Source organism: Camelus bactrianus, chromosome 12 (genome assembly GCF_048773025.1).
Source record: "Camelus bactrianus isolate YW-2024 breed Bactrian camel chromosome 12, ASM4877302v1, whole genome shotgun sequence".
Classification (NCBI taxonomy): Eukaryota; Metazoa; Chordata; class Mammalia; order Artiodactyla; family Camelidae; genus Camelus; species Camelus bactrianus.
Window position 1 is genome coordinate 26107827 of NC_133550.1, and position 243793 is coordinate 26351619.

Here is a 243793-nt window from a genome sequence, read left to right on the forward strand (position 1 = left end):
TTGAATCAATCGCCAATGACTTAAATAATCATGCCTGTGTAATGAAAGCTCCATAAAACCCCCAAAGGATGGGGTTTGGAGAGCTTCTGGGTTGGTGAACATGTGGAGGTGCTGGGAAAGTGATGAGCAATAAACCAGTAATCTAGTAAGTAAAATGTCTCTCTGAGTTCTGTGAGCCATTCTAGTAAATTAATTGAATGCAGGGAGTGGGGTCATGGAAACCTCTGATCTAGAGCCAGTTGGTCACAAGTCCAAGTAACAACCTGGACTTGTGACTGGTGTCTGAAGTCATAGGTGAGGGTCATTGGAAACCCCAATCTATAGCCAGTTGGTCAGAAGCACAAGTGACTATCTGGGCTAGCAACTGGTGTCTGAAGTGCAGGGGTTGGTGGGGGGAGGTGTTAGTCTTCCGTGACTGAGCCCTTTACAACCTGTGGAATCTGATGCTATCTCCAGGTAAACAGTGTCAGAATTGAGTTGAATTCCTAGACACCTTGCTAGTGGCAGAGAATTGCTTGGTATTGTGTGGGAAATCCTCCCATCCATCAAGGGTGTACACACATGTCACAAGTTGGAATTGGGTCCAGGAACCCTAAAGAATCTTGAAGTCAAGTATTGTAAGACTTCCATCTTTGTGAGGTTTTATTTTTCCCCAACATTGTTTTAGCTATGCTAGGTCCTTTGAATTTCTGTGTAAATCTTAGAATCAATTTATTAATGTCTATTTTAAAAACCTGCTGAGATTTTGGTTGAGCTTGCATTGAATTTAAAGGTCAATTTGACAAGGATGTACGTCTTAAGTCTTCCAATTTGTGAACATGCTATAACTCTCTATTTAATTAGGTCTTTTTCTCAATTTGCTCAGCAATATTTTATAGTTTTCAGCGTACAGATCTTACACACATCTTATAAGGTCCGTATTTGAGTATGTCATGTTTTCTAGTGCTGCTATAAATTTATTATTTTTATTATTTATTATTTTAAAATGTAAAATTTCCAGTTGTTCATTGCTTGTATTGGGGAATACAATTGAATTTTTAAAATATTGATCATGTACTTTGGATCTTGATATATATACTTAATACGTTGAGTAGTTTTTTTGTAGGTTCTTGATTTTCCTTGTACAAAAGCATGACATCTGTGAATAAGAATAGTTTTACTCCTTTCTTTCTGACTGTGTGCCCTTTATTCGTTTTTCTTGTTTTAATATACTGGCTAGGATTTCCAGCACAATGTGGGCATAATACTTTGGATGCGTCACTTAGCATTTATTCCCATTTCCTTCTAGTGTGACTTTCTGTACTGAAGTAGATGGAAAGCTAAATACGAAATTCCCCAGACTTCCTTGGCATCAGAGATCTACATTTGGCTAGATTCCATCAATCAGATGCATTTACACACATGTGACAATTTGGAGCTACAGTGGAGGTCCTCTTACTGCCACTTTTGGCTGTTCACTGATGACAAACACATTGGTGGAACTGTGGGGGTTTTGGCACAGTCCAGTCTCCAGTTTCATGGTTATCAAGAGGCAGTTGCAGGGACAATAGAATCAGCGTCCCAACTTCTGGACTTCAGCTACAGTGTTTGTTTGTTTGTTTGGTTTTATTTTGTTTTTAGCTTGAATAGTTCAGGTGGCAAACTCCTGATTCTCTATCTTCTCGCTTATGGCAGAGGAGTAACTCCCCTGGGAGAGCAGGTTTATGATGTTTAAGGAGTCATTCCTGGATCTCAGCTTATAACCCAATCTTCCAGCCCTTCCAGTGATTTTTATTTTTTAATGATCTATTTCTCTGTATTAAATCTCTTTCTGCTTAAAATACGTCAGGTGGTAACTCTTTCCAGCACTGAACTCTGCCTGATACACACAGTTAGGAAAGACATTCAACAAAGGCTTAAGCAACCAGTAATCAGCAGATGGGATAAATAAATAGGCAGTTGAGGGACAAGAAATTAAATTTTTGGAGAGACAGGTATGCCAGACACAGTCTCCACCTAAAGAAAATAACGTAGTGCCCTAGTTATCAAGGAACTTCAGGACAGGCTATGCTGCAACACAGCCCGTGTGTTGAGTTTGTGAACCTGTATCCGGGACTCCTCCTGTTCCCTACACCTAGAAACAAGTTTGATCCCAAAGTGCAGGACAAGATCATACCTTTAGCTCAAGGTGAAGCTACCTCAGCAATGACAATTAGAGAGATGGAGGGACAGGGCAGCTTAAGTTTAAAAGAATAATATCAGGGCGAATAAAAGGCAAAGCTACTTCCATAAAGCATTTTGTAGATGTATGGTACTCATTACCCCCAAGATGTGAAACAGACTTATAACTTTAAATGCATTTTTCTTCATGTATCTTTAAGAACTGTAAGCAGTCAGACAAGTCATTGAGCCCATTTGTCATCTAATTAGGAAACCCCTCGATGTTACTGCTAAAGGTTATCCAACTCTTGCTTGGACAGTTAGAGTGACGTCTCTCATCATCAGAACTTCATTTTTGATGCTGAGTAGTAGTAAATCAGCTCTCTGTAATTTTTTCTGTCAGAGGGTAAGCACATGGGCTCTTGCTACTTATCTCTGTTTCAAAGTATCTCTGGTATCCATTCCACTCACAAAAGGCCTCAACTTCCTCTTAGGGAATCACATCTCTTCTGTAGTGTATGGTTTTCAGAGGAGAAAACCCATGTGCCTGCTTCCCACTCTGGAAACAAAGGGCAAATCCTTCCTTTCCTCGCACTCATCAAACCAGCATAAGTATGTGTCCTAGGTTTGGTCAACTCTATACTCTCTCTTCAGTTTTTTAATCTTAACGGGGTATGAATAAAAACAAGTAGTTACGGGTCATTCAGCACAGAGGTAGTGTGCCAACTGCACACTGCAGTGACAGTGGCCGCATTCTCTGCTTCCAGATCAATTTGTGTTACCTTGGTTGTTGTGTATTTTTGGATCTGGTTCTCTAATCTCAATTCTAAGTGCAGCCAATAGGCTCCCAATGGTTTAATTATCCTTCAAAGTTTGTTTCTGTTGCTTGCCAATTCAAATCTCTAACCAAAACACTATGCCTGAATGACTGGGTAGCTTTTTTCCCTGAAGTGTCTAGTCTCTGCTTATCTTAGGGACAATTTGATTGCAGTGGACAGAACCCACTCCAGCTGACTCAAAAAATGAGTTTTATTGAAAGAGCACAAAAAAACCTCGAGGCACTAAGGACAGGAATTCGAGCTGGGTCCAAGGGAACCGAAGCTGGAAAATGGAAAGTCAGGAACTGTGGTTATTCTCTGTACCTCTTAGGGCTCAAGTGTTCTTCATATTTGTGTCTCTCCTGTGGCTGCACTGTTACTTTCTATACATATATTCTGGTCTGTATTCTTGCTGGGCTCCTGTTTAACCATCTCCTATTAACTGTTCATGACCTTTCAGCTTAACCTACAATCAAGTGACTACAACTCTATGTCTCTGAGTTCAGATTATCCAAGGAGAAAAAAAAATTGCTCTCTGACCTGCCAGAAGATTGGTTGACTTTGAGTTAGGTATTCACTCTTAGTTAAATCAGCTAGGGAAGAGATGGGGCAGGTTAACCGCATATCCCTCTGGAGGTGGTGGATGTGGCAGGTCAAGGTGGAAGGTGCAGTTGGGAGACTTGGCAAAATGACGGATTGGTTCAGTATGCTCTTGATGGGTAAATGCTCCCCTCAAGGCCAACCATTTTGAAAAATTGTAGCCCAGGAATTGGAAGTTATCCCCTCCTAAGAATCATCCAAGCTTTCCTACTCACTAAGAATAGTCTTTCTCACCAAAGGATACCTGCTTGTTTGTAGGTAGTCATACTGATTTTAGTCACCAACTGCTGTCTCTGAGAGTCTGATAGAGACATCGTTTCTCCTCAGTTGCTATGTCACACTCCAGGATTTCTCAAAGTGATGTCCCCTGACCACCTGCATTAGAGTCTTCTGGGAAGCCTGTTTAAAATGGAAATAGATCCTTGAGATTCGCTCTAGATCTATCGAATTAGCATTTCTGCAGGGGCAGGACTGGAAGGAAACGGCCATTTGCATTTTAAACGAATTCTCCAGGTGATTTTCAAGAACACTGAGCCTGACTATAAATTACTTAAGGACAGGGGAGAGTTAGTTTGTCTTGTTCAGGATTACCTTCCTTACACATTGCCTGGCACATAGAAGACACATACAGAATCAATAAACTATCTCTTACATCAACAGCATAGCTCTGATTATATATAAATGTATAACAACAGTGATAAAGGCTTAACTTAAAATTACCAATTGAATCACAAGCTCTTGCTTATAATACCAAATTCTTTCTATCCATTACTAAGAATACTCGTAAGGTGTCAAAAATCAGGCCATTTTTGTGATACTTTTACTCGTAAGTGTCCTCCTTTGCTTTTTTTTTAAATGTTAGACTTGCTTTCAGCCCACATTCCAATTCTTCCCCAAATGGCATAAGTATCGTGTTCATGTTCTCTGAGTACAATTTCAATTACTTTACATCAGACCATTTCAAGGTAGAAATATTTGTCTATATTTAGCTTTGCTGTTCATTTTTTTATTAGTTACTTCTTATGTTTCATAGTTGTAGAGTGCAAAAAATGATCATAGGGTGAATGGACATGCAAAGTTGTGGTGGTCACGTGGATAGCTTGCTCATAGTAATTCCAAGTGGCTCCTTAAGAAAGTGGTGGGACATAGTCTTTCTCTGTCCTCCTTTTATACTTTGTAAAAAAAAATGTGCTTTCATACTATTGTAGAATAAACATAATAGCAGTTTTATGCGTTGTAATTTATATTGCTAATTTTGTGAACTTTTTGAAATTCTGTAATATTTCTGATAGTTATGAACTTTTTCTCCCTCTGTGACACTGAGTCAAAATGCTATGACACTGGAGGGAGAGAGGGATGTTCCAGCTCTGCCCACCACCCTACATCTTCTCTCTGCCATTGAAAGGTCTACCAATTAGCAAATTCCCTCTTCTTGGTCCCATTTCCCCTCCCAACATCATCCATGGGTCCTAGTGCTAACTCCTGGAGACCCAGAGATTTAAATTAAGTGTAACCTTAAAAAATGTCATCTATATTAAACATACCCCAAATTCAAAATACATCTAAATCCCACCACTTCTTTTCTTCCTTCATTGCCATCACCGTGGTCCAAATATCATCAGCCCTTGCCTGATTATTTCAGTCACCTGATTTGTCTCCATGCTTCTACCCTGGCCCCACCACCAACAACCTATTCCTAAAACTCCTAAAATACAGTCATTCCTCTACCTAAAATCCTCCACATGGCTCCCAACTCACTCAGGTACTGGCCAAAGTCTTTGCAATCACCTAAAAGGCCCTACCTATTCTGATATATAGTAAGCACTCAATAAATTTTTGTTGGGTGAATGAATAAATTTAAAGGACCTTTAATTCTTATTTTCAAATTAACACCCTAGTTCCTGAAAAGTTCCTCAATGGCTCAGATGGATTCCAGACTTCCATTCTGGTCATCTTTTTATATGAAATTTAGGTTTTTAGTGTCCTTCTTAAAATGTGGCACCAGGATGTAAACACGGTGATCCAACTTTAGTATAATCAGCGAAATTAAGTCCATACATCCCTCCATCACTGTGACTTAGGGTTACATTAGCTTTTTTGGCAGCTGTGTTGTAACACTGGATCACACTCCATTTTTCACGAACAAAAATTCCCATGTCTTCACCTAGAAATTGGTGTTAATTCAAATCTCCTCATCTTTGCATATGTGCAGTTGGTATTTTGAAACAATGTAAGGACTGACCAAAAATTACTTCTTTCATAGAATTTGATTCTTTTTGTTCAAAGACATTTGCATCAATGCCTCTAATTGCTCAGTTTTGCTACTATGGCAACACTGTTAGTTGTTACTATTTTTTCAGCCATTATATTTTCCATCTTCAGCTTGTCCCGTTTGTCTTCCCAGTGGTATACAACACAAAAGTAGGGTTTTTTTGGCTGAAATTATTTTGCTGGATTATTTAAATATTTCTCCTGATCTGACTAATTATAGAAAGGAAGATTACATAGAAGTCAGAAGACCTAGGTACTATTCCATTTACTAGCTTTGTGATCTTGGAAAGGTGAATGAAACTCTATGCCTTGATTTCATCACTTATATAAAATGGGAATGATGGTAACTTGTATCTGCTATCCAATAGGGTTGTTCAGAGAGGTCATGGAAGTGCCTAAGGAATATTGATATAAAATAAGAAAAATGGCCTGAGACCCTTAATCAAGTTACATTCAGATGAGATTCTTCTCTTATCCTGTTTTTTTTCCCTTAAAATATAGCTCCACAGTATAGAGAGATGGTCTGAAGTTAGGATGCCTGGGTTCTAATCTTCATTGTCTCACTAACTAGTCGAGGCACCTTGGACAAATAATATAATCTGCTAGGCTTTATTTTCTTAACCTAAAAAACAATAGGATTTGCCTACATACTTTCTAAGGCTCCTCTCAGCTTTTGAATTTTTGAAGATCTGTCACGCTGGCCCAAACTCAAGAATAACACAAATCTTATTTGCACATTTGTCTTCATCAAGGTACATGTCTGGTGGCTTTTATAATGATTAAGATACTCACACTGCATTTCAAATAGGAGCAGAGGTGCAGTGCCTGTAAGAGCTAAAAGCTGTTAAAGGAGTTCTAAAACACCAAACTGAAACCAACAAGGTTGGGTAAGTAATTAAGGAAACACTTGAGCTAAACCAGAAAGAATTTTCTACTTAGTGAACATAAGTTTTGTAGCTCAGATCCCACACAAAACCTGTGTTTAATAACGATAATACATCTTGTTTAAATAAAAATAGTTAATCTTTTAATATTAAGTTTAAATCATGCAGACATTAGCCATCAGTTACTTCTTTTTTCCTTTAGAAAAAAATGTACCATTTGGACTTTTATACAAAAATGTCAAAATGTAAGAAGGAACCTAAGTTAATATGAACATAGAAGAGAAAGATGAGTCGGGACATTACTTCAGATTCTTTTTATGAAGCTTATTTTTATTGGAAACATGATTAAACATTTTAAATGATTAAAATAATAGTATATTATTCATAACCCCACTACTGTATGAAACTTTACAAACATTTATTATTTTTTAATTTACAGGCATATATTTGAGTTCCTTAACTTTTGGGGAATAATCAACCTTAGGCCTTCATGGGAAGAGTCCATCATCCACAGGGAGAGTATATGAGGAGAATCTTCAGAAATTTGGCTTAGCACCTTCCAAGATATCCCTCACTTGGTTTTTCTCTTTCTCACGCACCACTGCTTATTTTCAGTCTCCTCTGAAGGTTTCTTGTTATTGTCTCTTTCCCTAAATGTTGGAGTACTTCAGGGCTCAGTTCTCTTGTCTTTTCTCTTTTCTATCTTGCTAATTTCCATGGCTTTAAATTTCCTCTATATGCTTCACATTTATAACTTTAGCCCAGAATCCTGTATACAATGGTTTATCAGACTCCTTTACTTGGAAGTCCCAAACATAACATATACAAATGAATCTCTTAACTCCCCTCACCCCTTGAAACGTATTGGATCCCCAGGCTGCTACATCTCAGTACTTCTTAATTCTTCCCACTCCTACTCTATTCCAAAATGTAATCTTTTTCACTTGTATTTTTGCAATAGCTTCTGAATTTGTCTCTTTGCTTTCCTTCTTCCCTCCTAAAGTCTATTCTCAATACAATCGGTCTTAAAAGTAAATCAGATCACATTGCCCTGTTCCTCTAAACCCTATAATGGCTTCTCATTTCACTCAGGGAAATCCAAAGTCCTTACCATTGCCTAAGAGGCCTTACAAGATCTGCATTCCTTCTCCACCACCAATCTGACCTCATCTCCCAATAAAATGGACAACCTAGAAGAAGTGAACAAATTCTTAGAAAGGTACAAACTCCCAAGACTGAACCAGGTAGAAATAAAAAAATATGAACAGAACAATTACCATCACTGAAATTGAATCACTAATTTAAAAACTCCTAACAAACAAAAGTCCAGGACCAGATGTCTTCACAGGTTAATTCTACCAAACATTTAAAGAAGAGGTAACACCTATCCTCCTGAAACAATTCTAAAAAATTGCAGAGGAAGGAACACTTCTGAACTCATTCTATGAGGCCACCATCACCCTGATACCAAAACTAGACAATATAACACAAGAAAAGAAAATTACAGGTCAATATCACTGATGAACACAGATGCAAAAAATCCTCAACAAAATACTTGCAAACCAAATCCAACAATACTTTAAAAGGATCATACATCATGATCAAGAGGGATTTATCCAAGGCATGCAAGGATTTTTCAGTATCTGCAAATCAGTCAGTGTGATACATCACATTAACAAATTGAAGGATAAAAACCATATGATCATCTCAATAGATGCAGAAAAAGCGTTTGATAAAATTCAACATCCATTTATGATAAAAACTCTCCAGAAAGAGGGCATAGAGGGAATATATCTCAACATAATAAAGGCCATATATGACAAACCCACAGCTTACCTACCTAAGGAGGCTAAAGATCTGTACTCTGAAAACTATAAGATGCTGATGAAAGAAACTGAAGATGACACAAAGAGATGAAAAGAAATACTGTATTCTTGGATTGTAAGAATCAATACTGGCAAAATGGACATACTACCCAAAGCAACATACAGATTCAATGCAATCCCTATCAAATTACCAATGGAATTTTTCACAGAACTGGAACAAAAAATTGTTAAATTTTTAAGGAAACACAAAAGACCTCAAATAGCCAAAACAATTTGAGAAAGAGGAGTGGAGCTGGGGGAATCATGCTCCCTGACTTCAGGCTATACTATAAAGCTACACTAATCAAAACAGTATGGTGCCATCACAAAAACAGACACATAGATCAACGGAACAGGATAGAAATTAAAGAAATAAACCTACTCACTTATGGTCAATTAATCTATGACAAAAGAGGCAAGAACATACAATGGAGAAAAGACAGCCTCTTCAATAAGTGGTGCTGGGAAACTGGACAGTTATGTGTAAAGGGATGAAATCAGAACATTCTCTAACACCATATACAAAAATAAACTCAAAATGGATTAAAGACCTAAATATAAGACCGGATACTAAAAAACTCCTAGAGAAAAACATAGGTGGAACATTCTTTGATATAAACTGCAGCACTATTTTTTTGCACCCATCTCCTAGAATAATGGATATAAAAGCAAAAAGAAACACATGGGACCTAACAACTTAAAAGCTTTTGCACAGCAAGGGAAACTATAAACAAAATGAAAATACAACGATGGAATGGGAGAAAATGCTTGCAAATGATGTGACTGACAAGGGATTAATTTCCAAAATATACAAACAGTTCATATAGTTTAATATTAAAAAAAAAACCAAACAATTCAATCAAAAAAGGGCAGAAGACATAAGCATTTCTCCAGTGAAGACATACAGATGGCCAATAGGCACATGAAAAATGCTTATCATTGCTAATTATTAGACAAATGCAAATCAAAACCACAATGAGGTATCACTTCACACCGGTCAGAATAGCCATCAATAAAAAGTCTACAAACAATAAATGCTGGAAAGGGTGTGGAGAAAAAGGAACCCTCCTACGCTGTTGGTGGGAATGTAATTTGGTGCAGCCACTATGGAAAACAGTATGGAGATTCCTTAAAAAACTAAAAATAGACTTACCATATGATCTAGCAACCCCACTCCTGGGCATATATCTAGAGAAAACTCTAATTCAAAAAGACACATGCACTCCAATGTTTATAGCAGCACTATTTGTAATCACCAAGACATGGAAGCAACCTAAATGTCTATCAACAGATGACTGGATAAAGAAGAGTAATATTCCATTTTATATATATATAAATATATATAGACATGAAATGAAATAATGCCATTTGCGGCAAAATGGGTTGACCTAGAGATTACCATACTCAGTGAAGTCAGTCAAAGACAAAGACAAATGTCATATGATACCACTTATATGTAGAATCTTTAAAAAAATGACACAAATGAACTAATTTACAAAACAGAAACAGGCTCATAGACATAGAAAACAAAGTTATCGTTACCAAAGTAGGACGGGGGGAAGGATAAATTAGGAGTTTGGGATTAGCAGATACAAACTATTTTACACAAAACAGATAAACAACAAGGATCTACTGCATAGCACAGGGAACCATATTCAATATCTTGTAACAATCTATAATGGAAAAGAATCTGAAAAATAATATATATGTATATATATACATATATATGTATGTATAATTGAATCACTATGCTGTACATCAGAAACTAACACAACATTGTGAATCAACTATATGTCAATAAAGTTTTTTTTAAAAAATTTAAAAAGTTGCAGAAGAATATATATATGCATTTTATACATATAATATATATAAAATTTTAAAATAACTTAAAAGTTTTTTATATATTGTGGTATGTATATTATATATGTATATATACATACAGATAGAGAGACAGAGACAGAGAAACAGAGAGAGAGAGCGAAGAAAGAGAAGATACATAAGAATTATAAATACCATATTCAGACAACAAAATGGTGGATATCTGAGGGGGTAATATGGGCACAGATGTTCATAATAGTAGTCTAACTTTTTGTATGTTAAAACAAAAAAATTCATTTTGTAGACTTTAATGAAAAATTCCAGGGTGGGGGGGCAGTCAAAGGAGATAATCTTTACATCTTTATGGATAATACAACAGAATAAAATTTCCATTACACAAAACTGTTTTCCTTCAAAAACCTTCTGCACTACCAGGCATCAGGTCTTCACTTTTTTTTTTTTTTTAAAGCCTTTTATTTTGGAGAATTTCAAACATGTAAAAAATGTAGAGAGATTAGTATATTAAACCCCCATGTACTGGGATTTCTTCTTCTCCTCAAAATGGAATAACAGGGATTAGATTTATCCTCTAGCCTGAAACAACTGAAACAACAGTTTCAAGATGTTAGATGTCAGGCAATGAAGGACAGTGATCGCTGAGAAAAGAGGAACAAATGAGATGAGCCTGATTGCCCCAGCTTTGTCTGGAGTAGGGAGGGGAACCCAATGAACATTGTTGCTTATCGTGGTAACAGCAACAGGGGTGACCTGTTCTTCAGGGGCCAAATGAACAATGAAAGAACACACACCATTCAGAATTGTTCCTTTTGTGTGGATGGGCAGAAAGGTTCTAATTTAGAGGCAAGCAGAGGTCAGGAGCAAGTTTCAGTCATGAATGATGGGAGATGAAGCTTTCCACCCCATTAACAAAAACTAAAAGTGGTTCTCTCCCCCTGCTATCCCCTCTGTCCATGCTTAAGCTGCTGGGAAGAACAGATAAGAAACATCAAAGGATACATAAAGCAAAGTTTGAAAGCATTATAAAACCACCATGATGATTCTCTATGCCTGCTGCCTATGAAGTTCTCTTATAACAAATAAAACAACACTTTAAGAAAAGGCTGTGTTGAAAAGAATGGGTAATCATAAATTAAAGTGTTCAGATTTCTTTACACCATTGCTTGTATAACGGGGGACAGAAAACATTGGTATTAAAATGCCTTTTGCTGCTTAAGGAAATCAAATCTCTGCAACAGCCTGGGCTATGAGCCTATTTACAGGTACAGTCCTTAAGCTTCATGCTTAATTTATAGACTCACATTTTTCTCCTATTTCTAGACAATCCTATGGGAGTCTTATCCCTAATGTACTTCTTTTTTGTGTCACCTTAAAGTCTTTCTAATACTATTTTGTGACACGTGGTATCACTTAATAAGCCAGGAGCTTGGAGGGATGCAAATTTCAATCAGACACAGATCTTTATCTCAAAGAATATAGAGGGAGAAATAAGGCAAGTACATAAATAACTCTAATAAAAACGTACTATAGGAAAGTACTTTCAGAAAGTACTTTTGGATTTATAAGAGATCTTAATGGTCACATTTTCTTACTTCCTCACTTTACAAATGAAACTAAAAGAAAAAAGCTTGAATGACTCATTCTCTGAAGTACAATCTACTCATGTTAGGCATCATGATGGGCTGGGAAGAACAGTGAATTTAAGATGAAACAATATAGGAATGATTTTGGATCTCAGCTAGTAAGCTCTCATAAAGGACAACAGATCAAATTTTCTTGAGCTTCGTTTTCTCAACCATAGTGCCAGGAAAATAATGCTTGCCTGTTAGGGTTGAGGTAAAGATCAAGTGAGATAATGAAAAGGCTTTATAAGTTATGAGGCAATATAAAAATGTAAAATATTACTACAATTAATTAACTGCAGAACTGGAAACAGAACTCAAATCTCCTAACTTTGAGAACTTTGTCCATCATATATTAATGTGAAATACTCTCCATGACTCTCAAGAATATGATTTAGCAATTCATCTTCTTGAACAGAGTAGAATATAATTATCAAGCATACGTATGCTGTTTACGTGAGTTGTATGACCATTCTTCAGCTGTTTGAGTTATATACTAAAAAATAAAACAGATGCTCTTGCTATGAAACTTTCTTGGCTAATTCTCACAATGACATAGGATAAGAATTTTGTCCAGCATTTCTCAATACCATGCTGTATTTTCAGCCTGTTTATTCTGGCTTCTTCCTTAGAAGCAGTGTTAGGGCTGAATAAAAGTTGAGCAATTAAAAAGAAAAATAAACATCAGAAACTGTGTAGATCAGGTTAGTGAAGACACCCTTAGTTAGGTACTTTAAAAGACGTTAAGCAATAACATCATTAGGGTATTGTGTTACTTTTTTGATCTGCTAAAAAGTTAAGTGATATAATCGGTTTTATATTTTTGAATTTTCTTTCCAGTTGCTGCAGGTAGCAATAAAACTAAGAAATAGGCTAACTATAAAAGCTTTGTCCTCTTCCTCAACTCGTTACAGACTCCTCCCTCTTTAGGATGGGTGAGAAAAGAGGGAACTAAGTTTATTTTTATACATATTACTGTATGTTTTAAGAAAGGTATTCAAGAGGTGGTATGCTGTAGTGGAAAGAACATGAAATTTGGACTCTGAGGTCATGGGTTTCAGTTTTCTGTCTGGCTCTTGAGACTTGAATCAAGTTAACTTTTCTAACCTTGGTTTCTTTCTTTGTAAAAGATGAACACTAATACAACCTACCCTATGGATTATCAGAGGAATTATACAATATCCTCCAAATAACTAAATGTCAGCTAAGAAGATGCATATTATCTTAGGAAGAGAAAATAAAATTAAAATAATTTTAAAAATAAGGCACATATAAAGTTATGAAATTTAGATGGAGTTAGCAATGGCATTAATTTATAAAATATATGCTATAGCCCTAAACACTTGTTATAATTGGGCCACAAATTTGAGTCTGAACTTCCTAGCTGTTGCCTCAAAGAGGAAAATGTGGCAAGCCAGCAAACCAAAAGCATCCATCCATAAGGTTAAAAACAAATTAGCAGTTTTGTGACTCCTCAAACACTTAAACATACAACTACCATATGATCTGAAATTCCTAGGTACATACCTAAGATAATTGAAAACAGGTATTCAAACAGATATTTGTACACCAATGTTCACAGTGGCATTATTCACAATAACCAAAAGGTGGAAACAACCAAAATTTCCATCAGTGGATGAAAAGACAAACAAAACATGGTATATCCAAAATAGGAAATACTATTCAGCCATAAAAAGAAATGAAGTACTGATACCTGCCACATCCTGAAGAACCTCAAAATGCTAAGTGAAAGGAGCCAGACACAAAAGGTCACATTATTATATGCTTCCATTTGTATGAAATATCCAGAATAGTTAAATCCATAGAGACAGAAAGCAGATTAGGTCCAGGGGCTGGAGAGGGGAAGAAACAGGGAATGCCAACGTCATGGGTATGGAGTCTCCCTTGACAGTGTTGAAAATGTTTTGGAACCAGGTAGAGGTGGTGGTTGTAGAACTTTGAAAATGTACGAAATGCCACTAATTGTACTCTTTTGAAAGGTTATTTTTATGTTATGTGAATTTCACTTCCATAAAAAAAAATAATAAATAAATAAATAAATAAATAAATAAATAAATAAATAAAAAGTGAAACCAATCTGAAACCAAAACAAATGAGTTGTCTGAAAAAGTGCACCATTTCTAATACTGAGACCAGAAAGGACATTCTCTAAGGAAACAACCCTTACTAATATCTTTATTTGAACATAATGCTCAGTCATATCTTTCTTTAGAAGGTCCTTTAATATAAGCTGATGTCATGACTATAAAGGGCAATATGGGAAAAGGTATTTTACTAGGAACCAGAAGGAGTATGGTGTTAGTAATGTGGCCCAAGCTACACTTTTTTTCTGACCGGCAAGCTTAAGGCAGAGATAAAATTAAAAATATCTAGAGGAAGAGATCCTATCCTTCTGTAATGCTTCCTAAATGCTTCCCTTAGTTAAAATTTTGGAAGCTGTAGAGCAGGAGTGAGTTTGAGATTGCATTCCCTGTAGAGAATGTGGGTACAGTTTGCTAATTTAGAGCCTCGTGCTTTACAAGTTAGCCAATCTGGAAGCAGGAGTAAGGTCCATTGGTAAATGAGGAGAATGCTGGAAGTGAGTACTTAGTGACAGTGCTGAGACAGTGAAGGTTCTCCTGAGAAAGTATCAGATCTGCTCAAAAACTCAAATAAAGGGCAATTATAGCTCCACATAGTTTCATGCAATAAATCATGCCCTCAGTATCTTCAAGGAGGAAAGTTTTCTTAAAAGCTCTTCGCAAAGTATAAAGTTTATACTAAGTGTTGTTTTCATTGTTATGGATAACTGGCTATAACACCTAACATGTAATCAACATATTTGAACAGGATTTTCACTTACAGTATTCATTCATCCTTCTTAACAGACACTTATTGAATATTAATTTTGTGCCCAAGGAGGAACATTATCAACATTTTAGAAAAGAATAAATTGAGGTTCTAAGAACCTAAGATTTCCCCCTAAGTCATGTAACTTGGAGACTCCAGAACTTTGCTTCCTAGTTCAATCCAAAACTTTCTGCTCACAAAGGCTGAAATGACCAAGGACTATGGTTGCCAAAGCCCTTCATCTTTATTAACTATTAAATGTGATTATTAATGCCTTGAGCAAAGGTTTACCATTTCTATTTCTGTCTGTGCAGTGGCATTTTCTTTAACTGCTGTTACATGGAATTCTCTCTCAGGGGCCATGTTCCCAAACACACACACAATGCTTGGCTGTACATTATTGGCTAACATTTATTCAGTGCACACTGTGTGTTGGGTGTGGTATGAAGAATTATGCAGACATACTCTTATTCAATCCTTAAAATAGCCTTCTGAGGAAGGTTTATCATCTTTCATTTGTTTACACAGAAACTAAGGCTCAGAAAGATTAAAGCTCAAAGTCAAAGGCAGAAAATATAAATGGTCTGACAATCCTCATAGGATATTTAAAGGTTTCTGCATATCAGAGGCTGAACCAACAGACGTCTATGATTCTTACCTGAAGAGCCAGCAGCGTGTGGAACAAATGTTGAAAGTAAGTGACAGGCTGGGTCCATATCCAATTTTGCTTAACTTCAAACTCACAGCTTAACTACTCTGCTATACTGAGACACAGGTCTAGTATGCTTGTAATCATTTGATTCCCCACCCAGGCAATTATGGTAATAAATTTTGAGTCATTATCATCATAGTGGCTAAATTTTACTATGCCACACTCTCTTGTAAGTACTTAACAGTCATAGAATTCAGGGACATTTGTAGATTTTAAAGTCTCCTGATAAACAATGAGGAAGTGCGCCTCCACGTAAGAGTGTTTTTGAGACGATGGCAAGCTTTTGTTCAGAAAAGCCAAAAATTCAGGTTACTGTGTATTATTCTGCTGTTGGAGTCAGGATGTTGAAAAGCCAGTATCTGTGCTTTTAATTAACACATTTTTCTGTTCAGATGTGTATACTGTAATATGTTAAAATAATTCATTCCACAAAAATTATCATAGTGTGCCAGGTGCTGCTGTGTAGCTGCTAGGGTTTAAGTACTCACGGAGGGTCATTTCTGCCAGGGTTGGAGGAAAAGGGAAGCGCTCTTTACCAAGTTGGGCAAATTTCATCTCTCTGGGATTCATTTCCTATTCTGTAAATGAGAGAGTTGGATATCCAGGTTTTAATTGTTTCTGTGTTTTTGACTGTATGTGAAGGTTTCTCCTCCTCATCTGACACTACTCCCATGTCAAAATAATCATTTCACACTATCCCAGCTTTGCGATTTATTAGTTAGTTCAACAAACGTTTATTGAACTTCTAGTGTCAGGCACTAAGGTGTGAAGCAAAGTTCCTCTGCTCATAAAGCTTACAATTCAAAGGGATAAGACAATAAATAAATAAATGAACAAAAACAATTTTGAAAACAAACTCATAAAAATAATAAACAACAAATAACTATAGGTTGGAAAGGTGCTAGCAAGGAAATAAGTAGGATAGCGTGTTCTCTTTTCTTCAGTCATAAAATGAAGCAAGTGACAGGCTCTTTCAATTCCAAAAATGACGACCTATCGAGGTTACCTGATTTTAAAATAGGAAAAAATGATAATACCTCACAACCAACTAGGAAATGAATAGCCATTACTCTTGAAGAAAATTGTATTGGGGCTGGCTTACTCTGTATCTTTTCCTTGGAATCGAAGAGGAGAGGCTTCTCAAAACGAGCAGTGAGAGAAACACTTCTTTTGGGGGCGGTGGCGGGGGTGGGGGAGGCGGGTAAGTCAAGCGGAAAGACAAAGTGAAAAGAGAACCAGGAGTCAGACAGGGAAGCTGCCAACCGTCTGGCCGGCAAGCTTTTCCTAAGTCCTTAGGCTTTAGGTAGCGGGAATCTGGATGCAAAGAAAACTAATGCAATGAACTTCGAGGCAGATTTCCCTTCAATTATTACTGCCCGGTGGCAGGAACCTGGGAAGAAGAGATCAAGGTGTGGTCTGACAAGAGGCAGCTCCCGGGAAAGGCGCTGGGAAGGGCAGGGCGGAGAACAGCGGGAGAAGACGACAGAAAGGGAGGGGAAGAAAGCGCTGGCACCCCGAGGTGAGGGCGCAGAAAAACTCTCCGCCGCGGGAGCCGCGCGCCGCTCAGGTGGCCCTTTCCCGCTCAGGTGAGCTCCTCCCGCGCTTCCCATTGGCCAAGCCGCCAGCGGCGCTGGGAGGGCGACGCAGCCCGGTCTAGTTCAGGGTCTAGGGCGGCGCGTCACTTCCGGTAGCGCGGAGCTTGTAAAACACCCTGGAGAGAAAATGGCGGCGGCAGCGGCTTCGGCGCCTCAGCAGCTCTCGGATGAGGAGCTTTTCTCTCAGCTCCGCCGTTACGGCCTGTCTCCTGGCCCAGTGACGGAGAGCACCCGCCCGGTCTACCTCAAGAAGCTGAAGAAGCTTCGAGAGGAAGAGCAGCAGCAGCACCGGTCAGGGGGCCGCGGCACCAAGACGCGGAACAGTAATGACAATAACACGGCAGCCGCCACGGTCGTCGCCTCGGGACCGGCGGCGGCGGCCGTGGGGATGGGGGTCCGGCCGGTCTCGGGCGACCTCTCCTACTTACGGACTCCTGGGGGCCTGGGCCGGATCTCGGCTTCGGGCCCGGAGAGCCCCTTGGGAGGGCCCGGGGGCTCCTCGGCCGCCCCCACGGCTGGCAGCAAAGTGCTGCTGGGCTTCAGCTCGGACGAGTCGGACGTGGAGGCCAGTCCCCGGGATCAGGCCGGCGGCGGCGGGAGAAAAGACCGGGCTCCGCTCCAGTACCGCGGGCTCAAACCGCCGTCGGCGCCCCTGGCCGCCAGCGAGGTGACTAACAGCCACTCGGCCGAGCGGAGGAAGCCCCACTCGTGGTGGGGGGCCAGGAGGCCGGCGGCTCCGGAGCTGCAGAGCCCGTCGGGGAGAGAAGGGGCGGCGGAGGACGAAGAGCAGGAGGGGGAGGACGGCGAGGACAGGGACCCGGAGGCCGAGGAGCCGCTGTGGTCCGGCCGGACCGTGAATGGCAGTCGGCTGCTCCCCTACAGCTGCCGGGAAAACTATTCGGACTCGGAGGAAGAGGAGGAGGACGACGTGGCCTCCAGCAGACAGGTATTGAAGGACGACTCCCTTTCCCGGCATCGGCCCAGGCGGGGCCATAGTAAGCCTCTCTCCCCGCTGCCTGCGAAATCGGCCAGCGGCCGGCTGGAGACCTCAGTTCAGGGAGGGGGAGGAATCGCGATGAATGACAGGGCGGCGGCCGCCGGGAGTCTAGACAGGAGCCGAAACCTCGAGGAGTCGGCGGCGGCGGCGGAGCAGGGAGGAGGGTGTGATCAACTGGACTCCGGCTCCATTCCTAGATACCGTGTTAACGCTAAGAAACTGGCCCCTCTCCTGCCGCCGCCGCCGCCGCTCGCCGACATGGACTCAACCTTGGATTCGTCCACAGGCTCCCTTCTTAAAACCAATAATCATATCGGCGGTGGGGCCTTCAGCGTGGACTCCCCCAGGATTTTTTCCAACAGCCTCCCTCCCAGTGCTGCGGTGGCCGCCTCCAGTTCACTCAGGATCAATCACTCCAATCATACGGGCTCCAATCATACCTACCTGAAAAACACCTACAGCAAACCGAAGCTTTCCGAGCCTGAGGAGGAACTTCTCCAGCAATTCAAACGGGAGGAGGTGTCCCCTACAGGGGGTTTCAGTGCCCACTACTTGTCGATGTTTCTCTTAACTGCTGCCTGCCTATTTTTCCTCATATTGGGACTGACTTACCTAGGAATGAGAGGGACAGGAGTATCCGAGGATGGAGGACTCGGCAGTAAGTATTAAACCCTTTGGGCAAGGCAACAAAGGGCATGTTGTTAGTGGTGGGCTCTGACCAGCACTGGGCATTTTACCTGAGGTGATTTCTGTCAGCAAGAGCATGGTTTAATAGTGAAATGCAACAGACTGAGTGCATTTTTGTCATCTTTCTTTAAGAAAGAACACGATTACCATGCTCAGAATGAAAATCCCATGGCTACTTTTAAGGTTTTTCTGTATGATATATGTGGGAATTAAAAACATCTTACAAAATGACAGAGTATTACAAGTAAGCCTGTTAAGTAAAATGCATTTATGTGTTTAACTTAAATTTTCTTTTGGCCTTAAATAACCAGAGGTGCGGGTGCCAATCCAATTACTCGATAGTTTGGGGGTGTTTTGGTTGTTCAGGAGCATCGTACATACAGTGGTTTTTTTTGTTTGTTTGGTTTTTGTTTTCCCAAATTGAGTTGTGGTTCTAAAAGGCGATGTAATATCTCTTGAAACTCTGGTTAGTTATTTTGTAGTATTAAATATATGTGTAGGTAGTTCCATAATTTCTTTAAAGTTTAAAAAGGATTATTTCCAAGCCCAAAGCACCTCCCCTCCCACCAGCGAAAAAAGTTATGGCAGTGCAGTACAGTAGTTTGCAGTCAGATTAATCTGAATTGGTTTCCAGGCCCTGCCTTTTAACTTGCTAAATGGCTGTAGGCAGGTGTGTTCATTCATTCATTAAGCCAGCATCAATTTATGTGCTGAGCACTCAGTATACAGTAGGGATAAGTCAAAGTCAAAGTATCCCTGTCATTCAACATAGGAAGAAGGTGAATACTGATCACTTTATGTTCTATGAAGGAAATAAGCTTGGAGTAATTGGTATACTCTGTTTTAGAGATGATGAGAGTAGGTACTATTTGAGGTGAGACTTGGAGAAGGAGAAACCCGTGTAGGAGTCAGGAGAGCATTTGGGGCAGAGATTAGAGGAGGAAAGGCCTTGAGTTGAGCAAGAGCCTTCTGTAGGTTAGTGTACCTTGAGCAAGGGGGAATGAGCCAGAGTTTGAGCTTCCCTTGCATAATCTGTAAAACGATGCAAATCTTGATTAGAATGATGCCTGGGGAAGATTAAAAGAGAGAAAGTTATTTAGTGCTTGATGGCCTGCTGAATACATAATTTCTCAATGTTAGGTCCTTTCCCTCACCCCTTGAAACTTCCTACCCTTTTCACCTAACATGAATTCAGTGTATCATGATTTGTAAAATTGGCTTACTGTTACTAGTTGTATTTCAGACTAGTGAATGATAGCAGACTTAAAGCATAGGAGCCAAAGTAGTATAAGCTTTGGTTTGGTTATAGCCAATTCTAAGATAGTCAAATAATTGATTATAATATTCCTTAACTAAAGGGATTAGAAGAGGACTGAAATCCAGCACTCAGTTTAATTGGTACCCTGGTTGCAAGAGTGATATATTGTGTCCTGCCTCAGATATTTGAGAGAGAAAAGAAATAAGGTCACATAAGAAGTTAAATTAGTAAAAGTTCGGGTAAATGACATTACCTATGAGCAGTACCTGTCTGCATGTTTGTTTCTCTAACAGAATTGGTCTGTTCTGTGAACTGGCCATTTTCGAAGAACTAAACGCTTTACAAATATAATCTCACTGAATCTGCCCAACAACTCACAGAGGCCAATGGTGTTATCATCACTTTATAGACAAAGAAAGTGAGACTCAAGAAAGTTAAGAAATGTATCCACAGTTGAACAGCTATTGAGTAACAGGACTAAAATTTGGTTTCAGATTTTTTTTTCAGTGAAAAAGCCCATTCTACTTTGGATATTGTTTGTAGAGAATTTTCTAAAAGGATACTTCTATTAGGATTAAGAAAATAATTAGTTACTTGGTAGGATTACATACAGAATTACTGATATGCATAATTCTCAACTAAGATGACCTGTCACATCTTTCTTGTCACTATTAAGATGAATGACTAATATTCTCTTAAGTACTAAAATTTCAAATGCAATAGAAAAGGATTGGATTGCTAGAGCTTTGGTACCCCCCCCCACCAATGTGGAAGGAAGGAAATTATAAGGTGATCTGCATTTTAATAAATGGTAAATATGAGGTAGCCTGGGTGATGGAAAAAATAGTGGCCAAGAGGTAGAGGATCTGGGTCCTAGGACTTGTCCAAATGACCTTAGTCAAGTTCCTTAACCTCTCAGCCTCATTCTTATGTATTAAATGGGAGTAATAACTTCTGCTGTCTATGAGGTTGTTGTGAGGATCAAATGAGATAGGTTGTTAAACGTGAAGTGGTATTATTCAAAAGTTTATATTAAATTTGTCATTTTCCTGGTGAACTACCGTATATATGTAAAGAGAATTGTTTCTGTAAATGATATTTAGTAGTGTATTTCCTACCTCTTCAACATTTAATTTTTATTAAATTATTTAAATACACATTGTAGACATTGATAGAGAAATCTGAGTCAAAGTATAATGAATCCTTAAATGTATTATATGCTTGACCTGCTGTATATCCTGGTGGAAAGAAGTGCTTGTTAGTTCAGTTAGTCTGCACACCTAACGGTGAATAATTTCACTACCTATGTTTATGTATCCTTTGTCATATTATGATGTTTAGCCATTGCTTAACCACAGGATTCATTGGTCAAATAGTGTGCTTAAAGAAACAGTTTTACTTTGAGTAATGATTTCACTGGAAGATTGTAGGTTATGTGTTAGAGTAAGCCTTAGTAAGCTTTTATTAGTTATTTAAATTGCATATAGCATATAATAGATAAGCCTTTTAAATAGTTCCTAATGATTTGATCTTTGAAAACTTTTCATTGATTCCCTAGTTTTGTTAATTAAATTACCTTTATTAAATATGTCTCCACTTTCTCATCTGTAAAACTAGGGGTTTGGCTTAGATGATCTTTTAAGTTCTTTTCAGCTCTAAGGTTTAAGATTCTAACTTTGAACTGCCCTACCAAAACAACTAAAGGATAAGCCTGCAGTTAGATTCGGTCATGACAACCCACCAAGTAGAAGATAGAGAAGCAGAATAGATTGACTGTCTTAGGCTCATATGATCATTATTTAAAAGGTGTTTTTTCAGTTACAAACATGATTTTTGTAGAAAATTTGAATACAGATCCATGAAGCAAAAAATGAGTAGATATTATACACTTCTCCTCCTAGTCTCACACTTACCCCTGGTATAAATAAGTTCAGATAATAAATCAGAACTTTCTTAATGCTTTTCAGGTAAATATATGCATTTATATGTGTGTGTGTTTGTGTGCACGTATACATTTTCATTCAACAGTAGAGTGTCTACTATATGCCAGGCACTATTTTAAGTAGTAGAGTTATGTAGTGAACAAGGCAGATGAAATCCCTCTTCTCATGGAGCTTTCATTCTAGGTGGGACAATGGAAAAGTAAACAAATAAGAATTTCAGATAGTGATAGTTGCTAACATAAGGGTAATTATAGTAACTTTGAAGGGCTGAAGTAGAGGGGTATGTAATACTACATACAGGTGGGCAGGTCTCTCTAAAGAAGTGATGTTTGAAATGAGGTCTGAATGATTTAAAGAAACTAGCCAATGACAGAGAGAAGAGCATCATAGACAGAAGTAACAGCAAATGCAAAACCTCTGTGGTAAGAAAAAGCTTAACATGTTGAAGCATCAGAATAGAACAGCCAGTGTGGCTGGGCATGGTGAATGAGGGGGAGAATGTCATTTGATGGAGTCAAAAGCAGGCAAGTGCCAGGTTATAAAGGGCCTAAAGACTTTGAAGGCCAAAGAAGGGAGTCTAAATTTTATTTAAAGTGACATCATACTATACATACTCTACAACTTGATTTTTCACTCAGTATCGTATCATGAGTAACTTTCTTTATACTAAGTTTAAGTACAAAGGCATAATTTTAAAATCTCACTCTTCTCTGGTCCCTTTCTAATCCTATGCTAAAGTAAAATCTCTGCCATCCTGAAAATGTTGTTCTTTAACCCTCTGTTTTCTCCTCTGGCTCTTACTCTCTTCTCAGCCAAGATTAATACCTCTTCCCTCCCCTGCCATTCATTCAACCCTTTTCTAGTTAGCTTTCTTTACCATCTGATTCTCTGCAACCTCTCTGTCACCACTTACTCAGTTGCCAAATCCAAGTTCTTCTCAATTCTTTGATACATTCAATCTGTTGACAATTCCCTTCTTCATGAAACTCTCTCCTTTCCAAACTTCTATATCACATCTCTCTCCTAATTTTCTTTTACTTGTCTGCCTGTGCTTTAAATATTGGTGGTCTCTGGACCACCAGTTTCCTTAGGCAGTTTCATCCACTCTCCCAGCTAATACCTCCCAATTTTATATTTTCACCTTGATTTTTCTCTCCTGGGTGCTAGACTTAACCATTTGTTAGATGGTTTCTTCTGCATGTACCAGAAGTACCAACACCATCTTTACCTACCACCTTTCCATCCTTTTACCTTGTTTCTTCTGCTCTGTTCCCTGTTTTAGTTAACGGTATTTCCATCAACCCAGAGCTCAAGCTAAAAACCCGGAATTTGCCTAGATTCCTTCTTTTTCTCCATCTTCCTACCAAACTGCAAACCTCAGTCTAACTGGTTACCTAGTCCTATAGTTCTGCCTACTACCTATCTTTTGAATTGATCCATTTCTCTCCATCCCCGCTGCTCTAGGTTAGTCTCTTGCCTGATCTGTTTCGGTGGCCTTCTAACAGTTGTCCTTGCTTCTGGACTGTAGCTCTTCAAGTCCATTTTTTAGTGGCAGAGCAATATTTCTAAAATAAAAATGCAATAATTCATCCATGCTTAAAATTACTCAATGGCTTTTCCTTACTTATTGGTTAAAATCTAAACTCCTTGGCTAAACTGTTCATGATTTGAGTGTACCTGCTTTTTCTAGCTTCATTTCCTACCAGTTCCTTTTATCACAGTTTACTTTCTGGAAGACTGGAACTTTCTGGAACCTTGGTTTTCACTGAATATATCATGAAATTTTGTGCCTTTGTACGTATTGTTTTGTTCTCTGGGAAGGTTGTTTCCTCTCTGTTAACTGCTATTCATTCTTAGAAGTGTCACCTCTGGCTATCTTCTTTGACTCCCTATCCTCTTTACCCTAGAGTTTGCCCCTTTATTCTCTACTCAAATAAGATCTTACGCATCCTTCACAGCATTTATTTCAGTGTATTATAACTGTATGTCCACTGTGCCAGATTACAGCTCCTTGAGGTGATGTTTCTGTGGGAGGAATTGAGTACACTGGTAAGGGCACAGGCTTTTCACTCAGTTCTGCGCATGAGTCCCATTTCTCTCTTGACCATAGGGTCATGAGCCTGGATGACTGAGAGAATAGTGGTACCACTGACAGGAATTAGACATGTTGAAAAAGGATCTATTTTTGGAGAAAGGTGGTATAGAGCAAATGAGTTTTGGGAGAGCTTATTTTTTGACTTACTCAAGTAGAAATATCCTGTAGGCTATTGTAGTTACATAATTGGATTAAAGATGAGAGACTATTGCTTAATGTGAATGTTTAATGTTTACTAAAGAAATATATAACCTTTTTAATGTTTATTTTTTCTTTTAGTGTATTTTCTTTTTCAAGACAGGACAAAGTGTTACAAAGGGTACCACAGTTTTTAAAGAAAATATATTTTTACTTTTTCAAGTAATTAGATTAGTCAAAAGGTCCAAATCTTAGTATCTATAGTGAAATAGGCATAAGGATTTTGAAAAATAGTTTTCATTCTTCAAGAATGAGGGCAAAAAAAATGAGGGCAGTGAGTTGTTGCCCTTGTTCTTGAATGAAAGCTGAATGTGAGGCTTGAAGTTTTTAAAAGTTGACTATGGAAGGAAAAAAAAAATCCTAGATCTTTTAAGAATATTCCTGGAAACACCAGGGGTTTGGATACCTCTCCAGTTTGATGATTTAAGAAATTAAAATCTATTTGAAAATGTATTTCATCTGAAAATTATCTCTAGAATAATTGAAAATAAAAATCATCAGAGTGAAAACTTGTGACTTTCTTGTGGAGTCTAGTTTGAGGAAACATTATCATAGATACAAGGGCTTACATCATTAATGAGACAGACCTGGGTTTGAATTTGGGCCCTTCCACTTGTTGCTTTTTTATTAACGGCAACTTGTTGAACCACTGTAAACCTCAATATCCTCATGTGTAAAATAGAGTTAAGTGAGAATTAAATAATGCATGTAAAGTGCTTGGTTCAGTACATGACATATAGTAATAATAGTAATAACTACCCTTACGTAGCACTTTGTGCCAGGCACTGAGCCTAAACCATTATAATTGTTATGTAATCTTCATGAAGCAGGTATTTATCCCATTTTGTAGATAAAGAAACTGAGACACAGAAAGATTATATAACTCGCCCAGGGTTATGTAGCGAGTGAGTGCAGAGGCAGCATTCTGACTCAGTGGCTCTTAGCCACTCTGCTAGATTGCCTTTTAGTATGTGATAAGTTCATAGGGACCCTGTATCTGTTCTCTACTATTATTATTATCTAGAAAATTGTGAAGGATATGGATGGGTGAAGCAGCTTAATGCATGAAGTCCTAGAAGTGCCAAGGATAATCTGTGAAACCCAAAGACATTAGGGCAAGAAAGTATAAATTTGTGCTCACTCAACAATTAGGAGTCATGTGGAACTATTTATCTTTACTTGAAGTTTTATATTAGTTCATTGATATATGAAGAGAGCAATCTGTTACACTATAATACAAATTATAATCTATAATATGTAAAACTATGAAGAATATGATACTATTTCTTGTTTTTAAAAGATTTGCACAGCTTCAAAACTGGTGGGGAAAGTGATCCTCTGATTTGTATTACCACTTTAAAACTTACATTTTCCATTGTTCATTTTCAAGATGTAAAAATCCTTAAGTATAGTACATTTGTTCTCCTTTTTTTGCACCGTTTAAATAAACTATGTAGTTTCCCTATGCTTATATTTGTTTTTTGGAGAATGAAGCATTCTACAATTTCCAGGATGTTTGAAAAAATTATGATTCCTCAGAAGAGTTAAGAAGTTTTAAAACTAGCTTCTCCTTGCTGATTAATTAATCTGTATTTTTACCCATCTGAAAAATATTTTACTTAAATAGATGGGACCTCAGTGCAAAGAGGTATTTAATCTAGTTCATAGTAATTTAAAAATGAAATTTGCCTTAAACTATTGGAAATCTGTACAATATATGACAAGTAGCAGTAACTTGTTTATGAAAATATTACTAGTGGTATATCTTTGTTCTAATCCTGTATTAATTTATTATATGCTGAACAATGTGACTACTTAATTTGGGAACCCAGCCCAATACTAATTGTATAAATTGTTATAACAATTATTGTCTCATAACTTTAGATTTTGACTTTCATGCTCAGAATTTATTTTTAACAGATTTTAAAGTGAACCAATAATAGTGTATTTGAATTTTGCTGTTTTAATAACGCATGTTTTAACCTGAGTCACACAAGTGATTGTTTAAAAAAAAGTGATCTAATTAATATTCTTTATTAACAGCACTGTCAGAAATAATTTTTAAACAAGAGTTGACCAGGAAGAAGGTGTTTAGGTTTTAATATTTACTTGTCTAACATCGTATAATTAAATTTTATGTGTTTTACATCATTCCTTTGAAAATATGTTTCTAAGAAAATTAGCTTTTAAAGTGATTATAAAAATTTATACTAACAGAAGTAATAATGTCTGAAAATAGGATAACAGACAGGTCTATTGTGTGGAAACCATCAGTATTCCTTTTACAACGTCTTAATTTTCTTCTTTATTTCTAGAGGTATAGAGTTTAAAATTATACCTCTTGTTTTGCCCGGGTAGCAGAGTTAATTGCTCTATGCCCATACATAGCTTTTCACTTAAAATGTTTTTTCCAGACAACTTCATTCATCTTTATAACTATGTTGGTATCAAATGACAAACTAACATTTAGAAACAAGACTCAGGTGCAAAACTCTGCAGGAGGTTTGTTGAGCTGTTCTAAACTGATTGATAAGTATGCACTAACAGTTGCTTTCCTGCTCTGAATATTCATGAATAGAAAAAAATCCTTTAGGACCATTGGACATTTTAACACATAGCAGAACATCAGTTTTGTTTTGCTTTAGAGACCCCTTTTATAGGTATATATGTACAAAAGGAATTTGCTGATTGTGGCTAATTACTGAAAGTACTTTATACTTATAAAGGAAGTTTTGCTCTGTAGGAATTTCCCTGGGTATAATTTTTTAAACTTAAATATAAAGAAGGCCATTGAAATTAATTAGGAGGGGGGAAATCTTAGAATATCTGTTTCTTCTAGTCCCTAGGCTATGGTTTAGAATCTTGGTCAGCCTTATTAATGATTTCCTGTGTTTAGAAGGATACCTCCCGTGGTTATCATAATGCTTTCTTGTTTAATTTAGTTCACTTGAAGAAACATTTATTAAGTTTCTCCTGTTCATTCATCCATTCACTCACTTACTCATTAATTATTTATTGAGCAACTACTATGTGATAGCAGAAGTTGAGTATGTACTTTCTAGAACTATAGGAGTGGATACTCTCCCCCCAGCATACTGCCTCCCTTCCCCTCACATTGTGGTGGCATTCTCTTTTTTCCTAAATATTTGTGCACTAGTTAGTCTTTGGAATTGAGATTTGGTTGCTGTACAGCATTTTTTCATATTTGTATATTGTGACTTGGGAAACATGACTTTAAAAATTAGTTTCTGCAAATTTGAATATGTCCTATGATAAAGTTAACCACAATGTATACTCTAAACAGAAGAAATAGTTTCATTTCTTACAGGATTTTTGAAGTAATTTAAAAAGTAAAAAAAGGAAGAGACATGAAGAATGAATTTGCCAAAAATGAAAATGTTATCAGTTTGAAATGTTTATGATTATGGTTCAGGATGTTCTAGAAATGTGCTTATGCTTATGACAAAAAGTCTTAACTTTGTTTTTTAAAAAATGCCATCTTAAAATGTCCCTTCTTTCAGATTCTAAAGCCTTAAACGATAAAGGCATTTATTGAGAATCTTCCTTGTGTGAGCACTTTATCTTAATCTTCATGAGGGAAACTACTAATACTATTACCATGAGAAAACTGAAATATAGAGGAAATAAGGTTAGGAGTGACTTGTCTAACATCCCACAGCTACTTTTGAAACCATGATCAGCCAGCATTTGAACCCATGATCTGATGTTAGAGTCCACAGTCTTAGCCCTTGAGCAGCAGTTTTCTTACGTATCTTTTCTCACCTACTAACTTTATTTGGGCAGGTAAGTCACTTATAACCTCTGGACCTTGATTTTTGTATCTGTCAAATGAAGGGATAGTAAAATCAACTTTATTTCCAGCCAGTGACTTTTGTAGGGAACTGATGTGATAATGCTGATGGAAATGTTTTGGAGAAATTTGAAGTGATGTATAGTTGTGTATTTTTAATACTATAGGTTAGAATTTCCCAGCTAAAGTAGTCTAATTTAAGCAGCATGTGTTCAGACTATGACATGTCCTGTCAGTAATGTTAATAAGTGATAGAAGAGTTGGTTAACTTTATAGTTCTTATCAGTATTTTAAAAACTTTCTCTCAAGCTGTCTGCACAGATAAAAGGAGTCATCTTTTTACATTACCTAATTAGTGTCTTATCTCTAGGCACTGAAAAGAATGTTCTTTTCCTTGCCGTTATATTAATTTAATAGGTTATGAAGCACAATTTGAAAATAGATTTTAACCTCGTTGACCACTACAAAGTAGATTTGCTGATAGGAACATCAGGGATGGGATACATTGCTTTAATCAAAAGTATAGTAGTGAGTTTCAGACAGAAAGACATTTCTTAGGAATGTAGACAGGTCTTAGAGTAAGCTTCTGTTAACATTATCTGAAGAACAGACAGTACGTGCAGCTGGTAGAGAAGGATGGCCTAGTTTGTAAGATACCATAAGTACTGTTACTGCTAATATGGGAAGATGGGGTGTGTCCCTATGAATAGGACAATGTATTAAACAAGGGTAATTAAGAGATTGAGGGGTATAAAAAAATAAAATGAATTTGATAAACATTAAAATCAAGCTACTTAAATTACAAGGAATTCAAAGTGCATCAGGATCTTTAATCTCCTAGATAATTGGTATAAAGCACATAATGAAATTTTCATCCCATTTTGCGTTTGAAATTGTATCAAAGTTGTGATTTGAGATCAGAGCTGTTTGATAGAAACAGAATACAAGCCACATATGTAATTTTAATTTTTCTAGTGGCCACATTAAAATGTAGAAGGAAACAGATGAAATTAACTTTAATAAAAGATCGTACTTAATCTAGAATATTATCATTTCAACATAGAATCAGTATAAAAATTAGAGATTTTTACTTCTTTTTTTTGTACTAACAGCCTATTTTACAGTCACAGTCTGTCTCAGTTCATACTAGCTAAATTTCGACTGCTCAGTGGTCTCATGTGACTAGTGACTACTGTATTGGATAGCACAGGTCTAGACTGTCCTTGAACTATTATTATTATCTGTTGGTTGCATGAGATCTAACAGTTACAAATTTTTGAGTCTTAGAGTATGCCTTGAATAGTGTTCTCTATAATATTTTCAGTGGGAAGAGGGGAAGGGGGAGGTGATTAAGAGTACGAACTATTATGTATAAAATAAGCATAAGGATATATTGTATAACACAGGGAATAACCAATATTTTATAATAATTAGTAGTGGATTATAACCTTTAAAAATGCTGGATCATTGTACACCTGTAACTTACATAATATTATGCATCAACTGTACTTCAATGAAAAAATCCTACTTTATCACTAATATAGTATTGTAAGTTTTAGGTTCTCAGAGCAGTGGATCATGTTTGGTGGGAGTTGGATGAGGAAGAAGTAAGTTAATTATTGGCTTTTCAAGTTTTTTTTATACTTTTCCATCTCTTAATTCCTGTTCTTATACTGGCCTAAGCTTCCTGCTGTTCTAGTGTGATCTTGATTAAACATCTAAATGCTGAGTACTTTAAATTTTTTTCTTTTTCTTAAAAAATTGAAATATAATTGACATATAGCACTGTATTAGTTTAAGGTATACTACATAATGATTTGATATATGCATGTTTTGTGAAATGATTACTACAGTAAGTTTTGGTAACATCCATCACCATATAGTTACAATTTTTTTTTCCTGTGATGGGAACTTTTAAGATCTCTCTTAGCAACTTTCAGTTATACAGTACAGTATTGTAAACTATAGTTACTATATTGTATATAAGATCCCCAGGACTTATTCATCTTATAACTGGAAGTTTGTACCTTTTGATCACCTTCACTCATTTCACGCACCTCCCTTCTTCTGCCTTTGACAACCACCAGTCAGTTCTCTGTGTCTATGAGTTTTGATTTTTTAAGACTCCACAGACAAATGAGATCATTCAGAATTTGAAATTCTCTTACTTATTTCATGTAGCTTAATGCCCTGTAATAAACAGTAGGTCCATTTATTGGGTGCTTGGCAAGTATAAACATTTAGTGTTAAGCATTTTTTACATAACATGACAAATGAAGAATTTGTAATTGAGGATTAGGCCAATTACTTTTTGCAGGGTTATAGGTCAGAAAGGGGAGTTATGGAGTTATGCTGTTGGTTGAACCCTGGCAGTATGACTTGAAAGCTCACCCTCTAACTGTTGTACTATATATACTGCATTTCTCTTTCACATACCCTCCTCCCCCTTTACCAAATCACAACTCCTTTTAATTTGTCACTTCAGCTATTTTTAGCTAAATGATAGGGAAACCCATTTGACTGAATTAATTCACAATGTTATAGAATTCTGGTAATAAAAATTATATGATTTTATGATAAAATTTGATAATGTGACTATCTTTAGTGAGGACTGAGCCAGCATAGAATCAGCTTACCCCAGCCTCTCTAAATTATCCTTCATTCTTATATGTGTAGTGGTTGGGTTGTCTACATTTTTTGGTTAGAAGTTAGGTCAAGTAGTTCTTAACTTATGGGCTGAGAACATTTTGAGAATTCCACCCGTTACAAGGTATTGTCTGAAGACCTAACAAATGATTTGTACTTCTCACATTGTGCTATTATTTTTCAAATGTATATCAATACTGCTATGATTAGAATACAAAAAAATTATATATTCATGGTAGAATTTTGTCATATTTTCTTAGTATGTGAATGCTAAAAATACTATTTGGGGATCTGAACTTCTTGATACAAATGAAGAGGTCCTTTTGCTTAAAAAGTGGAGAAACATTGCTTAAAGCATGTTTTAAGGAAATTATATATACTGGTTATATTGCAGAATTTGTTTTCAAGACATTCATAGTGACAGGGGACCAGCTGTAATGTTTAAATGACTGGCTGACCAGCCTATCAACTGGGAAAAGCCCTTTAATCTTCTCCAAGGTGATTGTACTTTAAATATAAAATCTTTATTAATCCAGGTTCCCTCTCTGATTAGTGAAATTTTGGCAGTCAGTGTAAAATTTGGATATTGTAAAAAGATTTTTGGCAGGGAGCCTTGCCTTGGGGTTTTCCCTTTCATCTCTTCCTAACTCACAGATTTTCTAAGAACTCTTGTCATTTCTTCCCAGTAGCTCCATGGCAGAGGCGAATGAAGAATGGACTGGTGGTATATTGTGTTATTTTGTAAATTGGGTGCTGTTTATTTTATTCCATGCAAGGACTGGGAAAAGAAGAAAAAGCTAAGATTTGCTAATCTCTTTTCTTTCCAGATTGCTTTGCATAGTCACAAAACATCCCATTTTACATTAGGTTACTAGAATCTCAGAGAGGGTGACTTGCCTAAGATCACAAATCATAATGTTGGCACAAGTATTCCTTGCTCCAGAGATTTCTTTTTCATTTTTCCTCACTGCTTTTTAGTGTGAAGAAATATTTTTCATTTATCTAAACGATATAACTTTAGAAGTAAGCATTGTTTAGGAAAATTTGCATTTTATTTAAATTTTAAAAATTTGATTTGTAATTTAAATTTTAAAAATTATAGTAGGTTGATATTAATGTATAAAAGTTATAAATTATATTAATACTGTCATCCAAGAAGGAAAAAGGATAAAGACATCACCCAGTTACTTTGAAAATATCTAGTACTTTAAAAAAACAAGTCTGTTATATTTGAGTTAGAAAATGAGAGAAACTGGAGTGATTTAGTGTCCTTGCCTGAATTTTGTTGTAGGCAGAGTATCAGTCCAAATACATTTTTAAAAATAGTAAAATATTCTGTTGGGTTGCTTTAGATTGCTTATTTTATTTTTTTAAGCAAACACCTCCTATCTTCTTTAAAATTCTTTTTTGATAATAAATTTTGTGGGGATTATGTAGAGTAAAAGATACTGAGGTTCATTAATAACTGCGTAGTGATGAAAAGCCATAGTACAAGTACTGGAGTTAAATAAAAATCCATTCACGTGGTATATGGATTTTGATGTTTAAAAAGCAAGATTAAATAGCCTATATAGTAGATTGTATAATTTGGAAAAAAAAAAAAGAAATAGCTTAAAGTAGTAAATCAATATTCTAACAAGTCAGTCTGCTAACTAGAGTAGACATAATATGAATGTAAATAAACATGTTATCTTGGGCTTTAATTTACAAGAATTTTTTCTATCAGTTTATTACAGGGTTGTTGCCATACTTTTCTTTTTGTCTATTTTTGTTAATAAGTCCTGGTACTGGAGGAAGGGAGTTTACACTGAATGAATTAAGAGCAGATGAACTTAAAGGTTTAAACATTTTGCCTTATAAGATCACCTTAGAGTTTGAAAGAGTTTTAGAAGTCTTCAGCTGCTTTGGGCAGTGGGTTTGAGAGAAGATGATGTTTTAGTTGGGCTCTTTTGGTGACAAAGACAGTCTTAAGAAACTGACTGTTTATTCTGAGGCTGTATGTGGACTAGGACTGTAAAGACTTTAGGAATCAACTCAAAGGATTCTGAGTTTCTGCTTGTATGTGTGCCTCTCATTTGGCACTGTGCTAAATTTTGCATGCATTATTTCACTTGATTTTTGAAACAATCCTGAGAACCAGGTATTTTTATTCTCTGTACATAAGGAAGTTAAGAAACTTGTCCGAAGTCAGTAAGTGGCAGAACCACGATTTGAGTACAGGTAATCTGACTTCTGACATGGGACCTTTGTCCCTATGCTATACTGTCCACATGGTTTTATATCATCTTGTGTATTTGTTTTTGAATTTACTTTGAAATTATCCCCATCACTCCTAAAACAAAAAAGTTATATTCCACTAGACCAGGAGTTCTTAACCCTAGTGGTCCATATATCTTAAAAAAGCCATAAATGGATCCCAGGTGAACAGTAACTCCTTGAAATTCTATGCAAATTTTTGAATGTTGTGTGCATTTTTTTTTCTGGGGATAGGGTCCATAGATTTTATCAGTTTCTCAAGGGTCTGTAATGCTCCAAAGCAGTGAGAATCACTGCATTATCAGCTGCACTGGGGAAGGTAATACGAGTTTTCGTCTTTGTGTTCCTTCGCTTCTGGTTTTTGATTGCTCAAAAATATTCGTTGAACAGAATTTAACAAAAGAGAGATGATATGTGGGAAAAGAAGCTTGATATTAGTCATAATTTGGGAATTTTAAGATGTCTTGAGTGTTTACTAAATGGAAATTAAAGTATCAGTTTTATTTACTTGGTTCAGAAAACTGTTGTTACTGACAGGTTCAAATTTACAGTTCTATTATATAGTAGTTCTATGAAGTTAGGTTTTTGAAGTCAATGCATAAAGCAAAAATTAAGCTTGTTCAAAAATGCCATTGAAAAGTCTGTGAGACTTAGAGGCTGCCATGTGGTCTCTCAGAAAGATCAGTTTTTTTCTATCCAGTGTAAGAATAGACTGTTTTAGTACCTGATGGAGCACTGAGGACCACAGTACATCTTTAAACATTAAAATCATACTCAGTGTTTGAAGTATTCATAGTATGAGAGTCACATGAAAACTGAAGAGCAGCTGAGGGAATAGCATCGTCATATCTCCCATCTCAGGCTTTGTCCAGGGCACGTGCATATTCATTGTAACAGCCAACAGAATGATTGTGGCGAATTGCATGTGTTTTTTAAAAAAAGTACTCATTCACACATAGTTGTATACTCTCGCTCTGCTACAAGTGGAAGTTAAATAGATGTTAGGTGAAAATCTGATGATTCCAGTGTACATTGTACTTTCTGTCCATTGTGTTTATGTGGAAGCATGGGTTTTACTCTTAAGGTTTCATATATTATAACCAATAAAAAAGTCATATTTACCCTAGTTTACCACATGTCATAACTGCTTACATTTTGTTTTATCCAAAAAACAAAGTCTTAAGAAACTGAGTCCTTAAATGATGACCTGATGATGACATACTTAGATTCCTCTATTTCCCAAGTGTCTATTTATTTCTGTCTGGTTTCTCCCAGAGCTAAAAGTCAAGATATAACTTTTAAGCATGTAATTCATAAAGTCAATGATGGAGGTTTTTTTTAAGCTCCAAATTCAGTTTTTGTTTGTTTTGGTTATACGTCAATCTCTATGCTTTGACTATGCATAGAGTGCCCTTTTCCCTTTTGTCAGAGCTATGTTCCTTATCCCCACTTGATGAATGGAATGAGAATTATTATCAGTTTTTTTTTTTTAGTTCTATTCACCTTTTCATTGCATTGCAGCTTTTCTCTCCAATTTTCTTTTTTTGTTTTTAACTTATTGAGTTATAGTCATTTTACAATGTTGTGTCAAATTCCAGTGTAGAGCACAATTTTTCAGTTATACATGAACATACATATATTCATTGTCACATTTTTTTTTCGCTGTGAGCTACCAAAAGATCTTGTATATATTTCCCTGTGCTATACAGTATAATCTTGTTTATCTATTCTACATATGCTTGTCTGTATCTACAAATTTTTAATTCCCAGTCTATCCCTTCCCACCTCCTCCCCTTTGGCAACCACAAGTTTGTATTCTATGTCTATGAGTCTGTTTCTGTTTTGTATTTATATTCTTTTTTTAGATTCCTTATATGACTGATCTCATACGGTATTTTTCTTTCTCTTTCTGGCTTACTTCACTTAGAATGACATTCTCCAGGAACATCCATGTTGCTGCAAATGGCGTTACATTGTCAGCTTTTATGGCTGAATAGTATTCCATTGTATGAATATACCACATCTTTCTTTATCCAGTCCTCTGTTAATGGACATTTAGTCTGTTTCCATGTCTTGGCTATTGTAAATAGTGCTGCTATGAATATTGGGGTACAGGTGCCTTTTTGAAGTCGGGTTCCTTCTGGATATATGCCCAGGAGCGGGATTCCTGGGTCATACGGTAAGTCTATTCCTAGTATTTTGAGGAATCTCCATACTGTTTTCCATAGTGGCTGCACCAAACTGCATTCCCACCAGCAGTGTAAGAGGGTTCCCTTTTCTCCACAGCCTCTCCAGCATTTGTCATTTGTGGACTTTTGAATGATGGCCATTCTGACTGGTGTGAGGTGATACCTCATTGTAGTTTTGATTTGCATTTCTCTGATAATTAGTGATATTGAGCATTTTTTCATGTGGCTATTGATTATTTGTATTTCTTCCTTGTAGAATTGCTTATTTAGGTCTTCTGCCCATTTCTGAATTGGGTTGATTGTTTTTTTCTTATTAAGTCATATGAGCTGCTTATATATTCTGGAGATCAAGCCTTTGTTGGTTTCATCATTTGCAAAAATTTTCTCCCATTCCATACGTTGTTTTATTTTACTTATGGTTTCCTTTGCTGTGCAGAACCTTGTAAGTTTAATTAGGTCCCATTTGTTTATTCTTGCTTTTATTTCTATTGCTTGGGTAGACTGTTCTAGGAGAACATTTTTGGGATGTATGTCAGATAATGTTTTGCCTATATTTTCTTCTAGGAGGTTTATTGTATCTTTCTTATGTTTAAGTCTTTGATCCATTTTGAGTTTATTTTTGTGTATAGTGTAAGGGAGTGTTCTAGCTTCATCGATTTACATGCTGCTGTCCAGTTTTGCCAACACCATTTGCTGAAGAGACTGTCTTTATTCCATTGTATATTCTTGCCTTCTTTGTCGAAGATTAGTTGACCAAAAGTTTGTGGGTTAATTTCTGGGCTCTCTTCCAATTTGCTTTTTTGCATAAAGTCTCAGTGCCACACAAAACTAAGCTGGTGGTAGTTTTTATCTCTAGTCATTTATAATGTTAAACACAGGCATTGTAATTGAGAATGTTACTAAGTAGAAGACCTCATGTATTTAATAGTGCAGGAAATGCATGTTGCTTTATTGCATTGTGCTGAAGATAGGTTGTATAGTGTATCACAGATCCCTTTTGGATCTCTAAATTCTCATTTAGCAATATTCTTTCGGGACAGCCTTAGTTAATACAGTTTCCCTTGCATTATTGGCAGTGTAAACCTTGAGGAAGTGTTATAGCCAGTCTTTAGTGTGTAACAGTTAATGTTTAAAATCTCTTAATATAGTGAGCTGTCACCACGTTTAATAAATTACAGTATTGTATTAGCATAAATTCCTTTGGGTGCCAAGTTATCTGTTGGACAGATGCTTGGTATTATTTATAGGTTTGTAACTAACCTTTGTGGGTTGACTTGCTTTTATTTTTCTATTCATTTGTCACTGAGCAGTAGCATAATTCTTTAACTGGCATATGTGCAACATAGTTTTCAGGGAGAGGTTGTGAAAGTACTGAAAAAGCAGATCACTCAAAGTTTTGGACCTTGAGCAATGTAGTAAGATAAAACTCCCATAATTTAAGTAGATGTATTGCTTTGTCCTTATTTGAATGTATTCTTACACTGCCTTTCCTCCCAACTTTGGATAAACTACAGGAGTGTCTTTATCTGACAAAATTAGTTGGAGGCAGGAGCCTAATCATTTCCCTTTGGTTTTGAGCCACTGAGACTAGGGGTGTGGGTGTGTGTCTGTGTTGGTGTGGGGAGAAACTCATTATTAACTTTATAGTTTAGAGTAAGCTGTTGGTATTTTCTTGAAGTCTAAAGTCTTCTCTTGGATTAAACATTCTTTGAATGGGAACTTCAATTTTAGTTACTAGTCAGATCAGTAATCAGTAACTATCAGATATGTTTTCTTGAGTTATGGATGTTCTATTAAGATGTCAGAATTAATTTTTAGGAGGAATAGACTGTATCATTAAAGTCTTTTAAATGTGTAATATTTTGATTTACTAGTGATTAATTTTCTAATTTAGTAATAATTTTATTTTAGGTAAATGAATCCTGTCTTGTAAAATGAATCCTGTCTTATAAAATTGTTAGTAAATGAATTACCTCCAACTCAGTAGGTTAAACATATTAGAAAATAATTTTGAATATTTGTAAAGCATTTACTTTCTAAAGATTCCTAGACAAAAGCTCCTACATTTTGGATACTTTCCAATATGCCAAGTTTAATAGAAAAGATAAAATCTTACTTTGTAAATGTAAATTATATGATTTTAAAAAATAAGACTATATTAGCCAGGTCTTCGTAAAACAAAACAAAATAAATTCTTACATTACAATAACTCTTCCAGTTTTTGTAAAATAAGAACAACTAGCACTGTCAATGAATATTGTTTTTAATACTTTTTCTTCTGTAGCATTTTATTATGAAAAATTTCAAATAGAAAATTGAAAGAATTGTGCTGTGATTACTCATTCCCACACTTATATTCTACAGTTAACATTTTCTATATTTGCTTTATTATGTGTTTTGTTCACTAACTCTATTCATCCGCTGTTCTGTCTTTAAAAAGTATATTTGAATAAATTGAAGACATTAGGCTATTTCACCTTTACATACTTCATGCAAATTATTAAATAGAGTGAGGGTTTTTTTTTAGGTAAAATTTGCATACAGTTAGATGTGCAGATTTTTAATATACCGTCAGATAAGTTTTGACAAACACATCCAGCTGTGTAACTCAAATCCCAATAGATATAGAACATTACCTTCACCTCCAAAAGCTTCCTCATGCCCAGTGAGTACTCCTTCACTGTTCTGATTTTTTCACCATAGATTTATTTTGCCTGTTATAAAACTTCATGTAAGTGGATTCATAGAATACTCTTTTTTTTTTTTAGTCAGACTTTTTTCACTCAGCATGATATTTTTGAGATTCATCAATGTTGCATTTTCTAGTAGTTCATTCCATTTTATTATTCTTTATTATACTTTTAAGGCTCAAATTTACACAGAAATTATTTGTCCCTTCCTGAATTCTTAAAGAACACTATACTAAACTCTAAGGTATTGATTATGTTATATATCATAGCTACTCATTTGTCTCCACTATGTTGTAAGCAGCATGTTCTCAGAACATCGTATTTAGAATATGCCCCATATTTTTGTTGAACAGTCTGTGGTTTGAAGTCTTTCTTACCGCTTTTGTTCAAGATATCCCAGAGTTGGTGTATAATTATAATGTGAAATTAGTGCTTGAATAAAGACAAAAATTTCAATTCTAGTCTGCTATCAATTCCCACCTGCCCCCAGAGAGTCTTCATTTTTATGGTAAGCAAATGTTGAGATTTTCAAATAACCACAAAGTTGAAAGAGACCATAATGTTCCTTATCAAATAGAGATGAAGAATAAGAGCCAATCAAATAATAAGGCTATTGTTAATTTAATTATGAGCTTTGACATTTTATTTCCTTGGACATAGGATTTCAGTTTTCATCATATTCTTAGTACTTTGATAACCACGTTCAAAGTCCTCTTTATTTTTATTTTTTAAAATTACTGTGTATGTTCTGTTATTCTTTAAGAAAAGTTATTTGGAAGTAGCTCAAGACTTTTGCCTCTTAAAAAAGGGCGAATAGGGGGTAGGGTGTAGCTCAAGTGGTAGAGCACATGCTTAGCATGCATGAGGTCCTGGGTTCAATCCCCAATACCGCCTCTAATAGTAAATAAGGAAAGCTAATTACCTCCCCCACCAAAAAATGAATGAATAAAAAAAAAGAAAAGTGTGAATGACAAATTGGGAGTTGTATAAGACATGAGACGTGGAGAAGCGTTTGTGTTTTTGCCCTCCTTCTCTTCTCTTTCACTGATTATCCCCATCTAGGTCTGTCCCTTTGTAAATCCAGATATAGATAGGTGGGGTTAACATGGAAAGATGAGTAGAAAAAAGGTGATACAAGTTTACCTTAGGCAAGTTTTATAGTAGACAGTTTCTGTCCATAAAATTTTGTCTATTTTGAGCTGATTTAACCTCAACATTCACAGTAATTTAGTAAGTACACTTGAAGTGAACTGTTCCTGTCCTTTGGAATGACCGTATATTTAACAGACCATGAAACAATAGGCAAACTTTCAGAGAACAAATGGGCAATGTGCTGTGTTGCAAAGAATGTACTGCCTTGTTCACCCTGTCCATTTTTAGATCAGTCTGGCTGGCAGTGAAATGCAGAAATCTTCACCACACAGGTGCAGTGTTCTGCAGCTGTTGGAAACATTTGCCCTCTCCCTTACCCCCTCACTTTTTCACATATAATTATACTCTGTTTAAACCATTAATGCTAGAAGATGGGATTTGAGAATTTGAATGTCTATTTACAAAAAGGTACAACTCAGAGAGATAATTGGTCATTTAGGCAACTGAATTTAACTTCCTAGATGACTTGAAGTTCCAAAGACTAAAACTTAGCCTTAAGGTCATAGCGTTTTAGAATTATAAGAGACTGCCTTTGAAAGAGCATGGCTGCAGAGTTACTGCCCTCCAGATTGAGCTTCTTGAGGACAGGGCTTCTATAGTTTTATTTTTTAGTCTCCTGCAACTAGCATAGTGTCTGGCATCTAGTAGGCACTTGGTCAGTTTGTGAGTATTTTTTGTTGGCAAATGAAGCCAAACTGCTGCTTAGGTGCGGTGTGGTACTAAGATGAGAAAATTGGGATTTTTTTTTTTTAAACCAATGCCTTGTGGTAAGTTTTATAGCAGTCTTAAGAACAAAGTGCTATGGCAGCAGAGAAACACAGGGTGATTAATGCTGCCGGTGGTGGTCATGGGACACTTTACGTTTTGATATATCATGGAAAATCTTTTCCTAGACTACAATTAGAGAACTCGGTTTAGAGGAGTTTTCCTCATCTAAGAGACATCAGTGTATTCTCCCCAAAGCAGTGTCTTTTCCGCCTTATCTCCATTTTGGGCATTTTTCGTGCATTACATCATAAGGAGATTAAAGTTTAATGATTCCAAATCTGAAAGTTCTAGAGCAGAATGCTTAAACCAAATAGAACAACTATTTTCTGTAGTTGTTTTTTCTTTAATGAAAAGAATGTAGGCTTTGGAGTCAGACATGAGTTTGACTCCCATCTTTTTGAATTCCAGCTCTTTAAACTTGCTTTTACCTGGGGAAGCAACCTAACCTCATCATGCATCAGTTTCTGTGCCCGTAAAAATAGAGGTAATACCTGCTGTGAAATAGTGGTATAAAGGATAAAATGAGCTACCTCCTGAATGCATGGCATCAGTATTCCTGGAACCTATCAAGAGCTGAAGAAATACAAATTCCTTTTTATTCCAAGGAGAAGCTTATGGAGTGATCAGGATTATATTATCCTTCTAGTATTGGTGAGGCTGTTATTCTTGGAAGTGTCAGTATGCCTCCAAGCCTATGTTCTTTCAACATGTATTTAGCACCCAATATCTGCAAGGCAGATAGGTAGAGATTTTGTAGTTTTGTTGGGGGAAGAAACAAACAACAAATAGTTAAAAGTGATAATATAAGGTAGTAGAGATACCAAGAATAAATACATAGAGGTTCTAACAAGGGGAAGGTCCTGATGAGCTGCAATGTTTAGGCATCCTTCAGGACTGCAGCAGAGCTGCAGACTGGACCTTAAAGACAGAATAAAGGAGAGGGGAAAATATTCAGCCTTGAAGAAGATCAGAAAGATCAAAAGCTCAAAGCCTTATTGGCAGAATATTTTTTCTGGCTTTATTGATAAATAAATAACATTTAACATTGTGTAAGTTTAATTTGTACAGTGTGTTGATTTGGTAAATTTATGTATTGCAAAATGACTACCACCATAGTATTAGCTACCACCTCCATCCTGTCACATAATTATCATTTCTTTTTTGTAGTGAGAACATTTAAGATCTTCTCTCTTAGCAACTTGCAAGTTTATAATATAGTATTGTTAGCTGGAATCACCATGCTTTACATTAGATCCACATAACTTGTTAATCTTAGAGCTGGAAGTTTGTACCCTTTGACCAATATCTCCCCATTTTCCCCACTGCCTAGCCCTTGGTAACTACCACTCTGCTCTCTGTTTGGCTTCTTAAATTCTTTCTTTTGATTAATTTTTTTCATATTCAAGTATAGTTGATTTACAGTGTTGTGTTAGTTTCAGGTATACGATAAAGTGATTCTGTTATATGTATTTTTTTTCAGATTATTTTCCATTATAGGTTATATTGAATATAGTTTCCTGTGCTGTACAGTAGTAAATCCTTGTTGCTTACCTATTTTATTTATAGTAGTGTGTATCTGTTAATCCCATAGTCCTAATTTATCCTTCCCGTTTCCCCTTTGGTAACCATAAATTTGTTTTCTATGTCTGTGAGTCTGTTTCTGTTTTGTAAATAAGTTCATTTGTATCATTTTTTTAGATACCACATAAAAGTAATATCATGTAATATTTTTCTTTGTCTGACTTCACTTAGTATGATATTCTCTAGGTCCACCTGTGTTGCTGCAAATGGCACTATTTCGTTTTTTATGGCTGAGTAATATTCCATTGTATTATATGTGGAATATTATATGTATATACACACCCTATCTTCTTTATCCATTCATCTATTGATGAACACCAGGTTTGGCTTTTTTAGATTCCACATGTAAGTGATATCATACAATATTTGTCTTTCTCTGTCTGAATTATGTCACTTAGTATATTATCCTCCAAGTCCATCCATGTTGTTGCAAATGGCAGGGTTTCCTTCTTTCTCATTGCTGAATAACACTCCATTCTATATATGTACCTCATCACCTTTATTCATTCATCTGTTGACGGACAGTTGGGTTGCTCCCATATCTTGATTATTATAAATAATATTGTAATGAATATGGGGGTGCAGATATCTCTTTGAGATCCTGCTTTCATTTCCTTTGACTGTATACCCAGAAGTGGGATTTGCTGGATCATACAGTAGTTCTGTTTTTAATTTTGAGGAACTCCTTTACTGTTTTCCATAGTGGCTGTACCATTTACATTCCCACCAACAGTGTACAAGATTTCCCTTTTCTCCCTACTTTCACCAACACTTGTTATCTCTTCTTTTTGAGGATAATCATTCTAAAAGTGTGAGATGGTATCTCACAGTGGTTTTGATTTGCAGTTCCCTGATGGTTAATGATGTTGGGCACCTTTTCATTTACCTGTTGTACATTTGTATGTCTTCTTTAGAAAAATGTCTTTTCAGTTCCTCCTAGTAGAATATTTTTTATGACTGATAATTGATAGTTTCAAGTATTCAGAACAGAAAAATGTCAAGGCTGACTGAAGTTGGCTGTGCTGATCTAGAGAAAGCTAAAGAAAAGCACCCTGAATGTACTATTTCTTCAGTTTTCCTGGATTATTAATAGTAGGTCATTTATTCTGTAAATAGTAGATTATTAGAACTCTTAAACTTAATTGAGAGAGTGCCTGTTGTTTATTACACATGGTTTTCTTTTATAGCATAAGCCAGGTAACATGCTTCCAATTCCTTGAAGTTTCTTGCTCTAAGTAATCTATAAAAAGTCGTCAAGTTCCTACATTATCTGCACCTACTAATTCCCTTAAATAATGCTACCAGTTTGACTTCATTTCTTGCAATTTCCCTCTCATCCACATGGAAGTATCCAGGAGTAATATGGCAGGTATGCTACCACTTTAGAGCCCATATACTTCTTGTTCTTTCTACCTGTGAACCCCTTCCTTCAGGTATCCATGTGGCTTGTTGCCTCAGCTCTCTAAGGTTTCTATACAAATCCAGTCTTCTTAGTGTGGCCTTCTCTGCCCATCTTATTTAATGTTGCTTCCTTCCCTCACATGTCAACTCCATTCTTGCTGCTTAACTTCCAAACCACTTAGAACCACTTGACATACTATACGTTTTAAAAAATGTATTTGTTCATTGTTTCTTCCAACCCCTCTAAAATACAAGCTTCTTGAGGGCAGATATTTTTTATTTTATTTATGGCCACATTTCTAGTGCCTAGTACAAGCTACTCAATAAATATTTGTTAAATAAACTTTATCTTTCTTTCTGAGTTGTAAAAGAACTTTGGTCACCAAAGACCCTTTTCTTCCCTTTACTGCCACTGAGTGGCCAACATGCAGCCTTCCTGAGGAGAACATCAATTCATTTAGTCAACATTACACATACGCTTTGTGAATACAGGCATACATTGGAGATACTGCAGATTTGGTTCCAGACTACTGAAATAAAATGAATAATCGCAATTAAGGGAGGCCTACAAATTTTTTGGTTTCCCAGTGCATATGAAAGTTATATTTACACAGTACTGTCTATTAAGTGTGCAGTAGCATTATGTCTAAAAACACAGTGTACATACATTTATAGGTTAATATGCTTCATTTTTTTCCTTTTTATCTGGGAATTCATAATGGTTGACAAATTTGATACTCAGCCTAAGAGAATGGAAAAAGGTTTAAACTTGACAGAAAAGATCAGTGAAACTAGTAACATTTTTGGAATTGATGTGAGAGAAAGAGGTTTAGAGAAGGGGAATCGACAATGTATCTTTAAGTAAGTAGGAAAACATCACAAGATTCGAGTTAGTTCCTTGAAGCAAAATGTGATGAGAAATCATTGGATGATTTTGAGGGGTCTAGTAGTATAATTAAAGAAATATTTTTAGGAATTTGATTTTTACAATTATAAGGATAGTTCAAAGAAGAAAGTCAAAATTTAAGGACATGTACAAAGAAAAGTAGTATATTTGAGGTTTGAAATAATGTGAAAAAGAAAATTGAGGGAGAAATGGCCATACCAGGAGAATTTGAGAAAAAGCAGTAATGAGAAGCTGGTGTAGGAGGACAGTAAGTTTGAAATACCAACTTGGCATTATCATTGCTTTAGGATAAAGGGTAAGAATTTACTCTCAGGTCTATCCCTAGAAAAAAGGCTAAAAATTGAGGTCACATTTTTTGCTGTAGGATTCTTTTGGAATATGGTTTCTTCTCTATAATTGCCTAATTGTCAGGGAAGGGGGAAACGTTTTCACTTGGGGTAACAATATGTGTTGTATCCATCAAAGATTGTGGGTACTTTGGATAAGATTTTAAAATACTGATTAGTTTTAGAAATACTGAAATGATTTGGGGGAATAAAAGTTAGATGCATAAAAATTGCTCTTTTTAAATGGCATTTCCTTTCTAAAACTTAACCTCAAGACTACGTTTACTTTTGTTGTTAATAGGTCTGTCAGTTAATTTAATAGGTAACAATTGTCGTAGAAAATTGGGGAAAACTTTTAATAGTAGATGTGCAGGATGTAAAGTATATTGTTGGCTTTTTAGTATGTTATACGTTGGTTATCTTAGCCCATTAGCCAAGAGGCAGCAACCTAGAAAGGTACAAATGGCAGAACAATGTTTCTCAACAGAATTGTTCTGCTCTTTGGCTTTCTCTTTGTTACTCTATTCCTCTCCCTTCCCAGTTGCTCAGAATATGCCCTTCTCCACATTCCTGCAGAATTTCACACTTTTGCTTCAGTGTTAACACACAGAGTAGAAAAAAGAAGGATAGATTTAGCCTAGATAGCACAGATAGCACTTTTCAAGTACTAACAGTATGTACAGTACTGTGCTTGGCGGTGAGCATACAAATGTGAATACACGTGATGCCTTGCTGTGAGAAACTCATAGTGGAGCAGTCTAGTGGGAGTAATACTTTAAGAGAGGTATTTGAAGAGCTAGTTTTCCATTAATAATTTTGACCAAAAAAATTGTATACAGTCAAAAAAAAAGTCATCTCATGGCTTTTCTTCATAGATATTAAAACCTGTTTTTTAGAATTGTGTGTTTTAATATTTTTCAGAATTATTCTTATAATGAGCAAATAAAATCCTAATTTTTTTTATCATTGTTAGACCCACTTTTTTTAAGTGGCATATTTTTGTAATATATTGAACTATATACATGGCTTTATTTTAAGTTGTTCAAATTTTACATTGATAAAAATTAATCTTATTAAAAATATCTTTTTACTCCAACATTTTAACATTTCTTAACGTTTTATTTAATCTTTAAGCTATACTCTTTCTATTCCCCCTTTAAGTACATTTGATCTATTTTTCAAAAATTTTTCCTTCCCAGCATTAAAACTCTCTTGCTGTATAGAAAAATGTCTGAAAATGTATGATCAAATCTTTTCAGATGATAGCAGAAAACATTTTTCTCTTGCTTTTTTATTGTACCTTGTTAAGCTAATCTCACACATGAACTTTCTTAGAATAAGGCAGTTCCTGGTTCCTATGGGACTTCCTGTTTTCTCAAATAAAAATAGAAAAGCACCTCAGAAAGGAAACCTGGTCAGTGTGAACTACTTTGTAGGCTCAGTTAGTCTTAGTTGTGACCTGGAGTATAGATAATATTTTTGCATGTAATTTTAAAATAGAGAATAAGGAGAAAAGTCTAAATAATAACCTGAGAGATGCTATGTATTCAGCCATAAACTTACTTGTATCTATTTGGGGAGGGTGATTGTGGGGAGGTGGGTGTGGAGAGGTTGAATGGAAAGTGGGAAATCCTTTCTTTATAATATTTACTGGAAATAAGTTGTTTAATACTGAGACTTAATTCTTCGCCACTTTGATATGTGTATTTGTTTCTTGCCACTTCCCCAGATGTTAGCAAGGACTAGCAAGTTTGATTTTTTAATCATTGAAAGTATGAATTCTAAATAAACTGTTTAGTTTTAAAGCATTTTGTAGATTTCTGCAAGTAGTAACTGCTTTTAGTCTATATTTTGAAGAGAAACCAAGTTAAGGTGAAGAAATGTTGGGCATTAATAATAACAATAATAGGTAACATATGTTAAATATTTGACACTATGCCAAGTACTTTATATGGTTTATACTATTTAATCCACACAACAGCTATATAAGGTAGGTATCATTGTTACCTCCTTCCATTATAAAACAGGAAGCTACAACTTAGAATGGCTCAGTAGATGGTAGGTAGTTCAAGGTCGTGTTGCTATTAAGTGATGGAGCTAGGACTTAAACCAAGCCACTCTGAGACTAAAGCACCTGCTTTCAGTTATTTAGAACAAATCACAAATTCTAGTGAACATGGTAAATATAGTAAGTCTGAAAAATTAGTTCTCCAACCTTTATTATCATAAGTTTGTTTACATTTTGTTTGTATGTTTACGTAGTTTTAGCAAAGTACATGCTGGCATTTCAGAGGGCTTGTTTAGGGGGATTCTAATTCTCATTCTTAAATGATGCTAATAGTTCTCTCTTTTTCTTTTCTTGATAGTAAAAAACCCCTTTGATGAAACGTTTGGAAAAATACAAGTAAGTAAAAAGTGATAAAACTGATACTTTGTCTCATGTTTTATATGATAAAAGTATTAGGATGACTGTCAACTAAAAATTAGTAATTAAAGGTTCTTTTAGGCTGAAGCAATATGTTTTCTTGCTTTGAGTATTCCTTAACTATAGTATAATTAAATTTGACACAGATTTCTTCCTAAGAGCTGAACTGTTTATCACTTTAAAGTAAAAGCCAACTGCCAAGTAAAATGACAATGGCATGTCATCTGGGAATCTGGTCTTACTCTTAAAAGTGTGCCTGTTTTCTTAAGTTGTTGGATACCCTAGTAGGTTTTGTCTTTTTTGCCTTTAGTTTGTCTCTTGGATTTTTTTACTCATTGGTGTGGCTATTCAACTGTCAGGAAGGCAAAGGATTTAGAGTCTTAGGCAATCTATTTATGATTACTTTTCTTGTTAAAGGATTTATAATATTAAGTTTAACCTAACTTTTACTCACATGAAAATATTTTTCACTTACCATCTGTCATCATAGGCACGTCAAAGATGTTGATATTGAGCTTATACTACAATACACAGTTAGTTGTTAATTTTTTTATTATAGGAACTGACAGTAACATAGCCCTGTATGGAAAACATTATTTGTTTGCTGAAGGGTATGTAATAACTTGTAGTCAGATCCATAGAATGTTATTTTAGATCGTTAATAATGATTAGTTTTAGTAATATTCTATTGTGGTGATACTTGTTTTAAAAAGAAGTGGACTTCATCAGTTATAATATTAAGTATAACACTGCTGCTGACATCGTAATTTAAATTTGCACGATATACACACTGAACACTGAAAACACGAGACTTTATTTCTTCTATATTATTATCTCCTTGAGGGAAACTAAAGTTCCTAACCTCTAAATAATAGTAATAATTGTAATGAAGATAATGGCAATTCACTTATACTAAGTGCTTATTCTGTGCCAGGCACTATGCTAAGTGTTCAAAATCCATTACTATCATTTAATCATAGACTTGATACAAAAATTGAAAATATCCTTGAGGAGATAATTGGCTGAGAATGGAAGAGGGAAATATTTAAAGGTGAAATATATTTAAAGGAGAAAGTTGGTAGAGTCACTCTACAGTTTGATTTTATTCCCCCAAGAATAAGAACTTCCCTTCAGAGAATTTGTGTTACTAAAGGAAAATCTGAACCTTACCAAAACAGGCAATTGGAAGGTAGCTAGTTCAAATTATAAAATTATTTTTGTTTAATGAAAGGTTACTTGAAAGCTTACTTTAAATATGGATTTATTTTTAGATCTTTAACTTGTTTTCAGGGTGATTAGTAGACACATTTCAAGCTGATGTTAGACAATCTGAAAAGCAAAGTGGAGGAACTTTGTAATGAAACAATAAGCCAATGTAAGTTTCTGTAGGAAAGTAACTTTAAAATTTGATTTACAGACTTTTCAGATTTACTTCTAGTTTAACATAATAGTGCTAAGATAATTGAACCAAAACCTTTCTATTTCTCAAAATTAATTGTTCCTATTAAACTATTTCATAAAAACTATTTAGGTCATAATTTAGTTGATCTTTTAGGTGGAACTTGATACTCTTGTAATATATAGATGGTCATTTTGAATGAGTTACCATTGGAGCAATAATTTTTGAAAAAATTATAGTTGAGCTTTTTGGATGTTTAAATTCTTTATATGAGAATGTAATAGCCTGTATGTTATCCAGTATGAGATCCAGTTACACTTGATTAGTTTTTGTTATTTCTTCTACTTGTCTAGTCCACTGTTAATATATGTGAATCAAAAGATGAAGTTTATTCCCAAGCCTTCGATGTTCATTAAGATGTAATCACAGAGGACCATATCCAGTTTTTGGGTTTAGTTTTGGTTTTAAAAGGGATGTGGGATGGGCATGATCAGGACATGTAAAACTAAAACGAAATCAGTCTCTTTTCCAGAGAAGGAAGGAAATGAACTTCAAAACTCTCAGCTACTTTAGTCCCAAAGCTTAATCAGATTTACGTTGGTTTTATGTAGCAAGCCCCCAAGCTACATTATTATTGGAACTCCTTCTCATCTTGTTATACTGAACATATTTATTAAAAATGATTTTGTGTTTTAATGTATCACAAATGCATAGCTTTCAGAATCCTGGATTTCAGCCCCTACAGTTACTTTTTGATGTCTGATTTTTGCAGTTTGGATTTTTCAGCTTAAGTGTTAAGGACTGGCTTGAGTCCGAATCTGGTTGAGATAGAGCTGAGGGGGTAAAAAGCAAAAGGATTGAAAGGCAAGTAGTCAGCTTAAAGGAATGTCACTTATCTCTATCAACCATCTCACATAAAACCAGGGACTCTGGTGGTAGGATTGTGGAGCCTTTGATGAGTTTTCTTCTTCCAAGTGCCACTGATTAAAGCTGCATTGACAGAAGCATGCCACCCACAGTGTGCAAACTTGTCTTCTGAACATACAGCATGAAAACAAATGGATGAGGTTGCATGTCATTGGATATATAAATGTTACGTTCCTAGCTTTTTATTCCTTGTCTGAATTTGTTCCTGGTCATACTCATCCAGTAATCCTATTTGGTGAGAGATTTCAGGAGAAAGGAAATTATAAAGACATAGCCCCCTCATGAATCATGAATTTATTTAAAATTGTGTGATAAGCTATTATTACCCGCTTTCTTAATCTGCCCTCCCCCATTACTTATATGGGTCTGTCTTAATTGTGATTGGTCTTAAATTGGAGGTCTCATTGCTTTAGACCCCCAGGAGGGTGCTTAGACATTGCAGTAGTCTCCACTCTGGTCTCCTTTCATATGGTCAGACTAATGTTCCTGATGCACAGTTCTGTTTTACTTTCCTCCTCCTAAACATTCGGAATGAAGTCAAGCTCTTTGTCTTGTTATCTAGAGTTCTCTAGCCATTGATTCCAAACTACTTTTCCTGAGTTTGCTGAGTCAAAGTAGGCGACTGGTTATTAAAGACGTGTAACTAACGCTTTATGCCTTTAGGGCTTTGTTCATGCTGTTCCTTCTGCCTGGCATGCTGGTCAGTTCTTTCTGTTAAGCCCAATTCAGATACTGTTTCTTCCATAAATGGATCTTCCCTCCCCTCCCTCTTCTGTATTTGCATTATACTTTGTTTGCAGCTGTAACATTTAATATGTTTTTTGCCCTTGATTACAGGAACCATCGTATTCACTGGGTTTCTTGTTTTGCTAAGAACAGTTCTTAACTCCTAGTAGATACTCATTAAATGTTTGTTTCATCTTAATGGTTCCTAAATTTATATAGGACCACTTTGGGAGCCTAGGAGAGGTTGAGGGTTAATCAGAGTATCAGTGCTCATTCTCTTATGATGTGGGTGAGTCAGATTAAAACAAAACATGAAGAAGAAAACAGTCTTGTAAGAACAATATACGTAAGTGTGCTTTGTATAGAGGGGGATTGGGAGCATTCCTTTGGTGGTTGGGGGAGTTTATTGTATATGAGACCTTTTCTAGCACTGACCTTAGTGCCATTTCCCAGTCATCCTCAAGAAAGAAAATATTTAGAGTGATAGTTTAGATTCATAGACTAAGATTTCTTTAAAATATGGTAGCCATTGGCTAAATATGAATTTGTCTTTCAGATTATGTGGCTTCTATGATTTTTAAATTCATTTACTGTTTTTCTTTTTGAATAAGATGATTATTTGGTGCATGTTTTTTTCCTTGGAATTGGATATTTTATAATACTTTCTTTTAAATTTAGGAAAGTGAAAAAAATCTTATGATGAACACCTTATACAAGCTTCATGATCGATTGGCACAGCTTGCAGGTAATTGTTTTAGCATTCATAGTGTCTAAAAATGTTTTGAAAATTAATTTACATATGTAGCATGAAGTATCGGTAGAAATGGTTTTTCCCAAGTTCAGTGTTACGTTTGTAGGATATTTTCCCTTTACAAGTTTTTATTTCCTCTGTGGAGTGGGGTTTTATTTCTACAGATATGTTTAACCAAGGTCTTTTTCCTACCTGCCATATGTATAAGATGAAATATAGATATGTACTGTATTATGTAATAAAAGTCCTCACATTTCTTTATAGCATTAATAGTAACAAAATTCTGAAAGCTTATATATCAGCTGAATCGGATAAGCAATGAATTAACTAAAATCCTAGATTAAACATAAAGGTGCATATTTTCCTTTTGGTGGTTGTACAGGTGTCATTTCCTTAGATAAAGTATATATATTACAGAAATTTTTCTCCTGACTCCTTGTAATTTCCTCATATTCTGCTCTTATTAAGTCTTTGAGGGCTCTCAGGTTTCAACATATCTGCAATTATAATAATTTAGGTGAATTGGTATCATCTATAAGCTGTAGTAGCAGCTTATCTATTACCTTTTAACTTTTTTTAGTTATTTCACATACAATCTGAAAGAAGAGACTTTAGATTCTCTTCTTATAAACAGTTACAGGAAAAGAAGAATGTAGTTTTCCAAACTTCTGTATGTAGCAGATCCTTTTGTAGAAAGCAGATAATTGGTAATAGGTAAATGTAGAACTTCTGTGGTTGAATGGAGATATTAGGATCCTGATAGTTCCCCATCCTGTCATCAATCTTTGTTTTTTTTTCCTTTGAGTCCTTAATTCTGGTCAGGTTTTGAGGCTCATAATTCTGTGTATATCACAAAAAGCCTTATTTGCATTACATGACAGATGATTGTATTCATATGCTGCAAACTAATGACATTTATCTGATATGCTATAGCACCCAGTAATAGCTTAAATATATAATCTAGCTAGGAATTCCTGATGTTACTACTACAAGCTTCTGCAGATGTTTCTATAGCAGTGTTTTCTGAAGTATGTTAGATCAGCATAATCTGGGGTGCTTTTAAAGATAAAGATTCCTTCCTCTAGAGCAGGGGTCTGCAAACTTTTTTGCTGTGAAGGGGCCAGATAGTAAATTTTTTACACTTTGCAGGCTAGACTCTCTCTGTCACAACTACTCAATTCTACAGTTAAAACTTGAAAGCAGCCATAGTTCATACATAAATGTATAACATGGCTGTGTTCCCATAAAACTTAATTTATAAAAACCTGGTGGGCCAGATTTGGTCTATGAGTTTGCCAGCCTCTGCTGTAGATCTGTGCAATTGGAATCTCTAAGGATGGATTATAAAGTTTAAAAACTCACTTGTTCATAGGTGTTTCTGTCCTTTTTACAATTATGACCATTAAAATCTGGCTACTTGAACAAAACTGATAAATAGGAACATGGTTGCTTTCATGATACAAAAATTTGCTGAGGATTTTACTTTAGCTATTGTACTTTTATGTTAAAAAATCTTTTTTAAAGTACCTGAAAGAAACAGGCAGGAAAAACTTAAAATTGAACTTCAATACAAGGATAATTGATCTATGATAACCACAGATCGCCAAAGAAAAGACTTTGGATTCTTTTCTTATAAATGGTAACAAGAAAAGGAAAATGTAGTTTTCCGAACTTTTGTATGTATACACCCCTTTGCAGAAACCAGATCATAGATAGAAGCTTCCGTCTAATTTCTCTGTTGATATGTTATGATAATTTTTAAGGTGTATAATATACTTCTTGCTAAAGATAGGTTTAGTAATAATCCAGAAATGCATATTTGAATTCAGACTTATTTGAACTCTTGAATTATTAGCTTTAGTAATAGATGTATAAGTTAGCACAGTGAATTTTCACCCTTGAAAAATAATGTATCTGTGGAAGGTATTCCTTGTGCCAAGATCTATAGATAGGCATTAGTGTGACGTGGTTCCTACCTCTAGTTAACAATTTCATTGGGAATATAAGAGGAAGATATGTTTCTATATAGACTGAAATACATTTAAAGGCTGTGGTTTATGTAAAGATAATTATTTATATTGCCTACTGAAATTTTTTTCTAGAAAATATGAGTGTTTATCTTTTTTCCTTACTGATTATAATAATAAAACCTATAATTGTATAATTTGTAAACTATTTTGATTAATAATATTTGTTTTCTTCTACTTAACATAGTACTGATTCAAAATTAATAATATGCTAATCTTTTCAGGAGATCATGAATGTGGCAGTTCTAGTCAGAGAACACTTTCTGTCCAAGAGGCAGCTGCATATTTAAAAGTAAGCAGTGAAATTAGAATGTTAATAGCTCTATTCTTACAGTATATATAAATCATTACAACTTATATCTAAAATACTATGCATTTGATTACTTTAACTGTACTGTTAAAAGCTTGGGCCTGTTGTTTGGTATAATGTGGACAGATAGAGAAAGCAGAATTACTCAACATTTTTTGTTTTAGTTTGTTTTAGAACATTCTCTATGAGAGAATACACATTAATTTAGAAAGGGTACAAACACCATTGGTGAGAGAGAAATTGAGATAGGTGAGTAGCATGTAAGAAAACAAGTAAGCACCTAACCCTTGTCATTTATTTCAATTCTTCTGCCCCAGGATAATTTCATTTCAGGGTACTAAGAGAACTTGCAGGTGCATTTTCTGTACCACTGTAGGTAACCTTTAGGAAATCCTAGATGGAAGGAAAGGTACTAGAAGGTTGAGAAGGACAAGTGTCACTCTGATTTCCAAAAAGAGGCAAGGTGCTTTTGAAAACCATACTGGAGAGCTTAATGTTAGTCCAGTTCCATAAAGATATTTCCATAAAGATGTGAATACTTACAAATGAAAATGCTGATCCCTGGAAGCTGGCATCCATTCATTATGAACAAGTCATGTCATATAAACTTCATTTGCCCCTTTTTAGAAATAGTGGTAAAGAAACATGTAACATGAGATCTACCCTATTAACAAATTTTAAATTGTACAATATTGTTAACTCCATATGCATTGTTGTGTAGCAGATCTCTCATACTTTTTTATCTTGCATTACTGAATCTCTGTACCCATTACCCTCTCCTCCCAGAGGCCTCTGACCACCACCATTTCACTTTCTGCTTCTATGAGTTTGACTACAGTAGATAAATACCTCATATAAGTGGAATCATGCAGTATTTGTCCTTCTGTGACTGACTTATGTCACTTAACACAACATCATCAAGGTTCATCCATGTCATAATTTGACAGGATTTCTTTCTTTTTTAAGGCTGAATAGTATTCCATTGTATGTACCCCACATTTTGTTTATCCATTGATATGTTGATGGACATTTAGGTTTTTCTACTTCTTGGCTATTGGGAATAATAACTGCAGTGAGCATGGGAGTGCAAATCTCTCTTAGATCTTGTATTCAATTCTTTCGATAAATACCCGGAAATGAGATTGCTGATCATGTAATAGTTCTATTTTTGATTTTTTTTGGCTGGGACCAGGGGGTGGTGGTAGTTAGGTTGGTTGGTTGGTTGTGTTTTTCTGTTTGTTTTTAAACATTTTTTTTACTTTTAATGGAGGTATTGGGGATTGAACCCAGGACCTCATGCGTGCTAGGTATGTACCCCACCACTGAGCTAACACTCTCCCTATTTTTTATTTTTTGAGGAACTCTCATACTGTTCCATAGAGGTTACACCATTTTATATTCCTACGAACAGTTTACAAGGGTTCCCTTTTTTCCATATCCTTGAAAACTCTTGTTTTCTTGTGGTTTTTGTTTGTTTTTTAATAATGTCCTTCCTAACAGGTATAAGGTGGTATTTCACAGTGATCTTGATTTGCAGTTCTCTGATGATAAGTGATAATTAGTGATGTTGAGCATCTTCTTATTTACCTATTGGACATTAATATGTCTTCTTTGGAGAAATGTTTATTGAGGTCCTTTGCCTATTTTTAAATTAATTTATTTGATTTTTTGTTATTGATTTGTAGGAGTTCTTTATTTATTTTTGGATATTAACACTTATCAGATATATGGTTTGTGAATATTTTCTCCCATTCCATAGATTGTCTTTTTACTCTGTTGATTGATTCCTTTGCTGTGCAGAAGTTCTTTGGTTCATGTAGTCCCATTTGTCTCTTCACTTTTGTAGCCTATGCTTTTGATGTCATATCCAGAAAATCATTGTCAGGTCATATTTTTAAAAAATCATTACCAAGACCAATTTCATGAAGCTTTTCCTCTGTATTTTATTTTAGGAGTTTTCATGTCTTATGTTTAAGTCTTTAATTCATTTTGAGTTGACTTTTGTGTGGTGCAAGATAGGCTTCAGTTTCATTCATTTACATGTGGAAATCCAGTTTTCCTAACACCATTTATTGAAGAAACTATCCTTTTTCCATTGTGTGTTCTTAGCATCCTTGTTGAAGATCAGTTGACCATATACGCGTGAGTTTTTTTCTGTTTTCTTCCATTGGTCTATATGTCTGTCTTTATGTTAGTACCATACTGTTTTGATTACTGTAACTTTGTGATATGTTTTGAAGTCAGGAAGTATGGGGCCCCCAGCTTTGTTCTTCCTTGAAATTGTTTTGTCTATTTGGGGTCCTTTGTGGTTCCATATGAATTTGAGGATTGTTTTTCCTATTTCTGAAAAAAAAATGCAGTTGGGATTTTAATAGGAATTGCATGAATCTATAGATTGCTTTGGGTAGTATGAACATTTTAACAATATTAAGTCTTCTAATCCATGAACATGGGATGACTTTTCATTTATTTGTGTCTTGAATTTCTTATAGCAGCAATTTTTTCTTTTCAGTATTTGAGATCTTTGTTTTTTAATGTAGGCATTTACCAGTATGAAATTCCCTCTCAGAACTTTTTTTTTTGCTGTATCCCATGAGAAGCTGTTAGGCCTCTTTCACCTGAATGTCCATTTCTTTTCTAGATATGGGAAGGTTTTGGTCATTATTTCTTTAAATAAGCTTTCTGCTCCTTTTACTCTTCTCCTTCTGGGACTTCTGTAATGCATATATTTGTCCAATTGATGATATCCCTTAAGTCCCTTCAGCTTTCCTCACTCTTTTTCATTGTTTTTTCTTTTTGTCCCTCAGACTGGATAATTTCAAATGACTTGTCTTGAGTTCCTTGATTCTTTGTTCTACTTGACTTAAGACTGCTGTTGAACCCATCTAGTGAACTTTTCAATTCAGTTACTGTATTCTTCAGCCCCCAAATTCCTGTTTGGTTCTTTTTAGTATTTTCTCTTTATTAATATTCTGTATTTATGCATTATTTTCCAGAGTTTGTTGAGCATCTTTTTGACAGTTATTTTGAAATTTTTATCAGGCAGTTCGTAACAGCTGTTTCTTTAGGGTCATTTTCTGGAGATTGATTTTGTTCTTCTAGTTGGGCCATATTGCTTCGTTTCCTTTGTATGCCTTGTTACTTTGTGTTGGGATCTACCATTTGAAAACACGGCCACATTTCCCAGTCTTAACAGACTGCTACATGCAGGGAAAGACCTTTACCAATGAGCTCAGATAGGGATTCTGGGGTCTTCTTAAATCTCTTCTGTGGATGCATCTTTTCTGGACTTGTGGGTGTACATTCCCAACTAGAGAGGTTTTGCAGGTTTCTTTTTATAGGAGCTTAAAAATCTCTTGCTCCCTCTAGTGTCTGTCTTAGATACTGCAGGTCCTCTGGAGCAGCAGCAAGCTGTCTAGCTCTTTTTGATTTTCAGCAACCCTCAGGCATCTACGCTATGTCAGATCTTAGTGCTCTGAAAGAAGTGATATAGAGACCAGTCCCTAGGTAGCTCAGTAAGAAATTGGAGCATTGGACACATGCTCCAACTCTTTCTCTCCTCAGGGAGAAGCCAGGAGTTGGGGGCTTTCTGTCACTCATTCTGCACTGAGCTGGGGGGAGGGGCAGTGGCAAGTGAGTGTGTGCTAGTTCATTGCCTTTGCTCTTGGTGGCCCCCAACCTGGTGCCCTTGCCTGTTAGTGCTTAGATTCAAACAAGACAGAAACCAATCCCTCTGATAGCCCCTGAAAAGTCTGAATGTTAGACATATGTTCCAGTCTTCTCTCCCTCCTCAAGGAGAACCTAGGAGTTGGGAAATTTCTCTCAATCACACCATGCTATGCCAGGGAAAGGGGCTCTGGTGAGTGAGTTATCAATTTTCCAATTTTCATGTAGCTAGTTTTGCACTTGCTTGGGATGCAGGAGCCTCTTAACTGTTTTCTGAATTTCTTACAAAGGTCTATGTATTGTTGAATTTGTATCTCCATGGGGGAAGGAGGGTCTGGGGCTTCCTATTCTGTCATCTTACTGATGTCACCCCCTCTTTTTTTAAATTTAGGATGTAGTATAGTAACGCTTTCAGCGAGATTTTGATGACGGTCTCCCATGATATGCTTGTTAAAACAGAGAAATATTGACTCAGTTTTTAACTTAATTATGGCTTATTTATGTAGATACCCAAAAGATGTTAAGACAGTATAATATGATGGAGACTGGATGTGGATTCAAGCACTGGCACATAGGAGCTGTGTGTCTTAGTAAATCCCTTCACTTTTCTGTACCTGTTTCTCAGTGTGAAAGTGGGACTGTTGTTATTAATACCTGTCAGAGTTGTTAGGAGACTTAAGTGAGTATATAAAGTACCTAGCTCAGTGCTTGATGATTATAATAGCTTCCCAATAAGTTTTCTCTCTTTTTCTGTGTTTCCTAGCTAATTAAACCAGTGTTACTCCGGAGAGAGTTTTCTGATAACATGCTATAGAATTTGTCTCTTAACCTTGTTCTCTTTTTTATTTTCAATTTTGACCTAAATGAGAGCATTGATGACTGGACAAATTTGTGGATAGTGTACTAGTTAATGGATTGGATAGCTAAAGAATCAGGATCCAAAAAGGTCTTAAATAAGGAGGGGTTATGATTATGGGGCTCTGTCATAAGGGATGGAAGAATTGCCAGATGGATTATAGGGGTGGGGACAAAGAAGGGATTGGATTGAGTAGGCTAAAGGGACCATAGGATAAGATATTCCAGGAAGAGAGCATAGCATGTGGGAATCTAAAGCCAGCAAGCAATTATGAGATAATTTGAAAGTGTTTTTACTTTTACCAGGGGGAAAAACTGATCTCAACCAGTGATTCCCTCCTGCTTTCTCTTTTTTTCCAAGTTAAATCTCTTCCAGAGGTAATAGCACAGGTACATGTTATGGTCGGTCATCAACTCCTGGAGCAGGATTAATTTACATTTCTGAAGAACCTTGAGACTCTTCAGATCTATTGAATTCTGTCTGAAGGAAGAACTAAAGGGATGGGATAGGGTTTGGGAACAGGATAGGGCTTGGTTGGTAGTTAAGCTACAGCAGAAGTCAGCGGTTGGTGTGGAAGGATGATTAACTGCCTCTTTTCCCCCCTCCCCAGCCACTTGACTGCAGCTGTAGGATAAGGTAAAAAGAAGAGACACAGGACCAGAGTTGGAGCAAGTTGGAGTCTAAGCCAGGCAGCAGTAGGGTACAAGAGATTAGTACTATTAAAGACTGGCAGCAAAGGAGTTATTGGAAACACTCATGTATGAGTTGAGTTGGCAACTGCCTGTATTGAGGTTTTCTTTTTGTTTTGTTTAATTGATGTTAATGATTCTAGTCTTAAAAGATTTTCATATCTTTTCTCTGGAACTGTTTTATGTTTCATATTAGGTTTTGCCTTTTTAAAGAAAGTTAGTTGAATTTCTAATGTATATTTTTACAAAAGGTTTTGATTAATTGCTTAATTAAGTGAAGTTATTTTATGTAGAAATGTTCATATCCTCTTTATACATTTAGGTGTGTGTGTGTGTGTGTGTGTGTGTGTGCGCGCGCGCGCCTGCCTTTTCTTTTTGGAATCCCGCTTTCAGGTTTTTCCAATGCAGGGAAACCTGGGTATGGCTTGTTACCACCAAAGATGCAGATTGGACTGCTACTAAAAAAAAAGCACTAAACAGGAATTTTTCCAAAGAGAAATAAAGTTTTAAGGTCTAGATAGAAGGTTTTAATTTTAAATAATGCTTGTTTTTTTACAATATAACATTAACCCATGCTTATGATTTAACTCACATAGAAAATAAAAGGCAAAGTGAATTTCAAATTCACTGCCTAAGATAGCCACTCGTTTTGGTCCATGTTTTTCTAGTCTTATATATTTTTCCCCTAAAATTTGTATCACTGTAAGTATTATAAATATTTCATATTATAAGTATTTTTATATTTTTTTCTTAAAGTTACTAGTATTTTCCCATGTTATTGTTGAGGTTTTTAAAAATTGTTTCTTTTTATCACTGGATAATATTTCTTTACTTGATTGTATTGTACTGGTTTGTGGTTTTTCGGTATTGTGAAAGCACTCTTATTTTTGCATTATAGTATTTGATTTTCTGATCATTTCCTTAGGAAATAGTCCTAGGAAGGAAATTACTTGTTCAAAGAGCCTTTGTTAATGCTTTTGATATGTGTTGCCAAATTACTTTCTAATTTGTAATGACAGTTTTAGCATAGTCTATCCAGAACTGGCTATTTTGTTTCCCCAAATTCTCGTATAAATATGGAAGAACGCCACTACAAAGCTGGTATTAATGATGAAAATATGTATATTGTAGGATTTCTTCTTACAGAGAGAGATCTGTTGTACCTTTTGTGTATTTGTACTGTGGTTTCACCAGCAACACAATTACGTTTTTACATTGAGGAGTAAACGAGCCAGAGAATGTGTAGAACTACTATGGTATAAGCTAAATTTTTCCCAACTTCTAGTGCATTTTAAGCACAGTATTAGTAAATGTTTCATGGAGTAAAATGAGTGAATAAGCCTCCATAAATTAAAAAAAATATATCTTGTATTTGATATTCTACATTCCATTTTTATTTTATTTCTCCTATTTTCTCCTTCAAAAGAAATTTAAATAAATGTGACAATTCATTTAAGTAACTTAAACATTTTTTAAACTCCTCTAATGTTTTTCTTGAGCTTTTATTCATCATTTTTTGTGATTGAAAGTTTGTATTGATTTGTGAAAAGTTAAGAGGTCCCTCTGGTGGAACATTCAGAAAATACATGGCACTGTATTTTCATGAAAGACATAGATTGCTTTTTTTTTTTTTTAAACATTTAATTTAAACACTTTATTTTCATCAAAATACATTTTCCCCTCTATTTAACACCACTTAGCATTCTTTTTTAAAATGGCTAGAGTTCGTAAGAGGTGTAAAGGAAATAATGTGTAAAGATTTTGTAAATTGCCTTACAAAAGTATGGTTTTTTTTTTAATGGCATATTTATCACAATTTCTTGTATATCTTGTTTCATTAGGGAAATGCAAAGGTAGATTTTCTGAGTAAGAATAATACAAATGTTATGTATTTATAAGTTATTTTCAAAAAGGAAATATTTTCTACCCAAATATGATATAGATTGCTTTTTAAGTTAAATGGTGGGAGCTTTGTATGATAATAACAGAATGATGTGATGAACGATGGTTCATTTCCTAGGCCACTTTCAAGACCTATTTTTAACACAATATGTTTAAGATTTGTGAAGAATATAATAGACAAGAAGATAGCTATAGATGTGCCAAATTATGGGCTGGACAGATTTTTATGGACTAGCTTAGAATGCTCGTAAAAAGAATTGTGTCTTTGTAAAAAAAAAAAAAATACAGGTTCTAAACAATGGAATGAGGGATAAATTTCATAATCACTATAATATTTCAAGTACAATTTATCTTAGTACTTTCTATGTGTTATCTCTAATTTCACAATGATTTAGCAAAGTAGATGGTATCAGACCCACTTTATAAAGAAACTAAAGCTCAGAAGGGTTTAGTGACTAGGTCATCCAGCTAGTAAGTGATGGAGCTGTGAATAGAATCAAAGTAATTGCTCTTCTCACTATACTATGTTGCCTCTTCGATGGAAGGGCTGGATTTATAATCCCTACTTTCATCTATTGAATGAGTAAGGGACTGACTCTGAATTGGGCTTGGGATCTGAAGAAGTGATCAAAGTATATGCATCTGCAAAAATGACATATTTTCTCTTTTTTCCACTTAAGGATATACATATAGCTAGTCAGTAGTGGAGTTATGATTTGGTTCCAGGCCTCTTTGATTCTAAGAACCATGTTTTTCCCATTATTCCTGGAAATGAAAGATCAAGTTCCCACTGAATCATCAAGAATTAAATTATATTCACTGTTGATGTCTGTTCATATTTTACTTAATTGAAAAAGTACCATCTCATGCATTAGTATATATCATCTCACAATTAACCAGAATATTCACTAGCTAGAAAGTCACATAGCTGTTACTATTATGTAAATTATCCATTTTGTGAACTGTATCAAGTAGATTTTAATATTTGCTTGACTTCTCCCTATACCAGTATCTTTTTCCTTCCCTTACATTTTGTTGCTTTATTTAATGAACTGAGTCTTACATGAAACAGTACTTTTTTTAAGAAACAATATTATTTTTGTACTTTGAAACTGTAATATAAGTTCAAAACCTCTGATGAGTTTTAAAATACACATTTTTGGCCAATTATTTTGAAAATAAGGTAAATTTGGAAATGGGAATCATGGGTATATGTGTATGTGTACACATACTAAAATAGATTTTAACAAATCTATTTTAATACATTCTAATTACACTATAAGCATGTTTTCCCAAATCTTGCTAATCTTGTTAAAGACTTAGGAAAACATACTTAGAATTTAGAAAGATACCTGTGAAGCAGTCAGCAGTATGTTGACTGAACTGTTGCAAATAAGTAAATAGTAATAAGTAATTATGAAAATAGACCTGCTTTAAAAATTAAAAACTTAGTTTCCTCCTGAGTTTTGTCATCACTTATTAGAAAATGGGCATTTTTTTGATATGGGAATGCCTTACCTCAAGGGTTGGCAAACTATAGCCCATGGGCTTATTTTTGTATGGCCTGCTAGCAGTGGTTTTACAACATTTTTAAAGGTTGCTTTAAAAAAATGTGATAAGAGACCAGAAGTGTATACGCTACACAGCTTAAAATACTTACTCTCTGGCCCTTACAGAAAAAGCTGGCTTACCCCTGCCTTGCAACTTCCAGGTGGCTCCAGAAAGTGAATACTAAAACACTTTAGACTCTTAAAATCAGGTAGATACTGTGTATGCTCCAATGTTAGAATGAGCTGTTTAATTAGCATAAGCCAGAAAAAAAAATTCTACTTTTACTCCTAAAAAATTCCATTTTATTCCATGTACTGTGTAGAATATTTTTGGAAGTAATGGCTTACTTAAGAACTCAACACCCTGTTAAATCTTTAATGAGGTTTTAAATAAATTATCAATTGTGTTTTTTGAAATGTATATTCATAAAGGAACATTCCATGGTTCTGTGGTATTCCAGATAGTGGTTGGATATAGAGGGGTATTAACACAGGAAAGGAAAACAGAAAATGGGAAAATAAGAACAGATACCCTTTTCTTTTCTTTCTATTTTATAATTAGTAGTATTAAGCTTTTTGTTTCTCCACATACTTAGCTTATTACAGTAGATGTCCTTGTTAATTTGAGCCATTATGTATATTTTCAGGGTAATTAATGAGGGTAGTAATGCTATTCATAATATCTTTAATCTCCTAAAGTTTTCATATTTAAATTATACAGCTAGTAAACTTAGAAATTTGTTTCTACATTATTTGAAACTTACATTTATAGTCTAGCCTTCTAAGTTCTGTGTAGTAATGCGTAAGTGTCATAATATTCTGCATATTCTATTAATGCAAACTGAAGAGTATATATAAATACAGTGTATATATTTCATTGATTTTTTATTTAGTCAAAACAGGGAAAAGTATTTTAGTTATCTATTCACAGAATTGTAGATATTCTTTGGTACAATACTAAAACTCTACAAGTAGTAGTTTCTTAAAGATTAGTGGCAATGTGGAACTTGAAACCATGTTAGTGAACTTTTCATACTAAAGCCCTTTGGTCTGTTTTGCACTTGGAATGAATCTTTCAAGCACACAAGATTTTATAGCTCATGATTGGTCATTTGGAAAGTATTGGTTCACTGGTTATGCAGATCTTCCAAATGTTGACACGTTTTATTATGCTATACTCAAAAGTCACATTTGTTAATATCACATCAGTCTCATTACAGACGTTTTCAAGTACTGTGAAGTTGTTAGGTTCATGGCAATGGATGCAAGTTTTTTGAAATTCTCCTTTTCACTTGAAAGTTTGAGTTTTATCATTGATAACAGAGTCAGTTGTTTTTCTGGAGTTGATAGGCTTAGGCTTACTTCATTCACTTGTTGAGAAATGGCTGTGAAATGGTCAAGTCTGAATAATTTGCCATTTTTTCATCTACAAATAGTATTCCTTAAAAAAAGTGGCTAATTCACTCTTACAACAATGTTACTTGAAAGCAAATTATTTTTAAAAATCTGTAATAAAAAAATGAAAAGAAAACATAACAAAATGTTAACAGTGGTTATCTTAGGGTGGTGGGGAAATGATGACTTCTTTTTTCTCCTTTTATGTTTCTGTAATGAATAATAAATTTTTATTATGTTATATAGTTTAAAGTATTATATAAAGTATGTTATTTATAGGGCAATATACACATAAAATCAAGTGAATGTCAATTACTAAGAATAATTAGTTATTTTCTCTATTTTTTCTTATTAGGATTTAGGCCCTGAATATGAAGATATATTTAACACCTCATTGCAGTGGATTTTAGAAAATGGAAGAGATGTTGGAATAAGGTAAAGGGTTTGATTTTCTCTTCGACCATTTTGTAGTATAAGAAGTGATTTTGACTCTAAACTCTCCCTTAATTATTTTTAAATAGGTGTGTTGGTCATGGGCCTGAGGAAGAATTGACAGATATAGTTGATGTACAGTTTTTACAATCCACAAGACCGCAGATGTCTTTCTGGTGTCGTTTTCGACGTGCTTTTATTACTGTCACCCACAGGTTATTGTTGTTATGTTTAGGTAAGTTGTGAGGATAAGAAAGAAGATACGTTTTAGTCTAGAATTTTTGTGTTTCTATTTCACAAAACACCAGGGCTGGGAATATACATCTGTGATAGTTGCCATTGTAAATCACATCCTTCAGAAGGTATAGTAATACCGAGGGTTTTTATAATGTCAGTATCAATCTAAGGGCTTAGAAAACAGTGCTATGAGAAGTGGGAATAAAACTGTCATAAGAAAAAGCAAATGTAGTGCATAGATAGAAGTCTACTTTAGGAAGCAGAACAAGAATGACAAAAATTTAGCTTATTTTAGAAATAATATAAATTAACTTCATTAAACTTATTTTTAATTTAAAAAATATCACTTAGCTGAATTAAAATCAGAATCCTAGATTTTATGTGACTTTTGATTGATAATAGGCATTTAGGAGATATTAATTTATTTTTTCTGCATAAGTCCTTTAAAAACAATTTGTTTCACTTAAAGTAAGATGCAGTATATTTACAGTCTCGTGAGACTCAGTTTTCTAGTAGTTTAATGCTGCAAAGAAAAAAGTTTGTAAAACATAGTTATGTTACTTTGTTTTCAAAACAAAAAATAGAATTTTAATGTTCAGTTGTTACTGTAATGAAATTGTTTTTCTGGAGAGATTAAGTGACACTGGGAAATGTTTAATAGTAAACTTTTTAATGTAATTTTATATGTAACTAATTCAAACCACTGTCTTGAAGACTTACTCTGTTAACCCATTATGGCAGTTAAAATAATCACTGTAGAAACTGTCAAAATGTTTTGTTTGCTTTATTTTGTTAAAACCAGATTTAACAACTGATGCAATAACTTCAGGTTACAGTGAATATTACTGAATGCCATTGACCACAATTTTTAAAACAATACATATAAATATTGCAGGTGTAGTGATGGTTTGTGTTGTTCTACGTTACATGAAATATCGCTGGACAAAAGAGGAAGAGGAAACGAGGCAGATGTATGATATGGTGGTAAAGATTATAGGTATAGTATTTGTAAAAATCTAAACTATTTCTAGAATAGTCATTATGTGATAAACTACATCATGATGTCCACTGATTGATTAATTTGTAAATTTGTTTGATTTACTTTCAGATGTTTTACGAAGTCATAATGAAGCTTGCCAGGAAAATAAAGATTTACAGCCTTACATGCCTATTCCCCACGTGCGAGATTCCTTAATACAGCCTCATGACAGGTGTGTTCAAAGCATTATGAGTTGAAGTAAATCAGAATGTTGGTGTCTTCTGTCACCGTGAAAATTGTGTTGAGAGTTGTGACCCTTCTCAGCTAGACCTGGTTTACTCTAAAGTCTTTATTTTGTACTTTAAAGTTTTTTCTAAATTTTCATCTATTCTCCTCCTGATTTTGAGTGGCATAATAGACAGAAAGATTTCGAAACATACATTTTTGATTCTTTGTTTCAACCTGTCATTTTCCTTCAAATGACAGGAAAAAAATGAAGAAAGTCTGGGATAGAGCTGTTGACTTCCTTGCTGCTAATGAGTCTAGAGTTCGCACGGAAACACGAAGAATAGGTGGTGCAGATTTTCTAGTTTGGCGGTGGATCCAGCCTTCTGCCTCCTGCGACAAAATATTAGTAATACCTTCTAAAGTGTGGCAAGGTCAAGGTATGTATTTTTTAAAATGTAACTTTTTTTTAAACTGCAAGTCTTTTATGTGTTTAAAGTAAAAGATTACACTGAAAGATGTATGAAGGCAAAACTCCCTTCCGGTTCTGTCCCACAGAAGGAATCAGTGTTGACTTCTTACATTTCCTCCCACTTTTCTCCTTGCTGATATAAACATGGTTTGTCTTCACTGTGATGTAGTACTAGATACATTACTTTGATTTTTTTCCTCTTTCACTTAATCCAGCAACTTAGTATTAAAGATATAACTGCATTCTTTTCCCCTGATTTTTATGCAAATACAACACACACATAATTTGTTTTATATTTAAAACATATGTAAGTGGAATCATAACTTTTTAACTGCTCTTGTTTTTCAATTTTTGCTTGCCTTTCTCTTTTTCATTAAGACTCTCACCTGCATATCCTGTGCCAAGTGGCTTTTGTGGGTATTCTCCATATTTTTCTTAATGCTTGCATAGTTGCAAGAACAGGTATTTATAAGTTTATAGAAAGATTTGGTGTTTGGTTGCCTTATGTACCCAAACCTCTACTAGTGATAACTGTTACCTCATTTGAATTGTTTGTATCCCTATGGTTAGTTGCAAAAAGAAATTTCATGGCTAGTTTAATTTGTATTCCAGACTAGTAGTGAGTTGAGTTTCTTTTAATCTTGTTGGGTAAAAAGCATATTTACAGCGTTTGCTAAACATGCTATATGGGAAAGGTAAATTGTTTTGAAATTGAAATAAAATAAAATCCAGTCTATCCCTTTTCTCTCTAATTGATTTTCACTTTTGAAGAGCTTGAATAATAGGTTCCATAGTCATGGTATAAAAATGAAGCTTTGATATTGCCAAAATGACACTAAACCATAAACTATTTGCTTCAAAGGGTACATACAGAAGAGTCCTCTGAAACCAAAAACAGAGAATTTGAAGCCAATCAGGTCGGATTACCTTAGTGCCTGATTATAAAGCATGTGGAGTCTCAGCCTAATTTTTTCATAGAGCTAATAGTTGGTGCTCATGTATGCATTTGAAGTTCTAGGCCATTGTTTTTATTCATGTGAATTTTTTTTTGTCATTACAGTTGTCTTATTTTTAAAATGTGAGAGTTTCAAGATGAATCCAAAGGCAGTTTTTCAACTAGATAATCCATGTTCTTACAAATTAGTAGCAGTATGACTTATTTAAATGTGTTAAATTGGACACTTTATAATCTCCAGGATTTAAAACTTCTGATTATTATTTCACTATATCATTCTCTTTAGCTAGGAAAAGGCTGCAAATGTGATAAAATACAAGTTTAGGTTGGTTATAGTCGTAATGTGAATTGATACAATATTTTTTAAGTGTCCTGCTACTTTTTATATTAATGTTTCATCCAGGTTTCAGTATATTAAATGGTCACAAACTGTGCCAAGTGCTGAGCAACCTTAATTTGCATGTTTCCAAATGGGCCATGTAAAGAATTGTAATTTTAATCTCCCTTTACTTGGCAGTCTTTAATAAACAGTTACAGTGATTAGGGGTTCTTGAACCTAGAAAGGAATTAAGAGTAAAGACATCTGCTAGTTGGCAAACAGGAAAAAAGTGTAATAGTTGAGGTAGTTTTAGCCTGAAGGCAGAAAATCCTGAGACAGAACACCTAATTAGCTATTTGCTTGAAGTACACCAACTCAATTTTTGGATGGTTGTGGTGATAAAATGAAAGTCTGTAGACATATAGCAAGAAAGATTTGAGTTCTTTTAAGAATTTCATCATAATAAGAATTGTTACAAGAGGCTGATGAGAAGTTGTTGGAATTTTCCTTAATGATGGTTATACATCTTTTGCCTCATTTAAGAACATATATCTCTAATATAGAAAGAATTTAGTTTTAATATTACTTACATTTTATGTCACTAAATATATAGTCTATTTAAATATAACTAACTGACTCTGACCTAGCTTTTTAAAAATATTAATACGTAAGATAAATTTTGCTTCCATTTGAATATATCTGAGCACAAATGTTGTGCTGTATAAAAATGGGCATATACTGGGGGGTTGTGATGGTTGTTTGTGTGAAAAGATAGTTTAACTTAATCACATGCTTGATGTTTCTCTCCTTATAAATGCAGTGGTTTAAAAAGGTACTTGGCTAGAGGGTTGGTAATTACAGTAGTCTTTTGAATTCACTGCCACTACAAGCTATTGTCATTTAATGGGACTTTTCCCAAATAATTGTTAAATAATCAACCTTATTTAATTTTTAGTTCAATTTCTAAAAAAAAAAAAAAAGTTAAATATAAAATAGGTGATAATATAACATTAGTATCTCTAAAGGGTTTAAAAGCACCGGTTAAAAAATAAACAATACCTTCTGGGGAGCCAGAGATTTATGCTTCTGGCAGATGTAGTCTTTGGAATAACAGCATTCATTTGAAGGATCCAAAGGTAGTTCCTGAGGTATTTGAAATGTATCATTCAGTAACTACTATATCTCTACATAGCTATGGTAATTAGAGTTTAGTTAGGGAGGCAAAGCTTATATTATAAAAATCAATTTGATCTTTGGGACTACTCTCTGACTAGACTTGGCCAGAAATAGTGTCCTCCAGATCTGTTACTTTGTGGAAACTTGGGTCTAGGCCAGGGTAAAGTGGTATGAATGCTTCTGTTTTCTCTGGTTCATCCCCTGCTGGCCCAGGCCATTATTGGAATTTCAAGGAAGTCAGATCATCTGCAGTTAAAAGGTCATCTAAGAACAGAACCTATACAATGCTAGAGAAGTTTGGAAGGTACTAGAGGTTCACAGAACTTCTTAATCTGGGGTTTGGCAAAGATTTTTTATGTCTAGTGACTGTTCCTCCACCCCACATCAGGCACTGTGTAGACATTTTTACCGCAGATGTTTCTTATCACTGATAATTCTGAAATCTTTAATTGATCCATTCTGGTCTTCATCATAAACTCATCCTTTCAACTTTCTTGCTTTATTATTTGGGTTTAAAAAAAAAAAAACTTAGCATCTCCAATTCTCTAGTACACCTACTTTCTCCATTTTTTTCCTGTCCATCTTAGTGTCCATGATCCATCTTTTTGATCTTGCTAGTACCCTTAAGTCATTACCTATTCGTCATCTTATCTGATAAATTCCAACCAAGGTGAAACTGTTTGTCTATGCCTGTCTATATGCAAATAGCTGAGCATAGCAGAACGTCATACGACTGGACAGATTGGTACCTTCATAAGTAATCAGCCTCAGTTAGGCTCTAAGCACTACCTGCCTTTTATGTTCTTACCATTTTTTACTAGTCACTTCACTTCCGTATTCAATAGCAATTTTAGATTTCTTCCCATCTTTTCAAACTTTTGTCCTTCTCTTCTCTAATTCTCTGTTGATGACTAAAATAGAAGCAATCAGATTATACCTGTGTCTTGATTTCCACCACCAAATCTACAAAATTACCAGAATCTACACTTATCCTCACTTCCTATTCCAGCTGAGAAGCTGTGTCACTTAACAAGGACCTAAGCCCTTCCCTTTAGATGGTCCCTCTGGATCCCATTCTGTCTAGTCTTTTCAGGTGTCTTCCTTTACTGTGTTTTACATCTCTGCCTTTTCTTCAGCACTTTAACGTACTGTAGTTTCATCTTTAAAACACATTTGTTGCACTCTACATTGTCCTGTAGCTGTCACCCTGTCTCTCCACCTCTTTATAGCCAGATATCATTAAACAGTTTACTCACTGTCTTTACTTTTTCACCTCCCATTTATTGTTCTTCAGCTGACTCCAGTCTGTTTTCTGTCCCCATCATTTCAAGGAAACAGCTCTCAAATATCAATATGGCTAAACTCAGTGGATGTTTTTCTTTTCTGTCCTTATTTTACCTAACAGTGTTAACAATTGCCTTGGAACCTTCTTGTTTTGGCTTTGTGGTTGCCACTTTCTTCTGGTTTTCATCCTACCTCTTAACCATTTTTTCAGTCTTCTTTTCTAGATTTTCCTGGATCTCTAGGTTCTGGAGTCTTTCCAGACCATTTTTCATTATTCCCGTGTCTTCCCAGATGATCTATGCTTCGAATTCATTTACCATATATATGTTGATGACTTTCAAATTTAGATCTTGCACTACGTTTTCTATTCTGGTTTTCAGATTTTTATACTCAGATGTATACTTTTCTTCTCTACTAAGAAGCACCACAGATTCAACATGTGCACAAACCCAGTGTCTTCTCTCTCCAAACTGACCTCTCCTCCAATATTGCTTTCTAATTAATAATACTTACCCCTCCTCGGTTGGTTCTGCCAGAAACCCAAGAGTCATTCTTAATCTCTCCCTTAGCCCCCATGTGTGCTGTCTTTAAGCAAGTCATGTCAAATCTACTCCATAATATGTTGTGTTTCTGTCCATTTATTGCCCTCTGCATTGCTGGCCTGTCTTATCCACATTACTATCATCTCCCTGTTAGACAATACTAATAACCTTCTAACTGGTCTTCTTTCATTCATTTTTGCTTTCATTTAATTGATTCTCCACATAACAGTCTAAAAATTTTATAATTTTAAAAGACAGATTTCATCATTTTACTCCTCTCCTTAAAACGTTTGAGTGGCTTCCTATTGCTCTATGGTAACATCTGAATACTTTAATGTGGCCTACATGGTCCTGCATAATCCAGCATCTTCCTCTTCAGGTTTATCTTTCTGTGGTCCCTACTGTAGTCACAGTGGCTGTCTTTTAGTTACTTGAATATACAGTTCCTTCTTGCCTTGGGCTTTGTATAAGCAGCCACTTTTGCTTGAGATGTCCTTTACAACTCCCTTTACTCTTCCTATTTTTATTTATTCTTTAGGTCCTGGCATAAATTTTACTTCTTCTGTGAGGTGTTATCCGATATTCACAGATTAGCTTAAGTTACATTGACAGCTTTCTGTACTCTTCTTTCTTAGGATTTACCACAATTATGATTTTTTGGGTTACACTGTTTTTCATCTCCCTCTCCCACTAAACAGAAAACTGTCAGAGCAATAGATTGTGTCTATCTCAGTCACCTTAATTCAGGGATCTGGCTCATAGTAAAAGCATGCAATGAATATTTTTTGAATGAACTGAATGACTGAATACTTTTCAACAAAAGGGAACAATAGAAAATAGTAAAACAAATTTGTTTTTTTATAGCATTTCATTTAGATAGAAGAAATTCACCACCAAATAGTTTGACACCGTGTCTAAAGATTCGAAATATGTTTGATCCAGTTATGTAAGTATTATGATCAAAGTACATGTAATTTTTATTTGGAATATTTGACTGAAAAATGCATGATAAATACACTGCAACTGTAACTGTCTGTAACTGAAAAATCTTTTACTTCTGAATATCTAACTACTGAAATGTTATGTTTTTCTCATTTCTTCTTTTTTGTTGAATTTCAAGCAAAGGTTTCATCAAAAGACACAGATGTATAACGATTTGTAAAACTTTTATAAACCTTTGTATTCCCTGTGAATCCCCATAGCAGATAAATGCTTGAGTTAAATTAAAGATGTGATGATAAACAGTATTCTTTATTAAATGTGTAAGTCATGTCTGCCACCCTTTTTTGCCTCAGTAGGCAATATACATAAAAATATCTGCTATTTTAAAGTTTCCAACCCCTCATTGTAAAAAATTTTCTACAAAGATGTACATACTTTCCCTTTTACAAGACCTGCCCACCTGTTCATGCGATGTTTGAGAAGCTTCTCTGTCTGTGTAACTGCAGCAGCACACGTGTCTGGAGAACAGCACAGTCAAAGGGGTTGCCGTAGAATCCGTAATATTTCACACATGGGCTGTAATAGTCTTTAGAATTTGCTTCCAAGAGCCAACTGCTTGTTTCTCTGATGATAGGACAAGGCAAATTCTGTTTTGTTTTTCTTTTAAAGCTGACAAGGGAAATTGTATTTCATATAAAATAGCCATAAATCCCATCTAATAACTCATTTATGTCAATAAATAGTTGATATGGTGAGATTCCAAATAAGTGACAGCAAACTTGGAAATGTGAGGAAGCACTAAGTACACACACACACACACACACACACTTCCTCCATTATGCAGGGTTAGAAATAATTAACAGTGTGGTGGTCCCTCCATTGGGAGTCTTACCTCATATGTTAGGGATTAGGAAATCAATGCCAGTCCAGTATTTTATTACCTGTTGTGAAGATTTATGATTTAAAGTGTAGCCACCTTTTCTTCTGCCCCACTGTCTATATCTACAAGAAAAACAAATGTGCATTACTGTAGCGGGAAATCTTTCATAATAGTAAAGTGACTTATTTGTGCAAAATGTTTGTCTTATATCACTCTTCCATTATTTTGGAAAAGAAAAGCTCAGAGTACACTATTTACTAAGAATTTTCCTTAAGTTTAGGAATTTGAAAATGTCATTAAAAATAATATTTAACTTTACAAGTTTACTACAACTCCTTAAAGTGCGTATTAACATTTGTCTAGATAGAAAAAAGAGATGACTGTAAGTACATAAACACAAAAATGACAGCACATTTGTTCTGCTGTGGTGGACTGATCCTTCATTGCCTCAGCTTGTGCATTTTTACACTGGAAAATGAGACCAGGGCTGGGACTTATGAATGCTAGTATTTTTTATTCTACCTACTGCTAGCAGCAAGCTTTTATTTGCTATTAGTTTTAACAATCTGTGGTTTTTAAACTGTCCCCATTCTAGTAGGTTATATATGTTATAAGAGACAGAAGACTTCTTTCTGAGTAGGAATATGGTTGTTGATTTTTGTTTTCATTAATTTTTAGGGAAATAGGGGATCAGTGGCATTTGGCAATTCAAGAAGCAATTTTAGAAAAATGCAGTGATAATGATGGCATTGTTCACATTGCAGTAGACAAAAACTCACGTGAGGTAAATTAACTTTTACTATTGATTTCTACATTTTGGATTTGTTGCTACTAAACTAAGACTATTTCTTTTCTTTCTTCCTTCCTTCCATTTTTTTTTAAATACCACAGGGTTGTGTATACGTTAAATGTCTGTCTCCAGAATATGCTGGGAAAGCTTTTAAGGCATTGCATGGCTCGTGGTTTGATGGTAAGAAATTTGAGTATTACAAACATTTTGAAAAGATGAATTATGGCTTACTGTTAAACTATACCAGATTTTAAATTAAAGAATTTTGGATTAGCATTTTTAGAGTAATAATTTTAATTATTTTATTTGTGTTTTATGTTTATATGCATTTACCACAGTATGTTTTCTATAAATATTAAGCACATTTGTACAGATCTAAAATGTTATTTTTATCTTACAACAGGAAAATTGGTTACAGTAAAATATTTACGACTAGATAGATATCACCATCGCTTTCCCCAGGCTCTTACTTGCAACACTCCCTTGAAGCCATCAAATAAACATATGAACTCTATGTCTCATCTTCGTCTTCGGACTGGCCTAGCCAATTCTCAAGGAGGTTCCTGAAAAGACTTTCTTCCACTCCTAGGACTGTTCTTTACAATAGGAAAATTCCTATTTGGCTTTCTGTCTCCCTTTTTCAATGCTTTTTGTATGTAATATTTTTATTGAATACAGCTCTGTTCGAACGTTCCAGAAATATTAAGGTTTCAAAGGGACTTAGCAGTGAGGCAGCAATGCTGGGTAGATAGAATGATTGTTTCATTCAGTTTTTGGAGCTCGGTTAAGCCAATGCACTTAAAGTTTTGCATGAGGAACATTGACCTTATTAAGCATTTTCAAATGTGGTGGTTGTATTTCTGCACCAAGAAGTGTTTGGATAACCACACAAAAGCATGGTGAAAAGGCTTCTTGTATTTCCATAATTTCCTGTAAACTACTGTTGTGAATTTTTGTATACAGTCACCTACATAGTTTCTTACAGGCTAATGTAGTAAAACTGTTCATTTCCCAATTTAACTTTAGGTTTCTGTTGCTTGTAAGAGATTCATTTGCTACAGCTGGAATTTGGGAAAATTAATTTCGGTTTAGTGGTTACATATAAGTATCAGTGGATGTACATGTACTTAAACTGGCTTTTGTATATATGTGTAAATGCTGGTGATGGCGAAAGTAGTCTTGTTTTGTGAGGATGTCTGCATTAAAGCAGTAAAATAAGCTCCCTATTTTATTCATAACCTAATGTGTATATATATGTATGTGTATATATGTGTGTATGTATATATATATGTATGTGTATATGTGTATATATACACACACATATATACATACGGCTGTACTATCATATAGATCAAACAGCCAAACACCTGGAAGTATTAGATACAAGTTTAAAATATCTTTTATAGGTTTTATATAAAAATGTCTGAGTATGATTTTGTTGAAAGTTCGGATACCAGTTGTAATGAGTTCAGATTTATGTGAGCAATAAAGAAGCAATTGGCAGATGTTGGAAAAGTATTTTGTGAAAAGCTGTATTTATTATAAATGCTAGGGCTATGACATAGTACCAGTGGGATTAAGTCATTTTCCCAATCTATTTATAATTTAATGAAATGTTAGCTTCCCTGTTATATGTCAAGTTTAAAGCAGGGCACGTTGTTGCAGCAAAATGTGTATTTGAAAAATTATATTTGTAATTTTAGGTCATGAAAGTTTGCAGTATGGTAAATGCACGAGGTTACTTTGTGCCTCGGTATTTACTTTGTTTCAGTAAAGTTAGGTTATTACTGTTTATATGATTTCAGATTAAAATAATTACCGAGCAAAGTTTACTTGTAATGTAACAATTGGCTTTTTTAAAATAACCTGTTGATATATCATTGTCAGTCCAAGTAAATATGTGAAACAGCTGGAATTGTACCAATTTTAATTTTGTTTAAAGCTCAGTTTCCTTTTTTCTTTTTTCTTTTTTTTTTTAAATTGTATATGTGTTGGGTTTGCAGCATGAACTTGCACAGTTAATGCACGTTTTCTGGTTAAGTAAACATGATGCACACTGTTCTGTAACAGAAAACCCTATTGTGCCTTACCTATGTGCTTTTGTGGGCACCATGTTTATGAATAATAAAAATGATTTGTTATCTGAAAAGAATAAATTTAAAATTCTCAGTTTATGTCTCAGATGCTAAAGTGTGAAAATATAAATATATATAATATATAAAATAACCAATCTTTCTGTATTTTATGTGCATCACAGTGATTTATCTGAGCTTAGTGACCCCATCTTGTGACCTGTTGGGAGAGTGAATGTAAAAAATAGTTGTGGCATTTTAAAAGGTCGCCTTGATGCAGATGCATCTTTTTCTTGCTTCTAAAACATATTCCATGTAAACATTGTACATTTATTATTGTAATATAAACTATTATGCAGCTTATTTTACCTGAAACTCTTAAGCCGACCAAGATCCCTCCCTGCAAGACAGATGGGAATGTGTATAATAACTAGATATTTGAGAAGTTCTGAAGTTTGATGTAATCTGTTACTTGTCCTGTTAAAAAAAAGGAAAAAATTCTAATTAAAATTTTATTAGATTTTTTTAATGCGTCTTGGCTTTTAAAAAACTTTCTAAGTGCCCTGTGTCTTTATTTATTTTTTCACCAGTAAAAATAGGTGCCTTTATTTTAAATCTGTTTGGGTATCTGTAAATATATATATGCTTATAAAAATGGATAAAGACCGTAAAGTTAATTTTACCATCCATTCCTTGGCATTTCATACTTTATGAAAATCTCTTTGAGACAAACATTTGAAAGTTAAAGTGGGGCAAGAATGTAAATCAGATGTATCACTAAAGCACTGCTTCGTTGAGCCAGACATTTTTTCATAGCACGACTTTCTCAAAAAGGAAGCTATTCTTCTACACATTCTGGCTCAAACTCATTATAAACAAACAGTTACGGGCTAGTTACTTTGAGTAGCATTGGTTTAGTTTTTTGGTAGTTTAGTAAAAAGAAGATTAGTCAGTTAGTAGACTTTTATTGATTGCCAGCATGTCAGGCATGGTTATATATTAGTGATGTAAAGATAAAAAAGGCATGGCCCAGTCATTAAGATGGAAGAACACAGGGCCGATGAAAGATAGCATGGAAAATCGAGAAGAAAGCAGAATAAATTCTGAGAATATAGAGAGGTACCTCATGCATCTTAATAGATGGAGAAGACATCAGGGCAGATGAGGTAACATTTATCAAACACTTGTTAATTAGTATAGATAAAATGATAAGTCTCCTTTCCTTTAAGCTCTCAGGGGAGCTTCTATTCTTGTGGTGGCTCCTAAAAATTATTGTGTGGAACCTGAGTTATTACAAAATCCATTTTCATGCTTGTTGGTCTGTAGATTCCTGAATATCTTGTGAATATTGAAGCCTGATATTGGACTTTGTTATATTTTCCTTGTGTGATTGTTCACTGTTTGGATGACAAGTTGTGATTTCCAAGTGAACAGTATTTTGATGTATCATGTGCCCAGAACATTTTCTTTAATAAGATTGACCTTACAATTCCCACTCCTTGCTCCTAGTGACATTACGTTACTCTAGGTCACCTACATGGCTTCTTCATCCTTTTTTCCTAGACTTATCTCAGCAAGTCACTTCTTCCAGATGACTCAACAAAGGATGCTAAATCAAGCAGAATTTTGGCAGCTACTCTTTTGGAAAGGATGCTCAAGAACAGGTACTTAACTGAAAATTAGAAACCAGAAGTTGTGGTTTAAAGAAGCAGTGTCCATGATACTCATTCTACTGGTCTAATGAGCTTGACTAGCTACTGCCTTTAAGCCCCATTGGAGAAACTTTATGACTAAAAATGCATCTTTTTTTAACTTTGGAAATTGTAAATTCTTATTCTATATTCAATATTTTGCTTCTAATTTTTCTTAAAATTTATACATGATAAAAATGCATCCTGACAGTAGATTTCTATACCTCAGAACCTCTACTAGGGACAGCAGGATAGACTCATTTTGTTGATTCTTAAATTTTAAAGCCTGTGTACTTATTTACAGGTTTACTGTTTCTTCTGGAAGGCTATCTAGGCATAGAAAGCACATGAAAAAAGGTTAATGAGAAACCTATTGCATATAGAAAGTACAAGCAATTTCTTATGGTTGAATTACTGCGTACAAGACAATAGAGACAGGAAAGGTAGGCAAGAACTAGATCATGAAAGTTTTGTAGGTCACATTCTGAAGTTTGGATGTGGGTTGTTAAAGGGAGATCAGGTGAGGATTTGTTAGGATGGAAATGGAGAAAGGATTTGAAAAATAAGAAACTTGATGGGAAGGACTTGATTAATTGGATATTGAGAAAGAAATTGATGTCCAATTTTCTAATGTGGGAATTCTTAACAGTCACAGCATTTGGAGAATAGGTGATAAGTAATAAATTGGATGGGAAAGATGATAAATTGAATCTTGGGATACTTTGAGTTTGGGATGCCTATGGAATATTCAGATGGATGTTACTGGCAAGTAATTGAATTTCCAATCCAAAAAAATTAATGTGGACATTTTGAGAATTCAGTAGCTCTTTATGTCCTACTTCGTAATAGCCAAAACACAACTTGGTCTTCAAGACCTGCCTTTATATAGACCAGTGCTGTCCAATATTAATAATGTCAGCCATGTGTAATTTAAAAATTCCTGATGACCACATTAAAAAAAATAAAAAACAGATGAGATTAACCTTAATACATTTTATTTAACCATATATATATCCAGGATATTATCATCTCAACACATAATCAAAGATTTTATTAAGAAGCTATTTTATATGCTTTGGTATCTAGAGTATACAGCTAGGGGGGGTCCTGTGTTGTATGACTTACAGAGCTAAAACTTGTATAGTTCGTCAGCTTACTGACACCCCATCTTAATTCAGGTGCTACATTTTCATTGAAAATAGTTGGTCTATATTCAGATTTCATAAAATCTACAGTTTGAAAAAGTATATTCACATACCCAAGTTCTTCCAAATATACCTCAGGTTTTCCTATAACTGAATCAGTTATTGGTTGTTAATTCAAAATAAAACTTAATTTTTTTCATTGTACCAGCCACATTTTGAGTGTTAACCAGTGTGACCAGTGACTGCTGTGCTGACAGTACTGGTCTAGACCAATCTGTGTCTCTCTGGCTAATGCCTAGTCCTCCCCCGGCCACTGTGCACCAGCTGAACTGCACTGCTTGTCCTTCCCCTCATACCTAGCTTTTGCTTGATTTGCCTTTACTGACATTGTTCCTATTGTTACTTTTGCCTGAAACACCCTTCATTTCCTACTTCTATATACCCAAATGTTACCCATACTCTAGAATCCTATACACTCTTCTAGAGATCACAATAGACTTCCTTTTGCCAAACTAAAAACTTGCTTCTTTCCTGAACTCTCAGCACCATCTGGCATAGCTGATCATTACCTCCCTTTTTACTTGGAAATTTTTTATTATGAAATGATTTACACATATTAGTTTATATATGAAGTATATATTTTACTTACATTTTGAAGTACAACATCATTTAAGACACAGAACATTAACTCTGAAGCACCTTTGTGTCTATGATGATGCTTTTTCCTAACTCCCAGATAAACACTATCCTAAATTTTGTGTTCATAATTCTTTATTTTTCGTTATAGTTTTTCCACACATGTATGTATTTCTAAATACAGTGTTTCCTGCTTTTGACTTCTCTGTGAATAGAATCAAGTTATATGTATACTTTGGTGACTTTTTTTGCTCAACATTGTTTTTGAGATTCATTTGTATAGATGTACATGTAGCCATCATTTATTATCATGGCTGTATAGTATTCTGTTATAAAATATACCACAATGTATCCACTCAACTGTGGACATTTGGATTGTTTTTAATTTTTTTAATATTATAAACAAAGTAGTTAACGACCTTTCCTTCTTGAACACGTTTCTAGCTGCACATATTCAGCTTTCTCTAGGTCAGTGATAGGCAAAAAGTATAGTTCTCAAATTAGCAGTATAAACATCACCTGGGAACTTGTTAGTCCAAGAAGATTTGGGGCCCCACTCCATACTTTCTGAATCAGACATTTTGAGTTGGGACCTAGTAATCTGTGTTTTAATAAACCCTGTAGGTGATCCCAATGGCACACTCAAGTTTGAGAACATTTTGTGAGATAATTTGCATCTCCTGATTAGAGTTTTGGCTTACATATTCTTTTTGAAATACTTTACTTTTTAATACTTTTTTTCCTGTGACACTTGAGAACTTCTGATGAGGAAGTGGTTTACACCTAGCCAAAGGTGGTAGACTCTGAAAAATACACAAAGAAAGCCTGTCACATGTACTCTAATTTAGCTGAACCCTCAAGGCTCTGGCAAAGCCATAAACTGAAACTGTTTTCTTTGGTGATAAAGTCAGCCTGCTCAAAGATAGTCTGCTTAGTTAGCTTAACTTTTTGCTAGCTGCCAGCTAATCAGTTTATTTAAAAACTATATAAACTGTTCCTAAACTGTCTGCAGTTTTTCCCCTCCTTTTTCATATCTTTTACTTTTTTTTTTTTTTGCTTTGATAAGTTTTTGATTGTCTACCTCATGTGGCTAAATTTGCATACAAGTAACTAACTAAATATTTCTGAGTTATTTTTTTACACACCACAATCTTGTCTTTTCTCCTACTTAACTGGTTACTCCTTTTCGGACTTGTTTATTCAGCTTGCTAACTTGATAACCTTCGTTTAGATGACTAAAGGCTTTTCACATTTTACATACCAACACAAAACTCTGATTTCCATGCCTCATTGCCTCCAAATTTACTCTTCTAGTCTTTCCTTTGCAGTGACCACACGTCAGCTGTCTTAAGCTGAAAACCTAGGATTTATTCATTTCTCTTTTTTCAACAATTTCCACATTCAGTTAGACCTTTCTGCTCTTGCATATCAACCTATCTGCCTGTTTGTCTATGCGTCTGTCTGTCTATCTTTCTAATTGCCAATCTATCCATTCCCTTGATACCATCATTTATATCTTGCCTGGATTGCTACAGAAACTTCCTAAGCTGGTGTCCTTGTTTCCTGCCCAGCTACAATCCATTTGCCATGCAGACTCAAACTTGTCTTCAAAGCCATATCAGAACATGACCTTCCCTAAAATAAAACCTTCCGATGATTCCCATTGCATTTGGAATTAAATCCGAATTTCTTGTCTTGGCCTGCAAGGCCCTCTGCAAACTGGCCTATGCCCATCTCTTCAAGTATTTCTTCTATCAGGCCTCCTTCACTTAACTCTCTACCCACTTCATACATCATACTTGTTCTTTCTGCCTGGAATATTGTTCCCCTGGGCCTAGATCTTTGCTTTTGATGTGGTCCAGTTTAACTACTTTTTTCTTTTGTGCTTGTATTTTGGGTTCTAAGAGCCATTGCCTAATCCTAGGTCATGATAATTAACTTTTATGTTTTCTTATATGAGTTTTATTATTTTTGCTGTCACGTCTAGGTCGTTGATCCATTTTCAGTTAAGCTTTGTACAGTATGTGAGGTAAGGTAAAAACTTCATTGTTTTATATGTGGATGTCCATTTGGGATGTACCAGCACCATTTGTTGAAAAGACTATTCTTTCCTCCATTGAATCATCTTGTCACTCTTGCTGGAAATTAGGTGACCGTAAAAATGAGGGTTTATTTCCAGACTCTCAGTTCTATTCCATTTGTCTGTATACATATCCTTACACCAGTACCACACTGTCTTGAGTATTAGTATGAGATGTATGATATCTACATTAGTTTCAGCCTTCTGTGTTTTTACTTGTAAATAGTCCTCTACACATACCCATATAAATTCCAGGAGGAATAAAGAGTTAAGAAATAGTCATAAAATAACTAAAAGAAAAATCAGAGGAAAGTATTTCATAGAGGGTTAAGCACAGAAACAAAGAAACACATTTGGTTGTATTAAAATAAAATGATCAGTACATCCAGAAGTCTAAGAACAAATTAAAAGACAAGGAAATGGAAAGATATTAGCAACATACATGATTTGTAGTAATATTCTACAAGTAAAAATTATCCTAACATAAAAAGGCTAACATCCCAATAGAAAAATAGTCAAATGACATCAGGAGATGATCCACAAGTGAAGAGCTGCAAATGGCCAATAAATACATGAAACAGTCAGCCACAGATATAAATGCAAGTTAATCAACAATTGAGAAAGATTTTTTACATACGAAATTTGACACAGTTTTTTTGAGTGTAGGGAAAATAGCCCCTTTACATTAATGCTGGTAGTTGTGCACAGTGATGAGCATTTCTATAGGTCGGTTTATCAATACATTAAAAAAGTTTTACTCTTCATACCCTTTGACATTGTTTTAATTTTTAGGAATTTATTCTGAAGAAATTATCAGAGATGACATGAAGATATATGGAAATGATGTTCATTAGAGCTTTAAGCTGTGATAAAATTTAGAAGCAACTGAAATCTACAAAATGAGAAAAAATAATGGATTATGGATTATCATAAGGAATCATGAAAAATCATTAAAATAATGTCAGGATTATCTAAGATGTGGAAAATATAGTCTATGTGCTTCTTAAGTTATATAATCATTATTTCAAATATACTATATTTCATCTAAGATACTGTTAGTTGGAAGAGGCACCATTTTCTCTGGCACTAAGTAAGAAAGAAAACAATAAAAATAACACCAAAGATGTGGATTCTGATAGATGAATGTCCTGGCATAAAGCTAGGACAACCTCACAGTCAGGGTAAACGTCCCCTCTGGAAGAGGACAGCAAAGAAACCAGCTGGTCTTCATTCATACTGTGGTTTCAGTTCCTACCACCAGCATGGTCCAAAAAACTGCAAGCGAAGGGAGAATTTAAGTGTTCACACTTGGTAGTTTCCCCAGATAAAAGCTAACATCAGTTCTCTGGTAGAAATGGGACTTAATGCAGGTAGACAGCAATTTTTCTCTTTCTTAACTTTGACAGTGATTCTTTAAGGTATCGTTTATTCAAAAAAGAATTTCTGTATCAGAGTTGTTAAAAGTGAAAAATGAAAGAAAGGATATCATGTACATACAACTGGAGGGAAACACGCCAAGATTTAACAATTCAATATGTTGGATTACATATATATTTTACCAAATTTCTTCACATTTATTATATATATTAGAATATATTTACCTCAGGATTCCCATAATTGTCTTTACTTGATTGTCTTAATTTGATCTTTTCTGCTAGTATATTTTGGATCACTGCCAACCTTTGGTAATGAAGCTCAGACATTTTAGACTTTTCATAAGTTCACACTTTGGGAAAGAGCTATGTTTATTTTGCCTATAGCTCTATGTTCTGTTACTGTTAGCAGGTGTATGAAAGGTCTTCCAAAACTGGATTCCTGCACTGAGAGAGAGGGAGAAAAGGAGGAGTAGTTTAAGAGTACAGCCTCTGGCCTGGCACCAGTGCTCAAATGTCACCTTTGACATGTCCCGGTCCTGGGACCTTAGGTAAGTTATGTAGTCTTAACACTCAGCTTCCTCATTTTTAAAACAGTGATTACTATGGAGTTAAGAGGATTAAGTGAAATCATGTAAAAGCCTGCCATATAATATCCCTGTCACCATTTCTAAATCAGGCTCTATGAGACTAACTACTTGATAATGTGATTTATTTTTAACATCCCTTTCCTTTTCATTGTAATCACCCTTAACAATGCTCGTGTGTAAGAGAAACCTTGGAAAATCTATAATCTCTTCAGTGCTTCCTTTTTTAAATGACGTATTTCCTATTCCAGCAAATAGAAAAAAGGAATACATTCTTGGTTAGTATAACCATGATGCAGAGATCAAACAGAAAGAGAAAATTTATAAGGCAGTCTCCCTAAACAGAAGCAAAAATCCCAAACCAACCAAAATGGTCATCAAGCCAAATTCTGTAACATCTAAGAATTACACATCATGACCAAGCTGGATGTATTCCAGGAATGCAGGATTGGTTTCACTTTGGAAAACCAATGTAATTTGTCCCACCAACAAAATAAGTGAAATTAATATGATCATCTCAAATAGAGGTAGTAAAACCATCTGATAAAATTCCACATCCATATAGCCTTTCTTACAAAGTAATTCTTAGCAAAACTGGAGTAGAAAGGAACTTCCTAAATCTGATAAAATATAATTACCAAAAATTGTAAACATCATATTAATGGTGATTTCTCTGGTACATCCCTGTTGGGTACAGTTTTGATGCCTAGAAATTTTGATATTTTCCTTTATTTCAAAAACTGGTTGTTGTTTTTATTCACTATTAAACTATTTTTGTTCTTTTGAAACTAATGTATCTCCCTTTTTATTTGACTTTGAAACAGTATGCCTTGCTAGTCATTCATCTCTCCTAAACTGCTCATCTTATTAGTTTTGCCCAACTATTATGTCCAAAAATTCTTTTTATGCTCAATGCTTCTACTTCAAAAAGGCATAAAATCTAAATATAAATTTCTTTTTCTCAATGTGAGTCACACTGAGATTAAGATCTCGAATTATCATTACTGGAACTAGGGTAGTATCAATCATCAGAGTGATGTCAGCCTGCCTGGGATGGAGCAGTTGCACTTCACCAATGCAGGACAGTAAATCTTGAAAATATTTGTCCACAATCAGTACTGTGTTATTAAAATGTCCCTTAATGTGACTCTAAACCCACAGGCTGGTATAATCTTTAACTGTAGGAGTTTTAGGAGTTAATTTTATGTGCTATATATCTGCGATCTTTGTATATGCCTGGAATATAACGGGAGCAATAGAGACGAGTGAGAAGCAGACAGCAAGGGAGACTGCTGCTGAGCAGTCATGTGGGTTGTTGACTCCTGCTCTCACATTCAGAGAGCCAGCCATGAGCTTTGTTGCTTGGCCACTCATTCTGCTATTCATCATTATGAATTATACATTTTTCACACTTAAATAGACCACATTTCAATATGTCCTATTTAAATAAAACCGCATTTTCAAAAATTATAATGTATCATATTTAAATAAAGCAGGCTAATTGTATAAATTATCACTGTCATTTTCCACTATGCTTTAATAACACAGAAAAATCAAAATAGCTTTTCTTGGTTTTCCCCAAGGACTGCTGAATATACCTAAAACACAACATAGTTATAAAGCAGAAACTTACATATGGAGATTGGTGGAATAAATATTGCCCTGTGTAAATTAAATGGAGGAGTATGCTATTTTCATTATGTTTAGAAAAAGAAATCTATAATAAAGTACAGTTAACTCTTAAAGGGTTTGAGCTGCATGGGTCCACTTATACTCAAATTTTTTTCGGTAGTAAAGACTACAATACTATGCCTTCCATGACTGGTTGAATTGGTGGATGCAGAACACAGATACTGAGGAACCAAGTACAGGGAGGGCTGACTAGAAGTTAAACTTGGATATCTGACTGCTTGGAGGGTCGCCGCCCATAACCCCTGAATTATTCAAGGGTCAAGCTGTATATCATAAAATATATTCTAGTATTAAGAGAGATTGGTACAGAAAATTCCTACTTACCTGGAGTAATTTTTAAAGATATGCTTTGATAAATTTAATATTCCACTTACCTCTGAATCACAAGCTGATCCAAAAATAACCAATTTTCAAGGAATACAATAAAATATTCACAGCACTAAAACTATGGAGAGATTAATCATTGATGACTCAGGAGGCAGCTGAGAATCTTGCAGTGCCTCATTTCAAAACTTATTATAAACCAAAAAGTCTAGTTATTTGAGTTTCCTGTAAAGGTTATGAAGGCTGTGTTATATATACTCTCTCTTTTCCTGTCATCCTTTCCATTATCCTCTCCAGTTGGAAAGTAGACATGAAAATTATTCTAGTTACTCTAAACCAGAATTTCTCAAAGAAAGATCTGTGGAGAGCCTGTCTTAGAATCATTTGAGGTCCTTGTTAGAAATTCGGATTCCTGAATCCCTCACCAGATCTGAATCACTGTACCTGGGAGAAAATCCCAGGACAGTGACAAGTTCTCCAGGTATTCTGATATTTAAGTTTGAGACCCATTGCCAGATGGCTTCTGGATCTGAGATATCAACCGAGGGAGAATTATCAGTGCAGCACCTTGCATGAATGTTGATACAGGGAAAAAGTGACAAAGATTAAAATGGGTGTGTTACTTCCCACAGAGTACAAGAACAGGAAATAATATGTTCTGCCATCAGACCAAAGGAATTTTAGAGGCAAAGCTGGAAATAGTTCAGAGATGTTTCATTCATATATGTTTATATAATATCATTGCTTACTTAATGTGTAGATTTTCCAGTGTATCTTTCCTTATTGATGTGAAGTGAAACGAAATTAGCTGTGCTTCATTTGATTCCTTTGGAAAATGTTTTTATTGTTTTAATGTCTTGCTTTTACTTTAGACACTCTACTAAATGTCTCTTTAGGTTTTCTTTCCACTAACTCTTGAGTTTTCAGAGCTTTGTTTGTGATATAGTTACATGTTTTTATTAATGCCAGCCAATTTTACTTGTAGTTCTAGTTGTAATTGTTACCACTAGGAACAGAATATAATGGTTTTTAGAAGGAACTAACTTTTCCGATTTTTATTGCATTTTATGCAACTATGGAAAGTTAAGTGGCCGATGGGTTTATTTGGTCTATTTGAAACATATGTAAATTCTAACATATATAAATTCTTCCTTAACCGTCTCCCACCTTCCCCTTCAAACCCTGCTCCTTCTGCCCCAGTTTAAAAGTCAGCGCATTTATTGAGCACTCATCACACTAAGGGGAGTCACAAAAGAAGAATCTAGCCTCCCTGCTTTTCAGTGTTCTCTGTGATTGCTGAGAATTCAGTCAGTATCCAAGTCCTGCCAAGTCTTGCTCCATATCTCTACCACCCCCAAATTTGTAAAACTCACTTTTGCTTAGGGGCATCCTTCACTAAGCCATGGGCCAATCCCGAGGTCTGGCCTTACTTTCTCCTCCACCTGTCCTCAAAATGCTCCCCAGAGGTGTGGGCTGTGGTCCTTTTTCCAGCTTCACTGTGGGCTGTTCTTGGGTACTGTTGATCATCAGTTGTGAATCTTAATTTGTCCCTGTATCTACCAGAGAAGTGAGTTGAAACCAGACCTCTTTCTCCCTACTGTCGTGACCTTTCAGCCTCCACAAAGTGAGACACTAGGGCCTGGTAAAGGTAATTTCAGAACAGAATTACAAAGTAGAAGAGATAAGCGTTAAAAGTTTTGCAGCTGTATTTTGAATTTTCACTTGCATCGCCCAGGAGATGATAAGACCTTAAGGGTCCTAAGTTTTTAGACAGAGAAAGTCACCTTGAATGCTCCTGTGTGTCCTGACTGGGTTTGTAATACCACCTCAAATGGATTTCCTTCTTTGAATCTTTCAACTGCTCCTACTCCTCCACTGAAAGGGAACTCACTGTCTGAACTCCTTCCTTCCCACTTGGCCATACATTGTCTAATCAAGTAAGGCCACAGGTTTGGGCTGGCAAGGAAAAGTCTTCCCTGCCCAGTCTCACATGTGCATGTGTGTAGGTGGGGGTGATGGATGGATTGTGGGTCCTCTGGTTCATGTTTCTCATCAAAAGTGTTCTCCACAGGGCAACCATGAGCTGGTTGGTGATTCTTTTGCTGGTTAGCTAATACGTTAAACACATCCACATTATACTGGGTGGTATAAATTTATATATCGAGAATAGCATATAGCCACAATATTAGTAAGGCTCATGCCCTGGCTGGGAAATAAACAGGTCTGTAAAGAACTATTTGACATTTTTATTGATCTATTCAGGATCCACAAAGAGCTGGACTAGCTCTTAGTGACCTCGTTTCACAGTCGAACACATTGTTTTGTTTGTTGTTTCAGAATATGCCTCAGAGATGGGGGATGAGGGTAGGAATAAGTTCACCAGTTTCTCTCTAGGGTTGCCAGGCTTGGCAAATAAAAATACAGAATGTTCAGTTAAATTGGAATTTCAGATAAACTATGAACCACGTTTTAGTGCAAGCATGCCCCATGTAATATTTAGGATTTACTAAAAAAATTATTTGGTGTTTATCTAGAATTCAAATGTATCTGGGCATCCTGCATTTTATCTGGCAACTCTATTCTTACCATATCTCCGTGTGCATCTCTAGACTCACTGCTACCGTCTTAGACTAGGGGCTCTCATTACCTCAATCTAGGGTTCCTGCATCTGTGTGGGTTGCCTTCCCAACACTGCTGTTGTCTTCTGATTTGCCCCATAGCCTGCGACACACTAAATTTCTTTTAGATCCTACTTTCATTAGGTTTCTCTTCCACACAAGAAATTACAATGACTCCTATTGTTTTTCAAAGTGATTTTCAATCAGTGCAATTTGTATACCAAGTTGTGTGTGTGTATACTTTTTTTTTTTAAATCAAGATCTCAAGGAGGTGTCTTCAAGATATATAAAGAACTGTGGCTTATACTAAGAAAAGGGGGTGAATTTAGAAAAATGCACCTTGCCTCAATCATGACTTTTGCTTTAGACATCAGCAGTTTGAAAGCCCCCTCCTTATATCATTAAGCTTCCACCATCATCTTGCACAATAGGCAGAGCGGGAATTATTTCATTTTAAAGATAAGGTAACTAAACTCCAGAGATGTGAACTGTAAAGTCATGCACGTCTGTCACGTGGCATAGCCAGAGTTTGAACAGAAATCTGCCAACTGCAAGTTTCCTTCTCTCTCCACTTTTATGACCACCAGCTTTAAAAATGGTACAAGCAACATTTGTATAACACTTCAAACAACAGTCTTAAAACCACTTGGTATATATTTGAGCCTCCCAAAGGTTCCTCTTCATCTCTGAAGTTATGTCCTTATTTCCACCTGTCTGGTAGACTGTGTCACTTAGCTGTCTTTCACACACCACAAATATTGGGTGTTTGGCCATTCGACCTATAGGGATGGCTTTTCAGAGTGGTCCCAGTGGTGCAATATACCTGCCTTCCAGTGCTGCTATTTCCCAGTATCTAGACACTATCTTTTAGGGTAAGTTTAAGAGTCGATTTATAAATCACACCAAAAAATCAGTTTTAATATATTACACCTACACATTTAAAAGCATAAAAAGGATATAACTTTGGTTATTCATCTATTCTATTTTGGTTCTAAATAATTCTTGTCTTTTTCCACAAAGCAAATACATTCTAAGTAAATAAAAAGCTCCATTTGCCTTCTAGGCCTCCATGCTGGGCTGATTTTCCTACTACCTCTGTAGCCTTTAGTGGCCCTACTGGCTCTTTTTTTTTTTTTTTTTTTTTAAATCAATCCAGGGAATTCTCATGATTTAAATATCATTTCTATGCTTCCTGCAGCCCAGACATTCCTCTATCCATGCGATTTTCATGAACATTACATGTACTTTAGATGACCTGGAGGAACATTATCTTGTGCCTCTAAAAGCCATTCCAAATTTAACATGTCCAAAATTGACCTTCTAACATACTGCCCCACCACATACTTGTAAGTTATCCCTTGCTTAGGAAATGGCAGTACTGTGGTGCTCAGCCCAAAAAAAAGGAAGAAAAAAGCATAGAGACATTCTTAACCTCTCTTTCTTTCACACCCTACATTTGGTCTATCAGCAAATCTTGTGGACCCGTCCTCCCAAATTGATCTGCAATTTTATCACTTTTCACCACCTCCACTGCTTCCTCCCTACTCCGAAATCACCATTACCTTTCACGGGGATTACTTCAAGGACCTCCTGGTCTCCCCTTCTGTTTTTTACTCCCTAACAGAATAGCCAGTTACTCTGTTAAAGTGTAAGTCAGATCATGGTGCTCTTCTGCTTGAAACCCTGTAGTAGCTTCCCATCACTCATAATGAAGGCCAAAGTCCTTATAATAACCCATAAGGCGCTACATGATTGCCTCTGGAGCCACATCTTCTAATGCTTCCCCTACAGGGGCCCTTTTCACTCTCTTCTCCCCATCCAGCCTCCTGGTTGGTCCTCCTACAAGGCAGGCCTGCTTCTGCCTGGGGCGTGGCCTTTTCACTTGCTGTTTCTCTCTCCCAAATACCCTCATGGCTTCCCTCCTTTTTTCATGTCTTTAATGTTACTTCCTCAACACTTTCAGCAACCTTCCCTGCCCTATTTCTCTTATTAGCAGTTTATCACTGTAGCATACTAAATATTTTACTGGCTTATTGTTTATTGTCTATCCAGCATATAGTAAGCATTCAATAAATATTTGTTGAATTAATGAACAAATGAATGAATGCAAAGATGATTTTCCTGTGTTGAAAATATTTTTCAAAATGCATTGTATATTTTGATGGCAATTCTAAAACTGGTTTTCGCAAAATAGTTTGAATAATCGTGTGTGTAGCCTTCTAATCTGATTACTTCGAGGAAGTTAAAACTTAAAAGTATATTTGAAACATAGTTCCTATTAGTAACCTTGGGTATAAATATAAAAAGTAAATTTGAAGAAAATATGTGTTGAAAGGATTACTAAATCTGAATAGACTTCCTTAAGAGCTGATTATGAATACAAATGTAGGCCTCTGAGCTGTGAAGAGAAACTATGAGTCATTTCAGATGGAGGAAATCATAACAGATAAGGCTTAAAGGCAAAGAGTGACTTTGTGGTGACTGAAAGTTAGTAAGCAATAAATAAAAGTAACTAGTATTAGTTCTAGATTGACATTTATTAAGGATTTACCATTTGCTAGCATAGGGCTAAGTACAAAGCATCATGAGTGGTAGGTACTTTTATTTTTTTCCATTATACAGAGAAGAAAGAATATCAAAGCTTAGAGTAATTAAGTAACTTACCCACTGTCTCAGAAGCTTTATCGGCAAAGGTAAAACTACCGCAGAATTTCCTGAAGCACCGTTTTGGAGGGCAACATTCCATTTCTAAGGAAGCCCAACACAGCCAGGGTTTTCTCTGCCACTGGATCAGACTGGAGCCACTTTGGATGAACAACACATGAAGGTGCTGGTTGGCAGTTAGAGCTAAGTTGTGCAAAAAAACCCACACCTTCCAGCACTGGACACACACACACACCATAGGTGAGATGCTCTCGATATAAGTGCTCAGGAACAGAGACCAAGTGAAAGAGTAGAATCAAGTCTTCCATCAGAATCTTCCTGTCTCAACTAAAAAGTATTCTCATGCCTCTCCTCCCACCCCTTTATTCTGTGTGTGTAGTTGATTTTGCATATACTGCTTTATGTGGTACAATCTTGCCAAATCCAAGCAGCTTTGCTGGTGTAGAGAGGATTATTTAATTCTCTGCAGTATCGAAAGTCTTGTTAAATCTGTATTACTTGTAGCATATCCACAGCCAAAGCTGGTAGAATCAGGCAGCACATCAATCATGGAACTACAATCTTCAGATCTCTCCAGAATTAATCAACAAAGGGAATGGCCTCAACTGTGTAAAATTTAAAAATACCATTTGAAATGCAAACCATTTTACAATGAAAAGAAGGTTTTTCTGCTTACTTTAATTCAGCCTTTCGTTTAAGAGTCCTTGTCATTTCAGTGCACTGGTGACTGGGGGCTGAAAGGGTGTTATGGAGGTGGAAATCCTTTTTCAGAATCTGGAGGGAAATGTCTGGTGTCTCCCTTAGCCAGTCAGCATTGACTTTGTGTCCCTCGTGTTGCTGAGAAGAGTTCTCCTCAACTCTCTTCCCACTCCAGCACCTTGAGGCTTAGGGGCATGCTCCCCTCAGTATAAAACCTTTTCTCAGCAGGGGTAAGAGTGACAACATTCTACTTCCCAGTTCGGGAAAGCGGGATTTGGGGAGTTTGGATTGAGTGTAGTTAGAAAAACTTTCTTGTTGAGTGCATCTCTTCCCAGATCTGCCGCAGAGACTCAGGTTGGTGAGAATATTGACCTTCACATAAATTGGGTTTTGTTACAATTCAGGCCTCCCTCCTCCAGATCTGGTTGTTTAGTATTTACTAGCATACCACTGGGTTGGGGGAGGGATGGCATATAGGGACAGAGGAAGCCGTTACCTCCTCTGGGTCCTCTGTCTTAAAAACAAACATTGTTTAAAGTAACATGGTAACATGATTGTTATTAAGATTATAATGACAAAGGCATTGGAGAAAACATTGTGAAATATATGATTTAAACAGAAAGCTCATAGGAATGTGGTCAGAGGGTAGTGGCTTTTATGTTCCTGGTACCCCTCAAAGGCACAGGTCCCCACCCCAAGGCCCACAAAGGATGACCTGACAAGCCGGTTAAGTCTCTGGTCTTATTTCCACATGTATTCTTTGCCCCTATTACTTGAGGTAACCTGAGTGCACACCCGTTACTTAACGCCACAAGAGCCCAATGAATACAGTTTTTGAATACCCTCTTTCTTTTAAAAGAGAAAAATGGGACTGAGTAGTACAGTAAAACGAGTATATGTGGAATGTGGAATGAGGTTTGAGTTCCAGTACTAACTCACCTCTTCCTGGTAGCATAATTTACTTAGGTACGCCTCAGTCTCCTGAGCTGTAAAATAGGGATAAAAAATAAGCTCAAAGATATTTGCAAGAATTAAATGAAATACCATGTATAAAACAACTAGCACACTGTCTGGTACTTACCATGTACTCAGTAAATTTTTTTTTTCTCTCCATTCTTTAACATATTTATTCAAGCCTTTAGAACAGCTGCTGGTATTGCTGTAAAGTTATCCGAGCTAATACAATTAATTAATCTGTCACTTGTATTAACATGCAGTTGTGGTATTGCATTCTTTATAATTTTATGTTTTTGTAATTAAGGTCAACTAAAATATTTTAAGTGTAGCCAAAATTACTACAGTCCTTTGAAACAAGCTTTTCTCTGCACTTAGGGAGGTCCTATATGTCATTCTACAAATGGCAGTGCTCATTTTACTTTTGTTTTTAAACAAATATTTAAACTATGAGCAAAGCAACATGTGGGGGAAGTAAGAAAAAGTGATGCTTATGTAGTACAAAATATACAAAAAAGAGGAGAGGGAGGGGATACTTAAGAGGTTCCTAAGTATGCCCTTTCAGATACTCAGCTTCAGGTAATTAAACTGAATAATAATGCCACGTGTCTTTTAAATCCCTACTTTACTGTACTACCGTTTACTTACTGTTAGTTTACTTAGGTCATCTGCCCTTCGTCCCATTATCACTGCTAGTACATGAGGGTGAAATCTGCCCATTTGCCAGGAGTAATTCATGGGATGTGGTTTTCTCAGTAACAGATGATTTAAGGGGAGCCACTCGCAGATGGACTGGTTTTTGGCATATGGGCCTTAATACTTTGCCAGAATTGAATTGGTTTTGAAATAAAAGTTTCTGATTTTCAAATATAGCATTTTCAAACAAATAGTGTGATATACAAATTACCATACTTTAGTTCATGTTAGAATAATTCACACTCTAAATCTGTTTGACTTTTACCCCTTAAGTATTTTGCATCAATAAATCATTTCTGTAGCATCTTAAAAAGGTCCTAAGTAATTACATAACATCCTACATCTCCAGGGCCTGTTCCATTAGAGCAAGTAAAACAACAAAACAGTAATTAACATAATTATGTCGTCTTGGAAACGCTAAGGGTCATTTGGACTTGACGTCTGGAGGAGTTATCAGTGCCAAAGAAAAGTCAAGCAACTATTGGCTTAGGCCTGTAGTTAAACATCTGGGACTGACATTTTTGGTCATCAGGTAGCACCTTTTGAATAAGCTTGCCCTTCAGACAAGCTACTATAAATGCAAAACCAGTGTAAGGGGGATGAAGAGAGGTTGGCGGTGAAAAGAACGACCGATCTAAAGAAACTTTAGCTAGTGTGAAAAACTATTGTCACTCAGCCTGCCTCAACTCCATACACGGTGTTCAAATAAAAGTGTGGGCAGAGCCACTTTGTAATTTTGGCACACACCCACACACCCACCCGCCCCTGGTGTAGAGGGCCCACTCACCTGGAACTCAGGAGGGTGGTTTTATGTGTAATGCCTGTTCGTTTAGTATAGGTTGGCTCACCTGAGTGTGTGCATAACTGGCAGCGCCACTCCAGCCTCACCTTCCCACACTCAGAGCAGCACTTTCCAGGTCTTTTTATCTCCTTACTCCCAACGCTCTCAACTGATCAGGGACATCGCGAGTCTTCTCAAACCCCTTTAAATGTCTTCCCGCGGGTCCCTGGCTCGCTGTCGGGTCTCCTCGTGGTAGTTCCTCTCTTTTCTACCCCTACAGGGGTCTTAGGTGAGACTGGCGGGTGGGATGCTCGGCTCTGCAGCTGGGCCCCAAAACTGGAAAGGGATGCCCTCTGGCAGACGGATTCCACCTCCCGGTCGCGCTCGGCGACCGGCAGCCTTGGGGCGGCAGCGGAGGAGGATTGGGAGGAGGAGGAGGGAGTTGGCGGCCGCTGAGGCCCGGGCAGCGGGCCCCGTCCGCGGCGGGCGCGCTCCGCGATCCTCCCTCGCTCGTCTCCTATGCTCATATTTGGACTCGGCCGCCAGTGCCCAGGAATTTCCCGTCATGCCTCCCGCCGCCCCGTCCGTCGCCCAGAGCCGGGGAGGACGGGAGGGAGGCTCGGACAGCGGCGGCGGCGGCGGCGGCGGCTCCCTGGCCCTTCCATGAGCCGGCGGTGGACCCTCCCGCGCCCCCTCTCGCTCTGCCTCTGCCTCTGCCTGGCCGCGGCGCAGGGAGCTGCTCAGTCTGGTGAGTTCGGGCTCCCTCCTCGCCTCGCCTCTTCTCGCCTCGCCTCAGCCCTCCTCCCCGACCCTGCCGAGTTGAGGTGTGACCCCGACCCTAGCTCTCCGCCGAGCGCCGGCTGCGCCCCCTTCAGCCTCCTGCGGGGAGCACCCCCTTTCCTGAGCCGAGGAGGGGCGCGGGCGGTGACAGGCGGGTGGAAGGAGGTCAGGGCTGGCGTCGCCCCCGCCGACGGGAGGCGTCTGGCTGCCTCGCTGACACCTTATCCCGTCCCGGAGCGAATCTGACCCGAGGGAGGCTCTCGCCCGACGCGGGCCCCCGAGGGAGGGGCCTGGCGGGGCGGCCGGGGAGGGGACTCCTCCTCCGGCTCGGGAGAGCGTCGGACCCGCGGCGTGGGCCACCCCGGAGCCCCCTGCACCGCCGCCGCCACCGCTCAGATAACGGGTCCTGGCGCGTGGGAACGGCCAGTCAGGCCCGCGCGTCCAGAAGGGGCGTGGGGCGCGGGGCAGCGTCGGGAGCGGCGGGCGCGCGGCGACGAGGGGCGCACCCAGAGACGCACGGCCGCCCGCACCCGCCGCGGGGTCAGGCTCCTGCGGGCCCGGCTGGTGTTGAATAGGCCAGAACCCAACAAGTCCCTGAGTTTGTCAGGTACCAGTTTTATCTTGTTTTTAAGCGGAAAAAGAGCATTCGAGTCCGGTTTATAAGTTTCACCCTGGACTCTTTCCAAGTATATGATAGAAAGGTGCCATTCCTGCCTTATTTGGTTTAGGACTATAAGCTATCAAGTTGGGGTAATTTTGCAGTCTTAACAGGATGATTTTTAAAGATAGCTTGCTGTAAATCATGTGGAAAATGTCAGCGAGGAATTTTTTTTTTCTTTACTTAAGATTATTATAAAAAGTAATTATTTGGAAGCCCAAATGTAGAGTTTAAGGTAAATGTGAAATTGCATGAACTCACATTCTTTTTCATTAAAGGTTATTACAAGATATTGAATATAGTTCCCTGTGCTGTGCAGCAGAAACTTTTTAAAATCTATTTTTATATATAGTGGCTAACATCTGCAAATCTCAAACTCCCAAATTTATGCCTTCCCACTCCCTTTCCCCTGGTAACCATAAGGTTGTTTACTATCCCTGCGAGTCTGTTTCTGTTCTGTAGATGAGTTCATTAGTTTCCTTAGTTCTTAATTTTATGTGGAATGGAAGAACAGAAAATATAATTCCTCAGAGTTGAGATTTCTTAGGAAATTTTAGTTTGCTTTTGTGTTTGTCACGGATAGACTAAACTGTCAAAATAAGGTATGGCTAACAACTAGGACTTATAAATTGGTTGAAAGCTGACTCCATTAAGCATAGATTATATTCAGCACCTTCTGGTCAATTGCTTCATCTTGCCATTTGCAGTGTTGGTGGCAAAATTAGATTTTAAAAGGTAGTTTTATCTATGAAATAACTTTTAGGATTCTTGTAACTTACAAAATTGTCAATTCAGATTGATGGGAGATTTTTATACATAGTATGTGCAGCTTATCAATGTTAATTTAAGTTATGATATCAATTTCATGTTTGCTTCTGATTAATATCATTTTTCAAAATACTTTTTATGGATTTATATTTTAGGAGTAACTTTACTAGCACTTCTTGGGGAACACAACAGGTTCTAACTTCACAGTTTATCAACGGTCTTCTAAAAAATACTGTGCTGCACGATAAAGGATAGATTGTACTGCCGGAGATTATGGTTTTCTTTTTTCCTCAGTGATGTGTTGACTTAATACTTGTGGTAAAGCAGCCCTTGAAGACCAAAATCCACTGTACTATGCCCCTTGCCAGCAATTTTGAAAACCAAATCTATATTTGGACCATTTAGACATTTATTCTTTTAATTTTGGTCCCAGCTGACATATAAGTCTAATTTCTGGTGACTTTTATTAGCGCCCTATGTGAATGTCTGGAATTTTTTTTATATGAAAATAAGTAGCTCTCTGCCATTTAGAATTTTGTCACAGTGCCTAAGCTTCCTGTCTGCCAAGGCTGCAAGCATACAACTTCATTTAGGTTTTAAATCAACATACAGTTTTTTTGGCTTTTAAAGTTGCTTGGTCTAATATCTCAACTAAAATGTTAACCCATTTGGTTAGAAATCTTTACTGTTTTGCTAAACTTAAGTAACAAGAATATTCAAAAAATGTCCCAACAGTAGTATTTGTAGATTTTCCTAATACAACTTTTCCTTTATAATTAAAAAAATAAATTGCCAACCCTTAGGGCAACTTTAGGAATAATGCTTTTTGTTTCTGTCATAATCTGTTTACAGTTCCTTTGATTTTTATTTCACTTGTGTTACTACAGTTAGGGACTTGGTTGATTAATTTGGTCTGGATGTTTAGCTTCCTTCTCTGTAGAATGATGAGGCTGGGCATAGTCTCCATGTCCCTTCCAACTCCAGAATCTTACAATATTGTTTTTGTTTATGTAATTCTGCAGAGCCACCTACTACGCTGGTTCAAACTTCTGATTGTCAACTTTGACTTGCTATACATGTTAAACTGGTCTACCTGTCGTCAGATCTGATGGGTGTGGATCCAGCTTTGGGGAGCTTGGATCTGACTCAGCAAAGTCTTGATACCTGGCCCATCACACAGACACATACACCTGGACAGACTTCCACGATATTAAAGTTCTGTTTATTTTCTCCCCTCATCTAACAGCAGAAAGTGCTGGTTATGTCTCAGGGTTAATGCCTAACTGCTCTTTAGGGATAGTTAAACCAGGCCCTAAGATGGTTTGTTATTCAGTTTTGGAATTCGGGTCCCGGTTAGGGATACCGCTGGAGAGGACCCAAATCTGTGTGTGGTTGGGAGAGCTGTGGCTAGTTGCTTGGGAGCATTCCAGATGAAATGCCCTAATTGGGTTATGACTTTTAAAATCATACCTCAGAGGAGACTTAATTGGACCTACCCATCTGGTTTATTCAGAATTAAATTGGCTTTGGGTAGGAGGGTAATCAGATAGCTATTTAATTTACCAGTTGTTAGTTAGCATCTTTGATTCAAGGCTTTACCTTGAATATTTGTTTATTTTCTCCTTCCTGAGCATGTTAGGTTTTCCTTTTACAATGCTCAGCACAGTCCCAGATCCCTGTTCACGTATTTGTCTCTATAGCATACTAAAATCATATGTATGGCTTTTAAGGAAATACATATGAAAAGAAAGTATAGGAAAAGTAGATCGGTAGTAAATCAACCAATTGACCTTATGGAGGATTTGGTTATTGCCTCATTTTAGTTTCTGTTGCAAGGAACAGAAATGAACTTGTATTAGTTTTAGGAAAAAGAAAGAAAGGGATTTGATGAAACCCAAGTGCAGACAGACTTTACTAGGGACTGGGGACTGGAAAACCTGGAACTTTCCCTGCCTCTAGTCTTTGCCTTTCTTTGCTTCATTGTTCTCTCTTTGCTGAACTTTTCTTCTTTTTTTCTGTGTTCACGGTTATATGCGGCTACTCAGCAGCTCCTGAGTAAATACTTAGTAAACACTTTATGTGTCCCTCCAAGCACAGGTAGAGACAAAAATCAATGAGCCTTGATCCTGAGATCCTGCGAGAGAGAACCTGACAGACATAGTCTGGGTCACATGGTTGATCTAGGTTTTTCTAGAACCTAGGTGTCTTCTAATTCTAAGGTGTCTTCTAATTCTAGACTTCTTTGTATTATGTAGTGCAGACACATGGTTTGATTTTGCATTTTTATATTTTATGTTATGGGGTTATTAGTCCTTAAAAAGTATAATTTTCTCTTGATTGCAGTGTGTGTATAGAAGTGTGTCACCTTCAGTGGAATCCTAAGATGTGTGAGCAGTTCATTCATGCTGTGTCAGGAATGCTGAAGAGGAAGCCTCTGGGGTAGCTCCACATTCAGGAATGATTATGCAGCTCAGGATCCAACTCAGCTTTGAAAATCCTGTCTAATAACAGCTAGTCCATCCTGTAGATAATCATCTGCATATTTCAGAATTCACTGAAGTAAAATGCTGAGCTCAAATAGCTCTTAAGGGTTAATTCATTAAAACTATGTAAATGATCATGAGAGACATTCAAATTAGTAATAGCTTAGGGTCCAAGAGTGCATCAGTTTTTTTTTTTTCCCTATCTCTCACACTTCTAGAATTTTCCACCTCTGCCTTTCCTTTAGACTGTTACTACTGCCTGGGACACCTTTCTCTCATAACCTGTTGAAGTCCTTAAGGGCTCTGTTGCATGGTATTTTGTGAAACTTTCTTCATCTCTTAGAATTTGTCATTTCCTTATGCTTCTAAAACATTTTGTACCTTGACTGGAGCACGATTTTACCACCTTTCATTGTAAAGTCCATACTCATTCATCTCCTTGATTTGACTCTAAGTTCTGTGAGGCCAGTGAATCAGCCAGAAGAACTCAGACTGTTAGCATCCAATGTCCCAGGTATAATGCTTCCAACTTTTTCAAAAGTTCTGAAGCTTTTATGACATCCTTCTTGTCTCTACCTTCTTCTTTTGACATTGAAGCTCAGTCACACTATAATTCGTGGTTAGTTCTTGTCTATTTTCTAGATTTTATAGGCTTTTCCATGAATACTCTAGTTTCCTGTGTGAGGATCAACTACATAGAATGATAGGATGTTTTCCTATAAACTGAGATGGCATAGGGAAGGAGAATATAGCAAACTCATGTGGAAGGAAATTGACTTTTGTTGAGTCCTCAGTATTTACCAGATCAGATAGGGCAGGTGTAGAAAACAATTGGAGCATATATGAAGGTGAATAGTGGGAAAATAAACTATAAAGATGGAAAATTAGGTTTGGCCTACAACGTGGAAGGCTTTTAATGCTAGGTGAGGAAATTTGGACTGGGTTTAGTGAGATATGAGATTGAAGTTTTTTTGGCCCTGGAAATGTCATAATCAGATTTGAATTATAGGATATACTATCTAATAATTCAGAGGATGAACTGAATTGGGAAAGAAACTGTTGGACCAATAAAGACAGGTCATAAGAGTTTTTGCTAGAGAATGAAAAGACCTGAACTAGGGTAGTAGCAATAGGATTGGAGAACTGTTGCTGAAGTAAATTGGACAGAAATAAACAATTAATTGGATGTAGGGAAAGAGAAGGATGAGAAAGGTGATGGTAAGATGTTAAGCCTGGGCGATTAAGAAAATGTGAACTTAGAGCAGGTTTGTAGATGGGAGTAAAAAATAAGTTCTGTTTTATTTAATTTTTTTTACGAGACTGACACGCTTATGTATTTTTTTTAATTTTCTTTTTCTTGAACGATTTAACCTTTTTTTTTCTTTTACTATTTCACATTTTTATTTTTATTTTTGGGGAGAGGAGGTAATTAGGTTTTTATTTATTTATTTTTAATGGTGGTACTGGGGATTGAACCCAGGACCCTGTGCATACTAGGCATGCACTTCACCTCTGAGCTATACCCTCCCCCCCAATAAGTTCTGTTTTAGATCTATTGCATTTGAGGCACTGGTAGAATGTTCATGTGGAGATGTGTAATACAATTAGAAATGTGAGACCGTCACTTGGAGAAATGGGAGTTGGAGATAAAAGATGTATGAGTAAGGAAAGTTAAAAGTAAAGCGGAGAAGAAACATTTGTTGACTGGAGTAAGAGGAAGGGCACAAGAAAATCATCATAAAGAAGATATAGTTTGATCTGGCTTTGAAAGATGCCCAATCAGTATATGGCATTCTGTCCATGAGCTTTCCTTATTTAGAGGACACTACATTTACTCCCTCCACAATTAGTACATGGGGAACATTGAACAAAGGATACTGTAGCCAGAATGACCTTCCGAACTGCAAAATTGTTGCTGCTATTTCTTTGCTTAATCTCTTTCAGTGGCTTCTTATCTTTCTTAAGATAGAGGACTAACTCCTTAAAAGTTTTCATCATCACCAAGCCTTGCTTTCCTCTGTACTCTGGGCTTCCTACAAGTTGTTCAGTTGACCCTGAAAATGTGTTCTGCTGTCTCCTCCCTGTTCCTCCCTTTACCTTCCCCAAGAACGTGAAGCAGATTCGATTCCTACCAGATGCAGGACTCTGGCTTTTTTTTTTTTTTTTTTTTTTTTGGTCCTTTATAGGCACTTCTTATTACCATGAATAGGTTCTTATCCATAAAATAAATATTGACAATTTCCTAGTCTATAATAAAATAATTTATAATAAATTACATCCCTTCCCCTTTTTTACAGAATTCATTGCTTCTCTTATCTCTTCAAGTGTCACCTGCAAGGTTCCTGAACACTTGAGTTGGCCAGGCTGGCCACTGTGCCCTGACTCTGATGCTTGGCTGTGGCAGCCTGGAGAAGCACTCTTCCCTGGCATTTGTATAGTTGGGTTGCCCAACTGTGTGCTGATTTGGAAACTGTGAGATAAATTCTTTATACCTGACTTCCTGAAAGAGAGTGGAGGGAATTTACTTCATTGAGAGGACTTATCTGGACAGACTAGATAGAGGTTTGTAAAGTATGGAGATGGCTGAAGGTGAAATAGAGAAAAAGTGCTGGTGTAGGAAGTGTGCTAGCTTCCTGACCAAGGGTAGATTCTGATCCTAAGTTTCTAAAAACAGTACATTATTCATAACATTTGTCTCAAGTGACATACTCATGTTCAGTATACAGGATCAAGAGTAATTTCTAACTCAGTTAAAAAAGGGGGGGGGCCCTCTCATATGCTAGTAGTTGTGCTTTTAGTAGCTGTTAACTGAGAAAATACGTAATAACAAAAAGTCACTATAAAATTTGGGTTTTTTTTTTAATATAAAAGCATTCTCATATGCTTGGAAAATCCACATATGTGGAAATTATGAGTCACAGAATCTATAGACAACACTTGATTTCTTGCTTTGTGGATACTCTCAGGGAGGTTCTGGTCTCAACTTTCAGCGTCTCATTGTTGCCTCACTTTAGAATGTGGGGGAGACTCTTGTTTGAAAATATGAGCAGTAGCTAAACCTTTGCAGTGACAGGAAAACTCCTTCTCAACATCTTCTTTCAACAGCAATTGCCTGTTTGATGCCAGGCAATGTACTTTATGCTAAGACTGGGCCATTAAATAATCTCAGGGGTTAGTGCATGAACACTTTAAAAGTTATATTTTCAGATATAGGAGCATGATTCTTAGGGCTACTGTGCTGTTTTAAAGATGAAAACTAGTAGATGGTTTGCATACAAGTACATATCTCCTGCAGTCTCTGTTGTGGCCACGGCGTAACAGTCTTCTGTTACTGTAAATTACCCAGTGAATTTTTATAGTTTGTTGGACCAGTTGTTTTACTTAAAGGCAAAAAAGAAAATCCAAACAAAACCAAACAAATGAATCCTTCAGTACACATGTTAAGGCAGCATTGAACGTAAGCCCATGTTACATGTTAAGAGTCCTTAATAATATCAGGACAGCCCTTGTATAAATCTGAGAGCCCAGGATTTACATTATTCTTTCATTTCTCTTGCTTCTATTGTGTTTGGTTGTCAGAGAATCTGGGCTTGGTTAGGGTTGGGAGAGATCTAAGGTGACTGTTACAGGTGGATGCTTCTTCTACTTCAGATCAGTGTGTAAGAAAGGAAGTGCAGGGCCGTGTCTCCGGGTACTCAGTACGAGAGAATAGATAGGACAGTGGGTGAGGGGCCGCGTGTGGTCCCACAGTAACTGAGAGTGAAAAAGAAAAAGTACACGCACTGTTGTCATCGTTCCGATTTCTAGGTGTGTGGATGTGTCTTCTAGTCAGACCACCCGCAGAGGCTGGGAAGGGGATTGAGCTGAAGGCAGAGGGTGTTCACTTCTGTGCAGAGCCAGCTGAGAAACTGCAGATTCATTAGCAGGTTTGCATCCATTCGTGTGACAAGGGAGTCAGTATAGTCACTTGATAGCGACTTGGAAGACTCGGTTTCCTAGTCCTGTTCTTGCCTAAGGCACTTAAGTTTCTTGTGCCTCAGTTTTCACATCTGCCAAATGAACAAAACGGGCTACAAAATGAATGAATACCTGATGTTGCTTTTGCATTAAGATTCTGTAATCTATGGTTTCCCTAAAGGTCTCCAAGTAGCTTTCATAATATTTAATGGAAATGGCATGATTAATAAATTATACAAAAGTGTACATTCTCTTTTTATATTTGGTTCAAGCTGTCTATTTTGTGGAACTATATATCAAGGTAATTCTGAGTCTAAGATCTTATGTTTGAAACTTGTAGCCTAGTGTGCCCAGTAATCTGATCCATAAGCAAAGTTACATAACCCTTTTAAAGATTTAGTACTTATTTAGAGGATAGGTTACAGTTGTATTAGATGCATCATATTAACTATACCGTCTAAAAAGTAATGGCAGTAAGCACTAGAAATTATGTTGGTTGTTCTAAATGTGCAGCTAAAACTCACCTATTTAGGCTTGGTAATATATCTCAGATGGGAAAAAGTCCTCTTTTATCAGGGTATGCTGCTCGTGGAATTTGCCTTTGACCATTCTAGAAATATATTTAACTCTTAAAGCTAGTTAATTTAGTCTTATCATTAAAGAAGAAAATCTTTTCCATTGGACTTTAAAGAAAAAAAAAAACTTTACTAATTTGAGAAGTTAAAAAAAGTATCTTCTCTTGCCTTTAAATGTATTGGTAAGTTTTTGCCCTTTTTATTATAAACTATTTCACACACACAAAAAGAATATGTAGCATCTATACAAGACATGAAGAATAATTGTTAAAAATCTAGGTGCCCCCCACTCAGCTTCCGGAGTGCTGTTGAAGCTGCCTGTGCAACCATCACCAGTCACATCCTCCCTTCTTAGAGGTACCCACAGGCATGCACTTTGTGATTATCACTTAACACAAATGATGACTGATAAGCTCTTGCTTTCTTTATAGTTTTACCATAGGTATATCTTTACATACTTTATCGTTTAGTTTTGCACGTTTTGGAACGCTGTATAAATGGTATTATAACTTCCATAACTTGCTTTTTTCCCCCCATGACATTATATTTGTGTTATCAATACTGGTGTATATAACTTGTTTTTTAGAGATTAGCATTTCTTTTATTAGCTGTATGTTTTTCTACTTTTTAATTATTTCTGCTCCTTGCACATCTACCCATTAGGGTTCTTGTGTTTTCCTATGGAGTCAAATCTTTGTATTTTCCCCATTGCTTTTATGCTTCACCATCCATGTATCACGTGATAATAATGATGATAGTGATAATAATAATAGCAAATACATTCAAATGCTACTGTGTGGCAGGCACTAGTTTAAGTACTTATTGTTTACATATATTAACTCATTTCATGCTCATGGCAGCTTTACCCAGGAGGTACAGTATTATCATGGTAACTCACATATTAAGGCTAGGCCTGGGTACAGAGGCATTCAATCATTTGAATGCAGGCAGTCTGGCTCCTGAGTCCATGCTCTTCATCATTACGCTATTCTGACTCCTTATGGAGTCTTTTCTTTTAATTATATTCTTTCCCGTTTAACTTTTTAAGGTATTGAGATGTTTCTGTGGCATTCAAAAAAGAATGGTCATAGTATTTTGTTCAGATTGGTTCTTTTGTGCAATACCAGTTGTTTAAGGTCATGCCAGTTTAATTTGCTTCATGTTTAGACCATGACTTTCTTACATGTGTGTGTTTTTTTTCTCAATTTTCTGGGATTTATTATTGCTTTTTCTTTTTCTAATTAGAAGGAAATAGTATGCCCTCTTCATTATCCTTTAAAAATCTTTCAGTTTTTTACTTTTGGTGTGTGGTTTGGAATTGATTCCATCGATTCCCTGTGCTCATTTGGGCCAGTTTCTTCATATTTAGACAATGACATCCTCTTTAAAAAAATACGTGAATAACCTTACATGAATTACTTAATCTTTCTGAGCCTTGGATTGCCCAACCAAGTTACTTTGTTAAGTGTGATTATTTTATTGACCAGACACACGTCATTGTTAATCAGAACTTCTGTGTGTGTGATATAACCAAGTACAAAATAATCAAGAGAGATGATGAAGGAAAATAATTAAATAAAGGAAAGTTCTTGATAGTGGTTGGAAACCACTGATTTCCCCCATCCCTCTAAATTACACAGCAAAAATCTTAGGCATAGAGAGATAAAAGCCCTTTGTATCCTAACTTTCTTTGGTATCACTGTATTTTTTCCTAATTGGATTAATTTCCTAATTACTTCACTATTCTCTTATATTCTGTGACTTCATGATGCCTTCAGATTGTCCAAACTCTTGGATCCTCTCATAATATCCCTTATTTAAACATGCTTAAATTTGTTTCACCTTAAAAAACAAACAAAAAGCCGTCTCAGCTTGCCATCCTCTGTGACCAAATTATCTTACAAGTTGTTTGCATTCTTACTGTCACTCTGCCATCCATCCAAAAATATGTGTTGAGTGTATGTTACATGTCTGGCACTGACTCATCTAATCTCTATGATGCAGTAGGAACCAGAGACGAAGGGTTTTCATTTCTAGTTTGGAACCAGCACATCCTGTAGTAGAAAAAGGAAGAAGACCATTTTATGGTAGGAGCAAGAGGAAGGATAGTTAGAGTTGAAGGTAAAAAGAAGGGCCAGCTCATATGGGGCTTCTACACCATTGTGAGGAGTTTAGATATTATTTTGTGTGACAGAAGCCATTAGGGGGTTTTAGGTAGGCGGTGGCAAGATCTGATATGCTTTTAAAAATAATCATTCTGGCTGCTGTGTGGAGAATGGATGGGAGGGGCCAAATGTGGAAGCAGGTGGACCTCTTAGGGCTAGTTCGGTGGTTCAGATAAGAATTGATAATGGTTTGGACCAGGGTGCTGGTGACAGAACTGATGAGTGGCTGTGGAGTAGAACCATACAGGCTATTCCACTGAAATTTCTTTGATTGAAGCCACTCATGTTGTCCATATCACTAAACCCATTGGACTCAATTTGGTCCCTATCTTCCTGACTTCAGGGCATTTGATACACTGACCACTCATTCCTAGAAATATTCTTTTCTCTTAGCTTCTAACACTGCTATTTTTAGATATATGGTCTTAGGCAAATTAATTAAATTATCTGTGGCTTGGTTTCTTCTCTTGAGGAATGGGGATAGTGGTGTTCCTACCACATGGGTTATTGTAATCATTAAGTGAGGTAGCAAATGTGAGTTACTTAGCACAGAGTGTTCCACAGAGTTAATTCACAGTCCGTGTTAGCGAGCAACATCGTCATCACCATTCCTGTCACCATCATCATCGTTGTTCTAGAAGAACACTTTCCTTGACCTCTACCTTCTTTGGCCACTACTCCCTTTTGGTCTTCTTTGCCAATTCCTTCTCCTCCAGCTCACCTCTAAATGTTGAGTTTCCCCAGGGCTCTGACATGTTCTTAGCAATCTTATTTACTCTATGGCTTCAGTTCCATTTGATAAATTAACTCCCCCCAAATTTACCCATAAGCCTAGTTCTATATGTAAGCCGTGATCCTGTATATCCACTTGCTTTTATATCATTTCCATTTGATTGGCTGTGTCTTAGGTACTTTCAACATGTTAAAAACTTTTTTTTTTTTTTTTTTTTTCCCAATCTTAAGCCTCCCACCTTTTCCTCTAGCTTAGTAAATGGTATTACCATGTGCCCAATTGCTTGAGCCAGAGCTGGAGGCCTCCTGAATTTTTTTCCTATCTCATGCCCTGTATCAAGCTTTTGCCCAGATTTCTGCAGTAGCTTCCTAATTACTCTCACTACCTCTGTTCTAATGCCACTCCCATCCATTTTCCACCTTTCGATCATGACAGTCTTTTAAATGTGAAGAGCTGATCATGTTACTCTTCTTCAGTTACCTCTCTTTCTTTTTAGGATCAAGTTCCAAATTCTTATAATAGCTTCAAGATTTGCTTCTGCCCACCTTGTCAGCCTCATCGTCTCCCCCATCTGTTCCTCACTTACACCTCCCAGCTGCACTGCTCTGCTTTCGTAACTCTCAGTGGGCTCCACTCACTCTGATCTCAGGGCTACTGCTTGTCTTTTTCTTTGTCTAGAACACTTCATTCCTCATCTTTAATCTGGGCAACACAGTTTTAACCTTTATTCTTACTTTAAATGTTACTACCTGCAGGAAGGCTTCCGTATGCCTCCCGAACTAGGCTACTTGCCTCTGTTTTGTAGGATCTTTATTCCCTCTTTGCCTCTCTGTCTTACTGCATTTGGTGATAATTTCTTTCTCACTAATATGTGAGCTTCATGGTGGCAGGGGCCATAACATCTTAGAATTCTCCCTTTGTCCCCAGCATCTTTTTGTTAGATAGAGTAAAGGATGAATGCAGCGTAGGCTTGCCCAGTTTAGGGAGTGAGAGGCCTTCTAGTGGAATTTGGTGTGTTTCCCTTAATCTTTCAAGGTGATAAAAGGGAGAGAAGAGAAAAGTTTAGGTTTACTGTAGTTTAATTTCGGACTCCAGGGACATCGAACTGGAGGTGGCCTTTGGGTTTCTTTTCTCTGATTGGAGTGACATCAGAATTTACAGGCAGTGCCCCGAGTATTTCCCAGGTTTGATTGTCTTTTTCAAAAGCCAGCCTTGGCAGTGCTTGACAGATCCTTGGTACGCTAGGTTTGAGCATCGCCACAGAGCCCCTGTTTAGTGTGGCTTTCAGTGTCAGAAGTGCTTGCCACAGTTACTTGTTGGAGCTCGATATGCCATGTGCCAATTTCCAAGCTCTCCATACCTTTCACCTACCTCTTCTCTGGCCTTGGCTCCTCCTATTTAGAATCTTGGATTCTCTTTCACTCACTTGCAGGGACAATGTTTGCACGTGAAATGAGTTGGGAGTTGGCCTTTTCTTCAGCACATCTTCTCTGTGCTTTATCTTGCCAAGATTTTCAAAGTGGGTTTATTCTATTTTAGTTTCCAGTGCTGATGTAGATTTTCCTCTATTTTTATGTTCTGTTTACCATTTCAGTGGGAACTGGTGGGAATCTGATTAAGGGAGAACATGCATGCATTCTCTTTTAAAAGATACTTATTTGTGTTGCCACCTTTGTCTTTGTGCCTGTGTGCAGTCTCTTTTTTTTTTTCTGCTTCTTTTCTTTTGATCCCACTATGCCATTGCTTTGTTTTATAACTGTATGAGAGTCACTTTTTATTAGGTGCATTTAACTCATTTATATTTTATGTTATCATGGACATATTTGATGGTACTCCTTAACCTGTTGTTTTATCCACTTATGATCTTTTCCCCTTGGTTTTCAATCTTTGGTCATGTGGTTTCTATGTTTTATTTGCTTTTATATTTCATAGGGATTTGAAAGAGTAGCATCATATTTTAGGTTCTATTACCTTGAACAAGTGTTTAAAAACATCATCAATCCTGAACTAATCTAATCATTGAATTTTAAAAAGATGTAATAGCATTTGGTGCTTCTCTGCAGGAAGAATTTTGGATTCTTATATTGTTTTGCCTCTCTGCCTTTGTTAACTAAAGTGGGACCTATAGATCTACATGATTACTGCTGAATTGTTATTTTTGTATTCTATATTTACTCTTTTGAGGATTATTTTTAGCTTTTGCATTTAATTATATAACAACATCTACTGTATTCAGTGATCATGATCATACCTTAACTTCACAGTTCTTAAGAATATTTTGATTCATATATCGTTTGGCTAGAGTCTATTCATGAGTTGATGTCTTTTTTTTTCCTTTTTTCTTTTTTGGTAGGAAAAAAATACATGCATGCACATTTCCTGAGCTCTCCTGTTATCTGAGGGAATTACAGACTGTTTTATGTTAACCCTCCCTTGCAAAACAACATTTAATAGATAAGAGGAATCCAAAAAAAGCATAATTAGGAGGCTGGAAAATGCTTATAGAATCATCTGAATGCAAATAGTACTGTAATGAGGGAATATAGAAAGTTGCTAGCATTCCTCATGGAAGAAGAACCTTGAAACAATGGGATTTACTAGCATCAGATGACAAATCTGTAGCAGTCCCAAGATTACTGCTGGGAATTCAGTACCTCTAATGTTGTAGATAATTCTCAGGGTCATGATGCAAAATTAGCTATAAGTGCTAGAAATGGTTTTATCTTTGAATAAGAGTGAGTGATGTTGGCAGTTTTAATTGAATTGCAACAGTATTTTATAACTGCTATTGATATGTTTAAATTAGAGTTGACCAACGTTTACTTTGTCAAATTCCTGTTTTACAAGTACATTTGCCTCATGTATGCATAAAGTTATATCACTCTATGTAATTGACTGAAACAGTTGATTACAAAACTTGAAAATTTTTTTGTCAGATGATTTTTTGACAATCACTAAAACATAATTGCTGAAATAGAAAATTTAATCTTAAATTATTCCTACCTGAGTTATCTGTTAGATAAGCACCTCATTCTTACCCTGTCCAAAACTGAACTAATTAAACCCTCCAACACACACTCACACACACACACACACACACACACACACACACACACACGAACACATGCAGTCTCATGTACATGTGCACATATGCATATGCACTCTCGCATTCTCTCTGTCTCTGCGTGATATCTCAGACCTCCTCTTGCTTTTCCTTCTCCTTAAGGAAAGTAAAATTCACTGAACAGTCTTAGTTACTTTCAAAAACATTATCTCACTTAATACTTCCAAAGCTTAGTGAAAGAAGTGTTATGATCTACATTATGCAGGTGAGGAATCAGAGAAAACTAACTAATTTGCTCAAGATTTGTCAGCTGGTTAAATGACGGAGTCAGAAGTTGAACCCACTTCTGACTCTTTCCTGTATACTGCACTGCCTTGGTATAGTATAGAACTCTGTTCCTGGGGAAAATAGGACATTATGCACAGAGATGGGGGAAAACAGAGGAAGTGACATTTGAGTTCAGTTCTATGAAAACATTTATTGAGCCTTTATTTTACAGAGATGAATACCACTGACTACTCTCAAAGAGTTTATAGGAGAGGCATATATATAAGCCTAAAATTCTAACATGCAATAATAGATACAATAATAGAGGTACTGAAGTAGGAAGTAGTGTAGAGGAAGAATTAATTCGTTTTCTAATGGAAGGGTTGGAGAGAAGGGTGAGAAGAACGGCTGTGAGAAGAAAGTTTCCCAGAGGAGGTGATATCCAAACTGGGTCTCGAACGTTAAAAATGAAGACTTCATTCTTTATATACTATGGAATATATGCATGCTATGATGAGGGTAGAAAATGTGTGTTGGAAACAGTAAATAGTTGATTATCATTTGGAGAAAATATTTACGTATTTATTTGACAGATACTTATTGAAGGCTAAGTAGAGATGAGGCATTGGTGAAGTACTAGAGATAAAGTAAAGGGCAAGAGAGTTAACAGGTTGTATAGTATATCAGGGAGTGTTGGGGACTGAAGTTAAAACAGGAAAAGAAGCGAATCTGATAGGCCTTGAATGCCAGGATAGATTGGTTGAATGTTCCCCTGTAGGTGTTAATGAGCCACAGACGCACATATGGTCAGAGCTAGTATACAGCACTTCTGCAGCAGTATGGAAGGTGACTGTGAGGGCTGTTAGGGTAGAGTCAGGAAGACCAGTAAGAGGCCATTGCTATATTCTAGATGGAAGATGAAGAGGAAAGGATGTATTTGAGCAATATCTTGGAAATAAAATTGATAGCACTTGGTGTTGATTCAGTATGAAAGGTTAAAGTAGAAAATGATTGAGGGTGACTCCCAGGTTTGAGGTTTAGTGATTGTGTGGATGGGATGATCAGGAACACATAAAGAATAATAAAGTGATGAAGAAAGAAAGAAAGAAACAAATTGAGTTTTGGATATGATAAATAGTTTGAGATGCACATGGAATACCTAAATTCTTTTTAAAACATGATTTAATCACCTAAATTAATGAAGAAAACCATTGAGGACAAAGTAGAGACAACATTTTCTGAGGTATGTTCTTTCTTTCACTTTATGATCTCATTCAGGGCTTTTCCTTTCTCTAAGTTCAATGTGGTGTCAAAAGATAATTGATAGAGGCCATTAAGGTTTACCTTTCAGTGGAATAGAAGGATTCCATTTTCATAAAATTTCTCCTTTATCTGCTTTATCAGATACAAGCCACAATGCATACCATCATGAGAAATTTATTTCATAATTTTCTTACTTTCTGCAACAGAAAGTAAACTTGGAGGGGAGAGAATGCTAAAATTCTGATACAAGAGCAAATATTTATTTATAGTTTCCAGTGCTAAAACTTTTTATTCTGGAATGGTGGCAAAGTTCTAACTTAAAAAATTTGAAACGTGGTTTATGGGTACATATGCAACTCATTTAAAAAGTCTTTTTAGTGATAGATACAGATAACTGTAGTTTATAGTCCCAGGCATAGGATTTGGTCAACCTGCATTAGCAAGGTTGTCTTTAGATGAAGTGCTCCACTGAGGCACTGCATCTTTTTTGCATGTCTAAGTTTTTTTGTTTTTTCAGGGTTTTTTGGTTTTTATTTTTTTATTTTTTGCACATGGTTCTCTATACAAGGAAACTTAAAGGTGAAAAACAGCAGCCTCCAACTCTGCTCCTTCCTGTCTCTGTCTCTCTCTTCTGAAGAAATGTTTTAAAATTATTCTTCCGATAGTTCCCTAATTTTAGTCAGTACAGTTATAGCACTGTTTCTTCATTCATCAATTTCAGATAATACCCAGTTATGAAAAATAAGGATTTATCTGCTCTTTCCTTCCAGCCTTCTTCCACAGTTTACTGTTTTGTTGATTTTTAGAATTCTCTTAGTGGTTCACCTTTGTAACATTAAATAGTGTATTTGTTTATCAACTTTTGACAGGCTGTGTGCCACGCTGTTGCAACAAAGAGATTCCAAGCAGAGTGACTAACATGAAGTAGAAATTTATTTTTCTCCCCCACAATAGCCTAAGGTCAGTAATATCCCAAAGTTGGGTTGGTAAGCAGCTTTGCTTCACGACTGTCAAGTCTGCCTTTCTCATTAAGTAGCTTCCAGCCCAGGCTCCAAGTGTGCTGCTACAGTTTTTGCTATGTCCCAGGAGGAGAGAGGAAGTCTAAAGCAAGTGACTTTGTCTTTAAAGGAGATGACCTGAAAGATTGCACATCATTTCATTGGCTAGAACTTAGTATCATATTCACAACTAGCTGCAAAGGAGACAGCAAAATGTAGCTCTACGTTCAGCCAAAATTTCAGAGGATTCTGTTACCAACAGGAAGAAAGAAGAATGGATTCTAAGGGTCCAGCTGGCATTTTGCAGTCTAGTTAATATCTTCTAATTCTCTGTTTTATAAGATCAAAGTCCTGGTACCCTTTATTCTGCCTTTCTCTCTGGCCATTCTTTGTGTGTGTGTGTGTGTGTGTGTGTGTGTATGGTTTAATTTTTTTTAAGTTGAAGTATAGTCAGTTTACAATGTTGTGTCTCTCTGGGCATTCTTTACATTTTGTTAGCTACACACATTTTCTTTTTGTTTTAAAATGTGAAATTGCCAGTTTTACAATCTGTTCTGAAACCACAGCTAAATCTTTGTCTATAGGTTGTCTCTAAAAGCTTGTATCGTTAGCCATAGCGTTTATCTCCAGGTCAAAAAAGTGAGCTATTACAGTTCCTTCTCCTTAGGTCCAAGGTCATGATCCCTTGGCCGCTGGAAAGGACAAACTGCATCATTGCAAATGAACTTCTTTTCTTACATTTATAGATTGATTAAAATCAGGGCACTGTATTTCTAAAGTCTGCATCTGGGCACTGACTTGTTAGATCAATAAGAGAAGCTACAGCAGACCTGGTTAGTGCCCAGGGAGCTTTCAGTCACTTTAGGAAATAAAATTTTCATATTCAGTCATTTTATTTTGACAGGAGCTACTCAGTCAGTTTTGCAGCTGAGTGAAACCTTTTATTCTTGAAGGATTGGGACTAATGTGTTAGCCCAAGATGATCCAAGTTGAAGTAGCTCTCTCCTAGCCTTAATGTCTGAATATAAGAGGAGAGCCATGTCCTCTGACCACAGTAAGAATTTCTTTGATCTCTTTGGGATAGTTAGGAATAGAAGGGTGACTAATGAGATAAAGACTTTGGGCTTTTCAAGGTGGTCTGGTTGTCTTTGGCATTGGAATTCTTATCCTTCCAGACTCTGTTGTTTTCCCAAACAAGGACAGCAATCTGGGGTATAAGAGTCCCTGCACCTGAGGAATTTTTAATGTAGTAGCAGAGAGTGAAATAGACTTCAGTTCAGATTCTGGCTCGAGTACTGGCAATATGACCTCAAGCATGTTATTCTCTGAACTTCTGTTTCTGCTGGAATACGTAATCCCCAAATCCCAATGGCTTAATGCACTGAAGGTTTATTTCTTGCTCGTATTGCATGTTCATTGTCTGTCAGATGGAAACTCTACTCCATGTTTCCTACTCCAGGATCATGGTTAATGGAGCAGCCATGATCTAGTGATGGAACATTGCTGATCACTGCTAGAGACAGAAAGAAAGTTCTGGAGAGTCTCACACCAACAATTAAGTGCTCTGTCATATGTGGCACATGTTATCGTTTCTGTTCACAACTTTTTGTCCAGAGCTAGTGACAGGGTCTCACTCAACCACAGGGGGCCAGGTAGTACACTTCTACCATGTGCCTGGAAAACAGAGAGCCAGAAATCTTAGCAGACAGCACTAACGACTACCACATATAGGAATGCCTACTCATGGCTGATATGAAGATTAAATGATATTGGATACACATGTACCCCATCACCTGGTGCAGGTGCTCAAAAATTATTAGTAGCAATAATATCATCATAGTAAGATGCACACGTACAAAATATTTGAATAACAATATAAAGTGGGACTAAAGATTCTAATAAGCTATGTAAGACCACATCACAGTGTGTATGGAAGTGCCTTGTAAATTAGAACATACTGTGCAAATTCAGGTTGATATTATTATTATCCAACGGATATTAGAAGATAGAACATTAGAGCTTAGTTCAGTGTTGGAGGTAGATCTTTATAGTTATCTATCAAGAAATGATGGTTGAAGTTAGAGTAGGTGAGATCTGTAAGAAAGAGATTAAATGGTGAGAAATACCGAGAGTTGTGAAGGGGTAGCTCTGGACCATAATCACTGTTTGGAAATCAGAAGAAGATATCCCAAGAGATAGAGAAGTAACTCGGGAAAGGGAGGAAGAAAATGCTACTGTGTAATATCATAGAAAAGTCAAGTGAAGAATGTTCTCAGTAAAAAAAATCAATCATATAAAATGTCACTAGAATTCACTGAGCTTCAATTCTGTGAGTTCCATGGGGAACAAGTAAACGGAATGTTACTGAAGGAAGAAATCGTAGTAGTGACTTAGAGGTGTGTATGTGCCAGGTGCTCTGCCTGTTGCAGTCCTGCAAGGAAGCTATTATAAAATTCAGACTTACACATGAGGCTTTCAAAGCTCAGAGTAAAACTTGTCAAATGAAACCTAATTAGTCCATGAGAAGGTTTAAATTTGAATTCAGGTATTAGAAAAGTAAAACTGTATTGTGTAAACACAACAAAATTAAACAGACAAAAAGACTGAAAAAATTCTGAAGGCATTTTTTGTAGTGATCAAAAATCATTTATGTGGATTTTGCTTTCTTGTGGGCACTTTTTAAATATTAAGAACTTTTCTAGATAAAACACACATGTAATGTAGACGCTATGGACTGTGAAATCAATATGTATTTTAGAAGAAAAAGATTTATGTTCTAAATTGGTGATGAAATTTTTAGAATGTTAATGTGAGAATGAATAAATCCCTGTATTTGACTAGATGCTTTACAAAACAGGAATCCTGAAAAAAAAAGATAGCATTTAATAGAGTTATAATTAACATCAGAAGAAGACAGATTTATGTCCATAATTCTATTTTAATTATGCCATTGGTGTACCTTCTTAGTGGGCACAGTTTGACCTTTGCATTGTCAGCATCATGTACAATTCTTTAAGTCCTTTTCTTATTTTTTATGTGAACTGAATAAGAAAGAACATGTAGATGCTGCAACATGCAGACAAAAGAAGTTTTAGCCTAATGTTTTCTCCAAATGGCTATCTGATCTTTGATAGGTCTCTATCTCTGTTGTGCTGTTTACAAAATAAGAGTTTTGGATGAGTTAATTGCTTTTCCCACTCTTTTCCCACTGAGATAAACACGATGGCTGATACTTCATGAGGAACATCCTGCCGTAGTCATACACAGATGATGATTATAGACTGAGGAACACATGGTCTAAGCTGCACATCCCTGGTGCTAGTCCTGCCTTTTTTTTCCTCTCCCACTTGAGAAAACATTTCAGAAAACAAGTGAAGGAAGGTGACATTATTAAGGAGATAACTCTAAATATATCCTTGTTGTCTTCTTAAAAACCTTATCCTTAAATTTCAGCATCTAAAGACAATTTTAAACAAATCGCTTGTGAAACACCTCTCGATTGATATTTTACCTTTGTTGCATGGTCACTTCATGTTCAAAAGCCTATGTATTAGGTGTTCTTCAAGGTTTATTCTAGTTCTAAACTTATTTAATGATACAATTCTGTTATTCTCAAGCATGCTCCAAAGTTCTGATTCCTTGGTTATTCTACTAGCAGTACGTGAATTAGTAGTACCGTGTGCATGATACGGGTTCAATAAATGTTATGGGAATTTATCAACAAATTCATTGTCCTTTTCTGGAGATAGCACTAATGCTTTTGTGAATTTCCAAGAGTAGTTTAGTACTCAGAAAATTGGGTTGTAACATTCTGACTGTTACTTTTAGAAATCTGCCATAACTATCCTCTTCACTTTGATAAAATAGTTGAAAATTTTGCATTTGTCCACAGACCAGACAAAGTAGGAAATGTACTTATTACCTTTAGAAGTCATAAGAAGTGTAAAGACTACTGATACTATTTTCTAACCATTTGTTGTTTGCTAGACAACATGGGATAAGTACAAATGTAGTCCTGTGTTCATTGTTCACTTATTCAACAAATGCTTATGAAACATTACGGTGCTTATTATGTGCCGACCAGGGTGCCAGGCCAGCAGTTCTCAAAGTGTGGACTGAGGACCCGTGGAGTCTCTGAGACCCTTTTAGCGGATTCACAAAGTCAAAACTATTTTCACACCAATGCTAAGACATTATTTTCCTTTTTCCCTGTGTTGACATTTGCGTTGATGTTGCAAAAGCAAAAGCAGGTGAAACTGCTGGTGTCAGTATGAAGCAAGGCAGTGGCAGCAAACCTTATTAGCAGTCATTCTATTCTACGGAAACGGGGAAAAAGGCCATTTTCACTTAAGAATGTCCTTGATGAAGTAGTAACATTTATATTAATTTTATTAAATCTAGACCTCGAGTGTGTATCTTTTTAATATTCTGAGTGAAGAAACAAGAAATACACTTTCATAAAATGCTTCCGCATACCAAAGTGGCTGTCTCCAGGCTCGTCCCTGTCAGCTCTCGTCCAGGGCTTGGGATCTCATGGACCCTCCAAGCCAGTTCTCTCTGTCAAGTGGCTGCCACTCTCTCCTCTGAGGCTCGGAAGCTCCACTTCTGTCCCCGCTGACCCCCAGCTGGAGAGGGGGCATCACAGTGAGAGGGTGCTTTTCTTCCTTCACCGCTCCCTCCCTGCAGGACCGGTCCTGCACCGATTTTTTCTGTATTATTTCTTTCTTTCTTTCTTTTTTTCTCTTACCGGATTTTGTGAGAATCTTCCTGTATTTCGAAGTGAGAGACACTCTGCCAGAGTTCAGCAGGTGTTCTGTGAGATTCAGTGGGTTTGTAGATGTAATTCTTGGTGAATTTGTGGGAGAGGGCGAGCTGTGAGTCTCTCTATTCTGCCATCTTGGGTCCTCCCCCTATTCTCTGATTTTTGATATTGATTATGAAATGTCTCAACATACGAAAGATCTGCATAATCCAGTGAACCAATGTTTTCTAAGTGAAATAACAAAATTATATACAAAGTCCATTCAAAATGCAGGTTAGACTAATGAATTTTAATGTAATAGTATGAAAAGTTTCTTGATAATATGTAGTTTCAGACTACCATTTGTTGAGTTTTGGTGTAATACCAAAGAAGATTATCTACAATTATCTGAAAAAGCTATTAAAATACTCCCTTTTCCAACTACTTATTTGAGTGAGGCAAGATTTCATTCATATATACACTGTTCAACCAAAAGGGCATATCGCAACAGATTGAATGCAGAAGCAGAGATGAGAATCCAGCTGTTTTCTGTTAACCCAGACATTAAAGGGATTTGATTTACGAAACAAATATAAAACTCTTTCCATTAAATATGTATATATATGTGTTTGTTTTGAATAATAGTTATTTTTAACCGAAAATGTCATTTTGTAATATGTATTGTTATTATTTTTTATTTTTGTTATTCTTAATGGAATAAGCAAATATTTTAAAAATTACTCAGTTGTAATTCTAATATAGGAAATATTGATAGGCTTAGTCGTATAAACAAAAGGCATATGGGGTCCTTGATATTTTTTTTAGAATTGTAAAGGATCCTAATATCAAAAGGTTTAAATGGCTAACTCTGGAGATATTAAAAAAAAATTATTTCTGCAGCTTTTCTTTCATTCCCAAGCTCTATATTCCTGCCACTCAGTCCGCAAAGTGGGAAGCAGTTCTCCCTCCCCTGAAATTCCATGTACTTTATTGCTGTCTTTGTGAAGGTACTGAGTACTTATCTTAGATTTCCATCTAGGCTAATGTGTTTTTTGACGGCACAGACTATATCTTAATCTTTGCATATTCATAAGCTCCTAATACATTGTTTTCCTTGTAGTAGGAATTTTTATACAGGTGAACTGAGTAAAATTTCATATCTTAAAAGTGTTACCTCTAAATATTTTGGAAGATTGAGGATTCTGAATAGCCAGGGTTCTGTTGTTTCTTATCACTAATAACAGAAAGAACTCTGCTTAACAAAAGGGATGCCTGATTCTAGCTAATGGCCTATTGATTTTAAGAAGTAAATAATTGGTTGATCAGTTCATTCAGCAAACATTAGTTGAGCACAAACTGAGTGCCAGGCAATGTGCTGATAAGAACAATATTTTTAGAGACCTTTATTGTAGACATTTAGATTAGTGGTTTCTAAATGCAGGTCTAGCTTCTTCTTTTCATAATGAAATGAGAAAAATAGCAACAAGGAACTTTTTTTCCACAAAACTTAAATATATTTATTCAAAAGAACACTCTTCATCATGAGATTGTTTTCCTAGTTCTTAGTATTAGCATAATCTTTCTTTTCTGATATTATGGTGAAGTTAGGTTTTGGGTTTATTTTGTCCTTACTTGACAAAATTCAAATTTGTTAATTCTCTGTTGGCCTCTGTAGTTTGGGGGGGGACATTTTACTAGCTTGTGGAAAACCACTGATGTAGACATTCTTTTGGCATTTATTGGAAAGGGATTTGACCTTTGGGTTTGACGCTTTAAATCCACTAGCACAATCAGTTCATTTATTCTGGAGCTAATTATCAACTTTGTGAGTTCCCTGCTTCCCTGCTTATATCATCTCTCTCTTGCAGTTTATTGTTCAACTGCAAGGAAAAAATAAAAGGAAATAAAAATAAACCCAAACCAAAAAAGTAACAAACTAACTTTAGTCAAATTTTGGGATGTCAGAATTTTAGGGGTAAAAAAAAGTGGAGAAGAAGTAAAAATTTTTGACCAAAATAGGGCGTTTGAATTATCTTTGGGTCTCAAGTCAGACTGCATTTTCAACTTCTCACCTCTTCACAGAAACTGCTAATTACGGTGAAGGAACCAAATAGTTATAATTCAGATTCTTACCTTTACGTACCATTAACAGTTGAGATGGCAGAGATTGGGTGGGAAATGATGATCCTGAGTCATTACTTCCATAGAATCAGTCATTTATATAGTCATTTTTTCACTCAATAAATGAGTGGCTGTTAGGTGCCAGGTGCTGGGATACAGAGATGAAAAAGACACTGTCCCTGTGCTTAAGTACCTGTGCTTATAAACACTGTCCCTGTGTTTATAATCTGGAAGAGGAAGACAGAGATGTAAGCAAATTAGTGCCCTGAAAATTGTTATAGCATGCTTAGCGCTCACTGGGGACCTGAACAGAAGTTAGGAGTGGTGGGATTTGAGAGAGGTGAAAGGAGATTAAGGATATGCAATGAAGAAAGATGAGGAGATGGAGGTAGAAAGCAGCAGGGGAAAATTATGAGTCTCTTGGTATGGCAGGAGCATGGGGTGGGGTGAGATGTGGAGGTGTGGCAAGAGAAAAAGCTGAAGAGTGAGGCAACAGCTAGATGTAGAACTTTAGATGCTTTGTTTAGGAATTTGGACTCTAATTAGGAATCCAAAGGATTTCAGAATGTGTTCTGTGGGATGGTGATAGGAAAGAAAGAGGTTTTGTAAGGTCAAAACTGCTTGAGAGGCACCAGCTGAGACAAAGTTAGTTAAGCAGGTGCATTTATTGTAAAGCCTCTCAGACCCTTTGTATTGAGTAAAATTTACACTACTAAATTTGTTTGAAGGAGTATCATCTGTTTCTCAGAATGTGCATGGTTTGGGAAACCTTGCAATATGCAATGAGGATTCATTAAAAAATGTTTTAAGCAGAGAATTATAGACAATTATGTAATCTAATTCTATTATCAACACATCATGTGATATTGCTCATTAGATATTGTTCAACCGATATTTTTTTAACACCAAATAATTTCAAAGTGATGTGCTAGATATTCTAGGAGATCAGAAAGATGTGCAAAATGTGTCTGGCACTTTAAAAAGGCATGTTAGTTATCTGTAAATGTTATTCTGTCCAATTAGTTGAGTCAAAAGCAATGCAAAAGCGAGGAAGTTGAGGGTAAACTTGGGGAACTATAGATTTTCTCGGTGGCCTTTGCTTAGTGCTGATTTCCATAAGGTGCTTAATGCTAATTCTTTTTCCAAAGATTGTCACCACTCAAAAGCATGTGCTTCTTTTGCTTCTTTTTGGATTTGGATTGTTTCTGGCTAGGGTCCTCATCCCTGCAGCTCAGGGAGTGCAAAGGGAAGAAAGCTGCCTAATTGAAACTCAAATTTTTTCAGGGGGTGGGGAGTGTGGGGAGTAGTTGTTGGTTTGTTTAACCCTCAAAAGTACTATATCATCCACATTTTGAGGTTTTGGTAGATTCAGGTGGACTCAGTTCTAGGCATCTTTAGGTTATATGTCCTAAAGGTGTATCTAAGGAGTTTTAGAGAAAAATTTCAAAGGTGAAAGAGAAAGGTAAGTTGCACGTGGTGGAACAGAAAGATTAAATCTGGAATTCCTTAACTCTCTACTTTTTCAATGTCGAGAGAGAGAATCTTCAAATCTTCTTGAATTAAATGAATCCTTATTAAGTATTTAGTATCAGCCACCTTGTCAGTTAGGAGAGCACAGAATCAGAGTATCTAGAGCGGATTGGCAGCAACCTCAGGCTTTCTCGTTGCCAATCATGTAGTGGTCAACAGCACTGACCCTGGAACTAGAGGGCTCGGGTTCAAATCTGCTAAATCATTCAGTCCGATTACTTAAGGGTTCCGCTTCCTTTTTTTTTAGGAGGAATTGCACTGTCTGCAATTTATTTTTTTTGATTGAAGTATAGTCATTTTACAATGTTGTGTCAATTTCTAGTGTATAGCATAGTGTTTCACTTATACATACAAATGTTCCTTTTCATATTCTTTTTCATTATAGGTTACTACAAAATATTACTATACAGTAGAAACTTGTTGTTTATATATTTTATATATAGTAGTTCATTTGTTCTTTTTTTTAGTCCAAATATAATTGATATCATATGGTATTTCTCTTTCTCTTTCTGGCTTACTTCACTTAGAATGATGATCTTCAGTTACATCCATGTTGCTGCAAATGACATTATTTTATTTTTTATGGCTGAGTAGTATTTCATTGTATATATAACCTATATCTATATCTATATCTATATCTATATCCATATCTATATATGTATGTTCTTTATCCAGTCATCTGTCAATGGACATTTAGGTTGTTTCCATGTCTTGGCTGTTGTAAATAGTGCTGCTGTGAACGCTGGGGTGTGTGTATCTCTTCGAATTAGAATTTCTACTTCTTACCAGCTATAATATCTTAGGCAAATTACTTAACCTTCCTATGCCGCAATCTCTCCATCTGAAAACGGGAAAATGATAATATGTATCTCATGAGGTCCTGAGGATTAAAAGAGCTAATAAATGTGAAATGCTTAGAACAGTTCCTGCCACAAGATAAGGCTTTCAACTGTTGTCAGTAGGATATCTTTATCCTATTATGGCAATCAATTCTTGAGTAGTAAGTTTTCTGGCCTGAATAGGATTCTGTGTTTGAAGAATGGCCTGCTAACTCTAAATAAGATTGGGTATAAATGGACTGTTAGAAGTTTTTGATTCATATAATTTAAAAATAAAGCAAATATTTGTACATTTAAATAATAATAAGAGCTAATGTTTGTGAGCATATACTATGTACTAGGAGTTGTTCCAAGCATTTTTTACCAATTAACTTATTCATTACTTGAGAGTTGAGGAAACTGAGGCACTGAGAGGGTAAGCAACTTTGCCAAGGAAACACAAATCCTTAGGGGCAGGGCCAGGATTCAAACTCAGGCAGTCTGATCTCATAGCTCACACACATCCTTTGTGATATCCTATCTTTCATCCAAATGTGTTCTGCATTTTAGATTGGTTTGTCAAAGTGTTTTATTTCATTGACTGCAAACATAAACTAAGTGGAAAACATAAGTTAAAAATTAAATTTGTTTAATCATTCAGCATAAAAATATTCCTTTTTCTGTTCTAGAGAAGAGTAGCTCCTTGCGTCAGATGTTAGAGCCATATTAACTATGATTCTTTTGTTTTGTGGAGTATGAGATTAAGATTATGAGCTTGACTTCACCACGGCATCCAGATACCTGTATCCATTCTTTAGAACTGTTTTTCATTTTCCATCTCAGCTACGTACTTTCAGGGTAGTATGTAAGTAATGTCACTTTATGTGCCTTTTTGCAAAATTATATGCTTTTTTCTGCTATCCTTATAAGCATTGAAATAATTAGGGTTATATAAAAACCTAACCTATGAAATGCGTGCTTTCTGGGAGTTGACAACAAAGAACACTGTGACAAATTGTACTTTTTGCATTCTTCAGTGTAAGAAGGCTAGACTGCTCCAAAAATAATCACTCTGTTGCTCTACTTGGTGCTAGCATAGCTGGGTTCACTTTCAAAGAAAACTGGGCAAAACTGATTTGCCACTAGATGGAGCCCTGGCTGTTTGGGTGGAATAAATGCAACACAGCTGGAACATTAAATCATGCCGTCATATCATATCATGCAGGAGGGCCCTGGTATTTGAGGCCCTCAGCTTTTAATTGTAGAATACATCTTTGTTCTTTGCCTGACCTGCAGAGTGACATCACTCCCTTTCTTCCTGTGCGCTGGCTTTGACACAAGCCAGATGGCCGTGGCCATTGGTAGGCGCACAGGCCGCCTGGTACAGCAGTTGATGAAGCAGAATAGGAAGACGTTTTATGGTCAGCTGCGGGAGCACAAGGAGGCTGCAGCTTTGCTAAGTAATTACATTTACCGTGCACACTTATTCCTCACAGAGAAGGTCACAGAGAAAAAAATACATTTTTATTTATAGCGTTGTGAGGTATAGACCTTTGATCTTTTATTAGTCAGTAGTCTGCTCCAAAGGAACGCTCTCTTTCCCCTGCTCTGCAGTCACTCGTGAAAATGACATGTTTATTTATGTTTAATGGTTCTTTCAGGCTGTGCATTGTGATCCTTACCTTCCCTCTTCCTCCCTTTTGTCTCCAGTTAGTAACACAAAAATGTTTTAGTTTTGTAGTGAGTTTAGTTTGGAGAAGTCAGAGTTCAAGCATGTTAATACAAGCAGATTTCTGTCAGATATACTCCAGAGTGATTTGGTAAAATATATTACTGTTTATTATGTGTTTGTTCTTCAAGGAGGTCAGAAGAGACCAGGAACAGACTTTTATTTTGGGGGAGGTGGGTGGGAATGAGGGTCAGGAAATGAATGAGACATTAATTTTATATCCATTTTTGGACATTTAGTGTGAAGGTCACTTGTAATGCTAATTTAAAATAAAATATTACAAGTTAATATTAATCTAGTATTTTCTACCATCATTTGAAGTTAATCTTTACCAACTGAAAGACTGTGCAAAACTTTAAAGAAAATCCTAACTGAACTTTTAAAAAAAGTTTTAACGTTCACACTATTTTGAGATTCTTCCACATGATTCATTTCCAGAAAGTTTAAAAAATATTTTTACCCTTTGTGAGGCTAGGTTGTGAACATTATTTACATAATTGATCTAGAAATTATAAATCATAAAATCAAATGAAAATTCATAGGTGATACACGTTCATCAAGCTTAACGCTGTTTCTAAAATGAAGCCTGCTAGTTGTCCTTAGGTAATTTGTCTATTTTTTTTTTTTTTTTTTTAGTGAAACTCTAAAAAGAAATCTCTTAATCTTACAGTATTTTTGCAGTCTTCTCCAGGGAGGAAGATTTGCAAATAATTGCTGGAAGGAGGGAGCGTGGTGTGAGGAGAGAGCACGGCTTTGTAGTCAGAACAGGGTTTTCTAATCCTTTTTCCACTGGCTGTTTGCTTTGTGTCCTTGGACCTCTGAGCCTTGGCTTCCTCACATATGTATTGGTGATAAAACTTACTTCCTAGGTTTATTGTAAGAATTAAATGACACAATATATAGGTATTAGACCCCAGATAGTGCCTGTCACTTGGTTCGAACTCAGTAAATGCTAATTCCTTTCAACTGGTTTAAACCTCGTCCCTTTTTCAACGTCCTGCAAAATGTGTTCACAGATTACACTGCTATTGTATAGTCTGCATTTTATTCATAAGCTATGAATAAGTTTGGGTTGAAAGTAAGCTCACCGTCTGAAAAGTAGGCATTTGAAATTTATTAGCGCTGTGTGTGTGTTCAGCTCCAGACAAAACCGTAACCATCAATTGTGCAATGAATGTGTTTAACATTTGTGATGTTTTAATTTGTTTTTGTTTTCTTTTTTTCTCCTACTCAGCTCTTGCCCCTGTTCTTTGCCTCTCGTTTTGTTGGTGAAGATATCACAGTGATGTCTGCATTCAACCTGCTGCATTTGGTGACAAAGAGCCAGCCAGTAGCCCTGCGAGCCTGTGGGCTTCCCTCAGGTTGCTGCTTCTTATACTGTACTTAGTGAGGGCACTGGTCCAGGGTGGGGGGTGTTTCTGCTGCAGGAAATGATACACCATAATGCTTTGCTAAATTTCGTTTTCTTTTACTTGGGCCCTAATTTGAAGACGGAAATTGGTTATAAATCACCACTCTACTTTGAGTAACATTCATTTCCACAATCCTTACAACCCCTGGAAACATTGTCCAGTTTCCTTGCTCAGTATATAAATGTCACTAATATTTCATGATATCTTCTTGTCCTTTAATGTACACCACACATCTGAAAATCATAATGTTCATAAGGAAGCTGGCAGTTTTGATAAGAAACTGCCTCAAATCACACAAAATAGGACATTCATCTTGTTGGAAGATAATGAAAATGCTTTTCATTCTACATGTGGTCATTCCTTTAGGAAAGAAAAAATTAAAATGAACAACTTTAGTATAATAAAATTAGTTATTGTACTTTCAAAGAAAAGATGTCCCATTTAACAGTGGCCAAATAAAGAGAACTAATATAGCATCTGTTAACTAGTTCATAAATTAGGACCATCACCCTTTTTAAAAAAGGTGATTTTAAGCATTTAAACAAGTGAGACATAAAAGTCCAAAATTTCATTATGTGCCTATATCATGTTTAATATTTTAATTTTATTATGAAAATCATAATGGCCAGATATCTTCTGTGAATATTATTGTCAATATTATTCATATTTTCTTTTAGTGTACATATCTCTATTACCATATTATATAGACAAGTTAAATCCAGCTCATTAAATATTCAATGAATGTTAACTTTGAGTGCCAGGCATTGTGTGAGGAAATGAAGATACCATGAGAAACAAGATCAAGCCAATTCTTTAACACGCACAAGGTGGAGATGGAGCTGTGTGAGACCATTAAACCATATGGTGATAAGGCTAGACTAAAAGCATTTAAGCCTGAGATGTTAGGAGAATCCATAGGATGGTTCTAGCTCTTTGCTTAGGGGAAGAGATTTTGGAAGGGAGGGCAGGTCTCCGAAGTTTAAGGAGGGCTTCATAGCGGATATATTGCTTGAGCTGAATTTCAAACTATGAGTAAGAGTTAGCCAAATGTTCAAGGAAGGGGAAGGACATTTCTAGTATATGAAGTAGTGTGGGCAAAACATGAAGGCCTGAAAAAGCAAAGCATGTTCAGAGAGATGCACGTTATTTAATATGGCTAGCTTGAGTGGGTGAGGCCAGGTAGAAGAGGTGATGATGGAAGGTAGCCAAACCATAAAGTGAACTTATACAATGTTTTAAAACATTTAAATCTCGGAGAAGGGATGAAGGAGGAATAGCATGACTTGATTTACGTTTTATAAGGACTTTTGATTTAGTATTATGGAAGGTCAGGGCTGGTTCCAGATATTTCTATGAGAAGGTTGGGATGGCAACTTGATTAGAAGGGTAGATAAGGCATTTGTCTTGAAGCTGTACTTGACTGGTAAACACGCTATTTAAAAAAAAAAAAAGATTTTATGTCTATTTGTGGTGACTTGAGAGGCCAGTGAAGCTTAATGTATGGGGTCTCCAATCACTCTTCCCAATGCCTTCTCTTCCCCTACCCCGCCATGCCCCTGCACTGCCACCACTGAGTATGTTGGAGGAGTTTGAGGCTGGAGGGACTGATGAAGGGCTTAGAACCTTAACAATGATCATTACAGTAGGTTTGGAAAGAAGAGGAATGGATAAGACAGAAATTCAGGTTGTAGAACTGACAAGGTTTATTTGTTGAATTGTGTGTAAGCTTGAGGGAGAATATCAACCAATGTAGCTCCTGTGCCATGTAGGACTTTTTCATAACTATGTACTACATGTAACAATTGGAGTATGAAAGTTATTTAATTGATAAATAACCATGTTTTCCACTGAAAAAGCCCCCAAGGTATGAGAGCACTAGCATAGTTCTTATAACATGTTTTGTCATACACCAAGGAGGCTAAGTATTTACAGAAACAACTAATTAATTAACATGGTATTCCTTGGGTATGACAGTTGTGGATTTAAAGAGCTTCATAATGAACTTGCTTAATCAAAATATGTGTCTTTAAATTTTGATATCAAAATGATTCAAAGATAAATTCAACAAAGCTGATAATTTTTAAGAATCATTATAGAACAACACTTAAGCATACGAATTTGGGAATTTGACTGGATCTGAATTCTGGCCTTGCCACTTAACTGACTGTGTGCCTTGACTTCCTTGTTTGTAAAGTGGGAATAATAAGTACTCACCTGAAAGCGTTGCTGTGAGAATGAAATAGATTAGGATGTGAAAACTGCTTAGAACAGTGGCTGGCATATAGTAAGCACTATATATAAATGTTCACTAAGTTCACTATAGACAATCTGTATCAATATAGATATATAATTTTTCTATTTTTCTAGTACAGTGACTTTTAAAAACATTTGAATATGTCCCACCTTTCATTTAACTATTTTTACTTTAATAGGAGCCACAAATGCACTTTATGTTTGAGAAATAACCATCTCAATCTGTCGTTTTGATCTCTTTATTTTACTTATACATTCTATTGAACCAGAATTCAAGTCTTATAAACATACAATGCATTTCTTTTATTCTTATTATCCAGTAGTGGTGGAAGCTCAGAGAAACTCTTTCTTACTTAGTGCTTGTAAACCCATTTTTATTTGATAAATGATTTGGCTGGAATGGTATTTCATAATTCCTTAGCCATTCAAACACCACTTACTTTTTAAAGTGTCATGAAACTCAGTCTTGCAGTGTCCACATATTTTATTACTTAAGTATTAGGAAAATCTTCATAACCATCTATTTCTCTAACAGAATTTTACTCTTAGAAATATAGTTTAAGAAATGGTTAAGTTCAACAGTATTGTTAAACAAACTATTTAAATCTTGAAAAATAAAAATGAAAGTGAAATGGGAATTCTAGTCTTTATGACTTTATACAGGTAGAAAGGGAAGAGGCCAAAATTGGAGGCATAGGAAATTAAGGTAAAAGTTTGACGTCTTGCTTTAATTTACTGTTCCCTGGTCAAAACCCATTACAACAAAAATCTCTGTAAATCAAAAAGATTTCTGCTCCCTAGCCAGTACCCTACTAATTTCAGGCATTATTCTATATGAAATAATTCCAGAACTGAAAAGTAATTGGAACAGGCTCTTCAAGTTGATTATAACTGGATTGACCTGTATGCAGGCCATATCCCAGAAGACTGATCTATCATTTTTCAGCTTTGAGTTCCTTTTCTTCTTATTTTTAAATAAGGCATAATTTCAATTTAGAGCTTATTAAGTGCATCTGAGTTATGGTTCGCTCATGTTTGTAATTAAAGGTAATTTTTTTCTCTCAGAGCTCTTCTTAATTTCCTATAACAGTTTCTTTTATGTATTAAAAAGAGCACTGGAATAGGAGTCAGAAAACCAGCCACAGCTCTGTCATTAACTTGTGTGACCTTGAATATATCAGTAAACCTCTCCAGATTTGTCTCTTTACTTTTAAAACGAGGAATTCAAATTAGATAATCTACTCAGTTCTGAAATTCTGTGATTTTTATTAACTGTCATTGTTTTTACTTTGGCTTTGGGTTAATCAAATCTTAAAACTCAGTACCAATTAATAGCTGGGAATTTACAGAAAAATTTGCTCTGTTGTGGTGGGAGGACAGAACTGTTTTCCATGTTTGAACATTAGAATTCCTTGCCTCTAAATCAAGACTGAAGCATTATCTGAGGAGGGATTAGAAAGCACAATTTTATACATAGTTGCAATATTTGATAAAAATTAAGTCTAATTGTAGTTTAGACTAGATATCATGGTAGCTTTCAGCCAAATGAGAGTGTTTGTCTAAATAGTACTAATTACAGTGATCAGTTGTGCTTTTCTCTAACATCATACGCATAATATGTGGTTGTTATTCTTACTTGACTTTAATGGCGTGTTTAACAGTCTCCATGAATTGAAGAGCCATATGGCTGTTTATGCGGTTTGTAAAGATATTATGTCATAATATTCTAATATAGAAATGATAAGTCTTAAAGACAGATATTTTGCAAATGGTGTTGCAAGTCATGGGCTATCATCTGTATAAGTAGAGCTCTCTGAGAATTGAACTTGAGGCTCCAGAGCTTAGCACAGTGCCTGGCACTTAATAAATATTTGTTAAATGAATGAATAAACATTTTGAAAGTTTACATGTAGGTGAAGTGATAGCTATAACAGAGAGTACAAATTTATTTGAAACTCTTTTAAGTCTCAAATAAATCTAATGGGAAGGTTAAATTAAGGTTTATAGTTTGGTTGCCTTCTGAATATATTGTGAAAAACAATTTCTCTTTTCTCACTTTATTCCATTAATACAATATGGTAGATTTCTTAGGTATAAATCACATTGTAGCTAAACAAGTAACAAAAAATGATATCACAGATTCAGTGTATATTATCCAAAGTTGCTTTTCCTTTTTCTAACAAACAATTTGAGTTTTGGTGGTAAATTATTTGAGGAAGGGAGTAAATGTGTACTTACTATGAGAATACAGAACACTGGTTCTTTTGCTTGCTTTTCTCTGGAGCAAATTGATACTGTTTTTGTGCTGTAAGTTCTGCATTTGTAAAAAGGAAATGCTACAGACATGCACAAAAGCAACACCCATAAATAAGTACTACTATTCAAGTTTGAGCTATCAGTGTTTCATTAGTAGCATCTGATGTCATATTTACCTTAAAAAATAACTGAAGTCATTGATGTACGATTCACTTACTAAATAGATTGGTTTTCTGTATTAGTTTTATTTTTTAACCTTCTTGGGTCATGAAAACATGAATCATCTCTGTGATTCTTTGATAAAAGTTATGACTTTCCACCTCCAGAAAATACATGTGCACCTCTACAATTTTTCATACCATTTCAAGTTTTTTGGTTAGATACTCATAAGAGAAGGCTCTTTGACCACAGCTTCAGAACCATTCTTCTAAAAGATACACACACCAGTATTAGAACTCTAATCTGAGCAAATCAGAAATTTCCAATTTCTGTATTGATATCACCCAGTGGAATTCTCTCCCATGTGTTCGGTTTAATGCCCTCTATTCTCCAACCTCACCATTCTTAGATGTTTATCTTACCTAACTTCTTTGATTATATTGAAAATGTTTTGAAGGAGTTTTTTTTTTTTTAAAGAAACACAGTTTTTAAAAAATAGACATAACAGGTTTCAACTCCCCTAATTCACAAAATAATTTGCAATTAATTGATTGAATGGTATCCACTTTTCCCAGTAGATGGCACTAGATTTACATTCTTTTACAGCATGATAGCATTAGCACATAGGTGCATTGTGAAAACTTAAACAAAAGTGTGTGAAAAATATCCAGTTCAGAACACATGGATTTACAAACCACAAATTTTTCTGCTTATATTATGTTTAAACAATATTTGTAGAGTGCAAAACCTTTTTCCATTTTCAATAAGATTCCAACTCCCTTATGCTTGGACATCTCATTTAAATTGTCTTTCATGTGTAGACTTTCTATAAACTAAAACACGTTTTTATAAATTAACTTATCTTGTATCCAAATAGCTGATTTAACAGTAATTTATAGTTTTATATATAGCTAAATTTTCTTCAGCAGACCACCCAAGAATTAAAGAAAATTTCACATTTTGTTTGGCTATGTTTTGAATTTTTATAGAATCTTGAAAATGTTATTAGTTTAACATGTTGACTGTTAATCATGAGTCCTTTTTTTTGCATGAATGAAAATACTTTTGGAAGCTAAGAAAAATTATATTTAAAATGTTGATCAATGAGTACTCTGGTGCAGCTATATTCTTTTCTAAAACAAAATGTTTTAGTAGCTCCATGATGTAATACAGTTTTAGTTAATGTTGAAAAGTTGCTATATAGCATCTAATTATTAGATGAGTTTTAAAATCGTTTGTGCACAAGGCTAAATTGCTGTAGAAGAATACATCTGTATGAATAAGGTGTTGGGCATATGGTTTGTTAAATGTGGATTTTGTTAATTTTTGGTTAAATATGGAATAAATTATTATTATACATTAATAATTATAAAATACATAGCAAAATCTAGAAGCAACAGATAAAATGGGCAGAAACAAAAAATAAATTTTAATTTTGTTTGAGAAGTTCTTTAACAATGACTAAAGAATATAAAACATTATCAGTTCTAAAAACAAATGATAATTCTACAGTTTACCTTGACAATATAGACTTTTGGGGACTCATATAGGTAGAATTATTAGATGTTTATTTATGTAAACATGTTCACAGTAATTTACCTAACAGATCATAGAAGGATTTATTAAAATTAGCCATCTTTTGCTCTCAACAAACATGTGTTTAATGAAGGAATGGGGCATGAATGACAGGTCACAAAGAGTCCCTTATATTGAGGCCAGATACTTGATGAATTTTTATTGTCAGTCTTTTTAGTTTATAGCTTCATCCCAAACAGTTTATTTAGAGGTTGAATTTCTCAAGGCTGCTTTTGCTAGATACGTTTTAATTTTAAATGCTTTAAATAGATTATATTGAGATACAGTGGCAAATTATTTCTAATTATTTTTGTGCCTTTGCATTTGAAATCAACCATTTATTTGAAAATTTAAAATCCTCATTTTATTTATTTCAAGTCCCTAGTTTTTTCCTCTTTTTTACGTATAGTATATTGGCACTTATATTAGTCACTTGAAAATGCATGTTATAAAGATACACCATGAAATGACAAAGATGTCAGTTATTTAGGTGATTTTTAAGAGCCATACATTTATAGAATTTAAATATACTCAGTAACTGCTGTGGTAAGCATTTCCTTCAATACTAGGTATATTTATTATATTCAACCACATAATAGCAAATGAAGGATGGACTCCTAATCTAACTCATTAGATTATTTGAATTTTAAGCAAGCAAAGAAAAACTAAAATTCTATAGCTACAGTTTCAAAGATTTGTTGTTGTTGTTACAGAAATGCATGTTAGCTCACAGAATGGTACAGCTGTTCATGTATTCTATTTTGGTTAATAGTTTAATATTTCTTGTGCAAATTTTAGATAACATCACAGCAAGTTTCAGAGCTTGCCGTTCTGTTACTGGCATTGATGAGGAAACAGATTGGAAGCATCATCTGTATTTACTAGTTTGTTTTTACCACCATCTTGCTTTTGGGCCCCAGAATCTCTTTTGTACCTTTTATTCCTATTCTTCATCTGTAAACTTAGAATGAAATACATTCTTGTCAAATCACTCACAATTAGATATTACTCTCAGATGTTAACATTATCTGACATTTCCCAGAAATTTATTCTGTTCAACTTTAATCCCTGGCTGTAAGGGAGAATAAACTGGAAAAATTTTAGAAAAGAGGGGGTGGGACAACAAATAAATCTGGGAAAGGTGATAGATTTGATCATCAAATCTATTTTTATTATAGGAAAACCCTTGGTTCTGTAAAGTAAGCTCCAGAAAGACAGAGATTTTTTGTTTAGTTCACTACTACGTCTTGGCAACTAGAATTGTGTCTGTCACATAATAGGTGTTCAGTAAATACTGGCTGACTGAATGAACGGTTATGAATAAATAGCATCATCTCATGTGTCAGAATAATGCCATGTAATAAGTAATGTGATTTCTGTTTCTAAGGAATGTGCATGCTGAGAAAAATGGCCACTTTGGGTCCAAGTTTTGTTGTCTATAGAATGAAGGAAGTTATATACTTCGTGTTTTTATGATTCTATATAAATATTTCCTTCTTTGCTTTACTATTGAAGGAAGGAGCAGAAGAAGTGAGAAACATTGTGCTTCTTTCTGCTCAGAATGGCTGACTAGCTTCTTGGAACAGGATTAAGTTCTGGAGGATATTGAATGAATGTGTAGATGTAATTATAATCAGCAGGAGAGAGGAGGTGGGGAGGATGGCGGCATGGAGGTGGGAACAGACTGTGGGCACATGGATTAGTGAAAGATGGGCATGTTGAAGTACAACAAAGGGTTGGTTCAAGAGAGGAATATAATGAATGAATAAATTACATGAAGAAAGCCACAGACAAGAGAAGCTGGCTCTCATTAACCAGGTGTGTGACGATGTCAAGTAACTTCTTTGGGCCTTCGTTTCCTCATGAGAGCATTGGGCTAGAAGTTCATTATTTCCCAAATTATGAACACCAGTTCTAGTAAAACCCTGTAAAACTGATTCCATCATCAAATTGAGAAGCTTTGCATACTACTACATTTTATAAATTCTAAGATGCACTGTTCCTACATTTTATCATTTTGGTAATCAGGATGCAGGTTAAAAATCATTGTGATAAAGACATATTGTGTCATGGTTTGATTGACAACTCTTTTTTATTTTTCTAGTGGGGCATAAAATAATGATGTGTCAAAATACCATGTATTTGATAATGCATATCAGCATAAGAAGGTCTGTGAGAAGTCTTCACTAAGAAACCCATGTAACCTAGATTTTCCTGATCTGGTTTGACTATGGATACTTCTCCTCACCAGCTCCCTCCCCACCCCCCCGCCCCCTGCAAGAGGAACAACCCGTAAGCATTTTTTTCAGAGCCAGTGTTTCACAGGATACGTTGTGGAGAATGCCGGAATAGGTAATCTCATAGTCTTAAATCCAGAGGATTAATGGAATATTAGTCATAATAAAAGATTTGAAAGTGGAACTCTAGAAAGGTCATAAAGGATTCGGAGTAGTAATAAAGGAAAAAATTTAATCCATCATTTATTTTTTTAAATTTCACTGGTTTATTAAGCAAATATTATTGTTGTCGTTTTTAAAACTAAGTTCTAAGAAACATAGCAGAGACATTTTTTTTTAGAAAACATCTTTTAGGAAGAAAATTTAAATAGCAGTAATTAAAATGGAGAGTTGAATAAATATTTAAATACAACATATATTTAGTGCTTACTCTTGCCTGGGCACATTGCTAGGTGCTGGGGACACAGAGATGACTGAAATTAATATGTGCACTGTCCCTCGAGGAGATACTGAAAATTCAGAAGAAGCCTTATGCCTCTTCTTTAGTTATCTGGGTGATAAAGAAAACTGTAAAAGTTTTGACTTTTTTCCCCTCTAGAATACCTGATTTTTCTGGAATGTACAGATTCAGATTTAGCTGTCCATTGAGTGGCAATTGCAGACTTGTTTTCTGCCCATTGAGCTTAATTAATTTAGACTTTAAATTTGATTTGGGCCATAATGCAGTTTTAGAAATTTACAAAGCTGAGCTCTTAGACAATATAAATTTTGTTTTCTTTCTGACAAAGTATACTTCGTGTTGTGTGGAAATAAAAGTCCACATGGCACTCTGAGAGAGGGCTCCTTCCCTTACTGCTTGTCAGTGGCCCCTCTCAACTCTCCCTTACAGCCTATGCTTCCAAGGCAGTAAGGGAGAGAGAACTATTTTTTTGCAAGTCCTTTTGATTGCATGTGAAATGTAGAATGGAAATGAGCCTGTCTGTTTTTAATTTTTTTTTTCTATATGGGCTATGATGTTCTAGTGAAGACGCATACTGGAAAAAAAATTAAAAACAGGGGACTCCAACTCTGTCAGACGTTTCATATGCAATCAGACAGATTCAAAGTCAAGTTAACTTTCTCTTCCACTGTTGTCACTTGATGATGGCAGTGCTTTTAAAAATTCTCTTTTTATTCATATGCTTTGCAAGTAAGAAAATGCTTTTTTAGGTCAAGACGTGTTTTAAATATTTCCCTAAACTCTAGTCTTTAGGAACCACATGAATACAAAAATCATTGCTCTTGGTATTCACATTACATTTCGAAATATTGATGAAGCACTCTTTAGTTCTTTGTGAAGCACTTAGAGACTGCTGATAAGATGTCTACCATACATGAATGCAACAATTAAAAATTTGTAACCCATGGGTGAAAGAGAAATGTAAAATATGGTTTCTATCTTACGGAGTCATTGAGGTGAATGTGTCATCAGGATGAATGTAGTGGTAAAGCTCTCCATGGTCTCCTCTCGAAAAAATCATGCAGCCTTACCAGATTACTTACTGTTATAGGCTAGAATTTAAAATCATATTAATAGGCTTTAGATGTTGTGGGAAGTACATTTATTCCCATTGGCTTGCAGTGAGAAAACGTTGGCATATTTCACCCTTAATTTTAAAACTGCTTTCTCAGCTGCCCAGTTTTTCTCTCTTCCAAATCAGGATCTACATTTTATCTGGGCTATTTTTTGTGTTGTTAAACTAGCTAATTCCACCCACCTGAAAGACTCTTTGATTACCACCTTGACATTGTGTGCATGTGATCACACTGCATCTGTCAGCTTGTCTAGATGGAGTTCTCTTCCCTGTTTGAAAATTCTCTGGCCCTCTGACCTTGTAGATGCTGTTTCTGCAAATTACGTGAGTTTTCCATATCCCAGTTACAACTGGACCTAGTCATTGTAGGTAGGCAGAGTTTAAGAGTGATAATGTCTTCTTTGTTAACTCTCTCTGCATATATTTTTACTTTAAGACTGCACATTGTATTGATTGTTTTTCTTATCTTTCGTGCTACAATATGTGCTCCCCTAAGGCAGCAACCTTGACTTACTCATTTTTAACTTTCCAGCGCTCATCACCGTTCTTAATTCACTGTAGATTTTTAATAAATAGTTATAGAAAATGTGAATTAATATTAGGCTCAGCTGTTTATGTCTTCAAAGAATTTGTGATCTGGGAAAATAAAGCAGAAACAACTGAAGACATTTGAGAATAACTGAAAAATATTACATTAGCTCATGTAAATAGTACCTTGCAGAGTAAATACACTAGTACTAAGGGTATTCAGATGAAAGTTCAGAGGAGGGGTGAATTTACCAGGTATGTAGACTTGAAAACTTCCTTGAAAATATTTTCTTAATTTATCTATTCAAACCTTCAGTGTGGAAACCAGACCAATTTTATCATTCAACTATGCACCACTAAAACATATGATCTTGTTTCATTCAAGACGTTTAAAATGGTGTGTTGCCTTGCCATGCTTATAATGTCCATTGATGTTAATTAGAACTCTATGCACACATCAACAGGGTATCACTGAAACTGATCTGTAGAACTGCCTTACATGAAGTAATAGAAAAACAGCAATAAGGCATGAAATGTGGTTATTACTGTAACAAAGATATGACTTTTCTCACATTAAAAAAAAAAACAACTTTACCTTAAAAAGAAACAATTATCTGCTTTCTGATTCTTAAGGCCTAGAGGTTTTTTGTTTGTTTTTGTTTTTTTCCCATTGTATTGCATTTAGGACTTGGAGGACAGATAAAATTAAACTGAGCCTAAAGGTAAAAACTGAGAATGTTTTTTAAAAATGAAAAGTAGATTGAGGTACTAATTTTATAATTTCCTGCCACCACCTACAAGATTACTCTGAATGGGAGAGGTATTGAACTGTTTCCAAAAGGTAAAATCATTGTTTGGCCAAAGGATTTTGCTCTCTAGGCCTATCAAGAATTCATCACCACAGAGCATCTATTGAGTATCCTCTTACACGTGATTCCAGGTTGAGAATGATGATCTATAGTCTGAAAGGGATAGTATCAAATACACAGAGCAAATTAGCAGAGACTGCACTCTAATTCTGTGTTGAAGCTTCAGCCAGACAAACACTCTCGGAGAGCTATTTTGAGTACAGCACTGTGCTAAAATGAGACCACTTGGAAGAAAGAAAGATCACGTCAGACAATGTCTGTCCTAAGAAGTGTGATTGTGGATTTCCAGATGTAAAAGCATGTCCTTTTTTTGTTGGTTATCTACTCCATTCATATTCAGGTTTTATTACTCGCTTTGCAGTTACTTGTCTGTCTCTCCCACTGGAGTATGAAGTTTGTAGTGTATTCGTCTCTTGCATTGGCCATTTCTACTGGCTGTTTAGAAAGCTCTTCCTTTCAGATATCAGCTTAACCAGCTTCCTCTCTTCCTTCAGGGCTTTGCTTAATTGTCACTTCAGTGAGGCTGAGCTTGCCCACTTGATTTAAGGTTACAGACCTTACTTCTAGCACTCCCAATCTTCTGTGCCCTGCTCAGTTTTGCTTTTTTTTTCTACCCTGTATACTTATCACCTTCTAAGAGGCTATGTCATTTTCTTACTTATCTTCTTTCTGTTTTATGTCTTCCCCTCCCCTGCTAGAATTGGAGCTCCAAGAAAGTAGGATCTTTATTTTGTTCACAGATACATCCTATGTACTTTTAATGCCAGCATATAGTAGGTGCTCAGTGAGGAATTACTGAATGAACGAATGAGTATTTTACATAGCACAGTGCCTGGTACTCTGTAAACACTCAACATTTTTGATGACTTAAAAAAACAGTAAGAAAATTGTCAGATCAGTGGTCCTCAGAGTAAGCCCTGTAGCCTAATTTCATGGAAACCAGAAGACTGAAGCCAGAGTGTCATGACGTCTTAGACAGTATGTTAATCTCAGGAATGTTTTTCCTGTACAGGTCTATGTTGAGAGAAAAAATCAGAATTAGGTATGTTTTTACAAGCATGGAGCTTTTCTTCCTTGTGCTTTGCATTTTTTTTCTTAAAGTCTTTATTAAATTACTAGAATGCAAAACAAAACACAAGAAAAAATGGTTCTTGGTATAATAGTTTTATATTCTATTGTAAAAATGAACTGGATTGGGTTTTTACAAATGCCCACTTACATAGAAATTCCTAACACTTCCAAGGTGGAATAAAAGTTTATTTAACTTTCCAATATGACCGACTTTATAACCAACTAAAATTATAATTTATAGTGAAAATTAAAGTATACCATTTTAAAATAAAATAGCAAGATATTTCAACATGAACTTTACTGTTTTAACCTACTAAACTCAAAGCAAAACAAGATAGTCTTATCATCTCTTATTCGTTTATTATCTTGGGAAGATATTTAATAGTTTCATTTTTTTTCTGATCCTAGAACCAAAATTAAAGTTATGGGATCTTTAGATTTTGTTTTGTTTTGATTTTTCACACTGAAATATAAGATTTATGACTTAAAAGTGCTCTAAGATTTAGGTAACAGATTTGATTTACTTCTTAACAGGAATTTAAAAAGCCTTTCAACGTTTTTATAGACTTTGTGAGAATCCTGTTTGAACCTTGTCACTGACCCTATGCTGAAGGAATGAACACGGGGAAAGCAGACATTGGCTAATAGAGAAATGTATTTACTTTTTTGGATGTACTGTAGCGATTATTACTCTTCTTTCTCATTAGCTTAAGTTCTTAGTGATAATTTTCAAGGTGAAAGCTACTGCCTAATTTAAGAAGAAAGAAGAAATTTGTAGCATAATTTTTCCACACAGAAAATATGACCATCGACTTTGCAGTCAGACACCCTGGGGTTTGAGTCATTGTATCTATTTGCTGTCTGTTCTTAGTAAGTTGTTATATTCTCTGAGCCTCAGTTTCTACATCTGTAAAATGGGCATGACATCTACTTCCTAGAGTTACTGAGAGGATTAAATATAGTTATATGACAGTGTCTAGCTGGCACATAATAGGCACTTAAATTTTCATTTTCTTCTTTCAATTCTTGTTTTAATCATTTTTAAAGATAACTTGTGAGGAAAATACTGTTCTAAGGGAATTATTATAGAAAAATAGTTACCAATAAAATATTGTAGCATACTGAAATACCTGATCTGGTTATCCTTTATAGTTTTAACTTCAGAATTCACTGTAATCAAAATGCTGATGTAATACCGCATTTATTTAGACAGTGTTTGTTAAGTGTGAATTGCTGTGATCCTTACAGCAGACCTCCGAGGGTGATAGTACATAGTCAGAGAGACGGACTTGTCCAAGGTCACATGACTAGGAAGCAGGCAAAGGCAGAAAGTGAAATCTAATTCAAGACAATACTGGCTTTGTGAACAATATGGAACAAACTTTGATATGAAAAGGACTTCGGGCATACTTTAGTAAATAAATGCCCTTGGATCGGGTTCAGGGTGGATCTATCTGATCAATACCAAAATTACTCTGCAGGGAATGGTGTTATGATTAGATACCAAAGTGGCAATATTACCCCTCAGATATGCTTTGTGTTGCACGTGTATACACACATGCTCACTCGTAGCCTCAGAGTACTCTATTAAACATTTAAATAAAGGGAAAAAAAATCTTTCCCTAACATCCTTCTAAGCCAATTTAGAGTTCATTGAACAGATGTCATATAATACTAATGTTAAATTACCCTGTGTAATAAGAAAATTACAGTACCTAAGTGAAGATAGTAAAAGGAAACCATCCAATGAATTATTCTAGAATTTCAAAATGAAATGACTTCTTCAAAATTAACAGTGGCACCACATGACTTTTAGAAAAGGGAGTCTGATAGGGAGAAGGGAAATCAGAGACAAAAGTGAAGCCTTTCTATGTTTATATTTGCCAGGTTTTGGTTATGATGCTGGGGAAGCTATGGTAATAGTATAGCTTTCAATTGTCCAGGAAGTATATTATTATTATTAAACTATGTGGCAAGAAATTTAGTAAAATCTGACTAACTTCTCATTGAGTTCTTTAATATTAAATCACAATAGTTGTTTCTAGTCCACATATACTTCCTTTTACTATTAGGTACACTTTAAAAGTCTAATTATTTTGAGAACACAGTATGACCAAAGAATAAAAATGTACCAAGTTTGACAACTTTAAATAAACACTAGCATTTCTTAAAGAACAAACCTCACTTACAGTTAGGAAACAATATTTATATTTAAGGTTGAAAAGCCAGGATGTAGGAAAATTTTGCTAATTTGGGAGATGACCTTTAAGTGCACCAAAACCAAATAATTTGTAGGCTATGACATAGGGCACATTCCTACAAAATTTGTGTGAATACTGCTTTAGTGGTTCTTGAAAGACAAACAAAGAAAGCTGGAATGAAATCTTTATCCCCCTCCCAAATAAGATGGAGACTAACAAAAGAGTACAGCAGCACGCTTTCAAAGCTTGCCACTAACACGAGGCCTCTGTAGCACAGCTAATGAGATGGTTCATAGTGGAAAACAATCTGTTGTTAAGAATGTTTAGATCAAAAGTAATTTCTAATCTATGAAATAAAGTCTTTTCAATAGCCTTCATTCACCAGTAAAGCTTTTATGTTTGTATTATTTACTTCAATCAGATGTTTTCAATTTTACCTTTTCTCCTTATACAAATACTTGACATGGTTCGTCAATACTGACCAACAGTTTTATTCTTTTTCTTCAGAAAAGAGAGATTTTTTTTTTTGAGAGAGGGAGAATGAAAAAGAGGGAAACATCTTTGCCTAAACGATTTGCAAGCATCTGTGCTTTAAGCTACTTTTTATGAACACTCCTTAGTAAATGACTCAAGGTAAAAAAGCAGAAAAGCATCCAATGTTAGGAAATTGCAATCCAATACCATGTAATTTAAACCTGCAGTTGCTTCTCTTGTACTAAATGACATACAGATGGGTAGCTTAGTTCTCTCAGCTTTGAGAACACAATTGGTCTTTTTGTATGAATGAACGTATATTAACAAAAATATTTTGGACAGAATTGTTTAGTTCTGATTGTATAGATTTTAATTATTTATGCCATTGGAAAGAATAATTTTAACCAAGATATTTTGTCATGTTAGATTTGCAGTCAATGCATTTTTGATGAAATCAACCAAGATACAACCCTTCTAGCAGACAAAAAAATAAAAACAAAAAGATAACTTTTTAATACATCTATAGTGACTTGAGCAGAGATTCACCTATTACAGCCAGTTCTGCGTTCAGGCTGTGGAGAGGCTTGTTCTGACAGTGCAGACATTTCTCAGGGAAACATTTCTATCTACGCCTTAGAAAATATTAAAAGTGTAAGTAGTAGGTATTTGGAGAAAGCCTAGTGTAATATGGGTTCCAGTGAGGTGAGAGACCAACGTGCCATTAGTGATATGCCAGCCATTCCTGTGGCTCTTTCCAGGCCAGAGCAGGGCCAGCATGTTTTGTGGAAGGTCAGGAGAGGCGCTATTTGACAACCCACAGGTCTACTCAAAGGTGTGCTTTTCTGTTTGGCTCTGGTTTGCTCTTTTCCTGCCTCCGTATTTCCTCATAGAAAATCAACCCCTCTATCTTGGTGGCCCTGGCCCTGACTCTGGAAGCTAACGTCCTTCTTTAGTCCCACAGTCAGGGTCACTGGCTAGTTAAGTTTCTCCTATTCTAATTTCAGTGATCTCACATACTATGACATTAGGTGCCTTAAAAGTAAAAGAAGTAGAAAACATTTCTACTCCTAAATAATATTTATTTAATATTTCAAAAAAAGTTGGGTTTAAATTCAGGAACCTAAGCGAGCTTTCTTCTAGTGATTTCAAAACACAGTAAGAAATTTTTGCATGTAGGGCCATCTGCAAGCCTCTTTCACACTGTGATGGAAAAGCAAAGAAAAGCAATTGCTCTGTAGCGATACGGGTTGCAATGTCCCGGAGTTACAGGTCACCCCTCAGTATCCACAGGGGATTGATTCCTGACCCCCTGCAGATACCAGAATCTGAGGATGCTCAGGTCCCCTCATGTAAGTTGCTGTAATATTACATGTCACCTATGCATATCCTGCCTTATACTTTAAGGCATCTCTAGATTACTTATAATACCTAATACAATGTAAATGATATGCAAATAGTTGTAAATATAACATAAATGCTATGTAAATAGTTGCCTTAGGATAGCAAATTCAAGTTTTGCTTTTTGGAACTTTCTGGAATTGTTTTTTGGCAGGGGTAGGGTGGGATATTTTCCATCATGTTTGGTTGAATCTGCAGATGCAGAACCCAATTGTATTTCTTTTCAATCATTTGTTCAGGTACTACATAGAAGCAGGTGTTGTCTGAACATTTTACTGTAGTCTATATAGGTTGAAATAAAAGCAAACATTGTTATTAGAACCATGTTAAAATTATTTTACCATTCAAATACACTTAATCAGCAAAGTCTTCCTAGGTATACTTTGCAAAAAGAAAAATGTAGGTCTCAAAAATCACATTCACTCTTCATTTTCTCTTCGTCTTTCCCCCTCCCTATTTATTTCACTTTTTCTTTGGAACTTCTTCAATCTGCATTACTATACATGCCTTCTCCTGGAGTTTATTAAAAGTTTCTTGCTGCCCGTTTGACATGGTAAGATGCAGTCTTTCAAGAGATGTTTGTATTTAAGGACTCTGCAGAACCTCAGGAAGTCTGACAAAATCACAGAGAATAGCAATTCCTAGTCATGGAAAAATAACTCTTTAGGGTTCAATAAATAAAAAATAAAATAAAATAAATAGGATGGTATTTAAATCACCCAGGATGGAAATTGAATGATGAAGGTTGCGGGCTATTCTACTAAGCTGCAAAATTATTGAATGGAGATATTGTTTAACATAATATGCCCATCATCTTATATATACAGCGCAAATGCTTATAGGATTATGCTTTTTGAATTCGTTTAAAAAAAAAGAAATTGAAGGTATTGGGAAACATAATGGATATGCTCCCATCTTGTGAGTGTTCAGTGAGTTTTTACTGTCTCGGGCTAGCAGCTTTGGCTGGAGTGCATTGTCAGCGCTCCAGAGGGCTCGCCTGAATCTTGAGTAACCTTCTCTGTAAATTGAGAGAAATCATCGGCTGCAGTTCAGGTAAGATTGTCTCGTGTGTTAGGGGCCAGTCTGGTCACTGAGAAGTGACTGCAGAGGCTGTGTTGTGGCGGCCAGCCAAAGCAATTATTTAGGATTCAAGCTAAAAAGCCTCTTTCTCCCATATCCTCTCTCTTTCCAGGGTCATGTAGGGATAAAAAGAGCTGTAAGGTGGTCTTTTCCCAGCAGGAACTGAGGAAGCGGCTAACACCCCTGCAGTACCATGTCACTCAGGAGAAAGGGACGGAAAGGTAAGGCAAGCTTATGAAGAAGTCATTAAGCAAGAGCTAGTTTTCTTCATCCCTCACCACCCCCCCCCAACCTTTGAATCCTCTTCCTTGCCATTTAATTTAAAGGATTCCACACTTATTTGCTAAAGTCTACAAATTAGTATCCTTGAAAAGGCTGAAAATGGTATTGTTTAGGTTAAGACTAAGTTTTATGTATTCCTTCCCCCATCTAATGAACACTCTATCTCTCGTAAAGTCACAAGGCTTTTGTTAAGGGCCTGTTTTTAGTTTACTGCAAAATGTGTGGCAGTAATAGCGATTTAGGTACATTTTTTGGGAAGACATCACAGTAAGCAAAACCATGAGGGACATGGCACTTTGCCAGGATGCTGAAAATTTGAAGGTGGCCATTGTAAGGATAGACGTTTTGGCTGCAAAAAGAAGGTAGCATAATTTAGTTCCTTTCTACCCCACTCCAATTTCTTTTTGAAGCACATGTGGAGAAAGTATTTATTGGCTCATTTGTGGTTGGAATGTCAAAAATTTTCAATAACTGCCCTCACATGGCTTTGGTCCTTGGAAGTTCGCCTTAAGTCCTGAAAAAAGAGTTTGTTCACTTCCAAGACTGTTTTTAGTGAATAAAGTCTCTCTCAGCTGATTCCAGCTCAAAGGTAACTTGCCAAAGTCCAACCATTTTGTTGTCTAATTTATACCATGGAGCTTGGCATAAGGCCGTAACTTACCTCTGGTCCAAATTTATTAATGATGTAACTTCTTGTTTTCATTCATGAGCTGAAAGAGCTCTTTACCACACAGGGGGTCCTCGTTAACAGGCAGCTCTCTCTTCCTGTCAAAGTATATACTGTTTACTGAATTTACCAAATGCTGCATCTCTGACAAAGTCCACCCTTACTGCACAATGAGCTAGCGATGGACTTCAGTCTCAGCCCAAGACGTCTACTCGTCCTGTTGTGTACATGACTAGCAAAATGATTTAATGCACACAAACAACTAGAGATTAGGTCATTCTTAAAAATTCTGTTTATAAAAAAATTGGACCTCATAAAGAGGGTGAAAGGATAATAAAAACAAGCTGCAGAGCACATAGACTTTTTGTTGGGCTAGCACAGCTGATTTGTATTAGCTGAATGACCTCCTAGCCTTTAAGATTGTTAACTTAGAAAAATATTCCCTTAAAGCTGCAATATTCCTTTTCAAACCAAAAAATAAGACTCCTTCCACTTGAAGTTTTGGACCCTTCTACATTTTCTCGTATACACTCTTGGACACTGTAGAGTAGCAGAAATATTATGTAATAATGTTTTTTCTGTGAATCTCAACTACAGGCTTTTTTTTTTTTTTTTTAAATAGGAAAAAACATTTTCTAAGCATTACATAACTAGATGGCTTGCTTTTTTCTTTCCCTTTATTTAACCTGTACTAGTTTGGAGTAGTTATATGCACATTTCATTATACGGATTTGAAATATATTAGTAATGCTTAGATTTCCATATGTTTGGTCTGTTCTCATTTTAGGACAAAAGGCCCTTGAAAGATTTATTAGAGAAATATATTTTAAGCAAATACATTCTGTAAGAAATAATGCTAACTTTGTTTAATTTCTTTTTATGCTCTGTTTACTGTGTATCAGTGCCTTCGAAGGAGAATATACACATCACAAAGATCCTGGAATATATAAATGTGTTGTCTGTGGAACTCCATTGTTCAAGTAAGTACGTTAAAAAAACCCATGGATAGGACAAATCACAGATGGCAACAAACTTGGTATCGCTTGTCCACATCAGAGTTTTTCCATTACTAAATTTTCTTATTTCTATTTTTTCCCCCACAAAATGAAAACAGCTATTGACTTTCATGATAAATTACCAGTTTGGTAGACTGGCTGATTTTCCATTATTTGCATCTTAAAAAATCCCAACATTGACTTGTTCATCACAGTAGCCATGGTGCTTGGCAGGTATGAAAGAAATTTTTGGTGAACATAGAAATGTCTATGTATTTATTGATTTTTCTAACTTCAAGTGATGGCCCTTAATTTATTTACTGAACCATAATGGAAGTTCTTTATGTGCATCCTTCACATCCTTGGTGGAGTAATATCCACCAAGTTGATTATTCATACTACTGCAGTGAGGGGCAATACCTATATTGAAAGTAAAATGGGAATTATAACAGATCCTTATACATATGTAAGCAAATGACATACTATGACTTTTAATAATTTTTGCATTAATCCAGAATCTTTGTTTTAAAGATCCTAGTAGTTTATTATAAAACAGGCAGTAAATAGACTTTTTCAACAAAATAATTTAATCAATATATTCTGGGGATTTTGGATCTTATTCAAGAAAGAAAAATCTTTACTAAAATATTATTTAGGTGGAGAAAATACTAGAAGCCCTGTACTTCCCATGTGGATGCTGGTTTGGGGGAATAAAAAGACAGAAACCTTAACTAAGAGTAAATGTCATTTATTTAAAACAGAATTACAAACTTCTTAGGGGAAATGAACAAACAAGAATCTGAGATGTGTAGCATGTAAAACATACTTACTATCTCTCCACAAATGTTTCCTTTTGAAAACACTAGCATTTACAGATTTTCCAAAAATAACAGGAAACAGTAGTTTCCTTAAAAAAATTTTTTAAAACGTTTAAAACCTTTCTTAACTTGCATAAACCTCATTGTACATTAGTGTTGGTTGAGAATCTGTTCTGAATTCTTATGTATTTATTCTTCCTTTTAAAGAACCAGCCCTTCAAATTGTCACCCATTTCCTCTCAGAAAACACACATCTTTATATTTCAACACCTTTAGCTTGTGTCATAATAGTTGATATAACACTTAAGATAGTTGCTGAGCCATGTTAAACTTGTTAATATCCCAAATGGTAAAAATTGGCCACTTCTCCTTTGCTTTTTGTTTAAGATTCTTCATTTCTCTCCCTATTATGTAATTCAGTAAAATAGTGGATCCAAGGAAAACTTACTGTTTTAAATAAGAAACAGAACCACTGTAAATGAAGGATTTGACCCACGTGACATCTTGAGTCACAAACAGTGAAAGTAAGGCTCTTATTCAAACGTAGGTATTGGTGGGGTTCAGGGAGTTTCATATTTGATGTGATATTGACTCTAACGGAAACTTTGGCATTCTTGTAAGGAAAGCTTTTTTTTTTTCCAGTTTTTAAGGAATATTTTAAGGTTAATATTTTTATAATTCTACATTAAAAACAAAAACAATTGTGTGCTTCTCCATACGTGGTTTACTGTCAGTTTTAGGGGAAACAATGTCGCTGCTTTGGCCTTCATTGTAGAATGCAGTAGTTCTTTGGTCTAGTGTTGCTGTCTTCATACTGGAGAACTTGTACCCTAGGTGTCCACAGGGTATGAGGCCCCAGGTCATGGATAGTTTTGAGGGAAGCAATTTTCTGGTCCTCAACCTCTGTATGTATGCTTTTCTGAAACTGCTCTCTGTGTCTGAGAGAGTCTGTAGTCAGCTACCGCTTCCTTCCTGTCTCCTCTGTCATAGTCGTCTTCCTCCCACTTCATAAAAGATGGCATGCCTTCCACCCACCCTAAATCTTCCTATGATTTATTGTCACAGGGTGAAATCTCTAAGGCACCAAGCAAAAGGACAGTTCAGGAATGTATTACTTCTGAAGGAAAGACCCATGAAAGGCCAAAAAAATATGAAGAAATATTGAACTGGTAAAAAAGTATTGAAACTGGCAAGGCTCAGTCTGCCCACCAACTGTCTGCTTACCTCTCTCTCCATCTATTGTCTGTCTATCTGTTTTCTACAGGTCTATTTAAGTGAGATGTGTGTCATGAGAACATGTATCAACATATTTATTCACATTTTTTAAATGGAAGAGTGTGTGTGTGTGTGTGTGTGTGTGTGTGTGCATGTGATGTGTACAGAAAGTAAGTCTGATTTCCTTGATAGGCGAATAAGGAAGGACTGCCTATGCAAATTATTGGTTATATGCTGGACTTCTCCATCCATTAACAGATCTAGATATGTCATTCTAAGGGTTTGACAAAAATACATTTTAAGCATGTGATCTATATACAGAACACCAGATAATTTATCTTTTTCAATTATTTAAATTTTTGATAAGAAATTTTAGCTGTCACTTTAAAATATATGAGGAAGTGCGTATTAGTCAGCACCCAATCTGGATACAGAAGCCACACAGTCATTTGAACAGGAAAGTTTAATTTAGGGACTTACCCCATGTAATAGGGAATTGTGGTAATGAGGGATTGGCTAGGAAGAAGTAAATAGGAATTCTAAAGAACACGGAGATAGAAATTTGGGAAGCTGTCATGATCCCTGGGGCTGAGATAGAGCCCAAGGAAGAGCTTCCCCTGCAACCCACCCCCGACCCTCCCCAGGGCTGATGGCACAGGAGTCACTGTGGAGCCATGATGGTGTAACTTTCCGGAAATCTGCCTTCAGGGATTTGCTGGAAATCTCCCCTCTGGGACCCCAGGGAAAGCTGTTTGCAGGGAGGTGTCTCACTGGAGGAACTCCACTGCAGAACTACCTGAGGGAAGCGCCTGGGGAGGCTGCTGGCCACCAGCTGCTGCTCACTCCTGTGCCCTGAAGGCAGCACCTCGCTCCAAAGAAGCTGCTTGTGCCTCAGGAGCCTGTCTCCAGAGAAGCAGTGTCGCCCCAAGGGCTGGGGGCCGGAGAGTATGCACACACTAGGGAGCTGGGTGCTGGGGAAGCTGCCTGCCTGGCAGTGGGGCCTGCAAGTAGGGAATCTGCCTGCACTGCCAGAGCCAGACGCTGGGGAAGCTGAGAGCTCTGCAGGAGCCTGTTGAGCGGGCTCCCTGAACCCAGGAAGGAGGAGAGCTCTTCCCTGCAGCCCTTCTCCCGTGCCCTCTACTGACAAAGTTCAGTACCATGTTAGCTGACCAAGAAAAGAATACTGAAAGGTCCCAGATCAGCTTTAGCAGAGCAGGCAAGGAAGATGGATTTAGAGGCGGTGAATTGATAACCGGCACAGAGTCTCTGTTTTTCTCAGAGTTCTTTGAGAGGTTTATGAGCAAAAGTTTGAAAACCACTCACTCATCTAGTGAGTTAATGGCATCACTATCAGACACCCTCTTGAGATAGCTGGTTTCATACTTTGAACCCAAAGTGCAGGAAACAATTGAGGTGTGTGTCTCTGAGTGTGGATGAGAAAAAGTGTGTAGAGTTTTTGTTTGTTAGAGAAGAAGAAAATCAGGCAGAAAAGATAAAATAGAGGAATAATATGAGAAATAACAGTGGAAGGGAAACAGATGAGAAATAAAAAGAAATAAGAGAGAAGTGCCAAGTTTAAAAGTGCCTTATCATTAGCAGTATGAAAAGGTTGTTTTCCCAACAGCCATTTCTGCTATCTCATTCATACTTACAGTGTGTGTGTGTGCGCGTGCGCACGCATTCACGTACGTGTATAATCCTCTTCATTTATTTAACTGATATATATATATATATATATATATAATATTTAACTGATATTATATATATATATATAATACTTCCTTACAAAAAAGGCCATTCAAACTTGCACTCAACCTAAATATACTCCCTCTCAACAATATACCACTTTTTCACCGCTTACCAAGTACAAGAACCTTATTCAGAGGCTACTTATAAACCCAATGTGTAATTTATTCCATGGTTCACGTTTTCTTCACATTCACAAATTCTACCAAGCTAGTTTATTTCTCACAGAGTACTACTGACTTTCAGTTAGTAAATTAACTGACAGAAGTAAGAATGTTCTCTTCTCTGGTTATTTGAACGTCTAAACTTTCATAAAATGAATTTATTGCACATCAGATAGACCAGAGAAGGCATTGGTGAAATAACTTAATTCGGAAAGTATTTTTGACATCTTGTATTTTGTTTTGGCTGACACCTTGCCAGGTGTTGTGAAACAAAGTAAACTTATGAACTGTTTTTTCCTTAAGGTACTTATAGTTTGGTTGAAGTGATAAGAAAAACACAATAAACAATTACAGAGTGTGGGAAAGCAGCACTAATGTCCGTCTGAATGTGCCTGATTGATATGCTTTCATGAGTAATAATAGGAAGGTGTATGACTGCATCAAAGTAGGGCCCATTTCCATGGAGGAGAAGAGAACACACTGTACCAGGCAGAGAACACCTGATAGAGATGCCATATGAGGAGAGCAATTGGAGATGGGATCAAAAGTGGATTTTTCAAGGAAATAGTTATGAGACTTGTCCAGTAGGATTGGGGAGGTGAGTCATGTTGTGGGTAATGGAGAAATGGCTGGAGGGTTAAAAAGGACCGATTAAGGAAGCCTTGGGATACCAGAGAAGACATTTAAGTTGCTGCTTGAAACCGTTTAAGCCCTGGCATCCTTTCCTCCAGGAAGCCCTGTCTGAGCCTTCTGGGGTGGACTCTGGTATCCTTCATCTCTGCTCCCATAGCACCTTGTATGCGCTTGCATCGTTGCTCCTTCTACTCCACTCTGTAATTATCTGTTTATGTGTCTGTCTACCCACCAGTAAGTGAACTCCACAATTGCAAAGCCATGCCTTAGTCATATTTATATCTCTAGCCCCTGGCATGTAATAATCACTAAATATTTGTTTGTTGAGCAGATGCATGTTGGACCTTTTTGAGATAGATTGTGGAGAAACTTTGAATAAGATAATAGCATGATGAAAATGGGGATTAAGCCGTAATGCTGCACAGGATAGACTTCTGGAGCTGATAAGAGAAAGAAGTAGGGGTTTAATAGCTTCCATGGGAACTTTTTTTCCTTGTTGGCTGATAAACCTCAGTGTTATCCATGTGTAATCAGCTCTTGATAATTTTAAAACTTTGAAGAGCCACATAGGATAGTTTTTATTTTCTATACATTTACTAATCAGGCCTCACACCAAATTGACAGCTCATTTTCCACAGGTTCACTGATGATGATGATGATGATGATGATGATAAAAAATAAGAGCTAACACTTATATAGCAATTACCGTATGCCAGGCATGGTTCTTAGTGTTTTATATATATTCCTTTAATCTTCACAACAACACATTTTACAGGTGAAGAAACAGAGAGGGCAAGTATTTTGTGAAGGTCATACAGACAGGGTACAAATGGATTTGACATAGTGATGCTCAAACTTTTAGAAAAGAAGAAAGCAAAATAATTATAGGAAAATATTTTGTTTTGGTCACTCTAGTCTGGTTATTTTGCTCAGCATAATTGGAACAAATGCAACACACAGACACACATCTCAATTCCCTGAAAAATCTGTCCTTGTCATAGTATTTTAAGTTGAAAATTGAAGACCATTCCAATCTAGGAAGGGCTGAACCAAAAGTAAATAGATCCATCATGGCAGGTCATTAAGAAGAACTGAGCTGTGGGCTGGTTGCTGTCCTTGGGGAAGTCTCTTGGAATCCTGACAGGAAGATGTAGCCAGTGTTCAGGAAGCCATCAGGCCATTTGACATCTGCGAAGTAGGGCAGCAGCTGGATTCGTGGGCTGGATTCTAGATATTAAAACTGGAAAATCATTTTATTTTCACTGCTAATCCCATTACATTTTCTCAAGTAGCTGTGTCCCAAATTTTCACCCTTGTTTTTGAATTCTCTCCCTACATTTTTGAGACGATTGAGGGCAACTGACATGAGCTATCTGAAATGTCTTTCCTTCTATCCTGAAATTTCTTTGTATCTTCATTTTTATCAAACATACAGAACAAGCACAGGCTAAAAGCAACTGGTAGAACCAGTTGAATATTAGCCCAGATGTGTGACCTCAAATTCATCACCTATAAAATGGGGAAAATAAAACCAAACAGGTGTAAGAACTAAATGCAGAAAAATGCCTAGTATATGGCAGGTATTCAACAAATGTTAAATTCAAGTGGCCTGACCAAGTTTAGGGAACATATCATACTATCACAACAGCCTAAGAGATGCCTTATAACGTGAGAAAGTGCAGGCTTTATTAGGGAGAGTCTGTCTATTAACAGTAGATGTTAGTGTGATGAGTCACTGCTCCAGCTGTGTTGCTACATTTCAAATGGGACTCTGCTGCAAAACTATTCACACATGCTGCATTTCACATGCGCCTCCTGTGCAATTTTATTCCAGGCTACTAGAAAATTTAAGCCCTTTTCAGCTCTTTAAGAACATAAGCCCTTTCACTGAAGAAATTCCAGTTCAATGCCACACACAATTTACTCAACTATGCTGTTCCATTTACCACTAAAGGAGACTTTAAACATAAATTTTTCCTCTTCTGATACAGTGGTGTGTGTGTGTGTGCATGTGTGTGTGTGTGTGTGTGTGTGTGTGTGTGTTGGGGGCAGGGAGATGTGAAAGCATGGAGGGGGAGGAGAAAGAGAGAAGGGAGAGATAGAGTTTTCCATTCTTACTCTTTCTTCAGATCTCAATTTCCCAACCCTTTAAAAAGCTATCCATATGATATTTACTCATAAACCATTCCAGTCACTGTGGAATTCTACTAGGGAGGGTAACATGAACTTAACTGCAGGCTCTCTTTTTATGGAACTCTAGCTGGAAATTGCTCATAATTCTAGCAAATGTTTCTTAACCTTTAACAAAGTGCATTTAACTTGAATTTAAAAGATCTAAAATTCCCTTCACCTCATTCTAAATCCTTTAACAAAGTAAGCTTTCCATTACGATGAAACCACTATGAAATGAGCTAGATTTCTGAGTAGTGGCTAACTTAAACTTTTGTTGTATCTAAATAACTCGTATTGAAGAGAATACAAAATTATCTTCTCTAATTCCATTGACCCTTCCTGTCTCGTCCCCACATACGGTGATTTACAGGAAGAGAACCTGTAATGTAGGGAGTTACTTTTGTATCTTCATTTCATCTGAAAGCTCAAGACAAGACCACAGGTAGACTGAAAGAAAAGTACTTCCTGGAGCTACTGGCAAAGACAGGGAGAGAAAAACATTGTTAATGCCTGACTCATTAAACCATCAGGAAAAAAGAGAAAAGCATAAATGGTTTAAAAGTGTAGCACAAAAAAGAAAGGAAGGGAAAGAACAACTAACATTTTGAGAAACTGGAAAGCTATATAGTAAGGCATGATTCAAAGTTTAACAACATGCAAAGATAATTATAACTACATTTCTCTGTTTAAAAACTACATACATACATGTAAAAAAATTGAAGCAACAACTGGATAGTTGAAAGTGAGTGTATGAGTGTACATGTATGTACATGTGTTTTGGGAGAAGAAAAGTGGAGGAAGAGCAGTCTTGCCTTGTTTTACCTAAACCACAATCCTAGCTCTTTAGTTAGTTTTCCAAATGTAGACAGAAATAGCTTAGATTCTTCTTAGTGAATTAGGATGGGTCATTCGAACAAACTGGGAAACATAATAGACAAAAATTTTAACTGTAATTCATGTCAATTTATCTTGTTTGTGTAAACATGCCTCAGAAAATTGATGAACATTTATTATTCCAGTTCACAGACTTGAAATTACTTAAAGACAGTTAATTAAAAAATAATGTACAAGTTTTAGCCAGTACTTCTGAGGCAATCCACAGAGCTGCTCTTCTTGTATATGAATAATTCTTTTTTCAAAACATGGTCACTAATTCAATGAGAATATCATAAATTTTCAGATACACGTGTTTAGTGTGTCTTACACATGGATAAGTGACCCACCGCATAACATTATCAAAGAAAAGTGCAGAAGCCATCCAGAGTACCAAGTGGAAGCACAGTTTTGTAAAGTTCCAGCACAGACTTGCTGCGTAACCATAAGCAAGTTACTCAGACATTCCATCTCATTTTCCTCATCTGTCAAATGGTGAGAATAACATTAACCTGTTCTAACCCATAGCACTACTGTACCAAATGAAATAATCACATAAATATGCTGTAAAATATAGAAAGGTGTAAGTATAAAGTAAGGTGTGTAAAAGCTGTGCAGCTCTAAATAAATTTACGCAGTGAACTATAAGCAGCATGCAAATCTAAAATCAAGTCAGTTTCTGTCAAATAATTTCTTAAAAATTTAGTCTGATTTCTAAATTCCCCAAATAATGTGACTTAGATGAGTAACTAAGAGTCTTAAAATACATTAGTTATTTGCAAGTGTCTCCCTAACAAGTCTAGAAACTTCTTAAGAGAATAGGTCATGCTTTAGGATTTTTGTAACCCACATCCCCACCCAGTGCAGGGCCATAGGACTTTGCATATCCTTGCTCCTTAATTATTTGTTAAACAGATGGTTGAATTCCAGTAAATCAAGAATAACTGCAGAATTAAATGATTCAAGTTGATACTTGAACGGTGGAAGTATAAACAAATACTTGGTTACGGATTCTCTAAATTATTATCCTCTACCACGCTTCCCAAAATATTTTCTGTAGACCACGTATATGGAACTTACTTTTAGTGGATGCTTATTTCAACAATAGCATTGCTTACAACTGCAAAGATGCACCTGTCCCAACTAAGGGAAAGATGGAAATATCTGTGGCTAGGATTTTTTACAAGGGAACATTGAAAAGAGCAAAAAGTGACAAAAAACAGGGTCAGCCACCCAAAGCTCTATCTAAGGGAAAGTTCATAGATAATACTTTGTCGTAGGGGGCTGCCCTATGCATTGCATGATGTATAGTAGCATCCTTAACCTGTACGCACTAGATGCCTGCAGTACCTGTCCCTCCTCCCCATTCCCTGACCCCTTACTGTTGTGACAAACAAAAATTTTGCCAGATATTATCAAATACCCCAGGATGGGGAACAAAATCACCTCCAACAGAGAATAACTGATCTAGACAATCAGCAAAACAATAAATCAAACTCTGATTTCTAGTGTCTGTTGATTACTGTGGTGCAAATATTTCCACCATAGGCTGTTTCAAGCTACAAATGTGACAGACATTACTGAATGTCGAATTGGGAAGAGATGTGTATTAACACCATTATATAGTATTTCTGTAATACAGATACAACAGATGTAAATAACATAGAAAACAGTTAAATTAAGTTTAAAAATTTATTAAGTGGTGAATTTTGAGTACTTATTATCTTTGTTTTTAATATAATTTATTTAATTGTAAGTTCGTATAATTTATTTTTAATAATGCCTGTGTTTAGTCACTGGCTCCCAGAGTTCCCAAATTTTAACAATAGGCTCTATTTAGCTTTAGCATACTAATATAATGGGGAAAAATCAAAAGTAGACCAAGTTTATCAATAATTGCAACCCAACCCCAAGTGAGCTCAGTCCTTGATTAGATTAAGGTAATCTTTTTATTTTTTTCCCCTTCCCCTCCTCACTGCAGCTGCCTATCAGAGGACAGGATAAACCCTCTGTAGAAGATTACATCATCATCATTCAGAGTCCAATTTTTCATACACAATGTCTGGCATTTATCAAAAATTACCAGGCATACCGGAGTAAAGGACCAAGGGAAGTAAATTGACAAAAGAAACAGGTCTGTAAGTGGCCCAGATACCCAGATATTTAAGTCATCAGGCAAAGACTTTAAAATAATTGTGTAGTATATTCAAGAAAATAGATGACAAGATGGAGAGTTTCACTAGTGAATAGCAATCTGTTGTAAAGAATAAAATAGTTCTAGGGCTGAAAATGCAATAACTGAAATATAAACACTTGAGATGAATTTAATAGCATATTGGACATAGAAGAAGGCAGGATTAGTGAACAGAAAAGAGGTCAGTAGAATATTTTCAGACTGAAGCTAAGAGAGCTAAAAAAATGAAAAATTATTGAAAAGATGCAAGATACACAGTTTCAGGTTTAACATATTAGAGCCACAGAAGGGGAAGAGAAAGATAATGGGAAAGAAGCAGTATTTGAAGAGATAATAGTCAAGAATTTTCCCAAACTGAGGGAAAAAAACAAGTCACAAATTCAAAAAGTGCTACAAATCTGAGGCAGGATGAATACAAAGAAAACCACATCTAGGCACGTCACAGGAAATCTGATGACAATCAAAGGCAAAGAGGAAATACTAAAAGCACCCAGATAAATTAACTTGAACAATAAAGAATTAGAACTGTTAAATCCAAAAGGTTGCTCTTCGAAAAGACCAATAAAGTAGACCATTTCTGTCAAGTCTAATCAATAAAGAAAGGGAGAAAAGAACATAGGTTCAAAACACTAGGAATGAAAATGGGATAAAGCTAAAGATATGGAAAAAATTATTTTAATGTAAGAGAGTACCATGGATAACCCTATTGTAGGAAGTTAAAAATCTCAGCATAATTTTCTAAAAATAAAATACAAAATTTGACTAAAGAAGAATTACAATACTTGAATTGACCAGTAACCATAGAAGAAATTGAGTTATCACAAACCAGCTTAGACTTTCACAGAAAAAAGAAAAAAACATTATTATTCCTGTGCTATTATTACAAACTTTCAGTCATAGAAAATAGATAAAAGTTTATCAACTTCTTTGACAAATTTAACATACCTCTAAAACCAAGATATGACAAAAACTTTACAGTCATAGAAAAACTATAGACCAATCTGTTTTATGAAAGTAGAAGTAAGGATCTTAAATAAAATATTAGTAAAAGGAATATAACAATGTGTTGAATGAGTAACATGCCATGGCAAGGTAGGGTTTATTTCAGGAATGTACGAACAGTTCAATACTGGGACTTCTTAGGAAAAAATATGATCATTTTAATGTGCCCAGAAGAGATTTTATAATAATTCAAATTGCATTCTTTAATTAAAAAAAGAAAACTCTGAGTGAAATAGGAATAGAAGTAAATACCGTGTTTCATCAAATTTAAGAAGCCATTAACTGATTTATTATTACTTCAAGTAACACTAAGAAAAGAAAAAAACCTGCCAAGTAAATTGTGAAACGTTTGTTTATCATAGACACATCTAGTTTTCAGAGATGTTAGCATGTTTGAGATAAAAAGTGCCCAATATAATTAATGAAGTACATACTATAAATAGTGTTGGGGCAGGCAACCAGCTAAGTATTTAAAAAATAAATTTAGATCCCACCCTCAATATCTTACAGCCCAGTATCTTATACTCCAATAAAGCCTAGGTTAGATAAAATTTTAAAATATTAATAGTAAGGGAAAATATAAATGGAAAATTTATGTAGTATTGGGGTGAAGTAAGCCTTTCTAAGCAATATTCTCAAAGCAGAAATCAAAAAGAAAAAATACATAGGTTGGACTACCTAAATATTTTACATTTCTATAGATCAAGACACTATTTTAAAAACTCACAAACAAACAAACTGGGAAAATATACACCCAATCCATGTGACAGACAGGAAATTAATATTCAAAACACAATTGAGAAAGACAGACACTAAAAAAAAGGGCAGAAGATATAAACATACTTTTCAAAATAAGAAATATAGATAATAAATATAGGGGAAAATTATCCACCCCTTTGTAATAAAAAATGCAGTAAAAGGAGGAATAGTTTTTTACCTACCAATTTAATGAACACTTCCAATATCATCAAATTCAGTGTTGGTCAAAGTCTGGGAAATTAGCAGTTTAAAGTAATGCTGGGTAGAGTGTGAACTGGCAGTAACATTCTGGACAATTTAACAAGTTATGCTAAAAATCTTAGAATTCTGCATGCCATTAATCTAGCAAATACACTTCTAGGAATTTGTGCTAAAATGTCATGTTTTATGCATAAAGCTACAAGAATGTTTTAATCTTTTTATAATAGCAAAAAAAAAATTAGATATCCAAAATAAGGGGCTAGCTAAATGAACTATATAGTAAAAATATATATGGCATTTCAAATAATGCTGTAAAAGAATTTTAGTGATCTGGAAAGAAATTTAAAATAAATTTAAAAGTTTACAAAACAGTAATTACATATGACCCCGCATTTGTGAAATACATGTGTTTATAAATATATGAATAGAAAACAGTTTAGAAGGTTATATACCAAGTGTTAACAGTAGTTATCTCTGAGTGGTTGGACTGTAAGTAATTTTTTTTTTTTTTTGCTTATCTATCCTTTTAATTTTTTTAAAGAGATGAACATGTATTTGGGGGGATAATAAGAAAAGTATTAGTATTTTAATATTATCTTTACTCAGTGTTACAAGCAGTGAACAGTTTATTTCTAAAACTTTAAAAACATCATCTTTATACCCCCAAATTTATCTTTTCCCAGTGATAATTTGAAAGAATGAAATGGAATGGAATCCCACTTTATGTAATTCTGTCCATTTAATAATCTAGTCACATCTCAAGTAGACACTTTACCTACTGCCTTCTCTTCTAAGTTGTTGCTCCCTTTTTCCCCTCTCTCTTTTCCCCCTCAGTGACTGGTAATGGTGACGATGACCCAGTGAAGGCAGCCACTGGGAGCTTAGACTTAGCTCTAATCTAGTAGTTTCACCTACTTTTTCTTGGCCTCCACTTCAAGCATCATTTCAAATTTTCTCCCTCCTCATTACTATCTTCTGTCTTCCTATGGCCTTCACATAGTCCTATTCCCAGACATCTGGAAGTAATTGATGAAGGACTGGACACCAAAATCAGAAGATTGTATTTCCTTCCAAACAGACTTATTTTTATAAACTGTTTATCATGTTTGAATTAGGAATTTAAAAAAAAAAAAAAAACTTTGAATGAAGATTTAACCATGTACCAAGCATTATGCTAAGAACTTTAAAGAAAATTATCATCTCCTTTATTCTTTGTAACTTAAATAGAAAATCAAAGCTCACAGAGTGCATATAATTTACTCAAGGTAACAGTGGTAGTGAGAGATGGAGCTAGGACCCAAATTCAGGGCTGTCTGACCCCAAAGGCACCACTCCTTAGCTTCTGTATTATGTTATAATGCCTCCCTGGATTCTGGCTGATTGTTCCTTTTGCTTAGTAATTCACCATCTGGTAGCTATCACACTGCGGTGTTAATTGGTGCTAATTTTCTGATGATGGCCAAGTGACTATACGTGGATTTTAAAGTGGAGAAAGCCATGATTAAGGTGCAGGATGTGAGGTTAAAGTCACAACTTTCCCCACTTAGTGTGTATGATTTTGAATAAGCTACTTAACCTCTATGAGCCTTAATTTCCTCATTTGTAAGATGAGGATAATACCCTCACAGGAACTTTTGAGAGGACTAAGTAAATAATGTTGAGATGTTTTGTAAGTGAAAAATACACTTTATAACTGTGGAGCATTGATTCTAAAACACTGTAAGGATTGGCATAAACTGCAACTTTCAGAGCTAACATTCATTAGAGAAAGGGAGGGGTGCCACTTACTTAGAACAGAGACCAGAAGGTCTTTTAGGTAAGTAATGCTTTAAAATTCTGGGGAGTTATGTCTGTTTGCTGGGTGACTCGCATTCCAGTGGTTATTGCAGATTAGTGTTGATCATAACGAGTAGTAATTTGCTGCAGGACATGAAAGAGGGAGGAGATGATTTTGCTTGTCCAGCATAAAGGCAGATCTACAGAGAAACCCAGGAGAAACAATAGATAATTGATAGTCTTAGTCTCACAAGTTGGCCAGCCTATATCCAGAGTGCTCTGTGGTGCAGTATAAAACCCTCACTTTAAAAGGTTTATAGGCAAAATGGACCACATTCAGAGAGGAGTAACTGATGGTTAGGAGACTCAAAATCATGTCATTTGAAGAGATGAAGGAAGAGAACTGAAAACGCCTAGTTTAGGTTGAAGAGAAGAGTCATGGAACCTTCACAGTCTACCTCAGCAATTTGCCAATCTAGCTGTCCATTAGAAGCACAGATGCTGCCCCTCCCTGCCCCGCAATTCTCATTTAGAAAGATTACGGTGGAGCCCAGAATCTTTCTTTCTTTAAGCTCTCCTCTAATTCTTGTGCTTAGTTACCATGAGTCTAGATGAGGTTTAAGGAAGATTTGCCTTAGGGTGATGTCAACAGAATGATGTAAGGAAGGGAAAAACCACTACAGACCACAGACAGTTAAGAGCTGAAAAGATTCATCAACTGCCTGAATATGAGATTGGTGAAAAAACCGTTACTAAAGTTTAATCTGATGTTTAACACCTGGCTTGGGAGGAAAGATGATGAATTTAGTTTCGGAGGCCTGATTGTTTTCAGGTTTTAGCTTAGAATTAGGTACATCAGTATTCCCCAGAGTGTGTTCTACTGAGTATTTGTCTCATCAGAATACTGAGGAGCATCCTGCATTATAGTAATTTCATAACATGTTAATATATGTTCCATGAAAAAAAAAAAAGAATTCTAGGGATCAATGACACAGGTTTGCTTATTGGGAAACACTGAGTAAAAATAAGTCAAATGGTTGCTTTATCATAAAAATCAAGCAGTGCACAATTCACTAATGTTCACTGTAGAGCTCCAGGAGTAGAATGTTATATGTACCATTTTTGAAAATTTTTGACCACGGAATCTTCTTAATTGAGGAACACACCGTGAGGCTAAAATGTTACTGATAACACATACTGGGAAATGCCAGAGTAGATAAGGAAGACATTTAAGTTTAGTATGAAGGCCAAGGTCGAGGGTATAGATATCACAGAAGGGATGAACTAGGCTATGAGATGCAGAAGAATGAGAAGCAGTCAATGGTTCGGCAACATTAGAGAACAACTTTAGTAGAAGTAGCAGTGAAATCAAGATTGTGAAGATTTTAGGATACAATCTCATGTTTTCAAACCCCAAGCTGAAGTGGATATAATGTGGTGAAGTATTTGAAATTGGAATAACCCCAGAAAACACAGTCCTCATGGTTACCTCATTGTAGTAAAAGTGGGACTGTTGACGCTAACCTCTTATGACTGGAGGGAAAGCAAACTCAAGGGAAATTTTTTATTTATTTATTTTTTAATAAATTGAAGAAAGTTGTAAAGTGGGATATATTTAAGGTATTAGAAATGAAGGAAAGAGATTTAAAGAACAAGTAGAGTAAACTTTAGAAAAGAAGATTAACTTTTCTCCTTCTAGGCAATAAGGTAAAGTAAAATTTTTTAGATTAGTAATTGTTCATCTGCAAGATGAGTTTTTAACATTTGTGTGTGGGGGGGGGGCGGTTAGCCAGCCTCCTTGCTTGTGTGGAAGTGTCACGTTTGCTTGCCGTGGAGTAGGTGTTCCACACGTAGCAGCTCTCACTAGGGCTGCTGTGGTTTCCACTCTGAACACTTACTGCATTGTGCCACCACCAGTGAGTAGGCAGAGGAGAGGAGAGTCAAGGTCAAAACAGATAGCTGTATTTGGTTTATCATTCCTGTACTTGAAGACCACGGGTTAGCCGTCTGTAGCCCACGATTCCTTCTGCTGTTTATATTTTGTCTTTATTATCTTGCATTTGACTTGGAACAAGCCATACTTTGGTGCACTTGCATCTTGGTTTGTTTTTCAGTGGTCATTCTGGTTGCCATTTTTCTGCTTTAAGAAAAGTTGGCTTTATGCTGCTGGAGATTTGCACATTTTACATCTATGTACTCACTTAAGGATATAGTGTTAATGGCCGTCGCATGACTCATAGTCTACATAAGCATAAATTAACTCTAGTACCTCTGTGGTGTGCCCTCTTTGAGATTGCTCTGGAAGACCACCCAGAAGGTGGAATTTACACAAACTGCAAAGGCCCATTCAACTTAAACTGAGCAGCACCGACCAAATTACACCTGCATCCTTCAGTATGAACCAGCTACCCATTTGCTCCTGACTGAGGTTCAAACTGTTGATCTTTAACTATAAAGGGCTTTATGGGCTGAATTATGGCTACTTTAAACAAGACCTCTTCCTTCAAATAGAGTGCTTTGCACATAGTGAGCACTCCATAAATGCTCTTGGCTATGATTTAGTGAACGTTGAGATCTTCCGGTGAACTTCTGGTCATGGTTTCCAGTTCTGAGGGAAGGGCTGTTGATAATGAATCTTTGTCTTTTGTATAATTTTTTGCTTGACAGTTTAATGGAGTATAAATTTACTGATCACGCAAGACATACCTTTTTAGTGGCGAATCTTTTTAGGTGATTTGCTGGCCTACTCTGAGTAAACTATGGAATCTAAGGTTTTATCATTTGAGTCATGTGGCCAGAAATTTCAATAACTGTGAAATCAAATGTTTTTGGTAAGTTTGCCAAGAAGGTAGCAAATGTATCTTCTTTTTTTTTTTTTTTTTGCTTTGGCACTAGGTCTCTTCTGACAGATTTTTCACTTGTTTGGTGCTTAGTTCAGTGCCTCCCCACAAAGATAACTGTATAATGGTGATGCATAACAGTCGTGAATTTGGAAGTTTACACAGTGTGACAGGAATTGTTTTACTTCCTTATTGGGTAAAAAGGTATTTTGGAAATTACTCATATAAAGAAATTTAAATAGAAAGGTGGGATGCTTTGTTATTTTAAATTGGAGGAATTTTGCCATCTAGGTCAGTGGTTCTCAGGGTCAGCTGGAGAATTTAAAGAGTACAGATTTCCAAACTACTCTGTGCTTTTTAAAAGCGTGATATAATCGTACCTCTTCCAGACTCATTGATTTGGGCTGAGGGAACCAGTGATTTAATATGATTTTTTTGTCCCCAAATTAGGTCACAAAAGGGTTTGTATCATCTCTTTTAAAGGCAGTTATATACTTTTCTATTATAAAGTATGCTTTTAGTATCTTTAAGATTAAAAAAAATACAATAAAGTTATATTAATCTGAGATCCTGTGTGGAACCATACAGCTTGAAATTTCCTTCTTGATTCTACCAGTTCACAAGAATAAATCAGGAATTAGCAAAAAAAAAAAAAAAAAAAAAAATTACAGACAGTAAAATGACTCAGAAGCAGCAAAATCTACTCTTCTCTCATTTCCCCTCCATATACTAAGTAAAGGCACTATTCGTTATCCAGTTACTTAAGCAAAAACCTGGCTATTCTCTTTCCCTCACCCTCCATATTTAATCTGCCAACATATTTTCTGCTGGGCACTTTCAAAATATGTTCTGAATCTGACTCCTCACTATACCTACTGCTTCATCATCATCTTTAGCATCTTTCACCTGACCTAATGCTATGGTTTCCCTTTTTCTTAATAGACTTTATTTTTGAACAGTTTTAGATTTGCAGCAAAATTGAGAAGATTGTACAGAGTTCCATATACTCCCTTACTCAATTTCCCCTATTAATATCTTACATTTGTATAGTATATTTGTTATAATTTATGAACTAACACTGATACATTTTTTATTAACCAAAGTCCATACTTTATTCATATGTCCTTAGTTTTTCCCTAATGTCCTTTGTCTGTGTCAGGATGCTATCAAGGTACCACGTTACATTTAGTCATCATGTTTCCTTAGGTTTCTCTCGACTGTGACAGTTCCTCAGATTTTCCTTATTTTTGATGACCTTTACAATTTTGATGAGTATTAGTCAGGTATTTTGTAGGCTGCCCATCTGTTAGGATTTGTCTGATTTTTTTTCTCATCATTAGACTAAGGTTATGGGTTTTGGGGAGGAAGATCAGAGAGATAGATGGTTTCCTTACATCATTTCAGGAGTACATACTGTCAGCGTGACATCACTTTTGATATTGACCAGGGCCGAGGCAGTGTTTATTGGGTTCCCCCCTCTGAAGTTACTCTTTTTTTCCCCTTTTCATACTGTACTATTTGGAAGAAAGACATTATGCACAGCCTACTCTTACAGAGTGGGGAGTTATGCTCCCGATCTTGAGGGCAGAGTATCTACAGAAATGATTTGGAATTCCTCTGCAAGAGAGATATGTGTCTCTTTCTCATTTATTTAACTAGTCATTTATTTGTATCAATATGGACTCATGGATATTTACTTTATACTTCGGGTTATAATCCAGTTCTACTTGATTTATATTGTTGCTCATACTGTTCCAGCTTTGGGTATTGGGAGCCTTTCAGTTGGCTCTTATGTCCCTTTGACATATCTCCATCAGTGTATGGTTTATTGTTTGTTTGTTTGTTTTTGAGCCCCTTCTTACTTTCTTGCACTACTTTATACTCCGGGATTATCCTGTATACTTCCTGCCCCAGTCATAGAATCAGCCATTTCTCAGGGGGCCCTGGTTCCTTTTATCAGAGAATGGTATTAAAAATCAAGATCTGGGTGCTAGGTGGGTTCTCTGCTTTGGCTGTTCTTCCACTCTGCCCATTATTGTCTAGCATTAACCTGCTAGCCACAACTTCTATTGTTCTTTTTCTGATTATAAAGAAATTTCCAGGGAAAATAAGAAAACAGATACTATGTGTAAAACTGATGTAGGGCAGTAAATTTTGCTACTTCCCAAGTCTGCCTCACCCCCGCCTCCCCACCCAGAGAGCACATGACAAGTATGTCTACAACATCAATGTTAAAGGACAAAACCATTGGAAACATTCTCCTGCAGCTATATGAAGAGACAAAGAGCCCATTGATCAGAATCTTATGGTATGCCTGCTGGTGGTCTCTGCTGATTCGCAGAGGCAGCTGCCCAGCTGCCCAATGGTCAAAATGCAGTTAAGCACTTTAGCAGAATATGGTTAAAAATACTGAGGAAGAATAGAGAAATCAAATATGTCTTGTACCTAAAATGGGTTAAAGTGTATAAAAGCTGTAGACATTTTTATTTCCGGCAAATTTCTAGGTTTTTGGCTTTTATTTTTTATTGGTAGTCTGAGGTCGCTAAATATCTGACCGAAGAAGAAGTGTATTAGTTTGCTAGGGCTGTCGTAACAAAGCGGTACAGATGATGGCTTAACAGAAATTTACTGTCTCACAATTCTGGAGGCTGGAAGTCTGAGGCAAAAACATGATCTGAGATCAAGGTGTTTGAAGGGCTGGTTTCTTCTGAGGCCCCTCTCCTTGGCTTGTGGATGGCTGTCTTCTCCTTGTGTCTTCGTGTAGTCTTCCCTCTCTGTGTGTCTGTGTCCTGGTTTCCTTTTCTCATAAGAACACCAGTCATATTGGATTAGGGCCCACTTGAATGACGTCACTTTAATTTAATTTTCTCTTTAAAAGCCCTATATCCAAATACAGTCACATTCTGATTACTAAGGGTCAAAACTTCAACATACGAAGTTTGGGAGAACACAGTTCAGCTCCTAACATGGAGGTATACTCTATTCTCCTTAACCATGTTTTCTTTAGCATTTTGAATTTGTTCTCAATATAAAGGATCTTAACTTTAAAAGCTTCGTTCTCTCTGGAGATATAAAGATACACAAGAAACATTATTTTAAAGGAAACATATGATTAAGTACTATAAATCATGTAGTCAGGAGTGATACTGGGATTCGAAGAAGAGTTATCCGTATGGCCTAGAGAAAGTTGTAGAACCCAGGGAGCCAAAGCTGGCCTAACAATTATCTGTTGTTTCAGTCTTATTCATTTGTACATTCAAGTTCTATGGACACAAATTTTTATCACCTCACACTTACTTTTCCTCTGCTCTCTCCTCTCCCCTTCTCCTTCTCTCATTCTTGGAAACTGCAGAGAAATTTAGATAGCTTGCCTCTCCATGGGGTAGTTTGCGTGGAACAACAGATTTATTTCAAATGCCTCATTTTACTAATGAGGAAAATGGGACTAACAAGTTAAATGACTTGTCCAGGTTTCTGAACTAGAATCTGGGTTTCCTGATTCTTATTCTGATACGCTCTCAAGTGCACTATGCAACTTCTTAGTTAGAGAACGTTTTATTTGTGTTTTAAGGTCAAATGGGATTCCTTTTCTATATCGTGTAGTCAGATAATTTTTATCATTTCCCGTTGGTCTTCCCTCTCCAATATTTCCGGTTTCTTCGGTTATTTTTATTGCTGCTCTCCTACTCCTCTACGTTGTTTTGACACTCGTATTAAAATTACACCCCAAGTAAGATATCAGCCAGAGTAATACATGTTTTCTTTTTGTAATACAGTATTTTTTAACTTGCTAAAATATTGCTGGTTGTACTTGTAGCTATAAACTTTATTTAATATCATTACTTAGATAAAACCTACCTTTTAGTAAGTTTCTAATATGTGCCAAGACCTGACCTAGGCACTTTATAGTATCATCTCATTTAACCTACACCAAATTTTAAAAGGTAAATATATCACTTCTATTCAGTAGGTAATGAAACTAAGACATGGAGTGTAATGAACTTATCAAGTCAATGTGGTAGAAAGTGGAAGACCCGGGACTGGGCTCTGATCTGTCTGTCTTGGTTGGCTGCCTTTTCCATGACTGTTACCTCAGTATTAAGTGCTTCATAGACCACATCACTACCGTATAAAGTCGCCAGCTTATCAGGGTGACAGTGTTCCCAGTGGAAGTGCTAGGGCCTGGTTAAAAGGAAAGACAAAAACAGCGCCAGCGGAAGCAGAATTGTGCCGTGGGGAGCAGGAATTCCCACAGGCGTGCCGTCTGCAGTGCACTGCAGTGCTCGGTGAAAGGGCGTCAGTGACTGAAGACGAGGAATTGTAGCTGTGTCGTGGCGACTGGATCTGCAGTTCTCGTTAACAGGCTCACGTCAGGTATCTTCAAGCAACGCAGGAAGGACTTTGCTGCTCTTCTGCTCATAATTATCTTGATTTCTAACTTTCTGCTTTTTAAATTTATATTTTTAAGTTAAAAAAATTAAGCATGCCATTAATGGGCACATTTTACTTGTCTTTTTTTTTCATATTTAGTTGTAGCTAACATGACTTTAAATATTTAAATTCATTTTGTTTTCTTTCTGCATATTTTTCTGTCTTTTGTATTTATAACATCATTATCATCAAAATATAAAATAGAGACCCAAGTTTTAAACACAGTTAATAGATACTTTGTAACCTAGTACTGCTATGGTAACAGTATCAGTTAGAATGTGTTGGGTTATAAGTAACAGAAATGCCCGGGTAAAAGTGGCCCACCAAAGTCAGACTCGACTCTCTGACTCAGCGAGAACTCTAGAGAAAGGCTGTTCTGGAATTAGAATGATGTCAGGGTTCTGGGTTGGCATTTCTGTGGTTCTCTTGGCCTTCTCATGTTTACAAGATGGCTTCAGCAGTTCTAAACATCATACCCTTCCATGGTAACTTCAAAGGCAGGAAACAGAGAGAGTGTAGGAAAAGGGCCTTCTCCCTAAATCCCCCCTGTCCTTTTCATGAAGATAAACCTTTCCAAGAAGTATTCCCAGCGGACTTCCCTGTACCTCTTGCTGCTCAGAACTGGGTTCCATGCCTAGCCTTGACAGAGGAGAACGGGATTGCCACAGTTGACTTAGTCTAACAATGATTCAATCCTGGGATGGAAACATTTTTAGCACCCTTCAAAAATGGCAATTCTTTTACCAGGGAAAAGGGAGACTGGCCATTATGTGCACAACAGATAGTGTCTGCCACAATTATTGAACTCTTTTAGTGTGATCAGATGACCACATGAACAACTGTAGAAAGAATTGCAACTCTGATGAGGACAAAGGAGTGACTCGTGCTATAAAAGGATAAACTAAAGGGATATAATCTAGTCTGGCCACCCTTCTTCAAAGAATTGATAATTAAGCTAATACATGGAGTAAGTTTTCGAAGTGACGTAAGCAAAGGGGAAAAGGGATACTGATGTGGGTGAGGGGGAGGAGGAGGGAGCGTTCCAAGGAAAGGAGGCGTATTATGTTTATGTGACTGAAAGAAGGCGCATACATTTTCACTGCTATTATTACTAGCGTCTGGTCTGATGAAAGCCTTTGAATTACTTTTAGGGGTAAGAAGAAATTCTTAGGCTCGTAAGTAGGATCCTGACACATTGGGATTTCTGAAAAATTTGCATGCTGTCTGGGGGACAGCAGGACAGGTACTCTGACTTGGACAGTCCTAGAAGTCCTTGGCACGGAGTTGCCATACCTAATGCACTAGTAGGCAAAAATCAGTCTGCCACTCCTGCTCCTTCCCTCTAGTGAGTTTTTGCAGTCACAGTCTTTAGTTGACATATATTAAGAATAATAAGAACAGCACCCTCACTCTTCTACATGTTGTCTGAAATCTTTTGGGCATTGACTTCATTAACCTGTAATTCATACTTACATGGTTCCCATTTTAAAATTTCCAATACAGTTGAAATTAAGTAAAAAGCAATGATCTCTGAGGTTTTGTGGTTTCCTCATAAGAGACAATAAAATTTTAAAAGTAATAAAATAAATTTTAAAATTTCAATACACATAGAACTTTCATGGACACTGGGTTGTTTCCTGTAAATAGAAAGCAGTAGTTTTATAAATTTGTTCAGGACCATAGAACTCTAACCAATGACTAAATCTGCCCTCTTTTGAAAACTTGCAACTTTATTATCAAAAGAATGCATGTGCTGTATATTTTAATTATTTAAAAAGTAATAATGGTACTTAAGCTTTCCTAGCATTTACCCTCTATGGTTTTAAAATTCATAAAATCTTTTCAGGTTTAGAAATTTGGAAATTTTAGTTCAAGCCTTTTTTAATGTGGCACTAATAGCACAACCTGCCGTGAGAAGACTCCAGAATAATAGTGGTTTAAACGCGGTGGCAGTTTGGGATTGATATGGTGCTTCTAGAGTGTGCACCATCAGCCCGGGCGGTGGCCACAGGCGGGTGCTCTACTGTCAGCTTTTCTCTCATGATCTCAGAACGGCTGTTTCGGCTCCTGGAATCACACCTACATTCCAGCCAGTGGGAGGAACGGGAGGGGGTGCACTCATTCCCTTTGAGGGCGTAACTCATAACATTTCTGCTTATGTCCTTCTGGCAAGGACTTAGTCACATGGTCAAAACTGGCTACAAGAGGTGGGAAATATTGTGGAAAAACTGTCTTACCTGGGTAGCCATGGGCCCACCTAAAACTCAAAGATTCTATTTCCAAAAAGAAAAAAAAAAGGGAGAATGGACACTGGAAGACAGTTACATTCTGTGCTGTATTCACCGTCACCAGTGACAGCTAGGCCAAGTGGGGGGAGAGGGGAGGAGGTTCCCTCGGCCCTCTCTTGCATGGCTCTGGAATCCATAAGAGAAACGCCGTCTTTCTTTTCTTCTTTACTTGGGGAAGGGCTCTTTCATTTCTGCCAGAGGCCCTGCACTCCTACCCATCACCACTTCCCTTTCCCCACCAGCCAGGCACCCGGTTTCTAAGGCCATCTAGACAATGCCACTCTGGCCCAAGGGGCAACTTCTGGCTTCTAGGTGCTCCCAGCTCCCCACTCTCACAGGAGGATTTGAATTAAGAATTCTCTGAGCAGGAGCGGGGAGAGTATAGCTCAAGTGGTAGAGTGCAGGCTTAGCCTGCGTGAAGTCCTGGGTTCAATCCCCAGTACCTCCTCCAAAAATAAACAAATAAATAAACCTATTACCCCCCACACCCAAATTAAAACAAATAAATAAAGAAAAATTAAGAATTCTCTGAGCAGGAATGTGGAAGCGTAGGAAAACATCTTGTTCTACCCACTTTGTTTCCCTTGCCTTCTGCCCTCAGGTCCAAGCTCCCTCCTTCAAGTAACAGCCTTTGATCACCCCTTGGGCTGGAGGTACACATACTAGGAGCACAACCTGACCGGAAGAAAGGTCCACACAGGCTGAGGAAGCCAGCTCAGGGCCATTTGGGTAGCAAATGCTGAGGACCTTGGTACTTGGAGTTTCAACAGGAAGGGAGGACTCCTTGCCTGGTGGAGAGGAGGCTACAGCCGGAGGAAGGCCAGAGCAGAGGCGTTTTGCTTACTTGTAAGGACAGTACTGCCCAGTATGCACATGTGTGAACATACACACACTCACAAATGCATGTATATACATCTAAAAGTTGCACAAAACTGCATATACTCTCAATATAGGAGGCATTCTCTCTTCTTTTCCATTCTATTTCAGTTTTTTAAAAATATTAGTTGTAATCCAGTAAGTTAATTTTATAATCCACCAGTGGGTCAGCTTGTGACCTAAATTTGGAAAACTCTGCTCTAGTTATTGAGGTGAGGGTAATGTGATCAGATTAGTGTTTTGGAAACATCTGGCAACTGATTAGATGATGGTCTGGAAGGGAGGGGGGGATACTGATTATGAGATTACTGAGCCAAAGATAGGCATAAAGATGGTAAGGGTGAGGACAGAGAGAAGGGAAAGGAGATAGAATCAGTAGGTCTGGGTGACTAATTAGATATTAGGGGTTAGAAGAAAACTCAAATAATGTCATAATTCCCTACACAATGGAGAATATAGCAGGAGGATTATACTTGAGGGGCAAGAAAATGAATTCAGTTTAGTACATGTGACATTTGAGATCACAGTGTGACATTCAGGTAGTTTTTTAGTTGGAGAGAGGCGTAGAAAGTAGGGACTGTAAAAGGGCTTTTGGATTTAGCATTATTATGTCACTGGTAAAGACTGTGCAAGGACAGGTCTTAGCAGTTCAAAGAGTGAATATGTTGGGAAGTCAGGAGAGGAAGACTTGCAATACAGGATATAGTCTATCCTTTCTGTAAACTTGATGGTAAAGCCAGGAAGACAGAGGGATTACAAGAGCAAGGCACAGATTTGAGGGAGGGCTTTTATTTAATTCTGGGGCATTTCTGTGCAGAAGGGAGGAGGAACCTGGGGAGACCCAGATATTGAAAATACAACAGGGAGGAGGAGTAATTGATCCTAGCCTGGTTTCAGGGGAGATGAGAGAATGTATTTTAGGACATAAGTGGAGGGAACCTTAGACAGAAGGAAGAAAACACCTCCTATACAGGTAAGAGGGAAATAAGATGTGTGTTCAGGCAGAAGTTTCCCTTTATAGACATTTGTTGCATACAAGCACCAAGCACTGTGTAGGTGCTGTGGCTGCAGAGGTTAATAAGTCATAGTCTGGTTGGGAAGATGGGCAAGGAAACCAGCAGGATGACATGTGGTTAGGTGTCATTTAGAGTTATGCTCAGGGATGCTGGAGACGAAGAGGGAATGAGACCAGGCTTTCCCAAACAGGGGAGGGCAAAACGTGAAAATGAGTTTGCACCTGAAATAGGAGTCAGGGACCCCTAAGTGAAAGATGGAGATGAGGACTACGGTGGGGCCAGGGCTTGAGACAGATGTGAACTGGGAACACCGTGGCAGATATTGACAACCACAATTGTAATAGTATTTTTTTTTTATGAATATTGACTTAGTTTAAGCATCAGGTGAAACTTTAGTTGGGAATATTTGAGAAAATGAATTTTTATGACAAAGGAAGCTGTTTCTTGCTTGTCCTTCCCCCTTCCCTCCTTTGATGACTTCTCTTGAAGCTAATTTAGGTAAAGAAAGCCACCGCTTCCAAAAGTGCTTTGGTACCCTGGGATAATTTCAAAGAAATCTCCTTTCCCACTTAGTTAACTACATTTCCCCAGGAAAAAAAAAATCTTCTCTGTCAATGTAACATCCTTTAACAGGACTCCTGCTGGTCGGTTCTTATATCTTGCTGTGGCAGCTGTGAACATATATACTATTGATTGTTAATGTGTGATATAAATCCGACTGGAGCATGCCCACTAATTGGTTTGAGAGCTAGGTATAGACAATGCTGTCTTATAGTAGCTTGTGTAGATAGGCCTAGTCAGAGGGTTAATTCTGCCTGACAGCACATCAGCAGCATCTCGAGAGTAATTACCCCGCAAAAGTTTTCCCACAGCCAGACTGAGAGCTTCAAAGGCTTCTGAATTTACAATCAGCATTAACCTATATCTGAAACATAATGTTCCCACAAGGGCTCAGATCTTTTTTTTTTCTCCTTCTTATTAAACGTATGGGGTTACTAGGTTCATTTACTCTGTGAAGAACTTAGTGAAAAATTACTTGGTGTTGAATAATTGAAAATCTTTAATAATAAGTAAAGAGGATAATTTTAAATTTGAGTTTTTTATTGCTTGATTATATTACTGAAACAAGTTAATCTGTAAAGACTGGGTGCTTTTTTAAAAAACCGTAATTTATCCTCTCTCTCAAAAACAATAAAAAAAAGTTAATATCTTTTCCATACTGTGCTATCTCTATGGATATGTACATGTTTAGAGGACCTAGGGTTATGCATACATTTAAAATGGTTAAAATAAATATGGATTTACATTTTAAAAAGCTATTTTACTTGTTGTCCAATGTACTGAAATCTACTAACCATTGCTTCTTTTCTCCCTCATAAAATAACAGTATTACATAACAAGCAGTTTTTATATTGTAAAAAATTTCTTTCCCTTTGCAGGTCAGAAACCAAATTTGACTCTGGTTCAGGTATGTTTACATTAATAATGTTATTCTGAGTATATTTTATTTACATTATTCTCTGAGGAGTAATTCATCAGATCAAGAACCATTTTGATTTTAAACAGACTAGGCAGTTTCTTTTCAAAACATGAACCCCACCTCAAAGCAGGGCTATTGGCTGTTTGGAATCATAACTTGAGATGTTCACTTTGGGATTCTCGATAGTTCTGAAATAAGTATTAAATGCTGTATATCTGCAGAGTTTCATTTTAAATGCAGAGGTGGGGGTTGTACATACTCATGCTAAAAATAGAATATTGTTCTCCTAGTAGACAAAAAGCATCCTGAATAATATGAAGATTCTTTGCAAGTGACTTGTCACCAACAGTTTTAGCTAATAGAAATAGAAATTTGTCTATGACTTATTAGTTTTTAAAAATTTGTTTTGTTGGGAAGGAGGGTAGTGGAAATTGAAGGTCACCTTGAGCCATTATGTCGTATCTATCAGGACAAAATTTACATTCTCACAAACAGTGGCCTATCAGCCTCATTAGGTGTTCTCTTCTCATTAAGCATGAATGTGGCCATATAATCCTTACATTTGACTGTGTCTTTACGTCACTTGCTAAGATTTCCGTGCTTCCGAATTTCTGATGGTGTTTACAATTAAAGCACAAAAATTGCCTTGTGTTCAACACAAAGGAATTATGCCCTTTAGTGAACTGTTGATCGATAAATAAACATTAATTTTCAATTCCAGGAGAAAATAATTTGCAGTAAAATATATAACTTACTGAATTTAAAAGTAACATTCTTACTCTGGTTTGAATTTCACTGTTTTGACTTTTTAAAAAGTTTTTATTATGTTTACAAAGGAACTAAGGACTATATATTCTTTTTGATAGTGGTGTTCAGGAACTAACATGCTTTTCTTCTTCAAAAACTTTATCTTTCTTTTAGTGTATAGTTTTATGAATTTCCCCAACTTGGTGAGACCCTTTAAATATGAAATCTGTACATTTGAGTTAACAATTTCACCTAATTTGAGAACTGTGATCCCAGAAATCTTTCCATCCTGTGTGTTCTTGGGCTTCTGAATCACATGTGACAATGATAGCATAAGATAAACTTTTCTGGTTTATAATATTGACTATATGAATACTAAAGGCATGATGGCATTGTATTAACTATTTGTCTTTTTTATTGACTCATTGGGGGTGACTCAAAATAGGGTAAAAAGTCTGTCATTAATAGTAAAAATCTTTAATATAATAAAAGATAAATGAGTAAAATTGATAGAGAATGAATTTGTACATAAAAGTTGCTTATCTTTTTTTTATACCAGTCAATCACCAAATACTTACTAAAAATCCACTTTGTTATGATCTAATTCCTTAAACATCAAGTCAAAAACTGATTTTAGGCTACAAGATCTGGAATATAGCTTTTAAGAATGAAAAAGTCCGCTAGGTTCATTTTGAAGGTAAAACCTGGAAATAGTGTATAAGACTGAAATATTAGGCTGCTATTGTCAAAGTTAGAAAATTTATGTTAAATTCGCAAATCCAAGTTAGAGTGTGCTGCTAAATTCTTGCAGTGAAGGTTAGTATTTGTCATGAAAATAGTTATAACATCTGTACAGGCACACATCTTTCATTCTTGTGACCAAAGATTTTGCTCATGATTCTTATTTTTTCCAAGCCCTAATTTTAAAAAATGTCTTCCATGGACAACATCTGCGTGTCTTTGAAAACTACAATGTTTTGTGCTCTGAAAAATCTTATGGGGAATACTGATTAAAAGTTTATTTATTCTTTTAATTTTGATTCTAAATATGTTGTGGAAAGAATTCAGATGGTTTCAAATTAAGCATCAGGTAATTCTTTTTTCTTACAAATTCTTTAAGCTTAATATCAAATGAGGGACTCATGACAAAGGAAGCTAGAAATGTATTCTTTAGCATTCTGCATCATGCAAATTTGGGTTAGAAGTAAGGTAGCATATTGGAACAATTAAATGTATGACTTTAATAGGTTCAGATTCTGCATTGTTCATCAAATACAGAAAGTAAATGAGCTCTGTTTAATGTTGTATACAGCTGTAACAGTGTTCCTGACAAAGTAAGATATTTAGATGAAGAGGCTGAACTTACTAAGAAAAAAAAAAAAACCTTAAAAAATAAATACTATGGTTGATGACTAGCCATAAAGGAAAGATTTTCAAAGTAAATTTGTGTGTGTATATATATATATATTTATATATATATATATATATATTTTCAAGTAAAGAACCCAACTTATGCAGAGTTTATTGCACATTTGCAGTTTGTGTAAATGAATTTCAGGCTGTGGAGTGGGATTCAGGAGGAAGGAAGGAAAATTTTCATTGTCAGCACATGGTACAAAATGTCAGCTATTGAATATAGACCAAAATGATCAACCTAGAAAGTAATTTAATTTTTTTCTTATCAGTTGTATAAATTTTTTTCTACAAAAGCAAATCCACAACTTCCTGGCATTTTTTTAAGGTTAAAAAAAATTTTTATGATGGAAAGTTTCAATTATATTTAAAAGTAGAGGGTAATGAATAATGAGCAGGCACACATCCATCATCTAGATTTTGCTGTTGTCAATAATTTGCCATTTGTTTCACTTTTCTTTTTTTCTTGAATTATCTTAAAGTGAAATACGTTTCATGTGGTTTTTAAAAACCTGAAAATTGTAGATTGTCTTGACTTACTGAAAGAAGTTAATTAATTTTTTTTGAGGTTTTCATTTATCTCAGAAATTTGGGTCATGTACAAATTCTTACAGAAAGGATCTTGACACTTACCCTGTCCACATTCAGTTAGAGACGTTGAAAGTTCTGTTTGTGTGGTGAAGGTTAAGAAAACCTTTAACTAGAAGACAGAGGTGCTGAATTAATTCTGATCTGAGAACTCCAGAAATGTGCTATTCTCAAGACTGATTTGATGAAAGCTTTAGCTGCCATCTAGCTGTGTCCTCTATGTACTGAGTTATGTACTGATTAAGCTCCGTTTCTGTTGATTTATAACTCAGTCACTAAAGTTTTCTCTTTCCTCATTGAGAACAGTCAGCCTACCTTCTTTCTAAGGAGTTTTAAGGGTTCCATTTTAATACTGTTTCCTAGTTGATGTACTAATGTTGCTTGCCTATGATCCTGTGTAGTTGGTGATTTTACTAATAGAGTAAAACAGACTTCCTTTTATATTCAGAAGTAGCAAGAAGCTGTGCTCCTCTCCTCACCTCCCAAGAAGGGAAGTTAGTTGATGCTGGAGGAAGCAGAGCATTGAGCTTAATGTAGTGATTAAACATGAAAGCCATATATCAAATCTCAGGAGAAACATGCTTTTGAAAGAGGCAGAGAACTGTGGAGCATATTGCATGATAGGCTATGTAAACAGAGCCTTGGAGGTCAGTGTGTGGATGCAAACCAATTAAATAAAGAACTTACTGGCTTTGCTTTCTATCATCTGGATGGGGAGGATCACAAGTTAACATGCTCAGGGCTGAAGTGTAAACTTTGCTTGAATAAGCTAGGCACCTTTCGAAACTTCATTAACTCTTTCAATTCACTGCCGAGGTTGGCTGGGTTTTGTTTTGTATGTGCTGTTGTTGTTTTTAGTTTAACCAAAGTCCTTAGGAAATTTAAAACAAAACCTAAAATTTATACTCTCTTTGCCTTCCGTACACACCCATCAGCAAAGGTGCTAGTGATGAGTAGAAAGGAAGACAAAGCAGAGAATGAGCTGCTGAGCAGACAAGCGTTGGCTGTGCAATCAGATTTCAAGGACGTGCACATGTCTTTTAAAACAACTCACTTGGAAAAGCAAAGCTCTTGCAGAATAACTGAAAAAAGATGTTTTTCTCGTCTCCTGAATTCTGGATATGAGGAAAAGATATAGTTGGAATTTACTAGACACTACATAACATCAGGATATTGTTATTTTTGTTCTATTAAAATAGGATAGTTTTCTGACAGAGAAAAACATGAAGCCTAAGTTAAAAACTGTACGTTAAGATCTGCCTACAGTGTATTCTGTGGTCCTAAACTTCGCAGGCGATGTTCAGGTGAGAAAATGAAATATCAAGTTAAATGGTATAGTTTCATGGCCCATAAACATTCAAAACAAAGATTTTTTTCTTTTTCCTGTAGAGTTACATTGGCTGAGAAAGTGAATAAGCTTATGTTTACTGCGTGTTGATTCTGGGCTGCTTGGATTAGCAATGCTAAGGAAATGGGCTTAGAGAACACAGCAACTCAAAGGTATAAGATTTCATGAAAGCAAATTATGGAGGATTAAGAAACCTAATGAGGATGGTTTAGTGTGGAGAGTGGAGGAGAAAGCTCACTATTAAATAAAGCGCAAGAGTGTACAAGGTTAGGAGATCCTAAAAGACACGATGATAAAAGGCACAACAGAATATAATTATCCTGAAGGAAAAAAAAAAACAACCCTCAAAAACTCCAAGGAACAAAAAGCAGCTAGTGTCGCTTTTAAGATCTGTAGTTAAAAAGGAATCTACACCAGGGTAAGGAAATCAAAGAATATAATCAGTTAAAGCTTGAGGCAAAAAAATATGGGCGGTGAAAAATAGAGTGGGCTGTTAATAGTGGTCACTAAGTTGCAGGAAAATGAGGAATTTGAATACAGTAGAACTAGAGTTTTGAAAGCTTATTAGCAAATGAGACAATCTGCCTAACCTAGTAAGCCTTTCTCAAGAAATATTAATAAGGAAAACATTTGTAGATCTTGTGAGAATATGTTGACAATACCTTTAACTGCTAAAAATCAATTTTGTTATTTTAAATTTCTTATTTTTGAAGGTCTCATAACAATAAAGGACCAGGAAATAAAATATAAATCTCTGTAAGAATATTGACATCTATCTTTGGGCATCATTCATTAATAAGAAAAATATTGACTATTCATCTGTTTATTCATCAGACATGTTTATTAGGCATTCTGTGTACCACAGGCTGAGGCTGCAGCTGTGAAGAGAGTGGGTACAATTCCTTCTCATGGACTCTTACAGCTGGTTGGTCTATTACACAAATTCACATGGATTTCTTCGCATTATTTAGCTGAGAAGGGCCAACAAGGGCAAATTTAGATCCAGATGGTGAATTAAAGAACTCTTGACATTTAAATATAAGTTAATATATTTTAAGTTTTGACAAATTCACCTTTCTTTACTTTATTCAAACAATATCACTCTGTTTTCCACTTTTAAGAGACTTTTAGGAGAACAGCCTAATAATGCTAATGGCTGGTGTGTAGTTTTGCTATAGCTTTTGGTGAGGATTGACATTTCACATTTGATTGTCATTAAGAGAGAGAAACTTAGAAGAGAACAGTGACAAGTGTTTGTGGATACTGTCCTCTTCTTCACTTTTATTTATTTTTTTAAATTCATTCTTTCACCAGATCCTCTTCAAGGTTTGTCTGGAAAACCAGGCAGCCTTCTCTATAACAATCTTATGGGGTTGTGTAGAAGCAAGTAGAGGGGACATAGCCCTTCATCTCCTTTTATAAACTAAAGACCGGAAGCAGCAAGGCATAGTGGCTAAGTGCTGAGGTGCTGGATCAGATAGATCTGAATGAAATTTCTCCTTTCTTCTAATAATTTTCAATTGGTTTTCTTGTATTTCATGTGTATCATTATGTTATATACTTGAATTTTGTCTTTTCTTTCCTTCTTATTTAGAATTAAAGTATTTAAAACTATAAATTTCCTTCATTAAAGCCTTAGTGAATCCCAGAAATTTTTTATATTATAATATTGCAATTATATTGTAATGGTTGCAATTTTGATTTTCTTTTGGACACACTGATTATTTAGGGAAGTGTTTTTAAATTTCCAAATTTTCTACTTGCTACTTTTATTAGTAATTTTGTTAGTAGTTTGGTGGTCAGAGAATGTCACCTTACTACTTTTTAGCTACTCTGTTGTTTAGTACTTAGTAAAGTTTCATTTTGAGGCCCAGTTTGTATTGAATTTTTATAACTCTTCTGTGGGTAATTTGAAACCTGTGGGTACTCTACAACGTAAAGGGTTTGACGCATACTTACTAGATCAACCTGATTGATTATTTTTATCATTTGTTTGGCTTTTATTTTATCTGACAAGGGCTTTGAGAGACAGTTTGCCATTCAGCATTTTTTTCCCCCTGAACTCTTCCTCTTCAGACACCGCCACCCCTGTGCTGTCAGCTCCGTGTAACTTAGGTATCCTGGCGCTAGTCGTCTTGCTCGGGTCATGGATTGCACTTGTCTCCCTGTGGAGGACAGTATTCCAAAGTAGCGCTCATGGAAGTGAAGGCTACTCTAATTAGGAAATTAATTTATTAAATCTGATTATGTTATTCCAAATTTATATGTGAAGCAAGAGGTTGTTTTACCACTTGTAAATACCAGTGCTTTCCCCTTCTCTCTTGCCCTCATCACCACCCCAGAGCTTTACAAGGAAAGAGGCTCTGATTCATTATATGATGCAAACCTTTGTTTTCTCTGCTTAGCATCCTCTCCTTCTCCTCCATCTGTCTGGCAAGGTTCCATTTATCTTCTAAGGCTTAGCTCAAGCATTGCCCCCTTAGTTAAATATAGTTTTCCTTAACACTTTCCCAGGAGTTAGAGACCCCTTCCTCTGTGCAAACATTAGATCTTGTACTTACATTTACTATAGCATTTATTATCTGCTGTAATTATTTGTGTGGATCTCTTCTTTCTCTCCAAGTCTGGGTTTCTTGAAGGCAAGAATTGTGTCTTATTCATACCTTTGTAACTTTGGTATCTGGTATGAAATAGTCCATAAACAAAAATTCACTGAAGTTGGGAATCTTTGTTCTGTTCTCTGATTGTGTTTGAAGTGCTTAACTAATGACCAAAGATTTATACTTCCCTTTCATAGCGTAGGACTGTTGCTGGGAAGTGGCTACTCAGCCAGAGATGACAATTTCCAGCCCCTTTGCATCTGTGTGGGGACATATGACTAATTCTCCCAGTGGAGTACGTGTCATTTCTGGGCTGAGAGGATTAGGTATCCAATACACTTTCACACATCTCACTTTCCCTTCTGAGATTACATCAAGGTAAATGTTGAACATAATGGCATCACAATATGGAAGGAGCCTAGGTTCCTGAGTCATACTTGGAAGAGATCCACTCTGGAGAGCTCTTCATCCAAGAACATCTTCATTGGCCTTTAGGTAGAGGGAAATAAACTTTTATCGTAATAAGCCACCAAGACTTTGCATTGTTTATTATGGCAGCCAGTGTCACACACTCTGACTAGCCCAGCGTCTAGCATATTCCCTGGCAGATAGTGGGTACTTTTTGATTATTGTTGGATAAATTGTAAAATTAATGGCTAAGGATTATGTTATCTAACCTAAAGATGGTCCTTTAAACTACGAGTAGGGTGTACTATGTTCTATATGATCACTGGACCTGTCAGTGATTGTCACAATAACAAAGTGTAAAAGGACACCTTAAAAAGCAGTGAATTAAAATGACAGTAATTTTTTTGTGCTCACATGTCCATGGGTTGGGTCGGGGTTGGTTGACATAAGCTAGTCATGGATTGGGTTCAGTTCTTGTCATTGATGATAAAAGAGAAGAGGGCAAGCCCAACTACACAAATACATTTCAAACCTCTGTTTGCATCAGATCTTCTAGCAGACCATTGGCCAAGCCAGTTACATGTCCAAGCCCAAAGTGAAAGAGTTAGAAAGAACTCCGTGCGTCCCACTTGTCTGGTAGATGTAAGTACCCTCTCTTCCCTCTAGTGGGCAGAGCTGCCGAGCCACATTGCAAAGGCGAGAGGAATAGGAGCCAATAATTGAATCTATGACATTAGAACATTATGTATCTTAGATCAATTATTTAGTAAAAACATTATTTGTAGAAATAGAAATAACCACATTATTTGGTAACCTAACTTCAGATGTGATATTAATGGATATATGATGATGAAAATATTTGTATAATACTTCACCATTTGAAAGTGTTTTAATTAATCTTATCAAGTTTGAGACTCACAAAAATCTTCAGAAGATACACAGGGATATTTTTACCAGTGAAGGAATTCAGATACAGAAAGGTTAAGTGACTTGCTTAACGCCATAAGACTAGTAAATGGCCAATCTAGGACTGGACTTCAGATCTCCAAGTCACAAAGAATGTGTCTTTTTTATTATATCATGAGATAGTTATTTTAATGAGCAATTTTTATTTTAATGTTTCTATTATTAGCTTTTAATTTTTGTATAACTGCTATGGTTAGTAACTGTTATATACTATACATTATAAAGTTTAATCTTTTCTCAAATTAAACATAATAATATGATTATAAATGTACCTTAAAAATATCAAGTATAGTACAGATTTATAAATGATTACAATGTGGCCATTAGTAGGCCGTGGACAAGGTTGCTGGCAGTTTCCAAGAGGCCTGAAAAGATAGTATCAATTGCCTTGGTGATTTTTCTGTGTTCTAGTATCTGGTTTTAAACTTTCAGGCTCAGTGAGGTTTAGTTTTTTTTTTTTGCAAGGGGGAGGTAATTAGGTAAACTTTCAGGCTCAGGAACCAAGATGTTTCAGCATTTCTCAGGGATGGACTCATGTTGACAAACCCAGAAGACTGATGGATAAAGCTAGAATGCCAGTGTATTTGTTTACAGTGAGAAATATCATTTTCATATGGCTCAGAATACTTACATCTGCATGATTATGTTGCTGAGTCCAAACATGTTCTGCTCGCCGCATGACAGGCCAATGAATTGGGAGATGAGGTGTTGGGACAAGGAATAACGACTTTATTAGGAAAGCCGGCAGACCGAGAGGATGGCAGACTAATGTCTTGGAGAACCATCCTGCTCTAGTCAGAATACAGGCTCCTTTTATATAAAAAATAAGGGAGGGGGAGGGAAAATGAGGGAGGGGTGTGGTTGGTTGTTGTAATCCTCTTGCTGCAGGCATTCTTTGTTCTTGCAACCGTCCCCCGTGGGCTAGGTCATGGTGTCCCTGTAAACCTCCAACAAAACAAAGGTTCTTCTCTACTACAATTAGTGTCTCCATTTTCTGTAAGTAGTTAAGCTATATGACTCACAAAATCAGCATAAGAACTCATTTTATCAATTTGCCAAAATAAATCATTCATGTTAGGACTGAGATTTCCTTACTGTTGTATGACCCTGTGTTACCCTTCCCTACTGTATTATCACCCTGAAGGCAGACCTACATGGGGAGTCAGAGCATATCCAGAAAGTTGCTCTGTTGAGCACAGGATAAGAGCAAAGGAAAACAAACAAATTAAATGTTTAACCTTTTGAGTTTAAGTTAACTTGAATTGTCTGTCTCAAAATAGGGATGGTCCTGGCCATTGAGCCCTTATATAACTTAACATTCATTGTCTTCAACTTCATCCACCCAGTCCCTTATCCATCTTTATAAAAGATAGTTTTGCCATTAGACCTGGAAAACATACTACAAGTCTAATACTTAAGATTTTGTTTCCAAGTTCTTGGATCAGGAGACCATGTGTAGCAACTTTAGAACTTAAAATTTACAATTTAAGTGTTTCTTAGCTATTGAATCACATATTAAAATTTTAAAGATTTAATATATCACTTCAGCATACCAAAATTATATATATAGAACAAGGTCAATGTATAGATCAAGACAACGAACATTTCCATTACCTTAAAATGTTCCTGCATATTTTCCTTCAGTCAGTCCTTCCCAGAGGCAACCGCTATTCTGACCTCAGTCACTATTGATTAGATTACTCTGTTCTCAAACTTTGTATAAGAGCCATACCGTATGTACTCTGTGTGATTTTTTTTGTTCTCTGTAATGTTTCTGGGGTTTATTCGTGTTATTTGTAAGTACCTGGACTTACTGCTGGGTAGTCTAAGTTGGGGTGCATATTTTGGTCCAGTTCTGGCTCCCATTCATGCAGTTGTGTTATACTGAGTAGTCTCTGTTTCTACCATTCTCAGACCCAGCATGCTGTTGTTAATACACTGAGCCAGTATGTAGATATTTTCACTTGGATTCTGCATGATCAGTCAAACTGCATGTGCATGTAGAGCACTTACTCGACTTAAGATATGGTGGAGGGTACCCAAGTATGACACAGTTCCTGCCCCCATGGAGTCTGTAATCTAATAGGAGAGATGTGATATATATACACACACATTAAGACATCTGTGAGTGCAGGACAATATAAGTAGTTCCAGTAATGCAGTCCTGGTGGAATTTCAAAGAAGAGGGATTACTGTGGGCTATGGTGATTGATTAAGGAGATTCCTTGGTGGAGGTAGAATGTGGATCTTCAAGGGTAGAGTTTGGATAGATGTAAAGAGGGAGATCATTTTAAATAGAGAACTAATTAAAGTCAGGGACAGAGGCAAAGGTGCAAAATATATTTGAGGGACAATAAGTAAAACAACTTGCCAGAACTGTAGGATTTTTGCTGGGCACTAATTGCATGGCTGGGAGTCTATTAGAGACCCCAGGTTAAAGAATTTGGACCTAACTGTGTGGTTAATAATGACAGTAACAATTATTAACATTGATTTTATGTTACTATGTGACAAGCATTGTACTAAGTGTTTTATATTTACTAATTTATTTAATCAATAAGAACTATACATAATTATTTCCATTTTATAAATGACCAGACAAAGGCACAGATAGGTTGGCTATTTTGCTGGGAGTCATGTAGTCAAATGGCAGAACTGGAATTTGATCTGAAGTAGCCTGATTCTGGAGCCCATAGTCTGAACCATTATGCAATTTGAAAAAACCTAGAATATGAGTTGATATGATGAAAAAATTGTGAATTTTTACTCATACACACCTTTTACTCATAAACATGACAGTTTTTACTCGTATACATGACATATGTGTCCGTATAGCCACATGTTTGTAGAAATTTTCTCCCCCGGAAAGTAGATTCAGTAGTCTGTTGAGAGATAGATTTTGCAAGTGATGTATAATTTTTGTTTGTAAATGCAGATTATCCCCCCAGCATTAAATCATCTGCTGAAAAAGATATTTATATAGGAGTTCTTGTAAAATCATGATAGATGAAGAATTAACTGGCTCTGGAGAATTGATAATTGTTTTGTTTTGGACCAGTCTGTTATTTTTAATATAGTTCAAAATTAATATAATTTAATTCATTCAGCTTACCATAGTTTCAATGGGAAGTGAAAGTGCTTATGTTATATGGGTAGATATCCATTAGGTGGAATGAATTGGTGTCATCTTCACCTTCTATGAGGTAATAATGGATTATTTGTCCGTTCATGTTGATTGACATATCTTGCTTATTCCTGGGCAGAAATAAGATACATTCAACTACAAAGTGTAGAAAATTTTGGTGTAAACACATTACTTGGTTACAGGTTTAAGGTTTTTAACATTTTGCTGTGGTATGAAATATTTTATTTAAGGAATAAGTACAGATGTAGTAATAAGCAATCTATCAATTATTTGCTTATTAGATAAAAATTGACATTAAAATAATTTAAAGTGACCATGTTTTTTAGTTCTTTCTATGTCTCAGGAATGTTTTGTTCTTGTCTTTTGTATTATAGAATTATGCTATAGGAAAGAACATTTTACCAGAGGTTCTTTTGATTTTTTAATTAATTTTCCTGGATAGGAATCAAAGATGAACAAATTGAAAGTAAATTTTTGCTTGATGACCACTAGTCCTTTAGTGAATTTTCAATATATGTGTTTTAGAGATTCAAATACTGTTCCTTAATTAGAGACTTAAGTGGTCAGATGGCCTATGCTGTATTCAAGTGTTGCTAATTAGTAATCTTCTATTTCAGTTGTACTTTTTTTTTGTTTTTGTTGAAATTAAAGACATTTAATTGATATATATTACAGACATACTTAGTCAACATATTTTCACATAATAGCACGTGGTGATGTTTGTTGAATAAGTGATGAGTGAATAAATGATCAGTGGAATGATGTTGAGTTTCACAAAGAAAAGTATTTCACCATTTCCAAAATAATACAGAATATTTCCCACCCATAAAAATCATATCTTCTTAAAAATGTATAAATTACCTTGTATACAAATCATTCACACTATGGATGGAAGGCCATTATATAGAAAGTGGGAGATGTAAATGACAAAAAAGTTCAATAACAATGAATATATCTAATGCCAGAACATAGCAACACAAAACAACAATGCAAAGATTTAAGTTTTATAACTATCAAAAATAATAAGCGTCAGGCTCTCCAGCCAATCGAAAATAGAGTTTGGAGTATTATTCTAACATTTTAGATTTAAATTTGTTCCTATGCTATAATATCCTATTAAAATTAATTCAGTCTTTCCTATGTTGTTTTATATTAAAGTAAAATATACTTTTACCATTTGAATGAAAGTGACATTGAAACTCATTCAGATGTGATACATTAGAGTTATTGTACGATATTCAAATTTATTGCATTTTGTGGCTTGCTTTATATTAATTTTATCTATATATTAGCCTTTTAAATTATACAGTATGAAAATTTATTCAACGAATTTTTTTTTTTTATCGTGACCTATTTTTTTTAGTTAGCAGTATTCCTTACAATATTGTCTAGATGTGTGACTTTTGCTGATTTATTTATCTGGACATTTGTTGATTTTTAAATTCTAGGCAATGTACTAATGTATTTATTCTTCAAGCTATATGATTTTATATATTTTTTAGGATTGTAGAAGAATACTGAATATCTACAACTTAAAGTTGCCTTTAGTTTCAAATATATATGTCAATATATTCAAGAACAAAAATCTTCCCCCAAAATGTAGTTTTAAAATCATGTTAAATTCATTCACGATGAAACACACTTTTTTCCCCCCAAAAGTTTTCTGTGTAAAACTAGTATGCATTTCATGTAACCTGAGAATGTTTAAACTGGCAAAAACAATCATGTCAGATATGGAAGAATTGCTTCACAGAACTGCACATTATGATGTTTTGTTAAACTGATATAAATTTTTATGAATGAATGAAATGAATAAAAAGGGAAATTTCAATGTTAAATGAATATCATGTCATCAATTTGGAATTAAGTGTAACCATGTCCAATTCCACAATTGTCTGTTGATTCCACACTCAAGTAAAGCTCTGCATGTTGCCTTGAGCAAGCTATTTGTAAATTATTTCAGAATAATTTAGTGTCTAACAGAAATAACTTTTGGTGTTAGGGTATTCTTACATGACTGTGGTAAGCATGTAGGACAGTCACCTCTTTTTGCTACCCATCTTCTTTTTTTGTAGTTAACAAGGCCAAGGGAGGAAGGCTTTCGATTATTTTGTGCTTATGTGTCTACACATAACTAAGGAAAAAATAATCATAGAGCCCAGTGTCAGTTTAATTATGTAGTTGATTTAACTGTTAATTCAAGCTAGTTATTGTTCACAATATTTTAGTACCGTGAACATCTTGGTGCTATGGGTGACAATAAAATAATGATAAAGAAATATTTTTTTCCCTAAAGTAGGAAATTATATAAATGAACAAAAATGCTTTGTTAGTAGGATTATTTTAAGTTTAAAGATATGCAGCTGAATAACAACTAACTTTATTACTTAATAGATATAACTCTGTGGATTTGGGGGAATGTTTAAAGGCAGCTTAATTATATTCTTACATGTGGTTAATTCTAATCTCTATTCTGTAACCTATTTTTAAGAAAATACTTTTTTAAAGAAAATACTTCTTTATGGTTTTTCAAAATACTTTATTTTGTAGAAGTCCAAAGTATATCATGTTTTAACTATTTTTTTTTCAGTTGTCTTATAGAAATTTCCCAGTTTGAGGAGTAATTAGGTTAATTTTCATCTTTATCTTGTAACCAGTTTGTAAAAAAAAGTAAGGTTTTATATTCTTTCAAAATACTTCAGATTTGTCCATGAGAAACTAAAAGACACTGTTGTGTTACTTTTGTGAGGCTATTGGTAGGAACTTACTTTTCTACTTTATTCTTATTATTGCTAGATTTAGTAATCTTTCTCTTTTGGCATGATTTTTCAAGAAGATCTTTTTCCAGTTCATATGAATTTTGATATATATGATGTGTCATCACAAGTCCTGGGTCTACCTAACAAAAAATGAAAGCTTTTCTATGTATCTGTTACCTGCATTTCTCACTAAAAGTCCATGGGATTGCTGTATATGAGATGATCAGAAACAGGAAAGAAAATATTTTACTCTGTTACAAGTAACTTAGCAGGGCAGTCTGGTAAAAATGACATGATTAATGACTGAAGAAGATTAAAATATTTTCACATTCTGTTTTTAATGACTGTTATCTTAAGTTTCTTCTCTAAAATTTGTAACTAGTAAAATATTACAGGAAAAGCATATCATTCATAATCCACTGGAAGTTGTGTTTTACCTTATCAAATTGTGCCTGCTTTTTGGCCAAAACAGAATAAATTAAAAGCAAATTTTAACTAAAATATAGCTTTTGTGCTATTCTTAAACACATTCATTAACATGTTAATATTTGTTAGGTTAGATTCAACATAAAAGAACTAAGGTTGTTTTCATAAGCAGGGTAGCACTCCAGTCAGTATGTAATTATTTATTTACTTATTTAATGTTTTCCTGTTTCAATTTTTTTAGGGGGGAGGAAATTGATTTATTTGTTTGTTTTTAGAGGAGGTACTGGGGACTGAACCCAGGACCTTGTGCATGCTGGGCATGCACTCTACCACTTGAGCTGTACCCTCCCCCAGGTATGTAATTTTTTAAACTTGCATCTAGACCGACCCTCATCATTTGGTAACTAGTCATTTTAGGAAGTTTAACAATAAAGGTTTTCTATGTGTATAAATAGGTGGCAAGTTTAACTATTAGTTTTGGAGTTTTGCCTATTGATTCTGGTTGTTCTGTCTCTTTTATCCGGAGATAATGATGTGTATTCAGCATCTGTCATATTTAAGTAGAGGAAATCTTTTTAATCCCTGATTTTTCTCCTTCACTGAGGTTATGTGTAAATACTACATAAAATGGCAAATGGAAGAAAGTCTGTTTTGTCTAAAGATACCATTCATCTTAAACACAACAGCCTGTCATTGAAAGCGTAGTGATAATGAGTTTTGTTTGGTGGGAGAAGGAGGAGGATGGATAAGACCAAAGCAAAAATACTTTGCAAATTACATGAACTGGTACTAAATCCCTTTAAAAATTAGATACATTTTTTTTTCTGACTGTGTCTACTTAAGGGAATCATACTACCCTCAGCCCCACACTGTTTCTGTGCTTCTTGATCTTTGTCACCATGGGCATATCATTTTTATGAAAACACGCATTGATTTCTGAGAGACATCTGAAGCTTGTCTCTAATCAAATATCTTACAGCACAGTTGTCTGCAAAACTGTATGTGAATTTATAATTCTATATAGGAAAAGGACTATGTTACTTTATTTTAATTATTTCTAATTCTGAAGCCCCACAAAATGGAATAAAATAACTTTATTTAATTTCCTATGCTGTGAACTCTTTAGTGTCGGAGGCCCTGTTTAATTCCTCTATTATATTTATCCCCAGCACTAAGCATGGTTAGGTCGTAAGTGATGACTAAATAATGTCTACTAAACTAATGCCAGATGAACTATTCTTTAAATTGCTTATATTCACTTAATTACATTTATTATGAAAACTAATGTATTTAGTATTGTTACTGATATCTTTTTTTAAAATTAGATTTATTGTCCTTGTTGTCTTTTTCTTTCCTTTTTTTCTTTTGATTGAATTGATTGAATTTTTGCTCTTTAAAAAAAAAAAGCTTCTAGTTATAAGCTAATCATACCATTCCTATTTATTTGTCTACCGGTTAATTCTGAGAAACATGTTTGACCTTATATTTTTTGTTAATGTTGGGAATTAACTAAAATCTATAACGTCCTTCTGCTTCTCCAAATGTAAGAACTTTAGTACTTTTAATTTGTCTCTGACCCCTGTGCCCTTAGGCCACCTCCAATCTGGAATTTTTATAGTACTTTTCATTAGTAATGCCTCGACTTTCATAAAAACCATTTCTTAAGAATCCTATTAAGCTTTCAACCACGTTGTTAACTGCTATTTAGAATTAACTATTTAATATTACCTGTTTATTTACTCATCACTATTTCTTGTGTCATTATCTTTCTTAACATCTATTTTTCATTTTGCTGTAGTACTTCTTTAGGTATTCTTTCAGAAATGGTTATAGATAGCAAACTATATGAGTTACTTTATACATAGGTTATTTGTTTGCACTCCTAATATCAAAAAGGATTCAAGACAGAGGATGAATTGCACATTTTTTCAAGTGTGGAAGTTAGTAAAGAGAACTTCAATGGTTCTGAGATCTTTGCATGTGCTTCCATTAAGAGTGGACTTTCAATTTTTTCTTTCATATGGTAAACATTTTCAGAGGTGTGATTTGAATTTAGTTTATAACTCATTTGCTAACAATTTCCTCTTGGAGGAAAAAAAGGAACTTGTTAGATATCATACTGTTAAAATATGCACTTCACCAGATACTTAATATGCATCCTTTCTATGCAACAAATACCCAGCATTGAAGAGGAGCATATTAAATACAATTCTGGTTTAAATGTATTAAAAATGTACACTTCTCATGTTATAAATTTGGCCTTTATAATTCTTGGATTTTGCTTTAAGACTATTTTAAAATTAAATACATGAAAAGTAAATTTTTAAGATATATTATTATCATCTTTGATCAAATTGGAATACAAGTTGCCCCACTTTTTAAATGTCATTATCCATTTTTGGATACTTAGCTAAATTAACAACATGTTAGAGTAATTCAAGGATGAGAGGATTACACTTTGCTGTTTTTAGTTAACAAAGATCAATGTGGCAAAGACCTTTCATGTCAGTTTTGTTGTAAGTGAAAGAATAGAATTATCTGTTATTTAGATATAGGTGCCTTTCATATAGACTCTATTTTCTGATATTTTCCAATCTTATCTCATTATTTCAGCTTATGGGTTTATTTATGTAAGACTGTTGTAGAGCTAACAGATGATAGGTTTTTGGTAGAATATCAGTATCTCATTTTAAAAGCATTTGGTGGGGGAAGGGTATAGCTCAGTGGTAGAGAGCATGCCTAGTATGCACAAGGTCCTGGTAAGTTTAATCCCCAGTACCTCCATCAATAGATAAATAAAAAGATAAATAAACAAATAAAAACATTCGGGGAGGTAGTTTGACACAATAAAGAATATAGTTTGAAACTGAATATATTTCAATTTAAAAAAAAGATTACAGTTTGAAAGTGAAGGACAATGAACAAAGGGAAATAAGGGGGAAATTGGGCAATATGAATAAATAAAAACGTAATAAATGAAAATAAAGGGTAAATAGTCCATACATTTTAAAGACTTCTGAGGTTTACTGTGAAATAGCCTTCCAAAAAATGTGCCAGTTTATACTCTCACCAGTTGTATATAGTATTTTTTTCTTTCTGAATACACTGACCAACTCTGAATATTACTATCTTCCCATCTTCTTTACCAATCTAATAAGTGAAAAGTAGGATCTCATTGTTTTAATTTGCATTTTTAATAACTAGGGAGAATGAACATTTTTCTTCTTGTGTATTATTTATCATTTATAATTCTTTTTTGAATTGTTTGTTCACTTTGGGTTTGTGTGTGTCTGTGTGTGTGTGTGGTGAGAAGTAAGAGCAGGGCTTCAGTCAGACAGACCATCATTTGGATCCTGGCTCTGTCTTTTAAGCACTGTGTATTTGGGGGCAAGTAATGTAATCTCTGTGAGCCTAGTTTCTTCTTTTATATAACAGGAATACTCAGAATCATAACACCTGCCTCAATATTGTAAGGACTAAATAAAATAATATATAATTAAAGCACTTATCAAGCATTTGGTACACATTAGTGATGCTGCTGCTGATTAAAAAAAATGATAATGCAGTAAATATTTTTCTGAATTGATTGCTTGATATTATAACTCTAAGATTTTTTTCTCTACAAAAATTTAAAAATTTTTATTAGTAGCATATGTCAGTCTTTTCTTTTATAATATTTACTTTGGGACTATGTAAAGGAAATTATCTTCACACCCAATATTATAAAAATATGATGGAAGTATTTTCAAATGTGACTTGAGTTGTAAATGGAATCATAATTTTAGTGATTCAGACTAAGTAGACTGATACGACTTTTTATTTATTTGGGAAAACATTAGCTTTTACTCAGAGAAAAAATTCAGAAAATGGTTCACATATTTAACAAGTTATTATTTTTGTTTTTTTACAACTTTGACAATACATTCCTTTGGATTAATTGTATATTTAGAAAGGATCTAAGCTATTTTATATAATACCTGTGTGTCCTTAGGCCAATGAATTAGAGAAAGCCCTTTCTCCCTTTTCCCAGACACTGTCCCTGAATGACTTCTCTGGGTCTAGGTGAGGACAGAGGCTTGGGAGTGAGGGGAGCATGAGCTGGAGTTTAGCTTCCACGTGACTCCTCCACCAGGTCCCTTTTGTTCTGCCCAGATTGCACCGTGTTATGACCTGGGCCTATGTTTCAGTGTTATCATAAAATGGTTCTTTAAGTCAGATTGATTTTGAGAAATTAATGATGAATTTATCTAGATCCACCTGCATGATCCAATTAAATTGAGCAATGCTTTTATATAGGTTCTTTTATAAAAAAAGAAAAGAGAAGCCTTTTTGTTGAATGTTGTGGGCAAAAAATAAGGGAGCACAGGCACAAATCATACAGGCTTCTGTTTTTCCACCCTGGGTATTAATTCATGTGCTCTTAAGGGTTGATTTCTTCCTCCTAGTAAATAGTGATGTTAATGACCCATCTGAGGCCATGTCTTTTTTTTTAATGTTTTTCTTGTTATGGGAAAATTGATAGGTATTATGTTGTGTCTCCAGCAAAATGTGCTTTGCAGAAGTCTCACCCTCTAGTGGTGCTTCATCATCCCATGGCGCCCCTCTCTCTCACCTTGTATTCTTCTACAGCCTGTTATTCATGATTCTTTCTTGGTAGCCTTGCAGCCATTTTTACTTTGTTCCTTGAAGCTCTCATTCCACTGCAAATACACTCTTTTGCATCCTCAAATTTCTTCACAAAATGTTTTCTTCATTTTCTTGCTTTGAGATTTGTCTCTGTCCCAAGGTCCTTCCTGAAATTGCATTTTTCTCCCCACACCTAGGTGCAGTTTCAATAATAACACGTTACCTCCTTCAGAGCCTCAGTTTTCCTTTTCCATGTTAAGAACTCTTTTAAGGCTCACACAGGCACCCCCTCATCTGTGTGGCCCACTGTTGTCTGTGACAGATTACCCCTAATAAACTCCTTTCTACTCCCATTAAAAAAAAAACTCTTTTAAGATTTGTCATCCTATTCAACCACTTGTTGCCTTTCATCATTGCTGAGATCTGTCAGCTCCTTGGTAATAGCCTTCATTTGTTGAGGATTTTAGTCTTCCACTCTAATTCTTACCGTTCTCATGGGCCATTTCAGTGACCATCTGGACAGTCTAACCAACTGGGTTTCTTCACCCTCAGTGTTCTGGCCCCTTCCTTTTCTCCCCAGCCTGTTATGTCCCTCATTATTTTACTTTCTTCTCCATCCATCCACTCTGTGGTGACCGTTTTGTCACTTTTGCCAGTACCCTCTGGGTTCTGGATTTTTTCTCTTACGTTGAATGTACCCAGGATTCATGGCCCTGCTAAAGGAAAGAGCATAATTATTGTATAGTTGCTACTAGAGATTTATGGTCTTTAATTTCTGATCACCTCTTGGCACTATTCTGCAGCCCTTCTACATTTTTATCACTTTTCTCAAATCCTTTTTTCTACTACCCTTTTTTAATCTCAGCAGTAATCTTGCCTCCTATTTCATAGGGAAATTTGAGGCTACAAAACTTCAGTTCTTTCAGATTTTCCTCCTGTAGTTACAAACATATCTACCCACACTTACCTCCTTTCCTATATAATTGAAGAAAGAGATATTCTTTCTTCTAGTAATCCCATCAACTCTGCTTCTATAGAATACTATTCCATCGCTTATTCCTGAGTTCTGAAGCTCTTTGATTCTGCTTACTTCTTCACAGCCTGAAGATGAGCTCAAATCATCCCACCTTAAGAAAAAAAAAAGACTCCTTCAACATTGTTGTTGGGAGGTGGAGATACTGAATCTGAGCTGAGAAGGAACTTTGAAAACAAAAAATGAAGCAGACAAGTCCATGAGGTGCAATTATGAAGTTTATTGTGGGTAACTTGTATACATTTGCAGGCATTTGCAGTTGCACTCCACGCCACTGAAAGGCGGATAGGAGGATTTAAAGGGACCGAAGCTAAAGGTAGAATCTGACTGCTAGGGAGAAGCACAACTGAACCAACGGGAACCAGGGTATTTTTCCTCTCCTGGGGATGGGGGTTTCTCATGATCTCTGCTTCAGCAAAAGGCACTCTTCCAGTTTTCATTTCAGATGAAGGCAAGAGTAAAAGTTGATAGGGAGGTTATCTGGCTTGGGGCATTCTTCATGAGTAGCCTAAAATTCAATCATGCAGAAAGGGGAGGAGTAGGACTGTGGGCCTAAGACGGAGCTGACCAAATGGAGTCAGTGTGGTTAAGCCACACAGTTGTTCTGTTCTGTTCTGTTCTGTTCTTTTCTTTTTCTTCCCTTCTTTCTTTCTTTTTCTTTCTTTCTTCCTTTTTCTTTCTTCCTCCCTTTCTTTTCTTTTCTTTCTTTCTTTTCTTTCTCTCTTTCTCTCTCTCTCTCCCCTTCTCCTTCCTCCCTTCCCCTTCCTCCCCTTCCTTCCTTTCCTTCCCTTCCTTTATTCCTTTCTTACAGAGGTACTGGAGATTGAACCCAGGACTTCAAGCACGCTAAGCACGCACTCCACCACTGAGCCATACGCATCCCCCCCACAGTTGTTCTCTCCTAACACTCTGTGTCTCTTCTTTCCAGTGGAATCAAGGTTTACCATGCAGTACACTGTTTCTAATTTTACCTATTCAGAGGAACACACTAATAAAAAAGGACAAAGGAGAATAGAAGAATTATTAAAGACCAATAAGCATTTGCAAAAGTTCAACCTTACTATTAATCGTTAAGATGCAAATTATAGCAACTACAAAAATGCTTACCAAAACAATTAGAGCTTCAACAGTACGGGGAGATCTTTACTCTCAAATATTACTAGGGGGAATATAACTCGATGCAGTTTTTCTAAAAGCAATCTGGTAATTTTTTAATATGATAATTCCACTTTGGGAACTTTATAAAGAAAGTATTTAGAGACTAATGTAAAAGGATGTTCATGGAGCATTTTTTATAGTAGCAAAAAAGAAAAAGAAAACACCTTAAACGTTCAATAGTAGAGGCAGGTTACCACACTCTTTCTATATAGAAGGCAGTCCAAAAGTAAATACACCAAAATGTTAATGGTGTATACTTCAGATTGGGAAGATTACAGATGATTCTATTATCTTCCTTATACTTTATTGTAAAATTTGAGTTTAAGTTACAAAAATATGTATTGCATTTATAATCAGAGGAAAGGAAAGGTTAATATTAATATATATTCTGCCTCTGGTCAAAGAATAGAGATTTTCATAAAAAGGTGTTTATATGTCCATAAGCTTTCAGTGTGTTTCAGTTATTCCTGAGCCACTGGAGTACATTGTGAAAAGGAGGGGGAATGTGATTTTTCCATCAGATATTTGAACAATGATAGGAACGTGTTGACCTGTACAGAATATTAGAGAAGGGAAGAAAGGAACTCGTCAATGAAGGATATGTGGAATCATTAAAGGAGAAGAGAGAGCCAACTAGAAATAAAGGAACCAACCCATCTCAAGCAGGTAGGTGGTAGGTGCATCAATTTGGGGTAGGTTTTCCTATAATAATTTTACTGAATATTAACACTGACAGCCAAAATATAGTTTAGTTGAAAATAAGGATGGGTTGGCCTTCTTCCCCAGAAAACGAGAAAAAGTTATTAGTGATGGTAGTGTGTTCCTCTTTAGGGGGTAAAAGCAGCTAATGGTTAAATAGAAATGTCTAGGAGAGACGCTTCTAGCTACAGACTTGTGACTTTACATATGTAGACTAAAACTTACTGTGTGGGTCCCTTGGCTCTGTCCTTTGCTCATAATTTATGTTCATGTAAGTGATACTGTCATATCAAACAGTGGCCAGAATATTTTATACAGAACATTCTCAAAGAGGTGAATAGGTTGTTTGTCAAAAGTTCATTTGCAGGTTGATTGTTTTGAGTGTAGAATGCATTTTGCTATAGAAAGAGCGTAATAGAAAAATTAGATTTAAGGGCCAGTTCACCAAACATGTTTAACCTATAATGTACTTGAGAATACAAAAGTTTCAGTGAATAATTTATTCAAAGTTTCAGGTTGGGTTACCAAAAATCAACTTTCAATTCCTCTATTTTACAGTATTTTTTTTTTCTTAAAAAAAAAAAAAAAGGAAAGGATTTCCTCAGCATCAAGCTTGTACAGCAGTTTTTATAGATGATGAGATGATTAGGTGCCAGGTTTGCCCAAGCTAGTGAGTAAGAAAAAAGGAATGAAAATGAATGCTTTTGGAGTTGTGGAGGTTGCGGAAGTATGAAGCCAGAATGCTGGAAGAGTTATCAACATGATTGTGGAAGTTATATAGGATCATGAAAAGTTGGATGAGAGAGAAAATTTGAGCCAGGTGCTAAAGGGAAATCTAAATAGATGTATTTTTGAAGAAGACAAATAGATGGCCAACCAGCATAGGAAAAGATATTTAACATCACTGATTATCAGGGAATGCAAATCAAAATCACAATGAGATATCACCTCACACCTATTAGAATGGCTTTTATCAAAAGGACAAGATATAACAAGTGTTGGAAAGGATGTAGAGAAAAGAGAACCCTTCTAGAGTGTTGGTGGGAATGTAAATTGGTGCAGCCACTGTGGAAAACAGCATGAATGTTCCCCCAAAAATTAACAATAGAACTACCACATGATCTAGCTATTCCACTTCTGGGTATTTTTCTGAAGAATACAAAAAAACCCCCAATAATTCAAAAAGATATATGCACTGCCATGTTTATTGCAGCATTATTTACATTAGCCAATTTTATGGAAATAATCTAAGTGTCCAATAATCTATTTTGTGATGAGTGGATAAAAAGAAGTGGTGTGGGGGTATATATATATATAGGGAGAGAGAGAGAGAGAGAGAGAGGAATATTACCCAGCTCTAAAAAAGTAGGAAATCTTGCCATTTGCAGCAACATAAATGGATCTAGAGGGTATTATGCTAAGTGAAATAAGTCAGAAAAAGACAAATACCATATGATTTCACTTATGTATGAAATTTGAAAAACAAACAAAATAAAACAAAACTCATAGATACAGAGAACAGATTAGTGGTTACCAGAGGAGAGTGGTTGGGGATGGGCAAAGTGGGTGAAGGGGGTCAGTTGTATGGTGGTGCATGGTAACTAAACTTATTGTGGTGATCACTTTGTAGTGTATACAAATATTGAATTGTTATGGTGTATACCTGAAACTAACATAACATCATATAAAAATTTTACCTCAATTAAAAACAAAAGTAACCTCAATTTTTAAAAAAGTAGAATTTCTTGAGCGACAAAGATCTAAAGAGCCTGCCCGATTTTCCAGCCAGAGCAGCCCAGTCACCTACACCTGGAGCTATTTGCACCCACTTTAAGCCCAACCCTAGCTTTAGCTTACCAGGTTCAATTTCATTTAGAGCAGTTTTCCTCAATCCTAGCCACACGTGAGTTATCTGAAGAACTTTTAAAATATATAAGTGTCTGGGCACATCCTTGACCAATTAACTCAAAGTCTCTGCAGCTGAGGCCCAGGCACTGGCGTTGTTGTAAAAGTTTCCCAGGTGATTCTAATGTGAATGTAGGATGGTGAACCACTGGTTAGAGTCAGAAGTAAATCACACAGGGTAGAAACAGTGGGTGTATATTTTATTCACCATTATGCCTCTGCATCCAGCGTAGGAAGAAAGGAAGGAGGGAAAGAGGAAGGGTGGACAGGCCTCCAGATTGAAAAGGAGCAAGTAAAATGTTCTCTATTTGCAAATGATATGATCTTGTATGTAGAAAATCCTATGGAATCCAGTAAAAATTTTTTAGAACTAGTAAGTTCATCAAGGCTGCAGGGTATGAGATCAATGTACAAAATCAACTGTATTTCTGAAAGAGATGGTAGAGCTTAGTTATCATTTTTTTCCTCAAGTGTTTGGTGGAATTCACCAGTGAACTCATCTAGGCCTGATGTTTTCTGTTTTGGAAGATTATTGATTCAATTTCTTTAAAAGATATAGAAGCCTATTCAGATTATCTTTTTGTCCTTGTGTGAGTTTTAGTAGATTGTGTCTCTCAAGGAATTGGTCTGTTTCATCTAGGTTATCAAATTTGTGGGCATAGAATTTTTCATAATACTCTTTTATTATCCTGATAATGTCCACAGTTTGGTTAGTGATGGCCTCTCTTTCATTTCCAATATTAGTAATTTGGAATTCTCTCTGTTTTTCTTGGTTAACCTGGCTAGAGTTTTATAACTTATATTGATCTTCTCAGAGAACTGGCTTTTGATCTTCTTGATTTTCCCTGTTGATTTCCTGTGTTCAGATTCATTGGTTTCTGCTTTAATTTTTACTATTTCTCTTCTTCTGCTAACATTGGATTTAATTTGCTCTTCCTTCTAAATTCCCTAAAATGGAAGCCTGTTGTTTTCAGTTTTTCCTTGTTTTCTAATATACGCATTCAATGCTATAAATTTCCTTCCAGGTACTACTTTTACTGTATCCCACAAACTTTGGTAAGTTGTATTTTTACTCTCATTTAGTTAGAAATATTTTAAAACTTCTCCTGAGACTTCTTGCTTAACTCACGTGTTACTTAATGGCATGTTGTTTAATCTCCAAGTGTTTTGGGGTTTTCCAGCTCTTTCTGGTATTGGTTTCTAGTTTAATTCCATTGTGGTCTGAAAGCATACTTTGTATGATTTCTTTTAAATTTGTTAAAGTGTATTATTATATGGCCCAGATCTTGGTGAATGTTCTATGTAAGCTTGAGAAGAATATGTATTCTGGTTTTTTTTTGGATGAAGTATTCTAGAAATTTCAACTAGATCCACTTGATTGGTGGTGCTGTTCAGTTCAACATTTCCTTACTGATTATCTGCCTGCTGAACTTTTCAATTACTGATAGAAGGGTTTTGAAGTTCCCAGCTATCATAGTGGTTTTGTCTATTTCTCCTTGCAGTTCTATCAGTTTCTGTCTCTGTTTTGATACTCTGTTCTTAGAAACATTCACATTAAGGGAGAATTGACCCTTTTGTCATTATGTAATGCTCCTCTTTATCCTGGATAATTTTTTTTTTTTTTTTTTTGCTCTTAAGTCTGCCTTGTCAGAAATTAATGTATCTCCTTCACCTTTCTTTTGATTAGTGTTAGGATGGCATATCTTTCTCCATTCCTTTACTTTTGATCTATTTATGACTTTATATTTAAAGTAGACTTCTCAGAAAAACAATAGAAATGATCAACAAAACTAAGAGCTGGTGTTTTGAAAAGATAAACAAAATTGACAAATGTTGAGCTAGACTAAGAGAAAAAGAGAGAAGACTCAAATAAGATCAGAAATGAAAGAGGAGACATTCCAGTTGACACCACAGAAATACAAAGGGTAATAAGAGACTACTATGAACAATTATACACCAACAAATTGGATAACCTAGAAGAAATGGACAAATTCCTAGAAATTTACAATGTACCAATACTGAATCATGATGAAATAGAAAATTTGAATAAACTAGTATAAGTAGAGATTGAAACAGTAATCAAATACCTCTCAACAAAGAAAAGCCCAGGACCAGATGGTTTCAATGACAAATTCTGCCAAACATTGAAAGAATTAATACTTATACTTCTCAAACTCTTATAAAAACGTGAGGAGGAGGGAATACTCCCAAACCTCCCAAACTCATTTTTTTTTTAAGCCCAGCATTGTCCTGATACCAAAGCCATATGAGGACACTACAAGAAAAGAAAACTGAGGGCAATATCCTTGATGTTTGTAGAGGCAAAAGTTCCCAACAGATACTGTTACTGAACCAGGTTCATCTTGACCAACACACAGTGAAGCCAAAACACCGAGACACTGAGATTTGCAGCAAACCAGGCAGCCAGGTGAGGAGATGGGAGAATACATTTAACCAAGGAGGTGAAAGATCTGTACACTGAAAACGATAAGACATTGGTAAAAGAAATTGAGGAAGACACGAATGAATGGAAAGATACCCTGTGTTCATGGATTGGAAGAATTAACATTGTTAAAATGTTCATACTGCTGAAAGTGATCCGCTGATTCATTAGAATCTTTATCAAAATTCCAATGGCATTTTTCACAGACATAGAAAAAACAATTCTAAAATGTGTATAGATCCACAGAAGACCCCAAATGGTGAAAGCAATCCTAAGAAAGAACAAAGCTGAGACATTATACTTTTTGATCTAAAATTATATTATAAAGCTGTAGTAATCAAAACAGTGGTACTGGAATAAAAACAGACATACAGATTAATGAAACCAAGTGGAGAGCCAGATGTAAACCCATATATGTATAGTCAACTAATATTTGACAAGAGTGCCAAGAACACACAATGGGGACAAGATAATCTCTTCAATAAATGGTGTTGGGAAACTGGACATTCACATGAAAAATAATGAAATTGGACCTTATCTTATACCACTCACAAAAATTAACTTGAAATGAATTAAAGACTTAAATGTAAGACCTGAAACTATAAAGCTACTGGAAGGAAATGTAGGGGAAAAGCTGCTTGGCATGGTTCTTGGCGACAATTTTTTGGAAATGATTCCAAAAGCACAAGCAACAAAAGCAAAAATAAACAAATGGGACTACAAACTAAAAAGCTTCTTCACAGCAAAAGAAACAATCAGGGAAATTAAATGGCAACTCACAGAATGGGAGAAAATATTTGCTAACCATATGTCTCATAAGGGGTTAATATCCAAAATATATAGGAAATCAAACAACTCAGTAGCCAAAGAACAATCTGATTAAAAATGGGCAAAGGACTTGAACAGACATTTTTCCAAAGAAGACATACAGATGGCTATAACAGGTACCAGAGAAGATGCTCATCACCATCTAATCATCAAGGAAATGCAAATCAAAGCCACAATGAGATATTGACTCATATCTGAATGGCTTTTGTCAAAAATACAAGAGACAACATGTTGATGAGGACGTGGAGAAAAGGAAATGCTGGTGACTGTTGGTGGAAATGCAAATTAGTGTAGTCTCCATGGAAGACAGTTTGGAAGTTTCTCAAAAAATTAGATGCAGAACTACCATGTGATCCAGCAGTCACAGCTCTGGGTGTGTGTCCAAAGGAAATGAGGTATCTGCACTCCCATTTTCACTGCAGCAGTGTTCACAGCAGCCAGGATATGGACACAACCTAAGTGCTGACGGATGAATGGATAAGGAAAGATGTGGGGTATAAATATACACAATGGAATACTATCATCCGTAAGAAAGAAGGAAATCATGCCATTTGCAATAACATGGGTGAACATTATTCTAAATGAAATTAGGTAGGCAGAGAAAAACAAATACAGTATAATCTCACTTATGTGTGATATATATATATATATATATATATAAAAGTCTAGCTCATAAAAACAGAAAGTAGAATGGTGGTTACCAGGGGCTAGGAGGTGAGGGAGATGGGTAGGTGCTGGTCAGAGGGTATAAGCCTTCAGTTAAAAGATGAATAAGCTCTGAGGATCTCATGTACAACGTGGTGGCACTGTAGTTAGTAATACTGTGTTTATACTTGAAATGCGCTAATAGGAGAGTAGACCTTAAGTCTACACACACACACACACACACACACACACACACACACACACACACACACAGGGTTAACTGTGGGAGGTGACAGATGTGTTAATTACCTGATTGTGGTAATCATTTTGCAGAGCATGTGTGTGTCAAATCATTAGACTACACTTTAAGTAAATACAATTTTATTTGTCAAGAAAAGAGATTTGTCTCTATTGCTGTAAATAGTGATAGCTCAGGAATTGCTTGTTAGTACTCATTTAAGGTATTACTGAACTTACTAGCTTTTTAAATTATTTTTTTAAGAAAAATAATACAGATACATATTTCAAAAAGAATTTCTTTTAGCTCTTCACTTTGCACATAATTCTGCTTTACAAAATAATGTAGATTTTTTATTAAAAATTAAAAAAAATTTTGTTGGTTACCTTCTCATTTTCTTTTTTTGAAGTCTTTCTTTAAAATTTATTTAATTATTTTTGTGGGGTTTTTTGGGGGGGGGGGAGTGGATTAGTTAGGTTTATTTGTTTATTTTTAATGGAGGTACTAGAAGTTGAACCCAGGACCTCCTGCATGCTAGGCATGCACTCTACCTCTGAGCTAAACCCTTCCCCATGAAATAATTCAGATTTAAACAGAACCTCAAGAACTGTACAAATTTAGTTTGATTTTCATGAGTTTAGAAAAATAAAATCTCATTCATTGACCAAAAGAAAATATAAGGGCAAAGGATCTGAATGGACATTTCTCCAAGGAAGATATACAAATGGCCAACATGCACTTTTGAAAAAACGCAAAACATTAGCCGTTTGGAAAATGCAAGTGAAAACCACACTGAGATACCACTTCTCACCCAAAAGGATGGTTATAATAAAAAAAGACAGACAATAACAAATGTTGGCAAGGATGTAGAAAAATTGAAATCCTCATGCATTGCTGGAGGGAATATAAATGGTACAGCCTCTTTGGAAAACACTTTGGCAGTTCTTCAAATGTTAAACAGAGTTAGCATATTATCCTTCTGGCATATACCACTCCTAGGATATAACCAAGAGAATCGAAAACATACGTCCACATAAAAACTTGTACACAAATATTCATAGCTGAATTGTTCATAATAGCCAAAAGATGGAAGCAATTCAAATGTCCATCAACTAATGAATGATAACTAAAATATGGTAAATACATTTGGTGGAATATTACTCAGCCAAAAAAACCCCCAAAAGAAGTAGTGATGCATGCTATAACATGATGAACCTTAGAAACATTATCTAATGTGAACAAAGTCAGTAATGAAAGAGGACATATTACATGATTACACTGATATGAAATGTCCTAAATAGACAAATCTGTAGGGACAGAAAATAGGTTAACGGTTGCCTATTGCTAGGAGGATTTAGGGGAAACTAGAGAGTGCCTGCTGATAGCTACAAGTGTGTGTGTGTGTGTGTGTGTATAATTTTTCCTTTTCCCTCTCTTCTACTGTTATAGATTCATTGAAATAATTGGGGATTTGGGTTTCAGATCGTTGGTAATTTTTTTTCTTACAAATGCCTCATCCATTTATAAAATCCTTTTTGTATGTTACATTATACTTCAAACCAATGGTTACATTGATTTAGCATTTAAAATAACCTTTATAAGTTTATCACAGCTATTTCTTACATAGTAAGTCTTCCCCGGTCTTCAGCTTTATTTTCTAATTTTTAAAGAACAGATTGTTTAGAACCACAGTAGGAGTGGTATACTTTCTCAGTGTTTTCTTGTCTTGTTATGAGCACTTTAAAGGATTTTGGTAGTTATTGCCAAATTGCTTTCCAGAAAATTTGTGCTGATTTAATTTCCATGTGGATTCTTTGGGTGTTTCCGTTTCTCCATGCTCTCTTTCTTCAATGCTGAATATTTTCATCCTATGTAATACCTGATGGTGTGTGTCATATTTGAAACCTAGTATTTCATTAATGTTTTAATCTGCATTTTAGTTGAGTTTAGATTTTTAAATATAATTATTGAACTTTTTTCTTTTATGCATTGCTGGTTTATGTCATTTGCCTACTTTTTATTGAGGTATTTATAAATTTTATTGTCCTGTAAATTATCTTTATATATTAAGGATATCATCATATACATATGTTACAAATAATTTATACAGTTGATATTTTATTTAGTTTATTTATGCTGTATTCTGGTTGGCACTGGATCAAAAGTTGTTGGGATTTCATTAGAGAGAGGGTTAAGAGCTTCAAATCCCAGCTTAGCTTCTTGTTCATTGTGTAATCTTGGGAAATTCTTAATCTCTCTTAACTCCTGTTAAAACTGATATAAAACAATAGTGTCAACTTCATGAGGTTGTTGAGAGGATTAAATGACTTAAAGAGCTTAGCATAATACCTGTCATAACTTAGCAAACAATTGATCATTTCTGGCTGTTACTATTTGTGTTCTTTTTAACAGAAGAGTTAAATAGTGTTAAAGAGAATGATGTGGAATGAATGAGTGTATGAGGTATATTGCTGCCCTATCTGGTTTCTGCCCACAGGTAAACGTGCTGGAGACCTTTTTACACTGTAGCATTTTGGTCCTGTTTATTGGAACTACTAGCGGTGGACCTCCCCTCTCTTTTATGGGGTAGCATATTTGATATACAATCTTGTTTTTTATCTTATTTCAACAAGTTGGGAATTTGTTGGGTACTCACTGTGTAGGGTTTCAATTAAGTGTACCTTTCAAATAAATAAAGCTCAGCAAAACAGAGTACTGTTTTCAGATACAGTATATACTTCATTAGGTCTGTTTTTCCTACTCACATAATAATGGCATTTGTACAAGTGAAAGATGTATCAAGTAAACAGAAGGGTGTTCCTATCTCTGAATATGCCATGGAGACTTTAATTCCTTTTTGATTAGTGACATTTTTCTCTCCCAAACGCTTGGAGCAATGGGAATGTGAGCTTTCCGTGGGGAAGTCTTACTTGTGTTATTTCTTTCTGTGTAAGTTTTATGTATCTGTCTATTCTGTGGTTGAATAAAATACGTCCTCTCTATGGTCACCAGTGCAGCCCTTGTACATATGCTACCCATTATGCTCGGATCTCCTTCTTAAAACCCCACGTGTACAAATGAATGCGAACTTTGTACTTTTTTTTACCTTTGAAAAATTTGTAATGATAACCATATCTTTTTGATCATTAGATTGGCAAATGCTTAAATTCTCACAAAATTCCCTTTATAAGATGTTTAGCTGTTTTTAGTTTTCAAATATTCAATCATACATGCCTTTTAGACAAGAAAAATGTATATACAGTTATTGATGAAAGAGAAGAACCATTGTTGTATTGCTACACCATAAACTATTGATTATCTCATTGTAAACTAGATTATTTTTAATATGTAGTTTGTATTTACATTTATAAGTTTATATTTAGCACATACTAAATATATAATACATGTACATATACATGTATAAAAAACAGAGGATATAATTTGTCATGATTTGATTTTATAGGAACAAAATGTTAGCATTTGAAAGAAGAACATTAAAGATGATATATCCAATGCATGCATTTAAAATGATACAAGCTTTAGAAAGGCAGCACGTGGATTACCCAGGGTCTCATGTGGGAGAGCCTTGTCAAGAATTCAGGGTGGTGTTCCTGTTACCATTACGATAGTCATATTTTCACTCAATTCCAGACCCTTTCTATTTTAATCTTATTTTTAATATCACAGTTACTATTACTATTATTTTGTGTGTATGTATGGCCCCTTTTCAGTTATTCCTACCCAGTAATTTGGCAGATTTCCTTTAAACAAAAGTCATCAATTTAAGCAACAGGCTTATGAAATACCACTAAAGCTACTAAAAAAAGTTTAGCGAGGCTGTTCTCACTGAAAATATTTAAGAACAGCCACTCCACTACCTGCAATATGTTACCTATATTCCCGTCTTGCAGCCTCAGTTGAAGAATAAGTGGTTACTTTATTTTGCCTTCACCTGTGCCCTTCATTCTGCGTATTGTGGGCTTTGAAGTTGTATGTCATGTTCAAAGGTTCTCAGTAGCCCAAGGCCATCATCATTAACTGGATAGGAGTAATGGGACTGAAAAGGATGTTTCAGCGGCTTTTCAATAAACATTATTAAAAGTACAGGCAACTCTGCTTAATTGCATTGATCATAGTACCCCCTCTTTGTGAGGTATTTAGTGCTGTTTTTGGTAAGTAGCACTTGACAGTTTCCTGTATGTTAATAATGTCTCTTTAAATTGCTAAAATCCCTCTTTCCTACCTTCCAGTCAAGGCACATTTGTTCAAATATCAGATCATGCTTTATTTGTTCATTCATTCTTTCTTTTAAACACCAACATAGCACATGTTCGAATGGGCTGGGCGCTGAGTATAAATGGTGCAGCATAGACTCAGGTCCTGCCCTAATTAAATGAGTTTTTAAAATAAGATTACAAGGAAGAGGTATGAGGTTTTTGGAACTAGCAAATCCAGTCATGTTATCCTTTTGCTCAGAGGTTTTCAGTGGCTTCCCTCTTGGCTGCAGGGTGGAATCACTTTCCCTTAGCATGACATGGAAGGGCTTTCATGACCTGGACCTCTCTCTGTCTCGGTTCAAGGCATACTCACTCAGTACGAGAGGTCAAGGGAGGTCTCTGGCTTTAAGCTGAAGCCTAGAGGATGAGCAGAAGAGAGCTAGGCAAGGGAGGGCGTGGCTTGAGTGAGAATAGTCCCAAGCAATGCAATGAGACTAAGTGAAGGTCTTGAGACAAGAGAGGACATAGCAAACCACGCCCTCCCTTGCCCTTCTCACCCTGGATTCCTCTTCTGAACCATAGGCTACAGAAAAAGATTTGAGTAACTGTTTTTTCAGTTTTCCCAAGTATGATACATAATGAGGACCCCTGTAGATGCTTAGGAGAGAAGTTAATTACGTGCAGTGGGTGCCTTGGGTTAGGCCCTGCATCAGGGTTTTCAAGCTTCATTCTCTCTGGGAACTCTGGTTGAGAAAGGCTGTGAGTGTGGCAGATCACCACCGCCAGGTCATGCATCCTTAGGGCTCTCCTCCGAGTTGGAGGTGATCATCATCTCGTTTCGCCTCCACCAAACTGCTTGGCAATCTTAGAACTTTAGTGACAGATGCCCAGTGCTTTTAACCCATTATGTTTTTGCAAACTCAAGTGCTTGAAGCTACTGCCATACCCTGTGCTTCACTGGTCTTCCTGTGGTTGGTTCAGTAGTACTTCCAGTCCTCTTGCCTCTACATTTTGGCCCTGCATACATGATGTCCTGCAGTTTACCTGGATACACTGTGTGGGTCACAATATTCCTGCTGGCACTTGAGCTAGGGGATTTGGGTCCAAAGGATAAGAAATGTCCACACACCTGTGAAACAGAATTCCTTGGTTAGTGGCAGCATTCTGCCTCTAAATCCTGCTTGGATTCGGGAGGGAGGATGTCTGGGAGCGTTAAATACCTAAAAGAAAAAGAAAAGTTTCCTATCCAGGGACTAGCTCAGTCCCCATAGATTACCCTCCTTAAGATAGACACTGGGATCTAGACTCTCCTGCTAGAGCTGTTCCGTGGGTGAACACCACAGTGTATGGCCTAATAAAACAAGGGACAGATACCAGAGACAAGAGAAGTATTAGCAAAATCTGTCTGAGCTTTCCCTGCCATTGGACCCCTCTTCCTCTCTGTGATCCCCATTTCATCGTGAAACTCTGTTGGATGGCCTTCTGCTACCTGTTCATAATTTCATTTTCTAAATCACCTAAATTCGTTATCAGTTATTTTTCTAAAATGCAAACCTGATCATGTCACCCCACTGCCCAGAGTTTTTCAGTGGCTTCCTACTGGCTATCAAATGAACTCTCTCTCCCTCTGCATAGCGAGGAAGCGCTTTCATGACCTGGATCCCTCTCTGTCCAGGTTTAATTCCCCTTCTCCCCATCCTCACCCCTAGCAATTTATATTTTATAAAACCTGACCTAATTCCCACAGAATGGAATTGTGTGTTGCTAATGGCTGTTTCTGTGCCTTTGCACACCCAATCTACTCCCTCGGAAGAGACTTTTTCCCCATTAAAATAGGCATATGGAGGCTCTTCCTACGAGACTTATGTGCCCCCCGTAAAACAATTATCTTACTGTATTATGATTACTCGCCAGTCTCCGTACTCTTCATAAAGTTTTTGAGGATGATCTACATCTTTTCATGTTGTTTTACCCTCAGCCTCTAGTAGAGTGGTAAACAGATCCACTCGCTAAATATTTACTGCTTTCGGAACAGTAGAAAGAGTGGTAAACAGACAAGGCAGGGCTCCTGCTCTTAAGGAGTTTACATTCTAGTGTGTGTATGTGTCTGGCACTAAACCAGGAAACCAATAAACAGGATGACATCTGATAACAAGTGTAGAAGAAATGGAAAGGATCAGATGACAGGGAATGGTGGGAGGGGCACTCATCTAGATAGGATTTCTGGGAAAGCCTACAGGGGAAGGAGATATTTGAGCTAAGGTCTGAAGTATGAGAATCCAAACAAAGAGCTTGGGGGAGTGTTCTAAGCAGAGGAGAAAGCAAATACAACAGACCCTGATAAGCAGTGACTCAACGTGTTAGGGGAACTGAGAGAAGACCAGTGTGGCTGGAGCACAGTAGGGAGCGTGGTTTGAGATGCGTTTGGAGAGGGAGGTAGGAGTTGGACCATGGAGGCTTTTGTCCGCCTTCAAATGATTCTTGAACTCGATGGGTCAGATCTGAAGTCTAATTATGCACGTGCTGGTTGTTTCCATCCCCCAGCATGGCCTTAGGCTTTATTTCTCCCCAGGGGTATTTCCACTGGGCCTGAAGTTACTGCAGCAAGAGTAAGAGTGCTAAACGCTCTCTTCCATTTTATTCATGGAATTTCACCAGATCTGGAAATGTTAAGGGAATCAACTTGGTTTCAGTGTTTGGTCTTGTGAGCTGGCCTCTTAACAGGGGCCACATCATAATGAATTCAGGATGATGTGAACAGAGACGGCCGAGGAACTGGACCAAGCACAGTTCAGAGAGATTTCTAAGTCATTCCCGGGATGGAAATCCCTTCTTTGCTCCTGCCTTTTGACTTCATCTGAACTAGCAACCTCAAAAATGAAAGAAAAGCTCCACGTCCTGTGACCAGTTCACTCCCTGCCCCAGCAGAAAGTTAGTGTAGAGCCCCGTGCAGAGACCACAAGTGAACTCTAGAAATCTTACCACATTTTTCAGAGACGGCAGTTGAATTGTTTTTGTTTTTAATATGAGCAATGAAAGAAGTTAACCTCTGATCCAAAGACTCTAAAAGGCTTCAGGATAGCAGTGAAGCAGACTCCATATTCTTCCAGCTGCTGCTGTTCACAACACTCCTGACAGTTAAAAATACATCACACATTCTCTTGTCCCTTTAATGTAAACATTTACTGTTTAAAGTGGACTATAGCATCAAACCAAAATAGAAGGATGCAGACTGACATTTCAGAGGTGAAGCTAAACACTAGACTAAATTAAATAAAAGTAATTTGCAATCTAACTCATAGTTACATATTGTACATTACACTGTTTGTCCCTGGGAAAGATTAAACAGAAGGCTTTCATTGCTTGCTTTACTTTTTTATGACTGGTTATTAGAAGGGCGTTTCATATAGAACAGGCAAAATTTTGAATCAGAATTGAGTAGGAAAAAATGGGAAGTGTTTTAAGATAAGGCTAGACCCCCTGATGCTGATTTTCTCCTGTGCTTACACTGTCTGAAGTCAGGAAAGCACTGCCACGTCTGGTTTTTGCTGTTGTTGATCTCCCCAGGAAAAACGTGACCTCCTCCTTTCTCTTTCCATTGGCACCTGGCCCAAGCCTTTACCTTCAACTCTTATTACTTCTTTCAAATTATATTAAATTTGAAGACTAAGAACCCTCAAAATGACCCACGTTTGAATCCTGGGCCTACTCCTGGGGTGTCTTGAGTAAGATATGGATTTTTTTTTTTAAATATGGATATGAAATTTTGCTTAAAATCCCAGTAGTTAAAAAATGTGGCATTTTATAAAATGTTAGATCCTATAGGAAATTCTGGTGTCCTTGAAGTTAGTTTTACCCCGAAAGGAAAAATTACAAATGAATATAGGTTCAAGTTTGCTCAGTTTTTTTTGTTTGTTTGTTTTGCTTAGGATTTTCCTGCACAACACAGAAATTCATCAAACTCCTTTCCTGGTGACAATACTTCATTAGATTACTTCAGTGAGTATTCAGGAGATTTTAATCTTCTGAGTCATAAAATTCTTTTATTCCCCAAAGAATTCCCTGTGTCCGCCTGGAATTTCAGGTCTTTGTAGTTTTAGCCGGACTCCTTGAAGCAGTTACTTTCTGAATGACTGTGTTCTTGAAGTCTGTATGTAATACCTGGGAGGCCGGGTCACAGATTGAGGCCTGTTTTTCAAGAAAATTGAAAAATGAATCCCTTTCACTGCGTTAGTCCTAATGATTTTATTCAGAAATTTTAAACTTTTTAACCTCTTCCTCTCATGCTGGAGGTGTTTCACTCACTGCTTGTGCAGTTCCCAGCATGAACCTCTTGTGCCCACGCAGGCCTGTTTTTGTCTATTTATGTGAATAGACACCAGTGACTGGATGTTAGTGTGCTGCTCGCCTGTCCCATCAGGTTTTCATCACTCACTTGGTGTAAAGGAAAAGAAGATAGAGTTACAAATATATTGGACCATTTAGCAATTGATGAGAAATGCCTTTGGATATCCTTTTTCCTCTTTTTTTTTTTTTTTAGCTCTTTTTGAACAAGGTGAAAGTCAGGTTATAGTGGAAAGCCAGAACCCTTGTGCGTTCCCGTTTCAAAGGTCCAAGGAAGTGAAGATGATACTTTTTGACATGTGAGTTTCAGATATTCTTAGCGATTATCTTTAATACACAATATCTTCGCTTATGTGAAGAGCTTCATCTGCATATGCATGTCTTTGTGTGTTTTAAAAGATAATGCCTGTATTCTAATAACAAATGGCAGCTGAACAGGCACAGAGGAGACTGAAGTCTGTCTGGATAAGCTGTTTGGCAAGATGCACCTAGCATGGGACAAACAGAAAATGTAAGGCTGGTAGAACGTCGACACTAACAAGTTACTCAGAAGTTGATTGCTAGGAAATCTTTTACTAGACTTCAGTATGTTTGGTGTCTTTAAGGATTTAAAATCTAGAATTTTATCCAAAAAGCTGGGTACTTACATGTTTTGTTTTATGGCTACTTTCTCATTTTTCAGCATAGGACTTAAAAAAAAAATTTAAATCAATAAAAGAAAGGATTCTATTTACATATCATAGAAAACTATATGTACCAGATTAGTATTTTACTTGGTTTATTAATACATTATTTATTTTTAGAGTATAGAAAAATCAATGCAGTAATTACTTACTGTTCACATGTATACAGAAAATATAAATCCTTGGAATGTTGCACACATTATCATTGCATAATCTGAATCCATATGCTGTTTATAACAAGCTGAAATGTTAGACCCATGAGAAAAGAACCAGATTCTGGCACAGGACAGTTTTGTGGTAAGGAAAGATGAATGGATTCCAAAATTTAAAAAAAAAAAAAAAACTTGTTAAAAGCTTGAGGGTTCCACAGTAAAATAAGAGAGCTGAAATGGAGGTTTAGAGATATATGTTAGCACAAGCTGACATTTAAAACAGTTAATTCCTTTCTTCATCCGTATTCTCCTCCTGCTCTTCTGATCCTGACTTAGGTAAATGAACTGACTCACTTTCTTAGCAGGTAAAGACAGGAACAAAGATGTCTGGCAGTGTAACCTCTCCCCACCTTCTTCCCCAGTCCCTTACATGGTCTTTCTTTAATAGTTGTTTTTCCTAACGGAGGTAGAAGGTAGATCTGCGTCAGTCAAGTGATGCAGTAGTTAGAGCTTGTTGTCTTAATTGCTGCGAGCATCTTACCAAGGATGCTAGGGCTGCATGTTTCATTGCCAATGTGAGTAGTTTCATACAGTGAAAAAGGCCTTTGTCCAGGCATATGTAACTCCCCTCTCCCTTTCTTACATAAATTTGGGGTAAGGTGATTTGTGAATATGAGAATGACTCAATAAAAATACCTTCTGAGCCCATCAGGATGGCCATTATTAAAAACAAAACAAAATAGAAAACAGCAAGTGTTGGAGAGGTTGTGGAGAAGTTAGAATCCTCGTACATTATTGGTGAGAATGTAAAATGGTGCAGCCAGTGTAGAAACCTGTCTGGCAATTCCTCAAAAAATTGAACATAGCAGTTCCTCTTCTAGGTATATACTCAAAGGAATTGAAAGCAGGGATTTGAACAGGTAGTTGTTCATGGCAGCATTATTCACAACAGCCAAAAGATAGAAATGACTCAAATGTCTATCAAAGAATGAATGGATAAACAAAATGTGGTATATATCTAAAATGGGCTATTACTCATCCTTAGAAAAGAATGAGAGTCTGATACATGCCACAGGACGGACGAATCTTGAAAACGTTATACCAGTGAAATAAGCAGACACAAAAGGACAAATGTTGTAAGATTCAACTTACATGAAGTGCCTAGAATAGTCAAATTCATGAAGCATAGAGTAGTCCTAGAGACAGAAAGTAGAATGGTCCTTAACAGGGACTGGGGGGAGTGGGGAGTTATTGTTTAGTGGATACAGAGTTTTAGTTTGGAAAGAGGAAAAAGTTCTGGGGATGGATGGTGGTGATGGTTGCCCAACAATGTGAATGTACTTAATGGCACTGAACTGTACACCTAAAAATTATTCAAGAGGTAAGTTTTACTTTATGTATACTTTACCGTAATAATTGTGTGTGTGTGTGTGTGTGTGTGTGTGTGTATAAATGTAGAGGAAAAACACACTCCTGTTGTGTGTCTCCTTTACTCTTAAGACTGTTATAGTACTACTTCGATTCTGATACAGGCGTGTGATTTTTCCACATATGAAGCAGTTGTGCAACATGAGCTGGGTGTCGTACAATTTAATTCAGTTCTAACACTGTTTACCTGGAGAAAGTGTCAGATACCATAGGCTGGCTAAGGGCTCTGCCCCCACCCCCGCTTCAGATACCAGTTGCAAGGCCAGTTTGTTACTTGTACTTCTGAGTGACCTGTAGCTATAAACTGAAGGTTTCATGACCCCCTTCTCAGGTTTGATTAATTTGCTAGAGCAGCTCACAGATCTTAGGAAAACAGTTCACTTACGAGATTACCAGTAGGTTATAGAAGGATGTAACTCAGGTACAGCCAGTTGGAAGAGATCCACAGGGCAGTTATGTGGGAAGTTGGTGCAGTTTCCATGCCCTCCGGAAGCACCACTCTCCCAGCACTTTCACATGGTAATCAGTTGGAAGCTCTCTGAACCCATCGTTTTGGGTTTTTGTGGAACTCAGTCTCCAGCCCCTCTTTTCAGCCAGGACGTTGGGGAGTTCTGATCCTCTAATCACATGGTTGATTCCCCTGGCAACCAGCCCACATCCTTAAAAAGTCACCTCATTAACATAAACTCAGGTGTGGTTGGTTGAATGGGGCTTGTTATGAATAACAAAGGACACCTTTGTTGCTCTGATCTCTTGGGAAATTCCAGGGGCTTTTGGAGTCTGCCAGGAGGGGGCCAAAGAGCAAATGTATGTTTCTTGTTATAAAACACAGTATCACAGTTTACCCCGTGGTATTCGAACATTGATCCCTTACAGCAAAGCAGTTATAAAACTCAAAAGGTACTGACACATTACTAGAATCCCATTGTGCTATTAATAATTATCTAGTCCATCATTATTGTGTATGTAAATGTGTTCCAGGGAGAGGCCACATAGGTTTGCATGCGTCCGTGGGAGATCTTTTCGGAAACAGGGATGAAGACAAAATATGCATTTTTTTATTATAAATCACAATAGATAAGTATATATTATTGAATGTTATTTACCTTCACTTTTATTTAATAGTAGTTACTTTGAAAATTCCAATACAAGAATTTCTTCACACTAGCAGATTAAAGAGGAGAAAGTTAGACTTTTGAGGTACAATATCAAGATAAAAAGACATCTGTTCCTCCCATACTCTTCCAAATTCCAATTAAAATAACCAAAGCAATGTAAAAGAATTTTTTTAACTTTGAGAATAACTGCCAAATAAGGAAGATTAGGATGTAATTAATGCATGATATTAAGGGAAGATTCGTCATTCTCCCTCATGAGAAAGTGGTATAGTTGTCAGTTAGGGTGATTCTGTCAGAACCTGAATAATACTTCTGAAGTTAGAGTTGACAGCTTAGAGGCCAGATTAGTCCCAGGGACAGGTGGGGAACTGTCCATTTTGGAAATCCTTTCACCACTGCGGAACAAATGTATTGAGAAGCAATTGAGTGGAGAGGTCTAAAGGTGGTTATCGTCACACAAAATAGGTAAGGATTGGACCTGTCCTTGCTGGGCCAGACAGTAGCTAGCAACCAGCTGGACACCAGACATAGTCCCATCACACATTTGGGAAGGCCAGGCCAAAGAGTAAATTACATGTGGGAAAAAAAAATGTTTCCTGGCATAAAGATTTGCCAAACACAGTGAAAGGTATACAGAGACACGTGTCCCCAATGACCACCTTGGACACCTGCTCCCTCCTGTTCCCCTCAGTATACTGGATTACTGGGCTGGTGATAGAAAGGTAAATTAGTCAAATCTCCAGCTCTCCACGTAAGAGGAGACTTCTAATGGCACATAGGTGGACAGTGAAAGGATTAAAAGAAAAGATGCTCATATGAATTTGGGGCCAATAGCAGGCTTTTCTTCTGATTGTTGTGGGAAGCAGAAAATGAACGTGCATGGGACCTACAAAATATTCTGCAGTGTAAGCAAATGAAGAGAACAAAGCTTTGGGGGGAAAGCATACATATTAAAAAATATTGTTATTGAAAAAGCATTTGTACTGTCAATAAAAAATTTTTTAAAACTCTAGAAAAGAGGTGAAGGATGAAATGTGATCACAAAGATATAACAGAGTTGACGGAATTAAGAAAATCCTACAAAGCAGCTAACAATCCTGTAGCTGAACTGAATACTTCATTAGAAGCAGAAGGAAACAAATTGAATCTGCTAAATATCATTGGTAATTAGGAGAGCCCCTTGACAAACTCTCCTCTAATGCAGGGGAAAAGAAAAAGAAAATGATTGCAAGATTGTCATCAAGAAGATGATCTATACAGAAGATAGGAAACAACGATCCAACTAAGTGCATAATTGATGTTCCTAAGGAAGAAAACAGAAAAAATGGCACAGTAAAGGAAAACAACAATAAGAGATATATTAAGAAAGATAGGAATTTCAACTTTTAAAGACCACATTTACTATGTCCCTGATAGAATTTGTGAAAAATACCAGTATCTAGGCACATTCTGGTAAAATTTTTGAATTTCAAAAAACAAAACCCACAAAACTATATTTTAAGCATCTAAAAGGAAAAAAAAAATCTCTGAAGGAATGAAAATCAGTCATGTCTCAGACATCTCGGCCTTATCCATCAGAAGACAATGAAACAATTTGGCTTTAAAGTTGTGAGGAAGAAGATTGTGACTCTTAAATTCTGTATCCAGCTGAGTGTCATTCTCTTATGAAAGAAATAGGAAGATATTCTCAGATGTACAATGATTTAGGAAGCATATTGTTTACATACTTTTCTTGAAAAAAAATTATGTAATGAAATATTTCAAGCAGCCGAGAAATGAACCAAAATAAAAAACTCCACCCCTTCACACAGAGCTTGCAGACCTGGGCACTGTCACTGGGGTGTTTGAGGCATTTCTGAGTGTCATCATACCTCTGCTTTACTGATAGCACTTCTTAAAGGTTATTGTCTGATGTTGGTAGTTTTCCTGACTGAAAAATTATTCCTTGCTTTTGCAAAAACTTACTTCATTTTATTTCTGCTGAAAGAAATCTTTGCCTGCATCTATGCTGCTTCCTTTGCCAGAGTCTGCTTTTTGGCCGTTCCTTTTGTTTCTCTGCCAGATATTCTCTCAGATCCATACACTGCAGGCCAGTACCAGACATACTCTGCTTGTATTGCCCTAGTGCCTTGCTTGATGCAGCACCTCAGGCTTTGTGGGTTACCTTGTCTGCAGGGAGGAACTTGATCATTTCCCTAGATTCTGTTCAAGGACTAGCATACTCTTTGGAGAATCTTTGCTCTTTGAGCTGCTTACTTTTCAAAGTAAGCAAATTACCCTTGCAGCAGTCTTATGTGAAATCTTTGGTTTAAAGACTGCTTATTTACAGTGTGTGGGGTCCAGTCTTCTTTTTTGGAAATTTGGATGAATGGATTCTTATTGTCTACTTTGTAGTTTAATATCTAGCCCACTATGCAAATAGCTTAGTATCTGGTTGGAAAGATAAGCCTAACATATTAACAACAGACAGTAATTTAAAGTGTCATTGAGTAGGTTTCAGGTTGTACGATAGAGTTGTTAGGTGTCATAGACACTCAGAAATGGTGGAGCATAGTTATGAAACACTTCAAGGAACATATAGAGGACTTGAAGAAGGTATTAACAAATGGTTGGGATTTGGAGATGGCAAAATTCCAGTTAAGTGAAAGAGCATGAACGAAGGAAAAATGTGGTCATGAGCTTGGGCATGTTGATGCAACCATAAAAATACTCCTCCGCATGCTCCGTCTTTTCCATACGTGAGATGGCAAGTGGGGGGCTATGGGGCAACAAACAGTAAAGCTAGGAAGTAATTTGGGCAGAGAGAGCACTGTGTCTGGGAGCCAATTAAATGTTATCTGGATAGAAGATAGTGGGACTCCAGGTTTTGATGGTGGCTGAGGAATGGAGAAGGGATGGGAATGAGAGATAGTGGTAGTCGTTGTTGACTGAAATAAATGCGCAGCCAAAAAACTGAGAGCTCTGTTTCATTTGGTGGGAGGCCTCGAGCCAGGATGACAGCCTCTCGGATGGCTCTGAGGGACTGCTCCAAAGAGGTAGGGAAGGAGCCAGGATATATAGGAGCTTTACAACAAAGGCCAGGTAGTTGGAACATTAAAGGATTACTTGTTAACTAAAGAAACCAGGCATCTCAAGTTAAAGAATTTAGCGCTTTTCTGTGTATAGGAGGAAGCAAACATTTGGGCTCATTGATTTCATTCCTTTGACGAGCACCTCCCTATCCAGGGCCAGTATCCTGTCCTTTCTTATTCTGAGTCCCCTCAGGGTGCACCACTGTGAGTGGTGGCAGAGGCTGGGCTGCAGGCTTGTCTTCACTGGGGGGTGGCAGCAGCCGCTGATGACTTGGTAGCTTCAGCATTCTTTGTTTACTGATACAGTTTGTAGTATTTTTCATTCACATCACAGTAGTTAATGACTAAGTAGAGGTGGGAGTACAACAGATGAGTTTTGAATATTGGTAAATAAAACAATGGTGAGGTCATCATCAAAGGCAGAAAAATACATGTTAGTCAAGTCTCTGATTTGTTGTTTCGATCCAGTTACTTTTGTTTTATAAGATAAGGTAAAGAACTCTTTCCGACTCATTGTACTTTTCTGTTTAAAATTTTTGTTGCTGTTTCTTCTTCATCTTTTGGTCAAGACCAAATCTGTAATGAAAAATGTTTTTATATACTTCAAGACGATGTTGAGTTTACTTACTTATTTCTTTAACCATTTGTATAGGCCATTAAAAACCTTTCATTGTATTTGTGATTGTCTTCTAAATCTTTTTCATTTATCCATGTATCTCTCTGGATGTTAAAACCAGATTTGGCCATAATACTTCAGTATAGTTACAGCCTGAGCAATATTGATTTTGAGTAAAGAACAGTACTTCAAGTTTCTTAAAATTTATACACCTGTTTATTCACAGCACTATAGTGTTACACTACACTGATGAGTCGGTTCAGGTTGTCATGTTTCCTACAAAGCACTTTGAAAGATTTCGATAACATTTTGTGAAAGTTTCTAGGAAAGCGTTGATGGACTTCCGGGCAACATTCCTCCTCCTCTGAAAGGTAAAGTTCTCTGATAAGAAAGCAGTTTATCAAGGTGGCAGTAAAAGATAAAGCCGGGCTAGTAACCCAGGGTCTGTGAACTCCTGAAGTTTGGGTATATGCTTTTGGATTAATAGTTTTCTGAAGGGGGTCCAGATAGTTCATCCGTTTTTCAATAATCCCCAATAATCTCAGGAAGTAAATTTTTTATTTCAAATTACAGAAGAAAATGAGGCTCAGCGAGGTTATGTTACTTGTCAGAGATTTCACAGATGGCAAGTTGCAGAGCTGGGATTTGAACCTAGTTGTGTGTGTTTGTGTATGTGTGCAAATTAAACTTAAAATTCCATGCTTTTTCCACTTAATACATCCCTCTTAGTCAAAATGATTCTATTCTATCATTTGCTGTATACCTGAAACTAACACAATATTGTAAATCAACTATTCTTCAATTAAAAAAAAATTCTAGGGGTGGGAAGGGGCAGACTGGGATTTTAAAATGCAGAATAGATAAACAAGATTATACTGTACAGCACAGGGAAAAATATACAAGATCTTGTGGTAGCTCATAGCGAAAAAAAAATGTGACAATGAATATATACATGTTCATGTATGACTGAAAAATTGTGCTCTACACTGGAATTTGACACAACATTATAAAATAGCTATTACTCAATAAAAAAATTTTAAAAAATTCTATTCTGATAAAAGTCATGATAGTCAATCAGGGAGAGCTGAGAAGTTTCAAAATAGTGTCCATGGAATACTTAGGCAAAGGCTTTAGATCAAAAGCTTCTTAGCTTGGGGTCTTTGGATTAAATTTAGAAGGTCTGTGAATTTGGACGGGAAAAAAAATCCATATTCGTGTTCCACTAACCACAATTTCTATCAATTATATGTAGATCACAACCCACAGTAGTATTTGTGACTGTAGTATTGGTGACTATCACCCATAGAATTTATAGATATTTTCATATTATATTACGGTTGTCACAGATATCTCAGAATAGCACTTACACTCATAACTGCTTCAAAATTATGGCGTTTACTAGAGCCACCATTAGAGCTTATTATTTAATGTGTTAAAATGCACATTTATAACTATATTATAAATTGGGGTTTTTTTTGTTTTTTTTTTTAGTATTTTGATAACCCTGTTTAAAGATTGTTTCTTTTTTGTAATCCCACATATTTCCTCTCATGTATTTTAAAACATTATCCTGAGTGGTCCGTAGGCTTCACCAGACTTCCAAAAAGCCCATGGAACGAAAAAAGCTTAATAACCGCTGCTTTGCATCATTTCATCATTTCCAAAGTTTTTTTTTTTTTTTTTTCGTGCATTGACCATGGGACATGCAGCACAGGATTTCATATGTATAATATTACTTATTGAAAAGAGCATTTTCAAAAATCATTCATCATCTGATAGAATGTAGACTTTCAGACTTTCAGGAAATGTTTGCAGCTTCTTACTATTTTATTTCTTTCATCACTGTCTCAACTTAACAACTCTCTGGGCTGCCTCAGAGACAGTTTGGTGTAGTATTTAAGAGCAAAGACTTGTAGACAAACTTAGATTCACATGCCAACTTCACCACTTAATACTGTGTGGTAAAGTGACCTTGTGAAAGATACATAATAATTTTTAAACTTCAGTCTTTCCACCTGTAAAATGGGAATAAATAGGGTTGCTGTTGGGTATCTATAAGACAAGAAATGTAAATCACTTAGCACAGCATCTGACAAATAATAACAATAACATTCATTGAAGGTGGCCCTGCATATGGCTTGCTACCCTTACACTCTCATGTGTACTCTCTGCATTACAGCCTCTCTGAATCTCCTGAGCTAAAAAGTGATGGAAATCTTGAGTACAGGGGGGATTTCTCGTATTCTTCTTATTCCCTCAGCAAGATCTGGGAACTCATCTGCGTCTGTACTTCCATCATCTGCCAGACTGTCAGCTGTTGGATTATTTAATAACAAGTCCTGAGCCCATGTGAGCAAACAAACATAACAACACATGTAAGGGAGTCCAATACCCAGACAAGATCAATCAAAACAAACAGACACATAACTGATGAAACAGAACTTCTGGAGGAGACAGATAACAACTAAACTAAAACAACAACAATAAAAAACAGCTGTGATGACACTGGTTGCTAATATAGTTATATTCATTCTCTTTTATTTTAGGCAGGGAGACTTCCCAGGTGAATAATAATTGACCTAAGCTAATCATAAAAACGTATTCCCATTGTCAATGATTGATTTCAGGTTGGACAGGTGCCTCATTCTTGATCAGTTGCATCTCAAGGGAAATCTGAGTGGAGGTTCCTGGTAAAAGTTTTCCTCACAGATAAGAAGAGACACACTAGTTGAAGGGCTCCCATTTTCCCTGATGCTGTCCTCTCTGCCTGTGGTGTCTGGAATTGCTGCAGTGGTTGTGTGACCATGAAGGGAGACATCACTGACGTTGTGAGGAGAGCAGAAAGGAAAACACATCGGCCCTTATGAGGTAGTTGTGCCACTTACTTGACCAACATGGAACCACCTAAATATAAACTCTTTGTTACGTTTATATTTATTTTAAAAGTCACTTTTTTGTGTGTGTCATTTCTTTCTTGCAGCTGAAATATCCTATCTGATACATTTAAAGAAATTCATGTCTAGCCCCCTAAAAAGCGGAGATTTGAAAATAGTGTGATTTCCCAACTAAACAATTCAGTAAAAAGTGAATTAAAGGAAAACCCAAATTGGAAGAAATATCTGAAAACACATAGTAAAAACATAAAGAGGTCTATATCGTGACGAGAAAATTAAGAGACTTGAAAGACAGCTCCAGGAGGCTTAACATGTAGATAATAGACATTAAAAAAGTTTTTTTCCCCTACTCTAAAGAAAGATTCAAGTTTGTGTAAGGAAAGAAAAAATATCTTTTCCCTCTATTCTAAGTTCTCAGCTGGGGCTCCTATAATAGATTAACAAGAGAAAAACAAATTTTTAAAATACGTTTTACATGACACAAAAACCTTCATACGGAGATGAAGACCCAGAGAAGCAGTTAAAGTTGCATGTTTTCATGGTAAGTTTGATGAAGAGTGGACACTCTTGAAAAAATGTGATAGGACAAAAAAGGATATGAGCCAAGTGTAGTAAACTGGGGGAAACCACAAGGCCTGTTCATTCCAATTCCTTTCATTCCTTTCCGGGTATTGGAGATAAGGATGCTATTTTTTTTCTAGATTTAGCGGGGCCATCCCTCACGTGAAAGTTTTATGACCTGCTTCAGGGGAAGGTCATACCATTTCTCAAATTCCTTCAGCTTAAAATATTCAGTATGCCCAGGTGCCATATTTTGGAGTAGCACATCCTGTACTCCATCACCTGCAAATTGCACAGGCTCACCAGATTGCACGTAGGATTAATAAGAAAGCATAGGCACCAAAAGCCTTGCTTGGCACATCAAGGATAAAGAGAAAATTTTATAAACTTCTAAATTTACATTAGAAGTGTCAGATTAGCCTTAGATTTCTCAACCCTGGAGCCTGGGAAGATGTCAGGGTAATGTGTATAGAAGGGGAGGGAAGGCAGAGAGGAAAGTTTCTGAAAGGCTTTAGCTCACATGCATGAGAGGAAGGGAAAGCAGGAAAGGGAGGATGTAGCATCCTGATATGGAAAACAATGGGTCCTTGTGGAGGAAACTGTGTCTTGTATATAGTGTATTGTTTATAGTAGATAATTCTGTCTGCAAGCACAGAGAAAGAGAAAGTAACTTAACAAGGGGTGGGGGGGAATGGAATAAATAGGAATTTGATCCAAACAGCAGAAACAAGAGGGAAAACACTACAAATAATGAATAGTAAATACGTAGGAAAAAAGATGAAACAAGATAGTTACCTAAGTTGTTAAATCAAGTATGAGTGGACTAAATTCCCCCCATTAAAAGACAGAGATTATCAGATTGAATTAAACTCTGGCTACTTACAAAAACAAACAAAGTTCAACAGTAAAAAGGTTGTCAAAAAGATACTAGGTCAAAGCAAACCAAAAAGAAAGTAGAAATAGCCATATTACTGTAAGACAAAGTAGAATTTAAACTAAAAAGCACAAAAGGATAAGGAGGCAAATATGGGGTAATAAAAGGGCATTATTCATGAAGAATATAGAGCAATCATAAACCTGTGGGTATGAAATAACATATCTAAATATATGAACAGGAGTCTTAGAAATGAAAGAAAACAATTTAAAAATACAGAGTTATAGTGGATAACTTCACTATGTCTCTTTCAGATTGAGATATGTGAGTAGTCAAAACTAAGTAAGGAGATAGAAAAACCAAATAATATAATCAATAAACTTTATTTAGTAGATACATAAAGAATTTTCAAATTTTAAAAATCCCTCAGATAAAAAATATAATTTTGTATTTTCATGGAACATTAAAAAATAGATCATTTACTTGACCATAAAGAAAATATTACTAAATGTTAGACTTTTAAAGGACATATTTTAAAAAATAATCCAATGAAATTAGAAATAAATATCTAAGTCTATGGAATACAGTGAACATTATACTTAGAGGAAAATTTATAACCTTGAATACCTTCATTATTAAAGGAAAAAAAGATGAGAAATAGAGGAATTTTATAAAAAGCACAATAAAAATTCTAGGAAGATAGAATAAAGATAAAAGTTAAAATTAATGAAGTGGAAAACATTAAACAATTGTAGAAAGAATAAACATTCAAAGTTGATTCTTTGACAGACAAAAAAATAGATTAACTTACAATTTATAATGAACCCACTTAAGGAAAAAAACACACACACACAATAATATTTGTGAAAAAGAAAACCAGTAAGTAGATACTTGCCTTTCCTGATATAAGAACATGCTATAAAGCCACCATAATAAAATTGTATTTGCATAGAAATATACAAGTAGATCAGTGGAACAGACTTGAGAATTTATAAATAGATATCAGTTAAACATGGTATTTAAACTCGGTCAAGAATAAACAGTTAAAAAATTGTTGATGGTTCGCTCTTCCTTATGAAAGAAAAGTAAAATTGAAATATTATCCCATATACTGAAAGAAATCACAAATGGATTAAGCTCTAAGTGCAAAACAAAAGTCCTGCACGGAATATAGGATACTATGTGTGTAGTCCAGAGGCAGGGAGCCCTTCTTAACCAAGACGAGGATCCCAGAAAGTGCAAAAGAAAGGATTAGACATATTTGACTGACCAAATCATAAACAGAGTCAATACAGAAGCAACAGACACAGAAGAATAATTACAATGAAAAGGCCAATAATTAATATCTACAATATACAAAAAACTGTTGCCAGCTGTGTAGAAAAACAACAGCAGCAAATAACCTCACAGATAAAAGGGCAAAAATGTGAAGATACAAGTCCCAGAAAAGCAAATAGCAAACAAACATTAAGAGCTGTCTGTCTTACAGATAGCCAGTGAAATACAAATTTTGCTTTAATGAGCTACCGACAATAATTAACTGGAAAAATTTTAAAGCTGTAACACTTATTGTTGGTGGAGGTTATGTATTCAACTGTATTTGTTATAGAAGCCCATCTAGAAATATCCATGAAAATACATTTACCCTTTGACGTAGCAATCCTATTCCTAAGAATCCATCCCATAAGAAGAAAAATTCTACCAGATGTAGTAGTGTATGTGCAAGGTTGTCATTGCAGTATATTTCATAGAGGAAAAACCATTGGAAACAGTGTCATTGTCATTTGGGGGATGGTTGCAAAATGGAATATTATGTAGCTACTAGAACATGTATGTTTACGTGTATGTAGATACTTATGATTTTGTAAGGCTATAAGAACATGTGGTAGAACCCTTATTAGGTTATTAACTTAGGTTTCCTGCAGTATAAGGAAAGGGGCCAAGAAAACAGAGAAAAAAAGTTTGCACTTAAAATACATAGGATATATTCACATTTATTCATTTGTATATGGTTAATAAATGTGTACAGGACATATTTAAAAAATAAATAGGAGATAAGCAACAAAATATTAAAACAGTAATAACATTAAGATATCTTGGAGGCCAGAAATCCAGGGCAATACCTGGAACTGAGCAAAAAGTTGGGATTAATTGAGAAGTAAAAATTATTTGTGTGGGAGAGCCATTATAAATAAAAATAAACAAAAATAAAAACTGGTGATTATCAAAGAGCTATTATACTGTTTCTTGATTTATACCTCAAGTCAAAGAAGGTGATTTTTAAAAATCTTCTCTATAGCACCAGACCTTAGTAAAATTTCCCCTAAGGGAGTTTTCTAATATGGGAAATGTAGTTAAAATTGATTTTTACCTAGCCTCTAAGACCATGATGTTGGCCATTATTCAATAATGCTTGGTTGAGACTTTAATAGGACATGGTTGAGTGCTTTATGTCAAAGGATGCTGACTACACCTTCGAAAATATTATGCTACCCAAACTGGAAAAGATCAAGGAAATTACATAGGTGCCCATGACATACTACCAAGAGGTAGTAATTCGTGGAATGCTGTACTGTGGAATAGTGACAAAAGACACAATAAATGCTTGAGAGGTGATCTTAGTCAAAACTGTCTGAAATATATGCATTGATTTATTGTGATATCATTTTCTCAATTTCTGTTAAAACTTTCTTTAGCTTCGGTTTGGTTTGCTTATTCAAAAAATATTTATTTAATACCTGCTCAGCACTAAGTAGCCACGTCTTGCATCTGCACCTTGCGTCTTTTACAGCTGGTTTAGTGAGGTAGGACTTAAATATTACTGCACAGCTGACAATGATATATCAACCTATAGCCCATATGTTTGGACCTTTATGGAATTTTATTTGTTTGTTTTTTTGTCATGATGGTCCAGTGCCAAATTAAAATATGTGTACATATATTCTCTTTAGCCAAATTCATTTATCTGAAGTTCAACTTTCTTTATGTGATGACATCTAATTTTTAATGCATTAAACCTGTCAGTGGTCAGAATGAAAACCATTGAGGCTTTCAAGTTGCAAAGGCCACTTGTGCCCATGGCTCTTGCTTGATACAGGACCTTGGCTCCATGGAGTAGATTAGTTTCAGCTCTCGGAGGTACTCATAGTGCTGTTGATATGTGGGATGTGATAAGTGGGTTACTTTCATAGAGGTCCTTAGAACATAGGTAGGGGTTTTAAATGGAGAGAAAATTGCCAAAATCTTCAATAAACATTAGTAAGTGACCTAGAGACTCTATAATTAATTCTGTAACAAGGACTTTTGTGACTGTGTGTTTTAAAACCAAAGCAAGGATTATTTTTAAATCCCAGATTTCCAGAGTAACAAGAATGTATATAGAAAATTCATTCAACCAAAATGTGTTAAATGCCAAGCATTCTTCTAGGAGCACTGAATGCACTGGGAACAAAACAATTATCTCTGCCCACGTGGAGCTTACATTCTAATTGGGGGAATATAGCCAAGAAACCAACAATCCGGAAACACCCATTACAAACAGTAGGTTGTAGCATATTGGAACATGATTAAATACATGAAAAAGAAGAGCTCTGAGTAACGGGTACTGAGTATTGGCACAAGATTTCTTTAATGGATTTTTTTTTAAGTGAATAGTTGTCAGAGTGTGCCTTGATTTGATATAGTTTGCTACATGTTTTTTGATGTAACTTATTTAAAAATTTTAATGTATCAGGGAATGTGCAGTGTTTGATAAGTTGCTTCAACTTTGAAATGTGTCTGCTACAAAGGAAAAATCATCTTTCATCATGTAAACAACTCTAAGAGATCATTTTGTTCTGTATTATTTGTGTTTAATAGCTTTTCTGAGCAATCTGTTCTGGTTCAACATATTTTTTCAAGATGGGCTGTCAGAAATTTAAATTGTAGTAGGTGAACTAAGTTTTGATGTGTCATAAAAAGGTGATGTAGAGCAGTAAAGGATCATAGATTTTTGGAAACAAGGAAATATTTTATTTCAGATTGTGGTAACTAAAAGTATATAATAGAATAAAGATCTAAAGCCTATTCAGAAGTTTAGAGAGGTTAGTTAGAGAAAAATATCAGGGGAAAATTTAGAAAAGCAAAAGAATTTCAAGACTTAACCCCCTCTTAGAAGTAATCTTACATTTTTATCAAGCTCATATATTTGAGAGGAATTATTCTGAAATTTTTGATAAGTATCCAACTACAAAATGTAAGTGATAGTTTGACAGTCCCAAAAGATGCTGTGTAGTGTGAATAGACCTAATTCAGGACTGCAGTTGAATGGAACATTATTTCACTTTTGGTCTGGATTGCATGTCGCTGAGAATAGGATCTGTATTTCTTTGAATTTCCCCATTCTATATCCCTCCTGGAATTCTTAAGGTCAGTTAAGCAGTAAATAATCTTCACTCAGCAAGTAACCCAAATCACCGTTTTCCTGTTCGATGTAGCTAATAAATTCTAAGCTAACTCTAAACTCTTTGTGAAGCTTCCTAATGGATGCTTCACTGGACTGAAGAGCTTTTGGAAGCAAAATAAAATAATCATCTAAAGTTGAATGTTTTTGGATCAAGGTTATTAGGTCAACACTAAATTTAAAACCTTTTTGAGAGACAATTTTTAATGGCACTTAGAAATTATGGCTAAAGGTCAGGCCGCTACATGTGATGTTGCTCAGATCCTTTGATGCTAAATGTCTACAACTGACTTATGTGTACGATATATTTTTTAAAACATTAACTGTGATTTAAAGTAGCAAGAGACAGTGTTCAAGCCAGGGAAAATAAAGTCCCTCTCCCGAATTTTTTCTTGTTGTTGAAATGGTTTGATTTAGTCATTTTATTGAACCTGAAAAAAGTTATTAATAGCTGCCTCTACAAAGGGAAGTAGGGAAGCTTTTTCCTGTCAATTCCTGCTTAGGAGTTTCTGAGATATTTTGAGACTGTAAGAAAACTGCAGATGAAATCCACACCAATTAGGGGTCTTGTGTGTTTGGAACCATTTAAAAATGCTGTGCAGGGCTCAAAGGAATTAGTAAAGCCTGCTGCAGAACAGCTACATTATTAATCTCCAAAGAATAGATACCAGATGTTCACACTGCCCAAAGTACACCTCAGTGTTCTTGACAGGTTTTTGTCGCATTGTCCTTTCACAGATGCAAATGTCTGAACTCCTCATGGGTGATAAGGCTATGTGGTTTCTACATATGAAATTATTAATAATCAGTTTGAAGAAATGCACTATTTTTGATAGGCAGGAAAATAATCTTATATTAAATTTGATATCTGTGAAAAATCGCCTAAAGCAAAATAGTAGAAATTCTTCATCTATTTTTTCTTTTTTTTTTGGTTCAGCCTAGTGATAGGCATGTCCAAACTAAGTGATAATCTTTTAATTCAGTCCAACTTTGTTGTTAAATAATGAATTATGTTATGGTATTTTCTTTATTAATTCATTCATTTGACAAACATTTCCATGAGCTACATGTTTAGGGAAAATAGTAAAGAAAGCAATCATGGTCTCAGGGAGCTTAGTGAAAAAAGGAGATGTTAATAAAAAAAACTACCCACATAAATAAGTAATCACAAACCGTGATACATACATGCTTTGCAGAAAAAGTACTGGGTGCTGTGAACGTATTTGACAGTGGAACCTGACCTGGAATTAAAGCTCTGGGTTTCTTAATTCATCCATATTTAGTGAGCACCTACTTGTGCCAAAAAGCCAAACAGATTACTGTGGTTGTTTAAAACTTACTCTCATGACTCTCAGTTTGGTAGACCAAAAGATATTAGGAAGAAAACAACAGCAAACTTCATAATAAACTAAAGATAAAAAAGATTCCAGGGATGGAATTTTATTTTAGTCTTTTTGTCTTTCTTCAAATGTAGTTTCTGTCAGTGTCCTAAAGGAGCATTTGAATAATGCTTAAGATTTTTTTAGCATGTCTGAGTATTTTTCATATCACTCATTTTATTGCGAAAACTCCATTCAAAAAGTAATATTGTAACATTTTAAACATTTCAGAAAACAGAGAAAGGTGGGATACATAAGAGGGACCGCCAGAAACCAAATATTTTAGCACAAACATCATTAAGCTTTCTGCTAGCCATCAACCCAGTTTACCTTTCTTCTCTGCCAGGCTTTGTAAAGAGGAGTCTGCATTCACTCTCTCCACATACGCTTTTCAACCCAACAGAGTTCAGCTTCTGTCATCATCTCATTGAAATAGCTCTTCCTAAAGTCCCCTAGACCTCCTAATTGTTGAATTCGGCAGTCTCCTCTCAGATTTTACATGATGCCCTTTCTGTGGATTTAGGTCACTGCTGTCGCCCTCCAACCTTAAACAATTTTCTATTATCTGACTCTGTCTTGGTTCCCTTGTCCTCCTCCTATTTCTTGGAATGCCCTCTTCTGTTTTCCTTAGCCAACTCATTCTTCTGCTCACCTTTTAAATCCCTGTCTGGTTTTCCACTGCCATTAGATTCGCCTCCTACAGATCCTCATCCATAACCTTGCTGTCTTCTATGCTCTGCTGACTCTCACATCTGTATCTTTAGCCAGGGTCTCACTTCTGAGCCCACATATCCCTCTGCCTCCTAGATAGTTCCACACTAGACTGGTTTTATTGTTTTCCCTGAAAACATACAAGGAGCATGATCCAGCTGGTCATACAGGCTGGAAACCTAGTCATGATCTGACCCTACCCTTTTCCTTCACTCCCCAGCAGGCCCCACAATCAGTGAATTGTGCTCCCTTAATCTCTCTACAGTTTCTCCCCTGATCCCCAGCCCCACTGCAGTTGTCCAGTTGTCTTCATTTGGAGCTTCATCACTTCTGTTCCTGCACATGGTCTTCACCTGGTGGATCTACTTTCATCCTCTCTTATCCCTCACCCTCTAGCCTGCTTTCAGAGCCATCCTCCTAAAACACAAATCTGATCATGTTACGAGTCTGCTTAAAAGCTTCTAAGTGGCCCCCATCATCATGCCATTCAAAATGTCCCTGCCAGTGGTGCCACTGCCCTTTAGAACTATTGGGTTACTCAACAACAAGGTGGAAAAGCAAGGTAACTAGTAACCAAAATAAATTAATGCTTGAATAGTACATGGCACTTAAATTTTATTAGCATTAATTATCTTCATGAATGTTTAGAGTCTATATACCTATGCTAATTTTTATATATATTCTAAACTCCTTGCCTTTCAAGGGAAGTGTTTTAATTATCATTTTTATTTGAGGTACTGCTTCTTAAAGCTGAATGAAGCATGGGGAGAATGTTTGCCAAAACCAATGATTTTATTTTTGTCATAATTACTTTTAAACCATTTTCTTGACTGGCAGAGTTCACTTCTTAAGACTATCGCTTGTTTGCAGTAATGGAATCATGTCATCAGCGTACAGAGGGATACTTGTCCTTATATTTGTAATGGCAGGAGAGCAGAAATACAATAAATTCTCAAACCATATCAAGCAAATATAAAGTGGAAAAGTTGTCTAAAAAATTTCTTTCCACCAAATCAGTCATGGAGGAGACGATCCTGACCTGCCTTGGTTCTAACTCAGACGGCATCGCTGATGTCATGACGTGACAGCTAATCTCATACAGTTAGCCCACGATCATGTTTTAGCCAGAGTCAGATCTGAGCCAGTTATAGCTGCTAAACCTTATTGATTTTGATGTTTTTATCAGTAAGGAAAAAATAATATAATTATTGTGGTTAGTAGAAATATTATGCTGCCTGAAACCTGTTGCTTCTTCCCATAGAATATTAGATCAAGACTCCAAAATCTGCAGTTCATTAAAAAGAAATCTCAGCTTCTTGTTCAAGATGATAGACTGAGCATACATGTTTGTTTTCTTCTCTCGCAAGAGACCCCTTTAAAGTGAGAATAAGAAAAAGAAGGAAGAGGAGGAGGAGTAAAAGAAGGCGAAGAAATCCACTGCAAAGAGAATTAGACCAGGGGAGGGGGTCTTGAGCAGACAAGAGATTTTAACCCATTTTTCCAAGGAAGAAAAGGGTGGAAATGCGTTAGTGGGTACTACTGATTAAAGAAAGATACAGCCCCCAAGATGTACGAGAGTTGTTGCGGAGATGCCCAGCAGAATTATAAAGAGACTCAGGGTGCAGAATTGTCAAGAGCCTAGTGGGGGACTGACAACAAGGTGTTTAGCTGAGAGGCTAAGAGCACCTACACCAGTTTTACATTTTCCTGACTTTCATGTTTAGAATGACAGACCATCAGTTAGCTGCATAAAAACAACAAACAAACAAACCCTGAAGACTGCTCTCTTAAGATACTGAACAGCCTGTCTGGGAGAATTGGGGCTGCTATGGAGGTGTTGCACTCCAGAGTGAAACCATTCCTCAGTCGAGTATTCAGGGAACCCTAGGACAAACCCTTGCCCATCAGCAAATGATGACTGTGTTCCCAGAGCTCCCGGTCAGCTTTTCTGTTCAGAGTTAAGACTAGTGAGGAAACAAACCTGTACTGTACCTGAAAGCAGAGGAAGCCTACGTCAGCTCATAGAATAACTCTCCTAGACCTCCATTCTTTAACAGAAATATCCAATCAAAGAACACCGTAGACATACAAAGAAAACCAAGAGCACAGAAGACAAAAAACCAAGATAAAGCGAACAGTTGCCCCAGAGGAAGCAGAGATACTTTAGAGAGTAGAAAAACTAAAATATAGCATCTCTCTAATTCATATTCTCAGAGATATTTGAAATATTTCATTTATAAAATAAGAAGATGGTGCTGTTTAAAAATACAAAAACAAACAAACAAAATAACTTGAAGCCAGGACTAATGTGAAAAAATAAGTTGCCAAAAGATACCTATGTTTTGACATCAGTTATATAAATTATTAAATATTTAAAACATTGTATATTGTTTGTGGACATATACAAGTAGAAAATGAATCAAAACAAGTGTGGGAGTGGTACATAAACAATTATCTTTGGGGCACCCGGATTTTGGAGTAGGGGAGACAGATCTGGCTGGCTGTTATTTTATTTGTTAGAAAAAGAGAAAAACTGAAGCAAGTGTTTTTTAAAAGTTACTATCTGTCAAATCTGGATAGTTAATATCTGTTAAATCATGGTTGCCTATTATATGCTGTATACTTTTGCATATATTTGAAATATTTGTAATTAAAAATTCAAAAATTAAAATGTTGAATTACAGAAAAATTTTGTATAATTGTATAATAAAGTCATAGTCTAAATAAAAAGCAAAAGAAAACAAGACATGCCTTTTAACATGTGATGCAGTATAAAAAAAAGGAAAATCTGTTTGATTGTAGGCTTCCTGGGATTGTAATTGGACTGTTGGAGAAGGAAATATAACCCCAGCACTCTTTAGCTCTTAGTGAGCAATGTGTATGCAGCCATAATAATATAAAGGCTTTTTACCAGTTTTCAACTCTTAGAATCAGTCTATAAAAAAGCATAGAAGATTGGGCATTGGAATGGGAGGAAAGAATGGGTCCAGGGAGGATCAGGGCCACTGAGATGGTTTACAGAGGGAGAGCCAAATGGTATTAAGCTGCAGGATAGTCATGCATTCAATCATCAGACAGTTTTTTGCAACATCTCTTATGTCGAAGGCAGTGTTTTAGGTGACTGGCAATACAGTGGTGAACAAAACAAACTTGTTGGTCTTACTAGTTAAGAGGCAGATGTTACCAAACAAGGTTTTAAGAGAATTAAAAGTAATACAACTATCAAAAATTGGAAGCGGGGAGGAGGAAAGATTAGTGTACGTATGAATGCTAAATCTTCATCATTCACAAGAGAAAATCAATTTATAATGTCCAAACAGCACCATCCAATTGTGGAAATGTTTTATATCTGCGGAAATGATGGTGGAAATATTATATATCCGTATCTGTGTTGTCCAGTACAGTAGCCATTAACTACACGTAACTGTTGAGAATTTAGAATGTGGCTAGTGTGACTAAGGAGCTGAAATTTTAATTTTATTTCATTAATTTAAATTTAAATTGTGACATGTGGCTGGTAGCACTGTATTGGACAGCACAGATTTAAGGTGAAGGAATCAAGAGATAACAGCATATGTGTATTTTTTAGAATTAAATGGAAAACCTGTTAAACGTGGTTTTCTGCAGGGATAAGAACTGAAAAAGAACATTTCACTGAGTCATGTACTGTTTGGTTTTCTACTACATGCATGTATTTGGTTGATTACTACTTAAACTTTTGGGTCTTTGAGGGAGAATAGAGAATCTTCCTCTTAAAAATGAGATAAAAGTTATACTTGACATGTCAACTGAAATGAATAATTGGACAAGAATCAGAGCTCTAAGATTCAAACAGTTCTTGTTAGCAGGATTCTCCGTAGAGAGTTTTGTTATTTGGCTTGAGATAGCTAATAAGATGAATTGTGGTCAGGGGATGTAATAGATTCTGGCTTCAGAAAAACTGAAAGCTACAAATTTTGAAGTATGGTGTTAGAATCATAGAGCTATGAGAATTGCTATCCACACAAAAATATAGAGCAGCAGATCTCTAGCTTGTCTCACAGAAACCATGCTCAAGTATATATCATCATTATTAAACCATCAGCCAACTCCAAGTGGCTTTTGATGTGCTCAAACTTATTTTGCATTTGAAGATAACAAAATATTTGTAGTTACATTTCAATTCAATGACTTCTTGGTCATGGGTAGTTTCTGTTATGTTCTACTGATGGGTCATAGAGCTAATTTTCTGAGGTTTCTAATTTTTATCTGGGAGCTGGGGGAGGCGGCGGGAGCAGAAGCTGCATAGCCGTCCTTGTTAAATTAAAAGTAAGGGAATGAGGGTGACTTTTTCTAAACATGGTACAGATGGAATTGGCGTCAGGTTGTTTATAATCTATTGCTAGTTTTAACAGTTTGTGTTGAGGACTTTTGGCAGGGGGAGGTAATACTTTTGTTGATTGATTGATTGATTGATTTTATTGGTGGTACTGGGAATCAAACCCAGGACCTCCTGCATGCTCAGCATGCACGCTGCCACTGAGCTATCCCCTCCCCCTGTGTTGAAGACCTTTGAAAGGAAGGAGGAAAAGGTTGGGACAGAGAGCTGAGAAAGTTCTTCTCAGGAGGCAGTTGGAGTGAAAGAAACATTTTACGTTTGTGCACAGAACACTACTTTTGGAGAGCTGTGTCACTATAAAAAAACTGGGTTCAAGTTGACTCAGAGTAGCTTTATTAAGCTAATTATGAGTGAGAAGGGAAAATTCTTTCTACTGCAATCCAAAAAAATCCATTCCGGTGTAGATGGTAGCCAGCACCAAGAATCTACTGTTAATAAACTGGACTCCTTACTCTTATATTTGAGACGTAAATGAACATATCTTGGATTTGCTTCCCATTCTACCAGCTGTATTAAGTTATGTCTGCAGATTAACACAGACTGACGGTTGGATAAAACTGAAGCAGAACTGCCATATATTACAAGTGCTGGCTGGCGACAGTCGTAGTGCCTATAGTCATTTGCTAGCTAGAGATGAGAATTCTTTGAGAGGAGAGCCTATTTATTAAATATAAGATATTCTTGATAATAATAGGCTAATATCTAAAAAGTGCAGTTTATATTCTTGGAAATAAAATGATAATTGGCCCATATCCAACTTCATCAAATAGAAACAAAGGGATGTATTGGGGCTGGGGGAAGTCAACTCTGTTTACACAGGTTTTCATAAGACTTTTCTTTTAAAAAGTGTATGGAATGTATCCAAAACAAATAATGTTTTGTTAGATGAGAAGACCAAAAGGGAAATCCTAGAGAAAGGAGGATGGATGATCTTTCTTTAATGTCAAAACTGACAAAGACACATCCCCCCCCCAACTTTTGCTCAAGATAATTTTCTCAACAAGACCCAGATTGTTTCAGTCTTTGCCTATCACCCTTTGAAGCACTTTCCTTATTATTAGGAGTGGGGGCAGGGTTTCCTTTGAGGATTTTTACAGCAGTGAAGAGTTCCTCCTTTAAATACTTTCACATGATGAGAGAATTCCACTTTCAAAGTGCTGTCATCATTGTGGCTTCTCTGCCGTAAGACAGTTTATTCTTGGGTGAAGGTCCTTCTTAGTTTGATTGTCAATAGTGCTCACCTTTCTGGTGGATTCTCTTTCTGTAGAGCTTTGCTTTTTCTGAGAGACTTAGCAAAAGAGCTCAACATTCTCTTTTGTTAACCTGATTGATGAAATTGACTTTTTTTTTTTTAAATGTGTTCCATCACATGCAGTTATAGACTTCGGCATGGCTCTTCTTGTCAATCTCCAGCAATTGAAACTTGGGTCACCTAGCCAATACTCCATCTTGAAAACTGCATTTCTTCTACAGTGCAAAGAGACACTGTGAATTTTGGGGTGTTTCTTTTCTCTTCCAATGTTTAAATAATACCGTGGTAAACAACACATAAACTATTCAAGTGTCAACAGTTTTCCCAGAAACATTGAAATCTTTTGAGAATCTCTACTCCATGTCACTTTACATTACCCTGCTCAACTCTTGAATGTAGTCTTCTGGAAAATTCTATGTTTAATTCATGGAAGCAAAATATATAGCTGTATGGTTTAATAGCTCATTTGAAAGAAATTCCCTCTCTTCCCCAAAATTTTTAGTAGGCAATGAATCACAATTATTATGAAAGAATTAGAATTTAGAAACCCCAAACAGAATTGAGAGTTTTCTCACTATTATTGCCTAAGGGTGAGCTTCTAAGTCTTTGTGGTTTTTATATAGATGAATAAAAATTTATCTATGTCCCAAACTAGATTACATCATTTACATCACTACTCTTGGACTTTTCCCTTTGAAAGGTGGTCTTTAGAAGGTGAGAGAATCCGTATTGTTTAGGATACATTCCTTATCTGCTTTCACCTAGAGGCTCCTAAGAGCAACAGTGTAACTATCAACTAATCCAGACTGACAGTAAACATATTTCTTAAAACCTGCAACTTCCTTCCTGCTAGAGTGTTCAAGTGATCGACCTTTCATTGAGGAAGAAAGTGGAACATAAGAAGAGAGCCCTAGACTGAATCAGAATGCTCAGAGTCTAGTTTTGGCTCTGCCACTTCCTGCCTAAGTAACGTTGACATGCAACTTATCCTTCTGCTCCCCCATCCCTCTCCTCACCCCCCAAAACACCATGCTAAAGTGAGTGACCTAGATGGTCATCATGCATTTTTGCCATCCTAAATAAATAATAAGGCTACTTCACCTGCATAGAGAGGCTTAATTAGAGTGATTGAGCCAAATTGGAGAGTCCAGTGAGAAATGAGCATTGATATTTCTTAATCTGGTTTGTAAAGAAGGAGTATGATTATATTCTTTCTCCTGTGGGACTCTGTTGTGTACTATAATTATTCGTCTTGATTTCTTATTTAAGGCTGATTGAAAATCAGTTTAATAAACATCTGAGCTGTGCCTTTATGCTATTCACTATGGTAGGCAGTGAGTATGTGCAAGTCAGTGCCTTCAAAGTGCTCGCTGCCTAAGCAGGGAAGAAAGCATGAAAATAAAAAAATCACAAAACTAGTATGGTAAGTAGAACAAGATGCAGAGGTAGCATGGGAAATTTATGTATTTACCAGTACTTCTTTTATTATATTTTAAATTAAAGTATAGTCAATTACAGTGTATCAATTTCTGGTGTACAGCACAATGTCCCAGTCATGTATGTACATACATATTCTTTTTCATTAAAGGTTATTACAAAATATTGAATATTTTCTGTGCTATACAGAATAAACTTGTTTTTTAAATTTATTTTTATATACAGCAGGTAACATTTGCAAATCTCAAACTCCCAAATTTATCCCTTCATACTCTCTTTCCCCAGTAACCATAAGATTGTTTATTATGTCTGTGAGTCTATTTCTGTTTTGTAGATGAATTCATAGTGTCCTTTTTTTTCCTTTTCTTTTTAGAGTCTACATATGATGATATCATATGGTATTTTTCTTTCTCTTTCTGGCTCACTTCACTTAGAATGACAACCTCTAGGTCCATCCATATTGCTGCAAATGGCATTATTTTATTCTTTTTTATGGCTGAGTAGTATTCCATTGTACAAATATACCACAACTTCTTTATCTGGTCATCTGTCCATAGACATTTAGGTTGCTTCCATGTCTTGGCTATTGTATATAGTGCTGCTGTGAACATTGTGGTGCATGCCTCTGTACCTGTTTTAAATTTTAGAAATAGGAAAATGTGTGTGTGGTAGAGGGAGGGAGGTGTTTTACGGTAAATTTTTTAAAAATTAAAAACTCCTAAGTGTTTACCTGTTTAGTATTGAATCATATATGTCCCCTCATAGTATTAGTTGCTATAAACTATAGTTAAATGAGTTATGACATGGAGGTTTAAAAGAAAAAGAATGTTCTTTTTCTTTTCATAGGTCAATTATTTTTCAGTGTCCTAAAACATCACCATTAAACTTTTCTTTAACAATTGACACTTCTGTCATTGAACAAAGAAAAACATCTACATGTGTCAAGTAATGACTAAAAACCAAACACTGTAGCCTAAAATATATTCAGATACTCTTTGGGATTTAGATAATGGGGAGAAACGGATTTTCTTAAGGATACTGATGTTTCTTAGCATAAATAATTTTTGTGGAATATTATGATATATCTACAAAGTAAGGGTTTTCCTAGTGATTGTAGCAATGTTGAATTCAAATCAAGGAATTGGAAAATATTTAAGCCCTGGGTATTAAATCTGGCACTGTGAAAGCGATTCTGTTGCATAGTTGGGGATGGGGAGCTTGGGGGCATTTAGTATAAAACCTTGGCCTGAGCTAATTTATTTGAAACCGGAAATTATATTGTTGAAATTTGCATTCTGTTTTCTTTCAATAGATGTACTAACACAAAGCACCATATGTTTTTTTAAGGGCTTCCTCCTTTCTACAGGAATAAATTTGGCTTCTGAAAAAGAAAAAAAAAATTGCGTAAGAAATTCAGCAACAGTGCACCTCTTTCATCGTTTGGGTTCATCTCAATAACTCCAGACATATTTTCTGGAAACATGTAAAAACATACCCATAAGTACTGAACGTAAAACCTGACTGTACACCTGTAAACATGTTTGCAGTCTTATGGTCCACTTACCCCTGAGTTTCTGGAATCTGTGTGCATATTTTAAAAATCACTAGAATAAATGAAAATTGGAACAAGAAATTATTTGAGAGAAAGTGCTACCTGGAGATGCCTGAGGAACACTGTTCTGACTCGCTTTATGAAGTGAGTGAGCTCTTGCCCATCAATGCTTTCTGGATTACCTCTGTCTTAAGAAATTAGGTTAAGATGGAAACAACACAATATTTTTAAAATGCTTTATTCATCCAAACTAAGTACTGAAAAAGCACGGTTCCTAAAGAGGCTTGGAATAGTTGAGAAGTTAACAACCAGACCAATTGGATTGTATTTTGGAAAATGTCACACTGAAAGACTTATAAAGCTTTAGGACCATGCCCGGTGAGTCTGAAGGTAAGAGGGAGAAGAAAAAGTGGTGAGAGAGACCTTTTTAAGTTCAGGGATGCTCTGAAAAACTACCGGATGGTCTAAGAGAGTTTCATGCAACATAAAATCTCAATGCAACTGTAATCTGAATATGAGGAAAAGGTTATTTTTAAAAAATAGTTGCACTCTTGCAAAATATATTACTGTTTTTTTCAGGTTGAAAAAGTTAAGCATGATCTATATACTAAGGACTTCCATCCTGTGCTGAGTATTGTTTTTAAAATTGCATTCTAACCCACGGCTGTGTATCTCTCTCCTCTCTTTTGGTTCTTGCACCTGCTCTGCCCCAGGCTGGCCATCATTCCACGACGTGATCAGTTCTGACGCAGTCACATTCACAGACGACTTTTCCTACGGGATGCACAGGGTGGAAACCAGCTGCTCTCAGGTCAGTTACCCCCACCTGAAAACACAAAATGCTGCTCATTCCGCATTACAAACACTTTCAAGACTCCTGGTTGTGCTAAATATAGCAACTAAGGCCCAGTGACCCATCACAAAAGGAACAGACAAGCACAGTGCAGTCTCTATCAATCAAGCCCTAATGATATCGCAGTCTTAAGGAGTGTAGCAAGTCCAATTAAATGTCAGTCATTGGCTTCAACACTGTTAAACAAAATCGTTAGTAGGAAAAATCATCTTTAGTTGACTCAGCACAGTGGGGAATGGGCTATTCTTAAGGCATGTGAAGATTTCATTATGTGGCCTTACATAATCTGATGTTTAGATAATCCCCCTCTCCCTGCAGTTCTGTGTACCTGTTGCTTGGTCCTAATACCTCTGCTGGTAATGATCCAAACACGATCGACAAAGACCCCGGAAACAGCTTTCCTCGGGTGGATGTGAGGAGGGAGGTTGGAGAGAGGCAGAAGGAAGAGGAAGTTCAGTGGCAGGCTGTGGGAGGGCAGAGAGGGACTGTGTGACAAGGGCCCTCCTTCTCTACTCCTAGAAATAGCCCTATCCTCACTTCCAGGGATGTGCTAATTAGTTCTTTCCACTCTGTTCTAACCAAATTAGTGCTGGAGCTAAGGGGAAAAAATGAACCCGTGTTGAGGAGGAAGCCAAAATACAGTTAATCTGTCATCCCAATGAAGAGATTGAGCTGTGGGCTTTTGTACCTACACTCAGAGATACAGCCAGAACCTTGTGCACCGAATTAGAGCAACTGCATGTTCCATTTTAGAGTAGGTTGTCTTCTAACATGCTTTAAATAAGTGACACGTGAGGTCTGGGTGCTGTGGCACTGAAACTCACCGGTACCACGGAGTGCTGTGTTGGGGGATGTCTTTTGCACATACCAGCGGTAAAGGCGGCACCGTCGGGCAGCTGTGATAGCCAAGGGACTGCCCGGGGGCCTCCCTCAGCATTCTTCTACCTGCCCTTTACCCCCTCCATCGGGCCCAAGAGTTCAGGGAGTAGGTGGCATATTTACTACCAAGTAGGGAGGGAGATTGGTTTGAACCTAACCATCTGATGAATTTCTGCTTTCTTTTCTTTTATTTCTTTCTTTTTTTAAAAAATAAGGCTGGCAAGTTAATTTTTTCTAAGTATGAGGACCACTCTCGCCCTTGAAAAGCAGACTTTATATTTTACGTCACATTTTCAGTTCACTCTTGTTCCTCAGATATGAGTCTGAGCAAGATAGTGGTACTTTTTGATTGTGGGTCTCACCCCCAGAGATTCTAATTTAATTTGTCTGGGTAGAGACTGAACATCAGAATTCTTAAAAGCCCCCCTAGTTAGCGTCCACAATAACCTAGTGAGCAGACACTGTTATTCTCTCTCATTTTGCAGTTGAGGAAACTGAGGCATAAGGAGTGCAATTACACTTGGGTGAATTTATATAGATTTAAGTGGCAGAACTGAGACGTGAATTTGGGCATTTAGCTCCAGAGTTCTTTACAGTTTTCAGGTGGATAGATAGGTAGGTAGGTAGGTAGACAGATTGATAGATAGATGCACCATAAGGAGTCATACTGAAATAAGAAAAAAACAAAACCCCCCAAATCCTGTGATCCTCCAACAGTTAGTTTAATTCAGTTCAGTTTTGGATTCAATTGAATATTTATTGATTTTTTTTTATAACTGCCACAAAAACAAATTGTGAATATCTACCCAGTAATCTAAAATGTTTGAGAAAAGAGCAACTGGGTATGATGGCACATAGTAATTTGTAACTTAGGTACATAGTACTTGGTAAACGTCTCTTAAGGCTAATGGTTGTTTCTTTCTTCTTTTAAGCTGCATTAAGTGCTGTTACATGACTGCAACTTTCCTTTTCATTCAGAACCCACTTTCAAACATTGAATTCTATGAAAACCAAATAAAAAAGACACAGAAAAAATGGGGCCCAAGATAGTAACTTTCTTTAAGGCCCTTCTCTCTCACGTCTTTGTGATTGATTCTTCACATTCACAGTGAGAACACGCTTCCCCCTTTCTCTGCGCCAGCCACTAAGGTAACATCACAGGAGTCAAGAAAAGGCCGTTAGGAAGGTGTCCTGCGGTGACCAAAGAGAGATGAAACCCACATGGTGTGCCCATATCAGGCAACGTTCATAAAAACTACCGCGCTAACCCAGGCACAGCTCTTGGCCCTTTGGTTAAAGGCCTAGATGACTGTTAGGATCCTGTGGTCCTTTCCTAACTGTTGGGTGAAGAACGGACACTGACTGACCTATTCCTTTTGGGCTTCTTTTTTCACCACCTTTAGTTCTCACATTTATGAAGTATTTGACCATTTCTTAAATAAAAGTCTTAAAGAGAAGAGGGAGAGAAATTTGCTCCATTAGCGTACGTGTGAAAATACATTCTTCGAGAGGTAAATACCACGCAGAAAATAATTGGGTTCCAGCCCCCAAGAATATGTTTGGTGGACTTGTCCCCGTGTGGACGGAGCAGACGTGTCTGGCACTCAGTGCAGCGGCTAACAGCTCACTAAACTGAAGTATGCTGGGCATCTTCCCTTTCAGTGTCTTTGGCTTTTGATTTGTGTGTTTGACACAGACATTTATTTTCCTTTTGTTTTACGTTTTTCTTTAGTTTTCTCTTTTCCATTTTCTCTTTCACCCTTTTTATCTTGACTTGGAAAAAAAAACTGATTTAATGGTTTCCATACTCTTTAGAGTAACCACTCTTTAGGAAGTATTTGACTTCCTAGTTTCTCATTCTTAACACTATTTTTCATCATCAGTTTATATTCTTTTACCTTCTATTCTTTCAGTTTATGTAGTCTCTTCTCTTACTTCTACTTGCAACTTCTTCCATCTTTTTTTTTTTTTAACTTTTCGACGGTGACATGGTATGGGGAACTTCTCTGATTTGGTCCTCATTCTAAAATTCTTATTTTATTGTGAATTCACCTGGCTTGTCCATTCTCTGGACTAAATTGCATCAAAGGGGTTTGTGTTATGAAGAATCTGTGAGGATCTCAGAGGCGTTCTCCGTTGGACATGTTATGTGGAGTGCTTCTTTCCTCGTGGTGAAGATGGAGCATCTGAACACGAGGACCCTTTTACTGCCAACTTACACAAATCAGCTAAGCTTCTGTGCATGAAACCATAGATTCAACTTGCCTGCCTGGCAACATGGCGATATTTTTTTGATCTGTGGGTCTCTAATTCTTGCTTTAGTACTTAGGATTCTCCTTCCTTCTCCTCCTCCTCTCCCCCACCCCTCTTTCTCCTCCTGTCCCCTCATTCTCCTTCATTGTGACATACATCACACCGTGCAGTGAATTAGGCCTCATATTTGGGGAGAAGTTGTAAACACATTGGGAGCCATACCCATCACCTCTTTATACTACATTGTAGTTTTTCCAGGTGCCCGGTGACTTTTTAGGTAGTAATATTTTAGTAAAATTTTATTGAGAAAGTTAAGATTTATTCAGTACTGTAATCATCTTTCAGAGGAATATTGTAGTCAAGTCCTAAAAGAATTGCTGTGTAAAAACCCTAGCTCACCACCCGATGTGTAAGTGAACAGCACAGGAGACAAGCAGGAGTGGTGGCAGTTCTTCACTGCCTTCATCAGGATTCCTGCCTGTGGAGGAAATAGGTTACCCTGCTACATTCTGATTTTTGTTGGAACTGTATTTGTTTTCTTTTCCTCTTCTACCTACTGAGTTGAGGAATTACATTCCAGTTATCTCTTCCAAAGAGGATCTTTGTCCTAAGTTTGCCCACTTGGGTGGGTATATGTATCTTTCCTCTGACTGTAGCAATTTCCCAACAACTTTCAGTTATAAAGACTTTTCCTTAATTTTATTTAATTTACATTTTTTTAGTTAGTGATAAAATACATCGCTTCTATTCCAGTTTCACTGACTACTATGAATAAATTATTTGACAGTTTCTCCCTAATCCTCCAACCCCAGCCTGTTAAGTAACACTTTGTCAGGAGTTTAAATTCAGTGCAAAGAGGTAAGATGTGCATGGTTTAAGCTGTAGTTCAGCGAAGGAAAGTCCCTCCTGGAAATACCTGGGCAATTTTTCCTTCTTTAGATCAAAATTTATATCTGCAGCTAATGGGAGGCCAGTAAATCACTTAACTTTTTGTAATAATCTTTAAGGAAGCCATCAGAACCCTGAGTTTACCCAAGTTGGAGTCTATTTATGACCTCAGCTATTGCTGTTTGAATCTGTGGTAGAGGCCCTTAAGTTTGTTTTAGATCATTATTGATTTGTTTGAAGTCAGCCAAATCAATGGAGAGGTAAATATCCACCAATGCAAAGTATTTTTCAAGAGTTAAGCAGTTTTTGGTAAAACCCCAAACCTTATTAATCTTTTGCAGATGACAAGTCATATATTGCTGATGATTAAAGATGTCCATGTGTTACAAGGGGGGTTCAGACTCGCAGCCCATCTCTCTTTTTCTTGATCTTTCAGTAAAATCATAATGCTAAACTGATGACTTCACAATCATTTCCTTGGCAAAAGATTAATATCACCAGTGCAGAGGAAAAGAGCCCTACTTAATACACAAGTGTCTTTAATAACAGTGGGAGAAAACAGGATCCTACTGGCAAAGTAAATTGCTTTTCTCCTTGAAACTCTTTTCTCTTTCCCATCCTGCCCCATATGCCCAAGTGTAAAAGCCCTGCTTTGAAACTGCTTCATCTTGTAGATCAAACACTTAAGAGAAAATAACAATAACAAACCCTAAAACATCCTAGGAATAGCTGGGAGAAAACCCTCTAGGACAGTTGGAAATACATCAGTGCAGAAATACGTAACCGTGTTGAATGCACTATTTTGTTTCTTACGCACACAATTGAGAATCGCAGTCAGATTTTAAGGAATTATGTTAAATTTGATGCTCAATCACTTTTTTTGGGTGGGGGAGTCCTTTCCCTTGGTTCTCTGCAGGTTCTTTAGTTTGCTAGCTTTTGTGAAGGGGTGGCTTGGGTGATAAAGGATTCTGGTGGAAATTTAAACTTTTTCTTTTGAACAATTACCTCATGCTTCTTCAGAATGAGAGCTAGAATATTTGATCACAGTTTGTATTTTGCCTGTAAAAGAAATACATAACCATTTTTAAACAACTTTTAAAATGCACACCTAAGATTCTACCCTGAAATAAATCATTAACAGCAGGTTTCAAAGATTTCTTCATGGGGCAACCAGTTTGTTTCAGTTACAACAAGGTGTGCCGAGAGATCCCAACACATTGCCAGTTGGCTGGGGCCAGGGAGGCAGAGCTCGCAGGCAGCTAAAGAAACAATGCATCACTGACAACTTTCATTCATCATCCCAGCCTTCCGCCGGGCTAGAAGCTGGAAAGAATGGGCTCCATGTGCGTTCCCCTCAGGGAGGAGCTTTCAGGGCTTGTGCACTTTTAAAATGAACGGGGTAGCAGTATTTTACAGGAGACTGGGTGTACTTGGAGGGGGAGCAGAAATGCTGCCCTGAGGTTAGGCTTCCCTCAGACCAACGGCCTTGCAACTTTGCAGGCAGCGCAGTGGGCATGTATGTGGTGGCACAGATGTAAATGAACACCTTGCTGTGTCTTGAAATGTTGCTCCTCCCTCACTTATGTGAGCCTGGTGTGACTCTCCCAGAACACCTTGTGCAAGCATGATGGAGCTATCACTGTTGTTTTTAGGGGACCCACACCCACACTGAGGATTTCCCTATCCCATCACCAACCCACATAGTTGTTTGCAAAGGATTTTTGTTGCCTTTTTTCCACTATAATGTCTCTTCTTCACCCCCCTCCCTTTTTCTTTGGCCTGAATTAGGGACATCCAGCATCTGTGTTTTTCTTTCTGTTTAACCAAAAGTCTAGTTTCAGATTTAGCACATGAAACTCCAGACTGAGAACCAAGTCAGTTCAACAGATTAAGTTACTCTAATTTGGATTTTTAAAAAAATTGTTGAGAAACGAATACCACTAAGTGGCTTCAAGCATACCATTACTCTGCTTTATTTTGGGAGTAAGGTAAACAAATAGAACTGTTTTCTAAATATGCTTGAGATGATTAATAAATGCAATATCATTTATTTTTGCCCAGATAGCTGTATTCTCTCATTAAAAAAAAACAAACCAAATGCCTGTCTGAGGCTTTTATGTGAAAACTCTACCTCTCAGATGCCAAGTGATCAAAGTGCCGGAGCTGCACGTGAGATCAGTCATTGTGCACACGCACTGGTCACCGAGCGCACCAGTTCCTGCGGGCCTGCACGCTGACCGTTTTGGCAGGCACACATAAGTGTTTTCCTGTGTCCATTGGGTAAGCCTGTGTATTTTTACTGGTGCATCTTAGCTGCTGATGCCTGAAAATTTGGCCTCAATTGTTTATAGAAAGGAAAAGCAATCTGAGCTGTCAGCCTTGATATTACCTAAACCTGCATAAAATGTGGTAAAATAATGCAAGATTTGTTTTTTAGGCCTGTTTCATATTTTCCAGGCAATAGATCAAATCAGTTCAGGGTTCATTTTTAGTGAGTTTAATAAGCTGACACAGTGTGTTGGCAGTAAAATAAGAATGCACTTTTAACATGGAAGTGCCACGTAGTCAAAGCGACTATTTGAGCTGTTTATTAACGACTAGAGAACTCGTGAGGGTTGAGTTTAGCACTTTCAGTGGGGAAACCGAGATTCTAGTTCTCTCCGTTGTAATGAGCACCATCCCTCACTTCTCTCGCATCATCTCCATCTGGTATGGAGGGGCAGAACCCCCCCCAATTCCTACCCTATTTCCCCACAATTTGTAAGTGTTTCATACACCAAACAAGCACAGTAAGAAGAATTAATAAGTAATTTATATGCCACCTCTTTCATGTTCTCCCCTAAGTCTTGACGAGGAACGCTCTCCCCAACATATCCGCCCCTTCGCTTCCTTCAGGTTCTTATCCCAGAGTCACCCAGGAAACCACCGCCGACCACCTCACCTAAAATGTCAGCTCCCAAACCTCACTCACTGCGTATCCCTCCTTTTTTTTTTTTTGCTCCTTAGCATTTATTTCCACCTATGATACTTTGCAGTTCCTTATTTCCTTTGTATGTGTGTCTCCCCCACTAGAATGTAAGCTCTGTGAGGCCACTGCCTAGATCTCCAGAGTCTGGGACAGTGCCTGGCATGTAGCAGGTGCTCCATAAATATTGCAAAATGAATGAATGGGGGTCATTTGCCCGAAGTTTTGGTTTCTTCATCACACGATGAACAATGTGTTTTCACAGCCTGTTTGAATGTGGTGCACTAATGTCCCCATATCCTTCACCGCTGTCCCTGCAGAGGAAGGGTGGGAGATAGCTATGTGAGCTGTGCTGCTGTCCCCTGGGGCTGTCCCCTACAGCAAACTCCTCGGTGCAGGGCTCTGTTCAGTGAGCCAGCCTTCTTGGAGACACTTTCTCTGGGCTGGATTTCTCTCAAACACCAGCATAACTAACCATCCCTTCTTCTGCTTCTGTCTGGATTATCTGCCTCTCCTCCTTCCCCAGCTTTTTGGACAGTCAGTAGCATGGATTGAGCTCGACAGCTTATTCCTTCTCCACGCGATCCAGTCTGTGTGGGTAAAGGAGCCCGCATGGCACTCCGCCTACTGGAAGTCAAAAAAAAAAACGTTGCATGGACTAGTGACATTCTCATTTGCCACACCGCAGTCCTGGTGACCGTGACATAAATCTACTGAGCCTTGAGTTGCTTTGCTGGGTTCCAAGAACATCCAATGCTTGTCTGATGCTAAGTTTTACTGCCCATGAAAGCAAACATCACCTCCGTCATGGCCAGTTAAACAGTATCTTATACAGTGGACTTCTGCATATCTGAAACCGACCCATCCAAAGGCAAAAGCAGTGCCAGGGGGAAAGATTTTATTCTGCCATGTTTCTTACAAGGGGAGATCAAGGGTCAACTCAATTCATAAAATTACTGCAGTCATTTTTCAGCTGGCTGAGTGGCTTCACAGATCAAAAAATACAGTGGCTCCTAGGTGATTTCTGATATGCACAATTCTGGTGTATTTTATTCTCAGCATGTGGTGCAAAGCCTGCCAGAAGCCATCATTGCAGCTATTGACAGGCGGATTAGAAATCATCCGCGATGGTTTCCATCATTTCTCTACAGGCTGGCCCATCCATTTAAGCTGCGGAATGCGGGTTCCCCTCAAAGCCTGCTTTGTGCGCACTGTTGGCTTACATTTTGCTCGTCTCTTTCAGTGTGGGGCTCACCTCGGGCACATTTTTGACGACGGACCTCGTCCTACCGGCAAAAGATACTGCATAAATTCGGCTTCCTTGTCTTTCACGCCTGCAGATAGCAGCGGCGCCGAGGGAGGCAGCGCATTGGGCAGCCCGGCCCAGGCAGACAAAACGGAGCTGTAGAGGGACGGAAAGTGATGGCAGCAAGTGTGCTTAGTGCCCAGCTTTATGAAAGCAAATTCAGTGTCGCCTATCTCAGATGTATTTTTTCAAAAATAGAAGGGCAGTTTTATGCTATTAATATTTTTCTTCTTTTGCTTAAACAGAGGCCCTGGCCATCAATGCATTTTGGTATTGACTAGATCGGGAACAGTTTATAACTTTGGTGAACCTCGGAGATAGCTTTGTGAAACTTCCTCACAAGCCACTTAAGTACCGTTTGGCATTATTCTCTTCGTCCACATAGCTTCTTTTGATATATATATATTTCTTTCTCCTTGCTGAAGAGGCAGAAGGTGCTAGGTCTTCAAACATGAAAATCCAGGTCTCCTCTGCAATGCAGAGACCAGGGCTCGGAATGCAGGGTGTTGAGACCTGCAAGACACATGGCCTGGAGGCATTTGTGCAGATCCACCTAAGATAAGGATGGAGTGATATCTTATGAGACTTCTCTGCCTTGTGGGAAGTTTGAGCTAAGGTCATTTATTCTCACTAAAAGGGTGTGAAGGTCTAAAGTCTTTCCTTATATTAAATTGTTGCCAGACCTGAGAGGGCGCACTGAGCGTTGTGGCAGAGAAGTAAACATTACCTCATGGTTAGGCCTTTATTTTATTTTTCATTGAAAACAGTGGAATGTAAGGCGACTGTAAAGTATCGAGCCCCTTTTTGTCCAAAGTTCACAAAGAAGAACACCTGCCGATGCCTTTTATAAGTCTGTCCCTCCACTCTAACGCCAGCTGCAGCTGGAAGAGCGTTTGGTGAATTCCCTGTGTGTAATAAAATATTGGGTACAACCCGCTTCATCAAGGCGGCAGAAGTATGAGAGAGCAGAGAAGGCCGAGGAGGACGCCGCGGGTCCTTAGACATCCCGCGCTCTGCAGAAGAGCTGACAAGATACTGCAAGTAACAAACAGAGCACAAAGGGAAGGGGCGGGAGGACCTTGTGCGCAGGGTCAGGTGACCTCTGGAAGGATGTTGGTGGTTAAAACAGAAACAGCCAGGAGCTCAAGTCCCACCCTTGACACTAATCTGCTGCGTGACCAGGGACAAGCTGTCTAGCCTCTTCATGCCTGTTCGTTATGTATACACTTGGACTTACAATATTTGTGAAATAATTGACACTCTCAGGGGAAAATTGCTATATTGCTATACAGTTAAGATCAGTGTTGTAGAATTAAACTGATCTGGTTCTAATTGCCTCAGAGGCCAAAGCCCAGGCATTTGAAATGGAAAGAAGCAGAGAGGAGGCTGACTTAGCTGACTGGTATGGAAACAGGTGGGCCAAGAGCCAGAAATTTTTCTTTGTAGCAATATGGCTAGTTTTAACTCTAGGAAGCTCAGCTCGACTGCCATGAAACATTTAGTCTGGTGGGATGGATGTCATTGTGCACTGCAAGGTTTTCATAGCTCTGAGCAGTGCTGACACACTGCAGCCAGGTGTGAAGGTACGGTTTGTGACTGATGTATATTGTGTTTGTAGCCTTGAATGCTCATCCTGAGATGTAGTGTTTTTTTAAATAATATTTTTGTAAATCTTTGAAAGCTTATAAAAATGGACATCTTTCCCTATAAGCACCAAGACAAAAAAAAAAAAAAAAAAAAAAAAAGAGGGACACTCGACAATTTTAAAGAAATAATGAGAAACTAAAATGGAAAGTTGTGACCAATCAAAATGTCAGTGTGGTCATGTCCATATCCTTCTATGTCTCTACAAACACCTCCTGATGAGGTCCTGGCATCCTGGTGACGCTTCATTGTCAGGTGGCTACATGCAGCTTAGGGATTCCAGATGCATTATGCTCTTCCTCCCTCGGCTCCCAGATGTCTCACCTCAGGCGCTGGGGTCACTCTGCAATGGGCAGGTGTCAGCCCCTCTAGAAAAGAGATGGAAAATTTAAGACCCTTGAAGCCTCAACATTCAGACTATCCTAGAAGTCTTTCCCGACCTCACGGAGCGAGTCCCAACGTTTCCCAGCGACCCAAGGATCCCTAAAGAAGTGGGTCTCCCAGGATGGTCCTGTCACAGCATGCAGTCCGTCCCTCACAGGCTCACACAGCACATCTCACATGGCTCCAGCTCTGTGTGGCAGCCTGCCCCGCTGGACGCTAGCCACAGTGTTGGGTAGACAAGGAAGATAACGAGGGCCTTCTCCTGCTCCCCAGAGACTCTGGATTCTCATTGTTCCTCCAGTTTTATCGTAGGGCTTAACATGCCCCTCAAAAAGCTCCTCTTCTAATGCTTCATATATGTTTCAAGGAAAGCCAGTTTTTCTTCTACCACATTTTCCAGCGTCAACTTTAAGAAAAATGCAACATCCATCGAAGAAAGAAAGTGGGGTGTATGCATGTGGTTTAATTTCAGATTGCTTTTGAGTTTAAGTGGTATCAAATTTCAGTATACTTCTGTCTTATGTTAAAGAAATATATTACTAAAACGTAAGTGAGCAATAATGTCAGCTGCCGAGCACTAGATTTATTTTTGCAGGATATGGAGTGCAATGAACTGAGTCAATACGGCGAGGTGTATGTGATCTGTGGGAGTTATGCCATTTAACATAGGAAATGCATGGGACTTTCCCTCTCTGCACTCCAGCCCTCGCTGTACCATTAGGAGATGCAGGTTTCTTTGGTGGTGTGTAAAAAGTACATCCATACACTCACGTAGACTGGATCTGAAGAACGCAATAGTATATATTGTGTTAGAGGACAGTTCTGTGTGTTTAAACTTTTCGTAGATGCATTTAACTTCTTAATACAAATAATATAGCGAGTTGAAAGCCTTTCCATGTTAACTGAATTGAAAATGCCTTGCTTTAAATATGGAATAGGATGAAAGGGACTATCATTTGTTCTGAAGGTCGAATACTATTTTTGCCTTAGATAGCTTTGTAATAACTTTTCTCCAAGCAATTCAAGACTTTTGAAAAATGACATGAAATTTTCATCAAAAACCCTTTTCCTATGTTTATTGTATACAGAAATTATGCAATAAAATCTCTTTCTAAAAATGTTTTCTTCTCTGATTCCTGAATCCCTTTCTTATTTTTAGCTCAGATGCACGGACTGCCTGCTAGAGTTTGTCGTGGGCCGCTCTGTTTATCTGCTTACCCAGCTGATGTGTCTGTGGTTCATATAGCGGGCCTTTTATCCGACGTGGCCTTTATGAGCTAGGGATCTGACAGTCGGGTCTCGTCCGACTCTCCATACCCCAGGCCCCGGGAGAGGCCTCCAGGGATGTGAAAGATTGGAGGGAAGGGAAACATTTACAGAATTACTGAGGCTTCACCTCACCTCAGCA

At 36.4% G+C, this 243793-nt stretch overlaps 2 protein-coding genes and 1 long non-coding RNA gene across 10 annotated transcripts; 2 read left to right on the plus strand and 1 right to left on the minus strand.

Annotated features, from left to right (window-relative positions):
- Positions 1–17283: 17283 nt before the first annotated feature.
- On the plus strand, positions 17284–74549 carry LEMD3 (LEM domain containing 3). Its single transcript, XM_010970510.3, has 13 exons — positions 17284–18847; positions 46464–46501; positions 50253–50319; positions 52577–52644; positions 63076–63155; positions 63242–63387; positions 64285–64386; positions 64498–64600; positions 64855–65033; positions 70206–70287; positions 71842–71947; positions 72055–72133; positions 72357–74549. The coding sequence occupies exons 1-13, from the start codon at positions 17320–17322 to the stop codon at positions 72518–72520; spliced, it is 2742 nt and encodes a 913-aa protein (XP_010968812.3). The 5' UTR covers positions 17284–17319; the 3' UTR covers positions 72521–74549.
- Positions 64830–92579, minus strand: LOC141579402 (uncharacterized). Of its 4 annotated transcripts, none has more exons than XR_012510645.1 (7): positions 92033–92579; positions 90474–90520; positions 88836–88975; positions 74395–74502; positions 71225–71285; positions 70744–70952; positions 64830–67482 (listed from the first exon to the last, which is right to left on the minus strand). It is a non-coding gene; the product is annotated as an uncharacterized LOC141579402 (long non-coding RNA). The 4 variants fall into 4 exon arrangements; XR_012510646.1 differs by lacking the exon at positions 64830–67482 and adding an exon at positions 81179–81397 and having other exon boundaries at positions 70182–70952; XR_012510643.1 differs by lacking the exon at positions 64830–67482 and having other exon boundaries at positions 70182–70952.
- Positions 92470–243505, plus strand: MSRB3 (methionine sulfoxide reductase B3). 5 transcript variants are annotated; one of them, XM_010970509.3, is made up of 7 exons: positions 92571–92713; positions 121850–121976; positions 139815–139923; positions 141554–141631; positions 168090–168118; positions 231927–232024; positions 240295–243505. In XM_010970509.3, exons 2-7 carry the CDS (start codon positions 121901–121903, stop codon positions 240457–240459), a joined length of 555 nt encoding a protein of 184 aa, XP_010968811.1. In that variant the 5' UTR covers positions 92571–92713; positions 121850–121900; the 3' UTR covers positions 240460–243505. The 5 variants fall into 5 exon arrangements, with proteins under 5 accessions (XP_074231182.1, XP_010968811.1, XP_074231184.1 ...); XM_074375083.1 differs by lacking the exon at positions 121850–121976 and adding an exon at positions 204252–204321 and having other exon boundaries at positions 92573–92713; XM_074375082.1 differs by lacking the exon at positions 92571–92713 and adding an exon at positions 93040–93352.
- The last annotated feature ends 288 nt before the right edge of the window (positions 243506–243793 follow it).

What these genes read in the sequence shown, in the direction of transcription:
- LEMD3 (XM_010970510.3), top strand. Translation starts at nt 17,320, where the DNA reads ATGGCGGCGGCAGCGGCTTCGGCGCCTCAGCAGCTCTCGGATGAGGAG. An exon ending in GGAAGAGATGTTGGAATAAG is followed by an intron (nt 63,156 to 63,241) that starts GTAAAGGGTTTG and finishes ATTTTTAAATAG; the next exon opens with GTGTGTTGGTCATGGGCCTG. An exon ending in TAAAGTGTGGCAAGGTCAAG is followed by an intron (nt 65,034 to 70,205) that starts GTATGTATTTTT and finishes GTTTTTTTATAG; the next exon opens with CATTTCATTTAGATAGAAGA.
- MSRB3 (XM_074375081.1), top strand. Translation starts at nt 92,485, where the DNA reads ATGCTCATATTTGGACTCGGCCGCCAGTGCCCAGGAATTTCCCGTCAT. An exon ending in CAGGAGAAAGGGACGGAAAG is followed by an intron (nt 139,924 to 141,553) that starts GTAAGGCAAGCT and finishes ACTGTGTATCAG; the next exon opens with TGCCTTCGAAGGAGAATATA. An exon ending in CAAATTTGACTCTGGTTCAG is followed by an intron (nt 168,119 to 231,926) that starts GTATGTTTACAT and finishes GCTCTGCCCCAG; the next exon opens with GCTGGCCATCATTCCACGAC.